Genomic DNA, 288,358 nt, shown 5'->3' with positions numbered 1-288,358 from the left:
TTAAAATGAGGAAGGTTCTTTTTGAATCAGAACAAGATAGGCCATAGACTCATTCCCCAGCACAAAATGTCATTCTATGAAATGGTACTGGCCCCAGGAGGATTTCTTCAACCACTCTCCTACTATTGGTCTTGAACCTACCTCTGGATTGGATCTTACTGTTGTAGCTGCTCGCAGCATCCTCCTGCATGCTTAGAGTAATGCTTTTGGGGGGACACTGGTAAAATACAGTATTTATTTTTTCACCTCCTTTCAGAAGACTTGGAGGTAAGTTGCATTCATTAATTCAAGATTCCCTCTTGCTGTCTGATGATAAAAGCTTGCATTTTGCCATATCAGCATTTGTTATAGCCAATATTTAAGGATAAGATTTAGAAAACCTGTCATTTCCTGGCCTACCAGCAAACTAACTGTGGCTTAACCTTGTAGCGTATCAGCTTTTGTTGCAAGCTAGATATCTTTATTTGATATCTAAAGTGCAAGACCAACAACATATCAAGAGATCTATAGACAAGAAGGCAAAGCTCTTGTATTTTTTTCATCCAGACACTTCGATTTATTTTATAAATTTGTTCATTTTTCCCGTTCTGTTTTATATAATATATGGACTTAACTACAAAATAAAGTAACAGTAATAAAATAACAAAAGAGGATAATAAAAAAAAAGAAAAGAAGGGGATGAAGAACCACCTATCATGCTAATGGTCAACAAAAGACAGCCAGAGTAGCCATACTTATATCACACAATCTAGACTTTAATATAAAGACTGTATCAACAGATGCAGAAGGGCATTATATCATAATCAAGGGGTCTATCCACCAAGAAGACCTAACAATTGTAAACATTTATGCGCCAAATGTGGCAGCACCCAAATATATAAACCAATTAATCACAAACATAAAGAAACTCATCGATAGTAATACCATAATAGTAGGAGACTTCAACACCCCACTCACAGCAATGGAAAGATCATCTAATCAAAAAATCAACAAGGAAACAATGGCTTTTGAATGACACACTGGACCAGATGGACTTAACAGATATATTCAGAACATTTCATGCTAAAGCAGCAGATTATACATTCTTCTCCAGTGCACATGGAATGTTCTCCAGAAAAGATCATATCCTGGGACACAAATCAGCCCTAAGTAAGTACAAAAAGATCGAGATCATACCGTGCATATTTTCAGACCACAACGCTATGAAACTCGAAATCAACCACAAGAAAAAAATTGGAAAGGTAACAAATACTTGGAGACTGAGGAACATCCTACTAAAGAATGAATGGGCTACCCAAGAAGTTAAAGAGGAAATTAAAAAGCACATGGAAGCCAATGAAAATGATAACACCACAACCCAAAACCTCTGGGATTCAGCAAAGGCGGTCGTAAGAGGAAAGTATATAGCAATCCAGGCCTTCCTAAAGAAGGAAGAAAGATCTCAGATACACAACCTAACCTTGCGCCTTAAGGAGCTGGAAAAAGAACAGCAAATAAAACCCAAAACCAGAAGAAGACAGGAAATAATAAAGATTAGAGCAGAAATTAATGCTATCGAAACCATAAAAACAGTAGAACAGATTAATGAAACCGGAAGCTGGTTCTCTGAAAGAATTAACAAAATTGATAAACCACTAGCCAGTTTGATCAAGAAGAAAAAGGAAAGGACCCAAATAAATAAAATCAAGAATGAAAGAGGAGAGATCACAACCAACACAGCAGAAATAAAAACAATAATAAGAGAATATTATGAGCAATTATATGCCAATAAAATGGGCAATCTGGAAGAAATGGACAAATTCCTAGAAACACATACACTACCAAAACTGAAACAGGAAGAAATAGAAAATTTGAGCAGACCCACAACCAGTAAGGAAATCGAAATAGTAATCAAAAATCTGCCAAAAAACAAGAGTCCAGGGCCAGATGGCTTTCCAGGGGAATTCTACCAGACATTTAAAGAAGAGTTAATACCTATTCTCTTGACGATGTTCCAAAAAATAGAAATGGAAGGAAGACTTCCAAACTCTTTCTGTGAAGCCAGCATTACCTTGATCCCAAAACCAGACAGAGATCCTACTAAAAAGGAGAACTAGGGGCGCCTGGGTGGCTCAGTCGGTTGAGCGTCCGACTTCGGCTCAGGTCACGATCTCATGTTCCGTGAGTTCGAGCCCCGCGTCGGGCTCTGGGCTGACAGCTCAGAGCCTGGAGCCTGTTTCAGATTCTGTGTCTCCCTCTCTCTGACCCTCCCCCGTTCATGCTCTGTCTCTCTCTGTCTCAAAAATAAATAAACGTTAAAAAAAATTTTTTTTTTAAAAAAGGAGAACTATAGACCAATTTCCCTGATGAACATGGATGCAAAAATCCTCAACAAGATATTAGCCAACTGGATCCAACAATACATTACAAAAATCATTCACCACGACCAAGTGGGATTTATACCTGGGATGTAGGGCTGGTTCAATATCCGTAAAACAATTAACGTGATTCATCATATCAATAAAACAAAGGACAAGAACCATATGATCCTCTCAATAGATACAGAGAAAGCATTTGACAAAATACAGCATCCTTTCTTGATAAAAACTCTCAAGAAGGTAGGGATAGAAGGAGCATACCTCGAGATCATAAAAGCCATATATGAATGACCCAACGCTAATATCATATTCAATGGGGAAAAACTGAGAGCTTTCCCCCTAAGGTCAGGAACAAGACAGGGATGTCCACTCTCACCACTGTTATTCAACATAGTATTGGAAGTCCTAGCCTCTGCAATCAGACAACACAAAGAAATAAAAGGCATCCAAATCAGCCAGGAAGAGGTCAAACTTTCACTGTTCACAGATGACATGATACTCTATATGGAAAACCCAAAAGATTCCACCAAAAAACTGCTAGAACTGATTCTTGAATTCAGCAAAATTGCAGGATATAAAATCAATGCACAGAAATCGGTTGCATTCCTATACACCAACAATAAAGCGACAGAAAGAGAAATCAAGGAATCGATCCAACTTACAGTTGCACCAAAAACCATAAAATACCTAAAAATAAATCTAACCAAAGAGGTGAAAAATCTATACACTGAAAACCATAGAAAGCTTATGAAAGAAATTGAGGAAGACACAAAAAAATGGAAAAAGATTCCATGCTCCTGGACAGGAAGAACAAATATTGTTAAAATGTTGATACTACCCAAAGTAATCTACATATTCAATGCAATCCCTCTCAAAATAACACCAGCATTCTTCACAGAGCTAGAACAAATAATCCTAAAATGTGTATGGAACCAGTAAAGACCCTGAATAGCCAAAGCAATCTGGAAAAAGAAAACCCAAGCATAAGGCATCACATCATAATCCCAGACTTCAAGCTATACTACAAAGCTGTAATCATCAAGATAGTATGGTACTGGCACAAGAACAGACAGATCAAGGGAACAGAATAGAGAACCCAGAAATGGACCCACAAACATATGGCCAACTAATCTTTGACAAAGCAGGGAAGACTATCCAATGGAATAAAGAAAGTCTCTTCAGCAAGTGGTGCTGGGAAAACTGGACAGCAACACGCAGAATGAACCCGGACCACTTTCTTACACCATACACAAAAATAAACTCAAAATGGATGAAAGACCTCAATGTAAGACAGCAAGCCACCAAAATCCTCGAGGAGAAAGCAGGCAAAAACCTCTTTGACTTCGGCCGCAGCAACTTCTTACTCAACACGTCTCCAGAGGCAAGGGAAACAAAAGCAAAAATGAACTACTGGGACCTCATCAAAATAAAAAGCTTCTGCACAGCAAAGGAAACAATCATCAAAACTAAAAGGCAACCAACAGAATGGGAGAAGATAGTTGCAAATGACATATCAGATAAAGGGTTAGTATCCAAAATCTACAAAGAACTTATCAAACTCAATACCCAGACAACATATAATCTAGTGAAGAAATGGGCAAAAGACATGAATAGACACTTCTCCAAAGAAGACATCCAGATGGCCAACTGACACATGAAAAAATGCTCCACACCACTTGTCATCAGGGAAATACAAATCAAAACCACAATGAAATACCACCTTACACCTGTCAGAATGGCTAACATTCACAACTCAGGCAACAACAGATGTTGGGGAGGATGCGGAGAAAGAGGATCCCTTTTGCATTGTCGGTGGGAATGCAAGCTGGTGCGGCCACTCTGGAAAACAGCATGGAGGTTCCTCAAAAAACTAAAAATAGAACTACCCTACGACCCAGCAATTGCACTACTAGGCATTCATCTAAGGGATACAGGTGTGCTGTTTCGAAGGGACACATGCACCCCCATGTTTATAGCAGCACTATCAACAATAGCCAAAGTATGGAAGGAGCCCAAATGTCCATCGATGGATGAATGTATAAATAAGATGTGGTATACACACACACACACACACACACACACACACACACACAATGGAGTATTACCCGGCAATCAAAAAGAATGAAATCTTGCCATTTTCAACTACGTGGATGGAACTGGAGGGTATGATGCTAAGTGAAATTAGTCAGAGAAAGACAAAAATCATATGACTTCACTCATGTGAGGACTTTAAGAGACAAAACAGATGAACATAAGGGAAGGGAAACAAAAATAATATAAACACAGGGAGGGGGACAAAACAGAAGAGATTCATAAATATGGAGAACAAACTGAGGGTTACTGGAGGGGTTGTGGAAGGGGGGATGGGCTAAATGGGTAAGGGGCACTAAGGAATCTACTCCTGAAATCATTGTTGCACTAGATGCTAACTAATTTGGATGTAAATTTTAAAAAATTAAAAATAAAATTTAAAAAAAAAGACAAGGAACAACAAGTGTTGGGGAGGATGTGGAGAAAAAGGAACCCTCAGTCATGCACTGTTGGTGAGACTACAAAGTGGTACAGCCACTGTGGAAAACAGTATAAAGTTTTCTCCAAAAATTAAAAACTATGATCCAATAATTCCACTATTGGGTATTTACCCAGGGAAAATGAAAACATTAATTTGAAAAGATACCTGCACCCCTGTGTTTATTTTTTTTTTACACTAGCCAAGTTTACATTTACACTAGCCATTTTTACACTAGCCAAGACACGGAAGCCACCCAAGTGTCCATCAATAGACGAATGGATAAAGAAAATGTGGTGTATATACACAATGGAATATTACACAGCCATAAAAAGGGATGCGATCATGCCACTTGAGACAACATGGCTGAACATGGAGAGCATTATGCTAAGTGAAATAAGTGAGACTGAGAAAGACAAATGCCATATGCTTCCACTCATAATGGAATCTAAAAAAATAAATGAATAAACCCACAAAAAGCAGAATCAGAGCTGTCAAACAGAACAAACTGATGATTGCCAGACGGGAGAGGGGTGACAGATGGGCAAAATGGGTGAAGAGGAGGAGATACAGGCCTCCAGTTATGGAATGAGTAAGTCACAGGAATACAAAGCAGAGCTCAAGGAGGACAGTCAATAATACTGTAATAGCAAATGTAATGGCACAGATTCTGGGTCTCCCTCTCTCTCTCTATCCCTCCCCCGCTTGTGCTATCTCTCAAAAATAAATAAACTTAAAAAATAATATTTACTTAATATCAAAGTAGTTCCCCACAATTACTTATTAATTACAAGGGGGAAACAGTAACTTGACCGTGGACGAGCCTGGTGGTTACCACCTGTCTTAGTCCATTTGGGCTACTATAACAAAATACCATAAACTGGGTAGCTTACAAACAATGAACACTTATTTCTCACCGTTCTGGAGGCTGAGAAGTCTAAGTTCATGGCTCTGGCCGACTGGGTGTCTGGCGCGGGCCTGCTTCCTCCTAGATGGCCTTCTCACCATACACCCCCAAGGCAGAAAGGGCACGGGAGCTCTCTACGGCTTCTTTTACAAGGGCACTAATCCCAATCATGATGGCTCTACCCTCGTTACCTAATCACATCCCAAAGACCCTACCTCCCGATACCATTACCTCAGGGGATAGGATTTCAACATATGGACCTGGGGGAGACACAGTCAGACTGGTAACACTACCTAAACCAAGAAATCAAGGCTGACAGAAGCAATATTGACACAAACTGACATCATGTACCTCTTGATATGACTTGTGTTATTCTTGCCATTTGGAAATAGCAGAAAATGCAAATTTAGAGACAAAATGACAGGGCCATATTCTTCAAATATTCTGAAGTCCAAAAACAAAGGCAAAGAGAACCTGAGGAACTGTTCCAGACTAAAGGAGATTAAGGAGGCATGTCAACCGAATGCAATGTGTATCCTAGATTGGATCAAGGACCCAGAAAAAAAAAAACTCTGAAGAACACTATTTGGGCAATTGAATTTGAATATAAACTGTAATTTAGATAATAGTATTTTTTTCAATGGTACATTTTCTGGTTTTGATAATCATACTGTGACTATGTACGGAATGTCCTTGTTCTTAGGAAATACAACCTGAAGTATTTAGGAGTAAATAAACATGATGTCCTCATTACTCTCAAATGGTTCATGGGAGAGAGACAGAACGATAAAGTAAATGTGCCTCACAGACTGCCTACATGAGGGAGCATCTCTGACCAAGCAGCGTACCTGGTCAACCAGTTTGTGTAGATGATGAAGTGGCCTCAGGTGAAAATATGTATAGATTAAATTGGGCAGTGGTCAATGGGTAGCCATGTGTCAGGGACCTGGAAGGAAAAGGACTGGAAGATCAGGAATGAGTGGTTCTGTACCGAGGCACGTGGACGGATATACAGGGATGAGTACAAATGGGCAGCACAGAAGTGGCACTGAACAACCGAGTAGACAAGATAACCACCAGTGAACATTGGCCAGCCATTGTCACCACCCACTCCAGAACTTCCAAGATGGACATATGAATGGGATGGTCATAGTGGCAAAGACAGAAGGTATATATGAGCCTTCTTAAGAAGCATGAACTCCTGGGGCGCCTGGGTGGCTCAGTCGGTTGAGCGGCCGACTTCGGCTCAGGTCACGATCTCGCGGTCCGGGAGTTCGAGCCCCGCGTCGGGCTCTGGGCTGATGGCTCAGAGCCTGGAGCCTGTTTCAGATTCTGTGTCTCCCTCTCTCTGTGACCCTCCCCCGTTCATGCTCTGTCTCTCTCTGTCTCAAAAATAATAAACGTTAAATAAAAAGAAGCATGAACTCCTACTTAAGAAGTCCAATCTAGTATGGAACACCCAACTTATTTGCCATACAGACCAACGCTGTATGGCACAATTTCTTGAAGAGACCTAATGGCCACTTGGTGGCAAGTTGACTGTATTGGGCCCTCTCATCTTAGAAGGGCCAACAGTTCATCCTCACAGGGATAGGTACTTATGCAGACATGAGTTTGCCTTTCCTACTTGTGAAACTTCAGCCAGCACCACTATCTGTGGGCTTACGGAATTCCTGATCCACAGGCCTGATATCTACACAGCACAGCATCTGACCAGACTACCCCCTTATAGCAAAGGATGTGAAGGAATGGACCAATGACCATGGGATCCACTGGTCACTGACATACCATACCAGGCAGAGGTAGCCAAAACAGCCTCCTAAGATGCAGCTGAAGTGTCAGCTTAGAAGAAACACTCTGAAAAGAGAGAGCAAACCTTGGTATAGTGTATTTGTTAAATCACAGACCTCTCTATGGTGCTTCACCCCAATATTAAAGATACATGAATCCAGGAACCTAGAGTTGGAAGCAGAGTGGTCTCAAATACCTTTACTCCTAATGACCCACTGAGGGACTTATGCTTTCTGGCCCCTCAACTCGGGGCTCTGTAAGGCTGGAGGTCCTGTTTTCCAAAGCGGGTACACTCTTTCCCGGGGACACAGCAAGGTTCCCAGTGAAATACAAGTCAGTGCTGACTCCAGAGCACTTTGCATTCCTTGTGCCCAGGGACCAGAAAGTGAGAGGAAGAGTCACAATCCTGGCAAGGGTAATGGATCCCAGTGTTCTGGAGGAGGCAGGGTGGTTTTTACAAATGGCGGCAGGGAAGAATTACATGTGTATCCCAGGTGATCCACGTGGGTACCTCCTATTACTCCCTTGCCCCATTGTAACTGTGGATGGAGAAATACAGAAATTCTAGAGAAAGTCTCATACCACTTAAGAACAAAGGTCTAGGACCCAACCAGGTAAGGACCAAGAGCCTCAGATGAAACAACAGAGGGCCAGGTAAATTTAGAACGAGTAGTGCATGAGGGAGAGGATGAGTGCCAACTGTGTCCCGAAGACCAACTGATTGCAGTTGCAGTCCATCCCACTAACTACCTTCTTCTGAGCTCTCTCTCAGAAAGAAATGTCCATGGGAACTATGCAGAAGCTTCTCCACAAACCTGTGTGGAGACGTTTATCTGTGTGACCCCGAAGGTTGGGTCGTGGTGGCCATAAGAATATACCTCACAGACCTCCTGCTACAGGGAACCTAATAAACCAACTACCTCAGCTGCTACGCTCTTAAATCTATGGGAGGTTGTTGTACCAAGGCCACGTCCCCCACTGGCCACTACCCAACAATGACTTATGGGAATGAGGGAGCAGAACTCCTTTGTCAACTGACTTTGGCTCAAAGACTCCCTGAAGGCAAGGAATTTCTCAGACCAGACAGCAACTCAAGCTTTTCTCCTTGTCTCCTTCATTCGGAGTCAGAATTGCATGGCAGTCGGATGACACTCTCAGACTCTCCAAGATCCCTCCTTATTTCCTTTCATGCAGGCATTTCCCTTAATAAAATTCTTGCACATTTAATCCTTCATTGGCATCTGCTTTTCAGAGGATCTGGACAAACACGAGGGAAAATGTACGTAACTGGTAAGTCTTGGAAAAGGGTACATAGGAGTTCTTTTACTGTTATTGCAATCCTTCTCTAAGTTTGAAATTATATCAAAACAGAAAGTTAAAAACAACTGACCCCGTGTGTTTAAAGGCACTTAGAATTTTTTAAAAGTCAATCAAATATGGACCCGTTGTTTGCTCATAGATGAGAAAAGTTCAAACATGACTACAATACTCATACCATAGAAACACATTTTGTCATTTTCCCCACCTGAATTTTAGAATTTGACTTCCGAGTACCCACCTTTATGCTACCGTCCTTAAATGAAAGGTTTCTATCTACCTTCTTCCTGCAGTTAAACCCATATGAGTTTCCCAGTGTCAGCACTGGGGCTGAAAGCCCGCACCCTCTTTCATACTACTGACAAAGAAGGCAGCTTTTACTCGGAATTTATCTAGCCACATGCCCAGACCCATATCCCTCTTCTTTCTTCTGTGAGCAAATGCTTGCTGATGTTGACACACTGGTCCCCTTTCCCCACTCTGCTGGTCGGTTTCTGCAGTGTTATCAATTCCAGCGGATATGTGCAATAAACAGAGGGCCCTGTAGGCTGTTTCCTCCCACTAGGATATTTGCCTATTGTCAGCGCTGCCCTGGGATGGCTGCTTTGGCGGTAAGAAAGATGGGGTATTTGGGGGCACCAGGGGGACTCAGTCGGTTAAGCGACCGACTCTTGATCTCAGCTCAGGTCACGATGTCACGGTTCGTGGGACTGACCCTGCATCGGGCTCTGTGCTGACAGCTCAGAGCCTGCTTGGGATTCTCTCTCTCTGCCTCTCTGTCTCTCTCTCTCTCGAATAAATAAATAAATAAACTTTAAGAAAAGAAAGATGGGGTTTATATTCCTGCTCGAACTCAAATAAAGAAAAAGTCTACAGAGACAGTCTTTAAATTTATATGGACCTTTTAGGGGCACCTGCTGGCTCAGTTGGTAGACCATGTGAGTCTTGATCTTGGGATTGTAAATTTGAGCCTCATGTTGGGTGTAGATATTACTTAAAAATAAAATCTTTAGGGGCACCTGGGTGGCTCAGTCAGTTAAGCGTCCAACTCTTGATTTCGGCTCCGGTCATGATTTCACGGTTCATGGGATCGAGCTCCATGGTGGGATTGAGCCCCGTGTAGGGCTCTGTGCTGATGGCTCAGAGCCTGCTTGGGATTCTCTCTCTCTGCACCCCCTCCACTCGTGCTCTCTCTCTCAATATAAATAAATAATTGTTTTAATAAATAAATAAAAATAAAATATTTAAACATAAATAAAATAAAACCTTCAGTTCTTTGACTAATCATTAAATACGTGTACAGAAAAAGGGTCTGAGGGTCCCCTGGAGAGAAAAAGAGACCTCGGAGACCATCTTGCCCACTCTCTTCATTTTACCTACGGAGAAAGCGAGACATATTATGGGGATATCACTTGACCACGGGGGCAGAGCTGGGATTAAAATCCAGGTCCCCAGATTTCTCAAACTAGTCCTCATTCAACTGCTTCATAATGTCTCCCTGCTGGCAACTTGTAAAACTTTAATTTGCAACAACAGTATCATTGTATCCTTATTAATGAAAGTAGGATGTACGTACATACGTACAAACAAACGTAGTTACTGACAAAAATGTTCTAACAGCACTGAAAGAAAACTCAGAAAGCACGGGGGAAACATAAACCCTAATGTCACTGTTCTATCTAACACAGCGTCTTGGTTTATGGTTTACAAGTGGCATCATTTCAACTGGCACATTCCCCATTCTTACGCTCTCTTTTTCTTAAAGATTTTATTTTTAAGTAATTTTTACGCCCAACGTGGGGCTCGAACTCATGACCCCGAGAGCAAGAGTCACATGCTCCACCGATGGAGCCAGCCAGGCAACCACACAGTCTCTTTTTCTTAAAGTAGTTCATTCTGTCTGCCTTCATTACCAGTTTAAGCCCACACCGTCAGACGCTTTGAACATACCTGCATTGCAACTCATTATATTTTTTAATGGATCATTTAAAATCCATGCCTTCATGGTGTAAGCAAACTTCAAAGTTTGGTGAAGACAGATACGGAAGGACATATATTATTAAAACGCAGTTATAAAAGACCACAGGTCCACATCCTAACCCTTTAGACAACGATGTTCATCTACTTTCTCGCTATTGAAAGTGAGACTTTGGACCCAGCTGTTATCATCGCTGGAAGGATAGATTTTGTTCTGATGCTTTAAGGATTCAATTTAAGTCTTCGGAAATATATGTCATTCAGATAGGGATGAAATCATTTTCTTTTCCTCAAATGTATTTATTTTTCAATTTTAAAATCAGCTCTCACTTTAAGCAAACTCAAATCAAAAGCTGAACTTGCACAGCAGTACATGTGAACGGTCTGAGTTGCAAAGCATGACATTTTTACATGGTACGTGAGAGCTGTGTGTGAAAGTCAACCTCAACTGGAGGAAAACTGCGACTTGTTTTAGAAGCAAACTGTATTCAGAAGGAAAAGAAACTTTAGACAGAAGCCTCCGCACCTTTGTCTCCACAAAGCTGGAAGGAACCTGAGGAGACCACAGAGTGAGGCCGCCTCTTGGCCTCCCCACCGAGGCTCCCGTTCTAATCCCCACTAAGGCACCTGTTTTGTCACACGGGCTCCAGTCGATAATGAAAGCATGTCAGGCACTTGACACGTGATGAGAAAAAGCTTTCTGGACAAGAAAGCCTTCCGGGTGCCCCTTACACCACACAGTTTTGGTCCTTCCCACTTTCTTTGCTGTTACCCATCGACGAATTTCTGTGTTTGTTTGAGCTTCGAGACTTGCTGAGCATGGTCAGGATTTGGAAAGGCACTTTGAGATGTCTGACACAATTTATAAGCTACCTGGAATCATTCACAGGCCGTTCTCCACTATTTCAAAATAGCTATTTCAGTAAGACTTGTGTAAAGCTTCAAGGTCATCTCAAATTGCATTAGGCTGTGCTTAGGAAACCAGGCAGCAGCAATCAACTTGCAGTGTTTTTCATTGCCTGACAATTCAGCTTTGGTTGTTTGTTTATTGATTTGCAGGTAGGGTAACTGGCCGTTGTTGAGCATGAAATTAAAAACATGTTACAAAGCAATCAGGCCTATTTCACTCGTTAGCACTATGTCTGACCTTCCGATCCACATTCCTAATAAAAAAAATGTGAGGGGCCCCTGGGTGGCGCAGTCGGTTAAGCGTCCGACTTCAGCCAGGTCACGATCTCGTGGTCCGTGAGTTCAAGCCCCGCGTCAGGCTCTGGGCTGATGTCTCGGAGCCTAGAGCCTGTTTCCAATTCTGTGTCTCCCTCTCTCTCTGCCCCTCCCCTGTTCATGCTCTGTCTCTCTCTGTCCCAAAAATAAATAAACGTTGAAAAAAAAAATTAAAAAAAAAAAAATATGAGCCAGAAAAAAAAAGATCTAACCAGTTTCTTAAAAGCTGTTTTGAATGAATGGATGATATTAGGGCTTAATTAAAGTGTCTTAACCAAATTCCCTCCCCCCCCCAATTTCTAGCCGATTTCTCTATTTTTTTCTCTCTCTTTAAAAAAAATTTTTTTTAATGTTTATTTATTTTTGAGACAGACAGAGTGTGGGCCGGGGAGGGGCAGAGAGAGAGGGAGACACAGAGAGGGAGGCACAGGGTCCAACGCGGGCCTCAAACCCACCAACCACGAGATCATGACCTGAACCAAAGTCAGATGTCCAACCGACTGAGACACCCGGGTGCCTCTCTCTCTCTCTCTCTCTCTCTCTCTCTTTTTGAGTTTGTTTTTAAGTAATCTCTACACCCAACGTGTGGCTCGAACCCACAACCCCAAGATCGAGAGTTGCACACTCTACCGACTGAGCCAGGCAGGCACCTCTCTGGCTGATTTCTCTTCAGCAGACTCAACAGGAAAAGAGAAATATATTTTAAGGAAAAGATATTCAATTAAAGCACAAAGTTAGCAGACCTCCAATGATGGACAGCACAGTGAAGTGAGAGCAAAATTCTCTCTAGTCTATGCAGCAGAAGTCTGCAGTCTCCAACCTGGTTCTGCCCTGCCTTGGTCAAATCATTTCCAATCTCTAGGTCTGTTTTCTCTTCCTAATCCCTTTCATCTTCAAAAGTCTAGGGGCGCCTGGGTGGCTCAGTCGGTTGAGCGTCCGACTTCAGCCCAGGTCATGATCTCGCGGTCCGTGGGTTCGAGCCCCGCGTCGGGCTCTGTGCTGACAGCTCAGAGCCTGGAGCCTGTTTCAGATTCTGTGTCTCCCTCTCTCTCTGACCCTCCCCTGTTCATGCTCTGTCTCTCTCTGTCTCAAAAATAAATAAACATTAAAAAAATTTTTTTAAAAAAGTCTATGTGCTGATTGATGTTAAAGGGAAAACTATTCTTTACTTTTTTTAATATTTATTTATTTTTGAGAGAGAGACGGAGAGAGAGAATCCCAAGCAGGATCCCCGCTGTCAGCGCAGAGCCCAACACAGGACTCGATCTCACAAACTGTGAGATGGTGACCTGAGCCAAAGTCGGACGCTTAACCGACTGAGCCACCCAGGCACCCCGGGAAAACTATTTTTTAAATTTCCAACTTCTAGGATATCAGATGTATTAAAAATATATATAAAATTTTCAAAACCAGGGTTGGTGTTCATCTTAAATGTAAAATTTGACTATCTCTAGGTGGTGTTTCTCGGCGATATTGTTTGTTCGTGTTTCCAATTTTTTAAACAGCGAACATACACAGCGAAGGAAACTATCAACAAAATGAAAAGGCAACCTACCAACCTAGCAAATGGAAAAAGATATTTGTAAATGACATACCCAATAAGGGGTTAATATCCAAAATACATAAAGAACTCACAACAAGTCAACACCGAGAAAACAATCTGATGAATATGTCACGGGAATAAAGGGCACAGCATAGGGAATACAGTCAATGATATCGTAATAGTGTTTTATGGTGGCAGATAGTAGCTTATGGTAAGCACAGCATAACATAGAGAAGTTGAATCTCTATGTCGTACACCCGGAAGTAATGTAACATTATGTGTCCACTATACTCGAATAAAAAAAATTTAATGGGCAGAGGCCCTGAATACACACTTTTCCAAAAAATACACATAGATGGCCAACAGACACAGGAAAGGAGGCTCAACATCACTAACCTGAGGGAAATGCGAATCAAAACCACAGTGTGATAACACCGCACACAAGTCAGAATGGCTGGCCCCAAAAGGACAAGGAATAACAAGCATGGGCAAAGATGTGGAGGAAAAGGAACCCTAATGCACTGTTGGTGAGGATGCAAATTGGCGCAGCCACTGCGGAAAACAGTATGATGTTTCCTCCGAAAATTAAAAAGAGACATACCATATGACCCAGGATTCCTGCTTCTGAGTATTTACCTGAAGAAAACAAAAACACTAATTCAAAAGGATGTATTTACCCCTGTGTTTATTACAGCATTATTTTTTTTTAATTTTGTTAATGTTTATTTATTTTTGAGAGAAAGACAGAGTGTGAGCGAGGGAGGGGCAGAGAGAGGAGACACAGAATCCAAAGCAGGCTCCAGGCTCTGAGCTGTCAGCACAGAGCCCGACATGGGGCTCAAACTCACGAACCTCGAGATCATGACCTGAGCCGAAGTCGGACGCCCCACCAACTGAGTCACCCTGGAGGCCCTATTACGGCCTTATTTTTTTTTTTAATTTTTTTTTTAACGTTTATTTATTTTTGGGACAGAGAGAGACAGAGCATGAACGGGGGAGGGGCAGAGAGAGAGGGAGACACAGAATCCGAAGCAGGCTCCAGGCTCTGAGCCATCAGCCCAGAGCCCAACACGGGGCTCGAACTCACGGATCGCGAGATCGTGACCTGAGCCGAAGTGGGACACTTAACCGACTGAGCCACCCAGGCGCCCCGTATTACGGCATTATTTATAACAGCCAAGATAGGGGAGCAACCCAAGCTTCCAATGATAGTAGGATGGATAAAAAAGATGTGGTATAGGGGTGCCTGGAGAGCTCAGTCTGTTGAGTGTCTGACTGGATTTTGGTTCCAGCCATGATCCCAGGGTCATGGGATCGAGCCCCCATCAGGCTCTGTGCTGACCGTGGAGCCTGCTTAAGATTCTCTCTCTCTCCCTCTGCCCCTCTCCCCCACTCGTGTTCTCTCTCTCTCTCTCTAAAATAAAAAAAAAATAAGATGTGGTATATATATAATGGAATCTTAGCCATAAGAAAGAATGAGACCTTACATTTGCAATAACACGGGTGGACCTAGAGGGTATTATGCTAAATGAAATAAATCAGAGAAAGACAAATACCATGTGATTTCACTTTATATGTGGAATCTAAAAAAGAAAACAAAACAAACAGACTCATAAATGAAAAACAAACCTATGGTTGCCAGAAGGGAAGGAGGTAGGGGGGTGGGCAAGAGGTAAAGGAGATTAAGAGGAACAAACTTCCAGTTATAAACTAAATAAATCATGGGGGTGTATAAAGGACAGCATAGGGAATATAGTCAGTGACACTGTAATAGGTGACACGTGGTAAGTGTCCTTATTTTATCATTATGAGTATTTTGTATGTATATACATGTCAAATCACTATGTTGTGCACCTGAGGCTGATATAATATTGTATGTCAACTCTTCTTCAATTAAAAGTTAAATAAATTGTTTTGGGGGAGTCGGGGTGGCTCAGTCTGTCGAGCGTGGGACACTCGATTTCAGCTCGGGTCATGATCTCATGGTTCACGAGATCGAGCCGCACATCCCACTCCACGCTGACAGCAGGAAGCCTGCTTGGGATTCTCTCTCTCCCTCTCTCTCTCTCTGCCACTCCCCTGCTCTCCCACACACGCTTGTGCTTTCTCTCAAAATAAATAAACATGAAAACTACGTTTTAATTAAACACGTTGTTGAAAACTTAAATTAAAAATTAAGACAGAACTAACTCAGCGCCGTCCCTATCAAGGAGAAAATGATTTTCTTAATTTGAGGGATAAGAACCATGCAGCACCATTAAGCAAATTCTTTCGAAAGAAAATAAGATAAAATAAGACACAATAAAATAGTGAACACGCGTTCTTTGTTTTAAAAAATAAACATTTTGGGGCGCCTGTGTAGCTCAGTCGGTTGAGCAACTGACTTCGGCTCAGGTCACGATCTCGCGGTTTGTGAGTTCGAGCCCCACGTCGGGCTCTGTGCCGACAGCTCGGAGCCTGGAGCCTGCTTCAGATTCTGTGTCTCCCTCTCACTCTGCCCCTCCCCCACTCATGCTCTGTCTCAGAAATAAATAAACATTAAAATTTTTTTTTAAAAATAAAATAAAATAAAAAATAAACATTTTTTAAACTTCCAGCCTAACCATAATGAATCAGAAACTTGGCATTATCTGAGAGTGCAACATTAAGTTTGCTTCTCATGAGAGTTTGAGAGCCTTTATCTTGATAATCCTCAGAGCATCCCTGTGAGGTTGGTAACATGGTGTCTGATTTCTGTGACTCAACATTTTGCAACCGGAATTCCGCAAGGAAACTAAGGCCTGATCCCTAAGACATCCACTCTGTGTAACGGATTCACTTTTCTCCTATGTATCTTTTGTGGTATTGGTCATTTCTCCCTGGGGGAAATTGAGGAAATAGTCACCCAAAGATTTCTGTGTTCAGTGGTTCAGCTGAGGAATCCCAGCTGAAAACATACACAGCAGGCAAACAAACCCACACCTAATCAGTTGATTACTCAAGTCTTAAATTACACTGAGTCATAAGTTAGTAAAATATTTTGAATGAATTAAAAAAAATTTTAATGTTTATTTTATTTTTAAGAGAGAGAGAGGCGAAGTATGAGTGGGGAAGGGGCAGAGAGAGAGCGAAACACAGAATCCGAAGCAGGCTCCAGACCCTGAGCTGTCAGCACAGAGCCCGATGTGGGGCTCGAACTCGTGAACTGCAAGATCGTGACTTGAGCCGAAGTCGGATGCTTAACTGACTGAGCCACCCAGGCGCCCCTTGAATGAATTTTAATTACTGCCCTGGTTCCAGGAATGTACATGGAATGCTTTAAAGCTTGTTTTCCCCTGGCTACCCTGAATCATTGAGATTTCCAGTTGTTTAAATGGCAAACCTTTCTATCAGTGCAATTTATTGACAGCACTTAGGCTTTTAATGCACGAGGCACCAGGAAGCGCTCTCTAGTGTGCAGGAAACCTTTTTAGACAGAAAGGGGAGACTGAGATCAGAGTCCAATGGGAGTAAGTTGCCCAAATGAAACAGCTCCTAAAGTAGCTGATCATGAATCCCATGGTTCCTTCCCACTTGCATCTAGACCTTCATTTGTTATCCAAGTCTGAAGTCCAAACACTGATGATTTTGACGCTGATCACGATGATGAACTTCCAACCCCCCCCACCATTTTACAAAGAAACCACTACTTAGACACTTTAGTTAACTTCTTGAAGGCTTCACCCTAATAATTGGTGGAGCTTTGGTCGTCTGTGTTTTTCTAAGTTGTTGCACTTACGGACATACATTTGTTTATCATATTTCCTTATCATCCTTTTAGTACCTGTGGACTTTGTAGTGATACAACTTTTCTCATTCCTGCTATTGATCATTTGTGCTATTACCGCGATATACTATACTTCTACGTAGATTATAAATCCACGGAAAGTCCGCCCGCCTCTCCCTGGGGTCCCCCCTCTGCGCCCTGTGGCCTGGAAACTGCCTCAAGGTAGTAGGATGGGACACTGTAGCATTTACCTTGTTTCCCATCTCGGAATCTTTGAGACTGTTTGTGGCCTAACGTCTTATGTCTTGAGACCACTGTTTCATGTCTTTCTTTTCATTGTTTCACACTGAGTGTAAATCCAGCCCCTATTGACTCCATCTTGATTGGAACTCCGGAAGGAGCTTTCTGGGTCCAGTTGGGGAGCCTGCTCTCTCTCAGGTCAGTCTCTGAGGCAAGGAGACAAGCCAAAGACTGTAGGAGATAGGTCAATGGCGGTAACACGAGCTAACGGTCACTCTTCAGACCATAACCTGCTCGTTGCAGGTGGACAGTATTAGCCAGCATTCTTGCAGATTGTACGTAAACTGGGATTCAGAGACAGAGAGTAGGTTGACTAATTTTCAGCTTTCCCAAGAGGCTAATTTGGCTCATTGCTGATTATCTAATAAAAACGAATCCCTATAGCTTTTGTGGCTTTTTACAAATGACACGTATTCCCTATAGCTTTAAAGTAATCAGGATGTGAATGGTTATTTTATCCAGATAACAAACCTGGGAGAGGATAGGTACAATTTCCCGCTGATGAAGGAACTTTGTATATGAGGACCCACAGAATGGAGGCTGCCCCGGTGGCCTGGCCCCCGTCATAAGTCTAAACCTAAGTCAGCCCGCACTTACGGGGAATGCCTCCTTGTCCGGGAAACCTAACATATGCCACTCGTGGCCCTCCAAACTAGCTTTAGCTAGTTTACCTTTACCTGCTTACAGGTTCACCTTACAGGACCTGCTAACCTTACCGGGAAATCCCAAGCCAACTGTGCTGTCTCCACATCGCCTCTTGCCACATTCCGTAAGACTCACTCCTGCCCGAAATCCCTAAAGAGGGCCCCGCTGCCCATGAGGCACTCTACTCCCCCAACCCATGAACTGTCTTCCCTTAAGTAACTTCAGACTCATTGCCGAACGGCATTATTTTGGTATTTGGCACCCCATTTGACAGAGTAACAAATTAAGCTCACGAGATGCTTAAATGACCTACCCAAGTCTACAACGAAGCAGGAATTCGCTGCGAGGGCCGTCTGACTCCACAGCCAAGACCCCAAGGCTATCTGTTGCACCGCCAAAGCCTTTACTTTCTAGTATCTGGAATTATCAAACTGTGTTTCTATTGTATTGTTTGATTTTTCATTTATTTTATTTTTCATTTTTATTCATTTATTTTTGTATACTTATTTTTTAATTTTCTCCAGAGGTACTTTGTGGCCGTGGGTCCTGAATATATATATATATATATATATATGGCAGCTTCCGGTCATTTTGTGCAGAGCACAATGAAAGCCAGAAGCCAGAAGAGGAGTTTCAGCGACCTATTATGCATGACAAGTGGCCCTAACACTTCAGGGCTTAGAACAGCAACTATCTGATTAGGTCACATGTTCTATGAGTGAACTGGGCTCAGCTGCCCATTTCTTTTGCCGGTCACACTTGGGGTTTCCGACTTGCTTGCACTTACATAGCAAGATAACTTCCATCAACGGAAGGCCGGGCTGGAAGGCTTGGGCCAAATTCCCTCTCCTTGTCGCTCAAGTCCTCTCCGCTCCAGGTGGCCTTTCCAGCAGGGCAGACCTCTTACATCTTGGCCAAGAAACCCCAGACAGGAACGTTTCCTTCAGCCTTCATGACCAGTTTCTCCAAGGCCATTTCAACTTCCGCTTGCGGCCACATGTTTTGGATTCTTGTTACAACAGCACTGCACTTTCACATACGGCAATATTGTGCTGTATACGAAATAGACATCTGGTCATTCAGACGACCAAAATAGATTTCTCATATAGAGTCTTCATCCACAGTTCCTGACTCACAGCTCCCCAAACCCTTGGAGGCTCATCTTGCGTCATAACATTTCGTCTCTTGTCCTCTTGTCCTGAAATAGTTTCAGAGGCAGAAAGGTAAAATGGGTGTCTGTTTATTCGGAGCTCCCCTTTCCACTACAACTGGATTTATGTTAATGAGTTGACTTTTGGACAGTACTTAAGGATTGGGACTGGTTGCCCAGAGGAACTAACCAAGTGATTAAAGGGTCAGAAGTTTCACTCTTGTCGGGGCGCCCGGGTGGCTCAGTCGGTTAAGTGTCCGACTTCAGCTCAGGTCACGATCTCAGAGCTCCTGGGTTCAAGCCCCACGTCGGGCTCTGTGCTGACAGCTCAGAGCCTGGAGCCTGCTTCAGATTCTGTGTCTCGCTCTCTGTCTCTGCCCCCTCCCCCGCTCATGCTCTGTGTCTCTCTCTTTCTCTCTCAAAAATAAATAAACATTAAAAAAAATTTAAAAAGGGGCATCTGGGTGGCTCAGTTGGTTGAGCGTCCGACTTCGGTTCAGATCATGATCTCACTGTTCGTGGGTTCGAGCCCCATGTCGGGCTCTGTGCTGACAGCTGGGAGCCTGGATCCTGCTTCGGATTCTGTGTGTGTGTCTCTCTCTGCTCCTCCCCTGCTTGCACCCTGTCTCTCTCTCTCTCTCTCTCAAAAATAAGTAAACATTAAAAAAAGTTTTTTGTTTAAATAAACTGGTGATCTTGGGGCATCTGGTTGGCTCAGTCAGTAGAGCATGCAACTCTCGATCTCAAGGTCACGAGTTCAACCCAATATTGGGCATGGAGTCTACTTAAAAATAAATAAATAAACTAAAATAAACTAGTGATCTACTAAGTTAAATGTCTGCCTGAGTTCTAGGAGGCACTCTAGCAAATTAATCAAACCCAAGGAAGGGGCCGTGGAAACCTCTGATTTATAGCCAGTCAGTCAGAAGTACAGGTGTACTTGTGACTACGTCACCAGCTAGACCCCAAGACCTGACCTCTACTGCTCACCTGCTGGTACCTACTGACCTTTGTCCCACATTTTTCCTTAGACTCTTCTTTTCAGCTTATCTCTTAACTCAGACAAAAGACCCAATAGGCATAGCACCCCAAAATGGAAACTGAAACTACCCGGCAAGCAATAATGACTATGCTGATGAAGAACTCCAGCGAGGGGCACCTGGGTGGCTCTGTTCAGTTAAGCATCTGACTCTTGACTTGGGCTCGCGTGGGTTTGAGCCCTGCATCGGGTTCTGTGCTGGCAGTGCGGAGCCTGCTTGGGATTCTCTCTCTGCCCCGTCCCTACTCACGCTCTCTCTCGCTTTCTCTCTCTCTCAAAATAAATACATAAACTTAAAAAAAAAAAAAAAAAAAAAGAATTCTAGCCAGCCCGGAACACCCAGACCAGTTTGAACTTAACCTTCAACTCACGCCTGCACAGAGGAACCATGGAGTGGCCCATGGAGTGACTGACCTTTACCTCATTATGATACTCAAATCATTACAATGAAGGCTCATTTACATAACATGCAATGTATGTGTAGGCATGTCTCCTTAAGGCAAATGTGCCACCTTATATCTACTTCTACATACAATGACAAGGCTCCCCAATCTAAATATTCATCCTAACCCTAAATGAAAGAAACCTACTCACCCTTGCTGAGTCATGGGTGTGCAAGTTATTCCCTGTGATCTTATTTGCTGCAAATAAAGTTTCCCCTGTGAGACCACTCCACCTGGTGTAGCTTCTATCTGTGACTCACCAAGGAGTGAGCTCGCGTCCGTTCAGTTACAACTGGTGGTGTAGGACTGAACCCCTCACCTGGGGAATCTGATGCTCTCTCTGGGTAATCTCAGAATTGTGTTGAATTATAGGATACACAACTGGTTCCCAAGAATTGCTTGGTGATGTGGAAGCCCCCTCTAACCAACGCACACACATTGGAATTGGGTCCAGACTTTTACATTCCGGTGCTATTTTGGTTGATACAACAAACTGCCCAAAAACTTAGTAGCTCTAAATAATCACCATTCTATCATGTACCACGGTTCCATGGGTTTATAAAGCTCAGCCGTGAACTTCTGCTAGTCTCACTTTGGAGTTCTCACGCGGCCGCAGTTACATAATGACTAGGGTTGAAGTCATCTGGAGGCTTGACTAGGGCACTGATACAACCGGACTCCTCCGTCTTTCCATTTGATCTTAGGGCCTCTGCCCTCCACATGACCTCCTCACGTGGTCTCTACAGAAAGGTAGATATTTTACATGTTGGCTTTGGGTTCCCAGAACTGAGCATTACAAAAGACGGGAAGCAGAAACTGCCAGTCCTTTTTTTTTTTTAATGTTTATTTATTTCTGAAAGAGAGAGAGAGCACCCAAAGGGCAGAGACAGAGAGAGAGAGAGGATCTGACGTGGGCTCTACACTGACAGCAGAGAGCCCAACATGGGGCTTAAAGTCACAAACCATGAGATCATGACCTGAGCAGAAGTCAGACGCTCAACTGACTGAGCCACCCAGGAGCCCAAAACTGCCAGTCCTCTTAAACACTGGGTCTGAAAGCAGTCTCTTCAACAAATGGTGTTGGGAAAACTGGACAGCGACATGCAGAAGAATGAACCTGGACCACTTTCTTACACCAGACACACAAATACACTCAAAATGGATGAAAGACCTCAATGTGAGACAGGGCACCATCGAAATCCTATAGGAAAACACAGGCAGCAACCTCTTTGACCTTGGCCAGAGCAACTTCTTGCTGGATGTGCCTCTGGAGGCAAGGGAAACAAAAGCAAAAATGAACTACTGGCACCAAATCGAGATAAAAAGCTTCTGCACAGCGAAGGAACCAATAGACAAACTAAAAGGCAACCGATGGAATGGGAGAAGATATTAGCAAATGACATATTGGCTAACGGGTTTGTATCCCAAATCTATAAAGAACTTACCAAACTCACCACCCAAAAAATAAATAATCCAGTTAAGAAATAGGCAGAAGACATGAGCAGACATTTTTCCAAAGAAGATATCCAAATGGCCAACTGACACAATAAAAGATGTTCAACATCATTCATCATCAGGGAAATACAAATCAAAACCATGATGAGATATCACCTCACACCAGTCAGAAAGGCTAAAATTAACCACAAAGGAAACAACAGATGTTGGCAAGGATGCAAAGATAAGGGAACCCTCTTACACTGTCGGTGGGAAGGCAAACTGGTGCAGCCACTCTAGAAAACAGTATGGAGCTTCCTCAGAAAGTTAAAAATAGAACTACTCTACGTCTCGGCAATTGCATCACTAGGTATTTACCCAAAGGACACAAAAATACTGATTCGAAGACACGTGCACCCTGATTCTTACAGCAGCATTATCAACAATAGGCAAATTATGGAAAGAGCCCAAATGTCCATTGACAGATGAATGGATAAAGAAGATGTGGTATATATACACAATGGAATATTACACAGTCATCAAAAAGAGTGAAACCTTGCCATTTGCAATGACATAGACGGAGCTAGAGAGTATTATGCTAAGCAAAATAAGTCAGAGAAAGACAAATACCACATCATTTCACTCATATGTGGAACTTAAGAAACAAAACAGATGAACATAGGGGAAGGGAAAAAAAGAGAGAGGGAAGCAAACCATGAGAGACTCAACTATAGAGAATAAACTGGGGGTTGATGAAGGGAGGTGGGTGGGAGATGGGCTAAATGGGCGATGGGTATTAAGGAGGGCACTTGTGATGAGCACTGGCTGTTATATGTAAGTAATGAACCACCTAATTCTACACCTGGAACCGGTCTTACCATATATGTTAACTGACTAGAATTTAAGTAAAAATTGTAATTAAAAAAAAGCTGGGTCTGTCCCCTATTTTACACCACTCACAAAAACTAACTGGAAATGGGGGCGCCTGGGTGGCTCAGTCAAATGTCTGACTCTTGTGTTAGCTAACCTTACTCTGCAGTAATCATTTCACAACATATGCATTTATCAGATCATCACAAAATAAAGCTGGAAAAGAGTGCTGAATAGAAAAAAAAAAAAAAAAAAGACTGGGTCTGGAACCAACATAGCATCCTTTCCACAGTATTCTACCGGTTAGCACCAGCCACGGGCCAATGCGGCAGGGATTGTACAAGGACACGATTACCAGATAGTGTGGTTCACTGATGGCCATCGTCAGAATCTAGCCACCATAGAGAGCCATAGGGAAACGACACTTAGTTCATGGTTATTAAAATCATGGGGGCGCCTGGGAGGCTCAGCCGGTTGAGCGTCTGACTCTTGATTTGGGCTCAGGTCATGATTCACGGTTCGTGTATTCGAGCCCCGCATCGGGCTCTGCGCTGATGGTGTGGAGCCTGCTTGGGATTCTCTCTCTCTCCCTCTCTCTCTCTTTCTCAGAATAAATAAACAAACTTGAAAAAAAACTTTTTAATCTTTATCTTGGGTTTTGGTTTTTACGTGTATATGTTGCAATCCAATGGGCAAAACCTGAGGTAGCCCCTCAAACCCACTCAACCAGCATCTAAATCTCCCAAAGAACAAAGACGACCATAATTCACAGCTGCTGGGTTTACAGGGTTTCTCCCTGTCCTAGGCCAAAGAAAGATGGTTTTTAGTTCTAAAATAAATTCCTGAAAATGCATTCTCACACATCCTTCAGAACTCCATGTGAGAGCCCACCTGCATTTCAAAAGCCAATATGAAAGTTGCTTGGTAATCAAAGAAGAATTGGCAATGAACTAGTGATGGAATGATAGGAAAGATATTTTGAAATAAACTTCTAGAAGTTCATCCAAATGTTAAAGCTATCTGACAAAAGATAAGAAGCATAAGACCTCGCTTGAATCAGCTTGGTTAAAGTTAAAACGCAATTTCACCATATTCAATGATGCAACAATTGAGAGCTGGTCAGAAGGGATCAGGAGTGGTAGGTGGGTTCTGGCAGATTCCACAAGTCAACTCAGGCAAGATGTAAGGTACTGAGAAGTTAGCTAACGAGGTAGAGCCGTACTCATTATTGTCCATCTGTAGTGACTTTTTTTTCTATTCTATAAATGTACCAACCTCTTCCCCCAGGACGCTCCGTGCTATGATCTAAATGTTTCTTTTCCCCCAGATTCATATGCTGAAATCCTAACGCCCAATACGATGGTGTTAGGAGGTGGGACCTTTGGGAAGTGATTCGGTGATGATGGGATTAATGCCCTGAGAGAAGAGGCTCCAGAGAGCCCTAGTTTCTTCTGCCATGTGAGGATACAATGAGAAATCTTTGACCTGGGAGAGGGCCCTCACCCAACCACGGTGAGCCTCTGATCTTGGACTTCCAGCCCACATGATCGCGAGAAATAAATTTCTTTTTTAAAAAAGCCATCCAGTCTTTGGTATTTTGTTATATCAACTTGAATAGACAGACACTTGCCCAGGTGTTCCCTCTGTTTACAATGCTGCCTCTTTTCCTCATCCAGTGATCCAGCTTCGTGCCACTGAACTTGAAAACATACAAGTTTTACAGACTCCTAGAAATCACACCGGCATACCATTTTGAACCCACTGATTTGGTCAAAACTTAAAGTTCTGGCGACTTCAAACGATGGCAAAGATTTGCCCCAATGGACACTTTCATACATTCTCGTGGGAATGCAGTTAATACAACCGCTTTAGGGAAGAATATGAGATTATCGTGTAAAAGTTGAATATTTATATTCCCTGTCATGCAGCCATTCCCTTCCAGGCACATTGCCCAGAGGCCCTCTTGCACACATGCACCGAGAGGCAGGTACATGGACATTTACGGCCACTTTGGGTGTCACACAGGAAAGCTGGAAACGATGAAATGCCCATTAACAAGAGAATGGATGCATACATTCTGGCACACTCATTTAACAGAGCCCAAAACATCAGTGAACAAAGGAACCGCAAATACATACAGCAACATAGATGGAAGTCAGAAGCAACTGTGAGTGACTAAAGGAAGTCACGGAGGAAACGTATTCTGTCCTTCTATTTTTACAGATTTCACAATGAAGCAAAACAAGCGGCACGTACTTCTGGAAAGAAGACGTTAACGAAATCTAAGGAAACGCAAACAAGTTCAGGATCTCAGGGCAGGGAGGCAGGAGCATAAGGCCGCACAGGAGAACGCAATGTTCTTTTCTCCAGTTAGCCGGTGGATTCATGAGCATTCGTTTCATTATTTAGCTTCATAGTCTACATATACATCACCTATATGCCTTTGTACGTCAGACCCTAAGAAAATGTTTTCCTTTTATATTTACCCTCTATCCTCCCAGTTTATTTTCAAAACATCCCGGTCTGCTACTTACTAGCTTTGGGAACTCGGGCACACAACTTAGCCATTCTAAGCCTCGCTAGGCTCATCTGAAAGTGAAAATAATGCAGTGATCATGCCTATGCAGCTGGCCACTGGGAAGACTACTGTATGAATCCTGTGCCTGGCACCTGGTGGCCCTAAGTGCTAGCTCCCCAGAGGGACACTCCGTGCCGAAGAGCAGACCCTGCAGCCTGAGTCGGTTGTACCGCTTTAGTGAAAGCAGTCCATCTTCCGAGATTTGGGCTCAGCTTTTCTCCCAGTGTCCTCCCCCCTCCTCCACCACCCCCAGAAGGAAAAATATGTCTAATCATGAGATCTCTTGTCAAATGAGGGGCGCCTGGGCGGCGTCGAGTGTCCGACTTCGACTCACGTCACGATCTCGCGGTCCGTGGGTTCGAGCCCCATGTCGGGCCCTGTGCTGACAGCTCAGAGCCCGGAGCCGGCTTCGGATGTGTGTCTCCCTCTCTCTCTCTGCCCCTCCTCTGCTTGTGTTCTCTCTCTCTCAAAAATAAGTAAATAAACATTAAAAAAAAAAATCTTTTCAAATGAAAGTTGGATTATTATCTCCATAGCATTGGTGTCCCTCTGTCCACATGATGACAGAACAGGCAAAGAACAGTTAAATGGATACGGGACTGTCAAGATCTTTTGAGGATGTTCAAGACCTTCTAGAAAGCAACCTACTGCAATCTCGTTAATGTCTGTGACTGAATAAATTGAGATTGGACAGGCAGTTGAGATCAAAATTGCCTTTCACCCTCGGGGCGCCTGGGTGGCTCAGTCAGTTGTGCATCTCACTCTTGGTTTCGGCTCAGCTCATGATCTCATGGTCTGTGGGTTCAAGCCCTGCATCGGGCCCTGTGCAGTGCGGATTGCTTGGGATTCTGTCTCCCTCTCTCTCTGCCCCTCCCCTGCTTGCTCTCTACCTCTCTCTTTCAAAAACAAACGAATAAACACTTGACAAAAAATGCTTTCCACCCCTTCTGTGGTAATAACTCGAGCACATTAACAGGCATATGAGATCGAAACATAAACAAGACATAATTGCTAGTCCTACAGATGCTTTCCTACAAGTTGTCGCCTGAGGTGTCCGTGTTTGTGTTTGTGTTGAGACGTCTGTGTTTGTGAAGGCACTTGAGGTACACATGTGGACACACGTTGTGAGTGTGTGTAGGTGAGAACACATTTGCACAAGCAGGGAAGCCTTGTGGGCAAGCACGGGGCGTAAGGAAAGAGAGCCGATAATCGCCTTCTCTTCCGAAAAGCTCAAGCCTGCAAAGAGGAAGCGTGCCGCTAAGTGCTGGTAGGAGGAATTAAAATTCCAGGGAACGCTGGCCTCAGTCTCGTTCTACCTCCGCAGCCTGTGCTGTGCTCCAGAGGTGTGGTGCAGGGCTACTGTCCCGAGACCCAGCATGTTGGGTCAGCATGCTGGGTCAGGACCCAGGGACCTGAATTTATAGCTCAGGGACGCCTGTGGTATTATCCCATTGCTTACATGCACCCGACAATTTATACTGGTTCAAAGTCCTGTGGCTGCAAGTGGCTAAGCCCGATTCCAATGAGCAAGATAAAAGAGGGACTATATGGATACACGTAATCAAAGCACCAAAAGGGCGGGGATGCGGTGGCCTCAGGAACAACTGGAATTGGGACTCTCCTTGGAAAACTCTCTCCATCGTTCGTGTTTATGTGTCTCTTTATGACAGTTTCAATCTTTCAAATTAGCTGACTCCCGCCAACGGGGGCCGTGGCACAGGCAATTCTGAATTCACGTCCTTGCCAGGTTTACCGCCGGGGGCGGTAACGGAACTTCTTAGTCCAAATTGTTTGAAAAGACTAGGTGAAGACCTCTGGTTGGCCTCTCCTGGGTCATATGACCAACCATAAACCAGCCTCTATGGCCAGAGAGAGAAAACTATTACCGGCCCCGCCTGAACACATGCCCACCCTCTTGGCTTGGAGGGAGGAATTTTAAGATTGCCGGACCTTATCAGGACCAGGATGAGGTGTGGAGAAGTGCTTTCCCAAAATAATGGATTCTCTGTTCCAAGAAGATTAAAAAAAAATAATAAGTCATCGTGCTTGTGAGAAAAAAGAGGGGGTGCAAAGTTCCCTATACGTGTGTAAGATCGATTCTATGTTGTTCACGTCCTCCACCCTTATTAATTCTGTGTCTATTCGATTTGTCTTGTAATGAGAGTAGTGTATTAAAGTCTCCTTTAGTACCGTGCTTCGATGTCTGTTTCCTTGCATCTCCTCTACTTTTTGTTTCCATAGAGGCGAATGCCAGATTTGATGGCCAGCCACTCACGTTCGCTTCTTGGGGTCTTCTGCTGTTCTTTCTGTTCTTTCCCCATCCTCAAATTCCTTCCAGTCCCTGCTTTCTGCTTTTAATGCCACACGTCTTACCTGCTATACATGTATCATTTTTTAAAGTTTATTTAATTTGAGAGAGAGAGAGCGCGCGCGTGTGCACATGAGCAGGAGAGGGGCAGAGAGGAAGAGAGAGAGAATCCCAAGCAGGCTCCGCCCCGACATGGGGCTCGAACCCACAAACCGTGAGCTCACGACCTGAGCTGAAACCAAGAGTTGGACGCTTAGCCGACCGAGCCACCCAGGTGCCCCGATATATGTATCATTTAACTTCATCCTCAGCGTAGCCTCCATCCGAAAGCCCTTATCTACCCAGTCTGGCTCCAGACCTCCGCTCCGTAGCATCTGCATCCGTAAATGCACAGAAAAAGGAACTCAAAGGCCACACACCAGACGGAAAGCCATTACCTCGGGAGAGCCTGTGAGTATTCGCCGTGCAACGTTTTTCTATTTTTTACCGCAGTAAAACACACACCACATGCAATTTACCACCGTAACCCTCTTGAGTGTACAACCTAGTGGCATTAAGTACGTTCGCACTGTCGTGCAGCTATCACAGAGCTTTTCTGTCACCCCAAACTGAAACTCTGTACCCATTACAAAATAGCTTTGCGTGCCTCCCTCTGCCCAGCCGCCGCTAACCACCATCGGACCTTCCGTTCCTATGAACCTGCCTACTCTAGGTCCCTCACAGTAGAATCACACAGGATTGGGCCTTTGACGACTGGCTCCTTTCATCGCAGAATGACTTCAAGATTCCTTCATGTTGTCGCAGGTCTCAGAATTGACTTCCGTTTTTAGGGCAAATAATATTCCACCGTATGCATCCGCCACCCTTTACGCATCTACTCATCAGTTGGTGAACATTTGGCTTGTGTCCACCTTTTGGTGGCGTGAATAATGCTGGCGTGGAACACACGGGTGTGCAAACCGTTGTGTACTTTTTCAAACCCCGAGAAACAAGACTTACAAAATGATCCCCTTTGGGTTTAGTGTGTGTGCGTGCATCGTGTACGTGATGTGCACGTGAACGTGTAGAAAAAGATCCGAGAGGCGCACACGAAACTTCGAGTCGTTTCCTCCAGAAGGGGGAAAGAGTGGGATAGTGAAGGAAAGGGCTCCATAATTTTGTATTCTGCATATTTCTGTATTTTTTATTTTTCATAATGAGAATAGATTAATATAGTCCTCATGCAATTTTAAAATGCAATTACAAATAAAGATGAAGATTTCAGTCATCTTGGCAGGCCATGAGTAAGGAATATTCAGAGCAATTTTCAAGGGGTCAGAAGAACCGAAGGGATAGGAGAATGCTGAAATACATCTGTGTAGCTTGAAAATTTTATAAGGCGCATAAATTATGTTTTTAATTAAAAAAATCTACTCGGGGTTGGGGGGGGGATTGAAAGCCCGAGGAAGGATTGCGCTGGCAACTGAGGCCCAGAGGAGGGCAGTAGAGAGCCGTGAGGTGGAAACCACATGAAGGTTGTTCCTCTGTCGCACAGGAAAAGGGCAGAGGATTCTTCAAACTTGCCTTGTGGGAGCCAGGACAAGCTTGGGTACTACTGATTCCAATGGGACCAACGCTAGTCAGACTTTGAGAGCAAGACAATCAGATAAAAGGCGGGAAATCAGGAGAGTGGCAAGGCTGTGGCCATGGAGAGCCAAGCAGAAAGAAAGTAGGAAGAGGCATTCTTTTTTTAATGTTCATTTATTTTTCAGAGACAGAGACAGAGACAGAGAGACAGAGCATGAGCGGGGGAGGGGCAGAGAGAGGGAGACCCAAAATCGGAAGCAGGCTCCAGGCTCGGAGCTGTCAGCACAGAGCCCCACGCGGGGCTCGAACTCACGAACCGTGAAATCGTGGCCGGGGCCGAAGTCAGAAGCTTAACTGACTGAGTCCCCCAGGCGCCCCAGGAAGAGGTATTCTTTACAGAGAATCATCAAATAGGAGCCCAGGAGCAGAGCCCTAGGGCAGATGACCTAGAGAGATTTCTAAGGGTCTTGAGAAGGCGGCCTTCCCTGGTTGAAAGCCCTGGCTGAGTCCTTGGACCCTGCCTCTCTGCCTTTTGAAGCGGACAAGGATTTTCTCTCTCTTTTTTTTTTTTAATATTGCTAAAGTGGACAAGGATAGGGACAGCCCTGAAGGATGAAGATGCAGAGACAGGATTAGGGGGCAAGTTCAGGGTCAGCTCCTATCTTTCCTTAAAATGTTTGATATTTTGTACGTCATGGATTTCTTGCACTAATATTGATTTTGATTTTTTAAATTTTTTTAATGTCTTATTTTATATGTGAAAGAGAGACACAGACACACAGAGAGCAAGCAGGGGGGGAGCAGAGAGACAGAGACAGAATCCGAAGCAGGCTCCAGGCTCCGAGCTGTGCGCACAGAGCCAGACGTTGGGCTCCAAGTCACGAACTGTGACATCAAGACCTGAGCCGGAGTCGGAGGCTTAACCCACTGAGCCACCCAGAAGCCCCTTGGTTTTTAAAATATTGCATTGAAATACTGATCTTGATTACTGAGCGTTTGAGCACCCCTTAAATTGTGTGCCAGAGGCAAGTGCTTCGCTGCACGAGGCATCAGCCTTGCTCTGGCAGCAATAATAATAATAACAAATCCGAAGCAACAAATGAGGTTTTAAAGTATATCTATTAGGGGTGCCCGGCTGGGTCAGCCAAAAGAGCGAGCGACTCTTGATCTCAGGGTCGTGAGTTCAAGCCCACACTGGGTGTAGAGACTATTTAAATAAATATTTTTTTAAAGTACGTCTATTATGCACAATTTTAATCAAAATTCTACCCCAGAATTTCTAAGCGAAATGACTTTCTCTAACACGCCGGTCAGGTAAACAAACCTACAAATAAAATCATATATATCCATGTTAAAGCAAAAAACAGACCAGTGCTTCTGCATCCATTGATACAGAATGGATATGATGTTAATATTCAAATTAATTTGGAAGCTATTTCTGAAATACTGCTTTAAGGTACTCCTACTGAAGACTGAAATAATATCAAGTATCTTTTCTGACCACAATGGCATAAAACTAGAAATCAATTATGAGAAACAAACACTAGAAAGGAACACAAACACGTGAAAGCTAAACAACATGTTACTAAACAACCAATAGGTCAACGAACAAATCAAAAGGGAAATCAAAAAATGCACGGAGAAAACTGAAAATGAAAACACAATGATCCAAAATCTTTGGAACGTAACAAAAGCGTTATTTTTTCTTTGTTTGTAGTAGGCTCCACGCCCAATGTGGGGCTTGAACTCATGACCCTGAGATCAAGAGTTGCAGGCTCTACCGACTGAGCCAGCGAGGCACCCCAATAAAAGTAGTTATAAAAGAAAAGTTTATAGCAATATGAGCCTATCTCAAGAAACAAGAAAAATCTCAAAGAAGCGATCTAATCTTATGCTAAAAGTACTAGAAAAAGAAGAACAAACAAAGCCCAAAGTCAGTAGAAAAAAGGAAATCAAGATTAAAGTGGAAATAAATTAAACAGAAACTAAAAACATAAGGGCACCTGGATGGCTCAGTCGGTTAAGCGACTTGGGCCTAGGTCATGATCTCCCCTTTCATGGGTTCAAACCTCACGTCAGGCTCTGTGCTGACAGCCAGAGCCTGGAGCCTTTTTCAGATTCTGTGTCTCTCTCTCTGTCCCTCTCTCACTTGCTGTCTCTCTCTCTCTCAAAAATAAGTATTAAAAAAATTTTTTTAAGTAAGTATCTAGAATATCATTTTTAAAAAAGAAACTAAAAACACAAGAGAAAAGATCAGTGAAACCAAGAGCTGCTTCTTTGAAAAGATAAAGAAATTGATAAACCTTCAATTGATAACGACTCATCAAGAAAAAAAAAAGAGGACTCAAATAAATAAAATCAGAAATTCAAGAGGAAAAATAACAACCAACACCACAGAAATACAAAGAATTATACGAAGATACTATGAAAAATTGTATGCCAACAAATTGGACAACCTAGGAGAAACGGATAAACTCCTAGAAACAATCTTCCAAAAGTGAGTCAGAAAGAAATAGAAAATTTTAACAGACCGATTATAAATAATGAAACTGAATCGGTCATCAAGATTCTCCCAGCGAACAGAAGTCCAGGACCTGATGGCTTCACAGGTAAATGCTCTGGAACATTTAAGAGTAAATATCTATTCTTCTCAAACTATTCCAAAAAATAAAAGAGTAAGAAAAGCTTCCAAATTCATTCTACAAGACCAGCATTACTCTGATACCAAAATGAGACAAAGACAAAAAAGAGAAAACTATAGGCCGACATCACTGATGAACATAGATACAAAAATCCCCAACAAAATATTAGCAAACCAAATTCAGCAATACATTAAAAGGATCACTGGGGCGCCTGGGTGGCTCAGTCAGTTGAGTGTCCGACTCTTGATTTCGGCTCAGGTCTTGATCCAGGGTCCTGAGATCAAGCCCCATGTCATGCTCTGCACTGAGTGTGGGGCCTGCTTAAGATTCTCCCCCTCTCTCTCTCTCTCTCTCTCTGCCCCGCTCTCCCACTCACATGCTCTCTCTCTCTAAAATATCAATCAATCAATCAATCAATCAATAAATGGATCATTCGCCACGATCAACTAGGATTTATTCCAAGGATGGTTCAATATTCACAAATCGATCAATCTGACACATCATATTAACAAGAGGAAGAAGAAAAACCATACAATCATCGCAGGAGATGCAGAAAAGGCATTCCACGGAATACAAAATCTGTTCATGATAAAAAGTCTCGACATAGTGGGTTTAGAGGGAACATACCTTCACACAATAAACGCCATATATAAAAATCCCACAGCGGACATCACACTCGATGGAGAAAACCTGAATTTTTTTCCCTCTAAGATCAAGAACAAGACAAGGATGTCCATTCTCTCCACTTTTATTCAGCATAGTACTGCAAAGCGTAGTTGCAGCAATCAGACAAGAAAAAGAAAAGGCATCCAAATTGGTAAGGAAGAAGTGAAATGGTCACTATTTGCTGACGACGTGATGTTGTATATCGAAAACCCTAAAGACGCCACCAAAAAAATGAGACTACATGAATTCCATAAGGTAGCAGGATACAAAAGTAGTACACAAAAATCTGTTCTGCTTCCATACGCTAGTAATCAAGCAGCAGAAAGCGAAATTAAGGAAACAATCCAATTCATAATTACACCAATAAGAATAAAATACCTAAGAATAAATTTAACCAAGGAGGTGAATGACCTATATTCTGAAAACTATAAGACACTGGTGACTGAAACTGAAGACAACACAAACAAATGGAAAGATACGCCAAGCTCTTGGACTGGGAGAATTAATATTGTTAAAATGTCCATCCTTCCCAAAGCTATCTATAGATTCCATGCAATCCCTATCAAAACACCAATAGTATTTTTTCACAGAGCTCAAACAAATAATCCTAAAATTTATAAGAACCACAGAAGACCCTAATAGCCAAAGCAATTTGGGGGCAGAAAAACAAAGGCGGAGGTATCACAATCCCAGATTTCAGTATCCTACAAAGCTACAGTAATCAAAACGGTACGGCACTGGCACAAAAATAAACACATAGATCAACAGAACAGGACAGAGAGCCCAGAAATAAACCCACACTTATATGGTAAATTAATTTATGACAAAGGAGGCGAGAATATATAATGGAGAAAAGACGATCTTTTCAATGAATGGTGCTGGGAAGACTGGACGGCCACATGCAAAAGAATGAAACTGGACTACCTTCTAACCCCACACACAAAAATAAACTCCACATGGATTGAAGACCTACATGTGAGACCTGAAACCATAAAACCCCTAAAAGAAAACATAGGCAGTAATCTCCTGGATGTCAGCCTCAGCAACATATTTATGGATATGCCCCCTCAGAAAGTTGAATGCTACGTTTTGTAACAGCCCTTGTTAACATTTACGTTCCAAGTAGTATTCATTATGCTGATCAATTTTTTTTAATATTTACTTTTGAGAGAGACAGAGGGAGAGAATCCCAAGCAGGCTCCGTACTGACAGCGCAGAGCCGGGCCCGGGGCTCGATCCCACAAACCATGAAATCGTGACCTGAGCTGAAATCAAGAGTCAGAGGCTCAACCAACTGGGCCACCCAGTCACCCCAATGCTGAATAATTTTTTGGCTTAATAAACACATCAACTACCATAGAAATAACTTCATCATTAAAGGCAAACATATTTTTCTCATAACCCAGAGAAAGGGTTATGGCAAAATTCCCAACTATGTCACATCAGGTAGTTTCTTTGGTCTTTCTGTTCTCCACAGCATCTGTTCAGAACTTTCCCCAGTCCTCACACCTCTGCCCCTTCCCCTTTCAAAGGGTGAGTTCTCTTGGCATTTACTAGGAAAATGGAAGCCATCAGATAGAAATTCTTCAAATTCCTCCCTCCAGCCCCTTATTCCCACCCCTACTCCTATCTGCAACGGCTCTGTATCAGATTACGACTTTTTGATCTGCAATTCTGTCCACTGGAAGCAGAGAAGCTCTATCACATTCTATACGTCCCTAAAAAGCCTGGATCTATCTCCCACCTTCGATGGCTTCAACATCTTCCCCTATGCTAGCTTTCCCATCAGATTTTGATTGAGCTGGGCTTTTCCACTTTACAAAATGTCCTCTTAGGGCTACCATACCCCTCTAGCAACCACCCTATCTTCCCCCTTTGCAGTCAAACTTGAAAGAATTGTCTCCAACACTGGACTTCCCTTACTCAGCTCTCAATTACCCTTCAACCCACTGAAATCTGGCCTCAGGCTCTACCTTTCCACTGAAAGAGTGATCTTGCCTAGATCACCAGTGACCTTTTTGTTATTAAATCCATTTTAACTTCTTTCCAGACATTTGGCAATATTTTTCATTGTTGACTACTCCCTATACCTTAAAAAAAAAAAAACTCTCTTCCATGGTTTCTAGGACCTTATGCTTTCTTTGTTTTCCTCCCTACCTCTCTGCCCCTTTTCTTAAAAAAAGTTTTTATTTAAATTCCAGTTAGTTAACACACAGTGTTATATTAGTTTCAGGTGTACAATATAGTGATTCATCACTTCCATACATCACCTGGCACTCATCCCAACTGCACTCCTTAATCGCCATCACCTCTTTTTTTATATTCAATATAATTTATTGTCAAATTGGTTTCCATACAACACCCAGTGCTCATCCCAACAGGCGCCCTCCTCCATGCCCATCACCCACTTTCCCCTCTCCCCCACCCCCCATCAACCCTCAGTTTGTTCTCAGTATTGAAGAGTCTCTTATGGTTTGCCTCCCTCCCTCTCTGTTCGTAACTTTTTTCCCCCTTCCCCTCCCCCATGGTCTTCTGTTCAGTTTCTCAAGATCCACCTATGAGTGAAAACATATGGTATCTGTCTTTCTCTGCCTGACTTATTTCACTTAGCGTAATACCCTCCAGTTCCATCCACGTTGCTGCAAATGGCCAGATTTCATTCTTTTCCATTGCCAAGTAGTATTCCATTGTATGTATAAACCACATCTTCTTTATCCATTCCTCAGCTGAGGCCATCACCTATTTAACCCATCCTCCACCCCCTCCCTCTGGCAACCATCAGTTTGTTCTTTGTAATTAAGAGTCTGTTTCTTGGTTTGCCCCTCTCGTTCCCCCTTTTTCCCCTTTTTGCTCCTTTGTTTCTTAAATTCCACATATGAGTAAAATCATACGGCATTTCTTGACTTTCTTCGCTACATCAGCCTCCTTTATTCAATTTCTAAATGTTGAGGTTCCTCAGGGTTTGGTAGTGGGCACTTTTCTCTCTGTGCCCTCTCTCCTTGGGTTGATCATATCCATTTCTATGGGCTTCGGTTAGCTTCTGGACTGGGTTTCTGACTTGGGTACATGAATCAAATCCAGACAATCTGTAAACTTGAACGGGTAAAAACAGATTTTTATTGTCACCAATCTCTAATGAAAATTTAGCATTTCTCCCAATTATGAATGTAGGCAACAAACCACAGTAGTATAACCAGTGTGACTTTGCCATTATTAGAAATCATATATAGCTTAATGTATTATACTTGTTGGAAATATCTCAAAATACTGTTTATGCTTATCATCATTTCAGTTTACAGTAGTTATTAGATCCCCGCTAGATCTCTTTAATGAGTCAATAAATGCATGTATTACTACAACACAAGTTTTGTATTAGATAACTATTTCGGTATAATTCACTGCCTTTGTAATCCTATGCATTTCATTTTGTACATTTATTTTTTTAATTTTTTTTAATCTTTATTTATTTCTGAGAGACAGAGAGAGAGACAGAGTGCGAGCAGGGGAGGAACAGAGAGAGGGAGACACAGGATCTGAAGCAGGCTCCAGGCTCCGAGCTGTTAGCACAGGGCCCGACGCGGGACTCGAACTCACAAACCGTGAGATCATGACCCGAGCTGAAGTCGGACGCTTAACCGACTGAGCCCCCCGGGCGCCCCGACCTTTATGACATTTCTACAAATTCATGCATTTATCTCTACCTTCGGTACCTCAATTTTGGTAACCATCTTCTCCGTTCTTCCTAAGTGGTCTCTCCACCAACTGACTGAGTTCCCTTCTAATCCCTTCTTTCCAATCATTGTTAGAATGATCTTTCTCTCCCCAAGCACTGCGTTTAGTCTTCGTATAGCCCACTCCACACTATCTTGTAATTACTTGTATTCCCTACTTGAATAGAAGTTCCAGGGACACAGGAATTTTTATCTTGCCTATTTGGGGATCTGCAGCTTTAAGCATGGTATCTGGCATTGGAGGAGCACTCCGTAAATGTTGAATAAATGAACGATTGCACTGAGCTTCAGCCTGCTGGTTCACAGCAGGTCAATAAAAAGGTTAAGGGACGATTCAAATCTTAATTTTCTTCTGACATAAATAAGATTACCAAAAGGTAAGGCGGGAAAAGTTCATTTTTTTTTTATTTTTTATTTTTTATTTTTTTTGGAGAGAGAGAGAGAGAGAGAGAGAGAGCAAGTAGAGGAGGGACACGGAGAGGGAGACAGAGGATCTGAAGCAGGCTCTGCGCTGACGGCAGATGTGGGGTTTGAACTCGCGAACCAGGAGATCACGCCTGAGCCAAAGTTGGACGCTTAACCGACAGGGCCACCCAGGCGCCCCAAAAGTTAATTTTAGTTATTTCATGTGAAAACTTAAATTTTGTGAGTAGGAAGTATGGCTTAGGAAAATTGACAAGACTCACTCCCTCTGTAATCTTCATTTTCTTGCCAAAATATTAAATTGCCTACTAAATAGTGTGTTTAGGGACTTGCACACTGGAAAATATAGATGGCCACCCTGGGGGGAGGGTTATGCTTGCCCCTAAAGTTTTAGTCCTGTACAGAGTCGGGTTTTATTCTGGACGCTTGTGGCAGCAGCTTTCGTTGCTTTGTGCAAGAATCACAGGGAACAAAGGCACCTCTCTGATTTACCCGGTGTTCATTCTGTCAATTGGTAGATTTAATGAACAGAGAGAGGACAGGCCATGGATCCAAGGTAGGAAGAGCACCATAACAATATGCAAATAGCACTTGAAAATTAACCATACAGGGGCGCCTGGGTGGCGCAGTCGGTTGAGCGTCCGACTTCAGCCAGGTCACGATCTCGCGGTCCGTGAGTTCGAGCCCCGCGTCGGGCTCTGGGCTGATGGCTCGGAGCCTGCAGCCTGCTTCCGGTTCCGTGTCTCCCTCTCTCTCTGACCCTCCCCCGTTCATGCTCTGTCTCTCTCTGTCCCAAAAATCAATAAACGTTGAAAAAAAATTTACCAAAAAAAAAAAAAAAGAAAGAAAATTAACAATACAGGCGTTGAACACAGACAGCTCCTAATCGGCACCCAAAAATTGAACATTTTAAGGGAGCAATACACCAAGGTGTGCTCGGTGTGGCAGTCAAGTTAACCAAAAGGATGCATTCCAGCTTTTCAAGATTAATTTCAAAGCGTTACGAACACTCAAGGTCTAGGGGTGTCTGGCTGGCTCAGTTGGAAGGGAATGGGACTCTTGATCTCAGGGTTGTGAGTTTCAGCCCCATGTTGGGTGTAGAGATTACTTAAAAATACAATCTTAAAAAAAACAACAACACCGAGTTCTATTCTTTACAGCCTTATGTTAACTACATTAACCATTATAATTTATCTTGAAGTAAAATAACAGTTATTGTATTATAAAAGAATAGTTTGGGGCACTCTGAAACTTAACAGTTCACAAGGAAAAGATGAGATTCTGTGCATCATACCAAACCTTGATTTGAAGTTTCATTGTAAATTTCTTTTCATCCTTTTTTATCATTTTTTTTCACCATGATAAGTGTACTCTTTAATCCCCATCCCCCCACCTACCTCCCCTACCGGTGACCACCATCTGTTCTCTATAACTCAGAGTATGGTTTTTAGGTTGCCTCTTTTTTTCTTTGTTCATTTGTTCTGTTTCTTAAATTCCACATATGAGTGAAATCATATGGTATTTGTCTTTCTTTGATTGACTTATTTGGCTTAGCATAATACACTCTAGCTCCATCCATGTCGTTGCAAACAGCAAGACATCATTCTTTTGACAGCTGAGTAATATTCCACTGGATATATACATACACCACCTCTACTTCATCCATTCAGCAGTCGATGGACATTTGGGCTCTCTCTGTACTTCCTATGTAGTTGATAATGCTGCTATAGACATAGGGGTTCATGATCCCTTTGAATTCGTGTTTTTTTTTGGGGGGGGGCAGTGATAAATACCCAGTAGCACAATGACTGCATCCTAGGGTAAATCTATTCTTAATTTTTTGAGTAACCTCCACACTGTTTTCCACCGTGGCTGCACCAGTTTGCATTCCCACCAACAGTGCAAAGGGTTCCTCTTTGTCCACATCTTCACCAACATTGGTTGTTTCTTGTGTTTTTTATTTTAGCCATTCTGACAGGTAGGAGGTGGTATCTCATTGTGGTTTTTTTTTTTTTTTTTAACATGTTTTCATTTTCGAGAGACACAGCCAGAATATTAAGCAGGAGCGGGGGAGGGGGGGCAGAGAGAAAGGGAGACACAGAATCCGAGGTAGGCTCCAGGCTCTAGGCTGTCAGCACAGAGCCTGACGCGGGGCTCAAACCCATGAACCGTGAGATCATGACCTGAGCCGAAGTGAGACCTCAGCTGAATAAGCCACCCAGGCGCCCGCCATTGTAGTTTTGATCTGCAGTTTCCGGGTGACGAGTGATCTTGAGTATCTTTTCATGGGTGTGTTGGCCATCTGGATGTCTTCTTTGGAGACATCTCTGTTCATGTCTTCTGCCCATGATTTAATTGCATTATTTGTATCTCGGGTATTCAGCTGTACCAGTTCTGTATATATTTTGGATACGGGCCCCTTGGCAGATCTGTCATTTGCAAATATCTTCTCCCATTCAGTAGGTCGACTTTTTAGTTGTGTTGATTGTGTCCTTCACTGTGCAGAAGCCTCTTATTCTGATGTAGTCTCAATAGCTCATTTTTGCTTTTATTTCCTTTGCATCAGGAGACAGATCTAGAAAAAGGTTGCTATGGCCCATGTCAGAGGGATTATTGCCTGTGCCCTCCTCAAGGATTCTTAGGATTTCAGGTCTCACATTTAGGTCTTTAAAGCATTTCGAGTTTGTTTTGGGGTATGGTGTAAAAAAGTGGTCCGGTTTCATTCTTTTGCATGTGTCTGTCCAGTTCTCCCACACCATTTGTTGAAGAGACTATCCTTTACCCATTGTCTGTCCATTCCTCCTCGCCAAAGATTAATTGACCATCTAATTGGGGGGGGGGGTTACCACTGGGTTTTCGGCTCTAGTCCACTGATCTGTGTGTCTCTTTTCATGCCAGTACCACACTATTTTCATTACTACCGCTTGGTGGTATCTTCATTTTTTATTAAGAAGAAGATTCTATAGACTTATGCCCAGGATGATTTAACTCATCTATAACACTTTAAGAACTACTGTGGCAAGGCTGCAAATGGCCTCCTTACCATTTAAGAAGTCAGAATAGTTCTTCAATATCTAAGGCAAAATCCCCTTTTCACTCTCTTCTCTAAATACCTCCCTCTGTGTGTGTGTTTTTTTTTTAACATTTATTTATTTTTGAGACAGAGAGAGACAGAGCATGAACGGGGGAGGGTCAGAGAGAGGGAGACACAGAATCTGAAACAGGCTCCGGGCTCTGAGCTGTCAGCACAGAGCCGGACGCGGGGCTTGAACTCACTGACCGTGAGATCATGACCTGAGCCGAAGTCGGCCGCTCAACCGACTGAGCCACCCAGGCGCCCCCCTCCCTCTGTGTTTTTAATAATGCCCCAACTTTTTTGATTTGAGTTTGATAGACTATTTGATGGGAAGGAGAAACAAGTTGTTAAAAAATCATTTGATAATATTTATACACACGAGCTTATCCTTCTCCATGGTGAGAGTATGTTGTCAGAACATGTCACAAATGGTGATGATGTCATAAACTCCTACAGCAGGCTGAGCCGTCTCAAATACAGGAGTTTCCTTGGTAGAAGAAACATTTGAACAAAGCCCTGGACATGAATCTTTTTATTTATGTCCTGCTTTTGGTTATTTGGACAAATAGTTGTTTAGATACGAACCAAAGTTATGGATCTCCTACCACAGGTAAGTGCCTAACCTGAAAATTTAGAAATTATGCTCTATTATGTTATACACTCGAGCACTTAGACAAGCTAGCCGTGTTTAAGAAATCTGCTGTCTGTTGGGTGTTACCAGGAAAATACCTGAGGGTTTTAGTTCTGTGTGAAAAACCCAAGGAACACAGAAGCAGAAAGAGTACAGACATGTTGTCCCCCTTCACTCCCCTTCCCCACCCAATCCACCAACCTCTGCCCTCAACCTGCCCTCAATCTGCCCTCGGTCTGGCATGGCACTTAACACATAGCAGACTTCAACAAGAGTTTTTCTTGTCCCGACCCTTCTCCACCATACCCATTCACACACAAACATTAACACTCAAGTACATTCATACGCGCAAGACATACACACACTCAAAAACCTAGGTAATGAACGGGGTGAGCAAGCCACGATACAGGGATAACCCAGGGAATGTACTGATGAGCCAGAGATACCTCCCAGATTTGGCTTCTAGACTGTGGCTGGGGATGGGGTAGAGGGAGGAAACTGACAGGGGAACGCTTGCCACGCTTTAACAAAATCACCGCGGAAAAGGTGTGATTTTGACCCTGAGTGGCAAACCGCTATCAAATGGAAGAAAACTGGATTATCTAACACATTTTCTGGGGATATAATCTCTTTGACAGGAGCCAAACACGTCGAATCAATGGACACCAAACTGGACGTCTTCAGGAGACGTCTACTGGTTATCACCATTGGTGGTATGATTATAGCTTTCGTATTCACCTGTTTTTGTTTCATCCATTACAACTGTCTGAGCGACGACGCGCCCAAGGCAGAAACGTAAGTTTTGCACCTTTAAATTGAGAGTACGTGTGTGTACGCATCGCGGAGGCTTTGTGGGTGCTGTGGTCACGTCCCGTGAACCCCAGACTTCTAAAGAGCTCATCTCGTGGGTAGATACTCCACTTCAATAACATCAGCTCTGAAATATTCTCAAGTACATTAGCAATTTTAGCCTGTTGTAAAGCTATGTCCCATCGAGGGTTCAGCCGAGCCCCAGGCTATTCATTTCATTGTAAACTGAGTCTAGGAAAAGAGGGCCTGACTATCTGACCAAGACAGGGAGAATGAAGAAGCGGAGTGACAGGGAGTGGGGTCTTTGCATTCCCAAAACAATGAAACCTCTTGGACGGTCACCATTTTAAGACCTAATGGCATGAAACATCATTCACCATTGTTGTTCTCATAATCTCAGTCCCTGCCTTTCATATAGGAGGGTCAGGCTGACCCTGATATAGTAGTTCCCTAAAAATCTCCCAATACCAGGACTGAGGACGAACATATAGCCAGTGCTCTACCCCTGTAGTGTTCGAGGGATGTCGTGAATGTAAATCTGCGTGGATAGATAACGCGATGGCGTAGAGATGACAGGAAAGAATGACTCCGGTCTAAAGAGTTTATTTGTTTCTTATGACACGTTGTGACAGCTGTGTAGAAGTTGCTGCTCAACTTGCGGCCTTTTATGTTTTCAAGTTTAATTCTCAGAATAAGTGAAATTCCCTCTGTCCTTCTCCATGGTAGACTGGAAACCGCTCTGTGTCTTTCCCTATGCAGGCTACGTGGTGAAGTAATGTGGATGAAAGAGTGAAATACTCTTAACAGAAATAAAAAGCCTTCAGCATGAAGTCATATCTGTAACCTGAGTCGCGGCTTTCACCACACTCCAATTCTTCCTGTGTTTGCTTTTCCTACTAGAAGCAAAAAAAAAAAAAAAAAAAAAAAAAAAAGACCAAAGTCTAGGTTGACATAGTAGCCTGTGTCTTGTGATAGCGATAGTACTTCTGTTTTAAATTGTCGTATTCTAAGTTTTCTATGTTTCCAGGCTCAAGAAAGAAGGTGTGCCAGCCAAGTTGTCCACACCACCATCCAAAATGTCATTCAGCGAATCCAAGACAGCCAGCACATGCAGTCTAGAAAACCAATCCCTGCCGTCTGCTATAGACAAGTTATCTAGTGTCTCATGTCCGGAAAAGTCCTCCATATCATCCAGCACAAAAAAGTCCGTCGGGCCCTCGAGTCTAGAAAAGCTGTGTGTGTCCTCTAGTACACAAAAGTTCAACAAGCCGTCAAGTCAAAGGAAGAAAAGGCCACCGTGCTCAGTAAAAAAATTCAAGTCATCGCACCTGGAGAAGCCATATCGAACACGCAATCTGGGAAAGCCATATAAGCCAGCTCGTGCCCATAAGCTAGTTGGTCAGGCCACTTCATCCTACCGAAATAAGGCAGCGAGGCCACCCCGGCCGGCCGGTCTGCAATACGCAGTCAGGCCAACCAAGCCACTTTGTCCACCCCACCCGCAAAGTCGCATCTCGCCACCCAAGCGATCCAGTGTGCAGAAACTAACCAAGTCCCCTAGACATCGTAAACTCAAAGGGTCAGTTTGTGCCCGTAGCGCAGACATGTTATCGAGGCCTCAGTTAATCAAGCCTTGCCGGCGCTATAAGGAAAGATGTCTCGTCTGCCAAAGTTCTGAGCCTTTGATCAGTAATATTTCTGAGGCACAGAACAGAAATGCTCAAAACCCACTTTGTCCAAGTGAAGCGAAGCCTTGCGCCCAGTCCTTTCTCAAGGCAGATTACAGAGACAACGTATTCCGTGGCAATGTGAGCTACAGTGATACTACGACACATGACAGTAATGACAGTGATAGGGAGGTAACCATTATTTGCAACATGAAACACGAGGCCACCCCTGAACGCATCCAGGATAATTAAGGACTCAGTGAAAAGAAAAACCACCTGTGAAGAAGCAAACTTACACCAACTCTTTCATGCTCACTGTCTTCTAAAACACTGATAGTGGGAAATCTATTTGCAATCGTCATTGAGATTACTCCTATCCATCTGGGAAGCAAGTGATTTAAAAAATGATAAATAAACGCATGATGTAACAAATGCTTTTGTTGTAATTATTATTGCATTTTAGAGGCATGAGGCTCTTTCGATGTATCTGACTTGGATCTGCTCACTGGAATGGGAACCAGGAGCATACAGGCACACGCCAATCTAAAACAGGTATTGCAGGGGCGCCTGGGTGGCGCAGTCGGTTAAACGTCCGACTTCAGCCAGGTCACGATCTCGCCGTCCGTGAGTTCGAGCCCCGCGTCAGGCTCTGGGCTGATGGCTCGGAGCCTGGAGCCTGTTTCCGATTCTGTGTCTCCCTCTCTCTCTGCCCCTCCCCCGTTCATGCTCTGTCTCTCTCTGTCCCAAAAATAAAAATAAACGTTGAAAAAAAAAATTTAAAAAAAAAATAAAACAGGTATTGCAAACTACATGGATGGAACTGGAGGGTGTTATGCTAAGCGAAATTAGTCCGTCAGAGAAAGACAAATATCATGTGACTTCACTCATATGAGGACCTTAAGAGACAAAACAGATGAACAGAAGGGAAGGGAAGCAAAAAGAATATGAAAGCAGGGAGGGGGACCAAACAGAAGAGACTCACAAACATGGAGAACAAACAGAGGGTTCCTGGAGGGGCTGTGGGAGGGGCGATGGGCTAAATGGGGAAGGGGCATTAAGGAATCTACCCCTGAAATCATTGTTGCACTAGATGCTAACTAACTTGGAGGGAAATTAAAAAATAAAGCAATCAGTTAATTAAAAAATAAATAAATAAAAACGAAAAATCTGACAGAAAAATACATACCTACATACATACAAGTTCTAATACCACTGTCTTATTGGGGTGGCCATTTCCTAATGGATGTAAATATGGGAGCAGTATGTTGTACAGCCGACACTAATACAATGCTGTATGTCAATGACTCTTCAATTTAAAGGAAAATGTTGAATTCAACAAAATCAGGTCACAGCAACCAAAAGAAAATACATAAAAATAAATAAGTAAGAAACGCCGTGGCAGCTACAGACTTGATTTCCTACTGGCATTACCCTTTTTTAAAAGACAAACTCCGGGGGGCGCCTGGGTGGCTCAGTCGGTTAAGCGGCCGACCTCGGCTCAGGTCACGATCTCGCACTCCGTGAGTTCGAGCCCCGCGCCGGCTCTGTGCTGACAGCTTGGAGCCTGGAGCCTGCCTCCGATTCTGTGTCTCCCTCTCTCTGACCCTCCCCCGTTCATGCTCTGTCTCTCTCTGTCTCAAAAATAAATAAACATTAAAAAAAAAAATTTAAAAGAAGACAAACTCCGGGGGCCCCTGGGAGGCTCGGTTGGTTAGGCTCTTGATTTCCGCTCAGGTCATGATCTCATAGTTCCTGAGTTCAAGCCCCACGTCAGGCTCTCTCTCGGCCTCAAAATAAACGTTAAAAAAAAAAAGTAATAGGCTCCTCTGACAGAGCCATAAGGTGTCCCTGCATGCATGTATTTTGAAAGTCATCTTTTAGATACATGGGAAGGGGAAAGGATAAGAATATAAAATGAAATAAGATGGCCATGTAATGATAATTGTTGAATCTGAACACTACTTATGTGGGCGTTCTTTACACTACTTGCGCTATCCACTTTTGTGTATGTTTGAACTGTTTTTCGTAGTAAATAGTTTAAAATTTTAATAGTAACTTTCACTTGTATTTGTAAATTTAGACGACTAGGCTTTTCGAACCCACAAAAATCCTAACTCTTTACAGTTTTTCTTTCAAAAAAAATTTTTAACCATTATTTTGAGAGAGAGAGAGAGAGCACATGTGTGCACAAGCCGGGGGCGGGGGGGGCGGGGCAGAGAGAGAGAGAGAGAGAGGGAGAGAATCCCAAGCTGACTCTGCGATGTCAGCCCAGAGCCCGACTTGGGGCAGGCCCCCACAAACCACGAGATCATGACCTGAGCCCAAATCAAAAGTCGGACCCTCAACCAACTCAGCCACTCAGGCACACAAAGCATGACACTCTTCATCTTGGGGTTGTGAGTTTGAGCCCCACACATCAGGCATAGAGATTATTTTTAAAAATATATATGCCCCCGATACCATTGTCTTACCAAAAAATTAACAATAATTCCTTAATGACAATTGTCTAGACAGTATTCAAATCTCCTCATCTATCTCCTAATTTTTTTTTTATGGCTGCTTTGTTCAGATCATGTTCGTCAGCATTTGCCAGCATCTAAGACTAAAATTAAAATTTTATTGGCTAATTTGGCTTCATACTGTACAACAATTTTAGAGTTAATCTGAGCTGTTAGTAGACTAGAAAACAGTAAAAGTTGAAATTGTATGGCTTTCAGTTTAAATTCAACCAATGCCTTACTAGGCAAAACCAATCTAAGCTCTATTCCCTGTCTCATTTCGAAGACTAGAGATTTGTAATACTTTAAAAGCTCTGAATATTAATATCTAATTAAAATGACTAACTGCCAGTGACAACCAATGATAATGACATCTTAAGAACAAGTTATCTGCATGACTATCCATGTTCCTTTCTCAACCACACTTAATTATAGAGTAGGAATCTGGAGAATATTTGAAGCTCATTCAATATATAATATCCTAATGCATTAATGGGGGCTTCACACATAAAGCCAGTATAGAATAAGTGATAAAAATATGGACCATGAGGGGCGCCTGGGTGGCTCGGTCGGTTGAGCATCTGACTTCGGCTCAGGTCACGATCTCGCGGTCCGTGGGTTCGAGCCCCGCGTCAGGCTCTGTGCTGACGGCTCGGAGCCCGGAGCCTGTTTCGGATTCTGTGTCTCCTTCTCTCTCTGACCCTTCCCCATTCATGCTCTGTCTCTCTCCGTCTCAAAAATAAATAAACGTTAAAAAAAATATATATATATATATGGACCATGAGTCAGAGAAGAACTTTAGCCAAAAAATAAAAAATAAAAAAATTTACCAGTGGAAACTTGCCCAAGCTAATAATTAAAATAATGAAGTCCTGGGGTGCTGGGTGGCTCAGTCAGTTAAGTGTCAGACTCTTGGCCAGATCATGGTCTCAAGGTTTGTGAGACTGAGCCACCCATTGGGCTCTGTGCCTGCTTGGGATTCTCTCCCTCCCTCTCTCTGCCGCTCCCCCACTCTCTCTCTCTCTCTCTCTCTCTCTCAAAATAAATAAAAAAACATTTAAAAAATCTTTAAAAAATAAAAGAACTAAGTCCTATCAGTACAAGAGATAGTCTTTAGCACTTCTTGGAAATGTCCTGATTTAAGTAAGAGAGTCCCAAATTTCTATTTCCTGCCTTTCCTGCAGCCTTGCCTCATCTCTCCTGGCACCTTACTCCTTCCTTCTCTCTCACTCTTTTTCCTTTTCCTCTGTTCAGCAAGTCAGGAGCGTATGCTCGGTGGGCTCGCGGCTCCCTTGCATTTCCGTTCTCCAGAAGGCACCGTGAAGCCAGTTTCAAGCACGGCCCCTCGCTCTCAGACCATCCCCGTTCTCTTTCTGTTGAATCCACCTTCCTGACACTCGTCTCCAAACCTCCTACCTCACTCCTGGCCATGGGACTGAAATGAATCATATTTTGCTCCTTCTCTTTAGTAAAGCTCTTTCTAAAAACCCATCACTGGGGCGCCTGGGTGGCTCAGTAGGTTAAGCAGCTGACTCCTGGTTTCGGCTCCGGTCGTGGGTCTCACGGTTCCTGAGTTCGAGTCCCGCCTGCAGAGCCCGCTTGGGATTCTCTCTCTGTCCCTCTCTCTCTGCCCCTCCCCTACTCTGTCTCTCTCTCAAACATAAATAAATAAAAACTTAAAAAGAAGCAAAACCCATCAGTTAAAAAAAAGGTGTGAAAAGGTCAGATTTCCAACATTTCTCACATATATTTTCTGCATGGAACTATACCATCATGGAGCTGAAAGGATGCTTAGAGATCCTCTCTTCTACCCTCCTGTGGGGAGGAGGAGCTGGGAAGAGCTGAAGAAATGCTCCTTCAGCAAAAGACCACTTTTTACCAGAGGTGGGAGGCCAGCTGAGCGGGGCTGGGGGTCACAGATCTTTTAAGCGGCCACAAAGAAGTGACACACAGGGGGGATGTTTATGGTGGTGTTAAGCAGGGACTTAGTAAAAGTCTTCAGCTTGATCGATTCCCCAAATCCTACAGTCCCTGCCATACTGTGTGCAATCCCTAAAAATTAAAAGCAGCAAAAGAAGGAAAATAGAAGTCAGAAAAAGCTACGTTGGAGGTTTGGCCAAGTCTCTCCTTAATGGTAACTCATACACAGCCCTCAATTATCCCGGTGCTGCTGCGACCTTAGAAAACAAGGGTTAAGCATGATTAATTAGTTTTGCAATTATTTATACCATGCATGGAAAGGGCCATTTTTGAAATAAGCAAGGGCTAATTATAACTTACGTCTAAGAACTTTCAGATAGCTCTCCTTGTTTAGAATAATCCCATGTGCCTGAATCAAAATAACACGCTGCAAAGACGGCTGCAGGAGAAAAAATAAATTGCCATAAGTGTTACATATTAAGTATTTTACTTAAAAAAATAAAATATAGACACAATATAGCCATTTTTCTCTGAATAGTAGAAATTTGCTGATAATGAAAAAAATTCATGTATATCCTCCATCATCAAGCCCTTCCCTTAGTCACCTACTTTCCCAGTAACATACACTATTTTTTAAAAGTTTGTTTTATTTACTTTGAGAGAGAGGGCACGCACAAATACGAGTCGGAGAGGGGCCGAGAGAGGGAGATTCCCAAGTCGGCTCCAGGCTGCCAGCACAGAGCCCGACATGGGGCTCGAGCCCACAAACCATGAGATCATGACCCGAGCCAAAATCAAGAGTCAGATGCTCAACCGACTGAGCTACCCAGGTGCCCCGATTTTTTAATATATTTTTTCAATGTTTATTCATTTATTTTGAGAGAGAGTGAGAGAGAGCAGGGAAGGGGAGAGAGAGGGAGAAAGAGAATACCAAGCAGGAGCCACTCAGCACAGAGCCCGACATGGGGCTCGAGCCCACAAACCATGAGATCATGACCCGAGCCAAAATCAAGAGTCAGATGCTTAAAAGATTTTTTTAATGTTTATTTATTTTTGAGAGAGAGAGACAGAGACAGAGTGCGAGCAGGGGAGGGGCAGAGAGGGAGGGAGACACAGAATCCGAAGCAGGTTCCAGGCTCTGAGCTATCAGCACAGAGCCCGAGGTGGGGCTCGAACCAAAGAACCGTGAGATCATGGCCTGAGGTGAAGTCGGACGCTTAACTGACTGAGCCACCCAGGTGCCCCAAGAGTGAGATGCTTAATAGACTGTGCCACCCAGGTGCCCCCCTAGTTTTCAATATCTTATTGAAATGACCAAAGACGGGTAACTGCAAAGAGTAAAAGAAGAAACGAAGGCCTATGATAACGAATGGCTGGAAAGTCCTGGAAATATTAAGAGTGGATTGTATCTATCATATCTAGACTTTCTCTGCCGTTTTGCAAAATACGAAAATCCAGGAACGCCTGGCTGGCTCAGCCAGTAGAGCATGCGACTTTTGATCTCAGGGTTGTGAGTTCGAGCCCCACGCTGGATATGGAGATTATGTAAAAAAAAAATTTTAACTCTTAAAAAATAGGTAAGTAAAATAAGAAAATCAACGTCAAATTCCTTGATTGCTTGGCTACAAACTGGAACACAAGAATGTGACTGAGCTTCTCACCTTTCATTTTTCTACATGTTAGTCTAGAGAAGTAGAAAGGCAGTCACGGCAAAGTTAAAGAAAATTCTAATGTACTACAAAACCAGTGGTGGATATTATAGATTATTCGCAATAAGTGACACTTGTTGGCAACAGGAATATATCTCCGTCGTGAACAAGTCTCTTTAATAGACCTTAGTTTCGTTGAAAGAACAGCACTGACAGAGCGAAGTTGTTGGAAATAAAGCTTTCTGTGCTGATCTCTCGAGGTTACTATAGGACATAATGAGAACACATTACATACCCACTAAAAATATTGAAGTGATGGGGGGTAAGCTGTTTCAGGACCCATACGACAATTGCTAGAGTGGTAGACAGTCCACAAACCAGTCTGGACTACCATTCTCTAATTCAACCCACTTTTCTTGTTTCATTTCCTGTTACCATGCACTAAACTCTACATGTCTAAAATAGAGTTTTAGGTTACTCTAGAGCTTTAAGCCGCTTTTATGTTGTAGCCAATTTTCCAAAGAACATCTCCCCTATTCATTGAGTAGGTACTTGAGGCCGAACGGGATGGAAAAAGCATTTTTGTGTGACCACGACATCCCAGGGGTCCCGCATATATGCCACATGTTGTTAGTTTCCTTTTCTTTTTTTCCTTGGTGTTTATGAACACATTTTTTTTTTGATGTTTTTCTTTATTTTTGAGAGAGAGCATGTACATGCGTGGAAGCGGGGGAGGGGCAGGCAGAGGGGCACAGAAGATCGGAAGCAGGCTCTGCTCAGACAGCAGGGAGCCCCACGGGGCGGTGGGGGGGCCCAAACTCATGGACTGAACCGTGAGATCATGACCTGAGCTGAGAGATCATGACCTGAGCCGAAACCAAGAGTCGGACGCTTAACCGACCGAGCCACCCAGGCGCCCCCTTAGTTTCCTTTTCTAAAACTCACGTTTTGTTGTGTCCCTCCGTTGTACTACCGCAGGTAATGTGGATCAAGTTTTATTCAGACATGTAAGGCCTCAGCCGGTCTACCACACAAACATCCACAGTGAAACATTCTGTAAGAAGTACTCAGAAAAGAGGAGAAACAAATCCAGGAGATGTTGCAAGAGATACGCAGTTTATGAATGATGGAATACCTTCCTTTACAGGTTGAATCGTGCCTCTCCACCAAATCTATATGGTGAGCCCCCAGTACCTCGGAATGTGGCTTTATTTGGAAATCAGGTCATTGCAGGTATAATTAAAGATGAGGTCACAGCATAGTAGAGTCCAATATTACTTGTATTATTAAAAAATGGGGAAAGTTGGACCCGGATGTACAAACAGAGAGAATGCCATGTGAAGTTTGGAGTCAGGCCCCTATAAGCCAAGAAACTACCAGAAGCTGGGAGAGAGGACTGGACAAGATCCTTCCCTAGCGCCTTCAGGGGGTGGGGCATGACCTTACTGATACCTTGATTCTCGGACGTGTAGCCTCCAGAACTGTAAGATAATAAATATCCGTTGTTTCAGCCACCCAGTTTGTGATACTTTGCTATGGCAGCCTAGGAAACTAATACACTTGGTGAAGATTGCTACTGCCTAAAGAATAGTCAAGATCAAATAATAGACAACTATGAGGGGGTGCTAGGGAAGGAGGGTCTTTTACACCCCATCATTTGCGCGGACTCCTTCCTCCCCAGGAAAAGGAGTGGCTAATCTGACCGTAAAGAGTTTAACACGCATTAGGTCACTCACACCTAGTAGATAAGGTCGCTCCTTTGAAGGGTGACCCGTCTTTGCCATGCTATCTGCATAACCTGTGACTGGGTATGTGACACAAGTAGACACTCTCTCCATACATGAATAGGCAGGCTGGTCCCAAGATTACAATTCCAGTGGAAAGTTGGGGGCTCCGTTTTGAAGTGGAAAGGGTAACAGTGGGATCTACAATCGATCTCGAAAGAGCACTCTGTTGGGTTACTGGGTCTTGGCCAGCCACTGATAAATAAATCAGTCCTCTGTAGTCAGTACATTGTTTTCGATTTGGTTACTGAAGAGGAATGAGTAGGGCTGAAAACCCTAAACAAATCCTCCCCAAGAGCCACAAGCCCTGGTCAATACCACTTCAACTTCTTTTAAGAAACTCTTACAGGAGGGGCGCCGGGGTGGGTCAGGTAAGCGTCCCACTCTGGATTTCAGCTCAGGTCATGATCTTGAGGCTCATGACATCAAGCCCCTCGTCGGGCTCCGTGCTGATAGCACGGAACCTTGGGATTCTATCTCTCCCTCTCTCTCTCTTTCTGCCCCAACTCTGCTCATGTTCTCTCCCTCTCGAAATAAATAAATAAACTTAAGAAAAAAAAGAAACTCTTACAGGAAAGTTATTTTTTGAAATTGTGACATTTGTTATATATTCGTGGTGCTCCGAACACTGTTGAGTGAGGTACACAGACATAACATCAGTCAGACTCTATCTCCAAACAGCTTCTATTCTGTGAATGAGATAGCCCCGCCCCCCCCCAAAAAAACTATACAAAGTCAGCCTGAAAGAAAATAGCAAGCCTTCAAAAATAGAGCCAATAATAGTGAAACATGCAATATTCTAAACTTGCACTACTCCTGTGGCTACACTGAATCTCTAATCGAGATATTTTAGTGTAGGATTTTTACCCACACTGTAAGGGTAACAGCTATTGACTTACTAGAAAAACATATCACTGGACCAGCTCAAGGGGTGACTCCAAAGGAAGACTCAGGGGGGATAGGGTCACCAGAAGTAGCAAATAAAAATACACGATGCCCAGTCAAGTGGAATTTCATATAAACAATGAACAATTTTTTTGGATGCATCTGTCAAAGAATATTCATAATTTATGGGAAATTCAAATTTAATTGGGCATCCTCTATTGCATCTGGCAATTCTACTCAAGGAGGATACAGAGAAGAACATACGTGAGCAGAGTAGATAATCTGCTAGCCAGCCTCTTCAGGTTTAACCTGGCGTATTCATAGCTCTGAGAGGGACAGCCCTTCCTACTGTGTGATTCTACTCCCCTGGGCCATCAGATTTTGTTTCTTGAGAATTTCCAATAAGAGACACAGAGACTCTAGTGAGAGAACTATATGGATGCTTGAATTAAATAACATGTAGAGTAGGGCTGGGAAGGCATGTTAGGTGGAAAGTAGATGACAGTCAAAAGAGAGACACAAGCGTAGAACAGAGACACTGTGTGGTCACTGAGGGAAAAAGCAAGCAACCTGTTTCTGGCATTTCCAGTCTTAATTACACTATTGCCTGGCTGTGCTTCACAGCCCAAACATTTGTGATATTGTCTGTTGTATTTTTTTTTGACTGATAAAGTTTTATTATGAATGCAAGACTGTTTTCTGAACGTGGTAACTTCGATTTTCCTTTAGTTTCTTTTAATTTTTTTTTAAACTTTTTAAAAATTTACACCCTAATTAGTTAGCAAATAGTGCAACAATGATTTCAGGAGCAGATTCCTTCGTGCCCCTTCCCCATTTAGCCCACCCCCCCCCACAACCCCTCCAGGAACCCTCAGTTTGTTCTCCATATTTGTGAGTCTCTTCTGTTTTGTCCCCCTCCCTGTTTTTATATTATTTTTGCTTCCCTTCCTTTCTGTTCATCTGTTTTGTCTCTTAAAGTCCTCCTATGAGTGAAGTCATATGATTTTTGTCTTTCTCTGACGGACTAACTTCGCTTAGCATAATACCCTCCAGTTCCATCCACATAGTTGCAAATGTCAAGATTTCATTCTTTTTGATTGCCGACTAATACTCCATTGTATATATATACCACACCTTCTTTATCCATTCATCCATCGATGGACATTTGGGCTCTTTCCATACTTTGGCTATTGTGGGCAGTGCTGCTATAAATATGTGGGTGCATGTGTCCCTTCGAAACAGCACACCTGTATCCCGTGGATAAATGCCTAGTAGGGCACTTGCTGGGTCGTAGGGTAGTTCTATTTGTAGTTTTTTGAGGAACCTCCATACTGTTTTCCAGAGAGGCTGCACCAGCTTGCATGCCCAATTGTCTGTTGTATTCTTATAATAAGTTCCCCTTTCTTATACTGGTTTGAATGAGTAGCGACTCCTTGTCACCACTGATCCTCGACTAAGACGTGGTGAGAACGCTTAAGGTTAGGACCAGAATGGCAAATGACTTCCATCTCGGGTGATCGCTGAGCTATTCACATAGCTGTGTAGAGGGCTGGATTGCAAAAGATTATGGGATTGCTTCCAAATTCAGTGACAAAGAGTGCCAAGATTGACTAGCACCGTCTGCTATGAACTTGGAAGTGGGGAGTGGCAACATATGTGCCATAGATTTGCCATCCCTGCGATTGAGGAAGAAATGGAAATAAGCACGCGTCTTCCTTTAAAATATGCCAAAGGTCATGGTGTAACTACACTAAGGAAATATAAGGCGCACAGAAAAACTCAAAATATATGTAATTCTATCACCCATAATCACAGCAGTTTGTTGAACTTTTGACTGTTTCTATCTGTTCTTTATAGTTACACAATTGTTAATTTCTTTCTATGGAAGGTCACCAACAGAAATGAATATAAATCATTTATTTCCCTGGCAGGCTTCGTTTGAACTATGTTGATATTTAAACAGTTCATGGAAAAGTATGTCAAGGCTATAAATAAATTCTCTGTACATTCGACATCATGAATATTGTTTATGATCTGGGCCAAGAACAAAAGCCGATTAGGGAAACTACCATATATTCCCGAGACAGCTTTGGTTTAAACCAAAGAAGATACTGATTTTTCCAAGTAAATAATAATAATTGATAATAAAAACAAATATTAATATGATAGAGTGGGCAGTTAGATACGAGCAGAGAACAAATGCTTTCTGACTGACAAAAAGGGAGGAAACCCGGGCGCCTGGGAGGCTCGGTCGGTTAAGCGTCCGACTTCAGCTCAGGTCACGATCTCTGCAGTTTGTGAGTTCGAGCCCCATGTGGGGCTCTGTGCTGACAGCTCAGAGCCTGGAGCTTGCTTTGGATTCTGTGTCTCCCTCTCTCTGGCCCTTCCCCCACTCACATTCTGTCTCTCTCTCTCTCTCTCTCTCTCTCTGTCAAAAATAAATAAAACTTTTTAAAAAGGTGGGGGAGAGGAAACCAATTTCCAAACAGCAGGGAAAGACCTCCGGGATAGGAATGTGTTGTTCTCTATAACCACCGCCCTACAGTAACCTACAGAGCTTCATTATAATACATTGACATTGAAGTTTTGACACCCCTCTCTCCTCACCGCTCCCACACCCCCCATGGCTGCCATGACAGTTCGGACAAGGACCATACAGGGCCAAAAACTCCCCCTCCCCAACCAGTAGGCGGAGTCCTTTAGATGATTGGAAGCAACCTCAGTCAGAGACCACTCTAGTTATGACCCACAACCTACGCAAACATAAAAAGAAAAGACTTCCCTGACCGCCTCCCCACCTTCCCCTGCAGTCGCCGCCCCTGGGCCTGCTCACTCCCTATCTCAAAAGTGAACCTGCTCTTTCACTGCTGTCAAACTCTTGCTTACTGGAGAGTTTGGCTCTGAATTCCTCCTTGGCGCAACTCAAGAACTGAGGTCAGCGTGGAAGCAGAAAAGGGACTCATGGACAAATCTAGCACTTTCCAGACTGCCAAAAAGTGAAGTAATCTCATATCGCTCTGTCAAATACAAAATTGCTGATGTCGGGGACTCTGTACGTATTACAAATGCACCATCCAGGAAGCACCATCCCTAAATTGGAGTGAAACAGGGCAGCTATCAAGAGTCCTGTACTTTACGGGATACCAAACTTGTGGCAGACTGAGCCCAAAGAGAGGAGCAGCCCAAAGGAGATCATGCTCTAGTGAGTGCCTAAAAAGAAAAACCGTTGCCTGACAAAATATACACCAACATTTGGTCCATTGGCCTACCAACCCTTTTGCAGTGTTTCTATTCCTCGAACCGAATTTCACTGGATAATCATGTTGGGATGGGGAGGGGAGTGCATCTGATGGCACCTCACGGCGCTTAGATCGGGCTGAAACTTCCTACGGAAGCCCGAGGGTCGGAAACTATGCCTGCCCCATGGGAGGGTAAAGCAGTCATTAATGATAGGAGATCTGCCAACAGTCGTGAAATGACAGTTACCAGAGAAATAGACTGATTATTAATTACGACTTTATAGCCGAGCAGGAGTTGAGACATTACCAATCACAGTCTAAGAAGTGTTCTGTAGGGGAGGAGCTAATTAACTTCTTGTGAAGAATGACGAGACCATTGTTTATTTGAGGTCCATAGTCTATCTGGTTGCCTGGTGATTCCGGATCCTCTTTATGTGTGTCCACACATAGGGAAGGAAGCAGCTTTATCTGAATGCTAATGAAATGGACAGCGTAAGTACTTAATTTATTTGGTGGGTTTAGTCTTTTTTTTTTTTTTTTTTTTTTTTTAATCGTTGGGTATTCTCCGTTCAACCCGGGATCGATTAGGAAGAGTCTCATAAACCACAGGTATGGTAGTGTCGTACAAGGAGGGTGGAGGAAGAATGAGGTACTGAATATCTAAAGGCAGGTCGATTGGGGCGGAGAGAACACTTAGCTCTCCCCGCAGCTATAAAGCAGAGGGTACTGTGCAGAGTAGCTGGCGGTCACAAGGTGTGATCTGAAAGGCAGAGAGTGAGTGAGACCTCACTGCACGCCCAAATAGCTTATCTACTGGTAATGAAATCCCATCACCATAGACTCATTGCTTTGGTTCAGCATTGCTCACTTCCCGTGGTTGTTTATAAACACCTAAATACTTTAAAAGTCTCCAAATTCTTGGATTGAAGAGGTTTATCTCATTCCTCTAGTCGTCTTCTGCAATCCTCCCTTCTGACTAGGGGAATGAGATAAACCTCTTCAATCTAACAATTTGGCAGGGGCTCGGCAAAGGCAGTGGGGAAATGAGGGGCAGGGGAGTTTGAGAAGGCCTAGGAGACACCTGTCGGGATGTCTGTCTTGCTCACCTCCGTTGCTTTCCTATTTTGCCAGGAGCCCTCCTTTGGAGAGCAATCTCCTGATTTGCAGTTAGTTTTCTGGGGGAGACTAAAATGCCCGACTAGGTGAGGATAAAGTTCTCCTGCCCATGAAGTCTGGTGTGCTGAGTGAGAACTAATTCCATCCTCTTATGGAAGGTGTGTGTATAAGTGGGAAGGACTTGGGGAAGGTGTGTATGTGGGACAGAGCTGTAACCCGACTAATGTAAATTTGCTCCTTGGTGAGTCACAGACAGAAACTACACCAGGTAGAGTGGCAACACAAGGGAAACTTCATTTGCAGCAAATAAGGAGATCACAGGGAATAATTTCCACAGCCGTGACTCCCTGAGCAAGGGTGAATGGGTTCCTTTTATTTAGTGCTAGGATGAATTTTCTTTAACGTTTATTTATTTTTGAGAGAGAGACAGTGTGAGCAGGGGAGGGGCAAAGAGAGAGGGAGACACAGAATCCGAAGCAGGCTCCAGGCTCCGAGCTGTCAGCACACAGCCTGACACGGGGCTCGAACCCATGAGCTATGAGATCATGACCCGAGCCAAACCCAAGAGTCAGACGCTGAACCGACTGAGCCACCCAGATGCCCCCTAGGATGAATATTTAGAGCGGGAGCCTTGTCATTGGAGGTAGAGGCGGGCATAAGGTTGCGCATGCGCCTGAAGGAAGCATGCTTATACATACATCGTGTGTTATGTAAATGGAGCTTCCGCTCCTCCTTGCGCAGAGATTTTTAGTAGAATAACGACGTCAAGATAACCGCCAGTCACTCCATGGTCCATCTGTGCAGGTGCGAGTTGGGGCTTAAGTTCAAAGTGGTCTGGGTGTTCTGAGCTGGCCGGAACTCTTTGGGCAGCTGCTATTGCTTGAGGGGTAGTTTTGGTTTCCATCACAGGATGCTATGCCCTTCAGGTCTGCTGTTAAGAGGTAAGCTGGAAGGGCGCCTGGGTGGCTCAGTCGGTTAAGCGTCCGACTTCAGCTCAGGTCATGATCTCGCACTTCGTGGGTTCAAGCCCCGCATCGGGCTCTGTGCTGACAGCTCAGGCCTGGAGCCTGCTCGGATTCTGTCTTCCTCTCTCTCTGCCCCTCCCCTGCTTGTGCGCGCGCTCTCTCTCTCTCTCTCTCTCTCTCTCTCAAAAATAAATAAATATTAAAAAACTTTAAAAAAAAGAGATAAGCTGGAAAGAAGAGCTGAAGGAAAAATACGGAACGAAGGTCAGTGGGTATAAGAAGGTGAGCAGTAGGGGTCAGGTCTTGGGGTCTGGCTGGTGACAGAGTCTGAGCAGGCCCTGAAGGCATATGTTAGTCTCATGCACAGGTGGCCCAGTCTCCCACGGCACCTCCTCCTGCCACACTGCTGCCCCTTCCTCAATCCACACCTGTGGCCTCGTGGTTGGTCACCTACGACCAAATGACTTAAGATAAAAAAGAAATACATGAGCGTGGTTTACACATAACTGGGCCTAGTTAAGACCCGGCACCATGGGAAAGTTGCTGACTGCAGCACTACAACCCCACCAGGGGAGACCCCGAAAAGATACTAGGCAAGGGACAGGGCTTTGAGCAGCACATCTGATTGTCTGGCCTGTCTAGGAGGAATGACCTGAAGTGCAGGTCTACTCTGGGTCACAGGCAGTGACCAATGGCTTAGCCAGGGACTTCGAACAAGTTTCAAACAGCAGTCCAAATATCGCCCCTTGGAAACCTGAAATTTTATCTGCTTAAAAATGGCATGTAAAATTCGTAAGTCAGAAGTAATTTCATAAATTATCTAGTCCCCTCGTCTTCCCATGGAGAAAATAAGGTCCAGAGAATGTATGTGATGGGTCCAAGGGGAACTTTAGATAACAGTCAGAACGGACGTCTCCTGGGTCCCGGTTTTGGGCTCTCCCCATAACGGCACAGAGATGATCATTCCTTTGTCAGTATTTCTCGAGCTTCCACGACGTGTCACGTTCTTCCCCGGGCAATAGGGATACAGATAAATAAGGCCTGGTCCTGCCCTCAAGAAGCTCTGGTGTCCGTTAGGTGTTTTGTGCGTGTTGGCTTATCAAGATTACATCCTGGGACAAGAATTGAGTGAAACCAGAATGGCAAATACTTTTCCAAGCGGGACAGACGAAATACTTGCCGAAGAGTGCCAAGTGAAACTTAAAATGCTAGAAAGAGAGCCAGTGAGAACTATATGACTTAAAACAGACGCCAACAGAGATATTAATTAATTCAAGGTTGGATTTGATTGCTAAGGGGAGTTTGCATCACTGTCCCTGCTGGGAAGAGAGCCATTTTGAATGGATTTTGATGGCATCCTGCCTAAGTCTTAGTACCTAAATGTTAGCCTGGGTGAGATAAAATGTGAATTCATTGGTCAGGAAGACTGAAGGATGGGGCAATCTGCAATAATTTTCAACAGTAGAAAGCCCTGAAATACGACTGTCGGGCCCCCAAAAGCCTTGTTAATCTTCAGATCTGAACTTCAAATTCTATTCTTTGATTCGGTCGGAAGTTCCATCTCCTTTCCCAACTGACCTTTGTCACAAAAACGAAGCCCCGCTCAAAAACGGACTGCTCACTTCCGTGCATCGTCTTCCCCGAAAACCATTCGATTCGCTCTCTCCCCTCTCAGCTTTCTTTCCTGCCTTAGAGGAAAAAGGGCCCCTCCTTACCCCTCAAACCTGAGCCTCCTGTTCTCCAGCTCATCCCTTCTTCCCTGGTTTCACACCCGGCTTCCTCAATTATCTTCCCTTTCTGAAAGTTTTGCTCCTCCTTTCCACGGAATCCTGCCCTCTCTGCTTTTACACACGTATAGGTCTCCTCTAGTTTGGAAAAAAAAAAAGTTGCTGATCCCGATGGCCCTCCTTAGCTGTCGTACAATCTCTGTTTCTTCTTCCACCATCAAGCTTCGAGAATGAACGGTTTCCACCTATAAACTACAATCTGGCTTCCAGCCCAGCTACCATTGAAAGTGCACTCGGAAATCTCATGCAGGATCTCTGAAGCGTTAAACGAAACAGCTTTTCTTAGTTCTGATTTCCCTCGACCAGGGATAGATTTTTGAGGTTTAGAGCATCTCGTACCAAGCTCTAATACCACATTCCCCATGCATACTGGACATTTTTGAGCCTTCTATTGTTAGTTCAACGCAGCTAACACTGAATTCCCAATTTCCTCCACTGAAGTTCCCACAAATGATTTTCCTATGTATGACTGCTGGCAAGCTCTCCGAGACAGGGATCGCATCGCTCACATTCATTACTATAGCTGCGTCACGCTGCTCAGATGTAGTCAATTGTTAAAATGAATAAACATCGCTCTCCCACTCACAGAGCCTTAATTCCTTAGAGTCATTTTGAATTCACCTCTCTCCTTTGTCCCATAAATTAAATCAGCGATCAAATGTCAATTACACCTTCAGAATATGGTGGCTAAGGGTATGGATTTGCCGGGGCGCCTGGGTGGCTCAATCTATTAAGCGTCCAACTCTTGGCTCAGGTCATGATCTCACGGTTCGTGGGTTTGAGCCCCAAGTGAAGCCCCGCGTCGTGCTCCGTGCTGACAGTGCAGAGCCTGCTTGGGATCCTCTCTCTCTGCCCTTCCCCGACTCGTACTTTCTCCCTCTCTCTCAAAAAAACAAATAAACAAACATCTTTTTTTTTTTTTTTTTTAAGTTTATTTTTGAGAGAGCACAAGCTGGGGAGGGGCAGAGAGAGGGGGAATCCAAAGCAGGTGCTCGAACTCAGGAACCGTGAGCTCATGACCTGAGCCAAAGTCGAATGTTTAACCGACTGAGCCACCTAGGCGCCCCTGGAAATAAACTTTTTTTTAAAAAGGGGGGATGGATGTGCAATCTCGCAGATCTGTTTGACTCTGCTATTTTCTAGCTGTGACTTTGGGCAAGTTCCCTAACTTCTCAGTTCCTTCACCTATAAAATGAGGATAATAGTGGTACCATATGGGGTTAGTGAGAATAAATGAGATAATGTATATATAAAGCGCTTAACACAGCAAGCGCTCAATAAATGATAGCTATTAAAATTATCTTTCACTGTTTCCCAGTGTGAACCCACACTCCCCTAAGGAGGTCTACTTACTACTTCATATCTTTGCTCTTTCTCTTGGCTGGAATGCTCTCCTTCCTTTCTGCCCATTCAAAATGCTTTTTACTTTTTTTATTAAATTAATTTTTATGTTTTGAAAGGGATGCATATTCATAAAGTTAAATAGATTAATAAGACTTGTAAAGAAAACAAGCAGACCCCTACTCCATTTCTCCCAACTTCTAACCTATACTACTAAAGCAACCACTTCTAATGATTTTAGCTGTTTCTTCTAGTATTTACTTCCTTATTTCTTTTTTTTTTAATTTTCTTTAATGTTTATTTATTTTTGAGACAGAGAGAGACAGAGCGTGGATGGGGGAAGGGCAGAGAGAGAGGGAGACACAGAATCCGAAGCAGGCTCCAGGCTCTGAGCCGTCAGCACAGAGCCCGATGCAGGGCTCGAACCCACAAGCTGTGAGATCATGACCTGGGCCGAAGTCGGACGCTCAACCGACTGAGCCACCCGGGGGGCCCCTTTACTTCCTTATTTCTATATGAAGTACTTATACTCACGTTTCTTGATCTTTCAATGTTTAGATAGTACTTATTGCATCCTCATTATGGAAGATACAGATTTAGACCTCTTACAAGACCGTCCTTTCCAATTTGTTTTCCCTTTGTCCTACGACTGGTTGCTTTCTAGGCGTGCCACACAGCTGTCTACCGTCTACCTCAAACTTTCTTTCATTATCACATGGGGGATTCCCTTCACCTCTCTTTTATGTTTATCCCATTTTCTGGGTCTCAAGTCTTCCTCTTTCTTGGTTTACTTTCTCATATGAAGGAACGTACATTCTAGTGCCTTCCTGAGAAGAGACGTTTACATTTTATATCATCTACTACTCCTCAACCTGGATCCATTGCTCCTGTAGGCAGGTCCGCTTACAATTTACTGGAATATTTTTACCTCCACATCTTTGCCATTTATCTTGGTTAGAATGTTCTCTTACTTCTTGTCTGCATGTCCAAATGCTATTTGTATTTTCAAACTTTTTTTTTTTTTTAATTTTAGAGTGAGAGCACGTGAGCGGGGGAGAGGGGCAGAGAGAGAGAGACAGACAGAGACAGAGAGAGACAGAGAGAGAGAGGATCCCAAGCAGGCTCCATGCTTAGTGCAGAGCCCAATCCCACGACCCTGGGATCATGACCTGAGCTTAAATCAAGAGTGGGATGCTCAACTGACTGAGCCACCTAGGAGCCCCTCAAACTTATTTTTATGAAAATAATGCATGCTCATAGTTTAAAAGTTTTAAGACTTATACAGAGAAAATAGAGACGTCCCTTATCCCATTCTTTTCCATTCTCAATCTATGCCCCTAGAGGCAAGTACTTTTCATTACTTTAGCTATTTCTTCTGATATTTACCTCCTTATTTCTAAATAGTATAGTATAACGATACTGATATATTTTGATATAATGACTTCTTATTATGGAAGATAGAGATTTACTGTTCTTATGCCATATCCTCTTCTCTGTCTCTAACCTCTTCTCTGTCTATCCTCACAGTATAGTTTGGGAGGATGCAGAATTCTGAATTAGAGGTCATTTTCTCAGAACCTTGAAGGCCAAACTGTATCTCAGTGAATTCACTGTGGTTCCTAGAGACTGCCTCTTCTCTTCCACTATAGTAAAATACTCCATCCTGGGGTGCCTGGGTGGCTCAGTTGGTTAAGCATCTGACTTTGGCTGAGGTGGTGATCTCACAGTTTGGGGGTTCCAGCCCCGCGTCGGGCTCTGTGCTGACTGCTCAGAGCCTGGAGCCTGCTTCGGATTCTGTGTCTCCCTCTCTCTCTGCCCTTTCCCTGCTGATGCTGTCTCTCTCTCTCTCTCAAAAACAAATAAACATAAAAAAAAAAAACTTTTTAAAAATACCCCATCCTTTTTTATAGTCAGTTCTAGCTTGTATGCCTTTGGTATCATGATTACAAGAATACACCTACTTCCCCATTTTGAAAAACAAAACAATATGAGATCATCCACAATCCCTTTGGACTTCTGCTGTTCTCCACGATTACTAACCTCATTTGTCAGTGCCCTCGATGTAATTAATAAGGGCTATTTGGCACATGAAAACAGGGAGCTCTGATTTTATCTGACAAAGTGACATTTAAGCTGAGATCTGAAAGATAAATAGCAAAGTTCATGAAAGCATCCCAGTGGAGATGATCGCGTGTGCAAAAGCTGTCTGGGGAACAGAAGCTTTGGGAACTCCAGGGATGAAAGGTGGCCAGTGAGGTGGACTTTGGTGACTGAGAGGGAGAGCAGGCCCCCCTTTATGCTAGGGCAGAAGGCAGGGGTCAGAGAATTCGGGGCCTTGCAGGTGATGTTAAGGCAAGATTGGGGACTTACGCTAAGAGTGATGAGAAGCTACTGAAAAGTCATTAAGTAGGGGAGTGATTTGACCTGCCTTCCGAAGATTTCTGGGGTTGCAGTGTGCAGAATGAATTGGAGAGAGCCAACAATTAGGACGATATGGATAAAATCTGCCTTAAATAAATGTTAAGGCCAGACTTGGAAGGGAGGAATTTCCAGTGGGCCAAAGGTAGCCTTATGAAGTGTGTTTGAAAGCTCAGCAGAGACAGGTTAAATTTCTTCAACTTGCTGATGGCGGTGATTTAGATGCTGATATAACAGCTTCTCTTTCTCTCTCTCTCTCTCTTTTTTTTTTTTTTTTTCATTTTTAAGCATTAGATAGAAAAAGTGTCTCCTTCTCACCATTCCCTTCCTGCTGGATCCATGAATTGCTGACCAACTGATCCCAGGAGCACTGTGCTCCCTTCCTCCCCAAAGGTGGAAGGCCTCCTGTGCCCTACTGGCTTGTCCTGCCCAGTTGCCATGGTGAGATTTCTGAGGGCTTGAGGTAAAAGGTGGGAAAGAATAGGGGAAGCGAGAGAGAAGGGCTTCTGGAGGGGCTTGCGTAGAATGGGGCAGCAGAACTGAAATGGTGGAGGGAGACCCCTTCCCCTTTTTCTGACTGTAAGCATTCTGTGTCGTCAAGATGGTAACAAGGTCAGAAGACTGCTTCCTCAGAATTCCTGCCAGGGGACCGGGGCTTCTTCCGCAGTCAGCTGATACACCACAAGGGTTGGTGTTCTAGACCACGGGTTTCTGACAGCTTTGGCAGGAGGAAGTTCGGATTTGCAGTTCTGTTTATGCAGTGGGCCAAATGAGAATGCTGGCTGATGGTTTGCTTTTCATAGTCATTGACAACAGCTTTCCTCGACACCTAGGTTTTCTTTGGGAACTGTGAAGAGCTACTGAAAAGAAGAAAAATAATTTCTTCTTGCCTTAAAGAAGCTCACAAAGAAAAGTAATTCTAAAGGGCGCTTGGGAGACTAACTCCAATTTCAGGTTGGGTTTGGATACGGGAAAAAATTACCTTGCATAGATTTCGTGTTTTGCTGAGCGTATTTTGATTTGTGTGGATTGACTGCATTGTTACAGTCAAGCGAATGAGTCCGGACTCGTGAGTACAGGTGCCGTGATGAAATAGCTAGGACACCGAGATCGCAAAATTGCAATAACAAATGAAAATTAGACCCACAATACTGCTATATCCTGGGGGCTCCTAAATGCCTTGCTCTTAAGCTGGACACCATGGCAATAATGGCATGTGAGATGATACTCACACAACGGTGTGTGAGAGGATACCACGAAATGGTGTCTAGTTCTCTAATTGCATCTAATTTAAATTTTTTTCCCCTTTTTTAAAGTGATCTCTTACACCCAACGTGGGGTGTGAACTCACAATGCTGAGATCAAGTCACAAGCTCTACCGATTGAGCCAGCCAGGTGCCCCTCAAACAGATCAACTTAAAAAAACCCCAAAAAACAAAACAAAACAAAAAAAAACGAGAGATCTAGGGGTACCTGGTTGGCTCAGTCAGCACAGCATGTGACTCTCGACTTCGGCACTGTGAGTTCACACCCCACGTTGGGTGTAGAGACAACTTTAAAAAAGGAAAAATCTTGTATTAAAAGTTGATCTGTTTGAATCTACAAGTACATTTTTTCCCGTTTGTTCAACAAGATTGTATACAGAAAGATATTACTTATTACTTACTAGTAAGTATTTGCATCGCCAAACATCTAAATTCATTTTCTATTCCCTATTTCACTGCTTAGGATGCATTTTATTGAGAAGAATTCTAGACTTATTCCCAGAACAAATGATAATAACCTCTTCCACCTCCAAATTCCAGTGTCTAGAACAGTGCCTGCCACGTAGTAGGTGTTCAACATATCATTAGTGAGTTAAATCATATTAGTTGCCAGAAAATAAAATCGACTTGAAAGCAAATCTTTGAGGGGCGCCTGGGCGGCTCAATCTGTTAAGTGTCTGACATCGGCTCAGGTCATGATCTCACAGTTACTGAGTTCGAGCCCCGCGTGGGGTCCTGTGCTGACAGCTCAGAGCCTGCGGCCTGCTTTGGATTGTTTCCCTCCCTCTCTGCCCCTCCCCTTTTCATGCTCTCCCTCTCTCTCTCTCAAAAATAAATAAAACATTTTTAAAAATTAAAAGAAAAAGAAAATAAATCTTTGAAATAGCAAAACCTTAGATCCACTTTGCCAATAAAATATCTTAATATCTGATTAATATACGTTTAACAGGAATCTTAAAAATCGTTAGATATAGCCTCAAGCGTGAACAAACAGAAGACACCATAATGAGGAAAGAATTGGAAACATACCGTTTTCCTTCTCGGCAATTAGGACAGTTTGGGAACATACCTTAATTCTCCTCCATTTGCACTTCGTGGGGGATGGGCTACTCATTGCTCACAGAATCAAGTTCAAACTTCAAGGGGTGTTTCTGAAGATCCTTTTGGGTTGTGGTGTTATTTGGGCCGCCCCACCCACACATCCTGGGCGTCTGCCCCCAGGGCCTGTTCTTTTTCTTAGCTTGTCCTGCGCCCTCTCGCCTACCTCTCCCTCCGCCTGGACTCTGCCCACTGGGCTCCTTCCGTCCCTTCCTCTGAAACCTTCCCACATTTCAAGGTCCAGGTCAATCTCCAAGGCCTTCGGGAAAGCTTCCCCAGCCCCCTTTCAGATGCATTAGCTCTTGGCGCCTGACCTCTAGCAGCCATCACTTTCTAAGGGGGGTTTTCCATGTCGCTATCCCCCGACTGGATCGCGACCGCCCTGTCGGGAAGGTCTTTCCAGAAGCCGCCGTGTCCAGCCCCTCGCACAGTGCCTGGTACAAAGAAAATGCCCAGGGGAGATTTGTTAAAATGAATCTGAACCCCAGAGGGGAAAAGGAGAAGCGGCCGTGCCCAGTAGCAAAGGCCCTTCACGACCTCGGGGGAGGCCGGCGGTGTAGCTGGACCCGGTCCCCAGCTCTACACTGGCAGGAGAATGTGGCGCGGCAAGAGGCTCCCGTAAATGTTTCTCAACCTCCACTCATTTCCTCTACTTTCATAGAGGAATCTGAAATTTCTTCTCCATCAGCCTCGGGGCAAGCCAAAAGGGCGGTGCAGACGGGGGGGAGGGGTAGGTGGGGGTTGGGATGCCCGGTCTCGTGGCAATTCTAGATTCAGATTTTATATTGAATGTTTCAAGTTTCACAAATTCCAGTTCTAAACTAGGAGTCGAGGGTGTAGAGGGTTTCCTGGAGCATAGATTTTCCGTCCTAGGGAAGGCTCCCAGCATTCGGGGCTTTGCCTCATTTATCCTTCTCACGTTTTTCACCGCGGGGGCAATCTACCGGGCGCTCCTGGCCCCCTCATCCTGCCGGTGCCGAGAACCGCGGTTCCGCCCAGCGATCTTAGCCGCTTCCTCTTTCAACCCTCTGGGCAAACCCCGTCCGGGCGAGTGGGGGAGCTCCCGGCCCGCAGTACGAGGCTGAAAGGGGGCACGGCTGGACTACAACTCCCAGGATGCTCTGGGAGACGCGCCGAGGAGGGGGCCAGGGGGAGGGGCTTGGGGTGGGGGGGCTGGCAGGGAAATCCCGCCCCGCTGCGCAGCAGCAGCGACACAAAGCCTGACTTTACAACCTCATAGAGAAAGTGGAAGTAAGACGGCTTAGGTGGGGAGGCAGGACGCGAGAAAAGAACTGGAGGAGGGAAAGCCGCGTAGGTGGGAGCGGAGCGAAGCTAGTGGGGAGACCCGCGCCTTTGCAGATGAGGAGGGGGCGGTTTTCATAACTAATCCCCCCCCCCGCCCTGCCCCGCCCGCCCGGGGTCTCCACGGTGCCCAGCCTGTCCCCGCTCCTCGCTGCGAGCCCGGCTCCTCCCCGCCGCGAAGCGGGGAGCCAGGCTGCCTCGCGTGCTCGGGGCGGGCCGGCGGACTGCGCGGTGGTTCCCCAGCCCGGGTGCGGGACGAAAGCGCGGGGCGGAGCGGCTGCCGCGGACCGAGGAGGGGCTGCGAGCGAAGCGGCGCCGCGGACGAGTTAGGGCCGGGGCAGGGGAGTAGTGTGGGGCCGAGGCGAGGTGAGGCGCGGGGTGCCCCGGGAGGGTCCCCCGTGCCCCGAGTGGCGCGGAAGCACGCGGGCTGGCCGCCGAGGCCGGCGGGGAGGGCGGGCGGTGGCGCGGCGCCGGGCAAGAGTGCAGACAGCGGGGTGCCGAGCCCGGCGCGGGCGGAGAGATCGGGGCGCCCCCCTCCCCGCGGGAGGAGCCTAGCGCTCCTCCGCCGTCCCTCCCCCGCGCGCCGGGCTCGCCTTCTCGGCGGGCTGCTGCGGGAGCGGCGGGGCCGGGGCCAGAGCGGGGCGAGCGGCGGGGCCGCCGCCCCCGGGACGGGCGGGCCGGGGGCGGGCCGTGAGCGAGGCGGGGCGGGGGCGGGGGGCCGCGGGCGCGAGGGCGCGAGGGCGCGGGCGGCGGGGCGGGGGGAAGCGCGGAGAGCCTAGGAGGGCAGGCGGTGGTGGGGCTGCCCGCCTCGCCGTCCGTTTCACGCCGCCGGCCCACGCCGCAGTGTGTTTTGTGGACGGCGCCTTCCCAGACAGCCCGGTAGAGCCCAGCTCGGCGCCCGGCAGCCTTCGTCGCGATGTTCCGCCGGAGCTTTAATCGTTTTGTAAGTACACTCGCTGCGGCTCCCCGCGTGCGGTTTGCTTGCTCGCCCGCCCTGCGCCGGGTCCCTCGGAACAATTTTCTGAGGGGGGAATTGCATCTCTGGGAGGCGCCGCCGCCACCCCCTTTTAGATTTTAACTGAACCGCGTTGCCCGGGCGGCCGGGGTGGGGAGGCAGGTCCCCCTCCCCCCTGGACCGTTGAACCGGAGCTTCCCGGGGCTGTTGCAAACTCTGTCTCCGACGGGGGGCCGCCCTCGGGCCGGATGGCGGGGGGATCGGCGGGGGGACCGGTCCAGGGGCCCCTCGGTTTGCCAATTAGTCGAAGATGGCGTTTGATTATCAGGGAGGTTGCTTTCTTTTGTTTCCTCTGCCACGAGCACATGGAGGTAAACCCAGACCTGTCACTGTGTCCCAAAAAAAGACCCGGGAGCTGGAGGCGAGGGCAGGACTCAGCCTTGCCCGGGGATCGGCCGGGCGGGGAGGCGGGGGTGGTGGTGGGGGGTGCTGCTGACCAGAGGCCGGGCGAACTTTGGAGCTCCAGCCTAAGCCGCTCACCTTGAGGGTGTAATGAAAGCGAAGGCGATTGTCAGGGTGGGCTGGGTGGATGTGGAGCCGCCAGGAGGCAGCTCCGCCGCTCACGGGCGCCGGGTCTGGAGCCTCGCCGCGCCCTGAACGCCCCAGACCCCGAGCCGGTGAGCGGAGGCAGGCTCCGGCTGGACTCCACCGTCCACCTTGAGCCCTCGCCGATCCCCAGAAAAGGGAACTGCGTTTCCGTGGGACTTTGGCATTAGGGGAGAGCGATTTCTGGCTGCTGACTTTTTTGAGTAACCTGTTTACTCCTGGAGAGTACATTCAGCACGGAGCAAAGCAGGGACCATTGACTTCTATGCTGCTATTTGTAGCAACTTCCTTAATTGCAAGATGAGGTGGCGGGAATAGGATTTTATTTCTGCCAACGATGTGAAAGAAAGGGCTTCTCTGTAGATGTTGGTTTTTCAGTCGTTGAGAAAAATGGTTCGGTGCTGTGCGCTCCCACCCACCCCCACGGAAATAGGTGTTTGGGGAACTTGTCGATTCGGCCCTTTTCATGTGATTATTGCAAATCAAAGCATTGCTAACAGTTCTCAGGCGTCGGATGGATTTGCTGTCGTTTTTCTGCGTTTGAAAGTTTCACAAATGTACCCTGGCTAAAAGAAAGAATTGCGGCTCCCTTTTGAGGATATTATCACAGCAGTGCTATATTACTGTTTTTGAAATGTTTACCTCATCCAGAAACATGTCTTATGAAATTGGATCAGATTACCTGTGGCACAGAGCAGTAGAGGTTGTACATACCAAGGATCTTGAAATCTGTAGGAATCGGCTTGTGCTGGATGCTTTGCTAAAGCAAGAGGCTAAAATTGGTCTCTCTCATTGAGCCCGAGAAGGTACAAAAAGCATTGTACTTCATAGTTCTATTTCACATACATTCCCGTGATCTTGGAGTGTTGTTTGGGGCCGCCAAAAAGGGAAAGGTGACAGAGAGCTAATTGTGATCTTTGGGAAAGGGTAATCTTTTCACATGGCACTTGTCTGGTGGAAAACAACCGGACCCTGGCTCATAATAAATTCATTAGCTTAAAATTGAGATGTCGACGTGCCCCGTTTGTTACAGGATTTGACCATTTGAAACCGTACGTGGTCGGAAAGCCCCCTTTGCTTTTCTGGTGCTCAGAGCGAACGATCTGCATTGTATGGGAGTCTGGTAATTAAGCAGTGCTGGCCCAGGAAGCTAGGGCATGCAGTAGAATTCGCAGCAGTCGTGCAGTGCCAGCCTGCAGGTTTGAGGCTAGTACTTTGCATCCCCGACCAAGATCTCTGCAGAGAATCACTTACGTTCGCTCACACCGAAATGAGCTTTGACCTCACTGTTCGCCTGAAATAACCCGACTGCTCTCATTTTCCTGCGCAACCATGACTATGGTAAGTCTCGGGAATTTGTACCAGTGCAATAAGCTGGAAGGTTCTCAGGAGTTGTACCTGAGCCCTAGGCCTAGGGCAAGGAATTCATCTGCAAGCCATTGGACCGAATGTGAAATATGCTGTTGAATACTCATTACTAAAGAATGACTTCAGAATTGAGGGGGCAAATTTTGTCCTCATCTTTTGCCTGGTAGAGATTATTTGAAGAGCACTCCCATTTAAATCACTAGAAGGCTACAGTTAAAGATTTAGGTTGGACTTGAAGACTTGCACAGCATCGTGGGTATAGTGCAAGTTGTGTGCTGTCTTAGGATCGCTTTTGTATGTCAGACGTGGGGCTCTGAATTCCTTTAAAAATCAAGTGGTATTTTTTGTGTGTGCCTATACGTATCTAAAATTGACTTTGAACATGACATAAATTACAGTGGTGTTGATTGTAGTTGTTGGTCACTGAAAATTAGATATGTGTTACGGCTGGGCTTTCCGTTTTAAACTTGACACGGGGGAGTGAATATTTCTTGGGCGTAGCGTCATCTTCTGTGGCTCAGCACTCTTTGCTGAATCGTCTTAAAAATGCCATTTATTTCCCCAGGTTCTCTAGTTTCAAGCTAAAGGAAATCGTACTTCATTGTATTTCTTAAAGACATGGCCTTGACTTCCTTGCCATTAATAATCGACTTATTTTTTTCTGATGAATTATGACTTTCCTTTTGACAGTTTTGAGGTAGAAAGAAATGGGTGGATTTGGTGTAGGATTTTAGGGTTTAGGCATGTAGGGGGTGACTTCAAAGATCTAAGAGTTGGATGTCTGAGTATAATAAAAGCACCACCTGTTCCCAGTGCGACATCTCCATTTTCCAGAAATACAGTAAATAAAAGATTACTAGCTTTGTCTATACAGTTTATTTCCTTTAATGGTACGTTCAGTTGGAAGTCTGGACGAGTTGATATTTAGGGGTCAGGGACTTTTATGTTATCCTTCTGTCCTTCATAAATTCCGAGTGATTACCATAGCATTTTCACATGGGTTTAAAGGTTTAATGACAGTCCAAACAACAAGAATTCCCCCCCCCCTTTTTAAATATTTTATTTTTACGTAATCTCCACACCCAACATGGGGCTTAAACTCACAACCCCAACCAAGATCAAGAGCCGTGTCCTTCACGACGGAGTCAGCCAGGTGCCCCCCGCCACCACTTTTTTGATATTATTTCATGTTCAAGGTTCAAAATAAGACATTGCTTGATGAAGTAGATCCAGGGAGGTTGGCCAAGTAGAGGCTGTCAATTTAGCTTGTCAGAGCAATATTAAACAGGCATGAATTTCTAGGTCATTGATAAATGAAAGCTTAAATTGGGAGTGTGAAATACTGGAAAAAATTTGTCTCTGATTCTAGAAGCTCTCAAACTGCTCTGGTTCCAGGAAGCACGCAGCGTATAGTAGTATATCACACAGAAAATGTCGTCGAATCAGTCAGAGGCCCAGGACTGGGAAGAAATTAGACTGAATGAGGTAGAATGAAAAATCAAAGACCAAAAATATTAAAAATAATTAATGACATCGGTAGCTAATTTATTATTTTGAGTCCAAGGCAAGGCCAGTCTAGTCAGGCAATATTGGAAGCATTTAATCAATTCATAAAATAATTCAGGTAATTGCTGGTTTTCTTCTCCTCCTTTTTCTTCTTCTTTTTTTTTAGTGAGAAAGTTCTCGGTTTCCTTCTTGAATTATCAGAGTACTAAGCTTTTCTTTCCCCGTTTCACTTTGCTAACAACCTTGGCCTGACATTACTGAGCATGGAAAATAGTGACGAGTTCATTTTATTATGTTTAGAAATTTACCCAAATATGTGTGTTGCAGTATTTTTGCATTCACACCAGCCTTACAAGTAGTCTGTACATCTTGGCCCCTACCAGGTAGTTCCTACAAGGCTGGGTTGTTTTTAATTCCAGTGTAGTTAACATACAGTGTTATATTAGTTTCAGGTGTACAATATAGTGATTCAACTCTTCTAGACATTACTCAGTGCTCATCAAGATAAGGGTATTCTTAATCCCCTTCACCCATTTCACCTATCCTTCCTCCCCCCCCCCCCAACCCATACACAGCTGGGTTTAACGGTTGAATTTGACCTTACTAAAAGCAACCTTTTTAATCTTACAATAATTTCCTTTTAACTTGTTTGGCACCCTGGATCAGTTTTTTAAGAATTAAGCCCTCAAGCCCTAGGGCATCCATTGTGTGTAATAAATTATCTCCTTTGCATGCATTTGGAGATGAGGAATCCCAAAGGAGAAAGGCTGCCTTAACCCAAAAGCTCCTGGGGGTGGGGGGAGGAACAGTTGGCAGTGTGCCAGGTGCATAGTAGGTGTTTGATAAGTATTTTTTGAATGAACAGTTTTTATGTGTTTTGCATAAATAATAACTTACTTATAGACAGTGATATTTATAGCAAATTCCTCCTAATGAAGAGTGATTAAAGTTTCTGGCAAGGAGCTCCTAAAATCCTTGGAATTTCCTGTGAGGAAAGCAATCAAAGGTATCTTTTGTTATGTTAATGAGGCAACTTCTGGAAAGCACCTCGGGTAGGGGGCCGGTTGCCAGGGGATCCAACCTTGTGATTAGAGGGTCGGAACGTTCAGTCCCGCTCCCAAGAGGGGAGGGAAGAGGGTCTGAAGAGTTCTATCACCACTGGCCAATGGGTTAATGTAGTCCTGCCTCTGTAACGAAGGCTCCGTCAAAACCCAAAAGGACAGGGTTTGGAGACCTTCCGAGTAAGTGAGCATGGGGACAGTGGCTCAGCTGGAGAAGACATGGAAACTGCACCCTTTCCCCCACACCTTGCCCTGTGCTTCTCTTCCCTCCGGCTCTTCCTGAGTTACGGGCTTTTATAATGTCCCACTAATCTAGGAAGTCAGCGGTTTCTCCGGGTCCGGTGAGTGGCTCTAGCAAATTAACAGGACCTGAGGATCAAGTTGTGGACTTGTGCCTGGTGTCCCGAGACCCAAGGTGAGCCTCCTTGGAACCTCCCGTTTGCAAACCTCCAGTTTGCACTTGGTTGGTCAGAAGCACAGATGATAATGTGGACTTGAGGTTGGCATCGGAAGTAGGGGGAAGTGTGGGCAAGTCTTAGAGGACCGAGCCCTTAAGTGGCGCGACCCGATGTTACCTCTGGGTAGATACTGCCAGAATTGAGTTGAATTGTAAGACAATCTGAGAATTGCTTGTTGGTGTGGAGGACCCCCCCCCCCCCCATTGGAATTGAGTGATCAGAGCCCACACTTTGGGGTATACCATATACTGATTACCAATTTTCTAAGTATTAGTATAAATACATCGAATGCCTAAACTATGCAGACCATAGTATAATCTTTCTTAGATGATTATGTCATTTATGATCTTGCCGAGCGTTATTTCATTCAACAGATATTCACTGAGCACCTACTATGTGTAGGGCACTATGATAGACCCTGTGGACACATGGGTGAGCTATAGATAACAGAGGACGTGGTGACTGCCCTATCTCTAACACAGTTGTGACATGCCACAAAACTTGCTTCTCACGAATAAGTTACTGTTGTATGCTTTTATTTGTCTTTCCACCATAAATAGAGGGTACAATTGCAGTTATTTTCTGGTGGTTTGGATTTCAGACAGAAAGGAATTTGTTGCATTCGACCCTTCAGTATGACCTATGCATGGCAAACTGCTCTTTTGCAAATAGATGCTAGTCTGATTCTGTGTAAGATGGGAAACCCATTTGGGGATGATTCACTATGACTTGAAATAAATACTGTTTATTTATTTGCTATGATTTATTAAATAGCCTGAAAACAAATTTTGTGCTTTCTTCCCTGGTCTTTTTATTATTATTATTATTGGTTAAACAACATAAAACTCTGAAAGTCTTCTAAATACCTTCTGTAAAGGTTTACTGTTCCTGTTGACGACTGCTCCTAATTCAACCCTTGAGTAGGTGATATTGAGTACCTACATATCAGATGGTTTCCAGTGCTCTTAATGAACTTTGAGCAGAGGTGAGATTTGGGTAGGGGAAGCTGGCCATTTTCATATTGAAAATGAGCTTCTTTCCTCACCCAGGCTACCAGTGAACCACCAGCTGGGCAGTGGATTCTGGGAGGTAAAGGGTGGCCAGTGGCCCCCCTGGAAGAGCCATAACTAAATTCCCCGCGTCCGAGTGATACGCAGAGAACTAGGCAATGAGTCAATTCGTATACTGGTTTGTGGGAAAAATCATCAAGGCTGATTGCTTGTCTAACATGGACTGTCAGTTCTCCCCAAAGAGGGTGAAAGCATGGGACACAAAATAAAAATACTATCTTTTTCCGTTAGGGAGAAGGGTTTCCTGTACATCTGTAGTGCTTTATCTAGATTAATCTTTTGGATGTGGACTTTTGGAGATGGAGAGGAATTTTCTGACTGAGTGGAGGGAGTTTCTGGGCTTCCACAAGTGAATCAGGTGCTGTTTTCAAGTTTACTTCTGTTCACTTAACACTTCCCCTTCTTGGCTTGGTGTAAGGGTGGATCAGTGGTGGTTGTAAAACAAACATTAGCATGACTGCAGCATCTGTTAAACCACTGCAGTTTAGTGACGAATGAGCACTCAGCACTGCAGGTATGGGTGTGGGGTGCCCTATGCCAGCACGTTGGCAGACAGCCCCTCAATTACCGCAGTGTATGGATGGATTGCTGCTTTGGCTGACTTCTTGATTATCTGGTTTTTAGATCATGTTGGACCATGGGCATCGCACATTTAGGAGGTTCATCGGTATTTCTGAAGTACAGATTGTCATTGATTTTTGCCCCATCTTTAATAGACTATAGAAGGATTAGCGAGGCCCATCCTGTTCAAGCAGATATTTGTTTTTGTAGGCTCCTTTATTATATGTTGTCTTAAAGTATTACGGTGGCCGTATTTTTCTAGTCTCTTCTTCGGCAAGTAAAATCAAAAATCCTGGAAAAATCAAAACCGTTTTCTTGATAATGATCTTGCAGCTAGCATAGCATCAAGTAAACAGTAGATGCTCAATAAATACTGGCTGAATTGTTCTGAACTGCAGACACAGCCTGACTCTGTAATGACAGGTGAAAATGATCAGAAAAAAGTAACACTCTCCTACCTGCTTGAAAAGTAATCAGAAAAACTTGAGCGTTTACCAAAAGATTGTTTAGCACCTTCCCCTTCCTTGGCCAAACATAAACAACTAAAATTCTGTACTGCCCTCAGCTTCTAAAATTATGAGTAAATTTATATCCTTTTTGTTAAATGCCGTTCACAAGCTTATATTTTCTGTTGCCACCAGCACATCACGTCTTTTTTGAAAAACAAAGCTGCAGTGTTAACGCTCCAAGAGCTGTAGAGCTCATGCCGTTCCCTGGTACACGTGCATTACTTGAACTCAGGATCTCACTTAGTATTTGGTGCTGGGAATGGAAGATACTTTCCTGTTTGCACCTCATTGCCATTAGTTGGATGGATACCTGTAGCGAGAAGGCAGAGCAGACCAGAGGAACTGTAGAGTTTGAGGAATTTGGAAGCAGTTTTGTTGTGAAAAGAGCCTCAGCCTTGTTTAAAAGGGTGGGTGTGAGTCTTAGTTCCGCCCTTTACTGCCCAGCTTGGGAAATTGGGCACCGTGCTTCATATACCTCAAAATGTTTATCAAGGTGTAGTCTTTGGACTCCTTGCATCAGAATCATCTGGGCTACTCGGGCACCTGGGTGGCTCAGTCTGTTAAGCCTCCGACTTCGGCTCAGGTCATGATCGATCTCACAGTCCATGAGTTCGAGCCCCGCATCGGGCTGTGTGCTGACGGCTCAGAGCCCGGAGCCTGCTTCGGATTCTGTGTCTCCCTCTCTCTCTGCCCCTCCCCCACGCGCTCTGTCTCTCTCTCTCTCTCTCTCTCTCTCTCTCTCTCTCTCTCAAAAATAAATAAACATAAAAAGAATCATCTGGGCTACTTATTATAAATGGATTCCTAGGACTCAAGCCTATTGAATCCGAGTCTCAGGTCCTACAAAACTGCATTTTTAGCAAGCACTCCAGATGGTTCTGAAATTCACTAAAATGTAAGAGCACTCATGTCATAAACACTGAAATGTGTACATTCTCTGTTCACCTGTCTGAACTTGACTTTTCCTCATCTATAGAATGAACGTAATAATACCTATTTCACAAGGTTGTTGGAAAAATGTTTGGTGCACGATTCCACACCGTACCAATTGTGTCAGAGGTCCCCAAAACCACTCCCAGGTTTGATGGTTTACTGGCAGAACTCACAGGACTTTGCATATAGTTGTGCTCACAGCTCTGATTTATTAGAGCAAAAGGATACAAAGCAAAGTCAGCAGAGGAAAAAGGTGCATGGGGCCAAGTCTGGAGGAAACCAGGCGCGGCTTCCAGCAGTCCTCTCCGCACTGTGGTCACCCGGGTTGTGCTTTAATTCCTCCAGCAGCGGGTTGCGACAACTTGTGTAACATGTTGTCCACCAAGGGAGCTCATTAGAGGCTCATTGCCCAGGACTTTTATTGGGACCTGTTTATGTAGACCCCCTCTGTCTGGTACTTGCCAAAATTCCAGACTCCCAGAAGGAAAACCGGTATTTAGCATACGCCATATTGTTTGTACCGAGAGTTGAGGCACAGCCAGTTACTCTTACCACTTAGGGTGGTGGGAACCCCAGATCCAAATCGCCGGCTGGGTACCAGCTTTGTAAGCAAGGCTTTTTAAGAATAGCAGTCCCTGGCGTGCAATGGTAACTCTGCTACACGTTTATGTTACGAAATGCTGGTAGTTTTCAGTGAAGGCAAATGACTTGCCCACGGCCATTAAGCTAATCAGCAGCAGAATTGAGACCATCTGAGACCCCTGCCGTCGCTACCACCTTTTCTCTGCTGCACACAGCCATGCTCCTGGATTATGGGTCATTCTTTTTCACACCGTTGGTCGCATCCACTTTTTGTCACTTGCAGCAGAAGAGCCGCCTGCCTCTGGTAAATTGATGCGCCCAGTGGGGGAGCCAGGAAGTATTGATGTTTCTGCCAGTTTAGCGTCAACACTTGCTGGTTTCCTCTCTGGAGCATCTCCGAGTTCGTGGATTTTCAGTTTTTCCCGACTTTTGGATTTTTGTTACTACCCACTCCCCTCCTCGTCCCATTCACTTACCCATAGTCTCAACATTCATTTGCATCATGACTTCATCGCATTCTATACATGGCCAGCTGTTAGCTCATGGGCAGCTGGGGGGTTGGGGGGGGGTAACAATTCCAAAGTGCAGGCATACTGAAGAGTATTTGGTCAAGAATGACCATACAGGAAAAAATGCCAAAAGAAAACAAAAGAGTAACATTCTTGGGTTGATGAATGAATTTTATGGCAATATGTATAAATATTGTTTTATTGCAGGGGTGTTTTTTGAGTTTTACAGTCCTGAAAAACTCCAGGGATATCTCTGGTCATTCTTAAGTTTCAGTCTTTTTTTGCCGTTATCAAAAAAGAAAATTAATCATTCTTTTATGATTGGGCAAAGAATAAATCAGGAACTCCTACTGAAAGATGTAGTAATCCTACAGATCAACAGGGAGCAGAAGCTAGGAGGGAACTGTCACAAATAAGTAACAGCTGGGTAGAGCAGATTATGTAAGCTACACCTGTTGCGTTAGCAGTGGGAATGTTCTTTAAGCTTCACAATTAACGTAGTTTGCAATAATATGGATTAAAGTGTCTATGGTATAGTGCACAATTTACTTCGGCTTCTTTTCTGAAAATGTTGCTGTGAATCACGGGCTTCCTTTGAACCCTCATACCCTACTTGTGCTGTAGAAGTATGTGAGGCACAAGCCCCGCCCTCCGGGAGTTTGCAGTCTGTTAGAAGACGGCTTACGAGACCAGCCTCCTTACGAGGCATGTGGTCATTCATCAGTGCTGTCCTTTTTTTTTTTTTTTTTTAATTTTTTTTTTCAATGTTTTTTATTTATTTTGGGGACAGAGAGAGACAGAGCATGAACGGGGGAGGGGCAGAGAGAGAGGGAGACACAGAATCGGAAACGGGCTCCAGGCTCCGAGCCGTCAGCCCAGAGCCCGACGCGGGGCTCGAACTCACGGACGGCGAGATCGTGACCTGGCTGAAGTCGGACGCTTAACCGACTGCGCCACCCAGGCGCCCCAGTGCTGTCCTTTTAAGAGGCACACACAGTAAGTGCAGCCGACTTTCGGAGGAGAGCGCTGAATTTCACTCTGGCTGCTGTGGCTGGAGGAGGGATTTATAGAGGAGGTGGCATGTGAACTGGGTGGTAAGGGACCCAAAGGATTGAAGTTCATGGGACTTTAGGGACGGGCAACCTCATTACAGGAAGAGGCAATCATCGGAGCAGTTGGGCCAAGTTACGGCTCGTGGTACCTGGAGCAGCCGAGCCAGTCAGTGCAGAAGGCACAGGTTCCAGCTCCAAATGCTGGAGAAAGACCGAAACCTGGGCTTTTAATGCCTTATGTTTGCTGTGCTGAAATTTAAACTTTAAAAAAGGGAAACCTAAAACTGGACATCAGGCAGCTTTCGGTTGTCAAAGCAGTAGCTCTAGGAATCTTCCTGTAGACTCTTCTGAAATCCATGACTCCAGTGATGGTGGTCATCAGTCTTCTGAACTGGTGCGGGAACAATAAGGTAGGAGCTGGGATGGAAGCATTTGGGGTAATGCTTCAAGACACTGCTTCGTATAGTATATAATTGGTTATTTGTCTTGCTGACATAATGGGTGCACACTTTCAGAAACTTCCTATGTGGAGACATTGCAGTAGGTAGTTTTTATCTTGAGTACTGGTGGTCATATATAGGCATACCTTGTTTTCTTGTGCTTCATTTTACTGTGCTTTCCAGATACCGGTGTGTGTGTGTGTGTGTGTGTTTTAACAAATGTTTGTTGCAACCCTGTGTTGAGCACGTCTATCAGCACTGCTTTTCCAACAGCATTTGCTCATTTTGTGTCTCTGTGTCACAGTTTGGTAATTCTCACAATATTTCAAACTTTTTCATTATTTTTATATTTGTTATGGTGATCTGTGAAGTGATTATGACTGGCTGAAGGCTGAAACGATGGTTAGCGTTTTTTTTCTCAATAAGGTTTTTTAGCAGTAAAATTTTAAAATGAGGGTAGATGCATTATTTTTTTTTAGACAGTGCTATTGCACACATAACAGCCTGCAGTATTTTGTAAACATAACTTTTTAAAAAGATTTTTATCTTGAAGTAATCTGTGTACCCAACGCGGGGCGTGAACTCACAACCCCGAGATCAAGAGTCATACGCTGTACTGACTGGGCCAGCCAGGCGCCCCAGTAAACATAACTTTTATATTCACTAGGAAACCAAAAAATTCATGTGACTCACTTTATTGTGCTATTCACTTTATTGTAGTTGTCTGGCACCGACCCTGCAATATTTCCGAGGTATGACTGTATTTAAAAAGCTGGGGATCAGGCCTTGGTCCAGAAGTACGTTCCTTACAGTAACACTTCTATTTCACTGCCACTAGACAACATGACTCTTTTTTTTTTTTTTAGGCAATATGACTCTTAATAGACCTTCAATCTTGACTATATCGTCATGCCTTAATCAGAACATGAATTACATCTTATCTCCTCACAACCAGTGTATCACTACGTGATGTTTTGGGTTTTGTTTTTTTTCTTTTTTTAATGTCTGCTTATTTGAGAGAGAAGGAGCACGAGCTGGAGAGGGGCAGAGAGAGAGGGAGAGAGACAGTCCCCAGCAGGCACCGTGCCACCAGCGAGCACTGAGCCGGGTGTAGGGCTCGATCTCACAAACTGCGATCGTGACCTGAGCCAAAATCGGGAGTCGGATGCTTGACCGACCGAGCGACCCAGGCACGCCTCACCCCCGGATGTTGATGCCGCTTTTCTTTTTACCGTCACGACTGCCACGCTAGCCCAAGTCGTCAGCATCTCTCCTCTTTCGTATTTGTTCTTCCTCCGGTCTTCCCCCTTTCAGCAAATGGCCTCATCCCCGGTCCATTCGCTCTCGGGAGAAACCTGGCGGTCATCCTTGATCCGCCTTTCCCTGGATCTCCCACATCTAGCAGCGAATCCAGAATTCTGTTTCTCAGAGGACTCTGAAGTCTGTCCACTTCTCCGCACGTCCACCTCTGCTGCCATCCAGGTCCAAGCTGCCGCTGTCACTTGCCTGGACCATTGCAATAGATGATCTCATCCACCCCTGCCCTCTCTAGTGTATTCTCCACGCGGCACCAGACGGCTCTCTCACAGATGCGTGTCGGAAAGCCTTCAGTGACTTTCCTGTGTCCTCTGGATAAAAATCTGACCAGTTTCAGCTTGTACTCTTCTGCACTTTTGTTGTTGTTGTTCGTGTTCACTTTTAGACATTGAGGTATTATAGGGGCGCCTGGGTGGCTCAGTCGGTTGGGCGACTGACTTCGGCTCGGGTCATGATCTCACGGTTCGTGGGTTCGAGCCCCACATCGGGCTCTGTGCTGACAGCTCAGAGCCTGGAGCCTGCTTCCGATTCTGTGTCTCCCTCTCTCTGCACCTCCCCTGCTCGTGCTCTCTTTCTGGCTCTCAAAAATAAATAAATGTTAATAAAAATTTTTTTTAAAAATAAATAAGCAAATAAAAATTGAGAGATTATTCCCATAGCAAAAAATTCACCATTTTAAAGTGTACACTTAAGTGGGGTTTTTTTGTGTGGGTTTTTTTTTTTTTTCCCTTCACGTTATTATTTAAATCCCAGGTAGTTAACACAGAGTGTAATATTAGTTTCAAGTATGGGATTGAGTGATTCATCATTAAATGGTTTTTAGTATATTAACTGTTTGGCACAGCCATTACCACAGTCTAATTTCAGAACATTTTTATCACCCCAACAAGAAACCATGTCCTTATTAGTGCTTAGTCCCCCCCGTGCCCCCCCCCCCCCCCCCCCCCCCCCGTCTCTCCCTGCAGGCCCAGGCAACCCTCGCATTTACTTTATCATCACCGGGGATTTGCCTTTTCTGGACATTTCGCGTAAATGGACTCACACGGTATTTGCTCTTTTGTGATTGACTTCTCTCCTTTAGCGTGATGTTCTCAAGGCTTTTAAATCCATGTCGTAGCCTGTATCCGTACTTGATTCTTTTTTCTTTTTAAAAAAAAATATTCTCAAGTTACCTAACAGGCGGTTGTAGTCTTGGCTTCCGGAGTAGATTCCCGGGATTCATCACTAACCTACAACACCCAGTGCTCGTCCCGACAAGTGCCCTCCTCAGTGCCCATCACCCGTTTTCCCCTCTCCCATCAACTCTCAGTTTGTTCGCTGTATTTAAGACCCTCTTATGGTTTGCCTACTACTTCATTCTTTTTTATGGCTCAGTGATAGTCCATCGAATGGATGTGCCACATTTTGTTTTTTCCATTGATCAGGTGATGGACGTTTGGATCATTTACACTTTTTGGTTATTGCGAATAATGCCGTGTTGAACATTTTTGTATATGCTTTTGTGTGGGCATATGTTTTCAATTCTCTTGGGTATATACCTAGGAATAGAATTGCTTTGTTATATGGTAATTCTGTGTATAACTTTTTTGAGAAACTGCTGAACTTTCCCACAGCCTTCCTCACTTCTTTTTTTTTAAAGAGAAATTATTCTTAAGTTTGTTTGTTTATAATCTCTACACCCAACGCGAGGCTTGAACTCACAACCCCGAAATCAGTAGTCGCATGTTCTTCCAACTAGGCCAGCCAGACGCCCCTTCGAAGAGAATTTTGAACTGTGGTAAAAAGCACATAACATAAAATTTAACATCCTAAAGATTTTTTTAAGTGTGTAGTTCAGTCGTGTTAAGTATAATCACGTTGTTTTGCAACTGGTCTACACAACTTTTTCATCTTGCAAAACTGAAACTCTGTGCCCGTTAAACAGCGACTCTTCCGTTCCCCTCACTCTTCTCTCCCCCCAAGCCCCTGGCAACCACCATTCTACTTCCTGTTTTATGAATTCAACTACTTTAGATGCCTTTTGTAAATGGAGTCATCCTGTATTTTTCTTTTTGTGACTGGCTAATTTCACTTTGCCTAATGTCCCCGAGGTTCATCCATGTCGTAGCATGTGATAGGACTTCTTTTTTAAGGCTCTGTCTATATATACCACATTTTGTTCACCCATCCATCCATCCACTGATGGATATTTGGGTCGCTTCCACCTTTTGACTATTGCGAATAACGCGGCTGTTAACAAAGGTGTGCAAATATCTCTTCCAGATGATGATTTTAAGTAGAAGAGAGAAACAAATAGAATTGCTGGATCATATGGTGGTTTTATGTTTAATTTTGTGAGGCACCTCTGAACAGTTTTCCATAGTAGCTGAAGGATTCCAACTTCTCCCCTTCCTAGCCAACGCTGTTTTGTTATAGGAGCCAGCCATTTTAATTGGCGTGTGGTGATAGTTCATTGTGGTTTAGATTTGCATTTCTCAGATGATGAGTCAAGCGAAGCATCTTTTCACATGCTTTCGGCCATTTGTATATCATTGGAGAAATGTCTATTCCAAGTGGTTTGCCAATTTTTTATTGAGTTATTTGGGTTTTTGTTGTTCGGTTGTAGCAGTTCTTTATATATTCTAGATACTAACCCTTTATCCGGTACGTGATTTCCAGATATGTTCTTTTATTCCATAGATTGCCTTTTTACTTTGTTGATTGTTTCCTTTGAGGCGTAGAAGTTTTTAAACTTGATACCCCCGTTGTCTTTTGGCTTTTGTTTCTTGTGCTTTTTAGCGATATATCTAAGAAGTAATTACCAAATCCAGTGGGTCATGAAGCTTTTCCCCTGTTTTCTTCTAGGATTTTTATCGTTTCAGGTCTTACATTTGGGTTTTTGATCCAGTTTACATTGGCTTTTGTATATGGTGTAAGGGAAAGATCTAATTTCATTCTTTTGCATGTGGACATCCAGTTTTTCCAGGGCCCTTTGTTGAAAAGACTGTCTTTTCCTCACTGAGAGGCCTTGGCATCTTTCTCGCAGATTTTTTTTTTTTTTTTTTTTTTTTTAAGATTTTATTTTCAAGTAACCTCTGTACCCAGTGTGGGGATCAAATCCACAACTCCAAGATCAAGAGTTGCATGCTCTTCTGACTGAGCCAGCCAGGTGCCCCTTGAAGATCATTTTGCCCCTATACATGAGGGTTTATTTCTGGACTCTCTTCTATTCTCTTGGCCTGTGTGTCTGTCTCTATACCTGTACTACCCTGTTTTGATTACTGTAGCTTTGTAGTGTGTCTTGAAATCACAAAATACGAGACCTCCTCCAACCGTCTTCTTTTTCAAGATTGTTTTGGCTATCCAGGGTCCCTTGAGGTCCTGTATGGATCTTTGGATGGATTTTTCAATTTCTTCACAAAATAGTCCTCATTTTTTGTGTTCTGTCTGCCACAGGATCCTGTCTGGTAAGCTGCCCTGTGGCAGTCATTTGCCTCCATTCTTACTCCTCTCCCAGAGCTCAGCTTAATCATCACTTCCCCAAGGAAGCCGCCCCTGTCCTTCCCTCAGACAACGCCTGCTTTCCGGGTTCAGAGCATTATGAGCCTTTCCTTTATACTCGTGTCACAGTTGACTTTACATTTGCGTATTAAACTCGTTTGCTCACTTACATAGTATCGACCTTCCCTCTACAGAGGAAATTTCCTGAAGGTGAGAACTGTGACCGTCTTCGCTTATTGCTGTGTCACTAATGCCTCAGTGCCTGGTTTAAGCCCTTAATACGCGAGGATGGGAGTAACCTTATCATATTTATATGGATCAAAATTTGAAATGGGTTTTCTTCATAATTTTTTTTTGTATTTTTCATTTTACCTTTAGTATAGGCATTTGTGTTCTGTTAGGCTGTGTGCAGAGATAATTATTCAGGTCAGTGCCTTGAATTACTGATCCTTGGCTTCATATATGTTGCGGGTTTGTGGAATTTAGTTGTAAGTTGTCTGTGTCTTCTTACTATAATAACAGCTAAAAACAGAGTGCTAAGTTCCTGGCATTGTTTTAAGTGCTTTACAAGCATTAGTTCGTTATATGCATTTGCTTACCGTGGATAGGGTTTTCCAGAATCAACAGGCTCTGTGTGTGTGTTTACATATATGTAAATACCTATGTATTTAATGTTCGCTGTTATGTATGTATGTAAATAAGCTTCCTCGTGTATGTGTGTGTGTAAAACTTCATGTATGTGTGTGTATATATATATACATATAAACTTATTTGAAGGAAATGACTCATGATTATGGAGGTTGACAAATCCTGAGACCTGCAGTTAGCAAGCTGGAGACCCAAGAGAGCCAATGGCGTAAAGTCCAAGTGGGAAGGCCTGAGAACCAGGAGAGCTGATGATGTAAGTTCCAATCCAAGAGCCAGCATTCCAGTTCGAGTCCAAAGGCAGGTGAAATCAATGCCCCAGCTCCAAGGGCTATTAGACAGAAGTTCCCCTTTACTGGAGGAAAGTCAGTCTTTTTTTGTTGTCTTCAGGCTTTCAGCTGATTGGGTGAAGTCCGCTAGCCTTACGGAGGACAGTCTCCTTTACTCTGTCTGCCAGTGCGGATGTTCATCCCGTCCGGAAATACCCCCACGGACACACCTAGAATAATGTTTGACCAAATATCGGGGCCCTGCGTGGCCCGGTCAAGAGAAGGCATAAAATTAACCGTCACACTTACTTCCTAGGATCATGTGCAGATGAATGAACAATCTAAAGTGTACAGAGATCAGGAATAGAAGACCTTACTGTAAGTAACTAGTTTGCTAGACTTTCTGTCTCTAAAATGAGGGGCTTGGACTGCTACACGGTCTGTAAAGGCTCAGCGAGTCCTAGAAACCATCCAGTTCTCCAGCCTCTTCATTTTACAGCGGAGGAAATGGACAGAGAGGGCAAATGGCTTGTCCAAGACTATTCAGCGAATGGGAGTTCAGAGATAGGGAACCCTACGCTCAGCTCTGTTACGTATGTCCTCTGTTTCCTCTTCTGTGAATTGTGAGGGCTCTTGGGTCATCTATATTTAAGTTCTCTTCTATTTCTATAATTTTGTAGTATTTGTTTTAGGCTTCACAGTCAAGCAGTGGAATGTTTTTTACTGTTTACTATTGGGCTGTTTATCAGCGTTACTCCTCAGGTCTCCATCTCTTGGTTGTTCATTTGACTGTACTCTACCCCAAACTTCGGTCTCTTTAATGAGTGCAGGCTAAATTGTCTATACTTTGAATAGGCACAATGACAACCTTTAGGCTGTTCATGCTGTTCATTGTCTTTTAACAGTGGTTGTACTTTTTAGTTTTACACCAACCCGAATGAGGGAGGGTCACATGTAGACCTGTGCCTGTGTTAGTATTATGTTCTAGAACTCAACTCAACTCTGATTACGTTGACCTCTTAGCTAACAGCTCTAATGGAGGAGAGCATTTTTGGTGATGCTAAAATATGATGGGTAAGCTTCCTGGGGAGCACCACCCCTGTTTTCTTTGCCAGTGGCCTCCTGGCATTATTTCCCGAAGACCCTCTTACTCCTCTGTACTTACGAACACAATTAGCTGCACCATGGTAGATAGAGAGGCAAGCCCTTGGATTGCCTGAGTGACAGCAGCTGGGAGACAATAGGAGACAATGGTTAGACATTTCATAGGTATAAATTTTAGAACCAGTAGTGTGATGGAGTAGAATTCGGTGCTTGCTCTGTTTTTTATAGCCAGTGATTCAACCAGAGGATAACACCAATAGCAAGGGAGCGGTTTCATGAAATGGAATTCTGTAAATCTATTTTAAGAGTCATAATCACTTGTTAATTTAGGTCAGACCCTAGACATTGATGGAAAGTATCAGTAGAATATATATCCGTTTTGAAATACAAGGCAGTATGATTAAACTCTTCTTCTTGTGCAAAAGTAGACATACTACACGTGACCTACCAAAGATACAAGTGAAAGCCATGTAATCATTATAAAATCAAATGAAATCAATCAAAAGACGTTAAGAGATTTATAGGATACATGTTTGGAAGTAATAATTTAAGTCATGAAATTCATGTTCCATCAACAATTGTTCCCAATAGACACCTAGTATGGTGGAAGTCGTTTCCAGTCTCATGCTGGGAACGTTTCTGTTACGGTGCCTCCACTCACCAGCTTCATAGCTTTAGGAAAATCACTTTGATGCTACAGAAATCATCTTTGTAAAGTGGAGTATTTAGTGCATACAGAATATGAAACATATGCATAAGAGTAAGATGAATACCTATGCACCTACCTCCTAGCTTGAGAATTAAACCACAACCAGTATAATTCTGCCTGGGTTACTCTCCTGTCTCATCCCTCTGCCTCCCCTCCGCTCTGCAACAATTAACTTTAGTTCTGGGTCATTCCATTGCTTTAAAAAACAGTTTTAACACAAAGATATGCAAACCTAGATAATCCATTATTTTTGTTTTCTTATTTTGAGCTTTACGTAAACGGGGTATGCTGGTTTTTTTTCTTAATATTGTATTGCTAAGGTTCCTTATAAGGTTTTATTTAGCTATAGTCCATTCATTGTTGCTGCAGAATAATACTCATTTGGAAATATACCAGAATTTATTCATTCTTTTGTCAGTGGACCTTTAGGTTGTTTGTAGGTGTTGGGTTTGTTTTTTTGTTTTTTCCTGTTATGATGAGAAAATATGTGTCTTGGGGCACCTGGGTGGCTCATTTGGTTAAGTACCCAATTCTCAGTTTTGGCTCAGGTCATGATCTCACGGTTCATGAGTTCAAGCCCCACGCCGGGCTCCATGCTGATGATGTGGAACCTGCTTGGGATTCTCTCACTCTTCCTCTCTCTCTCTCTCTCTGCCCCTCCCCTGTGCGTTCTCTCTCTCTCAAAATAAATAAAGGAAAAAAAAGAAAATATGTGTCTTTTGGTGTATATTTATGATGGGATTTTCCCCTATGAGTCCGTATGTGTATGTATAGGCTTCACACATACGGGTACAAACACATGGGCATAAATATAGGACATACACTATTAATGACAGTCTTGAAATGTGCAGCTGTACAAGAAGAGGTGAAATTGTTCTCCAAAGTGGTTTAGCCAATATGCACTCTCATTAGCAATGTGTGAATTCCTGTTGCTTCATATTTTTCAATACTTGGTATTGTCTGACTTCTTTTGGCCAAGTCTTTGATTGCTAATGAAGTCGAGCATCTTTGCATATGTTTAAGGGCCATTTGATGTTTCCCTTAATACTTATTTATGTCTTTTGACTGTTTTCTCTTGCGTTGTTCATCTTTCTTCAGACCGATTTAGAATTATGAGTCCTTTTGACATCCAGGGCATTAATCCTTTGTTGGTTATATTTGTTGCAGATACCGTCTCGGTGACTTGTCCTTTTGCCGTTTTGTTTGGTGTCTTTTTGATAAACAAGTTCCTAATTTTAATGTAGTTAAAATTTCAGTCTCTTTCTTTCCAGTTAGTGCTGTATGTATCTTGTTTAAGCAATCCTTGGCTATGCCAAAATTGGAAAGCTAGTCTCTCCCTTTTTGTAAAAGTTTGAAAACTTGGCAGATTATTATTGTGAATGTCCTTTTTCAGATCTTTAAAATTCAGGGGCATGAACTAGGTTTTCTGTAGCAACCTTTTACTCCTTGACATTGTGACCTGAAGTAGATTGTGCAGCCATGTACTTATATTTTCAGAGATTGCAGTGTGTGTGATGTAGTAATCTTTCCCACTCTGAAGTTTCATGTTCAGTCCTACTTCTCTTTCTCTCATTTCCCCAGCCTCTTCCTTCCTGTTTTCTTCAGACATGTAACCAGTTGAATTCTGCAGCATCCTAGAGTTTCTATGTTGAAGCGGCATTTTAAAATTGAAATGGTCTTAAATGTTTATTTTGAGAGAGAGTGGGAGCAGGGAAGAGGGGCAGGTGGGGAGAGAGAGAGAGAGAGAGAATGAGAATGAGAATCTCAAGCAGGCTCCGTGCCCAGCACAGAGTCTGACGCGGGGCTCGATCTCAGGACCATGAGATCATGACCCGAGCTGAAATCAGGAGTTGGACACTTAACTGACTGCGCCGCCTGGGCGCCCTAGAATTGACGTGTGTATTGAGAAAATCGCAGCTATGTGTGCAGTTGTGAGAAATAACAGAGCGCTCCTGTGTGCCCTTCACCCACTTTCTCCCCAGGGTAACGTCTTTCAAAACTAGTATACTGTCGAAACCACCAATCTTAATCAGATTTCTCAAGTTATCCTTGTATTCGTGTGCGTGGGTGTGTGTGTGGGTGGTGGGTGGGTCTGTACAGCTTTATCCCATGTATAGGTTTGCAGATCCACACCACCGACAAGATACAGAGGGAAACCGTGCCTCCATAGTGCCCAGTTTGGCTGGTGCTCCTACAGTTCTGGAGGGCCACCTCTGGTTACGTAGCCCAGAAGCAAATTGATGAGCTGAAACGACCTGAAATATTAGAGGAACCTTGGTCCTTGGGACTGAGGTCCTGAGAGACCAGTTGACATGCTCCCAAAATATAATCATTTATTTTGAATTGTGTAGGTCCATGCGAACCTGCATTTGACATCCTGGTAAGGGCTGCTCTTGGTCCGTCAGGCCAGCACGAGTCCCTTCAAATTCCACCTGGTCGATAGCAACTAAAAACTTGTCGTGGAAAGGAGGAATGATGAGCCTTCTAACACTCAAAAGCATGCCAGAATGTGCACTGGTTTATATCCCCATAAATAGAAACTTGGGTTATTGTCAGGCTAGTAGTCAAGGACGTTTGAAGACCACCTTTATGGAGAGTTTTTAACTCCTGTCTGCCTCAAAATATTTAAAGCCACTCAGTATCTTCAGTGCATTCATTCATTCACCCTTCCGTTGACTTCTTATGGCTGGCCGGGCACCATGCTAAAGAGGAACTGAGTGGTGAGTGAAAACAAGCGGTTCATGTCCTTATGGAGCTTGTAATCTAAGTTACAATTTAAAAAGAAGCCAACAAATATTATACTGACTCATTTTCATAAGTTATGAGTAAAATGAATAGAAACAGATGACAGAATCGGGGTCTGTTTTCGATAAGAGTAGCCAGCAAGTTCCGTCTGAGGAGACAGCATTTGCACAGACAACTGGAGGAATGAGGGACTCTTTCTACAAAGGGGCTTGGGAGTAGGACTTAGAACCAGCTTGTTCAAAGGCCCTGAGGTGGGCGAGGGCCAGGCACGTTGGGAACCTGAAAGGAGGCTCATGGGGGTACAGGGCGCACCCAGTGGAGGGAGTGGGGTGATGGGAGTGAGTGGGGTATAGAGGAACTTCCGGGTCACTGTCTTGGGAGCAATTTGAATCTTGTAATCTGAACTTCTTGAAGCCGTGAAGGTGACTGGGAGATGTGGAAGGGTGATGATGATAGAGTTGTCTGTTTAATCAGCTATAGATATTTACTCTGTGTCTATATAGAGGACTCTACCAAGTGCCCGGTACTGTTCTAGCTAGTAATGAACTGGAGAGCAAAACAGACAAAAACATCCGCCCCTCCCCCCCCCCCCCCCCCCCCCGCCACGGGGCTTACGTTTTATTATTTTTTAAAGATTTTATTTTATTTTTTATGTAATCTCTACCCCCAGTATGGGGCTCGAACTCATGACCCCAAGATCAAGAGTCGCGTGTTCTACCGACTGAGCCAGCCAGGCACCTCTGACCTTCCTTACATTTTAATGTGGGAGGGTGTTCTTAGGGCAAAGGGTAAACTGATGTAACAGCTCCAAACTACAGTGGCCAGAAAAGGCAAGTGTTTGTTTCTCTGGCACGTAATAGCCCGGAGCAAAGAGCCAGCCTCTGTTCTGGGAGGGAATGGGGTGGTTTTGCCTTCCTCCGCAGTGGATTTTCAAGTTCCCGCCAGCTAGAAGGCAAGAGGGGGTTCAGTGCAAGTTTCTGTAGGAAAATGACCAAGAAGTTTCACAGGTCACTATTGCACACATACCTTTGGAGAGATCTTTTTCGTACGGTCCTCCCTAGCCACAAGGGAGACGGGGAAATGCCGTTTCTAGCTGAAAACGCAGGTGCTCAGGAAGACAACCGAGAGGATAACCAGTAGACAGGGAAACAGACCATGAACAAACAAGATAAATAATTGTAACGTCGTGTATGCTCGTGATGGGTGGTAAAGGGGAAATAAAGCAGGGAAGGGATGGGGAGTATCGGGGTAGAGGTGGCGATTTTTCAGAGGGTGACAAAGGAAAGCCTCACCGAAAAGGTGCCATTTGAATAAAGCCCCGACTGACGCCCGTGAGCAAGAAATACCATTCTGCGTTGTTACCGGGCCTACTGTGCGGGAGGGCTGGTTTTAACGTGTTTGAATCTCAGACCTTATCTGAAAGTAGTTAGTAGAAAGGCACCGTCCTACCGCAGTTGACTTAGAGCAAGCAGTGCTAGGAGGCCCTCACCAATGAACGCTGGATGGGTGGGTTCTAATGCTAGGGCCTGGACCCAGGCATTTGTCACAGATTTGGGACTGTGGGATTTTGTCTTGGCTCTTCGAAAGATGCTAAGCTTAGCTCCCTAAGAGAGAAGGTACTAAGGTCCCTCCCTTTGCAACACTCACTTTAAGAGTGTTGCACAGGGGCGCCTGGGTGGCTCAGTCGGTTAAGCATCTGACTTCGGCTCAGGTCATGATCTTGCAGTTCGTGAGTTCGAGCCCCCACGTCGGGCTCTGTGCTGACAGCTCAGAGCCTGGAGCCTGCTTCGGATTCTGTGTCTCCCTCTCTCTCTGCCCCTCCCCTGTTCATGCTCTGTCTCTCTCTGTCTCAAAAAATAAATAAATAAATAAAAAGAAGGTTCTTCTTATGTAAAAAAAAAGAGTGTTGCACATACTTGTTTTATAGGCTTTTGGGGGGGGTGATTTTCTTTCTAACAGAATTATGTATGATCTCTGTGAGTCTGCTATAGAACTCTCGTTCATTTCAGTCAGCTGTTGTCAAGTGTAGTTTTAAGGATATGGTGACATTAAGGGGCGCCTGGGTGGCTCGGTCGGTTGAGCGTCCGACTTCGGCTCAGGTCATGATCTCGCGGTTTGTGGGTTCGAGCCCGGCGTCGGGCTCTGTGCCGACAGCTCGGAGCCTGGAGCCTGCTTCGGATCCTGTGTCTCTTTCTCTCTCTGCCCCTCCCCTGCTTGTGCTCTCTCTCTGTCTCTCAAAAATAAATAAATGTAAAAAAAAAATTAAGGATATGGTGACATTAAAAACAATGGAGGGGCGCCTGGGTTGGCTTAGTTGGTTAAGTATCTGACTTCGGCTTAGGTCATGATCTCACAGTTTGTGAGTTCGAGCCCCACATCAGGCTCTCTGCTCTCAGCGCAGAGCCTACCTCAGATCCTCTGTCCTCCTCTCTCTCTGCCCCTCCCCTGCTTTCACACATGCTCGCTCGCTCTCTCTCTCTCTCTCTCTCTCTCTCTCTGTCAAAAATAAACATTAAAAACAACATTTTACAAGGAATATTTTCATGTTCACCACTGGTCATCCAAATATTGCTTAGTTTTCTTCTAGTTATAGAAAGCAATACTTTACAACCCTTCACTATTTTAATTCTGTTCCACTACTGATTTAAGTATATTTCAATGTAAAATACACAGTGAACACCTTTTTCTACTCCTCTGCACCATTTTTTAAAGGGCAACCCATTTGGTCAATGGGACAAAAGAAAAGGATTCTCTGCCTGTTTTTTCTCTACTCCCCTTCCCACCTCCAGCACCCCTACATTTCAGTACATAGATGCCTCTAAGATTTCTTATTGTTGTAGTAATTATCTTTCATTAGGGAACTTCGAGTTTAGAAAAAGAGAATGAGGCACATAGAAGATGTGACGAAAATACCAGGCAGAAAGTGATAAATGCCATGCGAAAGCTAAAAATTAGATGCTCTTCCAAATGAGATAAGTAATTCTGTCAGTCTTTGCTTCCACAACAGTGAAAGGGGACAATAAGGTTACTTTGAGCTTCATATATAACGCTCTCAAAGGAAATTTTTCCTTCTTGGAAAAGAGAAGCATCTGACCTGTCATCCTACTGTTTATTTTCGTGAGTCTTTTCCTACGCACAGAGAAAACCTCAAGTCAGACTGGAAAAGCACCGCTAACAACTGCACTGCATTTTACAGTCTTAGAAGCTACCCTGGATTCTTCCCTTCTCCCCCTCGTGCCATCTTGCACCGTCCGTCACCAAGTTCCGGGCAGCCCGCCTCCTGAATATCTTTTGGGTCCACCCTGGCCCCTCTTCATCCGTCTCTGCAAAGCAGTGAGACCCGATTTTGTAAAAACTTACACTAAAGTCCTTTTCACGTTGACTCCTTGTGGCACCCCCCTGCCTGCCTGTGCGACCACATCTCTGACCCCTGACCCTTCCCTTGTGTTTCGCAGTCACACCGGCCGGCCCTCGGGGCTCTACCCTGGCCCACCGCACGCCGCCGCTCCCACCGTGTGGAATCCTCTTCCCGGAGACCCCATTTCTAGTCCCCCTTCCAGAACGAAGCTCGAGCAGCACTTCCTTCAGGAAGCCTTCCCTTACCCCCCACCCTGGGGTCAGGCCCCCCAGTCTCACAGGGCCGCATGGCCCCTTGTGCTGCTGTAAAGCAGGTCTTTCCGCAGTTGTAACTCACAATGGATCTTGGAACTGATGATTAGCCGCCTCCCCCGCCCGTGGAACAAGACCCAAGAGGGCGTGTGTGCTTATTCGCTGCGCTGTATCTAGAGTCGGGGTCTGCTGTAGTGCTGGGAACTGCAAGAAATGCTCAGAAAATATTTGTTGCTGGAGAAAAAGAGCAGAACATTCCCAGATCCTTTCAGTTTTGCCTTGGGTTTTATTTAGGATCGTAAGTTTTCTAACGGTGGGATGTTGACCCAAGACGGGCACCAGCATCCCCTGGGAGCTGTTGGGAATGCAGCTGCGGGGCCTCTGGTTCAGACCTGCTGCACCGGAACCTCTGGGGGGGGGGGGGGGGGGAGGCGGCCTGGCCACCTGTGGCTCCCGGGCCCTCCAGGTGATGCCGACGGGCAGTCGGGTTTGAGAGCCCATGTTCCGCAAATACACGGACTGAAACGGACTCCGGCTAAGTAAGATAGGAAGTACTATGTAAACCAGCTTTGAAATGAAGTTACACCGCTGCTCACTAACAGTGGGTAATAAGCTGCATTTCAGCCACCGCGCCCCCTCCCCCCTGCCATTTTATCAGTTGATGTCTTCAGAGGTCCACTGAAATGTCAACAAGGGCGACTTGACCAGTCAACCCACACCCGGACTTTAAAAATTACGTAGTATTTTCCAACCTTCACCTCTCTGAATCTAACTTTTTGTCTAGTGCCTTCCAAATCCGAGAAATGATTGTAAAACTGACAATGCCCATAATTCCAGTGTTGGAGGTCTGTTTTTTAAATCATTTTAGGGGTGCCTGGGTGGCTTAGCTTAGTCCGTTAAGCGTCTCTTTTTTTCTTTAAAATTTTTTTTAATGTGGGGCGCCTGGGTGGCGCAGTCGGTTAAGCGTCCGACTTCAGCCAGGTCACGATCTCGCGGTCCGTGAGTTCGAGCCCCGCGTCAGGCTCTGGGCTGATGGCTCAGAGCCTGGAGCCTGTTTCCAATTCTGTGTCTCCCTCTCTCTCTGCCCCTCCCCCGTTCATGCTCTGTCTCTCTCTGTCCCAAAAATAAATAAACATTGAAAAAAAAAAATTTTAAAAAAAAATAAAAAAAAAAAATTTTTTTTAATGTTTATTTATCTTTGAGAGATAGAGACAGCATGAGCAGGGGAGGGACAGAGAGAGAGGGAGACACAGAATCCGAAGCAGGCTCCAGGCTCCGAGCTGCCAGCACAGAGCCCGATGCGGGGCTCGAACCCACGAACCTCAAGACTTCTTCTGACTCTTGATTTCGGCTCTGGTCCTGATTTCAGGGTTCGTGAGTTGGAGCCCCCGTTGAGCTCTGCGCTGAGAGTGTGGAGCCTGCTTGGGATTCTCTCCCGCCCTCCCTCTCTCTCTGTCTCTCTCACCCTCCCCACGCGTGCTCTCGCCTTCTCAAAATAAATAAACTTAAAAATATTGTTTTAACGTTTATTGTACAGGGTCAAAACAATTTTTTGCTAAAGCTTAGGTTGTCGTAGTTTCTAGATTTATATCTAAAGCATTTTAAAGCATTAGCAAGGTTCAGATGTGCATATTCTTGGCTGTGTTTAGATTCTGGGGCTGTGCTACACCATCAAACTGCTGATGGATTGACTGCGTTGTCAAAGGTCACTCATCCTCGATTTTGCCTTTGACTTTAAATTTGCTCCTTGTTTGACTCAAGGACTGTTTTGACAAAACCATTCCCATCTGGTGACTATCAGGCGATCCACAAAATTAATTGCGTTTTTGTTCTCACACAACAGGTGCACAAGGCTCATTGATTCTCTTTCCGATAATTGGTTAGAAGCACAAAATTTGAGCAGGGAAGGGAGATAGCCAAGGAAAGATTTGTAAAATATTTTGGAAAACTTTCAATTTTAGAAGAGTTGTAGATTTGCAGAAAAGTTGCTTAGAGAGTAGAGTTTTCCTATATCCCGCATGCATTCCCATATTACTAACATCTTACACTACTAGTAACGTGTATTTGTCACAATTACTGGACCAGTATTGATACGTTATTGTTAACTGAGGTCCATACTTTATTTCCTCAGTTTTCCATTAATATCATTTTTCTGTCCCAGGATCCCATCCAGAATATGCCCTATCATGTTTAGTTACCGTGTCTCCTTCAGCTCCTGGTGGCTGGGACAGCTTCTCAGACTTCCCTTGGTTTAGATGACGTTGATAGTTTTGAGCAGTACTGGTCAGGTGTTTTATACTATGTCCATCAATTGGGATTTGGCTGTTTTTCGTTTTTGTTTTTAAGTTTTAGTTCACATGCAGTGCAGTACTGGTTTCGGGAGTAGAATACAGTGGCTCATCACTTACAACACCCAGTGCTCATCACGAGTACCCTCCTTAGTACCCATCAGCCATCTAACCCATCTCCCACCTACCTTCTTCCATCAACCCATAGTTTGTTCTCTATAGCTAAGAGTCTCTTGTGGTTTGTTTCAATAGAGTGTTTTTAAACGTGAGTTTCCAGATAACATCTTTCTTGCTGAGTGGGACCTTTTAAATTTTACTGTAATCAGGAGACAGGTATATGCAACTGACATGTTTCAAATGCTTACTTAAATTGTGAAGTGTGTTTAGCTGGTGAAGGGATTTGAAATTAATGAATATTCTCACGAATATTTGTTCTGGGGGCAGTTAGGGGAAGCTGATGTGTTTTGCAAGTGTTCTCGTGTCCAGCTTGCCCACATCCACTCTCGTTCCTCAACCTCCAAGCCTCTGTTTGCCTGTAGCTGTTCCTAGAATTCAATTGCCTGCCAGCTAAAACCACCGTAAAAACATTTAGGTAGATAAAGTGGCCCAAGATTCTTTTTGCTTGGCAAGAACTCACTTGCTAAAATGGCTTTTAATATGTTTGTGCCTCTCTGCTGTGCTGCTTTTGCCAGAATAGATGGCAAGTCTAAAGATTTGCTTGTCTTCCTCACTCCTTTTTTAATATCTCATAGCAGTGACTGAGCTATTGATCTGAAGGGATAATAACAACCCTGCATGTGCTTTCTGCAAGTTCCGATATTTTAAGAACTGAGAGCTTTGAAAAAGAACATTGCTTTACTTCGCATAAACACAGAGCTGCTTCAAACCAAATCATATACAGCATGTGTCATAAACAAAGTTGGTTCCTTGAAATCACCAGATTCAGAGGGAGCAAAGGATGATAGAGAAGGAATGAAAGCAAATAATAGTACTTGCCCAAAGACTGATGACCAGGGTCAGCTACTCGGGAATATGGTCCCCAGCAGCCCCACTCACTCCTTACCCTCCCCCGCCCCCCATCCCTACTTCAGGCTCTTGGCTTCTGTCATAAACTTAGAGCACTTCTCAGAAAGATTGTTCCGGAGGGAAAGGCACACAGAAAGTAAACAAGTAGCTTTTTGCTGAAATTAACCTTTAGTACATTATTAATAGTTTTGGGGTTCTAGTTTGACTCCTCAGTAGAGAAAATAATGAGCAGCATGCCTCATTATGATTAGATATATTTCAAATAACTGAAAACAATACATTTGCCATAAGGCAGATAGAGAAAATTGGGGATTTTTTTTTTTTTTTGCTGCATGTGTTTTTTTTTTTTCTTTTAATAATTTGGTACTTTCTTTTTCCAAAAAAATTTTTTTAATGTTTATTTTTGAGAGAGACGCAGTGAAAGCGGGGGAGGGGCAGAGAGAGGGAGACACAGAATGTGACACAGGCTCCAGGCTCTGAGCTGCCAGCACAGAGCCCGATGCAGGGCTCGAACCCACGGACCATGAGATCATGACCCGAGCCGACGCTTAACCAACTGAGCCACCCAGGCGCCCCTGCTGCATATATTTTTTTAATGGAAGTTCTGGCTAATAGGGTCTAAGAGGACTCCCTGATTTTGAGAGATATGCCAAAAAGGTAGAGCTAAAGAATATTTAGATCTATAGTCTTAATTTCTCAATATTATATCTTATATATCTGTTCACCACATGGAAGAATCCAGCACCCATTTTCAAACTTTGGTTTTAACTTTTGCTAGTAAACTGGCTGGGGTAGTATTTGTCAGGTTTCTTCACTGTAAAGTTACTCTTTTTTAAAATAGAGATTTTTTTTGTTGTTGTTGATTTGCTTACCTCTGTGATTCTGGAGATGAATATGGTTCATTTCAATTATTCAACAGAAGTTTTTGTGAATTAAAGAAAATGTGGTTTTAGGAAATTTTTTTTTTTTTTAACTCAAGGCCCACTAATTGGAAGAATAAACCATACTTAAAGGAGCAGCCCATACTTTGTAGGTGACAAAGGTTGGCCAAAGTCAGGTTTTTGGTGTATAATATGTATGTGTTTAGCTTTTCTAAATATACCGAGCTTATTCTATTTGATTACAGAGGGATATTGTTAAGTAATTTCAATCACGTTCCTCACATGTTACAGCAGTTCATTTATTCAGTTATTAGCAATTCATTTATTCAGTTAATACCAGTTATTAGACTTTCTCACCTTCTCTTTCCATTTATTTTATACTCAGAAGTAACAGTGAAAAGCCTTTCCATAAATGAGACCCTTTCTCTCTTCCCAGCTTTCGTAGAAGTACAAAGGGTGCTATAGATATTAGGGCTCAAGCAACCGCCTGCTTTGCATTTCTTCAAATGCTAGTCATAGTAACAGATGACAATGAGAAAGTACGAGGGAAAGAAGTCACCAGCACTTCTTGTGTTGAAATTTGTTAGGGAGTTTCCATATCAAGCAATGAGCGTGTCACGCAGCAGATGAGCCTCTAGGATGAATTTGATTCATTCTCCAAAGCAGCAAAATCTCATCATCAGATGGTGTTGCTTGAAGCTTTCTCTTGCTTTCGAGTTGGATGATCTAAATGGCGTCACCTCTGGTGGGTTTCCATCCTGTCACGTATCAAAGAACGTCTGTGCAGATGGAAAGAGATTTTCTGTTGGGCTCTGTGTGAGCTCCGTGGGAAGGGTTAAAAATCAGGAGCTATTGTGTTTAGCTCCATTATACTTTTTACTGACTGGCATCTCTACCAGATTTGTTGACACTACAAACATGGAAGGAGGAAAGACATCAGGGATTTATTGCTGGCTCTGCCGCTAGTTTCTTGTGTAATTTTGGAGGGTTTTTTTTTGTTGTTTTTTTTTTATGTAACTTTCCTCAGTGTTCCTCAGACTTCCGTCTGTACAGTGAGAGTGGATAGTCCAGAGCGTTGTTTAAACCCCTTAGGAACATAGAAGTCTGTGGTTCAGAATGGGAAATACGAAAAGCAATATGGGCTGCCCCCTCCATTACAGGTTTATGATCATACATGATCCTGATATGGTACCTTAGGAAAAAAATGTACTGGGAATCTGATCTTCCCATCAAAGGTTGTATATGTAGTTGGGGACATGGCTCTTGACCAAGGGACTGATGCCTACTAATTATTTTTTCTAGGTATGGCCACACATATAAAAATGAGTGGATTTCCGGGTAATACCTGTGGGCCATAGAGCTTTTTAAGAAACGTATTCTGGATTAGGGAAGTGTGGTGGTGGGTGGGGAAAGTGGACAGAGAAGAGATCTCTGTAAGCAGAATTCTGTATTTTACTCTTCCCTGGTCCTTCCCATGTGACAGTCTCTCTCTCTCTCTCTCTCTCTCTCTCTCTCTCTCTCTCTCTCTCTCATTGGTATTCTTTCCTGCTCATGGTCTTGCCTCATGCTTCTGATGTTGGGAGGGCTCTGAGGGCCTGCTGACTTCCATGTCTTAACAGTGGACAGAGCTGGGGCAGGTCAACCATGAACCCGGCTTTGGGCCCCAGCCTGTTCTAAGTTGGGGAGAATTTCAGGAACCTTAAGCTGCGTAGGTCAGCATGTCTGCTAGTCTCATCCTGACGTCATGTGCTTAGGTTTTTTGTAAGGCTCCTCTTGCTTAGTTCCTTGTGATTGAGGCTGGCCTTGTATTTCTGTGCCAGAAACTGGGCCCTGTTCTGTTTCTCCACTGTGAAGTCCTTAATCTGGTACAGTGGTTGATACCCCAATTTCCCCAGGGTTAGGAAGGATGCTTTCTTTTAGCCAGGCCTCCTGGGAACTTGAGCTTTGCCTAGACCCATGCCTGTCATTGGGACTTTGCTGGCTATTGGTGATGTTGGTGCTTACTGACTGATTGCTTTTTACCAGATTCTCCCCGTTCTGATCTTCTGTCTGCTTTCTCCTCGCTCAGTACCCTGGTGCTCACCGCTCACCCACGTGGACCTCTGCCTGTTGCCGCCTACTCTCCTTTTCTAATTATGCACTCTTGCCTACTTGCATTTCTTCTAGACCTTGCTTCTGGGTCTACCTCCAACCACCTGATATTCCTTCCCTCTAACATGGAGGCTCCTGATGTGTACCACACTGCCTGCCTTCAGAAGCTTAGTTGTGACGATCGGTTGTTTCCTTTTTCTAGGGCCTTTATTTAAAAAATCTGTCAACTTTTAGCTGTCTTTGTTTGTTTTTTCTTGATGTGGCAAACTCACCCCTTGACATTTTTAATGGGATCAGTTTTTTTGGCTTTCTTTAGAACATCTCACATAGCCCCTTTCCTGCCACTACTTCACTTTCACAGGGGAGCGGCCTTGCATCATAAAATCTTCACGTTGGAAGAGATTTCTAAAGATATCCAGTTCAACTTTCTGTGTAACGAGTAGCTTATCAACTTCCCAAACCAATGGCATTTTACAACGGTTCTCTACTGGTTTCTTGGGCCCAAAATGTGAATGCATTCATTTATTTATTGTGCTCGTTCAGTCAGTCAGTCCACACAGTTACTAAACATCTACCGTCAGCCAGGCACTGTGTGTGTGTGTGTGTGTGTGTGTGTGTGTGTGTGTGTGTGTGTGAGTGTGTGTGATCTCTTCTGCATGGCTGAGGGTTTGATTTGCGAAAGGGCTCTTTCTGCTGCCTCAGTTGACATCATCTTTCTGGTCCACCACCAGTTTTTCAACCACCCGGAAAAGAAAGGGGGAACTCCTCTGCCTCTGCTTTCTGCCTGTCGATCCCTGACTTGCCCTTGGAATATCATCTTTCTAAATGCAGTCTTGGTTTGTTACTCCTCTGTTAACAGGCTTCACGTTGTCTCCCCCTCAAACTGACATCTAACTCTTAGACACAACTTACGAAAGCCCTCAACCTTTCTGCTTCGTGCCTACCTCTCTGGTCTTCTACACCATTTTCGCCAGGCCCTCTGCCCCAGAACTTCGTGCATTTTCCTGGCTGTATCACGCTTACTCACATTTCTGTTGTATATGCTGCTCCTGCTACCTGGAATGACTGTCAGTTTTGTCTTCTTGGTGAACTCGGGGACACCGAGAGCGGATAGAAAATGGTGCACAAGGAGGAGTAAATCAAAACTCTTCCTCTTCCATTAAGGGGCACTCTGGGCCGTTGGCTGCTACTGAACCTTCATACGCCCCTACCACTGCCCACCAGCAGGGCTGTAAGCTCCTCAAGACCCGGAATTTCTCTCCATCTTCAGCCTTACCAGAGCCCATCCCAGAATCGGCAGACAATAAAATATTTGTTAGACGAACAAGCGAGTGAACAAATGAAGGCAAGTCATTATCTTCTTTTTTTTTTCTTGTAAGATTTTTTTCATGTTTACTTTTGAGAGAGAGGGGGAGACACAGAATCCGAAGCAGGTTCCAGGCTCAGAGCTGTCCGCACAGAACCTGACGCGGGGCTCGAACCCATGAGTTGTGGGATCATGACCTGAGCCGAAGTCGGACGCTTAACCGACTGAGCCACCCAGGCGCTCCTGAAGGCAAGTCTTCTGTAGTTTACTTTTCACTTCGGGTCTCCCTTGGGCGCTGAGACTGCCACTTAAAAGACTCCTACCGCTGTGCTGACAGTAGGCTCCGTGCAAACCCAGGACCGTGCACACTAGTTAATACGCTATTAGACACCTGCCTGTGACGGTCACCAAATAGCCTGCCAAACAGGGAGAAGGGCCCTTTGGGGGTTTTGAGCACCTCTTCACCTTCTTGCACCCCGCAGACTCTGCTGCCAAGATAAGCTTCTACTGTGTGTGCAAAAAAACTCCAATCAAGACAAATTGCATAGAATGAAAATGCCTCTTCCCTGCTCTTGTCAATTGGAAGAGTTGTAAAATGAAGAAAATGAGTACTTTAACATTCCTGTCTCCTCAAGCAGTTGTTTTAAATGAGTCATCTACAAACTCAGGCAGTTGGTAAGGACAGTCAGTGGCCATTTATCATTTTAACGTGATTTATTTCAAATAAATAGCAAATGGGGTATTTTGGTCCTAAATTATGCATTTATCACTTTCTTGCCAGAGCCCTTTTTGATACAACTATATCAGTGAGCAGTGAAAGACACACAGACAAAACTGTCGTGAACTTTGTCAGTCTTCCCTGTCTTTCTTCTGCCCTTTAACTTATGATGTCCATTAAACTTATGATCAAAACTCAGCACTTTCCATTCTGATTAGTTGTAGATCTCTGCCTAAAATAGATGGCCATTTCTGAGGCGGTATGCATTTTTGTTTTTGTTTTTCTGGTATCTTGAGGTGTAATTGACATACAGTAAAATTCACCCTTTTTAGCTATTTACAAATCTATGAATTTTGACAATTTTATATTTGTGTCACCACTGGAAGTCAAGATAATAGAATTGTCTGTCACCCAGAATAGTCCTCATGCTCCTTTGTAATCAGTCCCCTCCCTATATGACCAACCCCTGGCAGCCACTCTTATTTCTGTCTCTAACAGTTCTGTAGAATTTCATATAAACGCAATCATAACGTGTGGTCTTTTGAGTTTGGCTTATTTCGCTTAACATAATGCTTTTGAGTCATCCATGTTGTTGCATTTATCCATAGGTTGCTACCTTTTATTGCCGAGTAGAATTCTATTATACGAACGTGCCAAAATTTGTTCATTCACCGTGATGGACATTGGGGTCATTTAAGTTTTCGTGATTAGGAATAAAGTTGCTGTAGGCATTTACATTCGAGTTTTTGTGTGGATATCTAGCCCTATTTCTCTTAAGTAAATACGGAGGCGTGGGATCCCTGAGTTTGCTAATAAGTGTGTATTTAACTCTATAACAAATTGTCAAACTGTACTGTTTTTGATTCCTACTGGCAGTACAAGGTTCATGAAGATTTACTCCTATTTTTTTCTAGAAGTTTTTTAGCTTTAGGGTTTACAATTTCAGTCTGTGATGAATTTCAAGTTATATGTTTCGAGAGAGGTTTGAGTTGCGGTTCACTGAAATATAAATATGCCCCATCATTCCATTGTCATTTATTGAAAGACTAAAAGACTATCCTCTGTCAATCGAATTAAATTGGCATTTTTGTCAAAAATCAATTGACTGTATTATGTGTGGATCAATTTCTGGACTGTCCACTCTGCTCCATTGATCTGTGTGTTTATTCTTTTGCCAATATCTCACTGTTTTGAGAAGTTTGTAGCTTTATAGTAAGTCCTGAAATTAGTAGGCTTGAGCCCTCCAGATTTTTCTTTTTCAAATTGCTTTGGTTGTCCTAGATTATTTGTTTTTCCATATAACTTTTAGATCACCTTGTAAGTTTCTTTTTTTTTTTCTTCCACCTTGTAAATCTCTTAAAAAGGAAACTTGCTCAGATTTTATTGAGCATTGAATTGAATACTGAATTGGGGTTGAAATGAATCTATTGATGAATTTGGGAGAGAATTGCAATATTGATGATATTGAGTCCTCTGATCCATGAATACATATCTCTCTAATTATTGATTCTTTCACCAGTGTTTTCTGTAGTTTTCAACATAATAAATCTTAAAGTACTTTGTTACATCGATCCCAGAGTATTGCATATTTTATTGGTGCTATACAGCAGATGGTGCTTAAAAATTTCAGTCCCCAGTTATTCACTGTTGTATATAAAAACAAAATTCAGTTTTGTATACTGATCGTCTATTTTCCAACCTTGCTAAAGTTACTACATCTAGTAGTTGTTTATAGATTCTTTTGGATTTTCTACTTAGATTATTATGTTTTCTGTGAATAAAGACAGTTTTATTTCTCCTCTCCAATTTTATCTACCTTTAATTTTTTTCTGTGCCTTACGGCATTAGTTAGAACTTCTGTCCAGTATGATGTTGAGTACACGTGGTAAGTGTGGTTCCCCTGCATTATTCCTGGTCTCATGGGGGGAAACCATTCAGTCTTTCCACCATTAAGTATGAGTTAGCTATAGGTGTTTTTCGTAGATGCTCTCTGTCAGGCCGAGGAAGTTCCCTTTTTTATTTCTAGTTCATTGAATATTTAAAAAAATCATGAATGGCTGTTGAGCAAATGTCATACTTTTTCTGAGTCTATATAGATGTATGGATTTTCTTCCTTTGTTGATATTAGCGCTGGCATCGCTTGAGTTCTGAATGTTGAACTTGCATTCCTAGACTAACTCCCACGTGACCGTTGTATACTATTCTCTTACATTTTATAGATAACAACCATGGTCAGGTGCCATGAAGTTGTTGGCAATTCCTTAATCATATGTGTGTTTTAAGGGTCACCAGAATCACTTCCATCTTTATTAAGGGAAATTAAAACAAATAGAGCGAGTGTCTTTGTACTAAGCAGTGCGTACATTTATTTAATCCTCTTTAATGGGAAATTGAGGTCTAGGAAATAATTTGCACCATTGAAGTCTTGCAGCTAGTAAATGACATGGTCAGAACTTAAATGCAGGTTTGTTTGGTAAAACCCATATCAGCCCACTAGATTGTATTGCTTCTCTCTGGTAGTGCGTGCGTGTGTGGGAGGTGTTGGGGGCAGGAGGGGGCGGACAGGGACGAGGGAGTGTGAGAGAGAGATTGATTGAGATTAGGAAAGGGAGAAATGTTCTTATTTACTTACTTATGTTAAGTAAGCCCTACACCCAACGAGTGGGGCTCGAACTCATGACCCGGGGATCAAGAGTTACATGCTTTTGTGACTGAGCCAGGAGCCCCAGGGAGAAATGTTCTACCGCCTTTTATTGCCGTTTGAAGATCTGGGCTTTTAGATATCTTAGTTTATATCTCAGCTCTGCCATTTGCTTGATTCGTGGCACATATATCTCTCAGACTCATTCTTTAAGCCTGAAATATAGACTTAGCACAGGTTGTTGTGAGGAATACAGATGATTTTCGTAAAGTGCCTCGCACATAGCACGTGCTCAATACAGTGGTGTCCATTACTGTCATTATTATTGATTTTTTTTTTTTTTTTTTACACCATGAAATGCACTTTATACCTGGAGATAATTGATTTGGGTTTGGAAAATGCCAGATAAGACTTAGGATGATTTTGTAGTTTAGTTGTTTTACCAAAATAGCCTAGAGCCAAGTTCCTTTCTATAAAAACGGACCTAATTTCCTCTACTTTTTACCCACCTCCTTCCTCAATCCAAACAATACCAACTTACTGAATCATCTTGCAAATTTGGAAGGCTTAAAAGATCCTGCTGAATGCTTTGGGCTCTGGAAATGAGTGCGTGCACGCTTCTGTGTCTATCCTCGTGTGGTCTAGAAGTGACGGTCTCGGCCAGCAGGACTGGAGATGCCATTTTCTCATTTTACATGGGCAGCCGGCCACTGATAGCTAGCTTTAGAGCCCTGGCTCATGCAGATATGACAGTTTCTGAGTCACTGAAACTCACTTCCCTAACTTCCAGAAAGCATTTCAGACTGTTCGAAGGTAATGATTCCTTTTTCAGTAAGGTGGTTTTGATTATCCCAAGTAGGGCCGGAGAGAGCTGTGTTTTCATCAGTCAAGTCAGGGAGGCAGCAGTGAGAAAAATGGCTGAGTCTGAGAAAGGGCGTCAGGCCATCATCAAAGGACCTTTCAGTGCGCAGGACCTCAGGAAGGCTGTTGGCTCCAGCAGTCCATCGCTTCTGGGAACTGATTCTCATTATTATTTGATTTCCTAGCAGTACCCTTCCAACTAAAAGTGCTGTGTGACAGATGAAAGTAAAGGAAAATCTGTTGTATTTGGAGAATTTTTGGAGAATATCACAGCACTGCTTGGTGGTGTTGTAAATCAGAATTGGTAATCACTAGTCTTTTTTAAACAGGTTTACTGAAGTGCGATTGTTAACAAAATACTGTATATATTGCATGTCTCCAGTTTGAGGAGTTCTGAACATATGCATACACCCCCCAAGTCATCGCCACGGTCAGGGTAATGTGCATATTCACCGTCTCCAACAGACTGCTCCTGCCCTTAGATTTGTTTGGGGCGTGGGGGAGTAAGAACTCACTTGAGATCCACCGTCCTAACAAATTAAGTGACAGTACAGTATTTCAGAGCACACTGACCACATCTTCTGGTTCAGTTTTCCCCTTACCAACTCAGGTAGGTCTTCTTTCTACTTTATGATGTAAGAAATAGAACCTCAGCAATGTGTTTCCCCAAAGATCACCATTAGATAATTGCACCAGTGTCCAGAACCCACTTCTGATTTTTGTTCCGTGTTCTTTGCATAAGACCTCTGGGCCTTGAGCCTGTTGTGACTCTAAACTTCATTGACCTGGTAAACATTCCGAAACTAAATACCTAATGACCTTTGTCCTTACAATTAGTATCAACAAATGTGATTAGATTCCCAGCTTCAAAGAGAGCTCACGAGCTAACTAATTAGCGGAAGATACAGTTTGGGGAGTAACGTCTACCGTTCTTCACGCCTGTAACTTTCTTTTTCTAGATTGGCTAGACAGAGTTCCAGTGCCTGAGCAGGAATGTTCAGAGGCTGGTCACCGAACTTTTGGAAGGTGGTTGAATTTGAAATGTTGGGCGGTGAGGTGAGGCCGAGCCTGATAGCTTCGGTGTAGGGCCTCTTGAGTAGCTACTTTGTGCTAAACAGTAGTCTGGTCATTACAGGGGCACAGAGATGAACACAAGCCGTATGATTCTACTCAGAAGGACCTCACAAGCTGGCCGGCCGGATGGACGTGTACGCGGAGGTGCCTCCATATTATGGTTACCCCAGTCCGTCCTCCGGGCTGCCAGGAGAACAGTCTTTAGAAAACACGTACCCTTTCCCTGATTGAAACTTGCTGGTGGTTGCCTGTCTCTCCGAGGACCCCGTCCAAGGTTCTTCTCAGACCTACAAGGCCTTCTCTGATTTGGCCCAGGTTCTCCTCCCCCTGTACCCACACCTCCACGGCGAGCTCCGGGCACACACCGGTCCTTGCAGTGCTCAGAACGCGCCATGGTTTTTCTTGCCTCTGAGTGTTTTACTCCTGCCGGGCCCTCCGGAGAATGCTGTGTTAGTGTGGGTCCTCTGAGAAGCGGGAATTTAGGATGAAACTGGCAAGGATCTTATTAAGGGAAACCACCGCCCGGGTGAGAGACGATGGGGAGGTGGGAGGGTTGGGAGTGCCATTAGTCCATGATGCAAGTCTGACCCCTAGTGAAGAGAAGAGCAGCTCAGGCAGAGAAGCTTTCTAGGCTGCCGCGCAGTGGAAGGAAGGTTCGGGAAAGCCTTTGGGTAATCCAGGTCTGTGGAGCCCTGTCCCTGCCGCACTCGCTCGTTGGTCAGGTGCAGCCCGTGGGAAATAGGGCCTCAACGCAAACATTAGAATGGATTTCTGAGGCAGCCGCTCAGTCGGAGGCCTTCCTCTTGGCCTCCGTTAATGCCTTTCTTCTTCCGTTGACTTCCTCCTACTTGTCCCGAAAAGGCCAGCTTTAAATGTTCCCTCCTCTTTCTGGGAAACTTGGTGAAGGAAATTTTCAGCATGTCACATGATGGTCCCACGGCCTACAATGACCGTCCCCTAACTTCCGCCCACTTAATTCCTAATACGCTTATTGGAATCCCTGCCATCTATTACAGGACCAAAAAAACCCAGGTGCTCAGGAAGTATTTGTTGAATGGATGGCTGAATTGGTAGCACTTGGCTACGCAGATCAAAGGAGAAGCTCTTTGAAGCTCGTCCAGGCAGAGTGAACTGCTTGAGCAAAGCCATATTGGGGAAAGAACGAAGACCCTATTCTGTTTCTGTCTTTTTTTTGCAAATATCTTGTCCAAAGCCCGTCATTTGGGGGAGAGTATATTATGATGCAAGACAGTGGGGGAAGGAGTGTCTTCCTGGCACTTGAAAATGATTCATATTTGAGAACTTTGTTGAGAACAATGTTTTGAATATTTCCTGAGAGACTTCTTTCCTGAGAGGAAACGGAGTTGATGGAAATGGAATTTTACTGCTGCCAGGAAAAGTGCGATAAAGATCAAGTCTCCTACAACCACCACCAGAATAGAAATTTCCACCGAGCAGAGGGATTTCAAAGTCCCACCTAATGGCTCCTGTGTATTTAGTATTCGGTGCAGCTGAACTGTAATTCTGGAATGGAATTGGACCGGCTCTGACACTCCGGTCCGTGATGTATGGATTCGCGGAGACCCTTGCCGCTTGCCGACTGCCAGATGCTGGTCATATTTTCGATGGAAAGAAACAGAGCGCTGGCCAGGATTCCAAATCTCAGTACCGCTGCCTGCCTGCCGCCGGCACGTGTTGCCGGAGGACAGAGACGTGCTGATGACAGGGTCCGACGGAGTCACTGTGGCAGCGGCTAGAGATTTAGCCCCTTATCCCTGCGTCGTCTTCTACCCGCGACCTGAGGCGCGACCACGTACGAAGCAGGTGCCCCTCTTCGCCCAGGTCCACGTCTGTCCTGTGCAGTGTCCCTCCTGTCCTGTTTCTCCGGAGTTCCCACCTGGAGGGAGGCAGGCTGCTGCTTCTTGAGGTGGGAATGAATAATGGTGCCTCCACCATGGGCCTGCTGTTAGGGTTCCCCCAGGTAATTCATGCTAAGGGCTTAGACGGTGCTTGACACAGAGTATTTATCCCGCAAGTGGTAGCTAGGTTTTATCATCCTTCTGCAGTAGAAGCAGGGGTCTGAGGGTAAAGGGGTACTGTTTTTCTGTGCGGATTCTCCAAGTTGGTTCTTCCTGCATTTGGCGAGTGCCTGTTCTGTGATAGGGCGGCCTGGGGCTCTAGAGACCTGGGCTGTTACGCTCGTTCTGTAACGAATCAAACACCGTTGCCGATACCCAGCTCTTGTCTCACGCGGAGACCGTTCGTTTTGGCTTATGCACCTGCAAACCCACTTGCTCTTCAGCTGTGCTCTGACCTGGTGTGGAATACCTTCTTCTCTTTCTCATCGACCCGTCTCTCTCACCTTCAAACTTCGATTCTAATTCTTCAGGGAACGTATAACTAACGAGACCCAGACATGTGAGAATACGATGGTTGCATGATGCGTTCCTTCCCCTGATGTTTGGTGGTCGGGTTGGGAGGCTTTGACCTCATAGCCTTTGCCTTACGTATCCTTTCCATGTTAGTGGAAGAGTTCGCTTGCGACGTTATCCGTGTACCTCTTTCACTAACAGTTTTTAATTTCACCAGCGAGCTTCCCCTTTCTATGTGCTTATACACATCTCTCTTGACCATCTTCCTCCTTTCTTCCAAGTCTTGACATTACATCGAGAACCACTCCCGTCTTCTCTACTTGAAAGCCAAAAATAGGACTTGAGCTGAATTAGGAGTGATAGGGAATAGAATATTACTATCGATAAATGCACCAAGGCAAAGGAAAGCCATAAATTTAAAAAGAGGGAAAGTAGTATTTGAAGTCTCAAAGGTATCAGTATGTTCCAATCTGAACTCACTTAGCTCTTCTCCTCTAAGCCTCTGGCAGTCAGCTGGTAAGATGTTTCTCGAACGGGTTTATCTCCTTCTCGCTCCCAATGTCCTTGCCCTGGCCCTCATCATCTTTTCTTGAGAGGCAAGAACTTCTTTCCTGATCTTCCTTCCAGTTCCCTCTTTTCCCCAGTCTGACCACAGTGTCACAAGAGGGTGTTTTCTTTTTCAGCTTTTTTTTATTATAAAATTCCGCAAGGATTCAAAACACCAAACAAAAAATATGTAGCTTACTATAGTATCTCAAGGCAAGCATACTTACAATCTCCATCCAGATCAAAAAACAGGACGTTGAGAGCCACCCCAGAAGTCCCTCCAGGTGCCTTATCCCAATCATCAACCTGCCCTCATCCAGAATAACTCCTGCCCCGACTTTCAGGGTAGTTATTTTTTTTGCGGTTCTGTATCACGAGGGTGCCTTTTCAAAACATCAGTCTTGCCCTATTCACTTACCTCTGTGCTAAAGCCCGAGGGAGCTGAAACTCCCTCATGTTTTCTTGAGCTTAGCATGGAGCCTCCTGTCCACAACTGGTGCTTTCCTCAGTACCCTAGTCCGGCCATACTGGATTCTTCGCCGGCTCCCAGGTAACTCAGATGCCTCTAGGTAGTTGCCGGATACCTGCAGGCATTTGCTCCTGCTGTTCCCCCTTTCTGGAGTGGCCTTTTTCCCATTCCCTGAGGAAGTACTGGGCCTAACTCACATGTCATTTCTTGCATGAAGCCGTCCTGGGTCTCCCGTCTCTGACATACCTGGGACAGAATGAATTGAATCTCTTCCACCCCTGTGCTCTACCCACGGCAGCATTTTACACATGTGTCTGTTTTTAGCACTTACCGTAGTCTCTGGTCCCTCACTTTGCTCGATATATATAGTAAATGCTCAATAAATGTTTGTGGAATGACTGAACCTATGCAGTCGACCTTTGAAGCTCTTTCAGGGTGTCAGGGTTTCTTCAGGATTGACACAGAAATCATACACTTTGTTGTGATCAAGCTTGCTCTTCCTTGAGTATCCCTGTTTCGCACACATTTTGTTTAAAGTGGATTTTATTTTGTTAGTAACTCATATTTCCAGTATCTGGTTTTACTGGGGTTTTTTTTCTCTCCCCTCTATTAACGTTTGCTCTTCTGCCCGCATCATTGGTCAAACAGGCCTTTGTGGGCTCTTCTGACAACCTACACGCCATTTTTATGGTTTTCGTGGTAACGGCTAGTAATTATTGAGTGTCCACTGTGTGCCTGGTGCTAAGGCCTGTCCGTGCATTATTTCCTGACCCCTCCGTGTTTTCACCAGAAGCTGAAATTTAGAGAAGTTAAACAAGTTCAAGTCATAAAGCCTTAACCCCAGGTGGAGCTTAAGGTTCGGACCCAAGGAGCCCAGCTGGAAACGTAACGCTCTTGTTCCGGTTACCATTCTGCATTCCCTCTCGTTAAGAAAACATACGTGTCCCCGGCTGCAACACAGTGGGTTTTTGCAAAGGCATCTGCGGCGTATGGATTATTTGTGGAAGCGTGTTACTCAAGGTCTCCCTGGATTCTAGTCAGCTCTTTGACTCTATTCCTCCTTTCCCAGACTGCTCCCCTCCAGGGCCCGGTGGGTTCTCCGGCCGGCAGGGACGTGTATCTCGTGGCTAATGGGCGGCGGCCTGGTCAGTGCTGCTCGCTGAGCCACCAGGAAGGAGATGGCTCTCGTGTCGCCCCATGGGTCGTCTTGGCCACATGTATTGTTTAGCCCGTGGCTGCCGCCTCAGAGGTTGCTAAGATGAGGTTGCTGAGATCCACGGATGATGCAGCCTGTGCTTGGCTAGGTGAGACACTGTGCCTTTTTAGGATGATGTCCGTCATTAACGTTAATTGCTATTTCTTAACTTCCCTTTGAGGCGCTAAAAGGAAGTCCAAGCGTAAACAATTAAGGGAGCGATGACGGGGAAGAGTGCCTTCCGGCGCAGGAATGGTTCGCTAGTTGATAGCACACTCGAGCTGGGTGGCCTCACGGACACCCAGACCAGGGAGCCTGGCGGGATCGGGTCCGGGACAGCAGCCGTGGCACCTCAGCCCTCGCTGGGCACTGGCGGGTGGGCAGAGACAAACACAGATGCGCGCCGCCTGGTCCCATGTGGCATGTGTATGGGAGCGTCAGTGTTTTATCTTTCTTCCTCTTGTTCATATGGCCACAGATGGGTCAGTGCCCACCTGCTGGTACTTCTTGTGCATTTTGAAGAGCTCTCTTACTGCATTTTGGCTTTTAAAGTCACCCTTCCATCCCAGTAAATCGCCAAGCCTCAGCAGGAAGGAGTGGCTGTGCCAGACTTCTATTGCGTGTCACTTTCGCTTAAAGCTGACACCAGTAACAGCGGCTGACTTTTTTTAGTTCTCCTAGCAAGTGCCAGGGGCTGTTGAAAGTGCTCAGCACACGGTTACCTCCTGGAGCCCTCTCCCAGACCCTTGGAAGTAGGTAGTGTTACTGTTCCTGCCGGAAAGCTCGGGATGCCAGCGTGTTACCGCTCGCAGCTTTAGGTTTCTCCTTCGGAAGAAATCCGTGGTGTTAGGCACCGGAACTACGCTCTCTGCCTCACGTGCTGCTTCGTTGGGAAGGAGAACTTGAACACCTCGGTGTGGCCCGGAGCCTGCTTCTGGAGATCACGGTTTTCCCTCGGATCACTTCCATGTCGCCATTTGAGGAAAACGACCCACCGCTTTGGTTGGTGTTCTTCTCGTTAGAAAAGCGACTGTGGCATTTTCTTCCGGTTGATTCTTTATCAAAACTCTTTCTAGCAAGCTGGGGATGGGAGTTCAAGGTTACGTGCTGTTGCTGTTGTTTGTTTTCCCAGACTACCCTACTTGCTGTTAGAGCCCAAGCACTAGAGGAGGATTTCGTGGCCGATGGGGAGAGTTTGGCTCAGTTCCTGATACTGTGGATGAAACACGGTGTTTTCTTGTCAGGGAAAACGTGTAAGGCTGCAGGTCACCCGGACGGGAAGAATGAGCTAGAAGCACTTCTCCGAGAAGGGCGTTTCAGAGCCAACCTGTGACCTTTCCTTTTTCATTTTACAACCTTGTCCTCCTGCCTCCTAAGAAAATTCCACACTTCCCCACAGGCCGGGGCGCTCTTCACCTTAATACTCCTCCAGGATTATTGTCGTTGTTCTCAAAAGAATCCCCGGGCTGTTATCTTGTTTACCCTGAGGAAGGTCCTTCAAAGGTCCTCTTCTTTCCTTGGCCAAAGAGCGTGAGAAGAGCAATAAATACCAGAACTCTGGTGGCCAGACGAGAAGCGAGGCAGATCCTAGAGATGGACAGACGTTCTAGTCACCTAAGTCTGTGCGATTTTATTCTGAGGACGTGACATTTGGTAATGAAAGTGATATGATAGCGAGAGGATTGAGTCCTAAATTTGGCTGGTATGCTTTTCCATCAAAGAACGAGATGAGGAGGAGGAGGAGGAGGAGGAAGAAAAATTAAATTAGACAAGACGTTTGGCTGGTCATGGAAATAGATGTCAAGATCCATGTACCATCTGCTAGTAAAGTTAATCAGAGCGGGAGAAATGAGGAAGCCTTACTGCAGAGCCAGACCCCCTTTGGCTTCCCCTTCCCCTCATTTAGTCCGATTAGAGACGGGTATGGTTGTGATGCCCAGGCCTCATCCCCAGAGATTGGGATTCGCTGGGTTGTTGGCTCGGGACAGAGGGCTCTGCATTTTGACCAGGTTCCCCGGGGAGTCTCTTGCTGATCGTCTGTGAAGCATCCTTTGAGAAAACCTGGATTCAGCCCAGAGCCCCCAGATCCCTGTAATCGGTCAGCCACTGGGGAGAAGGCCTGGAATCGGCCCTGAGCGGCGACATACAGTGACACACATCCACTTGTCCTCTTAACACCGTTGCCAAGACGGGCACGAATGCCTCTCCCTTCATTTGGGGGAAATCAACCGAGCGTCGTGGGTGCTCCACCGGAATTCTCTCAGTAAATCTTCAGAAACACCTGGTGAGGTTGAAGTACTGTCATTTTCCATATTTTACAGGCAAGGAAACTGAAGGACAGAGTTCAGACGACTCGTCCAAGTCGGTAGTTTGGAGCGGAGCTGGGAGTTCTTGCACACAGCTGCTGCCGTCAGCTCTGTATTTCTGATCTTCCTGGTCCTCGGGCTCGAGGAATTGGAATCGTGGTTCAGGACTCATGGCGGGGGGGGGGGGGGGCGCGGCACGCTAACCCCAGTGTCCTTGGAGACAGTCGACTTTTTTTGGTAATGATGCTTCCGAAAGAAGGCAGTTTAGTTTTGTAAAACCACTTTTAACTGTGGTACACATAACAGACGAAAAGTACCATGTTAACTACTGTTTAATGTTTATTTTTGAGGGAGATCATGAACAGAGGAGGGGTACAGAGAGAGGGAGACACAGAATCCACAGCAGGCTCCAGGCTCGGAGCTGTCAACACAGAGCCCAATGTGGGGCTCAAACCCACAGACCGCGAGAGCGTGACCGGAGCCGGAGTCAGACGCTCAACGGACTGAGCCACCCAGGCGCCCCTTAACTACTTGTACGTGTACAGTTTTGTGGCATTAAGTGTGTTCGTACTGTTTTGCGACAGTCGCCACCATCCATTTGCAGAATTCTTTTCATCTTGCAAAACTGTACTAATTAAATAATAATCCACCATTCTCCCTTTCCTCTAACTCCTATCAGCCACCGCTCTACTTTCTGTCTTTATGATGGAGCCAGTCAACTTTTATGTTAATCTCTATAGTCATGCTAGTGATTTTTTTAGGAAGAAAAAAAAAAACTATGCATCAAACCCAGATTTACAAACATGTACTCGGTGTTGAAATAAAAAGCCATAGACATTTTAAAAAGAATTTCGCATGCCTTAAACAACGTGTGACCGTATCTCTTAAAGCACTTGAGGTCCGCTCCACTATATGAAACTAGACAGAGATTAATATTTGGCAACTTGGAGATGAGAAAGCTGTGTTGAAAAGAAAAACAGGCCCTCTGGCTGGGTGGTTTCCTTTCCTCTTGGGAGGTCATTTTCTTTGGAAAATAAACACATTTCTGGTCACATGAATTCATGCAAATTGCTGCATCAGACTAAAAAATCCATTATGCTCAGTAACTTTAAATAATTAGATTGTATATCTGGGGATGCTGTGGACAAGGCAAAGCATTCTGTGCTAAAAGTGCTGATTCTGAAGCTCAAGCCCCACTTTTTCACGGCAGCCCCACGTCACTGTTTCCCCCCATCAGTTTGTTAAGTGAATTGTCCAGAAGTAACTACTGCGTAGAAGACTGAATTGTGTGCTTACAGGGGGTATAATACCTCATTTCAAGCATTGGAAGGTAACAGTTACCCCACCCCACCCTCTCTTCCTTGTCTTTTCTGGGAAAATCCTGAAAGTTCAAATTTCTTTTAAAATTGTAGAGCAGATCGGCGGGCAGTACGATAGAACCGCGTGAAGGGCGCCTGGGTGGCTCAGTCGGTTGACCATCAGACTCGTGGTTCAGCTCAGGTCATGATCTTACGGCTTCATGGGTGCGAGCCCCGCGCCAGGCTCTACACTGGCAGTGCAGAGCCTGCTTGGGATTCTCTGTCTCTCTGTCTCTCTCTGCCCCTCCCCTGCTCGCGTGGTCAAGGTCTCTCTCAGAATAAATAAATAAACTTTTTAAAAAGTTAAAGAAAAAAAAGAACCACGCGAAACCTACGGGGGGGGGGGGAGTATTTGGTAGATTATAGGAACTGTTATAAAGTTGGATTTTTACCCTGTGTTTTGGTGAGTCTTCGTTTACATCAAGTTTACCGTTGCTCATTTCAGATGCAGTTGTTGTTTCGAAAGTTATTGTGGACAAAATCCATTTTTAGTTGTTTAAAGATGTCACACCTGGATTTTAATTCCTTGGATTGTCTTAAAGTACTCAAGTTGTGTCAGCCAAGCAGGGACTAAAGTGTACTTTATTAGTAACACAAAATTTAGATCAATTTTTATCCTAAAAATTAATAGCAGTGATTTCATCTAGGATCTGTCTCTTTCATTTGTATTTTATATAACTAGGATAGATGTGATTGAGACAAAATTGATTGGCAGTCAATAATCAGTGTTGTTGTTAATTGCAAAGTATTATATGCGATTAAGCATTTTAAAAATATTCATTCATTTTGAGAGAGAGAGAGAGAGAGCATGAACAGGGTAGGGACAGAGAGAGAGGGAGAGAGAATCCCAAGCAGACTCCTCGTCAGCGCAGAGCCCGACGTGGGGCTCAATCTCACAGACTGGGAGATCGTGACCTGAACCAAAATCACGTCAAAGGCTTAACCGACTGAGCCACCCAGGCGCCCCGTGGTTAAACATTTTTAAATTTTTTTCAAATGTTTTTATTTATTTTTGAGACAGAGAGAGGCAGAGCATGAGCAGAGGGCCAGAGAGAGAGGGAGACACAGAATCCGAAGCAGGCTCCAGGCTCTGAGCAGTCAGCACAGAACCCACCGTGGGGCTCGAACCCACGGAGTGTGAGAGCATGACCTGAGCGGAAGTCGGACACCTAACCCAATGAGCCACCCAGGTGCCCCGAAACATTTTTAAAACTAGAAGGTATAAAAAGCTTGGCACCACTGTTAGATTTCTTGTCTAGGTGTTCAGATTGTTTTCATGTTTGTGTGAGCATAAACACACACATGCACGTAACATAGATTTTTTTTTATGTACGGTTGGTATCATTCAAGGTATCATATTTTTCAATTTGCTTTTTCACCTGATACACGTTAGAGATGATTTCATATTGGTACATATCAGGCCACTCCTGTATTTTAACAGTTGCACAGTAGTCCATTATTTGGATATTCCGTAGTTAGTTTAAACAGTACTTTCCTGAGAGACACTTGGATTCATTTAGTTAATGTTTTTACTGTTATAAACAGTGCTATTAAACATCCTTTTACATTTTTATTTACTTTTTTTTTTTTAACGTTTATACATTTTTGAGAGAGAAAGCATGGACGGGGGAGGGGCAGGGAGAGAGGGAGACAGAGGATCCAAAGAGGGCTCCGTGCTGACAGCAGAGAGCCCAATGCGAGGCTCAAACCCACGAACTGTGAGATCATTACCTGAACTGAATTTGGACGCTTAAGCCAACTGAGCCACCCAGACAGCCCTACGTTTTTCTTTACTCTTGTTTGTAGAATCACACAAGCTATTTTTAAAAGTTGGACTAACGATGTTATTAAAAGTTTACATTTTGATAGTTCTATTTGAGAATTCATAATTTTGAAATCAGTGTAAAAAGAACTTTTGGAACGGTAAGAATGAAGACCATCATGCACTTGAACATAGGTATCTAAAAATGCGTTTAAATACTCTTTTGAACAATAATAGCTGTCATTTAATGATCACTAACATTGTCATATACAATCCTCACAACGCTAGGGGATCGGTATAAATTGTTCCCAATGTGCAGATGAGGTAACAGATTAGGAAAAGGTTAAATGACTTGTGCAAGGTCCCACAGGTAGTAAGCATCAGAGTGAAGCCTCCAGAACAGTGTGTGTTCGACAACAAAAAGACAAATAGTCCAGTCGGAAACTGCGCAAAGGATTTTAATAGACATTTCTCCAAAGAGGATCTACGACTGGCCAGCGAACACGAGAAGGTGCCCAACATCGTTAGTTGTTCAGGAAGTGCACATCAAAACTACAACGAGACGCTGTTTCATGCCCACTAGGATTACCGTTTAGAAGAAAAAAGGGAAAGAAGTAATGCTGGTGGGGATGCGTAGACATTGGAACCCACCTACATTGTTATTTGGAATGCAAAATGGTGTAACTGTTGCGGAAAATGGTTTGTTCGTTCTTTAAAAAGGTTAATCGTGATGGGGCACCTAGGTGGCCCAGTTGGTTAAGCATTTCACTCTTGGTTTCAGCTCAGGTTAGGATCTCACAGTTCATGGGATCGAGTCCTGTGTCAGGCTCTGCGCTGACAACAAGGAGCCTGATTGGGATTCTCTGCCCCCGCCCCACACCCCCCTCCACAATAAACATTAAAAAAAAATGTTTTTAGGGGCACCTGGGTGGCTCAGCCGGTTAAGTGTCTGACTCTTGGTTTCGGCTCAGGTCATGATCTCACAGTGAGTTCAAGCCCCGCATTGGGCTCCATGCTGACAGCACAGAGCCTGCCTGGGATTCTCTCTCTCCCTCTCTCTCTGCCCCTCCTCTGCTCTCTCTGTCTCTCAAAAGAAATAAACTTAAAAAAAAATGTTTTTAATAAAAAAAGTTAATCATGAAATTACCCTATGACCCAGCTGTTCTACTCCCGGGTGTATGCCCAAGAGAAGTGAAAACCTGTCCATACAAAAAGTGGTACACAAATGTTCATAGCAGCATTATTCATAGTATCCAAAAGGTGAAAACAACCTAAATGTCCACCAACCCATGAATGCATACCTAAAGAAAATGTGGTACATCCATAGAAAGGAACAAAGTATTGATACATGCCACAACATGGATGGACCTTGAAAACATTACACTAAGTGAAAGAAGTCAGACACAAAAGACCACACAGTGTATGATTCCATTTATACAAAAGGCTCAGAATAGGCAGAAAGTAAATTTTTTTTTTTTTTAACGTTTATTTTTGAGACAGAGAGAGACAGAGTGTGAACAGGGGAGGGACAGAGAGAGAGGGAGACACAGAATCTGAAACAGGCTCCAGGCTCTGAGCAGTCAGCACAGAGCCCGACGCGGGGCTCGAACTCGTCAACTGCGAGATCATGACCTGAGCCGAAGTCAGACGCTTAACCGACCGAGCCACCCAGGCGCCCCAGAAAGTAAATTATTGATTCGCTGGGGTTTAGGGGGTCAGTGGCGGGGAGTGAGTGTAATGGTTTACAGAGGTTTATTATAGGGCATGAAAATGTTATGAAACTGAATCATGGTGATGGTTGCCCGACTTTGAACATACTATAGACCACTGAATTATATACATCTTAAATGTGTAGGTTGTTTATATTGTCCAGGTTATAAAACCACAGAAGACCCTTAAAATATTGTTCCTTCAAGGCCTGTCCTTAGGTATTATGCTGAGTGAAACAAGTCAGAGAAAGGCAGATATCCTATGTTTTCACTCGTATGTGGATCTTGAGAAGCTTAACAGAAGACCATGGAGGAGGGGAAGGGGAAAAAATATAGTCACAGCGAGGGAGGGAGGGAGGCAAACCATCAGAGACTCTTAAATACAGAGAACAATCTAAAGGTTGATGGAGGGTGGGGGAGAGGGGAAAGGGGGTGATGGGCATTGAGGAGGGCGCCTGTGGGGATGAGCACTGGGTGTTGTATCTAAGGGATGAACCACAGGAATCTACCCCCAAAACCAAGAGCGCACTTTACACACCGTATGTCAGCCAATTTGACAATAATATTATTAGAAGGAAAAAAAAAAAAAGATCTGTCCTTGACTCTCTTTTTGTGGGGGATCTGCAAAGTCATGCCCCCAGTTGCTAAATGTAAGCAGATGAAGAATACATCGACCTTATCACCGCCCCAGTCCTCCCCTAAGCCCTGGACCGGTATTTGGGGCTGCCTACTGAAGAGGTCCCTTGGGCTTTCCTGTAGGCTCCCCAGAAGCAGCGCTACGTCCAGAACGGCTCGTCACCTCCGTTCCCAGCTCTGGTCCTCCTGCCTTCCCTGGTTGAGTGGATGGTATCCTCATTTACTGTCTTCCCAGCACTAGACCTCCAAGTCCTGTCTGTGCTTTGCTCCAGTAACTCCCGTTTACTCTCCCATGCTCGCAGCGGCAGCCTGTGGTCCAGACCTTCAGCGGTACCTGCTGGAGGGGAACGCGTGCCGCCATCCGCACTGTAGACTGCTTGGTCCCTGTCCTGCCTTGCCTCTTGCCATTCTCCTTACACGTTTTCCTTCAGCAACGGGACAACTCCTGTAGATCTTTCAATCATTCCATGCCATCTCCTGCCCCTGGGCCTTTGCACATGCCACATCCTCTGCTAGATCTTCCCTCTTCTCAGTCTAAACCCCTGCTCATCTTTGTACGACTTGCTTCGGGCATCACATTCAGGAAGTTGTTGCTTACCCCTAATTGGGTTTGAGTCAGGCACCCTTTTTGCCCCCTCTTCCCTGTAGCTCTTCATTATTAATTCACATTCATCACCGGATTATAATGATCCGTGTGAGTGCCTGTCTTCACTGCTGCCTCTGGAGTTTTTAGAGACTATCGCCACGGGGGAAATCTTCATTTGGTTTCTTCGTGTCTGTGTGCGAGCAAGGTGGGGAGTCCCTTCTTTAGTCATGATGTCTCCTCAGGGAGGCCACCTTCGAAGTTGTGACCGCCCCCCAACACTTTTCTTCTTTGATTTACTGCTCTCCGTGGCGCTATTACTATATATTTTCCTTCTCGTTTATTGTCTGTCTGCTCGCACTAGAACAGCAGCTCCACGAGGGAAGTTCTACTCGTGACTTTTTATCTGTGTAACCGCGGACAGGTTACTTGATCACTCTGTGCCTCGGTCTCCTTTTCTGTACAACGGGGCTAATAGTCATTTTTACTACAAAGCTGTCATGAAGATTAAATAGGTCTGTATAGCATCTTACAGGAGAACCTGGTAGATAGTCAATGCTCAGTAAGCATTCGCTATCGTTACTCCTCTCTCAGGGTGCTGGCCTTCCCGATACTTAGTACAGCTGCACGTGTGTCTTTGCGTTTCCAAAGCTTGGTCTGGTATTGTACACTTGAAGGTATTGGGTCGTTCCTGGTGAAATAAACATTTGAGTGGCATTGAAACAGATTTATCAAACTCTCTTATCTTCCGCATATTAGTGTTTGGGATTTTTAATGATTACTGTCGCAGTTTGTGCTTAACTTAGATATGCGACTACCTCAAGGAATACCGTGAACATTTTAGGCAAAAAGGGGAACCATCGAACTTTGACTTTCATGAGAATAGTAAGCCCACTCAGAGTCTGAGATTAGGAGCCCTTTCAGTTTTGGAGGAACACTGATGCTGTCATGGTATTCCAGGCTGGCTCTGGGCTGGTGGCTCTGTTCCGTTAGGGACCCTGTTTAACCCCTTGCTTTATTCTCACCAACTTCAGAGCCCTCCGTCTTTCGCAGGTAGGAAAGAAACTGTTCCAGGCTTGTAAAGACTGGCATGTGCCCAGGATGGCCAAACACTCTTTTTCCTGAAACCCGAAGCTGAAAAGGCAGAAAACTATTCATCTTGGTATTTTGGAAAGTGGAACTGTGTGTGTACTAAGCTCCATCTGGCAAAAGTAGTATTTAATTTTTTTCTCCCCAGAAAATGGAGACGTGGGTGGTGGTGATAGAAATGAACACTTACTGAGTGCCAACTATGTATGGGTCAGGCACTGTATGTGTGTTATTTTGTTTAATCCTTTTAGGAATACAGTACAGCTCCAATTTACATAGAGGAAAACAGATACGGAGTGGTTAAGTAGCTGGCCAAAATATGCCATACCTTGCTAATTAGAGGCAGAGCTAGGGTTGTGGCCCAAGGTGTTTTTGACCCCCCAGTGTCTGTATCCTGTGACATACGCCGGTAAGAAATCATACCATTGTTGTTCATCCCAAAGGTTGCTAATTTGTCCTGAATGGCAAGTTTTGGCTACTTGTCAGAAATTGGCACAAAGTAAAAACAACCTTGCTATTTTTTTTTTTTTTGAGTTTTTATTTAGTTAGTTATTGGGGTGGGGGAGGGGCAGAGAGAGAGAGAATCCCAAGCAGGCTCCATGCTGCCAGTGTAGAGCCCGAAGTGGGGCTCAAACCCACGAGCCATGAGATCATGACCTGAGCTGAAACCAGGAGTCAGATGGTTAACCGACTGAGCCACCCAGGTGCTCCCCCCTCCAACCTTGCGTTTCTTAAAGTTAAAAAACTTGTAACCCTATTTGTAAGAAGTTAAATCCTAAAAACATACTGGAAAGTATGTTCGATGTGTACAGTAAAAATTAATAGGTCTAAAACTATACTTTAGTATTTATATCACACATACACTGTGATTCATTTTATGTAATATAACTACAGAATTATTTTAGATATGCAAAGAATCCTCAACTTGGTTACATATGTTTTAGTTATTCTAAAATACTTTTTTTGCTAATACTTTTTCTTTAAGAATACGTTGAGGAATTTTTTCTTGTGGTTTCAACAACTTTTGGAAACATTGCATTTTCCATTAATAAAATCTTCCTAGTGGGGCGCCTGGGTGGCTCCATCGGTTAAGTGTCTGACTTCGGCTCAGGTCATGATCTCACGGTCCGTGGGTTCGAGCCCCGCGTCGGGCTCTGGGCTGACAGCTCGGAGCCTGGAGCCTGCTTCGGATTCTGTGTCTCCCTCTCTCTCGGCCCCTCCCCCACTCACACTCTGGATCGGTCTCTCTCAAAAACAAATAAACATCAAAAAAAAGTTTTTAGTAATAATAAAAATAAATAAATAAAATAAAACCTTCCTAGCATGTTTTTTTACATGCTTCCCGGGAATGATGCGAACAGATCTGTTTTCCTAAGTGGTAGAATTCATAGGTAAAATCACTTTGAAATTAAAGTCCCCAGGTAACTTAGAAGCCTCGTCCCCGAACAAGTGGCCGCACGGCACACAGCGTAACCACGGCAGACCCAAGCACACTACCAACTACATCGGAATGTCAACCCTTCGGCCTGTCTTCTACTCCCCCTCCCTGGGGGGTGTCTGTTCTTATCAGAGCAAATCAAAGTGCAGGGTGTATTGCTGGTCCCGGAGAATGACTAGTTTCTGTGGAAGCTGTTTAATGCAGACCCAGAGGCTGCACCAGGTACTCCCCAAGGTACTGTGTGCCCGAGGCATTTGTAAAACTAGTATGTTTTCGGTATCACGCTGTTCCTCTGGAAGAACGGTGTGCGTGGTGGTTTACTTTTCCAGCGTGGTTAGAGCTGGCGTCTCTAACGCTGAAAGAGATTTAGGGCCGATTTGAATTTGTACTGTGGCTCTGCTACGTGGCCGGAAGACTTGGGGCGATTTAGTGATCTTCTCTGCCCCTCAGTTTCCTCCTTTCTGAATTGGGGCTGATGAAACCTACTTTATAGCTCTGCGGCGATGCTGATTATCCAGGATATACAGGATCTTGACTTAGGCATTTGTTGAAGACAGCGTGGTATTGGGGTTAAGGTCGTAAGCTTGAGTCAGTTTGTCATCGTGCAAATCTTGGCTCTGTTCTTCTCTAGCCGACCCGGCCGAGGATAAGTCACAGCCAGTAAAACCTTGGATTGCGAGTAACTTGTTCTGCGAGGGTTCCACAAGACGAGCAAACGTCTCTAATAAATTTCAACTTGATAAACGAGCGATGTCTTACAATAACGAGTAGCGCATGACACTGGATGTCACATGATCACAACTGAGCCAACGGTTCTTCTGTGTGTGTGTGTGTGTGTGTGTGTGTGTGTGTGTCTCTCTCTCTCTCTGCGGGATTGTGGGTGATTGTCTCCCATGCTCAGATGCTTGGTCTCAGGTGCAGTGTTTGGCAGAGATCCGTGATTTTTCAGATCGTTGGAAGGTGCCCACAGCTGGCCCTGGTGTATCTTTTGTCCCTTCAAGGCCCCTACGGACAGCCCTTTGCTTTTCCAGACAAGAGTGAGCTTAGGATGCTTTGCTTCTTTCTAGGTCAGGCTGCCCGCAGAGAGAGACCCTCTCCTCTGCTGCCTTATTGCCACGTACATTAAATACGGTATAAGACCAGAGTTTATTGATACTCTACTGTAGGCAACATCCATTCGTGATAGTGGAAGTCGTCCTACACGATAACCCTCCTCTCTCTGGTCTCCCTCACACCAGCCACGAAAGTTTTCAAAGGGAAGTGCAGGTGAACTTGTATTTTCTTTGTTATTTTGTATTCTGTGACAGGATTGTAATCATTTTCATAGGACTATTTTTGGGTTGTGGAACGAATCATCTGAGTTTCCGTTATTTCTTATGGGGAAATTCGCTTTGATAGACGAGTGCTTTGGATGACAAGTATGTTTCCGGAACGAATTATGCTCCCAAGCAGAGGTTTTACTGTAACCTCTTTGTGCTTCAGTTGCCTCGTCTATAAAATGGGGGAACTAATAGCTACCTCCATCATAGGTTTGTCAGAAGGGGTAAATTAGTTAATAGAATGAAGTACACGGGACAGTACCTGGCACACGGGAGATCTTTACTAGATGCTAAATATGGTCATCATCATCATTACCTCCATTTGTCAGCCTGCAGTATCACTGTTTCCTGTGCTCACTAAATCGAGACTGCCTTGGAAGATTAGACAGCATCTCATTCTTCTTTATATCTTCTGAACCTGCCAGATAGCAGGTACTTAATCTTCAGCTATCTGGAATGGTTGAATTAGTGAGTGAAGGAATACCATCATGCTTTCTCAGATTTACCCTTTCCCCCCCTCTCAATTTCCTCTGGAACAGTCTCTTTCTGCCGTGACTCACATGGCTTTTGCAGCTGGGTTGACCATGTTTTTTAGAACAAAATTTGGGGTCGAAACTTGGTCTGAAAACAGAGCAGTCTTGTTAAATCCATGCTGTGCTACTTATAGTCTGATATTCTGCCTCCCTTAGATATATGTCTCCTCCCCTACTTACCTGTGAGGTAAGGGATTCTGTCTTCTTCCTCTCTAGTCTCCAGCACTCAGTGTGGAAACTAGGACATAGTAGGTGCTCAGTTAATGATTGTTAAATTGAACAACATGTCTACAGGTCTCTGATAGATGAGTTCATCCTTATCATACTTCATCCCAGATGGGAATAAAGAGCTACCCTTTTACACCAATGATGGTTTCAAGATCATTAGGAGCTGTGGGATCTGAATCTGATTAACTTTAAAGTAATGCATTTTGAACCTCAAATGAGGCACAGTCTGTATGAAAGGGAAGAACGCGAAACAAGACGTTTGAAAGAATTGTTCCATAAAATTAGATGCTGCTGCTTTTCTTTAGTGGTTGTTCTTTCCTCCTATCGCTTAAAAACTACATACCTATCTTACTTCTTTTTCTTTCTTGGTCTCTCCCGAGTCTTCAAATGGCACATTAGATCGGAAATAACGCATTCGTGCTCTGCAGTCCCTGGGCAAGGAGCGTCAGCAGGGCAGTTTTACTCATGTTGTATCTTTCCACCTGGAACAGCATGGAAATCCATTCTCTAATTACACTCATTAGAAGGCTGATGAACGCCTCCGTTTGGAAAAAGCCTTTTTCATTTTATTCTCTTAAGCAGTTTCTTTTCATTTGTGTCATGTATGCGGTTGATAGTTGCCATTTATAGACTCCCTGGCTTTAAACAATCGGTTTCATTTTTCATGTAACCAGACACGTGTCGTGTAAAATTGTGTCTGTAAGGAGAGGTCATTTTTCAGTCTACTAAAGATACTCTCCTTTTTACTGTTATTCCTGTGAGGATTGAGTGTGGCTGCCTCCCGGTAGCACATTAAGTCTGCAATATTTGTCTAGTTTTAGGAATATGCAGCTCTTTCTTCTTTGAGTTTGGTGTAGCATACACGTAAATCGAATCCTGGTAGAAAGCTCCCTTGTAAACACATAAAAATAATCTTTATTATTGTGACAGCTGATATATGTACATTAAAACAATTTTTTTTAACGTTTATTTTTGAAAGAGAGAGAGAGAGAGACAGAGACAGAGTGCGAGCAGGGGAGGGGCAGAGAGAGAGGGAGACACAGAATCCGGAGCAGGCTCCAGGCTCCGAGCCATCAGCCCAGAGCCCCATGCAGGGCTCGGACTCACGAACCGTGAGATCATGACCTGAGCCGAAGTCGGACGCTCGACCGACTGAGCCACCCGGGCGCCCCCGAAAGAGCACGCAACTCTTGATCTCGGAGTGCTGAGTTCGAGCCATGTTGGGTGTAGAGATTCCTTTTTTTAAAAAGTGCTCGTGTCAGTGACTACTAATGAAAGGGTACCAGGTTTCTTTTTAGGGTGATGAAAATGGTCTAAAATTAGATTGTGAGGATGGTTGCACATTGTGAACGTACTGAAAACTATTGCATCATCAAACAAATGAATTCTATGATACGTGAATTATACCCATAAAGCTGTTGTTTTAAAAAGTACTCATGGTCCTCTTTTACCAGCTCCACTGCTTGCTAGCTGGCTATGTGACCTTGAGCAAGTTGCTTTCCGTTCTCTGCCTTGACTCCCTCACCTTTACGTGGTAAGTACATAGAAGCAGCTTAGAATTGTGCTTTGGAATGTAAGCCCTCAAAAATGCCAGTGCTGGGGCGCCTGGGTGGCTCAGTCGGTGAAGCGTCCGACTTCTGCTCAGGTCATGATCTCATGGTTGTGAGATCGAGCCCCACATTGGGCTCGGCACCAACAGTGCAGAGCCTGCTTGGGATTCTGTCTGTCTCCCTCTGTCTCCTCCTGCCTCTCTCTCTCTCTCTCTCTCTCTCTCTCAAAAATAAATATCAACATTTTTAAAAATGCCAGTGGTTGTCATTGTTTTCCTATGTCTGTAGAGCTCAGAAGAGAAGTCCGGACTAAAGATAGACAGCTCGTTTGGTGCTAGCACGTAGATGATAGTTAAAGCCACTCGTGTGGATTAGGTTACTTAGCAAGAGCACACAGAGTAGCGAAAGACAGAGCTGAGGACTGAATCCAGGGAAACACCAGCCTGTGGTCGTTTAGTGTGGGGGCCGGACAAGCAGATTTGGCAAGGGAGACTTAAAAGGAATGTCTAGAGAGGTAAGAGAAGGTGCGATGTTCTGGAAGCAAAGGAGAAAGCACTAAGAAGGAGATGACAGTTTACTAGTGTCAGTATTAGAAAGCTTAAATACGGACGTGTCCGTTCAATCTGGCAAGTTAGAGCTGTGGGAGTATGGGGGCAGGAAGCAGCTTCCGGACAGCAGGCTGAGAGAAGGAAGAGAAGGTGAGAGAAAGCGTCATTCAATGATTACTTGAGCTCCTACCATGTGCCAGTGATCAAAACAAACCCCAAATCCCTGCCCTAAAGGAGCTTTACTTTTTTTTTTGTTTTTTTGTTTTTTTTTTAGAGAGAGAGAGAGAAAGCACGAGCTGGGGAGAGGGGGGACAAAGAAAGAGAAAAAGAGAGAGAATCTCAAGCAGGCTCTATGCTCAGTGCGGAGCCTGACATGGGTGGAGTTCAATCCCATAACCCTGGGATCATGACCTGAGCCCAAATCAAGAGTCAGACCCTCAGGGCGCCTGGCTGGCTCAGTAGGTTACGTGTCCGATTTCAGCTCAGGTCGTGATGTCACGGTTTGTGGGTTCAAGCCCCGCATGGAGCTCTGTGGTGACAGCTCACAGCCTGGAGCCTGCGTTGAATTCTGGGTCTCTCTCTGCCCCTCCCCCACGCTCATTCTCTCTCTCTCTCTCTCTCTCTCTCTCTCTCTCAAAAACAAAACATTAAAAAAAAAAAAACAAAAAACTTGAGGGCTCCACTGACCAAGCCACCCAGGCTTGAAAGGAGCTTTACTTTGAATACTGGGCCTTTGTAGGGCAGGAGTGAGGTAAGGGTGAAACGGGTTCTCTATCAAGGAAAGTGTGTTTGTGTTTGAGAAAAATAAGGACCTTAAGTTAAGGAACCAGGGGGAGATAGAGTGGATGTGAAGCAGCTGACAACATAGGGGAGATGGGATCATCATTGGTGCCAAAAGATGGGAACATGGAGATCAGGAACATAGGGGGAAGCTCATTAGCGGTGTTGAACAGGCGAAGAGGTCCTGTCTTCTGGAACGAGGGAAACAGTTGATGTGCACGCACAAGGAAATGTGAAGAAAGGCCCACCAGTTGCCCGTGAGTTTTTTAAGGGATATAGGAGCAAGCTCACCCACGTAGAGAGGAGTGTGGCAGGGGGCTTGAGGAGTCATGGAGCTTTGGAGGTCGAGCGTAAGTGGAGAGTGGGATGAACAACACCTAAGTTTGTGGAGTGACCCCGAGGAATTTGTAACGGCATCATTCTTCACGTTGGTGTGGTTTCATCAAACCTGTTCTCTGCTTCCTTCTTGCAGGAGTAGAGAAAGCAGTTTCTGAGATTGGTCCTAGATGTAGGGCTTTGTAGGCCAATTATGGCAGAAGGCCACTTTGGGAAAGAATTGAGGGAGCTAGTGAGAGAATAGGTTCCACGCGTCAGCACGATGTTCAGACTTCATAGGGAAGTGAAAGGAAGGAGTTTGAGAAACAGGGTGGGATCAAGAGACTAGAGGTTTTTAAAGAGTTTTTGTAGTGCGAGTGAAAGAGCTGAAAAGCTGAGAGGGGGGAGAGAAGGAGAGAGAGCGAGAGAGAGCTGCTGTTCTTTGAGGTGTCAGAGGTGAAACAGTAGGCGATAACAAATCCCAGTCCGTCACCAAAGCATAGTTGGCTAGAGTAGAGCAAAGATGAAGATCCTCGGAGCACAAGCGTGGGACTTGAAAATCTAGGTTTCTGGGTGAGTTGTCCATGTGAACTATGGAATTTCTAAGGGTGTGGCAAGAGTTGGCCTAGAGAATAAGGACTGAAGGCTAAATTTCAAAGTCTCCAGTCGATATCACTATGTGGCCAGAGATGATAGATAGAAATGATGAAGGTCACTAGAGATAAGGAAGTCCAAGAACTATGAAAGGAATATGGAGTACATTGTTCACATGAACATTAAAATTTCATAGGATGATGGCAGGAGATGGGATGGAAAGGCTGCCAGTGACCCAGACGAAGGGAAACGTCCAGGAGACATGATATCCATAACGAGGAGAGGCGAAAGCTTGTATCTCCACATGGCGTGAGCCCAAAGGGAGGACTTTGCATGAGGTTGGATTAATGGCCTGTTTAAGCCACAGGAGGTGAGAGAGGTTGACTCATACCCCTCTGGGAAAGAGTCTTCAGAAGAGAGCCAGGTGTCCCCAAATGCAGCGGGCCATGTGCCCACTGAGCAGCACCTCAGCCATTGCTGAGGCCTGGGTCCCCCTGAACTGCAAGCTTGACTTTAACGTATGCCAGGCGTGCCTTTGTTCACTGCAGTGTGGACGAGGGCGTGGAGGAAGGAGAGTTTTCTGAGGCCCGTGAGGACCTGGCTGCCCTTGAGAAGGATTAGGAGAGGGTTGGAGCGGATCGTGCTGAGAGAGAGGGTGAGGAGGAATATTTAACCTGGCTGCCGCAAGTTTACACTCCATCGCCTTGGGACGGTCTTCTTTCTGTTCTGGAAGCTGTCCGTCGTGGCCCTAACTTGTCAATGAAACATGGTTCTATTCAAAAGAGAAAGCAAGCCAAGTCTTTGTAGGGAAGGTTTCCTGATGTTAAGGGTGTAGACTGTGATTAACCAGGATGGCGGAGCGGGTAGCCCTCAGTTTAATCCGTGGGTTAGGAGAGAGGGAAGGAAGGGGAACAGTGGACTTAGGGGCAGGAGGTGGAGAAAAGGGCCAAGTAGTAGCAGCATGAGGATGGGCAGTTGGGTGGGAGACCTGGGTTGGACTAATTGGTTTAGAGGTTGCCAAGTTTTGGGGGATAAAGACATCTGCAGGAGATGCCAGGCGAGTAGCCCAGAGTGCCAAGGGAGAACCTCCCACCAGCCCTTAACCTCCGCAGTTGGTGTCTGGGTCTGAGCCTGACTAGAGTTCGAGTTGATGTGTTTCTTGCCCCAAACCCTGACGTTCATTTTATTTAACTAACGTGAGTCCGCTTTGTTCGAATTACAAATTGTAACGATAAACATGTTGTTTTAGAAGTGTAGCCAAAATCCTTAGTTTTGGTATACTTTGTGTTACTTTCACATTTAATTTTTTCCCCCACTGTATTGAAATTTGGTTGGCATATAACATTGTGTAAATTGAAGGCTTACAACGTGATGATTAAAAAAGATACATATATATATACACATATACATATATATATATATATATATATATACACACACACACATGATTACCACAATAAGATTCGCTGACATATCCATCACCTTGCAGTGACTTTTTTTTTTTAAAACAAGCTTTAAATGTTTATTCCTGGGAGTAAATGAAGAAGTCTCTTCATAGTGTTTTATGGTCACCCTCAGAGCCCAAATCCTGTTTTCACTATAGCATTTGGGTGGTTGGGTGTTTATTCATCTAAATAAATATCCATTTATCTATTTATAAAGAAAACAGAAAGAATGATGGCAAAAGTAAATCTTACGAGTTACCTGGTGGATTGCATTATGCCACATTTACTGAACTCAACTTTACTTCAACATTTACAAAACCAGTTTTGATTAGCTCTTTAATCCTGATTATCAGGTAGACTTCAGTCTACTAACCCAGGTCCAGTGGTGATTATTAGGGAGATTTATAGCCACGGATACCACAAAATTGTACAATGTAGCTGTTTAGGAATTCTTGGGGGTGGGAGGTATTATTTAAGAAGGTAAATCTTTCTCCTGTTTGTCATATAATATACCAGGTAACAGCTAGAGGCTGAGGTCAAGCGATATACAGTCCTTTACTATGAACCTTTAAGTATAAATATATAAGATAATCTTACTTCTGGAAGAGCACATTAAAATTAGAAGGTTCGTAGTGACGTTTATATGATAGAGATTATCACACGGCCTGAGCAATCCAGAGTGGCCTACAACTTTCCTCTTGCTGTCGGAGTTTCTTTCTTGAACTTAATTATTCGCAAAGCAAATCCATTCACACATATCAAAGATGAATGGGACTGCCTGCTTGGCAAGCATAAGCATGTTTTAAAAGCGATTCCAAAGATTCGCAAAGATCAACTGTTAAACACATTAACGAGAAAACAGAACTATTTCTGGCGGTTTCTCTAAATCTAAGCTCTGGAGGGATTCCTGATTGCATTGTGCCCCGTAGTGCGCCCCCCCCTCCCCCCACCGTCTGCCGGGAGCCACATTTTGTGAATGGGAAAACAGGGTGAAGCATGAGGCTTCTGTTGAAAAAGCCTCCATGTTTAGCATAGGAATGATGGTCATCACTGTGCTCTCAGCTCTTCTGATGCCCTTTAAATATTTGTTTCACTTCTAGAAAAGGACAGGGCTTTGGTTTTGGGGGTCTTCCCTCTGCACATATTAATTGACCTGGTTTGAAAGGACAGTAGAAGGTGAATGTCAGAGGCCGGCTGTTTCCAGGTCTAACCTTGTGGCCATGTCTGTGTCCCCAGCAGCTCACTGCTTCTGAGGACCTTCTTCCCGGGATGGGACGTTTTCTCACCCTGTCTGCCTGCATACGTGCTTTCCTGTCACTCTCAGCACCCAGCCTTGTGCTATTTCGTCGTTGTGGACATTTGATTACACTTGCTGTTTATTTCTGCTTTCAACCTAGTGCCTCAGCCAGAGCCCTCCCACTCTCTGATACTCCCTGAATTCCAACCCTAAGCTGAGTCATTTATCATAACCTTTGTGGAGCCTTTTGAAATTCGCTTTAGTTCTTTTTGCAAGCATTTTGAATGACCTATAGGTCTTCTCGTTCCACTGAAATCCTGAGTAAAGTCATAATGTACTGTTCTGTTTTATGCTCCTGTGCTAATTAAGTATTATCTGGTCAGTGTGGCATAGGTCATTTAAGGAAATACTCGTGATCATTTTGATTTTATAAGCATGCTTTTTTCCCCTCTGCTTCCATTTTACAAAGATTGTATCTCTGTTTTTATTCTGGTTGCGCAAATGTTCACATTGAATTCATCTGTGCCACCGTATTGCAAGTATAATAACCCTGAAGATATATTTCAGTTATCTGTTTTAGGATTGCATTTTTTTATGTGGACATTTTTTTTTTATCTGTGTTGGAAGCAACTGGTTAGTGGCAGCAAAGAATTTCCTATTCCCCTGTGCTATATAACAGCAACTAACATTTGAGTATTTAGTGTTTGAAGGCACTGCCTCTTAATTGTCTCGTAAGTTACCAACATCATCCTCATTTATATAGATAGGGAAATCGAGACATGATGTGGTTAAGGTATTTGCCCAAGGTCACTTCGTAAATAAGTGGCAGAACCAGAATTTGAACCCATGTATCTGGCTCCAGAACCCACATGCCCAGCCAGATTGCTCCTCTTCCTTCCCCATCTCTTTGGAATATGTATATTTTTTAATGTTTATTTATTTTTGAGACAGAGCGCACGTGCGTGCACAAGTGGGGGAGGGGCAGAGAGAGAGAGGGAGACAAAGGATCTGAACCGGGCTCCAGGCTCCAAGCTGTCAGTACAGAGCCCGATGTGAAGCTTGAACCCACGAACCGTGAGATCATGACGTGAGCCGAAGTCAGACGCTCAACCGACTGAGCCACCCAGGCGCCCCTGTGTAACCACTTTGAAACCACTTGGTAATTTCCAGGCTCTCTGAAAGAAGGTAATTAGAATGAAAAGGTCAGAATGCCTCTGAATTTTGAACATCAAAAGTACACCCATTAGAAGATATTTATGACACGGTTAAACTTTGAGACTCTAGTCGTGGTCAAATCATATCCTCATCTCAGCTCATAGTTTGATGATGCTTGGTGATCTCAAATGCCTCTAAATGGTATAGTGATCGTGGGGCCAGGCTGTTTAGTCAAATGATGAGCCATATTGATTTGTCTGTACTCCTGTCACTCTGTCCATCTATTTTTCTGTCCATCTACAGAAGTCTTCATCTCTTTATAACACACACTCAGGTGTGGCTTATCCTATTAATTTTTTTTTTTAATGTTTATTTACTTTTGAGAGAGAGAGGGAGGCACAGAATCCAAAGCAGGCTCCAGCCTCTGAGCTGTCCGCACTGAGCCCGACGCGGGGCTCGACCTCACAGACTGTGAGATCATGACCTGAGCCGGAAGTCGGACGCTTCACCGACTGAGCCACCCAGGCGCCCCTAGGTGTGGCTTATCCTTATTGAGGAAGCAAATCACGAATGTATACTCAAAGTATCAGACACAGAGGTTTAAGAATCAATGGCTAATCACCTCGAGGGGGAAGCCAATGTGTAAAGGTTTGCCAGTTTTATGTACCTACAGCCCTCTGAATGTTACAGGGTCTCTTGATGAGACGGCTGAATTTGGCATAGTTGAACCTTCAGTTTACTTTCACGGAGACTCGTGCAGGTAATTTCAGTCCAGGAGAACAGCAGTTGGGAATAAACTGAGATGCGTAGAAAATGAGGAGGGAGACCAGTTTGGTAGGAGCGGAGCCTTCTCGCCGGGGATGACTAGTAGAAAATGTAGTTGGAATGACTAGGAAAGGTCAGGCTGTGTTAGAGAAGCCCTGAAGCCAAGCACGGTACATGACTACAAGTAAAATCCTGTCACTGTATCCAGATTCCGGTTTGGGAGCACGGCACGTGTGAAATATATAATCGACGTGGAAATGAATCTGATCATAGTCGGGATTAAAAGAGGCCAGAGTTACCCAAGGCTCTGACGTGCATCAACCTGGAAATCTTCCCAGGCCGACTCTCCCTGGCCCTAGTCAGCCTCTGCATTTCAGCAGCCCCCCTTCTTCCTTCCTGCTTCCGTGGTCACGTAGTGTGCTCCGCATGGCTTTGAACGCTCCCTTCGCTTACGTCCTTCCCGTGTTCTCCTGTCAACCCCGTGAGATGAGACGCCCGCATTGGGGTGCGACCCCAGCTCAGAGGCCAGTGGGAGGTAAGCATGCAGAGGACCAAGGAGCGAAGTGATTGGGGTGTCCTCCAGTCTGCCCCTGCTTGCTGACTAGAGACCTGCCATGGTGGTGACTGGTGAAAGAGTGAGATGAGGGTGAAAGCCTCTGACTGGCAGGGGGGCGGGGGGGGGGAGGGGATCGGTAGCCTTGGAGGGGGGCAGGTGGAGGCAATGGCATTTCAAATGTGCTCATGTACTCTGGGCAAGGCCAGGTGTGGGGGGCCGACGGAGCCAGGGGCTCATCTTCTTTGCGTGATAACCAGAGATTTCTCAGTCTCGGGAACATGGTTAGCCAGGGGAAATAGGAAGAAAGAAGGATTTTTCCTAGGGAAATTACCACTTAAAAAAAAAAAAATCCATTATTTGTCAGCTCCAGAGCATTTAACATGTTCGTTCGTTCTTTCTTTCTTTCTTTCTTTCTTTCTTTCTTTCTTTCTTTCTTTCTACTTTTCTCATTTCTACTTTTCTAGTTTCTACTTTCATACTATCAGAATGGCTAAAAATTTTGGTAAGTCGATTTTCGTGGCTGAAATAGACCACTTGTTATGTGTTTGAGTTGTTTCCCACAAAAGATCCACTGTAGTCTCAGCCTTGGGGTAGCAAAAACTGAAGGGAGGAAATTCACTAGGATGGGTTTTGAGCATTGATGGAGAGGTTTTCCTTACAGCTGTGCTGCTCTTCAGTGTTAGGTTTTAATCTTCTTATTTGAAGTTTCATTTGAACAAATAGCTTTCTTTCCCAGCCCCTTGTACCAACAGGCATATCAGCCTGAAAACTGCTGAAAGAACTTACTAGTCTTGTTTTCCACTCAGAGGAGGGTATCCGGGTTTGGGGTTGATTTCTCGATAGCGTTCTTACAGACTGGAAGCTGCGATCTAAGAATTAGTGGTGCCGGTTACATGCTGCTGTTGATTCACTTACGAGTAAACCCTTTGTGCAAGCTTCATTACAAGTTGTTCTCCCAAAGACTATACAAAAAATATCTGTTAATCACTGAGATGTTATTTTCAAAAATGCAGTTCATTTTCTGGGGCGCCTGGGTAGCTCGGCTGGTTAAGCGTCTGACTTCGGCTCACTCAGGTCACGATCTCGCCGTCTGGGAGTTCGAGCCCCGCGTCGGGTTCTGTGCTGACAGCTCGGAGCCTGGAGCCTGCTTCGGATTCTGTGTCCCCCCCCCTCTCTCTCTGTCTTTCGAAAAGGAGTAAACATTAAAAAAAAATAAAAGTAAAAAAAAATGCAGTTTATTTTCACTTCCAAGAAGCACAGGGATAATCTTAATATTGTATAAACGTCCTTTGACAACTTCAGCAGTCTTTTGTGTGGGGGGACTTTCTATATGTCAGTGATATTTCTCTCTGCTCTGCTTGCAGAAATCAATGTTGCAAAAAATACCCTGCCCCAGTTTATGATTATTAAATGAGCTAGACTGGGAAAGAGCCCAGCACATGGCTGGCTGACTGGAATTGTGTTTGCCTTGGACCTAGCCTCTGTTCCATAGTGCATACTAGCTGGATGACGGGCCCTCCTGAAGACCTTCTATACCTTGGCCTTGTACGTTATGGCAGGTTATGTCCATGGAAGTCAAAGTAATAGAAGTCTAATCTGATTTTCTTCACAGAAACAATATTACATTGAGGATTATATTGCTGGCCTGATGCCTGACTTTTTTTTTTTTTTTTTTTTTTTGCCAGAAATGACCATAACCACCATGTTTAATCAACTGTTTAATCAACTGGAAATGATGAATCTGAATACTGCTCTGCATAAAATTGTCTGAAGTGTATATAGATCAGCTAACAAGGCATCACAATAACCAGTCACATTAAATTAGTGTTTAATGAGCTTGTCTACCGACAGGGTTCTTATTGTCACAATCACGGCCTTGTTTTTTATTGAAACTAACCAGAAGGTTTTAAAAAAAAAACACACTTTCTGCAAAGTCAAGGAATTCATAAAGGGTTTCTTGGGCAGAATGTTGGAGGAGAATTTAGGGGACACTTGGAGTTACGGCTTTTTGAAAAGCTGAGTTGAGATTTTCTTTTTGCTTTGTTCATTGTAAATTCTGTGTAGCAGACATAGATTTTGGAGAAAAGGTCATTGGGCTCTCTTCATTTGAGTTGCCATCAGGGAAGGCTTTCAGGCGAAAGTGACAGCTGAGAGATCTGAAGGGTGATTACAGGTTAAGACGGTCAAGGTCTCGGTCAAGGTCTCGGAGAGGGGCTAGTATTCCGTGTGGAGTGAAGCGGGGGCGGGGCCTGGGGCTCACCTAGAATGGAAGGAAGGCCAATGGGCTGTAACTGAGAAAACAAGGAGGAGAGGCTGGGGGCGCTACAAGGCTGGAGGAGCCAGAGGAAGAGACCTGACTGTGCCAGACCTTGCAGGTCAGAGTAAAGTTTTTAATTTTCGGTTTTAAGATCAGTGGGAAACTATGAAAGCAGGGGACTGGAGGAGTGATCTGATCAGGCTTGCGTTGTTGTGTGGTTGTGAATGTGGTCCTGGCCGGGTCAGCTCTCAGGACACTGCACGGCCATCATTCGTGGTACTTAGCTGATTTGTAGAAGTATTTGTTTCCTATCTGGTCTCCGTCACTACACTCCGAGCTCCTTGAAGGCAGAGACAGCGTCACGTTTTTATTCATCACTATATCTGCAGTGTCTTGCATAGTAGGGACTCAGTAAACATTGGTTGAATGGATGCATCAGCCATATTAACAGCTTTGCCCCTTGACCTGCTATAAGGCAAGAGTGTTAACTTTTTTTTTTTTATTGCGGTGAGGTTCACATAACAAAATTCGTAATTTTACAGTGAATGATTCAGTGGCATCTCATACATTCACATGTGAAGCCACCAAATCCATCGTGTTCTGTAGCATTTTCATCATCTCAAAAGGAAACTTCATAACCATTTACGTAGTCACTCCCCAGTCTCCCCTCCTTCCAGCTCCTGACAACCACCAACTTGCTTTCTGTCTTTATGGCCTTACCAATTCTGAATATTTCATATACATGGAATCATGCAATATGTGACCTTTTGTTGTCTTCTCTCGCTTAGCATAATGTTTGTAAGGTTCATTCATGTTGTGTAGCACGCATCGGTACTTCATTCCTTTTTATGCCTGAATAATATTCCATTCTACGGATATACCATATTTTGTTTATCTGTTGATGGTATTTGAGTGGTTTCCGGTTTTTGGCTCCTGTAAATAAATCGTGTTGCTCTGAACATCAGCGTACACGTTTTTGTTTGAACACCTGCTTTCAATTCTTTTGGGATGTAGACATAGGAGTAAAATTGCTGACTCATGATAATTCCTTGTTTAGCTTTTTTTTTTTTTTTTTAAAGTTTATTTATTTATAATCTTTACACCCAGCGTGGGGCTTAAACTCATGATCCTGAGATCAAGAGTCGTATGCTTTACTGACTGAGCCAGCCCGGTGCCCCCCCCCCCCCCCAACCTTGTTTAGCCTTTTGATGAACCACCAAACTGTTTTCCACCTTTAAAATGCATGAGTGAACCTCCCCTTTATTTGCATTGACTATTTCATATTTTGGTACCTCGTCACATCGTTACTCAATATTATGAAAAGTTACAGTGAAGCTCAAAGGCACACTGGACTGAATTGGATTCTAAATCCATAAAATCAGTATCCAGCATCATTCTAAGAAAGGCTTGGAACTATTAGGAGAACCCCACCTTTTCCCGTTGCCCACATTTTTAGGATCGAAGATGAGGTCTAAAATCCTGACATCTAAAAAAATTTCTTCCTTCTGAACGTATGTGTTGCTTAGAAACTCTTCTCTTTGGGAGGTGTCTTTTGAGAGTTGCGCCGAGAATGATCAGGAAGCCCCATGCAGTCTTACAGCAGAATGTTCTCATCACAGATAATTTTCTTTTGGTTTGACACATTTATCTTTCTGCCTTTTCCTTTCTGTTTCCCTTTATTCCTCTTTTTTAATTTTTTGAAGCGAACTATGCCCAGCACCCAGGGAAGAAATGTACCTGCTTGCTTTTGGTCTCGGGCAGAGACTGTAGCAAATGTCGGGGAACCAAACAGGGACACAAGTAGGCCATCTTAGGATATTCAGATACCCTGTAAGATTATTCCTGCCCATCCACAGTCATCAGTCCACAGTCCACCCGTAATTGGCCTCCATTAATTAATAACGGTTGAAATCTGCAGGTGCACTTTCATTTCTGACCTTTGGGAATCATCTGTGTTCTGTCGGGTTCTGCCATTTTTTTCTACCCTTAACTAATGCTGTCATTGTTTTCTTTGTTAGTGTTTAAAAAGTTTTACATCATATTAGAGTTTACAGAGTAGAGTAAGAATAGACTTGGAAATGTATTAACACATTTGGATACACATATGCCCTTTATAATGTGAAGTAGAGTGAACTGCATTGTAGTCGGGAGAATTCTTTGTGCGCATTTAATTATCGAGTATTCGTCATGACTAATCTGCCGTGTTCCACTGGGCAACAAACACTTAATGCTATAACCACTGTGTTGTTCCATGATTTAGCTAAAAGTGTTTTTCCTGTTCAAAGCTTGCCAGGTATTTTGAATGTTGGCTGTAAATTCTTATAATTGTTCTAAATACCCCCTGTGTGTGCTTTGGAAATATCTCATTGCTATTTTCAATCATGTACTTGGACAGAACCTGAAACTACTGCTTGTCCTGTTTGGTAAAAAACACACAAAAAATGTTTGGTCTGGGGGTGGTATGACCTTTAATGTTGAGTAGTGCTTGTTTTTGAGAAGTCATAGATTCTGAATGTGTCTGCTCTAATACAAATTCTTTCCAGTGGACTTATATCTGGGTGTGTGTTTCATTTTATAGTAAAAACCCTTTGTAAAGGTAAAATTTGTAATTCTAAGTGGTTCATTAATTTTTCTAATTGTGCTTATGGTGGTTAATCCTAACCTGTTCTAATTTGAAGTTGTTTACACCCTGGATGCCGGGACATGAAGTCCATCCTATTTTATCAGAAGAACAAACTGTCTCCCTTGGGTAATAGGCACATTTGAGGAGGAATATGTTTTTTCACATGTAAAGGTTACCATTAAAGCAGGTGACACTGTGGTGCTTTAAATGGGCATCCTTAAAGCCCCCAAAAGCTAATGTACTTTTTAGCGTACCAAAATTAGCACCCTTAGGACACTCGAGTCTTTCCCTGGTCTTTGTGACTTTTCATGTTTCCTTTATTTTTCTCTCCTTTTCTACTTTGAAGCTCACAAATACATTTCATCCTGAATACATTATCTTCTCAAGTGTATTGGTTTGTAAGTTACTCTTTATCCTCGAGCGGATAATCTCTTTCCCACCCTTGAACCATTTTTTTGGTTTGTTTTGGTCCATGCCAAAGCCAGGTGGCAAATGGTAACAACATCCAAAGCCACATTTCATGTTTTATTGCTAGAAATCTGGCCCCAACTCCCGTGTGTCCTTTTAGATTATTTAGTCAAGCTCTCCTTGCGTTACCTGGGAAGAAACTGATTCTGGGACTTCCCCAAGACACACACAGACTAATCGGGGGAAGGCAATTAGAACCAAGATCTCCTGGTTTCTTGCCTCTCATAATTAAGCCTCAGAAGCAGAAGCACCCACTTGGGATCATAGCCAAACACTTAATTTTCCTTATCTATTTTTGGCATACTCGGAGAGAAATTGTCACAAATTTAATAGTTATCTCACCTCATACTCTTGAGTGCTTTGCCGATATTCCTGATTGTGAAGAAGTAGGAAATAGAATAGCATTGCCCAGGAGGGAGGATTATACAAGCAGCCTTTCTCCTTCTCCGAGGAACCTCATTATTGTCCCACGTAATGCAGTTTGGGAAACGTAGCGTGATGTAGTCTCATAGTCTTCCCAGTCCATCTTACAGTGGCATTTCTAGTTGGCATCACTTGAAGGCATATTAAAGTTTCACAAATCCATTTTTATGGTACACAAGTAATAATCCACACAAATAACACAATGAAGCCATAAAGCCATATTTATTTGATGTGGTCTTCTTTCTTCCATACATACACTGAAAGTTTACATTATGTTTCAAACATATTGCTAATTTCTAGTCTTTTAGGCATGTTTTAGGAATAATTACAGGTCACCCGTTAAATTTATAGCAGCGCCCAGATCCAAAGCTTTTGGGGGGAGAGAAGGGAGATTTCGAGACCATATCAGTAGTGTCAGTGCAGTCCCCCAGTGACCATGTGCTCTGCCACAGAGGGAGGGGTGATCTGCTAATTTTACATCCATGGGGTCAGATCAACAGTTCCAAAGGACGAATGGCTTCTGTTATTGACAACAGCCTCCAGGGGCCTCCTCGAGTGCCCTCACTTGTGGTCCGAGTGCCACCTGCCCTCCTCCCTGACCAACTGTAGTCCTCTTTGTGCAGATGAAGGAACAGTGTTTTCAGCACCGAGCACTGTCTGCTAATGGGCCATAATTCACCGTGCTGCACTGTGGAGGGGTGACATCAGAATTGCCTGGGCCCCTGCTGTAGAGCCAGAAGCCTTCTTGCTATAAATAACACATCTACACCCGAATTACGTTGAAGCCGTTGCCTGGTTGTGTGCTAACCCGGTTCCTGGAATTTCAGTCTTCACGTAGTTGGTTAGTATCTGCAAGCTTCATCCTCTTCTCAAGGAAATAGGCTTTCCGATCCTTTAAAGTGAACCCTGGGTGTCTTGCTAATCCTACAGCAAGCCGTCTTTTAAGTTACGTGAACCTATTTTACTGTTAAAGGAAGCGGGGGCTCACCTAACTAAGCCATAGGTGTGTGTATAATGTCGCTAAGCATAGGTATCGACAATACTTCCCAGGGCCACGTCTTTATTGCTTCTTCTGTTCCCTCCAAACCTTGCCCTAAAAGCCGTTGCCTATAGGGAAGGTGCTGTTTTCAAGCACAGACTTCTTTAAGACGCTGTCATGTTTTCTTTTTTTTTCTTAATGTTTATTTTTGAGCCAGCGAGCGAGAGCCAGAGCACGAGCGGGGGAGGGGCAGAGAGAGGGAGACCCAGAATCCGAAGCAGGCTCCTGTCTCCGAGCTGTCAGCACAGAGCACAGAGCCCGATGTGAGCCTCGAACTCACGAACTGCGAAATCGTGACCTCTGAGCCGAGGTCGGACGCTGAACTGACTGAGCCACCCAGGTGCCCCTAAGACACTGTAATTTGAGCCAAGAAGTTGCCGCGAGAACATGGTTGAATGGAAGGCTAGAAATACTTAAGCGAAGAAGTGGCTACCTTCTGCGAGTCTTGAGTCACAGCTCAGAGCCCCCCCCCCCCCCCCCGCCCCGTTATTTTCTTGGTTGTTCAGCTCAGCCATCCTCCATAATGGAATTTTGGGTTTTACCTGCCTCTTTTGTTGGGTATGTTAAAACAACAGGTATAGCCTGGATGTGCTGTTTAATTACATTTACAACCTGGCCTTTTTTTTTTTCTTTCTTTATAGCTAGTTTGCTTTCTGTATGATATTTAACAATACCAGAGGGAAAAATGCATTCACTGGTTTCACTGGACATACTCCAGCATATATTTGAACTGTTAGACCTTTCCAGGAAACTTATTCTCACTTTAAAAAATAATGGTGCTATCATTGAAATGGGAGATAAAGCCCTGTTCAGGACTTCAGGTACCTCTTTTACAATATATTTTTTTGCTCCAGCCAGGGTTTATTTTCTCTCTCCTTACACTGTAATGAGAATTCTTCTCTGGTGACCTAGAAAGTGATATTTGGATGAGAATTTGTCTCTTCTAGGTAGTGATATTGGTAAAGGCATTTTTCTCCCTAATATCCATCCAGGGGTTCTTTTCCTTGCCATTGTTAGGTGTTAGGTATTACTGTTTGCTGCTGAGATAAAACTTCCTTACCTGTGAGATCTCTAAAACGTGAAGAAAATCTTCCAGCCTTGAGGGGCTTCTCCACAAAAACCATCTGCTAAGGCCATATATATATTTGGGTACACATTTCTGAAGCATTTCCGTCTCTCATGGTAGGGTATCCTAGAGAATATGTGCACTGTATCTCTTCCTCTTATACTGTTTACCTGCCTAGAACCCAAAGTTCAATTGACCTTTTGTCAAAAGTTTGGTTTTTAATTCCACTTCTTGTCTTGGTCGGTCTGTCGTACGCATGGGTTAGAAAAGAACTCTGCAAGATGAGAAAAATACTGTGTGGTGCAAGGGACTCATATTTTTAAAGGATACTTTAAAGGCAAAAGCTCCAGAGGCAAATCAAGTGTTGGGAGAAGAGTAACAAGAAGATGTCCAATGGTGTGAAACAGAGGCCACGCCACCAGAACGCTGCTTCAGAGTCGTAAGGAACAAAGCAATCTCCTAGAACTTGCTTGGCCGCCTCCCTTGGAGGTACAGAAACTTGCAAGCCACAGTTGGCTGTCTTCCCAAACTCTGGGAAACTTTACAAGGATCACAGGGGGTGGGTACTATTGCTTGATAATCTGCAGCGTTTTCTCTGGGACTTAGCTGCCATTGTGCTAGCAGATTGTCGCGTGTCACAATGCAGATGGTCCCATCTTTCCCTCCTGCCTCTGAGGTTTGTGATCTATATTTTTACTCTGATCTCTTTTCAGCCAGGTCGGGCTTAGCAAGATGATCAGCCAGCCTCACCGTTCCTACCCGGAGAAGTCCTCTACCTCTTTATTTAGAGTTTGTAGGTTTAAGTGTTTGGAATGCAAGGTGATGTGTAGATATGGATAGTGAAAGTGAAAAGTAGCGTCTCAGGCCTTACCGACCTGTGTGCTCAGTTCATCTCTCGTTAAGTTTGTGTGCATATTGTCAGGCCCTAGTGTAAGAGAAAGTCTGTCAACAAGGGAAGTGGAGTTGCTGATCCCCGGCCAGAACTTTAAGAACCTCATTGACTCTCTGTAAATGGAAGAATCTGAATCATGAAGAAAATTGTTAGAATCCTGAGTCACTAAATGCTTACGGCATTTTGATCTATCAAGTATTAGCCATCCTGTAAGACAGCTGGATTTCATCTTTAGAGCCGCATTTCTGTAGCCCTGAGGTCCTTGAAGTGAGGGCATGGTGGGAAGGGGGACCAGATGGAGAACACTTAGAATTGATTGCCCCTGATGAAATTAAACTGCTCAGTGGATCACATTTGGATAATCAAAGTCTAACTCTTGAGATTCCCAACAAGGCTTTTTATGGAGGTCCTGAGTATTGTGGTTGCTGATTGAGGTTTTTGTTTTTGTGGGGTTTAATACCCATTTCCTGTATAGCACATTCTATTCACTTAAGTGTGCCGCCGTCAGGTAATGCCTAACTAGAGACCATCTTTGTGACTAGGGATGTGCTGTAAATATTCAGTTGTCTTTTGGTCGGCTATTTGAGAGTTTGGGTTGATATGACCATAAGTAAGCCTTAATGGCAAGAAGACATAAAATGTCTTGTCTTGGTCTGGCTTCACTACCTTTGGCAAAGGAGGGAGACAGCTTAATCACTTAAGAAGATGCAGTGAAAGCAAAATCTGAAAAGTGTGATTTTCAGGCTCCTTTTAGAGTTATGACTATAAATTACACATCAAGATTATTCTTCTTGGCTTGTTATAATGGAGTGGGCTTGGAAACCTCAGCAACGTGACCACTGAATACATTGTAGCAATTTTAACCGGGAGGCTTAATACGCTGGAAATGTTCCCTGGCAGTGTGGTGACCCCATCCCGGCACCTCCCCCCTCCAGCCCTAGAACAGAAACACCGACTTTTAGGAGCATTTTAATAGATGCCTGAAATGTTGCTGAAACGCTAGTTCATTCTTTCAATTTTGAGTTCATTTGGCCTTTTTAAGACTGATTATGCCGTTCAAAAATACTAGTGCTTCAGAAAGGAAAATAGCTTTGGGGCTGGGGTGCCGAGAACAGTTTTAAATCATTGCCACGTTTTCAGAATTTTAATAATTCGTTTTTGTTCATTTATGCGCAGCTACTTAACATTCGCTTTAGTAACTCACAAAGAGCAGTCTGATGACCAATAAAAATAATGGTGTAATTGCAAGGGACGATCTAAATAATTGATGGGAGATTAACCACATGCCAAATAAGTATTGAAGGAGAATCTCATTTTGTGAGCAGCTTAAAGTGATTGGGGGGGGGGCACTATTTGAGGGTTATTTGTATTTTTACCCTCTGGAAAGCAAATTGTTTAAATTATTATAATTACTTTAAAAACGTCGGGGCGCCTGGGTGGCTCAGTTGGTTAAGCATCCGACTTTAGCTCAGGTCGTGATCTCAGGGTCGCTGGTTCCAGCCCCGCCCTGCCTGGGACACAGAGCTTGCTTCAGATCCTCTGGCCCCGCCCATCCACCTCCCCCTACCCCGGTCCCCGCCCCCAATCGCCCCCAATCACGCCTGCTGGCAAGTGCATACTCACTCTCAAAAATAAATAAACTTTTTTTTTTTAATGTAGGGTTATGGCTGGTGTACTAAAAACTTGTAGACTCTTAGTTAAGAGCGATCACTAATTCAAAGAGAAAGAGTCTGTAGCAGTTTTCACAGGCATGGGCTGCAAATTAGAGTTGCCACCTAGGGAGCTTCCCGAAAAATTAAATATTAAATAAAAGACCCAGGCATCGGTGTTGCGTTTAAAGCCAACGTGTGGCCAGAATTAAGAACCACTGATCTGTGACTTCGTGAAAAATTTTAAGTCTGCAAACACCTGGAAAGGCTGGGGACATGAGCTGTTTTAGATTCTGTGCCAGGTTTTATAGTGACAGTCTTGTATCGAGGTCTCTATTTTCTTTCAGTTCTTATTGAGTAACTGGTCTAGAGGCAATCAAGAAACAGATTATACTTTCAACAGCTTTCTATGTTTTATGACTAGCAAAGGAATGGATTTTAGGATGATACTAGTTGAATAACAGTGTCCTTTAACTCTGATTTTTATTGAGACACTATGTTTTGGTATAAATTACTTACCTTTGTTTTTCCCTATAATATTCAGTTCATTCTATGGAGGTATAAATCAAGGGTACAAAAGGGTGGCGCTTTTATCTTGAGGAAAAAAATTGAATTGCTTTCTCTATTAGCCCATGTATTATAGATGCGCTTTTTAATATTTTTCCTTACTTTTTATTGTAGTGTATGATGTGTCATTAGAATAGAATCCCTGCCAGCACATTTCAGTTTTTTAAAATGCCATTTGTAAGGACATTTGGATGGGAAGCACTTCAACACAGGATGGACTGTTAATGAATTAAAATTCATCATGAGGTGGCGGGAATCATATCCTCCCACTCCACACTACATCGTGTGCCATCCCAAAGGGAGATTTTTTTTTTTTTTTTTTTTTTAATGATTCCTACTTGGAGTTTCTCTGCCCTCGCTAACGCACCTACCTTATTCACAGTCACAGGAACTAAAACCACTACATTGGCAGCAAGCGGAAAATTACAGTGAATTTACACATGAGTTCAGCGCTGCCATTTTTATGCAAACTAAACAGCATTATAAGCTAGAGCAAATTCCACCAGAAATTGCAGGTTCTTCAGATTTGAGGGTGAAGCAGGCCTGGAAAAGTCGTCTATTTCAGCTCCAGCCCCAGTCCCAGGCAGCTGCAAACCCAAACCTGCCGGGGCTGAGGAGACTTTGCCCTTTTTTAAAAAACCCTCAGTAGATGTTATACAACTCCTCTCGGGCCCCGTTTTCATCATCTAACGATGATCACTGCCAGGACCCTCCCTCCCGCGCCCTCCCAAACCTACACAGCAATTTCAATCCGTTTTCTCCCAGCTTCATAGACATAGAAGTCACGTAGGCCTTATTTGAAAGTGATCAGAGAGATAATGCATGAGGAAAGCTCTTAGTAAAACCGAAAATGCCACTCACATGTAGGGAATTCATAAAAATATGACGGACCTCAGAAATTGTGTTAGGCTTGTCCCTGCCTTTTGTTCTCTGGAATGCTATTAACTGCCAGAGAAGAAAGGTGAAGACCATTCAGAAGTGGGGAAGTACTAGTTTATTTTTGTTTTAAGTTAATAAGTGGCCACTGTTAACCAAGGGGAACAATGTATGTTGGCAGTGCAGGAGACATCCTGCTTCACTGACCCTCTGCCTTTCCTTTTTCCTCTTCCTCCTTTCCCATTGGTAGAATGGTCTGACAACTGGCATAAAACGTAACTCTTCCTTATTTACTCTACCGTCGTGTCTTGGTTGCATGAAAAACTAACCAACCAGACAAATATTAAAGGTCGTAAATTGCAGTGTGTGTATGTACTTGACAATTTCTGTAATTCAAATAAATCTGTACATTGTAAGGTTCGGGTCTGTTGTAGAGACTGAGCGAAGACTAACTTACGATGGAAGGTGAGGGTAAGGGTGAATCAGAATGAGCTAGACTTTAGCAAGGTGTACTCGCTCTTTTTTTTTTTTTTTAATGTTTATTCATTTTTTGACAGAGAGCGAGCACAAGTTGGGGAAGGGCAGAGAGAGAGAGAGAGAGAGAGAGAGAGAGAGGGGGAGACACAGAATCTGAAACAGGCTCCAGGCTCTGAGCTGTCAGCACAGAGCCCCACATGGGGCTCGAACCCACGAAGGGTGAGATCATGGTGAGATCATGACCTGAGCCACCCAGGCGCCTTGCGGTGTACTCCCTTTCTGTTTACAATTTGCAAAATGGATATTATGGAAAATTTAGTGCTCTTCTCAGTAGGCTGTGTCAGACCCTGTATATTACAGTTGCAAACAAAGAAGTCAGTCCCTGAATCAAAATGTATATAGCTCCCATTCTGATAAAGGTGTTGTTTACCGTCTTCCAGGAACTGTTGGGTCTTATAATGCCCTGTCTTTGGGCAAGTGGGTAAGTGGCTATGCTGCCTAGCGCGGATACTGACTGACTTTTTCCAGATTGCCATGGGTAGAGATTCTGTTAGCCCATGCCAGGGTAGATTTCCAGAAGTTGCCCTTTTTATATACAGCTTAAATCTCTCCTACTTCAATTTATCCCAATACTTTTTGATTGATTCCCTACAGAGTTTGAAAGCAGTATCCCACTACATAATCATTTAATAAGCTGAAATGAAAATAATGAGTCAAGAGGTCTTATTTATACTTTGGGGTGATTTTTACTTTAAAAAAATTTTTTTAGTGTTTATTTTTGAGAGAGAGAGAGAGACAGAGCATGAGCAGGGGAGGGACACAGAGACAGAATCTAAAGCAGACTCCAGGCCCTGAGCTGTCAGCACAGAGCCCAACGCATGGCTCGATCCCATGAACCGCGAGATCATGACCTGAGCTGAAGTGAGATGCTTAGCCGACTGAGCCACACAGGGGCCCCTATTTTTACTTTTTTAATTGAAAAAAATAATAATTTTCCCTATAATATCAATATAAGATACAAAAATTCAGATCGAAATGCATCCTTTGGGTGACATTTGGAGAACTTTGCAAGCTCTAAGTAATCTTGCTTTAAAATGATTATTTTGGGGTCAAGGATAGGAAGGGGAATCTTTGTGCCTACCTACTTTGAGTAAGTGACGAATCACTAAATTATGCTCTTGAAACCAGTATTACACTTTATGTTAACTGACTAGAATGTAAATAAAAGTTTGAGACAAAAAAATATAATGGAAATACATACGTGGATATTGGTTCCTGTCCTTTTTTTGACTTAAATATATGGTTGTCTCAAACACGATAATATAGTACCATCAAAGGAGACTATCCCCAATTTGTATAAGAAAATGTATTACCCTGATTTAAGATAAGAAGCCAGTAGCAGCCTGGCAGTTCGACTGGGGAGCGGTGGGGGCTGCTGGGAAAGATGGTACTGGAGGGCGTGGCCCACATCGCGAAGGCATCGTGCAGGTGCAGCTTCCGGCATATCAAAAGTGGCTCCCTGGCCTGAGAACATTACCAGGATCACCCAGCTCGCAGTTGCAGTTCTTGCCTTTCCTTAGTGTACTTTCACCACTTGGCTATGTTGCAATTGGTCCATTCCTCCCGGAGGATAAAAACGACGGAAGGATAGCTTGATTAATCTTAAAATACAAAGGGAAAATCCCAAAGTGGTGAATGAAATAAACATTGAAGATTTGTGTCCTACTAAAGCAGCTTACCATAGGCGATGGCGTTCTAAACCTTTCCTGCCTGTGATGGTTCACATAAGAAACACAATGAAGTGACAGGAGGTAATGTGGGTCCGCCGATACTGAAGAAGAAAGAAGTATAAGAGGAATGAATTAGGATTGGATTCAGTTGTGCGCTGTTGTAAAGTCTTCTAACAGTAATTTTTTTTTCATTCTTTGTACATAGAAGATCTTTGAAATGGTGGTCTTAATCATTGCTCTTGGTTGAGTATTTCTGCCAATTTATCTTGTGCTTCTGTTCGATACTTTGTATATTCAGTCATTTATGTAGAAATTAAATTGTACAATCCTTTCATTCTTACTTCAGTGTACCTTCCTAAATAAAACCACCACTCTTGGTTTTAATTAACTGAGAAAAATCTAAGTTTTTGGCAATGGGTCCAAAGCGATTCCTTTGAATATCAATATTTTTAATAGCATCTATCCGTGAAATTTTTCTCCCTACACTGTTAAATGTATTCTTTTTCAGTCCTCTTCTGTTTTGATCATTTGAAGTGATTTTTCCTCTTTGACCTTCCACACTCCTTTCTTTTCCAATCAATAAGAAAAACATTGTTCTGAAGAATTACTTGAGTTTGCAAAGAGATAAACGCTTTGCTTTATAAAGATTGTGTCTGAGAACTAGGAATATCCCAGTTTCAAAAAAGACATGAACTACATATAGAAAGTTCCAAAAAGGAACCGTTATGTACCTTACAAAAGATTTGTTTACTTTACAGAAGGCCTGTGTGTGTGTGTTCCTGGGTGTGTTTTGTATGTGTATCTTCTTCAACTCTTTGACTCAGTGACGTGGGATGGGGTGGCAAGAATACTTATACTAAACTCATGAGCTGCTGCATTTGAAGGTCAATTAAAAGTAAACATACAAAATGATAAATCGTTCAGTGTTCAAAACAGTATACATTTTTCTCTTTATAACAGTGTAAGCCAATAAAACCTGAAATGCAAAAGGTTTGCAAAATAAACTTCCTGCAGAATCTTTAAAAAAAAAAAAAAAAGAATAAAGCCTCAGTGAAATAAAAGGGTGAGGTAAAATGGAGCTCAACCTTAGAACTTCTAGATTCAGCAAATCTACTTCTAAAAAACGTAGAAGCAGCATTAGAGACATATCGTGTGAAATGGGACTTTTTGACGGTAGGCTCTGAGAAATCACAAAGGATGTCTTTCCTGTAAAGCCAAAGAAGTAACAACTTCTCTTTGTAGAAGTCGTTGGTCATCATTTAAGACAGCCATTCTGTTTCTCTATACTTACAAGTAATTATTTTGTGTTTAGAAGTGATTTGCCCTCTGCTTTGGACTCTCAGATATGAAATTGACAAGATTGCTCTCAGTCATTGTATGATAAATATTCCCAGTCTGACCTGTTCTGAGTGCGTTGCTTTGATGGTGATGGTTGAGATTCTATGGAAGAAAGAAAAATGGCAGGAAAAATACTGTTTCTCTGGAATTTAGAAAAATTTAAACATTTTCGAATTGCCGTGTTGGCCTCAGAACTGCTGTCTCAAGCAGCACTCGTACTAATCTTCACTAAGTCAGCGACTAAGCCTAGTGGAGTTTGAGTAGCCTAACAAGGTTTTTTCCCCTCTTTAGTACTTGGTCTCTCTAGATTGTAATGAAGCATGCCTAGGCAAGAATTCTGAGCTCTATAGAAGCATGGAGAAATGTGATAAGAAACTGACTTTTCCCCCCCTTTCTCTTGGTCAGTGTGCTGGAGAAGAGAAAAGAGTTGGTACACGCACAGTGTTTGTTGGCAATCATCCAGTTTCAGAAACAGAAGCTTACATTGCACAGAGATTTTGTGATAATAGAATAGTCTCATCTAAGGTAAGTTGTTTTTTTAATTCAATAGATATATATAGTGATTCATATAGTGAGCCAGATCATGCACTTACTTATGCCTCCAAGGAAGCCGGTGTATGTATTTATATATGCATATGTGGATGTGCACTTAAACACCGTCTAGCAACCACCCAAAGGCTGGTTTTGTTTGGGGTTTTTTTAAAGCATCATTTTGTCTTGTTACAGCTGACATATTATTCACTAGCCTTCCATTATTATTCATAGTGCCTGTTGATTCTGCATATTAAAACTTTAAGCCTTAAAGGGTGCTAAAAGTGGGAATTATTTACTTGCCCAAAGCTTCCTGAATTGCTCTTAAAGTGGATGGAAGAGGCTATAAATAATTTACGTTCTTTTGGAGGGTGCTATCCTGGAATGACATTTATATCTCTCTGTTCCACTGCCAAGCTCCTCGAGTACGCTCCTGGGTCCTAAAGGGTATGTTCTGCTCAGCACATTGCTGGAACAGTTAAGAGTTCAATCACTGTAGCTATGTCACCATTTGAATAATCATCTTCCTTCAGCATCGTGTAGTGCTAAGAGCAGTGACCTGCAAGTCTTAAAGACATGTTTAAGTTCTGGCCTGACCATTTACTAGCTGTGTGACCTTGGCCAAATTAATCTCTTGAGTCTAAATGTCCTCATCCATGAAATGGAGCTAATGCTCCATATGTGAGAGCCCCCTTTATACTTCCTAGTACGCAGTTGTCCTCATTCTACTAATATTAGTTCGCTAATCTTGACCTTGGGAACCAGGTTAGGTACTAGGTGCTAGATGGCAGATAATTGATAGATTCACAGTTGAGAATCTTCCCTACTTCTTTGTGTAGCCTGGCAAGGCAGTTCTAAAATGTTAGTGACAGTTGGATCGCTGCAAGTTTGCAAACACCTAGGACCTGAAACAAAATTTTGCCCTTTCTTTAAAAAGGTAACATTTAGGGGTGCCTGGGTGGCTCAGTCGGTTGAGCTCAGGTCATGATCTCACAGTTTGTGGGTTCGAGCCCCACATGGGGCTTCTGCGCTGACCGAACAGAGCCTGCTTGGGACATCCTCTGTTTCCCTCTCTTTCTGCTCCTTCCTTGCTCACGCACACGTGCTCGCTCTCTCTTTCTCAAAAATGGATAAACATTTAAAAAAAATGAACATTTAGTTTTCAAATACACGTGATTTTTCTTTACGTGGTGATGCAGTACAGATTATGCTTTTTTTTTTTTTAAGTTTACATATTTATTTTGAGGTGGAGAGAGGGAGAGAGAGAAGCCCAAGGAGGCTCCACGCCATCAGCCCAGAGCCCGTCACGGGGCTCAAACTCATGAACCGTGAGATCATGCATGACCTGAGCTGTGAGCAAGAGACACTTAACCGACGGTCACCCAGGCGCCCCCGTAGTATTATACTTAGATTATACTTACATAGGGGATTAACATGTAAAATGTGTACAGAATGAGTGAAAACTGTGTTGGCCTAATGAGCCTGTATCTACTAGCCTACAGAACATTCTGAGTATATTTGGATGAAATGTCTTTCCTGTTCATCTTTAACCTTATGGCAGAAAATTTATCCTCAGCCAGAAGTTTTCATACCTGCGCAGGATAGGGAACAGTCCTTTGACTGAAAATTGTATCTCACCCTATAGTATCCAAGATAACAGCAGTAGTCCTTTGACTCAGACTCCTAGGCTTCTAAAACTGAAAGATCCTGAGAGATTATCTGTTCACCTTGCTGACTTTACAGACGAAGAAAACAAATGCAGAGAAATTAAGTTAGTGCCATGGTCACCAAGCAGAGTTAGGAGAAAGGCAGGAGCAGACCTGCTTTGTAAGGACTGGTCGCTCTGAGTGAAGAGCCCTTTTCACATCATTGTACCACGGGGGCTCCTTTCTCGGTTTTCTCTCTTACTGGTTTTTTTTTTTTTTTTTATAAATTTTTTTAATGTTTATATTTATTTTTGAGACAGAGACAGAGTATGAGCGGGGAGGGGCAGAGAGAGAGGGAGACACAGAATCCAAAACAGGCTCTGGGCTCTAGGCTCTGAGCTGTCAGCACAGAGCCGGACGCGCGGGGCTCGACCTCGCCAACTGCGAGATCATGACCTGAGCCAAAGTTGGACACTTGACCGACTGAGCCACCCAGGTGCCCCATCTATTTTTTCTCTCTTATTATGCATCAAGTAAAATATGAAATAGTTTCTAGGAAATTATTTTTCATAGTGTTTAATGTGGAAGATGCTAATGTAACACACTGATGGTAAAGTCACCTTCATTAAACGAGCGATAACCATTTTGTTGTAGTATACTTGTGATTTCACATTCTGAAAGAACTATAAGACTCCCCTCTAATTGTCAAATCTTTTTGTATTTACTATAATATTTTTCATATTTTATCTAGCTTCAGTTTTGCCAGTTGGCAAAACAATGCATTAGGATTTTTTTTTTTTTTTTTTTTTTAATTTTTAACGTTTGTTTATTTTTGAAAGAGAGAGACAGATAGTAGGGGAGGGTCACAGAGAGAGGGAGACACAGAATCCAAGCAGGCTCCAGGCTCGGAGCTGTCAGCACAGAGCCCGACGCGGGGCTCGAACTCACGAACCACGGGATCATGACCCGAGCCGAAGTCAGACGCTTAACCGACTGAGCCACCCAGGCACCCCAGGATATTTTTTTTAAATAGTCAAGAGCTCATGGGGCAAATAAAGATTGTTTCTGAACAGGTTTGCATATATATCTCTGTAGCGTACATATGTATTAGAAATCAGAGTAAAGAAGTGAACATTTCTGCATTGAAACACAACCCAGCTCTCTTTTCTCTGTAAATATTACGTGTTTACAATCTTTCTAGATTGCTGATCATTATAACTGATGTGTTTTTTTATAAAAGCTCCAGAGCAGAAAAAGAGGAGTTGACAGTATACTAACTTCAGAAAAAGAATGACATCTTTTTTTTATCATTTCATTCATTCATTCATTCATTTTTAATTGACATCCAAGTTAGTTAGCATACAGTGCAATAATGATTTCAGGAGTAGATTCCAGTGATTCATCCCCTACGTATAATACCCAGTGCTCATCCCAACAAGTGTCTTCCTTAATGTCCCTTACCCATTTAGCCCATCCCCCCACCCACAGTCCCTCCAGGAACCCTCAGTTTGTTCTCCATATTTATGAGTCTCTTCTGTTTTGTCCCCCTCCCTGTTTGGATATGATTTTTGCTTCCCTTCCCTTATGTTCATCTGTTTTGTATCTTAAATTTCACATATGAGTGAGGTCACATGATACTTGTCTTCTGACTGACTTATCTCGCTTAGTATAATACCCTCTAGTTCCATCCATGTTGTTGCAAACGGCGAGATTTCATTCTTTTTCAATCAGAAAGGTTTAGAAGATTAAGATTTCATTCTTAATACAGTGAATAATTGTAAGAGAATAGCTTACAGTGTAGTGGTGAAGAACTTCGTCCTTATAGACAGAAGGCCTGGGTTTGAAGTTAAAGTAAGTCATCAGATTTTTCTGTGTCTCAGTTTTCTTATCTATTAAATGGAGATATTAACAGTAGTTACCGCAAAGGATTGTGGTGAGGATGAAAGAAAGGAATCCACAGAAAGCCCTTAAGCCCTGCGCTTGGCCTGTAGTAACTCAGTAACTCAGTCTCCATAACTCAGACTGGTAGATGGTAGCTGGTATTGTTATTCATGTTTCTGTGATTAGTATTACTGCATTCCTGAGAAGTACTAGTGATTTCCTCACTCTCACGGGTTTTGCTTGTGTGGAGTGCTCTCTCTTTAAAAGAGGCCTTTCGGTCCATTCTGGAGAGAACACTATTTTCACAATGTGAACTTTTCCTTCTTCACGTGCCTTTTGGCTGCTTATATGTTTCACCAGAATCTTGTAGTTGAAGAAATGTACAATTTGTAGAATACATTACCTGCCTTCCAGCTTTGTAGCAAGCGTTGATTTCCTTCTTGAACCTTTCGGTAATAAAAATAACTTTGTCTTACTGGGTGCTTTTTGTTTGTTTACAAATGACATCAGTAATGTCAGTGTAACGCTGGGAATAAGTCTTATTAATGCAGGAACACTGAAGAGAAACTTTGACCTGCTTTAAATTTTTTACTAATAAAGTTAGTGTTCCTTTCTTCTTCGGGGAACACGATACTTTTCTTTAGAAAAACCTGTTCTCTGCAGCCTTCCTACTTGACTTTAATACAATCAGCAAGAACCTTTGGGAATCACCAGAATTTTGTAGCTGGGACGAAATTTGGAAATCCCCTTCTGTAGCAAAAGGAGCATTGATTGCATCCTGCTAGGATCTTTAGAATCTTTAGTTTTCGCTATATTTTTCCATCATACTTTTTTTTTTTTCCTTTAAAAACCCTGAGCTTTGATCTTGGAGGCACTTCAGTGGGTTAAGAATCAGTGAGCTCAGGGTGCCTGGATGGCTTAGTTGGTTAAGTGTCAGACTCTTGGTTTTGGCTCAGGTCATGATCTCACGGTTTTGGGAGTTCGAGCCCGCGTCGGGCTCTATGCTGGCAGTGTGGAGCTTGCTTGGAATTCTCCCTCTCTCTCTCTCTCTCTCTGCCCCTCCCCCACTCGCACTGCTTCTGTCTCTCTCAAAAATTAAAAAATTTAAAATATCAGTGAGCTCTTTATAGGCTAAATGGGTGATGGGCATTAAGGAGGGCGCTTATTGGGATGAGCACTGGGTGTCAAATGTAGGTGATGAATCACTGGGTTCTACTCCCGAAACCAAAACTATACTGTATGTTAACGAACTTGAATTTAAATAAATACATTTTTTTTAAAAAAAAGAAAGAAAGGAAAAAAAAGAATCAGTGAGCTCCACGTAACTCTTTGAAGGCATGCCCAAGGTTAAATTTAGAACTCCTGTGTGAAAGACTCTTGGATTAAAGTTTCAAGCCTAAAATTACACTAGCATTCTCCCTTATTTTAAAACTCAGAATCAGTAGAATTTATTAGACATCTCTTTGAATCTTTTCAGACTCCCTGGACAGTGCCTTTTTAGCTAAAGTTATTAAATCCTGGGGCACCTGGGTGGCTCAGTTGGTGAAGCGTCCAACTTCGGCTCAGGTCGTGATCTCACAGTCCGTGAGTTCGAGCCCGGCATCAGGCTCTGTGCTGACAGTTCAGAGCCTGGAGCCTGCTTCAGATTCTGTGTGTCTCTCTCTCTCTCTATTCCTCCCCTGCTCGCTCTCTCTCTCTCTCTCTCTCTCTCTCTCTCTCAAAAATAAAGATTAAAAAAATTTTTTTAAAGAAAAAAGAGTTCCTATGCTCTCAATACTGTTTTAAAAATAAACAATGAGGGGCGCCTGGGTGGCTTAGTTAAGTTTAAGTGTCTGACTTCAGCTCAGGTCATGATCTTCCGGTTCATGGGTTCAAGCCCTACGTCAGGCTTTGTGCTGACCATGCACAGCCTGTTTGGGATTATCTCTCCCCCCCTCCTCCCCTCCCCCATTTGCGCGCGCGCGCGCTCGCTCTCTCTCTCTCTCTCTCTCTCTCTCTCTCAGAGTGAATAAATAAACTCAAGAAATTGAATAAATAAAGTGAAAGCCCTCTATGCCTCAGGGTTATGTGTATACCTCGGCTGTCATGGAGGTGGGAGGTACTGATAGGGACAGAGTTACATTGGTGACAATGGTCCAGACTCCAGTCGTTAGCTGAGCCAGAGCAATTAATTTGTTCATTCATTCATTCATTCAGCTAATTTATTTAGTGTCTACCTTGTGTCTGTAGGTGTCGGGGGAAAAAGTAATAAAAAGACAAATGAACAGCCTGTCCTTATAGAACTCATTGCCTACTGAGGGAGAAACTTTAATAATAAATGCACGCATATATACTTATTCATTGTAACGAGTTTTTATCGAGGAAGTATAGGATGATATGAGAGCACCTAACGAGAAGCCTAATGTAGATCAGGTCAGGGAAGGCTGAGGTTGGAGACTAGATGGCCCAGTTGTAATGCTCAAAGTGAAAACTTGACTCCTCCTGTATGCCTCTAAGTGTATGCTTCTTTGTATGTGTGAGGTTTGGGTTTTAAATGTGCTTTCAAAGTGTCTTGATAATCTGACCCCTATGAGTCATTATTAGGGTTTTTCAAGTTTCCTTTCTAATCATACTCTTTTTATTTTTACTCCCATACAGTATACACTTTGGAACTTCCTCCCAAAGAATCTGTTTGAACAGTTTAGAAGAATTGCAAATTTCTATTTTCTCATCATTTTCCTTGTACAGGTAAGAACTCCTCTCTTAGAAACTTAATCACTTCAAACAGATTCTCAGTCCATTTGTAATTTTCAAATGTCCTGTGACCAAAAGATGTTTCAGGGCTTGTTTTAATAAGATATTTTAGGGGCTCCTGGGTGGCTCCGTCTGTTAAGGATCTGACTCTTGATGTCAGTGCAGGTCATGGGATCGAGCCCCACGTCAGGTGTTGTGCCTGCTTGGGATTCTTTCTCTCTGCCTCTCTCTCTCTGCCCCTCCCCCACTCACGCTCTCTGACTCTCAAATAAATAAATAAATTTAAAACTAAGACTTTTTAAAATATTAACGTTACATTTCAAGATTTATATGATTTTACATATTTCTAAAGTAGCATTTTTACTTAGAAAACCTGTTAAAAAAAAAAAAGAAAGAAAACCTGTTGAGAATTTGTTACTTTCTTTAAAAGCTTTCATTGATTTCCTATCTTTGTTCATCCTAGAAGGACATATATTGTGTGCCGTTAATTTCAGTGCCATACACCAAAATCAAAAATGTTCAAATTAATAGTTTTACTTTGTTGAGCACCAGCTTCAGCTTAATTGAAAGTTTATCCTTTTTTCTTTGTGATTATCAGGTTTGCTCTTCCTCATTCATTTACTTTTAAGTATGAAAGCCTGGCAGACTTGATCTTCTCTGTGTTCCTGCTAATGTTTTATGTTTAACATTTTAGACCTCTTAAGGTTGCATTCTCCATCTTTAAGTCTATGAGCTATCAAAAGTTTTCCCTCACCAAGATTACCCCCAGGAAATTTTATTACAGTAAGGGAATTTTTTTTTCCTCATTTCATTTTTCAAACGAAGCAGAAACATCCCAACGAAATCGCTCAAATGCCTTGTTAATGGAAAATGCTTCTGTTTATCCACTTTGAGGCTTTGAGTAAATGGTACTGTAATTTAATTTAGCTCTGCTACTTAAAACTAATCTGGGTTATGCTATGGGAAAGAGCCCATTTCAGCCTTAAATGATGGGGCATTTGAAAAGGAGCTCCTTTAGATCCACAGTAAGATATCTTACAGGACAGCATGAAATCGACGGCAGAAAAGCTTGAAGAATCCTTCCACGTGGTACACAGCACAGTTCTGTTGGATTCGGTGGATGCGTACGAAGCACCTACCGTGCGCCTCGCAGCGATTCTAGCAAATAGATGCAAATCAAGATAGGACTTTTCTATCCTTAAGGAATTTTTGGTACAGCCAAGAAGACAGTCCTGTATTCCTCTAATTTAATGCAGTACAAGTCATAAAAGTAGCCTGGGCAACATCTTACAGGGATACGGTGGAAGTTAATATGTCTTTCTGACCAAAAGGAGCTTAAGAAGGCTTCAATGCGTGGATGATATCTGAACTGAGCCTTGAAAGACCAGAGCGAGTTTACCTGGTGAAGAATGCCAGACTGGTATCTCAGGGTGGGCCTGAGGGCACAGAGCCACATGAAAGCCTATGGCTCTGACTCAGGGTATGTGGCAGAGACAAGCCCGTGGTGGGGATCAGAGATGAGATTGGGGGGCAGATTAGGGATGGTGGGGGGCAGAATGAACTCCTGGTCCTCTGTCCCTCAGATCTAGTTGGCTTTCAGTATTCCTTTGTTTCGGTGAATGACGACAGCATCTACCCAGCCATGTTAACCAGAAACTTGGAAGATCTCTTTAATCGCCCCTGACAAGAAATTCCTCGTTAACCCCTAAATATCTCTGGAGGTTCATTCCAGGTGGACCTTCGGCCACCCTTATCCAAGCCAAAATCTTTTACTTGGATTATGGCAGCAGCCTGCTAAGTGCATTCCCTGCCTTCTCTCCTGTTCCCTTCCATTCCGCTTGCCTCAAATGAGGGAGAATGATCTCTCCAAACTGTAGTTCTGTTCATGGGACCTCTCCTTGCCTAAAAGCTTCCGTTATTTCCCAGCGTGGGGTAAAGCATGAACTCTAGCCTAGAGGGCCCCGCTTGGTCTTGCCTCTGTCTCCCTCTGCAGCGGCCATCTCACACCACACTCTTGCCGCTGGCTTCCTTACACTCCCTCCAACCACGGAGACTTTGCATATGCTGTTCACTGTGCCTGAAAGCCCGTCCTTCATCTAGTTCATTTCCGCTTACTCTTTAGGTCTCAGCGTCTCGCTTGTTTCGACGTCTGGTTTTCCTGTCAGCTGCCACCTTTAGGAGGGCAGGGACTGTTCTCTATCTTATTAAAAGCGACATCTCTAGAGCATAGCCCCTTAGAGCCCAGGGGCTGAAAGAAGGGTGCTCAGCAAATGGATGGTGAATGATTGGTTGTATTTCATTGAAGGAGTTAATCCAAGCTGGACTGAAAGCGAAGCCTGAATTTAGAACTGTTATCTTCAACTAACTGCTGTGCGGATTGCTTTTGTTTTGATGAGCATTAATACTCACCCTGCTGCCGGAATGTGTCTTGTCTGTACTTTTTGCCTGAAATGGATGCAGCAGGTACGTCCTGCGTGCACGCAAATGGCCTGTTTTCATTTCACGTCCAACTGAATTTCTTTCCCTAGGTCACGGTAGACACACCAACGAGCCCCGTTACCAGTGGACTTCCGCTTTTCTTTGTTATAACTGTTACAGCCATCAAGCAGGTAAATTTCTCATTCACAATTATGCGTGCATTTCACTCCTGTCTGGTGTGCATTTTCTTGTCAAAGTTCCTTTTTCATATTTATATGGAGTGGGCAGTATCCTTGATGGATTCAGTTTATATTCGGCCCCTGTCGAAACCATGAAAATGACTGGAAGGTACGTCTTTAATTTCGTTTGCCCATTTGCTCCTGAGTATTCGTGTGGGGGGTTGTAACCCGAAAAGAAAGTCGGGAGAAGGTACAGCTCAGTCAGGAAATGAGAGGCGAATTTTTCCAGTGTGGTATATCTTTATCCGAAAAATTCCCATTCTAGTGAATTTTTTGCTGTCGTCGCCTAAAGCAGAGAACTCGATAACACAAATGTTTTATATGTGTTATGTTCCCTGATGCTGCCGAAGTGGGTGGTGGGAGAGGAGACTTTTATTCTTGTTTTGTCATCAAAGCCGACAATTGCCATGGTTTCTGATGCTGATGTCTTTGAAGTATTTTGAGCATTTTGTACGATTGTCCCTTTGAAAACTTCCACATGAAATTGAAAGTGGAAATGGGAAACTGGAGGTGAAGAGTGGGGTGGCAGTGTTTATCAGGCCCTGGGACAGTCCGTAGGACCTGGCTAATTGCAAACATACTTTTAGATAGTACTTATCAAAGAGCTCTAAAACTTACCCTAAAGAACTTCAGAAATGAAGGTCTGCTTAATGGTATTTGGAACAAGGTTACGGGTCCTCTTAGGGGTTATCTGGTCTTCTATCTTCCCTACCAGGAACTGCAAGAATATTTTATCAAGTGTTTGGTTGCTAAATAAAGACATTTGGAATGTTCTTTCCCTTAGGCTGTTAGGATTATTTTCTTTAACATCACAGAATTGCCAGTTCCAAGAATAGCTTGCATGGTTTACAAAAGCTCTTACTGATTCATTTTACTCCCTATACTAGTTCATGTTAGGGCCTTTCTTTCCTCACTGACATCACAGAAGGTACCATCGGAAGTGATAGCCTAGCATTGTCATAAAGAGGGACAGAACAGGAATGAATATAGCGCTGGGAAAAAAAGGGAAGGCGATCAAGAGATTTTTTTTTTTTTCAAACAGTTATATTTGAAAAGGTACAGACATTATTATAAAGAAAAAAAGGAGAAGAGGTCATGCTCAGACAAATGCACATCCTCTTTCCTTAGTTCCTTTGGCTTAAATTTACTTCATACAAAAACCCAACGAAAAATGAGCCATTAGACCTTTCCCTGATTACTTTTAACTCTAAAAGATGAACACCAATTTATAGTTTCCTTTACCACCAAGTCCGTGGAGAAGTTTAACTGTTGAAGTCCAAACCTTATCATAGATTCTCTGCCAAAATAATCCAATCTTGCCTTTTCTGTTCTCTATCCCTGGGAAAGAATTCTATTTCCTCAGAGATGGTCGCTCCCAACAGTCTACTGTAGAGGAATATATTTAAGTGATTAGGTCTGTAAGAAAATAAAACCCAGGGGGAAAAAATTGTCAAATTAAAAAGTGAGGAAATTGGGGCACCTGGGTGGCTCAGTCGGTCAAGTGTCCAGTTTTGGCTCAGGTCATGATCTCACAGTCGTGAGATCGAGCCCCGTGTCAGGCTCCAATATGAGCGTGGAGCTGGCTTGGGATTCTCTCTCTCCCTCCCTCTCTGTCCGCCCCCCCCCCCCCCACCAAATAAATAAACATTTTTTAGAAAAGGTAGAGAAATTAGCACTAACTTGAATAAGAGTAGAATCAGAAGAATAAGTCATAGTCCTTCACATATTACGGTTCTGATGCCTGTGTTTTCATTGATACTCATCTATGGAATGGTGAAACCTTTTAACACAGTAAAGCTATTTACCGAAGGGGTGTTTTGAAAGCGTATCTTAGTTTTGCTGTAAAAATATACAGTGTTGTCTCTTTAGGAGAGATTAGCAGAGATCTGAGTTGAGATTAATATTATAATCTTAACTGGTGACTCGGGGAGGGGGGTTATAGAAATTTATTAAGAATTTCTATGAGGGGCGCCTGGGTGGCTCAGTCAATTAAGCATCTGACTTCGGCTCAGGTCATGATCACACACTCTGTGAGTTCGAGCCCCGCGTCGGGCTCTGTGCTGATAGCTCAGAGCCTGGAGCCTGCTTCAGATTCTGTGTCCCCCTCTCTCTGACCCTCCCCCGTTCATGCTCTGTCTCTCTCTGTGTTAAAAATAAATAAACATTAAAAAAAAATTAAAAAAAAAAAAAGAATTTCTATGTGAGCTTGACTATAGTTATTTTTATCCCCTTAGGGATATGAGGATTGGCTGAGACACAGAGCTGACAATGAAGTCAACAAAAGCACTGTTTACATTATTGAAAATGCAAAGCGAGTGAGAAAAGAGAGTGAAAAAATCAAGGTACGTTTGTAGTTAATTCTTTTTTTTTTTTTTAATCATGGTAAAAACACAGCATTTTAAAATGTACAATTTAGCAACATGTAGTACATTCATACCGTTGTGCAGCCGTCCACACTATCTAGTTCCACAACGTTTTCATCGCCCTAAAAGGTCGCCTCCATCGGCAATGCGTAGTTATGCCACATGTCCTCCCTCTCCCAGGCCCTGGCCACCACTAATCTTCTTTCTGTCTCTATGGATGTATCTGTATCCATGGATGGATGGATGGATATGGATGTATTTACATTTCCTATAAATGGAATCATATGCCGTGTGGCCTTTTGTGTCTGGCTTCTCTCACTTCATGTAATGTTCTCGAGCTCTATTCTTGTTGTAGCATATATTAGTAATTCTCATTTTTATGGCTAATATTCCATCACACGGCTCTACCATTTTTTCTTTACCCGTTCGCCAGTTGATGGACCCGTTCGCTATTCTGAACACGGCCGGTGTGAGCATTCGCGGACAAGTTTTTGTTTGAACACCTGTTGTCAATTCTCTGGGGTATATACCTAGGAGTAGAATTGCTAGGTGAGAGGGTAGGTCCGTGTTCAACTTTTTCATGAAGCACCAAGCTGTTTTCCACAGCAGCTGTACCGTTTTACATCCCGCCAGCGATGTACGAGAGTTCCATGGGATTATTTTTATCACCTAATGAGACCCCTGTCAGGAAGATTTTAGACTCCCCCACATCGAAGAGTATTTTTTGTTCCCAGCAGATTTTATTTCAGTTAATAATAAACATTACTTTTGAGTGTTTTAGGTTCACAGCAAAATCGGGCGGGAAGCACAGAGTTCACATACACGCCGTTTTCCCACACACGCGCCACGTCCCTCGCCATCAGTACTCCATAGCGGCATACGTGTTGCAATCCATGAACTTACACCGGCACATCATTATCACCCGAAGCCCACAGTTTATGTTAGTGTCCGCTCTTGTTAGACATTGTGTGACCTCAGACGAATGTCTGATGACAAGTACCCACCGTCGTGATATCATACAGAATCGTTTCACTGCCCTCAACATCCTTTGTGCTTTGCCTCTTTATCCCTTCATCCCTCCCATGCCAGGTCTCCACTAGCCTTTTTACTCTCTCCGTAGTTTTGCCTTTTCCATAATATTAACACTGTTAGAATCACACACAGCATGTGTAGCCTTGTCAGATTGGCTTCCTTTACTTAACAAGACGCGTTTAAGTTCATGCCCTGTCTTTTCGTGTCTTGATACGTCCTTCCTTGTTAGCACTGAATGATACCCCATTGTCTGGAGGTGCCAGTTTCCCAACCATTCACCTTCTGAACGACGCCCTCATTGCTTCCGAGTCATGGCAATTACGAATCAGGCTGCTGTAAACATTCATGTGCAGGTTTTTGCATGGACCTGAGATTTTCATTTATTTGGGTAAATATCAAGGAGCGTGCCTACTGGATTTTATGGTAAAAGCATGTTTTGTAAGAAACTGCCAAGCTGTCCCCAAAGACGCTGTGCATGTTGCGTTCCCATCGGCAGTGAACGAGAGGTCCTGCTTGTCCACATCCTGGCCAACGTTTGTCGTCAGTGTTTTGGATTTTGGCAGTTCTAATAGGTGTCTAGTGGCATCTCGTTTTTGTTTGAATTTGCATTTCCCAAATGATGTATAGTGTTCAACATGTCCTAATGTGTCCACGCCCTCTCGATACCTTCTTTCGTGAGGTTGTCTACACAGGTCTTTTGTCCACTGTTTTATGGAGTGATCATTTTCTTATTGTTGAGTTTTAAGGTTTTTAAAAAAATATTTTGGGGCTGTCTCGGTGGCCCAGGTGGTTAAGTGCTGACTCTTGGTTTCGGCTCAGGTCATGGTTTGTGAGTTCGAGCCTCGTGTTGGGCTCCACGCTGACAGTGTAGAGCCTGCTTGGGATTCTCCCTCTCTCCCTCTCTCTCTGCCCCTCCCCTGCTCGTGCTCTCTCTCTCTCTCTCTCTCTCTCTCTCTCTCTCTCCATAAATAAACTTCAAAAAAGAAAAAGAATACTCTATAGAAAAGTAAATAAAATAAAATACCCTGGATAATAGTCTTTTATCAGATATGTCTTTTACAAATATTTTATCCCAATCTCAAAGTATTATTTATTTTTTATTTCATTCTGTTATTGTGATTTAAAAAGCACATAACATTAAGTTGACCTTCTTAAGCATTTTTTTAAAGTGTAATCTCCATTTTATTTTTTTTCCAGAGAACAGTTTTTCTTCAGTCCTCAAAGACTCAGCTCCTTACATGGGCTTTGGTGGAGGTCGTGGGGCAGCACCCACAGGTCTAGATAGGGGTGGGGGTGTTTGGGCCTTCGGAGCCTCACGAGAGCGATCCTGGACTACCTTGCCGTGAATGGCAGAGCTCACACAGTAATGTAGTTGGACGTAAAGCTTGAGAAGCACATAGGCCTTAAAGACCCTTGCTTCAGAAATGTCCCTGACGGCAGCGGCCTCTACTGTGTTACACATAACGAACTTCGTAATGGCCTTGTCCTTGGGCACGCAATGAGTGCAGTGGCTTGTGGCCCTTTGCAGCATTACCGTAATTTCCTTCCTTTCTTGGTCATCTTGGAAGCAAGGACCCAAGAGAGCCATCCTAACCATTTTCTTTTTTAAGATTTTATTTTTTTAAATAATCTCTACACCCAGTGTGGGGCTTGAACACAACAGCTCCAAGATCAAGAATCACATGTTCCCTTGACTGAGCCAGCCGGGCACCCATGCCGTCTTAACCATTTTTAAGTGCACACTTGCAATAGTGTTAAGTATATTCACGTTGTTGTACAACAAATCTCTAGACTCTTTTCACCTTGTAACACTAAAACTTTATAACCACCAAACACTACCCCCTGCCTCCACCCCTTGCTAAACACCTTTCTACTTTCTGTTTCTATGACTTCGACTGCTTTAGAGAAAGACTTCCCATGACTGAGTTCATACAGTATTTGTCCTTTTGGGACTGGCTTATTTGACTGGCATTATGTCTTCAAGGTTCATCCATGTTGGAGCATATGACAGAAATCCCCCCCCCCTGCTTTTTTAAAATAACTGATAATCAGTTTATTAAAAAGGTTGATTTAAGCATCTGCAATGGTGACTTGCACCTCAACTCCTGGTTCAATACTAAGACTACATAATATTCCATTTTGTGCATGTATTATATTTTCTTCTTTTTTTTTTTTTAAATATTTATTTGTTTTTGAGAGAGAAAGAGAGAGAGACAGAGACAGAGACAGAGATGTGGGGAAGTGGCCAGAGAGAGAGAAAGAGAGAATCCCAAGCAGGGAGCCCATCGTGGGGCTCCGTCCCATGAACTGTGAGATCATGACCTGAGCTGAAATCAAGAGCCAGACCCTTAACCAACTGAGCCACCCAGGCGCCCCTGCATTTTCTTCCACCTCTTAGCTATGTGAATAATGCTAGGACAAACACAAGTGTACAAATACACTTGAGATCCTGCTTTGAATTATGTTCGATATATACCCGGAGCAAAATACCCAGAAGCAAAATGTCTTAATCATGTGGTAATTCTAGTTTTAATTTTTTGAGGAACCTGCGTTCTGTTTTCCATAACGGATGTATCATTTGACCTTTGCACTTAGAGCGTACAAGAGTTTCAGCGTCTCTGCCTCTCCGGCACTTGTTAATTTCTGTTCTTTTGATAGTGGCCATCCTAACGTGTGTGAAATCTCTCATTGTGGTTTCCATTTGTACTTCCCAAATGATTAGAGATGTGGAACACTCTTCATGTGCTTTTTGGCCTCTTGTGTATCTTTTTTGGAGAAAGTCTATTCAAATCCTTTGCCCATTTTTTAACCAGGGTATTTGCATATTTGTTGTTGAGTTGTAGAAGTCCCTTATATTTTCTGGATATTATCTCTTTATCAGATATATGACTGGCAGGTGTTTTCTCCCATTCCATAGGTTACCTTTTCCTTGTGTGATTGTTTCCTTTGGGTGCAGTTTTTAAGTTTGATGTATTCCCATTTCTAACGTTGTATGTCCAAGAAATCATTGCCAAACCCAGTGTCCTGAAGCTTTTTCCTGATGTTCTTGTAGGAGTCAAAGAAGTTTAGGTCTTAACATTTAGGTCTGTGATTCATTTTGAATAATTGTTGTATATGGTGTGAGGTAAGAGTCGAACCTCATTGTTTTGCATGCAGAAACAGCATTTATTGGAGAGACTGTCCTTCCCTCGCATAGTCTTGGCACCCTCGTTGAAAATCACTTGGCCGTATGTGCAAAGGTTTATTTGTGGGCTCTCTCTTCATTGGTCCATGTATTTGTCTTTACACCAGTACCATACTGTCTTAATTATTGTTGCTTTGTAGTATGCTTTGAAATCTGGGATTGTGAAGGACTCCCCAAGTTTGTTTTTCCTTTTCAACAGTGTTTTGCCTACTTGGGGTCCTTTGAGATTCCATATGATTTTAGGATTTTTTTTTCCATGTCTGCAAAAAAATGTCTTGGCATATTGATACGAATTCCATTGAGCCTGTCATTGCTTGAATAATGCAAGCATTTGAACAAGCTTAAATCTTCTAATTCATGAACATGAAATGTCTTTCCACTTATTTTTATTATCTCTGATTTCTTTTAGCAATGCTTTGTAGCTTTCCGTGTGCAAGCCTTTAACTCTTTGGTTAAACTTATTTCTGAATATCTTATCTTTTTTTCTTAAATTTTTATTTAAATTCCAGTTAGTTAACATACAGTGACTATTTTATCTTTTTTGATGCTATTGAAAATGAGATTGCTTTCTTAATTTCCTTTTTGGATTGGTCATTGTTGGTGTATAGAAGTACAACTGATTTTGAGTGTTGGTTTTATTGCCTGCAACTTTGCTGAATTCACTTACTAATTCTAACAGGTTTTTGTGTGTGGAATCTAGGGTTTTTTACGTATAATATTATGCCATCTGCAAACCAGGATAATTTTACTGCTTTTCCAATTTTTATGCCTTTTATTTCTCTCTCTCTCTTCCCTTCCCCTCCCTTTTTTTTTCCGTCTAATTGCTCTGGCTGGAACTTCCAGTACAATATAGAATCGTCATACTGAGAGTGGACATCCTTGCTTTGTTCCTGATATGAGAGGAAAAGCTTTCACTCTTTCTTTCCTCACTGACTATGATGTTAGCTGTGGGCTTTTCATACATGGATTTTATTATGTCGAGGTCATTTTTTTCTCTTCTGTTTATTGAGTGTTTTCATCATGAAAGAATGTTGAATTGTGCCAAATACTTCTTCTGCATTGATCGAAATGACCATATAGCTTTCGTCTGTTGTTGCTCTTGTATGTTACATTACACTGATTGACTTTTGTATGTATCCTTTCATTCCCAAGGATAAACCCCATTTGGTCATGGTGTACGATCATTTTAACGTGCTGTTGGATTTGGTTTGGTAGAATTTTGTTCAGGATTTTGTCATCAGTATTCATTGAGGATATTGGTGTGTAGTTTTTTTCTCTTCTCTGTCTTTTCCTGATAAAACGGTATCAGTAATTCTGGCCTTATAGAGTAAGTTTGGGAGTGTTCCCTCTTTGATTCTTCAGAAGAATTTGAGAAGAATTATTTTTATTACTTGTTTCAGTGTGTGACATAGAAAGGCCCCCCATCTTCCTCCTTTTGTTCCTCGGGCTTCTTTCTTTGCCTGGAGGCCGATCTCAGCCAGGTATAATCTTAATTAAATCAGTTTATGCTATTGTGTGAAATGCTATTTGATTCGGCCCTTTCTGGAATATTTGTGTGTGGCAAGAAATGCTTATAAACCAAAAGTATCTAAATGTTTGATTGCTTGCCTGGGAGTGGGTAGACTATTGTTGAGTAAGAGAGTAACTTGGTGTGTACCCTCAGCGCAGTGGGAATGTTTTGAAGGGTTTTAAAGCCAGGAGTCACTTGCAAAAGAGGATAAGAGCCTATATCAGGATGATACTAGTAGAGATAACGATAATAAAAATAGTAGTTAACATTTATATATAACGTAAATATGCCAGGTATTCCCTGTCACGTTATATTAACTGATTTAATGCTTACTTTAGGGGCACCTGGGAGGCTTAGTCAGTTGAGTGTCCAGCTCTTGATTTCAGCCCAGGCCAACGATCTCACGATTCGTGTGATCAAGCCCTGCGTTAGGCTCTGCGCTGACAGAATGGAGCCTGCTTGCGATTCTCTCTCCCTCTCTGCCCCTCCCCTGCTCGCATGCTCTTGCTTGCTCTCTATTTAGAGATAAATAAACATTAAAAAAAAAGTCCTTAACTTTATAACAGTCCTATGAAGTAGGTACTTGTACTGTTCCCTTTTACAAATGATTAAAACTGAGGCTCAGGGAGGTTAAGAAACTTGTCCATGATTAGTCAGTGGAAAGCCTGGGATTTGAAACAAGTTTGGGTGTAGAGTCCCTGCTTATAACCACAACTTTGTACCACCTGCCTTGTGATTAGGATAAATGGATCTATTTGGAATATATTTTGGAGGTAGAATCATCAGGATTTAGTGATGTATTGGATGCAGGGAGGGAGAAAAAGAGCAAAAAAGAATAAAGGTAGCCTTCTTGGTTTTGGCTTGAGGAGATGGGTGAATTAAATTGAGCTATTTAAACCAAATGCCAGTGCCATTAAATCAGATGGAGATTCGGGGAGAAGAATGGGTTTTGTGACAGATGTGGGAGTAAAGGGGAAATCAAGAATTCCATTTTAGCCGTGTTAATTTTGAGATACCTATTAGACATCCAGATGGAATTGTCAAGGCTGGAACTGAGACCTATTTGAGCTGTCAGTTGAAATTTGGATTTCATCAACGTGTAGATGGTACATGAAGCCATGGGCCTAGATGGAATCTTAGAAGACAGAGATGAGAGCCTACAGACAGGACTTGAGGATTCCCAAGGTGAAAGGAGCTCACGGTTCTCTGTAAGGAAGAGTATGGGTGTTGGTGTTGGAAATACAGAAGCGTTTCTTCAGGTTCCCTGATTATTTCCCTTTTTGCATCCAGTCTGCTGACTGAGCCACCCAGGTGCCCCTTAATCATAGTTATTTTTATTTTTACATGCCTGTCTTGTAATCCAACATCTCAACGTTTCGGGAACTGGTCCTGTTGATTCCTTTCTCTCTTCGTGGTAGGTCATCTTTGTCTTGTGTTTTATGTGTCTTGTATTTTTGTATTGAATTTTGGACCTCGTATGTAAACCAAAGCTAGAGACCCAGGTCAGTCGTATTTATGTTCTGAAGTGGGCACACCTCTTCCGTCTGCCCATCGGTGTGAAGGGTAAGCGAGTCCAGTCGAGACTTGAGCCGGCTTTGGTTTTTGCTGTATAGCTCTTGCTACTTTCATTCAGTACCTCGCTGGAAATTCCAGCTCCGGGAGTGCTGGATTGCCATTGCCCTGTGCTTTGTGTGGGGCCCGGGGTACCAGAGGGCCTTCGTCAGTGTTCCTGTTCCACCCTCCGCTTGCGGCAGGTCCTTATGGCCCTGACACCCCGAGTGCCCGTCTGTGCCTTTTCTCCTCCCCCCGCGATAGATTGCTATTTCTTACTGTTACTCGTTGCGGCTCCTGGTGACAACAGAACGATTTCTTCTTGGTTCTCCTGCTCCCGTATTCAGCAGGGCTTGGGCACCTTCGCCTCGGTACTGAATGCCTTGTCGCCATCCTTCCACCCTTCCTCCAATGGCGGTTGAACTCTGACTTTTATTAGCGCTAGGACCCCGGTATCAGCGGCTTTTCTGCCCCATCCCCAGCAGCAACTGGTGTCTGCTTCTACCTCTCCTCTAGCAGCGGTCACGTTTCCTGAGACTGTGCCAGGGAAGGCTTCTTGCCTGTCCCCTAGACCTAGATGGCTTCTGCCTCCCGTGAGAGCAGGGTCCACGATTCTGGATGCTGGCATATTTTGCACCTGTCTCCGCACAGCCATCAGTCACACCCTGTATGCCTGTACCAGTGAGGGAAGGCTCTTTTCGGCCTCCTGCCCTGGTGTTTTCTCAGGGGCACCCGATGGATGCCTGTAAAGAAGAAATGATGGGTGGTTATGATCCCGTCTTCTCTGTCAGGTTCGCAGAGATTTGAAACTGTCACGTTAGCTCCCATCAAGCCTTGAAGAATTGCTACAGAATCTGGTTGTTTTCTTCTGCTGCCCTTTTATGGCTGTCATCTCGTGCTCCTGTGCCTTGTGAATTGTGAAACAGTTCGTTTCTCCTGTCTCTCCTCACCAGGACTTTTCACCCTTTGAAATTCAGTTTACGTGGTTGCCTCGCAACCTCAGCTCTCTGATGAACTAAAAAAAAAAAAAAAATCATACTTTTGCAGATGATCTGGCTTTTTCTGATATTTATCAGAAGGGATAGTGATGTTCTCTTCATGCTTTTAACTAATGCTAAATGGAAGTAGAACCTGAGTTGAATGCTTCAGGGGACCGTGTTGTTCCTTTTCCTTAAAAGCCCCTTCCTCCTTCCCCCTTGCCTTCAGGGTAAGGCCTAGCCTCTGCCCAGCCCTCTGAGATCTGGCCTCTGACCATCTCACCAGCTTCAGCTTGCACTCTAGGTACAGGGACCTTTATAGTTCACATCTAAGCAAATCGTAAATGGCGTTAGGGGCGCCTGGGTGGCTCAGTCGGTTAAGCGTCCGACTTCCGCTCAGGTCATGATCTTCGGTTCGAGAGTTCGAGCCCCGCATCAGGCTCTGGGCTGACAGCTCGGAGCCTGGAGCCTGCTTCGGATACTGTGTCCTCCTCTCTCACCGCTCCACCTCTGCTTGTGCTCTGTCTCTGTGTTTCAAAAATGAATAAACGTTAAAAAAAAATTTTTTTTTTTAATCATAAATGGCGTAGAAGAAATTGTGTATTTGTGGCGCGTCTTTATCGGTGCCTAAGAATCCTCTTCCATCCTTTAATACGTGTTTCCTTCTTCTCAGATGATTGAGGATTTTGTTTGTTGTTTCTCATCTGTGTATTTAATCATAGATTGTAGTTTTATGTAAGCAACATAAGTGTTTATGTAAGTGAGGAAGAAAAGAGCCAACAAAATATTATTTACAAATTAGTTCAGTTATTGATGCTGTTTCTCTTGGCTACTGATTAAGATTGGCAAGAAAATAAAATGGTTCCTGAATAGGTCTCGAAATCCTCATCTCTGTCTGCCAAATCGTGTAGCAAATAGACGACAGGTGTGTCATTTATTGGGCATTTCACAACCAGTGTGTCCGGGTTGGTGCGCTAGATACTGACACACACACGCGCCAAAGTGGGTTGTGTTCTGCCACAAGCAGCTTCCTCCATTTACCCGAGGGGCTGTACCAAACTGACGCCTAACATTTTCTCTCTGTGCCACGGTACGGAAAAGGTTGGGAAGCACCAAACTTTCCACTCCTTCCATCCTTCTCCAACATCTTACGACTGTCCATAGGCTGGAGGTCAGGTAGTTGCAGGGTGTTCGCAAGAATCATCGGATGGTGAATATGTGCCAGGTACTTCGCTAACCGCTTGACCTGTGTCCTCACGTCACGCTCAGACCGGTCCTGTGACGTGGTCGCAACCGTCTAAGGCCCTTGCCCAAGCTCATAGGGAAGTGGCAGAGCCGAGCTGTAAAGTCAGGTTCAAAAGTCCTGCCTTTTAGGGGCGCCTGGGGGGCTCGGTCAGTCAAGCGCCCGACTCTTGGTTTCGGCTCAGGTCATGATGTCGCAGTTTGCGAGTTTGAGCCCCACATCGGGTTCAGCACTAACAGTGTGGGACCTGCTTGGGATTCTCTCTCTCTCTCTCTCTCTCTCTCTCTCTCCCTCTTTCTCTGCCCCTCCCCTGCTCGTGTTCTTTCTCTCTCTCAAAATAAATAAACTGTAAAAAAAAAAAGTCCTACCTTTCAGCCATATGATTTATTCCCTACATTATTAAATTCTCTGCCATAGAAATAGTTCATGATTTCTTCTCTCCTGTTTTTCCTACACTTGAGCTTTGGGGACTTGCTGATAGGAAATGGTTTCTCATGGCTGTATTAATGGATTGTTCTGGTAGCAGATGAATTATTGGAAAGCGACCTATTTGAAAATTATGTTTTTGTCCCAACGTTTTTTCATGGGAAAAATAGATGCCTCTCTGATTAAGTTTTTCCGAGCACTGAAGAGGGAACTGGTGCCCTACGGTAACAGCTGTGAGCGCACGGAAGGCAAAAGCGTATTGAAATATGCACGATGCCCAGTGTCCGGGAAGCGCTCAAGTTGAGACATTTAGATTTTCTAGATTCCTTCATGAAGTGATGATACTCGGCGTCTTATTGAACAGCAGTGCCCAAAACATCAGAGGGCAAATGGGTCCCTGGGTACCAAAATTGTTTCTTTGACGTTCAAGTTCAACAGTAAGGACATCTGACTGCATCCTTAAGTCCTTGTGACCTTAAGGGGGATTCTGAATGTTGAACAGTGATACTCTCTCATTATCTTTCACGTGGCATAGGACACAGACACTCTTCTAAGAGCGGGACAGGTCTCTTGGCTACTGTTTTGGCTTTAGTTTGAGATCTAATGAATGCTTTGTTTGGAATTAAGAACATTTCTTTTTCTCCGTGTACTAGGTCGGTGATGTAGTAGAAGTACAGGCAGATGAAACCTTCCCCTGTGATCTTATTCTTCTGTCGTCCTGTACCAGTGATGGGACCTGCTACGTTACTACGGCCAGTCTTGACGGGGAATCCAATTGCAAGGTAATGGAAAGGAAACCTTGCCTAGACGGAGCTCGGGACAGTTCATCATCTAGCACTCCTTCCCGCTGCCCTCCCCCCGCCCCCCCATCTTTTCTTTTTTCCTGTTTGTGTAAGTTTTGTATTCAAAGACCGCTTTTATGGAATCGTCTTTGAATTTCTAAGCAAATACACAGCTTGAGGGAAAAGGGTGGAGTTCAGTGAGGAAAATACACGCCCCAGATAAAAGCCACTACCTTTTTTGTAGCACTGCTTGCATTTAATATTGACATCTCCCATTCAGTGTTTTATTTGGGCTTTTTAAAATGAATGTCTTCAGAGGCTTAAACTATGTAACTACAAAAATAACTTCATATACTCTAACCTTGGATCTATTTTTATTTTTAAAAGGAATGAATCTTTTCTTTAAACAATGCTTACTCATGGCTTATAGAAACTCTAACTTGCAGTAATTTGATTGCTTTCTTTAAAAAAATACCTTAGGGTTTTGTTTGGCGAATGTCTGTTTTATTGCAACTAGGAAGGATTATAAATGTGTTAAAATAAGTTTGCTCAAACTGGAAGATCACTTACTTCCGTGGTACTTTCTGGCAGTCAGTTCTTGGCCGTTGTCCAGAGCTCCACAGGGCACGAAGATGCATCCTCTATATGCTGCCTTTACAGAAGGGCACTGATGTGCTCACCTCTGTGTGTACCCTTGAGGCCTCTCTCTGCTTGCTTATTCCATCTGGAGTCAAGAACCAGGGCTCAGTATGTGAAACAGGAACTGAAACGCCTGTTAGATGATGAATTCCGTACTTCAAGGGCACGGTGATGAACTCATCCATTGAAACTGTTCAAAAACAGAGTTGAATTTGAGGGAGGGAATGTCCAGATAAAGATCAAGAAATGTACCTAAAGATTCCCTAATAGGGGACAAAGTTGCCTCGAGACAGAAAACTTTCTAGGGCTTTCTTTTTTCCGTTAAGTTGATCTGATCAAATCAGCTCAAAGTACACAGGTTTCAAAATCAGGTGACAGTTTTAAATAGAGCTCTAGCACTTCTGTCATATTCCCAGAAGACTGTGCGACAGCTTTCCCTTGTGCATAAGTGGTTGCAGTCTTTCGGTCTGTGTTAGCCCTCCTTTGATGATTTATAGATGGGCTTATTGGAGCCTGCCTGGAGTTCTGGGTAAATCAAGTGCATAGTATACACTAGTAGAATATTCTGTCTGGCTAAAGCAAGACGCATCATATCCCTGCCCCTCGTATAAAATGTAGCTTCTTTGAACATTTTCTTTCTTTTTTTTTTTTTATGTTTATTTATTTTTGAGAGAGAGAGACAGTGAGAGCCAGGGAGGGGCAGAGAGCGGGGCAGGGGCACAGAATCCACGCTCCAGGCTCTGAGCTGTCAGCACACAGCCTGATGGCGGGGCTCGAACTCACGAACCGTGAGATCATGACCTGAGCTGAAGTCGGACGCTTCACCGACTGAGCCACCCAGGCACCCCTGAACGTTTTCAAGATCATTAATTATGCTATTTGTGTAATGTATCTATTAATGAATTTTTTCTTTCTTATTGGCAAAATGTCAGCCTTCTTATGACCAAAAGGGTTATTGATGTTCAACTCATATGTATATATTTATATCACTGTACTCTATGGTGAGCAAAGTAATAGATCTCAGGTCTATAACTAGGAGAAAAAAACCAAACGGATTGCTTTTCTTCATTGGGTTTTCAGTAAGGATATACATGCTACCCATGGAATTCTCCCTGCTGTCACTATGAGGAAAAGCTTTTCGTCTTTATTATCTTTTAAATCCCTTTGCAGCAGGGTTATCTCTCTAATTGTTTGTAACGTATTTGGAGAATAATACCATCAAATTTAGTTAGTGGGAAAGGTGCATCAGTCTTTGTATTATCCTGGCAAAGCCTCTTACGAAAACATCCCGTGTTCCTGGAATAAGGTGGGTATACGGTTCTGAAAAGAAGCACTTGTTTGTTTGTGCTTTTTCTTCTGCTTTCATCTAGACACATTATGCAGTGCGTGATACCATTGCGCTGTGTACAGCCGAATCCATTGATACCCTCCGAGCAGCAATTGAATGTGAACAGCCTCAACCTGACCTCTACAAGTAAGGATCACCTGGTTTCACTTTACGGCTGTCGGCCGACGCTGCTTCCCTTTGCTGCCGGTGTTGCAAAGAAAACACCCGCCCCTTAACCAGCCTTCCTTCATTTATGTTTTCATGAGCCTTTCTTCCCTTCTGGCGGGGAAATGAATCAAACGCTACCGGCCTAAGATACATCACTGTGGGCCCAGAGACCTTCCTTGGGATTTTTCTTTTATTTCTGGTACTTGTAAACATGACCATCTATCACATTTTAAGATTATGTTATCCCAGAAAGCTGATCTGTCAGATTCGTGCATTAATCAGAGTTAAGTAAAACAAAAACAGAACCCCGTTATGTGTCATTCAACATTACAGAGAGGAAGGGGACGTGGAGCCATGCGCTCTATCCATTTTCGTGACGATCACGATGAACTGAGTATTGCAGACAGGGCTGTTTCTTGTCCCCAGTAAACAGCTAAGTTGCATCGTTTCCTCTCTTTTGCTCTGCTTAGGCCTTCTGGAGCAGAGTTGCTGATTAACAGTCATTGTCCTAATGGGGGGACCAAATGGTTGGATGTGGCTTAACACCAATGCACAGTAGTGGAAAAACAAAGTATTCATCCTACTACAAGAACAGTGTCCTTCCCATCATTCCTTCTTTCTTCTTTCTCTTCTTCTGTATCCACCTTGATAGTAGGAACCGGGACCACAGAACAAACCAGCTGTTCCCTGCCTTCAAGGAGCTCACAGTTTGCAAGGCAGATAAAATATTGAAGCTAAGCGTACAGTACAGTGACGTAATAGAAGGGAGGAGAAGGTCCATGGAATCACAGGAAATGAAGTGACAACTTCTGCCTGTGTTAGAGAATAATACACATTTTTGCGTGTTTATATGGCAACTCCTAAATTTTTCACTTACCCTAAATAGGAAGGAGAGTTTTAGGGCAGGGAAGATTTCTCTAGACCAGATCGAATTCCTTTGCTGTGTGACTTCAGAATGCCTGCCTTGGTACCACCCTAGTGGTCACCATTTCCATCGTAATTGCCTGTTTACTTGTTTCTCTTTTGTGCAAGGAACACGTCCTTCTTATTAGTGTCTCTCCAGCACCCGCCACGGCACTGGCACAAGTAACATGTGGCGAATGAATGAGCAGACCATCGTACTTTACATATATAGAATAATAGTTCAGCGTTTCTGAAAAAAATTATAACGCCAGTTACCAAATACTCGTAACTCTCTCGTGAAGGAGAGTTCGGCCTTTTTACCCCATTGTTGAGAAACGCAGATTACCAGGCAGCCGTATTAAGTGATCAGATCGGGCTCAGTATTGGTCAGCCGAGAGACACAGGTTGGAAATTTCCAAGACGGTAACCAAATGTTTGCTGTCTGAGACTAACGCAAGTGCTTCTCAAAGGGTGATCTTGGGCCAGCAGCGGCCGCACCTGGGAACTTGTGGGAAGTGCAGATTCTCACCTGAATCATAAGCTTGGGGATGGGGCCCAGAAATCTACGGTTTAGTAAGCATTTCAGTGATTGTGATGTGTGCACAAGGAAACAGCTCCCGAACTGATGGTTTTCAAAGTTGCATTTTAGCACCGGAAACCTTGCTTCACATAAACCTAAAATAGAGATCAATTATTTATATAACGTGTAAATGAGCAGAGGTGTCATGTGCATGCACAATGCCAAGTAGATTGTGAAAATCGATTTAGAATCTTGGTTTGCATTCTTCTAATCCGTAATACTATTTTTAAAATTAGATGACAGTGTTATACACCTTGTTGGTTCCACATAACTTTTTTATGGTTATATAATGGGTTTTTGTAGTTCATGCAGTCTTACCTCGTTTGTATTATTTGCATCTCGATCCCTTCCCGTTTTTGTGACGTATAGATTTTCATGTTGACATAGAAGATACATTTGCCATTATGTTCTTTTCGCAGGTTTGTTGGGCGGATCAATATCTATAGTAATAGTCTTGAGGCGGTCGCCAGGTTAGTTTGTCGTTCCTTTGATCGGTCCTTTTTGGGTGGTGGTGGGTATATTTCTCTTGAAAGCCCATTAAAATAGCCAAATCCTTTTCTTTATAGAAAGGGACGTAAAGGTGACTAAAGCTGGATCAACTAGCCAGTGTCCCGGTAGTAGGTCTTAAAGTAACGGGATTGGTAGGGTTGTGGTGGCGGGAGCTCTCCCAGTGTGTGTGGAAGGGGTGGTGTTGGAAGTGACCCTGAGGGCGTCCAAAATCTCAGAGCTCCAGGCACTTGGACTCAGCTCCCCAAATCTGTTCGGGGCTCTGTACGTTTTGTTCTTGGCTGTGCAGAACCGTGCTTAAGGGAGAGTAATTGAGGGATGAGGGGGACAGTTCAAAAGCTGAGAGAATTACCCGGACTGAAATAAAACGGAAGGCTAATCATTTATAATGAAGCAATCTATATAAAAAGGGAGGTTTTCTTCCCCCTTCTGTCCTCCACACCGCAACGTTCCCGCTTGGTCTTTATAGCCACGCCCACAAGGAATTTCCACGCCAGGCGCCCCGCGATGGCCCCAGAGGCGCGTTGGCTCTTTTATAAATATGTCCGTGTGTCTTTCCCACCTTGCCAGCTACTTTCCCGGTCTTTTCATTTGTCACCTTTTCCTTCTCCCTCTTGCTGTGTCTGCCTCCTCATCCCTTTCTCTCTCTCTGCGTCTCTCCACCTCTGTGTGTTGCTGGCTACATCTGTGCCGTGCTTCCGTCTGCGGGGGGCCGTCCCCTCGACGAGCTTCACACGGAAGGATCTTGCAGCTCATCCCGGGGAGGAAGCATAAGACATAAGCGCAAAGACACACTCTCAACCCCTTGGAGATAGATGTGCGTTAGGGCCGATCACGTCCCCAGGGTTGATGCTGATGGGTGTATCGGGCTGTTTGGATAAGCTGTGTTCATTTTTCATTTAGGTCTTTGGGACCAGAAAATCTCTTGTTGAAAGGAGCTACCCTAAAAAACACCAAGAAGATATATGGTGAGCAATTTTTTAAGATCTGCTTATCAGAAATATGCTTTGTCAAGCCCATGCCTAAATGGTGCCTGTTAAAAATGAAATGTTGCGGATAACTGCCACTCAACCTACGCCTGTTTTTAGGGGTTGGGAACTTATAAGATGGTAAACTAACTTGAAGTATGAGAAATAAAGCGTGTAGAGTTAAAATTATATTATAAACGCTATGTCAGCTGGTGACTAGACTAAGGCTTAGAATCCTTCCTTTTATAGATGGAAAAAAATTGATAGCTCCCACTTGGTGGGGAGTTGGTTGGCAGTCGCACTGGCAACCTAGTTTTCATTATATTCTTTTATTCCTTAGGAGTTGCTGTTTACACTGGGATGGAAACCAAAATGGCTTTGAACTACCAAGGGAAATCTCAGAAACGTTCTGCTGTTGAAAAGTTAGTGCACACCGCAATTTCTTTGTAGTGATTGAACTGTGATACTTCTCAGTAATTCCAAACACCAACCATAACAAAAAAACAACATCAATTATAATAGCAGCTACCATACCGAGCGTACTGACTTGTGCTCAGTGATTTGTATGTCTGATTGAGTCTAATCCTCTGAGCAGCTCTACGGAGCAATTCCTATCAGCCTGTCTGCTTTGCGGATGAAGAAATGGTCTCCGAGATGATAAGTGACTTACCTAAGCTCGTGTAGCTATTCAAGGGCAACGTTGAGTTGAAATATAGATGTATTCCGTTTTGCTGCTAGACAATTGGCTTGGGTTCCTCTACTGGCTGTACATGGGGAAGTTCAGCAACATAGAGAACGGTGTCCTGGCGACTACTGACGTGGTACTTGCTAGATCTTCAAGCCAGTTGCTACAGCATTGGACCTCACTGTGTCGTTGCCATGGATACCCAGTACATCAGTGGCACCCTCTCCATAGCTCTACTTCCAGATTAAAAGAATCCGTCCTCGGTTTGAGGATTTCACATTTGCTCCCCCGCTCTCTACTGCCAACCCTTAGGATTTAGGGAAACGGAAACGACCTAGTCTTTCTATAAGGGTTGAGCAGGTGACGTGCATGCGTGTGTGTCTCCTATCGCTATTGGATCCTGATCATAGGTGTGTTAAGCTAGTTAGCCACTGTATTTTGGGGGAGCAGTGGTGACCAACGAACAGGTCGGGGCTGGCCTTTCCACGTTACCACCTGGGAATAACGCTTCCGCGGTGATAACCGAGGTTTGTACATACCGGCTTGCGCTATGGTTACCCACTGCACACGGGAGGAGCTTTAGGAAACGGAACAGTTACACTTACATGTGGTTGATATCGTCAAGAACGCTGTGGTTTCTAAATCCATCATATCTTATTTTTTTCAGATCCATTAACGCCTTCCTGATTGTGTATTTATTCATCTTACTGGCCAAAGCTGCAGTGTGCACGACTCTAAAGTATGTTTGGCAAAGTACCCCATATAACGACGAACCTTGGTATAACCAAAAGACTCAGAAAGAGCGGGAGACTTTGAAGGTAACCTGTGTTATGCCACAACTTTTAACTCTTGCTAGAATTTTAACCCTAGCACTTTCTGACCAGGCCGCCATTTATTGAAATGTTGCTCGGATAATGATACCTTTTGTTAGCTTCTGAGTTTTCTCCTCGTCGTCTGGCAGCCCTAAGTTATTAGATATTGAAGAAGTTTTATAGTTGTTTTTTTAACTTTAGACATCTGTGCTTGTTTCTGGCCCTTTAGTTTAGAGTTTTACACAGCTGAACAAGAAATCCCTGGCTTGTGATAATGGTAGGAACATAATCGACACATACATAGAAACTTTGATCCTACATTCTTATTGGGGGGAGGGCAGAGAATTTAAGGAAGTGAAAAAACATGAAGTCAAAAGGTGCATTTACTGAAAAATAATGATAAAATTGAGGGTGTTTTCAAATTTTTATTTAAGTTTATTGATTTATTTATTTTGAGAGAGACAACGAGCATGGGAGGGGCAGAGAGAATGGGAGAGAGAGGATCCCAAGCAGGCTCCACACTGTCAGCACAGAGAGCCCAACGTGGGGCTCGAACTCCCGAACCATGAGACCATGACCCGAGCTGAAACCAAGAGTCAGACGCTTAACCGAGTGAGCCACCCAGGCGCCCCAGAATTGGGGGTATTCTTAAATGTTGATTTTACATGCTGTGATAAGAATTTTGGCCACTGACCTAGTATTGGTAGGAAGGTTTTTTTTTTATAGCAAGAGCAGTGCTTTCAGCATTGAAATAAAAAGAAAGCTGGTTGTCTCGTACTTGTCTGATGGAACCGTGTGTCTAATCAGCATGAACTATTTCCTTTGTTTTAGGTTTTGAAAATGTTCACTGACTTCCTGTCATTCATGGTTCTATTCAACTTCATCATTCCTGTCTCCATGTATGTCACAGTAGAAATGCAGAAATTCTTGGGCTCTTTCTTCATTTCATGGGATAAGGATTTCTATGATGAAGAAATTAATGAAGGAGCCCTGGTCAACACATCAGACCTTAATGAAGAACTTGGGCAGGTTAGAACGTGTTTGTACTTACAAGAAGTTAACATATTGAAAATATGTTTTCTTAAACCCTCGATCACCAATCACCAATGTACGTGACCCTTTCACATTTGGAAATGTGATTCAAATATTCCTTTATACGGGCATATCATGAAGGCAAGCACTGTTTTCGTGGCTATAACGTTATTTTGTTGGCATTTTTGAGGAGTATCCCGGTTTATATGTTAAATTTGAATGTTAGAGAAATTTGCCTGTCACTTCTCCTGGTGATGTGGTTAGAGTATGGGTTATTGCTTTGGAACAGACAGTAGTCCCCGGCTGTTGTCATTTGGGGATAGACTCTAGGGTAGTAAACAAAGCTATTTTGCAAATGCATTTCGTTCCGTAAACAGAATTGACCAGTGTTGTCCTGCTGACATTTGCTCGATGTGTTTCTGATCAGACGAATACATTCCTAGCAAGCAGGCTTGTTTATTCCAGTGCAAGAATTTAAATGGAGGCAAAATGTGAGGGCACACACTCCTCAAAATGCTTTTTGCTTCATATACCAGTGCAGCCCAGGCCGTGGCCTCATTCGTTCTCCAAGCTGGTGCAGGCTAGCTGTCATTCTTCAAAGGATGACTCCTTAGGTGCTTCTCTTATCAATATTGAGAAAGTTTTTCCCTTTGTCTGAATTTACCGTGTGCCATGTAATGATCTTCACAAGCTGTGGGAATTTTTTTGGCTTTCATTTCATTCTCATGATATTTAGAATGTCAAGGCTGCGGAAATGTCATTTCTATGACTGCGTGATGCAAATTCAGTGCGTGGAGCCACGCGGCTGGAACAGGGCCTCACTCTGGTTTTAAATGGTGCCGACTTACATCTGCACCTCAAAACTCTCTTCCTGAATTTAGTCCCCCCTCTGCCTCTGCCCTTTCTGTTCTTTATCCAGCCTCTGCCTAAACCCCAGGACGGTCTTAACAGCTACAGTCCCAAGGGTGAAAGGACACTCCAGATAACATCTTGTTGAGACCTGACTGCACGGCTCCAGAACCCCCGACTGTGGGACGTGCATCCCACAGAGATACTGAGTCACCAAGGAGAGAACCAGAAACGAATGAACAAATGCTTTTCCCTTAGATATTGTTCCCGAAAGACTCTTTTGAAGGTGACTTCAGCTGCCACGGCTGACCTTACTTAACCTTTTTAAACCAGAAGTTTTCATCCCGGGAACAGAGCTGTCTGAATAGAACTACTTTAGTCCCAATAAAAAGCATCACTCTATGGCAGCATTGCATGCAAAAAAAAAAAAATTGAGTGATAAGCCACCTCTGGTGAACTTGCCTGGACAGGTGCTTTAGTTGAGCAGATCTGCCTATTCCAGATCCAGGACCTGGACCTGGGGATTGACCTCCCTAAGGATGAACGTGGCGACGGCCCCAGGGTACTGCAAACAGAACAGCCACCATTCTGCGTGTGACTCCCCGAGCGCGCCAGGGACAGGCAGGGTGTCCAGGCCAGGTCCGCCAAATGGGACTCTTCCTCTTTCTTTCAGATCTCCACCTCAGCAGATCCACATTGCCTATGGGAATGTAATCTTGTTCCTATCATTCAGGCCGTAGTCACGCTGCAGAGAGTCAAGTAGAGGCTTTGGGTAACGATCTGGTAAATTTGATCAGTGAAAAGAAACCACAGTTTTCATTTCGGCCACCATGTTGTTCCCCCACCCAAACCTGCCTTTCCCGGTGTGATGGTCCTTGAGTCAAATCACTAAGTTAATAGCCAGATCACTACTTCCATTTATACGGTGTAACAACAACTTGCCTTCATTACCAGCCTAGCTGTGTGGAAACGACCTGAATGAAAATGCAAAGAAGTCTTGAAATCGTTTCCCAGGCCATTTAGCATTCAGTGGCCCAGTACGCACAAAATTAAGTGTAACCCGTTTCCTCTTTGGTGAGTCATAATTTCAGATCCGTAGGACTTAATGTTACAAAAAAGCAGTGCCCGTTAGTTCCCATCGATACCATTGCAGACCCTTGCTTCACACTCTTTAAAAATGACCCACGTTGATGTTTTACAAATAGCCCCTTCAGGTCTTCCAGCTGTGCCGAATGGCGTGTCTGAGTAGACACTCTGATTCCGGAAATTCCGCCCAGTTGTTAGCTGTTGAACGTCCACTGCATATCAAGAATATGTTGCTGGTACTGAGGTTGCTATCACAGAGTAAACAAGGAACCCTCAAGTTGTTCACCATCTAGTTAGGGAAACACACGTATCGTACTTAACTACAGCGATGTGATAAGTGATCAGAACAACAAGGCCTCCGGGATGATGGAAAGAGTCAGGTGCTGTGTGATTTGGGTCAGGTCAGCAGCAGCGACGATCAGCATCTTCATGACACCTTACAGTTTATAAGCATTTACTATCGTACTTTATTTTCCAGTCTTTTTTTTTTTTTTTTTTTTTTTTTAAGTTCATTTATTTTGAGAGAGCGAGCCCGAGCACAGGAGGGGCAGAGAGAGAGGGGGGAGCGAATCCCAAGCAGGCTTTGCGCTGTGGGCGCAGAGCCCGACGCGGGGCTCGATCCCACAAAGCAGGAGATCGTGACCTGAGCTGAAATCAACAGTGGGACACTTGACCAACTGAGCCACCCAGCCGCCCCTATTTTCTTAAGTTTACAGGCTTGTGCAGCAGGCTGGGTTATTTAAGGTTAATATTTAAACCTCACAGGGATGAAGGGTTTTTTCCAGGGTCACGAAGTTCGTAGGTGGTGGAGCCATTAGGTTGAACGATAATGAAAATTTGTTTACCTACAAAATAGATGTTTCAACGTGTTCACGAACCTTTAGCTCAGGGCCTTTTCTACCCCACAAGAGCTGTCTCACTTCAGGCTTCGCATCCGTAAAATGGTGGGTTGGACTAGAAAGGAGGAGACTGTTGAAGTCGGGCAAGCGGTAGGCTCTCTGGCTCATGAAACGTGATAATACTTTTGGGGCGCCCGGGTGGCTCAATCGGTTGAGCGTCCGACTTCGGCCCAGGTCACGATCTCGCGGTCCGCGGGTTCGAGCCCCGCGTCGGGCTCTGAGCTGACGGCTCGGAGCCTGGAGCCTGCTTCGTATTCTGTGGCTCCCTCTCTCTCTGCCCCTCCCCAACTTGTTCTCTCTCTCTCAAAAATAAATACATAAACATTAAAAAAACTAGATAATGAATTGTGAGAATATTAGTAACAGCTGATCCTGTCCTCCCCCCTTTTCCTGAGTGTAGGGTACGTAATAAGTAGAGCAGTGGTTCTCAAAGCAGAGTCCCTGGACCATCAGCATCACCTAGGAACTTACTAGAAATGCGCATTACCGGGGGCACCTGGGTGGCTCAGTGTGTTAAGCATCCAGACTTGATTTTGGCTCAGGCGACGATCTCACGGTTTGTGAGTTCGAGCCCCGCATAGGGCTTTGTGCTGGCGATACCGAACCTCCTTGGGATTTTCTCTCCCTCTCTCTCCCTTTTTCTCAAAATAAAGAAATAAACTTAAAAAAAAAAAAAAAAAAAAAAAAGAATTCATATTACCTAGCCTTGCCTCAGAACTGCTGAATCAGAAACCGGGGAATAGAGGCCAACACTCCGAGTTTTAACAAGCCCTGTAAGTGAGTGTCATAGGTGGTACTATTTGATAATTATTATATTAGGGTATTGTTCGTTGGCCTGTACCTGTGAGATTAATTGTATACAGATCCGTGCTGCACAAAATGTTATATTGTAGGGAAACAATTACATTCTCTCTCTATATATTCTTTTAAGTTTATTTATTGATTTTGAGAGAGGGAGAAACAGAGCATACGAACAAGGAAGGGGCAGAGAGAGAGAATCCCAAGCAGGCTCTGCGCTGTCAGCCCAGAACCTGTTGTGGGGCTCAAACCCATGAACAGTGAGATGACCTGAGCCCAAGTCAGACACTTAACCAACTGAGCCACCCAGGTTCCCCTGCACTGCAGTTTGTTTGTTGTTGTTTTTTAACATTTTCTGCACTATAGATTTTTCTAAAGGTTTTTTTTTTTTTTTTAAGTCTATTTATTCATTCTGAGAGAGAGAGAGAGAGAGAGAGAGAGAGAGCGAGCGAGCAGGACAGGGGCAAAAAGAGAGGGAGACAGAGAATCCCAGGCAGACTCCAAGCCATCAGCACAGAGCCCGATGTGGGGTTCGAACCCAGGAGCGGTGAGACCACAACCCGAGCCAAAGTCTGACGCTTAACTGCCTGAGCCACCCAGGCACCCCTGCACTATATATTTTTAAAACCACCACCTCTGACACTCTTAAAAGATTTCTAAATGGGTTAATGCCCATCCACGTGCAATCACCCAGGACAACCTTCAGGGGAATACGAAGGTAAATAATTCGGATCAGGAAAAAAGCCCCAAGGAATTTTCTTTTAACTGGAAAAATCTAGATGATACAGGAATAATACCACTTGGATTAATTTAAAGAGAGAATTCAAACTTGGCTGGCTAACAGAGCAAAAAAAAAAAAAAAAAAAAGGAAGATTGGAATGCTATATTTGTGCCAGTGCTGCTGCCGTGAAAGGCTTTGAAAAATAATTAGAAAGCAACTACTGCTGAAGTTCGTCTCTTTCTCCCTTACATAATGAAAACCTTAATCTTGTGCTTACGCTTGGTCCTGTCAGCCCATCATTTTAACTATTTAAGCATCAATTGCCAAAAAGGAGGATAAAATTGTGGGTTTCCAAAAAGCCAGATGTTATAAATAGAAGAGATAAAAATTGAGATAAAATGCAAGTGCTCAAAACGGTTTATTTTGCCCGGAAAGTTTATTTCCTGGCTTATTTTTTTCCCCATTATTTATGAAAGTATGCTAATACTTTTTTTGCTTATATTCTACTTTAACCTAGTATTATAAACTCCACTGTTTTTTTTTTAACTTAGAAAATGTGTTCAGTAGTATCTAAAAATATTCACGGTGTGTGGAAAGAAATTTCATTTATGCTTTTGAACATTATAGACTTACTATGTCTCCTCATTAACTCTTAACATTATTATTTTCCCTGACCATCTATATTGTCTGGCTCAATATGCATTGTATAACAGTGCATTTTACTTCAATCCAGTATATTCATAGTAAATTTTCCTTCTCAAGGAAAAGTTTTGTTACATCCCTATTAATTTAGGTTCCTCCCAAGTATTGTGTGTGCGCGCACGTGTGTGTGTGTGTGTGTGTGTGTGTGTGTGTGTAATAAGTGGTCAGTATATTCTTATTTCTACCTTGGACATGTGATACTGTTTCAGTGTCTTTAAAAGTACTTGTTCATTTCCCACTCTTTCCGTACTGCCGCTTTGTAAATTACCTGACATTTGACCAGAAGTCTTACAAAACGTGCTTTGCTATGGGTATGAAAACAGGCCTGCCTGAGAGCTTCACTCAAAACTAATCCCACTGAAGAAGGTAAAACTGCCTATGTGTGTGTCCTTGCCTTTAGGTGGATTATATATTTACAGACAAGACTGGAACGCTCACGGAAAATAGCATGGAATTCATCGAGTGCTGCATAGACGGCCACAAGTATAAAGGCGTAGCTCCGGAGACTGATGGACTCTCTCAAACTGACGGGCCCTTAACGTATTTTGACAAAGCGGATAAGGTGGCGTTCTCTGCGTTGTCACTTTAGCGTGCAAAGTCAATCTAAGTGTTGTTTTGTTGTTTTGACTGCAACTTTCTTGTTTAACTAACGCTCCCGGAAGTTGCAAGCCAGGAGCATTTATAAACAGAATTGTGGAAAATGGCAGTTGGGGAGAAGTTTCCCTTGTCCGTCTGTCCAGGCAGAATCCTTTGTGCTTTGTCTTTAAAAATATGAGCTGCTCCAAGGATAATGTCTCGTCAAATCGTTCAAGTCCCAGGAGCGTCGAGACATTAAATGAACCCAAGTCTCCCTGCACCTGAGCTGTTGCCAGATTGTGAATTCGATGCCGAATGAGCTCTTTGAGACCATAAAGAATCTGCCGATTTAGCATTAGGTGGCACGGTGGTAGCCTGAAGGAGTTAACGCAGCCCCTGGGGTATTTTCCTTGAGAACCGGGGATGCTGTTAGGTACAAGGGAGGACAGCCAGCTCATTTGAGTATTAGAGATTTAGAGCTTTCCGTTTGCTGGAGGTGGTAACATTTTCTCACATCGGTACCTTTTCTCTGTTCACCGACTACCAAGTGATCCAAGGGAAGATCATAGAGTCGTTTTTCTGTTCCTGATCCACAGAACCGAGAAGAGCTCTTTCTGCGTGCCTTGTGTTTATGTCATACTGTAGAAGTTAAAACAAGTGATGCTGTGGATGGGCCTCCCGAATCAGCGGAATTGACGTATATGTCCTCTTCGCCAGATGAAATCGCTTTGGTGAAAGGAGCGAAAAAGTAAGCGTTTCTGTTACGCTAGACCTAGACCAGTAAGTTCTAGAGATCGAGAGATCTGCTGCCCAGCACTGTACGTGTGGCTGGCGACACAGTTCTCCGCACTTCAGAATCTGTTAAGAGGGGAGGTCCGCTAAGTGTCGTGGACCACAGACAACACAACACCAGTGGGTCACAAGGCGATTTTGAGACGTGTCGGATATGCCTCTTAGCCTGCTTGTGGCGATGATACTGCGGCTATTTTCGTGCGTTCGGACTTCTCGGGTTGCACGCGTTAAGTACGTATTGTGCTTTGCGTATCGGTCAGACCTCCATAAAGCTGGTTTAAAAACCCCGAGATAAGTTGTAGAGAGATACATTAGCATTTTTGAAGACCAAAAAAAAAAAGAGTAAGCACTTCTTGTACTGCTCCGGAGAAAGTGAAATCACAGGAGGACCGGAGTGGTTTTTCCTCTGTTTGCTTCAATCACCTTATCTTATAAATATTCTTTACCAAAAACCCGAACTGCTTTATCTGAACGTGTGTGAAAAATTCCCCAAACCTAGCCAATTAAGACCAGAAAGGAAATAGCGATGCCTAGCTGTAACTTCCATGACTATTTATGCATGCCGGCCAGAAGTCCAAATGTTCATATTATATTCTGCGAATTACATAACAGTGGCCACTTTCTATACCACACATGTTATTTCTGAAGTGTTCGCAGCAATTTTGACGTCACTCTGTAACTGACAGCCCCGTTTGACCCTTGAGGCCTGAGATCATTAAGTGGTTAAAAGGTCACCCGATGTGTTAGCTACAGAATTGGAATTACAAATTGCCTCTTCCTTTGGTTATAATTCATGACTGGGCTTTGACTTCCTCGGCGTTTTCATCTCAGCTGGTACAGAGAGGTATGGTTATGGACTGAGATTTTTCACATGAAAGAGAAGAAAATACTAAACAAGAATGAGTAACCCCAGCGCAAGGGACAATTAATCGCTCTTTAGAGATACACAGAGGTCTCTTTGTGTGTTTTGACAGGTACGGGTTCACGTTTGTAGGAATTCGGAATGGCCATATGAGAGTAGAGAACCAAAGAAAAGAAATAGAAGTGTAAGTAGCCCTGCGTGTTCGATGTTTATCACTTCTCAACCCCACGGTCCCCCGTGCGACAAAGGAATCTTACTCGATGAAGGCATAAGATGCCGCTGTCCCAGCTCGGAGTTTTATGTAAGTGTAGTTGGAAAGAAGACATTTCTCATAGGATGCTAGAAACTGGGACTTGAGGTGGAAATTCTCCCCATTTGGCTCACATATGGGTCCAGTAGCCTGAATGAGAGTCTGCCTGGACTTTGTTTCTGAAATTTAGATGCCAATTTTAGGCCTCCAACACATGGTGTAAGAAAAATCCATGAACATGTAGGAAACCTGCTTTCCGGAACCCAGCCATTCTGGGGTGGCAGGCCAGCCAGTCGTGGCAGCTTTGATGTCAAAAACTTTGTCTCCTTCTAGGCGCTCAAGTGTGAGCCCCGGGGCGGGTACCCCGAGGCAGCAGTGTTGCTTTGTTTCTTCTCCTCTACAGAGATCCCAGTGAACAAAACCACCTTGGCTTAATAGCAGATTTTAATTAGGCTCTGTGATTAATCTGAATTCCTTCTTCTGAATTTGAAATGTAATTAGCTTACATGATTTCCATTCTGGCCCCTAGCATCTCGTGAGACCCATCTCGGAAACCTGTAGTATGTACGGATGTGTTTGGGGAATGTGCCCCGTGGGGAAGTGATGCGTAGAAGCCAGAGGAAGGTGCTTTGGCCTGACTGCCAGGAGCCCGGAGTCATTATTAGAGTCCAGATTCTATTAGAGTCCAGTCATTATTAGAGTCAGAGAGGGAGCCAGTTCAGAGCAGTGCCCCTATCTGGTCCACACCGAATAATACGCTACGTGTAGGTATCCCGTTCATACACCCCATCCCAGAACCAGTGACCCGCTCGCTCCCATCAGGAAACAGCCTTCATAGTAACTATTGGTAGGTGAAATACTTGCATCCAAGTTGTTTCTCTTCAAAAAACATTTCCCCATGTTTTTGCAGGTAAGTCTTATTTTTACTTTTCTGCATTCTCTCATCTCATTAATAGCACAGATCTGATCGTGTCATTCTACTGTTTTAAACCCTTCAGTGGATTCCTGGCGCTCTTAGGATCAAATTCCAAATCTCTGAAATGGCCCACAGTGTTCTCATTTCCCATACCTTGCTCACCCCTCTTTCTGTTCCCCTATCGACTAGATTTCAAGCTTTAGTGAACTCCTTCATGTCCCCCTACCCCTTTGCACATGCCCTTTCCTCTACTCCGAGTGCCATGACACCCTACCTTCATCATGTCACTCCTGCAGAGCACAGCCCAGGCACTGCCTCTTCCAGGAAGCCTTCCTGCAGATGTCTTCCTTCTGTGCTTTCCCATCTCCCCTGTGACTCCCTTCACTACATCATATGGCAGGTGGAGAGGTAATCATCTCATGACCCTCTGCTTCCTTTCTCATACGGTGAGCCTCTCGAGGGAAGAGACTCAGGCAGATTCTTGTCTGTTTTCCAGTCCCTCACATTGTGCTCGACACACAGGAGGCACCCATAGATGATTAAGATAATTGGCAGAGCGGGACTGTTCCTAGACCCCTCCAGAAATGGCTTGGTCGGGCAACTCTTTGCGCCCCATTCCTACATGGTCGCTCGCTCCTTACCATTGTAAGTCACGTAACGAGAGGATACAGGTATCCCTTAACTAACACCTGTAGCCTCTGACCCCATGTTCTAAGCGCAGAAAAATTTCAAAGACAAAATGGAAAACACCAGCTGTGCGCCCAACCAGCAGCCCTTACCAAAAGGGGAAAGTCTATTCAAGACGTTCCTGTTGTGTTTTATTTTCCCCATGTGATCTAGGTGTTTTCTTTTTCTCATTTGTCTTCTCATAAAGGTACGAACTCCTTCATACCTTAAACTTCGATTCTGTCCGCCGTCGTATGAGTGTAATTGTGAAAACTCAAGCAGGTACACATTTTAAAGACTTGGCTTTTTCTCTTTTGCCGTTTGTAGCGTTGTATGTTGAATGAGGTGTTTTAAGAAAGGAAAACATTTTACGTAGTATGTGATTGCCTAAACTCCTGCAAAGCAGGAATTTCTGTATATGCCTTAATGTATTTATTTTTATAACATTTATTTTTGGGAGAGAGACAGAGCTCGAGTGGGGGGGAGGGGGAGGCAGAGAGAGGGAGGGAGACCCAGAATCCGAAGCAGGCTCCAGGCTCTGAGCTGGCAGCACAGGGCCAGACCCGGGGCTCGAACCCGTGAACCGCGAGATCATGACCTGAGCCGAAGTCGGACGCTTAACTGACTGAGCCATCCAGGCGCCCCATTAGCAGTAGAATTCTTGAGTATAGAGAGTTGTTGGCTCTCCCTGCCTGATCTTCCTCATTTCCCACTGCTTCATACTTCCTGGGAACAGGCAGGCTAGGGATGACCCAGGTCCAGACTGCTGGGAAAGGGTCTTGTGGCTTCACTGTAGCTCGCTGGGCTCTCTGACAGAGTGCGGAGGCTTGCCCTTTTTGCTTTGGAACCGGTACCATCATCCCAGGAGTCCCCATGTCTTCTGCAGGAGCCATGGTGGCCGAGATCCCTTCTGCTCCGGTTGAACGAGAGCCATGGAGGAGCACTCCTGCCTCATTTGCGGGCCCTCAGATGCGTGCGTGCGAGAGAGAGAGAGAGAGAGAGAGAGAGAGAGAGAGACTGTGTCTGTCTGTCTCTGGGTAGTTTTTCAAATTTCCCTTGATTCTATCCTAGTAATTTACTTTTCGGTGTTAAATCTGCCCCACATCCCTTGGTGGGAGAATGGGAAGGTAGAGACAGACCCTTGAGGGAACATTTCCCACTTTATTCATACTTTGTGGTGTGACTGCCAGGTCATGAAATCGATTTCATTATGCGAGTGCAGGATCTGCTCTGTGACTTTTAAACCCACTGTGGATGTGCGAGGGGAAATGTTTTTATTTTATTTATTTATTTTTTATTTTTTTTTATTTTAATTTTTTTTTCAACGTTTATTTATTTTTGGGACAGAGAGAGACAGAGCATGAACGGGGGAGGGGCAGAGAGAGAGGGAGACACAGAATCGGAAACAGGCTCCAGGCTCCGAGCCATCCGCCCAGAGCCTGACGCGGGGCTCGAACTCACGGACCGCGAGATCGTGACCTGGCTGAAGTCGGACGCTTAACCGACTGCGCCACCCAGGCGCCCTGGGGAAATGTTTTTAAAAGCCGCTGAACGTTTGAAATACTTGGTATCCTTACCGGTAATATATACGTGCACGCATGCGTTCTACCGCAGATGGCGTGGTGGCCGGGGGGAGTGGTCTGCCAAGGGTCTAGACCTCAGAGCTGCACTTCTTTTGAACTTGTTGAACTCAGCACTTTGCCTTATAAGGGTGAAGTGTCTTTCTTAATGCTCACCCTTGCCTACCTTGCCGGATGCATGGGTGATCTCAAGCCGCACTTGTACTCGCACTCTACAGGGCTGTTTTCCAGTTTCCATTAAAAAAGGTCAAGCCACCGTTTTTAATTTTTTTTAACGTTTATTTATTTTTGAGAGAGAGAAGGGGGGGGTGGGCAGAGAGAGAGAGACAGAATCCGAAACCGGATCCAGGCTCCGAGCTGTCAGCACAGAGCCCGACGCGGGGCTGAAACCCACGAACCGCGAGATCATGACCTGAGCCGAAGTCGGACGCTCAACCCACTGAGCCACCCAGGCGCCCCCAGCCACCGTTTTTAAATCAACCTCTAGTGTATTCAAAGAGATTTTATCTTATTTGCACTTGGATTTAGCCCTTGACACCTGTAGAGGCCGTCCGTGTGTGCACTTTAGACCAGGCTTGACCACATTGTCAAAGAGAATTCAGAAGCAGCTTCTTGACACGAGCACGCTCTTCCATGATTCACTGAAAGGAAGTATATTTTAACAGAGCTGCTTGCGTACTCGGAGTTATTATTTGTGTACGTATTAGTCTTAAGAGGTAGTGGGCATTGTCCTGAGAGGTTAGAGGTCAAGATGTCTCATTCCATTGGGGTGAGCCTTGCTGGGCAGACCCGGGGTCCACCGTAGCTGGGTGGGAGGAGCCGCCATGAAGGTATCTGTTCTTCAAATCCCAGTACCAACCAGTCTGACCATTCTAAGTTGAGTATTTTGGTGTTTTATTTTAGGAGACATACTTCTCTTTTGTAAAGGAGCAGACTCTGCGGTTTTCCCCAGGGTGCAAAATCATGAAATTGAGTTAACTAAAGCCCATGTGGAACGTAATGCTATGGTGAGCCTACACTCCCCCACAAGTGCTAGTGATGGCTATTTTGTGGGATTGCTGCTTACATGTGTAAATGAATTTTAGCATGTTTATGGTCTATTTTTACATTTGGGGATTTAGTAATACTATTTTCCTTATTTTAATGGAAAACATTAGCCTGGAGCAAGTATCCGTTCAGAATATGTAGACTTGAAGTCTTCTCAAGAATTTTTGGTTTGTGTTCTGCGCCCCCCCCCCCTTTTTTTTTTTTAACCCCAAGAGCTATTGTTTTGTTGTTCTGAACCTAATTTGAACGTTACCATTCTAGTTGCAATCTGTTAGTGTATGTGTTTTGCTAAAAATATATCAAAATTTCTCTTCTGTACAGTGAAGCAAGAGTATTTAAAGAGGGTGTGGGGGGTTTTCCAATTATTTGGAAATAATTTGGGAAATAACTTCGCTTCTAGGACGGGTATCGGACACTTTGTGTAGCCTTCAAAGAAATCTCCCCAGATGATTATGAAAGAATTAACAGACAGCTCATTGAGGCGAAGATGGCCTTACAAGACAGAGAAGAAAAAATGGAAAAGGTTTTTGATGATATTGAGACAAATATGAATTTAATTGGAGCCACTGCAGTGGAAGACAAGTAACTACACAGTGATATTCCTGTTATTTTAATGACCGGTCATTTAGGGTGGTATCTGTCCACATTGGTAATTTATTCTCAAATTTTGAAATGTTTTATTCAGGTCTGTTGATATACCAGATTTTGAATTGTTTGTGGGAATAGGTTTGTTTGGAGAGGGAGGGAAGAAGGGGGGGAGAAAGAGAGAGAGAAAGAGAGACAGAGAACATGAGTGGGGGATGCGCGGCCGGTGGGGGGCGGGACGGCAGAGGATACGAAGCGAAGCAGACCCTGCGCTGACAGCAGAGAGCTTGATCCAGACACGGGGCTCAAACTCACAAACCGTGAGATCATGGCCTGAGCCGAAGTCGACGCTAAATTGGCTGAGCCACCCAGGCATGCTGGTGATGATTTTTGTTAAGTATTTATGGCTTAGAAGAATGAATCCGTCATCTCTAAGATCTTTTGAATCTTTGCAAAGCCATCCATTTATTTATGCAAATATTTATGAAATAATCTTGAGATGTCTAGAGAGCTTTGTGCTCGAGGCATCATTTGAGCTCGTGCCTGATAGAATTGGTAAGACTCTGACAGACAGAAATGAGCAGAAAGGAAATTCAAGTTAGAGCAAACAACATAGGAGCTCAGTCGAACCTGGTTTAACAGGCTAGAGCGTGTTTTTGCATACTTTCAAATAATTTGCTTTAACTCTACAGGCTGAGCTCCACTAGACATGATTGTAGGGCTCCAGCATTGATCTGTCTGAAAGAGTAAGTTTTAGACTCTTAATGTTTTAGGAGTTCTTCAGAAATTATAAATGCAAATTATGAGACTGAACCAAACAAAAATTTACACATGCATATGCAGGTTTCAGCCACATTGGAAGATACTGAAATTTTAATGGGATTCATTTAGTCTAATTTCTTTGTTATTCTCTGGCCAAAGGCAACTCAAAGAAAGTACTCTTCTGTCCTTACCTTCCAGATTTATGCTTAAATTGTCTTTCTGGATGGTCGGCTTTGCTATTCTTAGAGCTCCTCAGCAATGGGGATTGGTTAACTTGCTTCAATCTCTCGTTAGAATGTGTTTGGCCTTTTCTGTTTTAAACCATGTTAACTATTTATTTTGGTGAGACATGGAATACGTGAAAGTGGCAGTGACTAAGAATGTTTGGTGAGTTTATGAACATTTTAGCTAAGAGTGATGATTCTCAATTCTGCCATCGGATACCAGCTCCCTAAAGAGATGTCGTGAACTCTTTCAAACCTCACTGTTGGAAATTCGTTTCAGTAAGTAAAACTATGCCAGATATATCAGAAAGAGCAGAAGCTATATAAGAAAACCAACCGACAACATGTCAGGACTCCAGAATTGCTGTGAATTGTAAAGAGATTCTCTTTAGCAAGGCTTCTTGCAGAATCTGTGTCCAGTATTTTTGAGGATAACAAGGTTGCCTTTGTATTCCCAGGCTACAAGATCAAGCAGCCGAGACCATTGAAGCTCTGCATGCAGCAGGTCTGAAAGTCTGGGTGCTTACCGGGGACAAGATGGAGACGGCCAAATCCACCTGCTATGCGTGCCGCCTTTTCCAAACCAGCACCGAGCTCTTGGAACTGACTACAAAAACCATCGAAGAAAGTGAAAGGAAGGAGGATCGATTACATGAATTGTTGATAGAATATCGGAAGAAGTTGCTGCATGATTTTCCTAAAAGTACTAGAAGCCTTAAAAAGTAAGGAACTGCGTCAGTTTCTTATATTTAGGCGTTAGCGTAAGTGTAAGGCACAGCCGTTTGTGCAGAAGGCTCCATTTTCTATGATTTATCATTCTTTGTTTGCAGGTGTTTTATCCTTATATGTTAAAACCTTCCCTGAGGACTTGGCTAATGGCCCATTTGAGATCACGGCGCCTTCTGCCTCTCTTTTAATTTAATAGAAAATCCTGTATTTCTCAAGCTTTAGGAAAGTGGTTCAGTTTCTTAATGTTTAGGGTCTGGGTAGTTAGCCCTCAGCACTCATAAGAAAAAATACTCCTTCTCATGGTCTCTTAAATTAGATGCAATGAAACCAGCCTCTAGAACATTTTCTATGCAATTTGAGGTCCTAGAGCCATTTTCTGTGTGGATTTTCGTGCCCCAGAACTCCGAAGGAAGCCAGATACCTGCTAATAACATGGCCACTTCACCTCTGCTTTCAACTAGCTGCTTAGGAAGAACTTGTAGAACTTAAGGGTCTCCAGGAAAGCCACTGATGCATAGTAATTCAGTGCCCAGAGGGACGCCTGGGTGACTCAGTCGGGTAAGCGTCCGACTCTTGATTTGGCTCGGATCATGATTTTACGGTTTGTGAGTTCGAGCCCCGCATTGGGCTCTGCGCTGACGGTGTGGAACCTGCTTGGGATTCGTTCTCTCTTCCTGTCTGTCTCTGCCTCTCTCTGTCTCTCTTTCAAAATAAATAAATAAACTTTTACAAAGGTAATAATTCGTGAGGTGCCTGGGTGGCTCAGTCAGTTAAGCATCCGACTTCAGCTCAGGTCATGATCTCCTGGTCCGTGAGTTCGAGCCCTGCGTCAGGCTCTTTTGCTGACAGCTCAGAGGCTGGAGCCTGCTTCGGATTCTGTGTCTCCCTCTCTCTCTTTGCCCCTCCCCGCTTGCCCTTTCTCCTTCTCTCTCTCTCTCTCTCTCTCTCAAAATAAAGAAAACATTTACAGAGAGAGGCTCAGAGAGATGCGGTAACTTACTCAAGATCACATAGCCAACACGGGGTGGAGCAAGTCTAGCCAAAGAGCCTAGGCTGTTTTAACAACTGTGCTGTGTCTGGATCCCCATCTCTAGCGTTTAAACAAGCTTTCAAAATGATCTCTCCGTATTCGTGAGTCTGTGGCCAATTCTAAGCCAGCTGTTGTTCTTCTGGTACTTGGGCATCAGTGAGAGTAAACGTGTTTTTATTAATTGCCTGTCATAAATGTTTCCTTCCTTTAGCCAAGTGGTACTTATAAAGGCAGTCCAAATTACATTTTCCTTGTCCATTTGTCTTAGTCTGCTCCGGCTAACGTAACAGAATAGCATAGACCAGGTAGCTTAAACAGTAGAAACTGATTTCTCCTATTTCTGGTGTCTAGAAGCGTGAGGTCAGGGTGCCGGCATGGCCGAGTTCTGGTGAGGTCCCTCTCTGGCGACCTTCCGCGGTATCCTTAACACGCCACAGAAGGAAGAAGTGCTGATGTCTCTTCTTACGAGGGCGCCGATCTCCTCATAAGGGCTTCACCGTCATGACTTCATCAAAGCTAGTCACCTCCCAAAGGTCCCAGTTCCAAATGCCGTCACATCGGGGGTTAGAGCTTCAACATAGGACTTGCCGTGTGGCGGTTGGGGGCGTGGGGCGTAATTCAGTCCGTAGCACCATTCCGCGGCTCTGGGGCACTTTTGGCAAAGCCAGGGCTTATGAAACATCTCAGAACATTCCCACTTGCGGTTCATGTTCTCGGAGCTGGGCACAGACCTCCCTCGAGTTACAGAAGCATCGGACCCAGGATCACTTTCGCCAGCTTCTGCCTCTGTCGTTGTCCCCTTCCGCTTCAGATCAGCCACCAAGCCTCATTCGGGTTTCCATTCTCACTGTGAGTGCTGCACATCAAATTCCTAGCGACCCATGCCTGGAAGCCCTTAAGTCCCTCTGCCAGACGAGTGGTTCTCCGTTACCCGCAGAATGAGGTCGCAGCAGAGGCCTCAAGTGACCTTTTCAACTCGCTTTCCTAATGCACCCCAGCACGCATTTTCTCCCCTCACCTCATTCTGCCCCGTCTTTCTACGACGCTGTTCTTTCCTGTCATTTATTGTCCCAGCCTCTGGATTAGTGGCCTTTCAGTGTCGTTTGCGTCTATTCCATCACGTAGACTTTTGTCCCCTTAAGGAGGTTTTTCTCTTCTCCAAGGAAAGATGGGTTAATAATTCTCTCCATTCTTCTTATATGTCCTGCTTGCAGTTGATGTTTACAAATATTGCTTGATGGATTACCGAGCCACTGTTTCTTGCACATTAAGTCAGCTCTGTGAGTAGGGAAGCGAAGGCGAACACATGATTGATATCTCTTTAATTAGTGAATAAAACACACTTCTAAAATTACGAAGCAGAACGTGGACAAGTACAAAATACACTGTAGTATTGCGAGAAATACAGAATCTCCTGGCCCACCCCTACCCTAGTGAGTCAGAACGTAGCCTTTAAGAAAACTCCCAGGAATTTTACCAAGAGTCCCTTAAACGGTAACCTTCCGGATGCGTACAATTCGACAAACGAATCCATAGCGATGAGATCCTGCAGTACTTCCCAAATGGCATCCAAGGTTCCCTTGATTCATCACTGGTTTTTTTTTCTTGATTACAAAAAAATGAAATGTTAATTGGGAGAATTTTCACAGTTGTAAGTGTCCCCCCATATGGTTTTCTTAAGTACTTGACACCTGTTCCATTTGTCTTTCCTGGCACCTAATATCTCTTAGTCGTCCCGGCTGTGCATGAGAATCACCTACAGAGCTTTCTGGAATATCTACCTTTGAATAACCAAGCACTGCCCAAGACTTGCATTTGTCTGGGAATAGACCTCAGGCATGGGCAATTTTTTAAAGCTGACCAGATGATTCCAACGGGAAGGCTGTGGTTAAGAACCACTAATCCAGTATAAAATGATACTTCTTTAAGGAACGTCTGTCATTACATCAATACATTATCATGGTATTTTTTTATGAACACTGTGTCTTTTAGGTTCTCTGTCATTTTTGAGAAGCCAGGTCCGTCGACGAGGCTTTGTCATTCAGGAAGAGAGGTCTTCTGTGGTTTCTGTGCCCAAAGCCATTTTGTCTTTTCCCTGTATTACTAACAAGTTTTCAGATTGACGATTTGTCTTCCTGTCAGAGCTTGACTGACTGATGTGTAATTTCCAAAATTCACCATGAGTTTCTAACACAGAGCCCGCCCGCTAAATGTCCATTATTTTTATACCTTTTACAACTTAATATCTATATGGGCATCTTGAGTCTCCAAAGATGTCACGGAGAACCTCTGTTGTGCCATTATGAGAGACATTTGCCTCTTTACGGGTCCAGGAACCTGATCGGTGGGGACTCTTATGTGGGGCCCTCCCCTTTGTGGTTCTTTAAAAACTCCGGTTCCTGAATAGAAATGCATAAAAGATTCACTTACAGCCTTTTTTTTTTCTTTTCCAGAGCATGGACAGAACATCAGGAATACGGATTAATCATCGATGGCTCCACATTGTCACTCATACTCAATTCCAGCCAGGACTCCAGCTCTAACAACTACAAAAGCATCTTCTTACAGATCTGTATGAAGTGTACCGCAGTGCTGTGTTGCCGGATGGCCCCGCTGCAGAAAGCCCAGGTACCTGGACACTAGTTCATGTTCCATTCTGGGGGTTTCTGTACACGTACGGGCAAACAGATGTTCGCTTGACTTCTAACTTCTTCCTTCGCAGAGCCCCCTTTCCTTTATCACACCTGCGCAGGCTGCTTCTTTGCGGTCAAATGCGGGAGTCCGCCCGCCAATTTGAATGAACCCGGGCTTCTGGTCCCCTCAAGCCGGCTGTCCAGTTCCTTGCCTTCGAACCTTCTCTAATGAGCGCTTGGCGCCCGCCGCCTCCATCCCGCCGCTCCCGGCTCCCCTGTCACGTTAGCCCCGTGTGTTCTCTTCTCATCCTATTCCACGGGATGGCCTAGGGGAGAGCGGTGACCTCCTCGCCAGATCCGTCCCGCGGTCTTCTGTGCGCCTCCTCGTTTCCCTGCCGCGGTTCGCACCCTCCGCCGTATCCCCCTTACGACTTCCCTCCCCTGGTTTCTGTCTGTGGTCCACAATCTTGACTTTTTTTTTTTTTTCCCCTACTTGGCAACCTAGTGTCTTTTTATTTTGTTCCATCTTCTCACTTCTCTCTAATTATCATTTTTCTCTGGGGCTAAGTCTTCCTTCTGCTTTCTACTTCCAGCCTGTCTCTCTAAACACACTAGTTGGCATGACTCTCGTGGATAGGCTCTGGCCCTGAGTTTTCCTTCACGTCAAATCTCCTATTTCTAGCTGCCTGCTTCACAGCTCCATGTGGAACCCACGCTGTCCTATTAAATGCTAGTGTCCAACACAGGTCTTCTGATTTCCTCCTGCAGGCCGGTTTGTTTTCTCCCTTGTCTTCGTTATTCTCGTTGCCGCTGCTCCCCTTCTCTCGCGCCCTAAGTCACCAAACACCTGTGGCCCTTCTGTTCTCCTTCCCTCCCTCCCTCACTCTATATATGGTCACCTTGATCCCACCTTTGGCCATAGCTCTCATTTGGGTACCATCTTGTTAAAACGAACCGCTTCTCCCGTCTCGTCTGCTCTGACTCAAGCACTTTCAGTAGGGATGAGGGGCAGGTGACTCTGTGGCACTCGGGTTCCCCCCTGTTGGCCCTTACTATGTCTGTACGTGCTCTGTGTCCACTGTCACTCCCGTGTCCAGCCCGAACCCTCTACTCCTGTTGGTCGTTCCTCCCGTTGTGTCCCTTCCCCATGCCGTGCTCATGCCAGCCTCGAAAGCTTTCCTCATCTGGGATTTTCTCTGAATTCCTCTCGGCCCTAACAGAAATCTTACTCCTAATTAAACCCAGTTCAAGGGCCATTCCCCGAACGGTGTTTTCTCCAGCCCCTCTAAGCCCACGTTGATCTGTTTGCCCTTGCTTTTTTGTACTTACTGGGTCCGAAGAACCTTAGAGTCTCAGTTACACACTTTGCCGCTTCTGTATACACTGTATTCTTTCATGTGTGTTAACTTTGCTTCTTCACTTTATGCTGCCGCTTGCTCTAGACCCAGGGGATGGCAGTGTCTTTCGCTCACCCTTTACACAAGCCCTCCTCCCTACTTCGCGCGCGCGCACACACACACACACACACGGCCCATCCTAATTGAGGGCATTGTCTCCTTCTACTTTCTTCTCGCTCTCAGTCCCCACCACCATCAGATGCTTTTCTTTTTGTCTTCCGCCTTCAGAGCCTCAGTCACCCCATGTGACGAAGTGGATCCTACCAGAGCCATATCCATAGAAATCTGTCCCTTTTGTCAGAGGCAGTATCTCTTTTTTTCCCCTACATTTACTGCCTTTTGTTCAAATCACTCACTAGGATCCTGCCTACTCCACTGCCCAGGAAGTGATGCTTCGGTAGAGTCACGTCTTCCAGGATATCACCTTCTCGTCTGTCATGTCCATATAGGTGACTTCCAGTCACTTCCCCAGTCCAGATACTCGGTTTCCACTTGATTTCTCCAGCTGCTTCCGGAACTCGTCTTCTTGGGTGTGTCCTTACCGTCTCATCCCAGCTTTAGAGCGGGCCATCTTCCTGGTCTTCCGCATCAGTGGCCGACCTCACTGTACTTCCAGGTTTCTGGATTCAAAACCTTGAAATCTCTGTTGACCTCCCCCGTGCTTTACCCTTCCGTGTGGTTTCAGTCACCAAATTCTTCCATTTTCTGGGACATTGTCCTATTCATCTATTCTTTGCTTTCCCGCCAGGTCCAGGCCTGGTAACAGCTTCCTGAACTCCTCTTGTCACTAGCCACCTAACTTCGCTCTGGGCCTGCAGTCTTGCTTTTTCTTCCCATTCCTCCTGCACCCTACTCCTACTTTCAGAATATTACCCCCTGTTGATCTGGACCCCGATATACCTGTCCGTGCCCCACCCCACCCCCCATGTGAAAACTCACTGATGTGGTCAAGCCAGTCGGTTTTCTGAGCATATATTATATACACCTGGCTATGCGCCTTAGCTCATTCCCACTCTCTGGAATACTCCTCCAAGCCCCTTTTCCCCATCCCCACAAATTTTTTTTAATCTTTATTTATTTCTGAGAGAGAGACAAGAGTGTGAGCCGGGGAGGAGCAGAGAGAGAGGGAGACACAGAATCCGAAGCAGGCTCCAGGCTCCGAGCTGTCAGTACGGAGCCCGACCCCGGGCTCAAACTCCCGAACCGTGAGATCAACCTGAGCCGAAGTCGGACACTCAACCGACGGAGCCACCCAGGCGCCCCTGTCCCCACAAATCTTTAACCGTCTTTCGTGATTTCGATACAAGGACTCTTCCTTCCGTAAAATCATTCCTCATTACTCCGGCATGTAGTGTCCTCTCCCTTCTCTGCCATCATAGGCCTTTTCGCGTGGCCGACTTAGCAGCCTTAGGTCTTCTCTTGCACAGATACTTCACATTGTTAGCATTCCTTGTTAATCTGATGATCTGATATTCTTGTATTCATTCTTTATCTCTGTACTTCCATTATCTGTTGCTTAAGGTGTGTGCCCAGCCTGATATATTGTGTACAGTTGTAGTTGATCGATAAATAGTTTTTAGTAGATTGATTTCTTTTTCATGAAGCTATCCGAGAGATTGAAGGCAAGTTCTTAATCCAGGTGACCCGGGGCACAGTAAAAAAACACCACGTTTATCTGTCTAAATCTTTCGTGATTTGATTGTCCATGGCTATATATCTTTTTATCGGTCCACAAGGACGACCCTTAATCTTCTTAATCTATTTTTATGCAGACGCTGTCACCCTTGATAATGTTATTGCTTTCCCTAGACCTTTCCTGGCTGCAGTTTTTCTTCCTTGAGGTGCTAATCATTACTGCACATCTGTCCCCGGTGCAGTTAGGTAACCAGTATTGTAGCCCATCGAAATCAAATTTAGGGGGCACCTGAGTGGCTCAGTCAGTTAAGTGTCCGACTTGGGCTCAGGTCACGGTCTCCCGGTTTGAGTTCGCGCCTCGCATCAACAACGCAGAGAGCCCGCTCCAGGTCCTGTCTCCCACTCTCTCTGCCCTTCTCCTGCTCGTGCGTGCTCTCTCTCTCTCAAAAATCAATAAGTAAATATTTAAAAAAAGAATACGTTGGACTTTACTAAGAAAAAACACAAACTTAGTTTGGGTTCTTTAATTTCATCTTTGACTTATTTACAGATTATTTCTCAGAGTCTTCTAAAACACTTTAAAGAGAACCAAGCTGATGGGCGGGAATAGGAGAAAGACGGCATTTCACGATAGCATTTTTGTGTTAAATGGAATCGGATGTGGGTTTTTGTACGCCATTTCGTACAACTGAAACCTGACTGAATTTTGTTTAAAGAAAAGACTGTGGGGCAGCTTAACCGTGTGTAAATTATTTTTAATGGCTTATGTCACAAATGGGTTTTATTTATGTTAACTGCTAAAAGCAATTCCGAGGACAGAATTTTTGCAAGGCATTAGTTAGCTACTTCATTATGTAAGCTTTTTAAAAGCTGCCAGATTCTGGGGGCTTGGGGGGGGGTGACACATAAAGCAGTCATTGTCTCAAACCCAGGGTGGGAGGGTAACTGCTTACCCGATATACTCCTACAAGTCATTCCACCGGGGCAAGATGACTTTTATTTGCTGCCCACCCTCAACACAGCAGTGAGTGGCCCTGCGTCATTGACACATCTTTTTTGTTTTTAATTTTTTTTTTATGTTTTCATTTATTTTTGAGACAGAGACAGAGCATGAGCAGGGGAGGGGCAGAGAGAGAGGGAGACACAGAATCGGAAGCAGGCTCCAGGCTGAGCCGTCAGCACAGAGCCCGACGCGGGACTCGAACTCAGGGACCGTGAGATCGTGACCTGAGCTGAAGTCGGATGCTTAACCGACTAAGCCACCCAGGCGCCCCGTCATTGACACATCTTGAAGAGACACTCAGGGAACAGGGACAGGCTTCATAAACATATCTCAGGGAACTTTCTGCAAATCGCAGCCATCTTGAAGCTGTCCCCATCTACAAATGCAGCTGCCTGTAGCAGAGATTAAGTCATACCGGGCACTGGGAGGTCTAGTGAAGTTTAGTTGGCCGCTGGATGGGTGTAAGAACTTACCATGAGGTAAGTCCCCGGCGATATGGGAATGCGCCGAAGGAAGTGGTTGTGTCCGCGGGGAGGAGAGATGGAGAGCTTCTAGAAGCGTTGTTCTCTCACTACCCACTCTTATTCCGGTAGCCCTGTGCGTGTTACCCAAAACCAGCTTTCTGGGTAACTCTGACTCTCACACTCAACACCTCATCTGAAAGGATGTGTGTGAAGCAGTGACAAAACAGGGACACGTTGGCCTCTCCTATAGGTAGGGGGCAAGGTTTTCTGACACCTAATGCGCGCACGGAACCTTTAGAACCAGGTGGACCCTGGTGTTACGGGGGGGAAGGCTGTGTTCTTTTGCCTCTGAGAATTGAAGCCTATTGTACGTCTATGCATCGACTCCCTTTCTGCTTGTTTCCAAGGCCTCCATTTACAGGTGTGAAGAAGGCATCTACCCCCAGTGTGGTATAGCCTCACGTTCTGCTCTGACCTTTTCTTTACCTCTTTCGCACTTAATGTCCAGATTGTCAGAATGGTGAAGAATTTGAAGGGCAGCCCGATAACACTGTCGATAGGCGACGGTGCCAACGATGTTAGTATGATCTTGGAATCCCACGTGGGAATAGGTAAGAAGCCCGTAACGAGATGGCATCCGTAAGGTCTCCGCAGCGCCCGCAGGTAGATGGTCTCACATTCTAGAGAGAACGTTTTGGTTGCCCGTCTTGGATTTTAACTTGGGAATGATAATCACCAATTGAATGAAGGTCCTCGCCTAAGCATGTCCACCCCAAAGCCCTACCCCCGGTGGGAACACAGCGGCGTAAAATTAGAGGACATCTTTATATCAGCCAAGTAGGCGGAATTTCCCCAACCCGCGGGCGGTACAGTCGATCCTTCAGCGCTCCCTTTGACGGCATGCTTGAAAGTTGAGTGATTCTCCGCCCCTGGCCACATCGCGTGCTTATGTTGCTGCACTGTATCTTCCGAGATTCTTAACCGGTTGGGACTAAGAGATGCTCATTGGTTGGCCGCTTTTCCACGCGGCAGTATTTACGGGCACTTTGGGCCATAGCGTTGAATTTATTTGTTGGCACGCAGCAACAGCTTTTTCTCCTGCCCGCACCGTTGTTCTCCATGCCAGGCTGCCGACAGGCAGCAATCCTCATAGGCCGGCAGGTTTTGGGGGCAGGGGGTTAAGAGAAGAAATCATCGAATCAAGTATCTTGGCGATTATAGTCACCGCAGTTTGCCCTCCCAATCGCTTCCCATTTGGAAGGCACCCTTTCCGGAGCCACTCTGTTTTACTCGTTGGTTATTCAGTGTGGACATGGCCTAAAGCTGCTTGAGCTCGATACTCCGTACTCGAGAGTTTCATTCAGCGAGAGGACTCCAGCGTCCCGCTGGAGCTCTTCAGTTCCGAGCTCCTAGACCACAAAGCCCAGGGCTCTCGTTGGTTCGCTACAGCCCCTTATCTAGTGGCACGGCCATTTAAGCACTTCCTAAGTGCCTCTCAAATCATTTTCAGATTTAATTTTCTCCTCAGGATAATCTTTGCCCAGTAATGATTACAGCAGCGATTCGGGTTCGTTGTTTTATATTGTGGTATAGTTAGGTGCTTACCAATTAAACTTCATTTTACTTTGTATTGATCAGTCTCACTGTTACAGCTCCGTTTGGTTAAAAAAAAAACAAAGCTAAACGATACAAGTGAGCTAGGTCATGTTAACAAGTTAAAAGTGTGCAGATAACAAAGTAGGGGGCTGCCTATTTTATAAAATATTCATGCCATGGAGATTTTTCTTGTGTGTTTTGTTTTGTTTTTTAGGTATTAAAGGCAAAGAAGGTCGCCAAGCAGCCAGGAATAGCGATTATGCCGTTCCGAAGTTTAAACATTTAAAGAAATTGCTACTGGCTCACGGACATCTATATTACGTGAGAATAGCACACCTTGTACAGTATTTCTTCTACAAGGTATGTATTAAAGTATTTCCAATTTGACGTATCACCGTTTAGCCCGGCACCGTCTTAGGGTTTTCCTCCATTTTACACATTTCTTCTGCTGTCCTAGCACTGCGATTTGTGGCCTACAAAACATACGTGATCTAATGAACCAGCAACTACGAGTTCCTTTGCATGCAAGAGTTTGGGGATGAAATGTTTAAGTCCGCCTTCTCGAAGTATAGTTTAACTACCACAAAATGTACCCAGTAAGAGCTTCCAGTTCCGTTTTGACAGATGTTTACAACCCCATAGCCACCACCCCAGGAAGTTCCCCTGTGCTCCGTCCCGGTCAGTCTGCTCCACCGTGCACCAGTTACTCATCTGATTTATATTGCTGTACGGTATATAATGATGCTTACAAGCTGTATAAATTTAGAGATCACTTCTGCGGTTCTGCACGTGAGATTTGCCTGTTTTAGAAGAACTTCCTGTGAATAAAATCACACCTGCTCGTTCATGCCTGTTCCGCTTAGCGTAGCGTTTTTGAGGTTCACCCATGTGTCCCGTATCAATGGTTGGTTCCCCTTTTATCCTCAACGGTATTCTGAACTGCTGTCGTTAGTAGCAGAGCCCTCTTTTCAGGTGAGATTGTACAGGCAAAGCAGACGGAAGCCGGATTGCACTCACTGAAGGATGCCGGGGCCGGGGCCGCGGCCTCGCGCCACCTCCTTGTCTTGCACAGAGATTTCCTCAGAGCGCAATTTGGAGCGCATGAGTATAGCTCAAGCCACTGGTTGTATGCGTAATGAACTTGGCATGCATGAAGGTGAAGTAACGTCTAAAGTATGAAAATCCTCGTCAGCGGACATGGGCCGGAACTTGATCTCTTGTCCTGTGTTCTGTTCGGTATAGCTTTTAAGGGTTTTTGTTTTTTCACTTCCCACCTTGAAATAATTTCAGACTTTCCGAAAGTTGCAGAGTTACTGTTAACGCCTTGGATAACACACGACATAGTTTTGAAGATCCATAGTTATCACACCTCCGTAGTCTTCTTTAGTCTGGAGTATGTCCTGTCTTCTTTGTCTTCACGATCTCAGCATACTCGAAGAGCCCTGGCTGCTTTGTGGAATGCCCCTCAATTTGGGTTTCTCTAATGTTTGCTTATCATTAGATTCGGGTTACGTTTTGTTGGCACCGGTCCCCCGGAAGCAGTTTCTAACCTGCTCAGTGCATCATATCATGATGGAGGCACATGTTGTCCGTATGTCTCACTCATGACCATGTTCACTTTGACAGCTTAATTCAGATGGCGGTTTGGGAGTCTAAAGACCCTTCGACATCGGTCTGTGTAATTTCCTTGGAAAAGAGCATTCAGCCACTAAAACAGATACTTTGTTTTGTGAATGCAAAATCCATGACTGTGGTTCTTTATTCTGTTACTTAGATTGTCACAGATGTAGCCTGTGTCCTTTCCACGTGTCCCCATCGTTTTTCGTTTGTATTTGATTGGGATAAGAATGCTTAGCATGAGCAACTCCCCATTCCCTTCTCTGCCCCACCCCCAACCTTCTTCGAAGACCTACTTCCTGGTCCGCATGATATTCTAGGCGCATCTTACTTTTTTTCTTTTAATTTTTTTTAACATTTATTATTAAGAGACAGAGAGACACAAAGCGTGAGCAGGAGAGGGGTAGAGAGAGGGGGAGACACAGAATCCGAAGCAGGCTCCAGGCTCCGAGCTGTCAGCACAGAGCCCCACGCAGGGCACGAACTCACAAACTGCGAGATGGTGACCTGAGCCGAAGTTGGTCACTTAACCACAGGCGCCCCTCTGAGGTGCATCTTACATTTTTCGTGCTCCAGTCCTGGATTCAGACATTCTCCAAGGAACACTGGTTCCTTTTATTCGAAAATGGCATTTAGGGGGCACCTGGGTGGCTCGTTCGGTTAAGTGTCCGACTCTCGATTTTTGGCTCGGGTCATGATCTCAGTTCGCAGGATCAAGCCCCGCATCGTCGGGCTCTGCGCTCACAGCATGGAGCCCGCTTGGGCTTCTTTCTCTCCCTCACTCTCTCTCTGCCCCTCCCCCACTCACACGTGTGCTCTCTCTCCCTCTCAAAATAGATAAATAAACTTTAAAAAAAAAAAAAGATGGCATTTAGAAATCAAGATCTGTGTGCTAATTATGCTCATCGCTGCTGCTGCAGTTGGTTCTGGACCTTCTCGGTGGCCAGAGCTAGGACGTGTGTGCACACGTACCCGCAGGTCTGTATCTGCGTAGAGATGCGTGTGTACATACACACAACTAGGTCGGGCTGGAACCCAGAATGTGAACTCAGTCTCTCCTAACCCTTGGATCGCAGCCAACACCACGAGGTTTCCTTCTGCCCTTCCCCTTTCCTTGTCTAGGGCCTCCTTTCTCCAGTGGTGAGAACCCCACTTCTCCTGATGCTCAGTCCGTCCACTGATTTGCTCAGTCCTACGACACTCCTAAAGTCGTTTCAGAATTGCTATGTCCTACCCCCGTGAGCAACCAAACTTAACTAACTTGAGTGATATATTTGTATGTACCTGTTTTTGTCTTTAGCCTTGGAGTATATAGTCAAAATGCTGTTTCCAGAGTTCCTTTTTTTCCTTTTCCACCATTTCAGCGTGGTTATATTATTTATTTGTAATAGCGTGATGTTACATTTTTACTTGCATGCCATTTTGGTCCTTCCTCTCTAATCTTGATTGATTTTAATTATTTTTTGAGTATGTAAAACATTGGCGTCATTCTCAGGACAGGGTTCTCTGAGAATGTTGCTTACTGAATTAATTCTCTAACCAAAAGGAGAATTCCGCAATGGGGACTTTTCTCAAATCCCTCATATATAGCTCTTTTTCCAAAATGAAGCTTTTGAAGTCACCTGTAAGGATAATCATAGGCACAGAGAGAACCAATGGTAACATGTTATGTGACTTATTCTCTTGTCTGTGTAAATTATTGTGTGTCTGTATTGTTCTTGGTGTTTTGTTATGTTTTGTTGTTCTTTTTTTTTTTTTTTTTCAAGTAAGCTCTACACCCAACCTGGGACGAGAACTCAGGACCCTGAGACCAAGGGTCAGACGCTGCACAAACTGAGCCAGCCAGGCGCCCCTATATTGTTTTTATACACTACTGGGTTTTGTTTTGTTATGTTTTTTTAAGTTTATTTATTTATTTTGAGAGAGAGAGAAACAGAGACGTGGGAGGGGCGGGGGTGGGGAGAGAGAGAGAATCCCAAGCAGGCTCCATGCTGTCAGTGCAGAGCCTGATGTGGGGCTCGAACTCCCGAACTGTGAGATATGACCTGAGCCAAAACCAAGAGTTGGACTCTTAACTGACTGAGCCACCCAGGTGCCCCTAATTCCAGAACACTTTTAAGCCATTCATTCATTCATTTTTTTTTTTTATTTTAGAGAGAGAGAGAGCATGTGAGTGGAGGAGAAGGGCAGAGGGAGACAGGAAGAGAGAATCTTTTTTTTTTTTGTTTAATGTTAATTATTTTTGAGAGAGACCATGCGAGCAGGAGAGGGGCAGAGAGGGGGTGGGACAGAGCATCCTAAGCAGGCTCCACGCTGACAGTAGAGAGCCCAGGGCGGGGCTCAATGTCATGATTTCACAATCAGGAGATCATGACCTGAGCCAAAATCCAGAGTCGGTCGCTGACCCCTCTGAGCCACCCAGGTGCCCCTTTTTGCCTTAAGTTTGTTTATTTATTTATTTTAATTGTCTCTACAGCCAATGTGGGGCTCAAACTCACAAGCCTGAAAGCAAGAGTCTTGTGCTTTTCCAACTGAGCCAGCCAAGCATCCCTAGTTCTAGAACATTTCCATCACCCCAATAAAAGCCCCCTACCTGCTAGCAGTCAGTCCCAAAACATACTGTTTTGTGCTTTGCCCTTTTCACTTCGTATGTTGTGAACAATTTTCTCACCCAGTTAAAATATTCACCTAAAATACGATCATGGTGCAGGATCCTAGACCCCCGTGATTGGACACTGAGGTCATTTCCCCAACAATACTCTGGGTTTTCTTTTATCACCAAGCATTAGAGTTCATCTTAGACCGAGCCTGCCCACCCATTTCTGTCTACCAGGGGAAAGAATTTACCAAAGTTCTTTTGTTTTTTTAAGTTTATTTATTTTGAGAGAGGGAGAGCACACGAGTGAGGGAGGGGGAGAGAGAGAGAATCCTAGGGAGGCTCCGCACCACAGCACAGAGCCCAACACAGGGCTCTAACCCACAAACTGGGGTGTGGCGCCCCACCAGAATTCTTAATCAGATTCTGGTTTATAGGTATATTACCAAGTTCATGTGCAAGTTAATGACTCAAACCATTACGGTGTTTGGATTTCATGCGCTGTTTTTCGCAGAAGGGAAAGCATAGCAACTGCTTTCGTGTGTTGGTTTTTGGTGAGAAATCCCAGGTCGTACTAGCTTTGTGTTTTCTCAAAGATACACATAACTGTGAGGGGCGCCTGGCTGGCTCAGTTAGTACAGCGTGTGACTCTTGATCTCAGGGTTGTGAGTTCAAGGCACGGTGCCTTCTTAAAAAAAAATTGTAAAAGAAATACATCAATGTGAACCCAGGTTTACAGATTTGCTAAGGCCGTGCCATCCAGTGTCAGCTGGTGTCCAGGCCAAACAGATGATGGTGATAGTGATGATTAAACCAATACATGTAAGGTACTTTGCTGATTGACAAAAGCCCTTTATTTTCTTAGTCTTCACGAATTTCCTGTGAGCAATTAGTATTATTTGTTTGTTTTTTTTTTTTTAACATTTATTTACTTTTGAGAGAGCACAAGCGGGGGAGGGGCAGAGAGAGAGGGAGACACAGAATCCGAAGCGGGCTCCAGCACAGAGCCCGACACGGGGCTCGAACTCACGAACCGTGAAATCAGGACCTGAGCCGAAGTCAGACGCTTAACCGACTGAGCCGCCCAGGCGCCCCTCAATTAGTATTCTTTCTATTTAAAATACGTGCAGGGGCGCCTGGATGCCTCAGTCGGCTCAGGTCATGATCTCACAGTTCGTGAGCTCGAGCCCCACGCTGGGCTCTGCCCTGCTTGGGATTCTTCTCTCCCTTTCCCTCTGCCCCTCCAGCCTGCTCGTGCGCTTACACGCACACGCGCTCTCTCAAAATACATAAACGTTTAAAACATAAAATAAAATATATGGAAAGCAGGGCCCAGAGTTTACATAACTTGCCTTTCGCTCCCCAGCTCAGAAGTGACAGAGCTAGATTTCCACAATAGGTTTATTTACTCTCAGTCCAGGACTATTTGTACATCACGCTCCGGGACGGGTGGTCATTCTCTGTCACTTTCGCCTAGTAGGAGAGCCCATGAAGATTTGCCGTTCGCATCTGCCTGGCCTTCTCCCATTCCTGGGGCTTGGTTTGCGTCTTTAAGATTTTGGCCTGCAATTCGAGCACCTGCCACCAGATGGAAGGAATGGTCTGTTAAGGAAGACAGAGCAGGCATTAAAATGGCTGTTTGTGGGGGTGCCTGGGTGGCTCAGTCGGTTGAGCGTCCGACTTGGTCTCAGGTCATGATCTCACAGTTTGCGAGTTCGAGCCCCGCGTCGGGCTCTGTGCTGACAGCTCGGAGCCTGGAGCCTGCTTCACATTCTGTGTCTTCCTGTCTCTCGACCCCTCCCCTGCTCATGCTCTCTCTCTGTCTCTCAATAATAAATAAACGTTAAAAAAAAAAAATTTAAATGGCTGTTTGTGGTCAGTCATTAACTTATCCCTGTTCCCAGTTTAGGGGATTATTTGTATAGATAATGCCCTCTGTCTTCATTCGGATCTCTGCCCCCATTATCTTAGTGACTGACTTAGCAGGATTTCTTTTTTACTGCTGCCTTTTGTCCCAAGACGATTTGTCATACCTTCGGCCCTCTTTGGCTGAGCTGAAAAGCCTTCGTTCCTCTCACCTTGCCCTCGCATCTTCAAATAATTGCCCCTCTCCTGGAGTGCCTCGGGGACGGGTGTTCCTGCCTTCTGTTCCTCTGTTCAATCCACCCTGCATAATTCAGCCAAATTAATGTTTGGGAAATGCCACTTTTTAACTTGTCCTCCAGAAATTTCCCTCTCCATTATCTAAGGATTCGTCTGGGGTTAAGGCGCGCCACATTCTGACCCTGTCTTATCTTCTGTGCTTAAAATACATACACCTTGCCTTGGTTCCTGCTGTCGGTGTATCCTATCCATCTTCAACACCTCCTTCAAATTCTAATTTCTTTATTCATTGCGTCAACAGATGTGTTTGGATGTGTTACCACGTGTCAAGCACTGTTTTAGGACCTAAGGATTCATAGTGGAATAAGGCAGGCAAAGTCTCTGTTCTCGTGGGACTTAGATTCTAGAGGGAGAGTCAGGCGTCCCCTTCCCGCAAAGCAGCCCCCTAATCCTCCACCCCCCAGTACTCCCTTCTTCAATCTCAGAACACTTTTTTTTTTTTTAATTTTAAAGTATGATATCGCATTCTACCCAAACTGATGCATACATGTGAGCGTTGCTGTCCCGCGAGGTGCCTTTGGGAGCTATGACGCTCTGATGCCATAGGACTTGTTCAGTACACGTAGAGCACTTTTCTTTAGGAACACCATCCAGAGCCTGCAGTATATTCACCTAAATATCCTCAGCTGTGGCAGATGCTCACCCTTTGAGGATGCATTGGAGTTTTCAAAACAGCCTCGCGTCTCCTGGCCGGGTAAATTAGCTAAGTGACGGTGTGTGACACAGGGAAGGAGACTGGTTTTCTGACAGCTCAAAACTGGGCTCTTGAAGGAGCTACCTAAAGAGGAATCCAGAAACATCAGAAGAAGTGACAGCAGCCCTGAAGTAAGGTCACATCCTACCTTGAAGGATAGCGCTCATTTGAAAATACCAGTTCTGGTCATTTTGCCGGAAGACATTAATTGCAGTATCTATAGTCCTGCCTGGTGGCGTTTACCGCCTGATGAATTCGCAGCTTGCATTTTTGCTTGTTTGTTTTTCCTCTTCTCCCAATTAAACGATACGTCCCTTAGGAGTAAGAAGTTTGGTTCTGTTTTTCGTATCCCCCACAATACGATCTTTGCACATAATCGGTGATCGGTAATAATATGTTGATTGATGAGACAGAAATACAGGTAGTAAAGCATTAGTTGATATTGTTAGTGTCAGTATCCACTGTAACAATATCCTGGCTGTTTACGATTTTGCAAATCAAGTTCACGTGTGGGGGGGGGGGTAGTACCATTCGGTGTTTTTATTGTATGCGAGAGGGTCTCCTAAAGTGAGATCCTCTTTCTGCTTGTAAAGCTAACATTGGTATTAATGTAAATGAAATCGTTTGCCTTTGATTTGTTTGCTTAAACCTCTAATGGAGATTGATTGTGTTACGATATTAGAAGGACTTAGGACTGGCTCTAGACTATTTGGAGTACAGTATCCTGTGTTAGTTTAGAAAGTTCGGGAGGTGAAAACATTAACCCTTGTTTCCATTTCTTTCCAGAACCTTTGTTTCATTTTGCCACAATTTTTGTACCAGTTCTTCTGTGGATTCTCACAACAGGTTTGTTTCCCTAGTTGTTATAATGTAGTTGACATTGGCTATTAATAAATTACCTTTTTATGTATTGGACTGTAGAGAGGTATGTTCAAAGTCAAATGATTTTTTTAATTTTTTTTCTTCTTTGATTCAACAGTTGATCTTCTTGGCCCGGCTTTTGACAATAGCAAACGTTTATATCTTTGCTTTAGTGATGTTCTTATTATTAACTATCTTTTTGAAAGTTATTTGGTATGTCCTGTTGGAGTTGAGATAACCTTGAGAGTTTTCCTTTTATTTTATTTTTTTTAAGATTTTATTTGTAAGTCATCTCTATACCCCATGTGTGGCTCGAACTCACAACCCCAAGATGAAGAGTCACATGCTTTTCTAACCGAGCCAGCCAAGCGCCCCGAGAGTATTTCTTTTAATCAGTATAAACCATGTTTTCCAATAATCCTAAAATAGTAGAGTTTAATACTTTATCGAACAAAACCTCACCCCTTTGTAGCCTCTCAGATTGATTTTCTAGAAAAACGATCCTTAAACTGGCCAAGAAGCTGTGATCCCTGGATAAAGCCTTGGATTGCTTGAGCGTCTCTACATTTTTTGCCCTTTGTTCTTTGCCGAACGTCTGTTACATAAAGACTATGCTCTGTGTTATTTTGACCCGTAAGCGGCAGGATGGGCATGCACATTTGTAGTTTTAACCACCAAAATGGATTTTGTGTTGCTTCTCGTGGAAGTATAGCCAAACACAGGAGCTGTAATACTCACTGAGAAATTTTGTGGTTAATCTATAAGCAATTCCATGATTTGGCCAAGTTGAGATGCTCCTAACATCACCACAGGTATTAGAGGACCAAGTTTCTAAATTTCAAGGCATGCTTCATTCCTCCTGGTAGGAAGCAATGTGGTTTTGGTTTGGGTTTTTTTTTTTTAATTTCTTGGCGGTATTTTTAATTTTTTTTAATGCTTATTTTATTTTTGGGAGAGAGACAGAGCGTGAGCAGGGGAGGGGCAGAGAGAGAGAGGGAGACACAGAATCCGAAACAGACTCCGGACTCCGAGCCGTCAGCACAGAGCCCGACGTGGGGCTCGAACTCACGGACCGTGACCTGAGCCGAAGTCGGATGCTTAACTGACCTTGCCACCCAGGCACCGGGGCAGTATTTTTAAAACAGTGTATCCTTCTGAATAGGAAGTGACCGCTCTCTTTCCCTAGAACTTGCCTCCTCTTCGTTAGGTGACCTGTCTCTTGCATCAGCCTTCTTGTATCCAAGACTAACAGTATTAGTTACAGTTTTCTAAATTTCTGATGAAGCTGCTTTGTCTGAACATTCAGATCACTGCTGACCACATGTTTCTAATCCCTCGCGTCCTTGGATGAACGCAAGTGTTAAAAAGACATTTCAGATTTTGTAGCAAAGCCCTAAAGGGAAATTGGCTTAACCTGGTTAAAACGCTGTTGTTAATTTTTCAAACTCAAAGGGTGTTGCTTTGCCGTCCTTTGTTATCTCATGTACAAGTTGTGTGAAGGAAGGACTTCTTCCTTCCAAAGCCAGCTGAGATTCGGACCCTGGTCTGTCCAGGGTCTGCTTAGGTGACCTTAGCTCTTCAGCTCTCCACGGGAGGTGGCGTTTGGTTTTCTCAGTTGCTCAGATGGTAGGTTCGTTCGCTTGACGAATATCTCTTGAGTGTCTCCTGTGTGCCAGGCTGAGTGCTGGCGATATAACAGTGATCAAAACCAAGTCTTACACCCCAGCAGAGCCTGCAGTATAGCATTAGGGGAGAGACTAAAGTCATCCAAGTATGTCAGGTACTGATAAAGACCCTGAAGGAAAAAGTAAAGCATTATGAATGGGCAGAGGATGACTGCAGAAGTCTGCTATTTCAGAGAAGATGATCTGGAAAGTTCTCTCTGAGGTGACATTTGGGTGGAGAGCTGAAGGAGCGGAGGGAGGGAGCTAGCAGACGTTTTAGAGAAAAAGTGGATCGGGTCAAAAGATCTCTCCAAGGCGGCGGCCTGTTTGCAATATCTTTATTTTTTACTTTGACCTTGTGCTAGTGCTGGATGTAGCAACCGTTTTTGCAAATGTGGTTGTTGTTTTTTTGGTTTTAAGTTTGTTTGTTTGTTTGTTTGTTTGTTTAGAGAGAAATAGAACTAGCAGGGAAGGCAGAGGGAGGGTGGGGGGGACAGAGGATCCAAGGCCAGTTCTGGATCACAGAGCCAGCACAGAGCCCGAGGCGGGGCTTGAACTCACACACTGTGAGGTCATGACCTGGGCCAAAACCAGGAGTCAGAAGCTTAACCAACTGTGCTGCCCAGACGCCCTAATCGTACTTAGGTTTGGAGTGCCTACAGGTAGTAAGCCTTTTCCAACTCGGGTCCACATCCCATGTTCTCCACGACCCTAGAACTTGGAGAGCAGGATTATAGAGAATGTAGAAATGGGACCAGGATTCAGATTCTTCAAGCAAAAAGCAACCCTTTCTTTTTTCTTAGCGTTTGTTTATTTTTGAGAGAGAGAAAGCACGTGCATGAAAGCAAAGGAGAGGCGGAGAGGGAGAGAGAGAATCCCAAGCAGGCTCTGCACTGACGGCAGAGAGCCGGATGTGGGGCTCCAACTCAGGAACCACAAGATCGTGACCTGAGCCAAAGTCCGACACTTAACCGACCGAGCCACCCACGCGCCCCAAAAAGCAGCTCTTTTCTTTAGCAAAGATAATACTGGTCTTTTTCCTTTGTGAAAAGAAAACATTTATAAGAGGTTTAATAAGAAAGTATTATCAACTAAACCTGTTGGGTTTTTTGAGGGCATTCTGTCTCCTAATTATCCATCTAAGAATTACCGTTATCTCTCAGGTAACATGGAAGTATCGTAGTGGAACAAAAAGAGATTGATGCTTCTTTTGTTTGAGTGAAATTCAAGACCAAATTGCATACCAGGCCATCTTCCTGTTTGTTTGTTATCGTTGTTTTAGTTTTCTCATTAGTGAAAATGGGGTGGTTTCCGATGAAAACATGGTATTGTGTCCCAACAAACTAATCCTCTCCCTTGAGAATTAAAAGGAACAAAACACCTATTTGGAGGTACTTTTTAATTCGTTAGATAATTTTTGCTGTGTGGAAACCTTCGTGTATTCTGTGTAGGAGCCGTATTTTTAATGTCGTTGAGAACGTTGCATGCGTTTTCTTGCATGGTCTCTACTGCGGGCCAGAGTTCAGGTCCCTTCCCCTGGGCTCCCTTAGTTCCTTGCACACTCACCACTCTGCCTCCCCCTCTAGAACTTGAGCTCCTTGGCAGGGAAGGCATGACTCTTCTCTATCCTCAGTACTTGTCACTTAGTAAGCACTCAGCAAGTGTTTTTGAAGTCAACTAATAAACGAACTAACGTTCTAGTCAAGTTGTTCCCAACCCTTTTGAATCAGCCGCCCCTATTGTGACAGTAATTGTATCTTTAGTAGCCGTTGATTGAAAAATGCCTAATTCTGTTCATTTGTGTCACTAACATTTAAATGCATTTTATTAATCACAAAACATTTATATGTGGGAACATACATATGAATATAGGATCTCCCTTATTCGGGCCACATGGTTATATGACAACATTTAGTACTTTGTAGAAACCTGTGGAACTCAATATAGTAAAGCGAGGGTCATAGCATACCTTAATTTTCTTTCCATTAAAAAAAAAGATCCACGGTGTCAGATCAGTCCTTTATATATGTGTGTGTTATAACTTCCAATCTCTCCTGCTTCGTTCATTTAATATTTATTGAATGTTTTCTGTACGCCAAGTTCTGTTCTAGGGGCTCAGTATTGTCAAGACCACCAGCCAAAGACCACCAGGAACACCCCTGTAGTTGATCATATTAGGTTTACTACTCCATGCCGAAGGAAGAGTGTGCACCGTGAAGAATGGTGGGGCCTCTCAGGAAGAGAATATTAGAAAAGGCTTAGAAGATTGGGGTTGGCGCACCCGGCTGGCTCAGTAGAGCACGTGCCTCTTGATCTTGAGGTCATGAGTTCGAGCCCCATGCTGGTTGCAGAGATTACTTAAAATCTTAAAAGGGGGGGGGGGGTTGGGTTTGAATTAGGTCATTGGGGAAGGGTGTGGGTGGGGAGGCTTGCTCTAGATTGGGTGCTGTCACTAAGTGGGGGTAATTTTGTGACTAAGCATTTTAGTAAATCTTACCCAGGAGGTTAACTTTGTCATTTGGACAATATTCATATTCTGTGCTCAGTGTGACTACGGAGAGGTCGTGTTCTTGTCTTGAGCCATCGTGGTCTCAGAATAGCGAAATGCTGAGTCACAGAATTACCCCCACACTAGAATTTAAGCTCTATGTGGGCAGGGATTTTTATGTTTTTTTATTATTTTTTTTTTTTAATTTTTTTTTTCAATGTTCATTTATTTTTGGGACAGAGAGAGACAGAGCATGAACGGGGGAGGGGCAGAGAGAGAGGGAGACACAGAATCGGAAACAGGCTCCAGGCTCCGAGCCATCAGCCCAGAGCCCGACGCGGGGCTCGAACTCACGGGCCGCGCGAGATCGTGACCTGGCTGAAGTCGGACGCCCAACCGACTGCGCCACCCAGGCGCCCCGCAGGGATTTTTATTTACTTTATTGTCAGCTATAGCCTGAGAAAAGCCGGGCAGCCTCGTCTGGTGCTGCTGTTCTGTGAAGTTATTCATGCTCCTGGCACTATTCTGCGACCTGGCAGAATAACCTTGTCTGGTGGTGGTGGTGGTGGTGTTGTTGTTGTTGTTCCCGTGTTGTTGTTGTCCTGGCACTCGAGCTTCTGGATGGCAGGGGGCTGCCTAGTGTGATGACAGAGACAATAAAACTAACAAATTTATAACATTGGATAAAAGGCGATTAGTGCTATAGGAAAATAAAAAACAGGATAAAGGGGGAAATGCGTCCATGAGGGAGGGAATGGCAAGGTAAGTCCAGATCGGCCTCTCTGAGAAAGTGACATTTGAGCTGATCTTTGTGAGTGAGGGAGTCATCCGGGAGGCTGTCGAAAGGAAAAGTGTTCCGGGCAGGTGCAACAGTTCAAAGGAAGTCCAAAGTCGGGAGTGTGTCTGACATGTTGGAGGTAGAGTGACGGAGGCATTATTGGTGGAGTGGAGTGAGCAAGAACTGGGAGAAACACGACACGCAGCCAGACAGGTAGAAGAAGCCAGAACAAGTGGGGACTGTATAGCCACCCCTTCGCAGGAACCCTTCCCCCCCCCCCTTTTTTTTTTTAAACTTTCAGAGATCAAGGAATCCACTGGAGAGTCTGAACAAAACAATGACTTGATTTGACTTATTTTCTAACAGAACTACTCAGGCCATTGTGTTGAGAATAGACGGTAGGTTAAAGGCAAAGCAGGGAGCCATTTAGGAAGCTTGCAGGGTGGTAACTGTGGAGGTGCTGAGACGTGATCTGGTTCTGAACGTATTTAAAGGCAGAGCCAGCAAACACTTCTTAGTTGATTCGATGTGGGCTGTGAAAAAGAGAAGAGTCGAGGATGAATCCGAGATTCTGGTTGTGATTAATACCCCAGGTTTAGTTGCCCTTTGCTGACATGAGGGAGACTTCAAGAGGGGCAGGTTTGAGGTGAGGGCAGGTCAGGAGTTGAGTTCAGGAGGTGTCAAGTGGGCAGCTGGATACACGGGGGCTTGTCTGGGCCAAACATAAATATTCGGGAATGTTCAGCGAATGGATGGTATTAAAACCACAGGGCTGATGGGATCACCTAGAGAGTGAGTAGGAGGTTCCAAACAGTGAGTGCTGGAACACTCCCAACAGAGGGCTCGGGAAGACTAGGAGACAGAAAAAATGGCGGGGGTGCCTGGGTGGCTCCGTCGGTTAAGTGTCCGACTTCGGCTTAGGTCATGATCTCACGGTTCGTGTGTTTGAGCCCCGCATCGGGCTCTGTGCTGACAGCTCAGAGCCTGGAGCCTGCTTCGGATTCTGGGTCTCCCTCTCTCTCTCTGCCCCTCCCTAACTCGTGCTCTGTCTCTGTCGCGTGCATTCTCAAAAATGAATAAACATTAAAAAGAAGAAGAAGTGGCTATGGAGGTAGGAGAATCACTGATTTCAAAATATTTCTTGAGCACCTAGGCGGATACTAGGGTTGCAGACATTATGGGGGCTCCTCACTGAGGTAGAGAACATAAGAGAAAGCAGATTTAAGGGGAAAGTTAATGAGTTTGGTTTTAGACATTATGAGTTGCAGGTGCCTATGGACAGCCAGCACAAAGTTGGAAATTTTGGTCTGGAGCCTGGGAAAGTCATGCCTGTATACGCATATTTAGCTTTGTTTTTGCAAATACATTTAGAATCCATAGTAAATGGCCACATTCACTGTCATAAATATAGCCTGGAGAAGGTGATAGCGATCTTTGAAACCATGTAAAAATGGGTGCCTGGGTGGCTCAGTCAGTTAAGCATCTGACTTCGGCTCAGGTCCTGATCTCGCGGTTCGTGAGTTCGAGCCCCGCATCGGGCTTGCTGCTGTCAGCGCAGGGCCTGCTTGGGATCCTTTGTCCTCCTCCCTCTCTCTGCCCCTCCCTCATTCGCATGCGTGCGCTCTCTCTCTCGAAAATAAATAAACATTCAAAAAATATATTTTTTCAAATAAAACCTTGTAAAATATTAATGACAGAACCACTGTGACACAGGCTGGCCACTGCCTATGCTTAGTTTCCTGAGGGGCTCCAGGCTTATACTTAATTGGCAACGACAAATCTCAAAATCTATTCGTAAATATCTGTTAGAAATAGAGCTGTTGGGGAGCCTGGGTGACTCAGTCGGTTAAGCGTCCAACTTCAGCTCAGGTCATGATCTCACGGTCTGTGAGTTCGAGCCCCACGTTGGGCTCTGTGCTGACAGCTCAGAGCCTGGAGCCTGCTTCAGATTCTTGGTCTCCCTCTCTCTGCCCCTCCCCTGCTCACGCTCTGTCTCTCTCTCCTTGAAAATAAACATTAAAAAAAACAAAAAGGGAGATAGAGCCGATAGCATGGAAACATCCTGAATAAGATCCTTTGTAAAGGGAGGGTATATGAATATGATCTAGCACAGCATGTTTCTTTTCTGTAGTTATCAGAGAGACCTTATTTATGAACTTCCTTTACTATCACAAAAAAGAAAACGTGAAAGGATCCTCTCTTGTTTTTGCTTGTGATTTTTTTTTTTTTCCCCAAACACCTACATTTCTTTTTCTTCTGTCGTTTGTCATTTCAGCCGCTGTACGATGCCGCTTACCTTACAATGTACAACATCTGCTTCACATCCTTGCCCATCCTGGCCTACAGCCTACTGGAACAGCACATCAACATTGACACCCTGGCCTCGGATCCCCGACTGTATATGTAAGTGGAACATAGAGTTAAAAACCACTTCAGGCCCTCAAAACCGTGGGTTTCCTTTCCTCTGCAGGTAGGAAGGACGCAGCGGCCCCCCTGGTACCATTCAGCCGGGAGATAGATGGCCTGTGTCCTGGGTGTAGGTACCATCCTGGGATGCGTGTGAACCACTCAGTTTCATCTTCGGTAAAATACGGGTGATGGCAGCGTTTTTTGCGAGGAGTAAAGGAGGGACTGCATGTAATAAGACATGTGCACACAGTGCCTGGCACACAGGAAGCTCTCAGGGGGATGGTAGCTATTAATCTGACTCTGACACCCTCCCCCACCATAGCTTCAGGCCTGTGCTGCGCGCTTTCATGCATTAAGAATGTTGAAAACCCGAAGGAAGCTGCTGAGTGAGTACAAACTATTTTCAGGGTTTCCGTGGAGTTTCAGTGAGGGAACTGCAGGAGTATAGCCCGGGAGTTACCGCGCGGTTTCCTGTAGAGGCTACACTTGCTCACATCCACGTGAATGGGCTCCGTGCGTACCTGTGGCCCAGCACAAAATGCCGCCCTCCCCCTCGCCTGCGGTCACAAGACCCCGACCTCAGCCTGTGACTGTCGGTGTGGATCGCTCCGATCCTTCCTTCGGAACCGCGCAGCACGTTCCAGGTTTCACCCTCGGGGATGTAGTGACTCGGGGCACTTCCCAAACGCCGTGACCTGAAACGAGACATAATGTGGCTAATTTCCGTGTGTTCAAGAGAAATTTAAATAGGAAACCGTAGGTCTGTAGAGGGAAGAGGGACAGTACATCGGCCGCCTCCCAGCATGGCAGGTGCTCAGGCCTGAGCTGCTGGGCGGCTGCTCCCCAAATCTCCATTCTCTCTCATGTTCTCGTGCTTGTCGGCGATCGTGTTGGGAGTTTCCAGCAGCCTCGTCGTTCATCTGAGTGCAGCTGGAAGGCCTCGCCTCTCCCCCAGCATACCATGATGCCCCTGCCCTTCTTCCCACGGGGCGTAATGTAACTCCGGGAGACAGTCTAGAAAGACAGGATCCGCTCAGTGACACTCGCAGAAGCCTCACTGGCTGGCACTTGCCGGGCACACGCTGCAGGCATCTTTAGGAAGGTGCCTTCCCTGTGGCTCCCAGTTGCCTTGAGAATGTGACTTATTGTCTGTGGCGAGAGCTTGTTTCTAAGAAGCAGCCCCCTCTGTCCTCCTGCAGTATTTCTAGGGCAAACAGCAACACGTTGCTCTATGCACCCCCCGAATTTCACATTCCTTCGTACACCTGGAAACGCTAGCAGGGAAAAGGTGCACGACCGCCGTGTTTTCGGGAAGCCCCACGGTGCTCAGTACCAAGCGGACAAGGATCAGTTGTGTTTCCATTATGAAGCTGTTCCTTATTCAAGACGGCCAGGTGACATTCTGGGTAGTATTGCAACAGGTGTGCCATTTGAGTGATTAGCTACCTTTTTGATAAATGTGAAGAGCAGTTTGAAATAGAAGCCGGAAGAATTCCATGCATAAACCCATCCTCTTTCTGCAGCTCTGCTCCATGAGAATTAGTAGCCGTATTTGACGTTCTGACGTGCACTGAGAAGATTGTGTTATTTTTTTTAATTTTTTTTTTTTTTTACATTTATTTATTTTTGAGAAACAAAGTGTGAGCGGCGGAGGGCAGAGAGAGAGGGAGACACAGAATCCGAAGCAGGCTCCAGGCTCCGAGCTGTCAGCACAGAGCCCAACGCGGGGTTCGAACCCACGAACCGCGAGATCATGACCCGAGCCAAAGTCGGACGCTCAACCTACTGAACCACCCAGGCGCCCCGAAGATTGTATTTTAACAGATTTTAAGGTTTTGATCCACCTGCTGTTTATGAAACCTTATGTGACTTGCGGCGCCTGGGTGGCTCAGTCGGTTAAGCGTCCGACTCTTGATTTCAGCTCGGGTCGTGATCTCATGGACGTCACATCGAGTCTGTATCTGGCCTCGCGCTGGGCCCAGAGCCGCCTTGAGATCCTCTCTTGCTCTTCCCCTCCCTGCCCCCCCCTTCAAAAAAAAAAAAAAACCAGAAAAACCTTATTTGACTCATTTGCAAAAAATATAAGGGACACACCAAGACCTAAAAAGTTTAAATTCCCAAGAGGAATGCTACTACACTAGTAGTTTTAAACTTTATTGACATTGGAGTCGCCTGGGGCGCTTTAAAATTATCCTAATGCCCAGGTTACACCTCATGCCAGTGAAGCCAGAACGAGGGTGGGAGTGAGGCATCAGTGTTTTTAAAGATCCCCACGTGATTCCAAGGTGCATCACCGTTGGGGAACCATTATGATACTCCTTTTGAGGCTCATCTGTGAATGAGACTGACAAAAATACCTATCCCGCGTGGTTTTTATGTGGATAAAGATGGACAATGTAGGGGCACTTGGGTAGCTCGGTTGAGTGTCTGACTTCAACCCAGGTCATGATCTCGCGGTTGGTGAGTTCGAGCCCCGTGCCGGGCTTTGTGCTGACAGCACAGAGTCTGTTTGGGTCTCCCTCTCCCGCTCCCACTCCCCTGCTCGTGCACGCATGCTCTCTCGCTCAAAGATCAATAAACATTTTTTAAAAATGGACAATGTATGTAAAACTCTTAACCCAGCTTCCTGACACGAAAGAAGTAGTCAGTGAACGGGAGCTAATTATTATTGGTGAGGTTGTTGTTGTCAGTGGCCAGAATTTTAACTTGGCACTCTGTTTACTCGCTGCCTTAGTCAGGAGGCGATTGCAGGGAGGTAGACCTGTGGCTCCGCATGGCCCTCCGGTCCTCCAGGGATAGCGCCCTGCATTACAACAGGGTCATCACACCTGTGTGCCTTTCGATGTGGCCTTGAAGAGACAGCCTCCGGAGGTTCATTACCCTGTGCCTTTTCCCATTTGCCAACAGGAAAATCTCTGACAATGCCATGCTCCAGTTGGGGCCCTTCTTATATTGGACGTTTCTGGCTGCATTTGAAGGGACAGTGTTCTTCTTTGGGACCTACTTTCTCTTTCAGACTTCATCCCTGGAAGAAAATGCAAAGGTAAAAAAAAATATATATGTTCCATCTGTTGGTATTGTAAGCATGGCTTATCTTTTGTCTATCGGCACTGGATTTCTCATACACGTAATCTAGCTCTAATCATTTTGCCAACTTTTTCTTAAGGTGTAGTCTTTAGTTCCCACAACTTTTTTAGAACGATAGAAGTGTTGAAGTAAGCCGCCTCCTGTGCGCATGGCTAACTAGAGACCTTGTGTACAAACCTTCTAGAAGCTTAACTTGGCTGTAATTTTTAATAGCTGAACAGAGTTTTTAGTACTTCAGCATTTGGACCCCTATACCTTTCCTGATGTTTTCTTTTTAAGGAAACTCAACCCCCAACGTGGGGCTCGAACTCAGGACCTCAAGATCAGGAGTCACATGGTCTACTGACTGAGCCAGCCAGAGGCCGCAAGACTTCGCAAAGCAGGGGCAAAGTCTGGCCCCACTCGGTTCTTGTTTATAGCGGCCTTTCGTGCTTAGAGTTGAAGGGGGTAGCCCCCGTATCTTTACAATATTCGCCCAATAGTTGAAGAGTGGGAATCCCTTTCTCTTCCTCCTTCCCTTCCACATGGGAGCACAGTGTTTTCCAGAAAGGCTACACTAATCCCACCAGTGCCTTCCTGGCAAGCGACTACATAAGTCAGCACCTGCGTGGGGGTGGTTTTTCCCTGGCTTGTGTTCTAGGAAAGAACTGCTGATGGGGTGAGGTCTTCTCACAGCCACACGGTGAATGTCGAGCCCAGCGCTTCACATGTGCTTTCGCTACGTTCGTTCGATTCCTGGGCTTCCTCTTCAATGGTCACTCATTCTTTATCATGTAGAGCGAAGCTAAGGTTCAAAATGAATTTACCGAGTACGGTGACTGTGTCCACAACCTGCACAGTCAGCATCTGTTAGGGAAGTAATGGGCTCAAGGAATTTGAATGATACTTTGAAGTTAGGTACTACATACACACAAAACCTTTCTAATTTGGACTAACAGAAGGCAGTTTAATAGGAGTCCCTTAAAATTATTAATCACTGGGAGCACCTGGTTGACTCAGTCAGTAGAGCATGGGACTCTTGGTCATGAGTTCGAGCCCCAGGTTGGACATAGAGATCGCTTTAGAAAAATGGTAAATCACCAAGTAACTGCTGGAGAAATAGAGATCTAGGACTTTAGAGTAGGCACACGTAGCCCTTGTCAAGGAGAGTACCTTCCTAAATCTCTGTAGGCCAATCCCTTGAGCTTTGCCCACCAGTACGAAGGGATCACATCACACGATTTCTCAGTTCGCCGTAGCTTTACGGCTGCTTCTGTGACGTTCACGTTGTATTTTAGTTTCATCTGGCACATAAATTCTAAAGAGCTGACTGTTTCTGAAAAAGAGTTGGCCGCAAAGTAGGTGGGTACTCTCCTGCGGTCCTGGTGCCACGTTTCATTTGCTCAGCAGACTTTGGGTGGAGCGCAGGGAGCTTTGGCCCAGCGTGTGTCCCATTCATCACCCATTTTGAGTTCATGAAGGCCAGATGGATTAGACTTTACTGCGCGTGTCGCCATCCTTCTAAATGTTTGCTGAAGTTACAGTAAGTGTAAGAACTGTTGTCAGCAATTAAACATGACACCACGTATGATTTGATCAAATCCTTTTTTTTTTTTTGCTTCTGTTAATCTTAATTTTTTACGATTTTTTTAAAAACGTTTTACATTTCATTTTCTGTTTTAATGCTATGCATTCAGATCTTGACAGCATTTGGTAAGCATATGTGCCATTCATTGCCGTAGTTATGGGTTTATACACGCTCTCTGCTTCTCTTCAATGTGCACCTGTTGACAGTTCTAATAGTTACAGCCAAAAACTTAGGCTTTATCTTTAAGATGTGAGTCCATGTGTCTAGAGATTGGTCCTCCTTGGAGAGCTTTACTTCTGTATTGCAGAGAAAGCCCATATCAGACTCTTCAGAGACACGAATCATCCAAATGCCCTGTTTTGATGAACATTACCGTTAGTGGGAATAGGGGTGGGTTTTTTGTTTCTCTGCCTTTATGACACCAGTGTGTTCCCTGTTCAGTACTACGTGAAGTAATGGAAATAAACCCCGTCAACCACAAGTGTGCTGTAGCTGTCCGAGGAAATGTAGGGTCACAGTAAGAGCCAACGTCTTGGCCTGATCTTTTGATCACATACTTCCCTAAACAGTTTCTACGGAAATCCTCAGCATTTACGCCGAAGATTAAAGTTGCCTTTTTATTTGCTTAAGTAGGCTCGTGTATTCATGGTGCGTGTAATTGTTAAATGTTTTTCAGGTATATGGAAACTGGACTTTTGGAACCATTGTTTTTACAGTCTTAGTATTCACTGTAACTCTGAAGGTTAGATTTTTTATTTATTCAAATATACTTAATACTGTTTTTGTAGTACTTTCTGATCTCCCACTGTCCTGTCTTTTTTGTCTTCTCTTTATTTTTATTGCAGGTTGTTCATTCAAGTGTGAATCTTTACCAAACTGTGTATGATATTAGATATTTAGACACTTGTATGCTATTTGTGAACCATTTTTCCAGTCTGTTAACGTGTTCTCTTTCATTTCATTCCGTAAAAATTCATACACATAGTTATGTTCAAAATCTGTATATAGACAGGCTGTGAGCGTGTGTGTGTGTGTGTGTGTGTGTGTGTGTGTGTGTTCATGTTAAAGAGTTGAATAGTTTTTAAAACTAGGTATCTGTTTACCAACACCAGGCCTCAAAGCGGTTTGGGTACTTACGACAATCGAATAGATGTCCATGAGCGAGAAATGTGTGCAAAAGAGCTCAGTAGTGACAAATTTTTATATAATATCTTTATCACTGACGTGTATCCATATTAGTGATGAAATGCATAAGAATGTACAGCAGGTAGCATACAGGAGTCATTGGCATTAACATGCAGCCATGTAGTATACTCTGAAGGCTTGCTGAATTCGACCCTTGAGACTTCCGATTTGGGACTCTCTTATCCTTGAAAGCATAATCAAATTCTTTTGATGATCGTTCCAGTAATGAACACCTCACGTGGGGTCCAAGAATGAGCATCTTTAAATGAATTCCAGTGGTCCACACTAGAATTCTAGAAGAATGATTGACAAAGGACCTCTGATCATCTCCCCTCTAAGTTTTTATTCCTGATTCATTTCTCATACCCAACAGAGCCAACATGCGTTTGCATTTTTCATCGACTATTTCAGTAATATTTTAGGGCTGCAAAAGAAAATGCTACAATTTTGTCTCAGTTTAGCCACTTACTAGCTGGTATTCTTGGGCAAGTGACTCCATTTCTCAGTACCTTCATTTCTTCTATAAAATGGAGATAAGCGTTATCGCTTAGGATTTTTGGTGGGATGTCTCTCAGTGAAGACACACAGAGCATTTAGAACGGTGTCTGGCGCATAGAATGTGGTCAGAACGATAGATGCTAGTTGTTGCTATTTATTACGATGATTCACAGGATCATGATTTGAAACGAAGGCCTCCCCACCTTTTTTTCACCTGCTCTTGCCTATGGCCCCAGGGCTTCCAAGTGCCCTTCGATGTCAGAGGTGGCCTTACCGTGCTGTCTTTCATGGGTCCCTCGAAAGACGTGCACTCTCTCATCTTTGGATGGGCATCATTGTGACCTTTTCCCGAGCAGCCCACAGGTTTATGGATGAGAAACTATAACAGAGAGTGGAGGACCGGGGTGTCACAGCAAGTAACAAAATGGAGACACCACCTCCTCTTTAAAAAGTTCAAAAACATCCCCAGATGTTAGTCCACGTGGCCCAGCGATTTTAAACAGGCAGAACAGACCATACTTTTTATTTTTAGATTGCACTTGAAAACCTCAGGTGCCACAATCCGAAGAGACAGTCGGCCCTGGCAGAAGCGTGGAGGGATTAACACCTAAGGCAACTGAAAGTGTTACTCGTGTAACGGACTAGACCTGGCTTTCACAATTGAAAGGCGCACTACCTGGTCAGGCCCAGGATTCATTGCTACATGGCGCCAGGCGTGTAGACCTAGTTCCCTTGGCATTTAATAATCCCCGGCTGTTGTGTTGGAGCTACCTCCCTGTAGTTCGTCTCCTCTTCCTAACTGACCCTTCCATCTCCTGCTGCTTTTCTGTGTCCATCTAGTGCCAGCTCGGCCTTGTCCGTTTGTCGTCAGCTTCTTGGCCGCCACTCCCCGAGGACTTGGGGCTCCAGCCTCCTGGATATTCCCGTGGCCTCGAAGCCTGCCTCTCCTTCAGGAGTGCGGCATCTCCAGCCCCACACCCACCTGCTACTTGCTTGACACGCCCCCCCCCCCCCCCCCCCCGCCCCCAAGCCTATACTGTAGGGTCTAGGGGCCTTGGGACAGAGCTAAACCCCTTTCTTGCCCTGGCTCTGTGAAAAGTCTGGATTCTGTTCTTCTTTTAGTTTCCCTCTCTTCTAGTTGCCTGGCCCAAGCTAGATCCTCCCGTAGGTATCCTAAGGTATTCAAGTTCTCGAGTGGCAGAGTGGACTTACTGCCCAGTGCAGTTTGTACCCATCACGACATCTCTTGTGTTGTGTCTTTTCAGCTCGCCTTGGATACTCGTTTCTGGACGTGGATAAATCACTTTGTGATTTGGGGTTCTTTAGCCTTTTATGTATTTTTCTCATTCTTCTGGGGAGGAATTATTTGGTAAGCAGCTGTACACGTGTGAGTAATGTGTAAATAACAAAGTAGATATGTGTCTATGTACATTGTCTATGCAAACGTTAATTACACTTTCGAAGCGCCGATCAGGTAAGATGGCAGGTCTTCAACATTCATGGATGGGGAGTCACTTCAGCTACGAGTGCTGCTCATTTCAGGTAAGATTTCGCAGGCAAGTAAATGGACTACACGAGTCACTCAGAAGTCCTCCCTTCTAATAGCCCCCGTCCACATCTTTCACCTTGAACGTGTGTAAGCATCTCTCTGTGAAGTGAAACCGCAAGTTCTAGCAGGGACCTTCCATGTGATTTACAGTGGAAATACTCATCCTGTGACGTTTCTACGTGCCACAGTGGCCAACAGATCCGTTATTACCCATTTGGACTCCCTTGTCTCTTTCTGGGCTGTTACTGTCAGTCTTGTCCCTACAGGTGTGCTCAGGGTGTGGAATACATACCACTCAGTATCCAGAGGGTTGTGTCTTAACCTCACCATCTCGCTGGCGGGGGCGGGGGGGGGGGGTAGAGGCAGACTGGACAGCGTGGCCTTCGAGTTCACTGAGTTCATCTTGGTTCGGTAGACGTTCATTTGGGATCCCTTTTGTGTGAAGCACTCTGGGGGAAACGGAAAGGAGATCAGAATCTAGCGAGAGGGGCGTATAAGCTGTGATCAGGAGAGTTAGAAGGAATGAAAATAAGTTAGATTGTCCTCTCCTTTTCTTACTCCCAGAGGCCTAAATGTTGTGTAGCCGCTTTCATTAACCAGTGGCTTCTCTTGACAAGGATGCAGAGAGCATGGCTAGAGGAAGCCATAGGGTGCAATTCTAGGAGGACATTCTTTGCACGGGTTCGGGCAAAATCATGCATACAAAACACTCCATGTTATCACGGAGATGTGAGGCTGTGTTTATCGTCCCTTGAGACTTCATTAGAAGAAACTCTTACTGCTTTTGAGAAGCTGTTAAAATGAAAGCCTTAAGAAATAAAAATATGAAAAGCCTAATCGCGTAAGGAACTACCAGTTCCAAAAAGTGTAATCATGGCATATGTTGGGCACCTCCAAGAGGTAATTTCTGCAGCAGTGAAGCTGACGGAAGTCCCTGTTGTCTTTAATAATCCACAAATTAATCAAAGTTGGTTAATCAAATGTAATATACAATTGTAATTCTGCCCAGAGCACCATAATTCTATCTATGAATCCGTGTAATCAGCTTCTGAACTACTGCAAAATTTCCACAAGAATGAAATGTTTCTAGCCAGCTAGTTTCTAACTCTGACCACAGACCGTCCCTTATTGATGAAAATAAATCCTTCAAAAGATTAAGACATTGTCACATCTGTTTTCATTCATTAGAGATACTTCCTGAAAATGTAATAGTGATAAATCTGTTTTTATTTTGTTGCCCGTAGTGCTGTCCTTCAGTAGAGCTGAGTTGAGCCACTACATGAATATAAAACTTACATTATAAAGCAACCAGCGAAATATGACCAGAAACTGTGAGAGACTTGAGCTGAATGCTGGTTCCAGCTACTATCTCTGGACACACTCAGCCCCGAGGCGTGGTGACACATCCCTCTGTGATGTGGGGATTGGCAGTGAGAACGATGATTTCTGAGCCCCAAACCCAATCCAGGAATAATACCTTTTGCTTTTTGCTGTTCCCCTGTAAAGCTCCATAGGTATCCTCAAGACAAAGAAAATTCTAGAGCGGTGAATGACAGAGTATTGTGGGTACTGTGTGGAATGCCCTGTGACTCCCTGTCACTTGTGTACTGGACGCTTATTAGGGTCCATTAACTGCCTAGAAAATGAGTCAGGGTGCCCTTCAGAGTTAGAGTGAGAGCTCTGCAGAATTCTTTCCTGGACGGTAGGGACCCTAGAAGACTTAGCCCAGACCTCCTGAATTTCTCCACCTCACTGTTCTGCTCACTTCCTCTGCCACACTCTAGTCCCCATGTACCTAGAGCCGCAAACTTGATTTTATTATGTTACATGAGAGGGAGGGCACAAACATCGATTTTTTTTTTTTTAATGAGGAACAAATTTATCTTCAGCGAGCCCTTTGCATCGTCTAATAAATGAGACAAGTGGTTATCCGCCCAGAGCTCCTAATCCAGGGAGAATCTGTTGTGTATCCCAACCCTGGACTCTTCCTCCTCCCCTGCTGCAAACAGCGTGTAGTCTGCTGAGGCTCTCCGTGCCTCGGCCTGGGGAAACTAGCTGTGCTTCTCTGTGGCCACCAAGCAGCTCAGTGAATGACTTCGAATGAAATCCAGCATCCGGATGAAGGGTCCTAGATATCTGGCCCCCAAGACTGCGTGTCCTGTTAGCAACATTCTCCTGTCCAGCCTGGTTGGCACACCCTGGGTACCCCGTCTGTATTCGGGGATGAGAACGGTGGAGAGAGAAGCTCGACCCTCCCTTGTATATTTACGTGGGGGGGGGGGGTGGGGGGAGGGCGGGCGGGGTGTAAAAACGTCTTTTACATTTCCGAATGTAGAGCACAGTCCATTCTCCTATGAACAAAACAGCTGAGGAAGTAAAATACCTTTTAGCATAAGAAGTAACCATTTCTTTTTGAGTATCTTGAAGCCCCAATATTTTCTAATGCAAATACATACTCTGCACTTGACGGTTTTAAAGTTGATTGCTTAGTTGTTTTCAGGTCACATGCACTTTATTGTCATTTTTGCCCTTTAGTTATCCTTTCTTTTTCCTCCCAACATTTAGTACATGAAATCTGTGTAGTACTTTGGGGATATTCTTAAAGAAAATTATTTTTATTAAGGTGTGTAATTTAGAAGAGTCCCTTTAACTACAAAAGATAATTTCGATGACACCTCTGTTTGATATGACAGGACCTGATTTCTTTTTCCATTCTGTGTTTTCTTTCCACCCTAGGCCTTTTCTCAAACAACAGAGAATGTATTTCGTATTTGCTCAAATGCTATCTTCTGTATCTACATGGTTGGCCATAGTTCTTCTAATATTTATCAGCCTTTTCCCTGAGATTCTCCTGATAGTCTTAAAGAATGTAAGAAGAAGAAGTGCCAGGGTAAGAACTAAATTTATGTTATCACTTGATTTTTGGAAGGGGCTTCAATATCTGCCATGAACTAAAAACCTTATTTAGAGAACTGCGTTAGTTACAGCATGTTAAACCCCTCCTTACAGGTGCATCACTTAATTTCCTCTTCTGCATAAAAAGTATAGTAAAAACTCCGTTATCCAATGCAGGTGGTAAGTAGACTCCTTAATAGTGTTCTATGTGACCTTTAGCAATCCATATGGAGCATCTCATATGCTCCATATGGAATTTTAAATGGAAAAAATGGTTGTTGTTTTTTTTTTGGTTTTTTTTTTTTTTTTTTTTAGCCTAGAATTTTCACACCAGGAATTTCCACACCAACATTCCAGCTTTAACCTTAGAAATTTCCCTGCGGGTTGTTTGCAGAGGTTTTTTTGTTTTGTTTTTTTGTTTCTTCAGTCGATACTCCCAATTTGCTTCTTTCAAACCTCTCCCCCTTCCTCTGATTATAGTGCTGCTTAATCTCTGTATCGCTTCTAGCCCTGTCTGTCCAGCAGTATATCTGAACCAAAGAGAACTCCCTGGATGTGATTTCTGCATCCTTACCTTCCTGAACACACTTGTAAAAATTCAGATTATTTTATGAGTGTGTTTTTAGTTTTGCTGCTTAAATCGCCAAATTCTTGCGGGAGCGACAAGTGACTACCCTCTGCCAGCCTAATTGCTTGGCCCTGCGTTGTCTGATAGCTTTCAAACATTTCTAAAAAGCCTTTCAAGTGAAAGGGGTAGATTAGCCTGGAAAATAAAACTGGCACATTCTGACCAACAGGTTAATTAAATATGTCCTCTTCCTGCCAACGCTAATTCATTTTGCCAAGCAAAACCCCGTTTGTCTCATTATTCACAGCACCTCCGTCTCACAGCCCCTCCAGTGCAATATTTTCAGGAAATGGTCTAACGTATATCTACCTGACCTATTGGATCAAATTTGCCAACCAGCTGAGCCACAAAACTGGCTTGTCTGATGGGGGTTTTGGCCCACTGATTTGATAGAATGCGGTGGTTGGCATCGTGCAGCTGTAGGAGCTGAAACGATCACGAGAAAACCTTTCGCGACTAGACGCGTTAAAGAGGACCTTTCGTGATCAACAGGTTGGCATCAGCTCCAGTCAAAAGCAGTCGACTGTCAGCGGCATGAACCACGTCGATTCTTGGTACACAAAGCCAGCCACTGTACAGTTAGGTGGTCGGAACTGGCCTTAACCCCCCTGCCTCCGCATGCCTTGCAGGCGGCACTGAACACGATACCATTACCCTGGTCCACTCTTTAATCCTTCCAGTAGACCTCTGACCGTCTCCCTCCAGCCTGGGATTTAGTCTTAGGATGCGAAAGAGGCATTTGCTTGTCTGAGTATGCCTCCGTATCAGTTGACCAGGGCTAAAAACAGGTCGATATAACACGTTTTTCCCAGAATGGCTCAAGCAGCAACTTCCATCAAGCCCGATAAAAAACGGTCACTGTAAGAAATGGTTTGGTGCCTTGTTATAATAGAGAATTTGTCTGGGAAAGATCTCTGAGGCGCCCTCCCATTCTCCTTACTTGGGAGTACACTTTGGGAATGCTCCTAAATGTATTTCTTAGTTGGGTCGGTGGAGCTCCTGCTAACTGATGGCTCACACCCAACTTCCCACTCTCAAGAGGATACAGACACCTCAGAAATCAAAACCTTCGAACACATCACCCCTGTCCTCTTCCTTAGACCCCTTCTTTTAAAATAAGTAAAATAAACATTTTAAAAAATAAAATAAATAAAAGGGGGCCACCCGGGTGGCTCAGTCGGTTAGGCGTCCGACTTCAGCTCGGGTCATGACCTCACGGTTCGTGGGCTCGAGCCCCGCGTCGGGCTCCTTGCTGACAACTCGGAGCCTGGAGCCTCCTCTGGATTCCGTGTCTCCCCCTCTCTGTCTGCCCCCTTCCCGCTCGTCCTCTGTCTCTCTCTCTCAAAAAGAAACATTAAAAAAATTTTGTTTTAAATTAAAAAATAAACTTAGACACAGGCTGGAGGTGACTTTTCTATAAATTCAGTGGCCATAAAATAGAGGGATGATACAAAGCAGTCCCACATAAAGACGTAAAACATTTTCTTTCCACACAAACGGTAGAATCCGAACTTCTGCCGAAAGCATGCGGTTCGGCATGCGATTTGTTTGCCATGGGTTATGTCCACGATACGAGGATTTATAGTGCCTGTGCTATAGCTTGGCATGCTGGTGTGCTAGAACAACCGGGAAAACTCCCATAATCACCTTCATTCATCCAATCACTCATTCATCGATCCCTGCCCTCATTGAACCAGAACATGTGTTGAACCGCCTACTGATGAACATCTCTCTTTACATCCAGTGTCTGAAAGGCTAAATGGTTTTTCAGACCCTGTGGGATTTTGAGAGTTGCAGATGAGACGCAAAGTTGCGGGCACTCAGCAGCACTGCCTCCCCCCCCCCCCCCACCTTGTGAGGAAACGCAAGAGCAAAGTAGCGCGTATGAATGCATAAAGGCCAGCTGAAACAGCCATGGCTGTCCTGATAAGTCACGTCTGTTTCCGTGAGGCCCTGTTCGGCCATTCAGAGAAGCAGAGGCCACTTGTAAGATGAAGGAGAAAGAGGATCTTCATCGCCAGCCAGTCTGGCATCCTGGGTGACTTCCCACTTTGCGTAACATCCCTTGCTAAGGCATTGGCTTCACTTTAAAGAGCGGCCAAAGATTCTCTTACGCTGGGTCAGCCTCCTGCCTGCCAGGCTCCCTAATGTGGTAAAGTGAGTGTCCCCGCCTAGACCTGGAAGACTCCCCCCGACTTCAGCCAGTAAGCGTGTTGGAGCCTTTGGACACATAGCCAGCGAGCGCCGTGCTCGTGTGGGTCTCGGCAGCTGTCTCCAGGAGGGAACGCGGCAGTGGGTGGTGAAAACGTCTCTGGCATTTGAAAAAGAAGCTAAGCCACGTACACGCAACAATTACAGAAGCGGCCTTCTGCTGGATTCCATTCAGTTCGACACACGTCGCGTGAGGGTCCGCTGTTAGCTAGCCACCGCACTAGGTGACGGTAATCCAGGGATGAGGCACGCGTGGCCCCAGCTCACGAGGAGCTGCCACCCCAGCGCAGTTCTAAAGAGGATTATTACGCAACCCTTGGGGAGGCCGGCACGGAGCAGAATAGTAGACTCCGGGATGTAGCGCGTTGTAACACATCCGAGCTATTCCAAGTCGCCACCTCCGGAAGCCGCCGGTAAAAAGGCTTGTGTGGCAGCCTCCAGCCCAGCCGGGTTCCGTCCTGACATCAGCACCGGAGAGGATCCCGCTGTCTTCGCAAACGGGTTCCCTCGGTCATTTAACTCACAGGTTAGTTTCAGCTACCTGTTCCTCAGCTGTCTTTTCAGCAGTGTGGTTAGCTTTTGAGGCCCAGGTCCCATCATGAAGGATCAGAAAGCTTTTCTTTAGCTCCTACCCTGCCAGAGCTGCATCCCCGTCACGACAGGACGTGACGAAAGCACCCGTGAGCGCAGGACAACGGAACTGCAAGACGACCCCTCAAAGGAAGTTTCCGGTGTAGGAACCCCGGTGGGTGCGTCGACAGGTCGTGTCTCCCCTAAGCACAGTTGCTGGGCTCCGTGGTAGTCAGTGAACTGACCCCTGCCCTTTCTGGCCAAGTGGTAGCTACCACTTGCCACTTCCGACGGAGGACTTGCCCGCGTACCTTTAAGTAAGTTTGCCCGCGTAACCCGCCACTGTCAAGAGGGAGGCTTGACTTGGCCTGCTAGACCCTGGACTGCTGTCCTCTGATGGCAGTGGCCCTAGCCACGTGGCCATGCCTAGCACGGGATGTCCGCACGAACAACAAGAAAGACTCGTAGGGAGCTCTGCCAGAGAAAGCGCCTTGCAAACTTTGGAGAATACGCTTTATCCTGTTAAAAACGGTGGTGCCGAGGCTGATTACTGTCGTGATTCTGACAGTGTCCCAGCCAACCTTGGCCTCTAAGGGTAACAGTCCTGTTGACCGGATCAGGCAAAACGTTGAATCCTCACATCGTGGCTGTTGAGACGGACCTTTATGCATTGGCCTCTTTGACGCAGGTGACTGCGGAGGAATGTGGGAATGTCATACTCTTCTAGCTCATTCTCTCCCTTCCTTCCACCTCCACCAGTCGCTGGCTATATCGGTTTTTGATTGCTTTAGATCTTCTTTCCATGCTCTCTCCTGCCTTCTCTACTTTCATATTCCCTTTCTCTTTCCTTTATAAAGCGGCCTAATCTATGAACCCCTAAAATTTCTGCTTCATAGAAATACTTTTATCTCTGACGGTTGGATATAAGGTTTTGAGTGTACCAAACTGCGCTTAGGGTTGCAGTCTTAAATAAATAGGGTTGAGTATTAAACGTGGGGGCGGGGGACTCGGTGTCGTGTTAATCTCACTATGAGAGTTTTGCCCGCAAAATGGAAGACAGGACAGTTTAAAATTTTTCTTCCCAGAAACAACATATTTATTTCTCTAGCCTTATCCATTGGGGATTTGCATGTTGCCAACATGTCACCAACTTTATTTAAGGAAAATACGAACAGGAAAACAAATACAGCTGTGTTCAAACATCTATGAATAAGTCAAAGTATTTGCCTGTAAGAGTTTTATTGTTTATTCGCTGCTATTGGATACATATGATACTTTAGCTGATATCTTTTTTTTAGACCTACTTTCCATTAGGCACTGAGTAGATAACATGGGTAATCTTGATTAGCAGAATTGCTCTCTCTAGGCATTTTAAAGGAGAAATTCCTAGCCCTTTAGCCTACCCTGCTGAAGAGGTCTCTGTAAGAAAAAAGAGAAAAACCGATCAAATGACATTAGGATAGGGGCGCCTGGCTGGCTCAGTCGGTAGAATGTGCTACTCCTGTTCTCGGGGTTGTGAGTTCGAGCCCCACGGCGGGTGTAGAGATTACTTAAAAATAAAATCTTTTTTGGAAAAGCTACGTTAGAATAAGGGAAGTTAAACACTGGTCCGGCAGTAAATGGGAGCGAAGTGTGGTTTCACCAAATGTCTTCCCATTGTGTTAGTTTTGTTAGGTTTGTAACATGCCACGGCCCGACAGCAGTCAGTCCCTTCGTGTTGAATCTGTGCAGCTGGATAGGGGAGATAGTTACTTCAGGATAGACTGGTGATGGACCCTGGACATAGCTCTCTGACCCATGGATTTCGAACCATGTAGGTTAGCGAGTTAACGATTAGAAACAAGCCATATTTTAGTGAGAAGCGTGTTTTAAAACGATTCAGAATAGTCCATCTTCCCATGAACAAAGCAACTTTAAATTGTTATACGGAGAAATAGTCATTTGCACATATAATGGACTGTTCCTAACTCTGACTCTACTATTACTTCAGAAAGTGATGCCTTCAAAACTAACATGTCATTTCGACTTCGAATTCTCCAGGTTTCTTTTTAAATGTCTTACATTTCAGAGAATATTTACTTTTTTTTTTTTTTTTTTTTTTTTTTTTTTTTTTTTGGTTTCTGCATTTCTCTTTTTTCTACTGCAATTTTCCACCCTTTGTGCAATTGTGAACAAGGTAACGAAACGCCTCCCTTCCTCAGGAACATCTACTATCTTCATGCTTTCTCAAACTTCCAGCAATCACAGTTTCTCTTGGAGTGAATAAGGTGATTTCCTTTCTTAATGTACCGACTTGCCTGCGTTCTCATTTGCTTGACACCATTTTTCTGACTCTTTATGAACGATGACTTCTCAGTGCTCATTTCTCTACCTTCTGTTGATACTTAAGAGTATTTTGTCATTTTCCTTTAATCATTTGTTCACCTTCTCAAATGGTCACACTGGAGAGGAGGTGATGTTCGAACACTTGGACCGTAACTCTCTAGCCCCATTGATTCCCGGTGCACAGTGGAAGCCACGGCGTGCTAGAGCTAGGGTGTTCACGAAGACAGGAATGTTTTGCACAAATCTCTCTTTGCTCGATACACTCACAGCACCGGCCCAACTCTCAGAGGTGTTCACCAAAAGGATGGTAAGGTTTACTAATCCAACCATATTGACTCATCTCCCGCATAACCTACCAGTGTCATTTCAAAACGCCCAGTTTGCCTTATACTACTAATATCTGTATACTTATACCGTGAAAACCGTTCAATTCGAGTTGGAGACTTCCTTAGGTCTTTAAGTGTATCCGTTGAAATGTGACACATCTGCTGTAGCTTAATCGTTTGTACTTTTGGCCAAAAGAGTAGTCTGTAGGAAATGATTCTTTTTCTTCTACGTTTTTATCACCAGGTAGGTTAACCAGTCTTCAAATGCTTTAAGTATCTTTACCTCACTATTACAGAGAAATCTGAGCTGTAAAAGGGCATCTGACTCATTATCCGCCAGACCTTCAGTCAGACCTCTTCTTTTACGAACATTCTCAGACGAATCTAATATATTGTAACAGGTACCTAGTGGTAAACGAGCGGGCTGGCTTTAAAGAAACAGATTAACAGCATTATAAAGACAAAAATGAAAATATCACTCTAAATTTTCTCTGCTGTTGGTGTGGTGAACTTTATACTTACTCTTTACAAAAATATAAAGATGCATTACTTGGAATATGGGGAAAATTGGTATTTTAAATTTGCTAAGCTCCCAAATGAAACTTCAGGCCGTTTGCAGAGCTGGAGGGTAAAAAAACATATTTAATTTGCGAGGGGCGACTTGCGGCAGAGCCGTCCCGTGAAAGTGCTCGTTAATACCGATTAGGAAATAACAGTCTCGACTGTAAAAGATCATTCGGAAAACTGAAAACAAATATTCCAAAATTGCATCTGTATAACGTCAAGTCAATTTAGCATTGCATGTTCTTTTGGGAATTAGGTGCAAATAATCCAGTGTGTTTGTATCTCCATGTGCTGTGTCTGTGTGTTTGCAGGTATACACTTAATGTACTCGTACATGTCTGACCCCCCAAATTAATGCCCCAACCTAATCACTTTTATTCATGTCAAGTTTTATTCAAGCTAGATGTTTCGACTTGTCAGAGGTAAAAGCTCAAATCTTTCCCAGCCATTCAGGGGGATGCTAACCTAATGACGTGGAACGCTTCTTCGCAGTTCGTTTTCCCCAAAACGAGTAAATCCGTTTTATGGCCTGTTGTCTCATTTACCCTCAGAGACGAGTGGGGGGGAATTGCCGTGGCACGGGAGGTGTCCTCTCCTCTGTGTGTTTTCTCCCTCCCACTCACTGCGGCGGCCTCCGTCGTCCCAGACCTTTAGAGGCCTCTTCTCCTCCACCCGTAGGAATTTAGAGTAATTCATGAATGAGGTTTCCGAGCCCATCAGCTTGGAAACAACTCCATACAGCTTAGGGCAGGGCCGTCTCTCCTGCGCACCGAAAAACTGACGGTCATCGGGAGCCTCTTGCCTTTGGAACTCCCGATCGGGAGTCCTCCCCGTGGGCCCGTTTTTCTCGTCGGCTGTCAACTCCCCCCACCCGCCAGCGAAGAACAAAAAGGAGAGTAATGGAGCGCGTGCTCTGGTTCTCCTGTGCCCTACGGTTTTTGCCAGTCTGCGTCCCCAGTGTTGCTTCGGACGCAGACTCCCTTGGCCCCGGCGCACCTCTTAGCCTTCCCCGTGGGGAGCGACTCACCTGCTTCGATCTTCCTTCCCTCGGGAACGAATCTGCCTCCCAGTGGCTTTCAGAGCCTTGGACCCTTTTGTCCCAGGTAGCCTTGTCCTAAGCTGTATGGTGCCTTTTAGCTCTCCTGTTCCCAGCTCATTTTGTATCCCCCTGGATCGCTTTCTTCAGCTCGGTCCGCGTTTGGGAGACCCGGGCTGGCTGAGACGCTGCTTGTGCTTTTGGCCTCTCCAGGGCCTTAAGTCCTACAACGCCCAACACAGAAGTGGGGAAGTTTTCTTGTGAGGAAACAGTCGTCTTGCCCTCAACGTAGTTATTGCCTCCAGGAATATATCTTCACGTGGCATTATTTCTCCTCCACGGAAAAAATTTGGCAATTGGCCTGGCCCCTGAGTTTGTCCCTCGATGAGGGAGCGGTGGGCGACTCCTTTTATAAGTTCTCGGCGTGAATGGCGACCTTATTTTTATTTTGGTTAGAGTCGGTCACCGTGACGCTGCCACCTGAAAAGAAACAGTTAGGAAAAAAAGGTTGGGTTGTAGAGTATAAATCAGGTATGTTGAGAGGCGCGAGTCTTAGGTCTTGGGAGGGGGCCTCCAACCCAACCTTTTAAAACCCAACTAGCAGGGGGCCGTCAGGTGTATCTTCTTCCCTGGGAGAGCACTGAATAAGGTTCAGGGGACAGAGAAGGATCCACAGATTTCTTAGGACAGTTTCTGTGGTGGCCTTTCCAAAAAACAGGATGAATAAGAGAAACAGAAGCTTCGGTTGACTTACAGAGACATGATCTCCCAAAAAGAAAATTCACTGCAGCATTATGGGCAAGAAACCGGTTTCTTTCAGTAATTGAAAGACAGTTTCACAGCAGTCTTTCGAAACGGAGCAGATAGATCTTCAGGCTTCCCCTGTCAAAATTTACACACCCTGGAAAACAGTAATCCGTTCATCGGTTCACCAGGGCCTGAGTATCCGCCGCATGCGGGACACGGCGCTAGGTGCCGGAGATAGACCAATGAAACGTCCCTATTTTCAGCTCCCAGGCTAGAGGGAGGGACCCTGCTGAGCTAAGCCGCGGCTGTGCTAGGCGGTCCTGGTGGAGAGCCCTGGAGCAATCCAAAAGCAAAAAGCAGGTCTGAATCTACTGGGCCAACAATTGAAGCAAGGATGAAAAACTGGGTATTGTGTCGCCCTTTTTTTTTCCCTGCATGTGAATAAAACTTGGCACTTGAAGATAGCTCCTTTACTCTCATAACAAAATTTACTACTTGATTTATTTTGGAAAATGCTAAACAGATGGCTTCGCGCGATTGTTAAAATAAACCTTTTAACTCTGTATGTTTTAAATTTTTCAGAATCCGAATCTTGAACTGCCTATGTTATTGTCCTACAAGCATATTGACAGTGGTTACAGCTAAAAAAGAAAGCACGAAGACACAACTACGAAAAGTTGTCATCTCAGGATACGTAATATGCAACAAACTAAACCCCTCTCTTGTGTCTAGGGTTCAGAATAAATGTCCATTACAATACCAAATGACTCTCTTAAGCATTTACAGTTATCGTAAGTAGCCGTTATGGCCAAAGCTCTAAGTTATGAGTCCTATGAAAGTTGAAAGCGAGAAGAATAATTAGAATTTCTGGCTTTAGATAGACGACTATAACTACCAAGTGGGTGCTCTTTTAACCCATGAACTCTGTGAATGGATTTAAATACAGTAGTATAAAGTAGAAGTGATACAATGGGAATGAATAGATTTGGCTAATATTACTTTTTTTTTGCCTGGTAGAAGACATAGGCTGTTTGGACCACATTTCTTGTTCCTGCTGAGTGATAATCTTAAATTATTTTGTTTTCAAACATATGAAAGGAATACTTGAAAATACAAGAAGACTAAATGGTATCAGTGCATCAGAATAATTCGTCCTTTCTGTTCACCCACATGCTAATTCTGTCCTCATGGAATAGCCTTGCCAAAAACTAACCTTGAACCCTTACGTGGAAAGAATGTGAATCCTGGATATTTTTGTGAGAATCAACAAAAATTACTTATTTTTGTTCTTCTGAATTAAACCCCACTTAATGCGTGGACGGCTACCAGATTATTTTCAAAATAAAACATTTCCAGTCACTTAGTAAGTAGCCCCTCGAAAGAGTTAAGATCTAACGGATATTTTCCAGTATTCATTTTCCTGGGGTCTGAGGTGGGATAGGCAAAACCATAGTCACATAAAACTAAAGCCATCTGAGTATCCGTGTTTTATCATTTTCTGTGGAGAGGTGAAAAAATAGCTTATTTCCAACTGTTAACGGTTATTTTTGGAAAGAGACTGCGTTTGTACATCCATGCAGCACTTTCGTTTTGAACTTGCCAATTCGGGAAGGAGGGATCCGTCCCAAGACCGCGATTCGGCCTGCGCAGCCATGACTCTGAACTTGAATGTTCTCTCTTAGCAAACATGGTTAGGTGACGGTCTGACTCTCAGCCGTGAGATTCACCTTGGTGAAGGCCTTGACTTCCTGGACTAGGAGGAGGCTTTAGCCTCCTACGGAGTTCACTGAACACATCAGAATAAATGTGAAATATCTTTATTAAGTGTCAAAATCAAACACATTTTGGGGGATAAAAATGGCTACATTTGACTACTAGCTTGAAAGGGGCTCTTAAACAGTGTTTTCAGAAGCGCCTGGCTGGCTCGGTCGGTAGGCCACGCGGCCCTTGGATCTTAGGGTCGTGCGTCTGAGCCCTGTGTTGGGCATAGAGATTACTTTTCTAAAAAAGTGTTTTCATACCGGTTTCCTTTTTTGGGTGTCTTTCTGGCATGCCCGTACTATTATTCGTGTTTCTGTTGTACCTTGCTTTAGGAAAGCGTTGGACCCAATCTATACCGGTGTATTTATGTGGTCCGTGTGGCCCATTTGATTCTCCCATATGTAATTTGGGTCCGTATTTAGGTGTCATTTTTCTTGAATTCTAGGAAGGACATAATTCCGGTTACCGGAAACCATTCCATCATCGTGACCCTTTTACGTTACTTCATTTGTTCTCATCTATCAGTATTATCTTTGAGTCTTTTGTCGGATGTCCTTCACAGCTTACCTGACTGAGTGCGCTGTGTTCTCTAGCCTGTGTTTGAGGTAATCTGCTGAAAACAAAGTCTGTACATTCTTTGCCTATTCCAAAGAGCTAAAAAGTCAGACCCAGGAAAGCTTTTGACGTTTTTTGTTGTTCTTCCGCTTGTTGCGGCTGTCGCCGTGTTGTTGCCGTTGTTGTTTTACAGAAGTGCCGTATGGGATGTGAACACACGCGAGAGACCCGCAATACAGAGAGAGGCCCGTTTAACGCAAACCACTGGAGAGTGGCCTCATCAGAATATGCAGGGTAGCGGACATGTAACTGGTGGCGTGGCGCATTCCTTGCCGCCAGGAGGGTGACTGAGGGGGACTTAAGGTCCTATCTCAGCTACGCGTTACGCCGCAGCTCAAATTCACGATGGTGATCGTCGTGGCCTAGATCCTTGAGAGGGACCTGACTTTGCTTTTGTGAAAGGTATTTTAGTAACGAGCTAAGTAAGAACTGGTTAGCGGGGGATTAGGCGGACGGAACAACTCGAAGTAAGCCGTCCCCCGGTGTTCCTAGCTCGACAGTCTAACCACCTTGTTTTGTGACAGAGAAAGGGGGAGAATGTAATGGCAGGCTCACATATACCCATCATTGGAACCACTCTAAACTGTCAAGATGTCCTTGTAATTTTCACAACCGTCGTCCCTTGTTTGAAGGTGTAACCTACTGAGCGTAAACCATAAATTCCCTCTCTACAACATCTACACCAGCAGCAGTATAAATGTAAGCCAAAATTTGCAAGATCCATAATAATTTCGTGATGGAATTTTTTTAATAACATGCAGTATAGAAATGTGCAGATTTTATGCAAGTGTTAACCAAATCACTTTTCAGCTTGCAACATGGGACTGCAGTACTACATTTTTCACTTAAGCAGTTTTTTACATCCACGTCGTTGCTTTCTATAATGACTGTGAATGCCATCTTTTATGAATGCAACTTGCCTTTTTCATTACAGAAATTTTTGTTTGATGTATCAATAAACTTTGGTATGATACGATTGCCATTTTAGCCTCTCTTTTGGAATGGCCTCGGTGTGCTTGAAATTTGGTCAAAGGTGTGTGTGTGTGCACCTGTCCCTCCCTGCCTCCCTCCCTCCCTCTCCCTGCCCCTCGCTGTCTCCCCTTCCCCCATTCCTCTGACATGCCTCGGCCTGCCTCTAAGACAAAAACCCCACTGTTACCGACTACTGAGAAAGTAAAAGTTTTTCCACGGGAGCTGGTTGTGTTACATTTTTACACGGAAGTCTCTGGGTTTTTGTAGCCTTTTAATCACATTAAGCCCTTGACCTGCATTTAGTGAATTTCCTCTTCTTTATCTTTATCTTTTATTTTAATGCCAGTATGGCTCACCCGCGGCGTTCTGTCAGTTTCAGGCGTCTCTCTTGTATTTTTTGGGAAGTGGGAAGCGGGCCGTGTTTGGAGGTGAGACTGGAGTGAAAGTTCCAGCTTTGCTCTTAGAGCCATTTTCCTCTCCACCCTCTCGTCACCTGCAAAATGGCGTCTTGGGGGGGTGAGGGGTGGTCAGATGAGGCGAAGGATCAAAACTGCCTTGCGAGGCTCCATTTGTTATTCCGATGAAATCATCGGTACTTTTACATTAAGGGGATTTTTATCGCCCTGATCTTTTTAATGGATAGTTGTCATTTACGGGCTTTTCACAGATGGGACTATGGTGGATTCTTTCAGTCTTCTTGGATGTAGTTTGTGCGGGCTTCCTTCCTTCCCTTCCCCCATCCAGCCCGGTGGGGAGCCGCCTCACTGCCCAGCCTGCCCAGGACTGGCCAATAAAGTGAGTATTGTGAGAGTCGGAGTGGTCTGGCCCCTTCAACAAGAAGTGCACATACAAAGGTTAGGGGCTGAGGTTATCACTATGGTTATTCAGTGAATGTGTCCAGGGCCGAAGGGCTGGACGCATACTAATGAAGCTCGAAGGCCCGAGTGCCGGGAATCGTTGTCAGAAAAGCAGGGGCTCGATTATTGCACAACTTGCAAAATCCCTCTGACACGTTTTCCCAGCGACTCAAGGGCAAAGAAACATGGGCTCAGATCCTCCTACGCGGACCTTACGTTCTGGAGAAACGCCGCTCTGCGGATCAAGGAAGTCCTCTGACGGGGCTTACGAGCAAGTGCGGGGAGCCGGCCTCTGGATGAACGGAATGGAGCGCCTCTCGGTGGGCCAGAAGGTCTTTGACCCTGGCCCTTCGTGTGGGGAGGGCACAGGGGGTTCGTGTTTAAAACGCCTGCCGCTGCCGCTGCTTTGGTCTCTTGGTCAATCTGCCAGGACAGATCTCCCACCAGGAAAGCCACTAAAGTCACAACTCCTCGTCTTAACACTTAAACAGCACTTACTCTGTGCCAGGCACCGTTCCCGCGTCTTACATATACATTCATAGGACCCAAACAGTCCTATGAAGTAGGTGCTAACATGTCTCCATTTGACAGATGAGGAATCCGAGTCACGGAGCAAGGTCACGCAGTCTGGCACAGCCGGATTTTTCTTTTTTTTTTTTTTTTTTTTTTTTTTTTTTTTTTTTTTTTTTCCCCTCCAACATAAATCTATTCTCTTCTAATTCTGGAAGTCCTGAGAGCAAGATGTGTTTTTCCTGGAAGTCCCTAGGGGAGATCTGCCCCCTGGCCTTTTCCAGCTTTCAGAAGGGATGTGATTCTTTGTCTCGTGATCCCTTCCTGGGCCGTCCCCACCGTCCCTCTGCTCTCTGTTTCCGTGGTCACATCTTGTCTGAGCCTGACGCTCTTCCATTCCCTCCGATTACATTGAACCCATGTGGATAATCCAGGATAATCCCTCCATCTTGAGACCTTTAAGTCACATCTGCAACACCCCTTTTTCCACGTTAAGGCAACATGTTTACGGGTTCCAGGAACTAGGAAGGGCACGGATACCTTCGGAGGCCTTAGCAAAGAACACCAACTCGGCGGGGAACTAAAAGGCCTTCCGGGCCATGGAACTTTTCAGTGCTGACACTAGGAAAGTTCCGGGCAAGCCCGGAAGGTCAGTTGCCCTCAGCAAGGGGCCCTTGTTCCAGGAAGACCTTACTACTGACTCTTGGGGAAGTGGAGAGGGAGGATGGACACAAGTGAGCTGCAAAGGGAACTTTTTCCGATAACGGTGTTGAGAAAAGCAACCTTCAAGGAGTCCCGCCCTGTACTACCTGGTGGAGCCAGATTTTGTTGTCGATAAATTTTTTTAATGTTTATTTTTGAGAGACAGGGGACAGAGTGTGAGTGGGGAAGGGGCAGAGAGGGGGAGACACAGAAACCGGAGCAGGCTCCGGGCTCCCAGCTGTCAGCACAGAGCCCGACGCGGGGCTGGAGTGAGATCGTGACCTGAGCCAAAGTCGGACGCTTAACCGACTGAGCCACCGGATCTTTTTTTTTTTTTTTTTTTTTTTTTAAACTCTCTGTGCCCAACATGGGGCTCGAACTCACAACCCTGAGAGCAAGAATCACATGCTCCACCAAGTGAGCCAGTCAGACATCCCTTTTAGAGCCAGATTTTGAACCTAGGTTTGCTGGGTAGGGTCCATGCACTTAACTAGGACACTGTATTTCCACGATCACACCAGCCCTGATGGCATAAATCAACATGAGCCACCACAAACTTAATGCAAATAATTACTAGCCATAAGAAAGCATGATAGGCCAAAACGGAGGTATAAATCTGCACAATATCTGACTAGTAATCTTCAAAATTATAAAGATCAGGGGGGCACCTGGCCGGTTCAGTTAGTAGAACATGCAACTTGATCTTGGGGTCGTGAGTTCAAGCCCCACGTTGGGCATAGAACTTACTTAGAAAAACAAAAATAAAAAAAAAAATGAGCAGCTTTTTAAAACGTGAAAGAAAAAAATGTTTAAAGGCCATGAGAGACCCAAGACTAAGAAACACCCAGATAAAGGAAATGAAAATGACCTAGCAGCGAAGTACAGCATATGGCCCTCTGTTGGATCCTGGACCACAAATTGGACATTCCTAGGGTAATTGGGGAGTCTGACTATGGTATAGAGGTTATATGTTCTCATATAGGTTATATCCGTGTTAAATGATTCTTGAAATTGTGATGATGTATCCTATCTTGTGGAATCTGAGAGTATATGGGAATTTTCTGCACTATTATGCAACGTAAGTCTGAAATTATTTCTAATTTGAAAAATAAAAGAAGTTCAAACAATAAAGCGGGGGCACCTGGCTGGCTCAATCAGTAGCACATGAAACTCTTGATCTTGGGGTCGTGAGTTCAAGCCCCACATCGGGTGTAGAGTTTCCAAAAAACAAACAGTAAAGCATAAAAATATTAACAGGAGAGGATATTAAATTGAGCTGACTGTAGAATACTAAAATATAATCTGTTAGCTATTATCTGCATAACATTTCATAGGATGCTGTTACATGCCTCATTTAATCTCCACAAGAACCCTACGTAGAGAACGTTAAACTCCAGATTCTTACAGATAACTTGAGGCTCAGATGAGCTAAATTATCTTGCCCTGGTCCTTCAGGACTGAACTCAGGTCTGATCCAATGTGTTTCTCCCTACAATACACTGTGCAGTTTGTCCAGGACCCCAAAAGCATGTCTTGTAGAGTCTAGAATGATCGAAAAACCAGGCGCCTGGGTGGCTCGGTCAGTTGAGTGTCCAACTTCGGCTCAGGTCATGATCTCATGAGTTCGAGCCCCGCACTGGGCTCTGTGCTGACAGCTCGGAGCCTGGAGACTGCTTCGGATTCTCTCTCTCCCTCTCTCTCTGCCCCTCGCCCATTCACACGGTCTCTCTCTCACTCTCAAAAATAAACATTAAAAAAAAAAATTTAGAATGGTCACAAAGCAAATCTTCCTGCAGTCATTTTCCTGTGGGCCAGATGTCATTATACCCCAAATGAAACCATGAAGTAGGTGGCCTCAAAATGCCCCAGGCCCTGGGGCACCTGGCTGGCTCAGTTAGTAGAGCGTGTGGCCCTTGATTTTGGGGTTGTTTGAGTTCTGTGTTGGGTATGGAGATTACTTGAGAATAGAATCTTTAAAAAAAAAAAAAAATGCCCCAGTCCAGGGTTTTCCCTTTCATCAACTTTGATGGCGTTGAGAACAAACTGAGGGTTGATGGGGGGTGGGGGAGAGGGGAAAGTGGGTGATGGGCATTAAGGAAGGCACCTGTTGGGATGAGCACTGGGTGCCGTATGGAAACCAATTTGACAACAAATGATGAAAAATTTTGATGGTGTTGAACTGGGTTTTTCTCCCATACTACCTATTCCGGGATTTCCCGAGGTAAGTTTTATCCTCCTACCCCTGTTTCCTGCCATCTGGGTGAGAATACAATTTCAATAATGAGGCGTCAGGCTAGCCACCTACGCCTGGTACCTCAAGTGTGTACGTCGCTTAAACAAGAACGTGGGAATGTGGCCAGCACTATCGACCTGAAATGATTCTACCCCACTGCGTATCAAAAGCCTGGCTGAGATGATCGTGGTTCAGCATTTTCCCAGCTGGGTTATAGGAAACATTAGAGTCTTGGGGAATGTTACTAGGTGTTCCTTGAAAAGATAGACGGGTTCCCTGGTTAAGCAGCTTTGGGAAGTTCCACGTATGATTGCACCCTGTCAGACAAGATACAATGCATACTAGGACATTAAAGTCTATGAAAGATCTAACATTAAAGAAACCTATTTGGCTGCTAGATCCTCTATGTTCCAAGCCAAGGGTCACATTTTGCACAGACCATCTAACAACAACTCTTTAGACAGCAGTCTTGCATGGAACACCTTTAAGAAATAAAGCGATAGCTGGGTTCTACGCTGAACGCACTCCTCCCCACTCACTTGATGGGACTAATCGTCATGATCTGAAGGTAGTTTTTCAAGCCAAAACCTGCAGTCGAGGTCCAACCTGGAAAACCGGCGATTAGGGGAGGAGGCCAGAAGCACTCTGAGGCCCGAGGGGACAAAGAGAAGATCCTGGAGCCTTTGGCCTAGTCATTTGGCAGAAATGAGAAACCTGGGGGGCCTGTCTGGAGCAGTTGGGACCACAGCACGGTTTCGGACGCCGCCCAAGGTAGAAACCGCCTGGCTCCTCCCACCTGCCCCCCAACCCCCAGCTAGTGCCTTCCATTGGCTGGAAGCCAGTTACCATCAGAGCCTGGGGAATGGGTTGAGGGGGGCGTTCCCTAGCCTTCTAGTATGGAGCCCAGCAAGGAAGGGCCCTGACAGAAAACAGGCTCCGAGCTAGCACATCAAGGACTCAAGGAGCCAGGTTCAAATTCCATATTATAACTGGATGTAGAGAAACATAAAAGGTGACACTTTAAGGAGCTACATTCTAGCCACTTTGCTTCTTTTAACTTTATTTTTAAATATTTTCTTTAATGTTTGTTTTTGAGAAAGAGAGAATCCCAAGCAGGCTCCGCTCTGTCAGCTCTGGGCTCCGCGGAGCCCAATACGGGGCTCGATCTCCCAAACCACGAGGTGACCGACCTGCGCCGAAATCAAGAATCAGACGCAAATAAATGTGGAGACAGTCATCTGAACCCACTCCTGTCATATACTTAGTGCGATCCACATAATGGTTTATGGATGCGTAGATTAATGGAAGTAGAAGGCCGTGGTGGAATAAAGCCTTCTCAATTGGTAACAATAGAGACCCTTTGGCGTTAGAAAAGCTAGAGCTAAATGAAGGAGTGAGCCTATCGAGATCAAGTCACCCACAGTTTATTTAAAATTCAACATCAATTCGTGAGGGTCTGGACGGAAATCTGAAATATTAATTGCCAAGTCATTTTCCCCTCCATGTACCTTCCTCCAGCGGCAGAATAGGAACTCGCGCTCCGTGAAGCGTGCAGAACAGGCCGTCTGCTCCTCTCTCCCCTGATCGGTAGCTAACTGGTGAGCCCGGAGAGGGGGCTGGGGCGTGTGTGTGTGTGTGTGTGTGTGTGTGTGCAGCCCACGATAGCCCCTTCCCTTTCAGAGCGACCAGCTTGCAGGCTACTAGATGTTCTCCGTTCCTGCATCTTCCTCGCAGGAAGCCCGTTGGGGTTCGGGGGTAGGGGACCAGATTGGCAGGCCGACCCGGTGGCTTCCGGCTTTCAGCCACTAAGTTTCTGACCGAATGGATACATTCAGTTCAAGGAAGGTCATTTTGACCTCCGTTGTTTGAAAATGTAACTTTGCAAAGAATAGCTGGCTATTGTGTCTGCTTTAGGCGCTGCTGTATTTTGTGCTGATCAAATACATTTTTTTTTTTATCTCCGATTGATGCCTTCGCCCGTTTCTCAACCGGCTCTGAACTCAGAGGGAAGAGGTAATATGACAACAGGTGGGGAGAATGTTCTTCACATTTCCCCCTCTACCTTCCCCGGATTCACACAGCCAGCCAGCCCCAGCTCGTTACCTTAAAAATACATAGCACCAGAGAGACAAAATTGCCTGCACAGCTCACCTCGTGGCTTTCGTGCTCCAAAGGCACACCATCAAGATTGTAGAAGGTTTTGGGGCGCCTGGGTGGCTCAGTCGGTTGAGCATCTGGCTTCGGCTCAGGTCATGATCTCGCGGTCCGTGAGTTCGAGCCCTGCATCCGGTTCTGTGCTGACAGCTCAGAGCCTGGAGCCTGCTTCGGATTCTGTGTCTCCCTCTCTCTCTCTCTCTGCCACCCCCCACCCTCCCCCCATGCTCTGTCTCTGTCAAAAATAAATAAACATTAAAAGAAAAAAAAGAACGTAGAAGGTTTGCAGCGGAGAGAGAAAAGGGGGATCGTGGGCATAGAGTGCCTTGGAAAATGAATGATTACGGAAGCCTTTCCCCTGACTGTGGGTGGGAGAAATAAGAAAGCGGTCTTTGAGGGCAGAGTACAGGCAGGACCTTGGCTTTCAGGCTGAGCAGCACATTCAGGAAAACAGCAGAAACCGAGATCAACACAGGGTGCCTCCAGGCTGACAGGATCCTGGCCACCCAGCCTCGGGAGACACTTCCAAGCCTCCATATGGAACGAACCAGGAGATACCAGGTTGACTGGGACGATGGACCTCTTGGGTGGTAATCTGGGGGGAGGATGACTGAGGACACAGGTGCCCTTCTCGGCCTCCCAGAAGTGTAGAATATCCGTAAGGAGAGGGGAGCCCAAGGAAGAACGCTTTCCATTCATTCATTCACCCAGTCCTTTATTGAGGCAGCCCAGGAGGATGGGGGCTAGGTGCGGTCAGAAATGTATTTTTACATATATTTGCTGCATTTCCTTAACAGCTGCCTTGCATATAATTTTTTTTTTTAAGTGAGCTCTCCGCCCAACATGGGGCTCGAACTCACGAGCTGGCATCACGAGTCCCATGCTCTACCGACAGAGCCAGGCAGGCACCCCTCATGTTATCTTTTGTTTAACGTTTATTTATTTCTGAGAGAGAGGGAGAGACAGCGTGAACAGGGGAGGAGCAGAGAGGGAGACGGAATCAGAAGCTGCTCTAGGCTCTGAAGCAGCGGGTCCTGAGTTCAAGTTTCAGCTCAGCTACATACAGATCGTATGACCTTGGGCAAGTCACGATCTCCCAGTGATCTAATGTGTAAAATGGGGGTAACCTACGTACCCCGCAGGGTGGAGAGGGTTCGATGAGATCATGCACGTGAAAACACCCAGCACAGATGCCAGCCTTAGCACATACTAGGTACTAAGAAATTGTAAAACATCCATATCTTTATTAAACCTTAAAATGGGAGGTAACCACAAGCCAACTTTGGGAAAGCATCCAATTCAACCCCTTCATTTTACGTAGAAGAAAACCGAGGTCCAAAGAAGGGGAAATGATATGTCCAGAGTCCCACGAACCAGTTAACGGCAGAGGCAGAACCAGATGCCATACTTCTGGAATCACGAAGCCGATATTTTTCCCCTTTTCAAATACTTTCAGTGTCTTGAGTTTCTACAATCAGCGGTTGTTAGACGACTTCTCTTCCATTTTTGTTTTCCACCTGATGGACGCAATGTTGCCTCCCGGAACCTCACAAAGCAAGATGACTCCCTCTTTTCTTTTTTTTTAATGTTTATTTATTTATTTTGAAAGGGGAGGTGCAGAGAGAGAGGGAGAGGGAGAGAGAGAATCCTAAGCAGACTCCACACTGTCAGCACAGACCCCAACGCAGGGCTCGAACTCACAAGCTGTGAGATCGTGACCCGAGCCAAAACCAAGAGTCCAACACTTAACCAACTGAGCCGTCCAGGTGCCCCACAAGTTTTTTAAATACACACGCACATATATTTATATACGTTCAGGACCTCTCAGAGCCTCAATCTCATGACCATGAGATCACGACCAGAGCTGAAACCAAGATTCAGACACTTGACCGACTGAGCCACCCGGACGCCCCGCGATGACTCCCTCTTTGACAAGACAGCCTTTCCCATCTCCAATGCTGTCAACTCATCTTCTATGACAAGCCTTCCAGAACCATCGCCCTCCTGATCACTTGGCTCTGACTAGACTCCCACATCGTGCCATTGGCCCAGATATTTTCTGGAGGCTAGAAGTCTGAAACCAAGGTGTCAACAGAACAACACTCACTCCGAAGGCTCCATAAGAATTCTTCCTTGGGGCGTCTGGGTGGCTCAGTCAGTTGAGCATCCAAGTCTTGATTTCAGCTCAGGTCATGATCCCAGGGTCGTGGGCATGGAGCCTGCTTGAGATTCTCTCTCTCTCTCCCCCCCTCTGCTCCCCTCCTGCTCTCTCTCTCTCTCTCTCTCAAAAAAAAAAAAAAAAATACTTCCTTGCCTCTTCCCGCTTTCAGTGGTTCCAGAAGTTCCTTGGTTTGTGGATGCATTGCTCTAATCTCTGCCTCCGTTTTCACCTGGTCCTCTCTTCTCTTCTCCCTGTGTCTCACCTTTGTGTCTATCTTATAAGAAGACTTGTCATTGAATTGATGGCCCACAGGGATAATCCAGGGTGATCTCACCTCGACACCCTTAACTTAATGTCAGCTGCAAAAAATCTTTTACCAGCCCATGGGCCTGATCCCTCGAGGGGCCTGAGCCAAAGCACAATCTGAGTGACAGAGACATTTGTTCCCTGACCTGGGTTAGGGGACGAGGCTCTCTGCTCCCATCACACTCTGTTTTCCTTTTCATGTCACTTGTTCAACATCTTCCTTCCGTGCTGGGTCGCAGCCTCCATTGAGGGCAGGTGTTAAGTCGGTTTTGGGGGCACCTGGGTGGCTCAGTCTAGTTATGCGTCCGACTTCGGCTCAGGTCGTGATCTCACGGTTCATGGCTTCGAGCCCGATGCCGGGCTCGGTGCTGACAGCTCAGAGCCTGGAGCCTGCTTCCGATTCTGGGTCTCCCTTTCTCTCTCTGCCCCTCCCTGCTCATTCTGTCTGTCTCTCTCTCTCTCAAAAAGTAAACATTAAAAAATCATTTAAAAAATCATTTAAAACATCAGCTTTGTTCACCACCGTCTTTACCGAGTGAACACCTCCTGAAGGTTGTGGGACTCACTGTCTGTCACCCTTACCCACCCCTTGTCATCCTCAGTACAGCAGAAGAGTTCAGCGTGTGGACTCTGCCACTTACTGGCAGGGTCGCCCTGAGCCAGTCATTTCATATCCGTGGGCGTCAGGCTGCTCACGCATAGGCTGGAGACGAGAAGAGTGCCCGCGGCTCATGCGACACACTTAGAAGGAGCCCTGGCACCAAGGAGGCCCCGCCCACGTGTGATCAAGTAATAGCATCCTCCTTGGTTTGCATATTTCCTCTCACCCTGTCACTTTTACGGGAGCCCTGCCTGGGTTTGCTCCTCACAGGCCTTCCGGTAGCTGGCCCGGCGTCTGGGAAATTACACGGGCTCCGTATTTGTGGAATGAATTAATAGATGAACTAATGGGCCTACTGCACCCGAGGTCTTTCTCTCTTCTCCTGATCACGAGCCCGATTACTGTCCCTGGGCCTTGACACATCCCTTAAGTGACTTCCTTCCGGTGAGGCCCCGCAGGCCCTTTCTCTAGACGCCCAGCTACTCCGGTCGTCTTGCGGATCTAGATGCCCTCCCGTATGGACGAATCCTGAGGAAGACACGCTTTGAGGTATGAGCTGCCGTCCTCGCTGTACTGGCTTTTAATCGAAGCCGGCCGAGATCTTTCGAATCTTCATTCTCTCATCTCTGGTAGTAATGTTACCCCCAAGCTCTGTGATACCCGCGAATTGGATAGGCATGCATTTTCAGATGGGACTCAAGTTATTGATTCCAAATAGCTGATTTTGCCGGGCGCCTGGCTGGCTCAGTCGGTAGAGCACGCAACTCTCCGTCTCGGGGTGGTGAGTTCGAGCCCCACGTTGTGCGTAGAGACTACCTTAGCAAAATAACTAACTTTGCTTAACTGCAATCTGTTACACAACTCTATACGGTGAAAACTATGTATAGGACAAATGCACACTCATGACAATAACAGGTGAACAATCACGAATGGGAAAATTCTAGAAGTAGTAACTGCCTTATGAATGTATGATACAGGGATGGCAGGGTGGCTCTATCGGTTAAGCGTCCGACTTCGGCTCAGGTCATGATCTCACCGCTCTGTGAGTTCGAGCCCCACGTCGGGCTCTGTGCTGACAGCTCGGAGCCCGGAGCCCACTTCGGATTCTGTGTCTCCCTCTCTCTCTGTCCCTGACCCACTCGCATTCTGTCTCCGTCTCTCTCAAAAATAAGTAAACATTAAAAGAAAAATTTCTGAAAAATGTATGATACAATGTATGCATGTATAAGGTGATTAGTGATCAGGCATTAGTGATTTGCACTACTAAAAATGGTGAACTCAAGAGTGTAATTTCCACTCCGAATTCTCCAATAATTAAACTCACGTGAGCCATCACAGGACAGATGGCTGTGCTATTTAAAACAAATTATAACCTTTAAGGATGAACATGTACTATTGAAATCTAAATATAAATTTGCTTTGAATTTTAATTGAATAGTACTATTGTTTAACAGGTAACACTGAAGTAAAGACTTCAGTGGGTTTTTTTTTTTCCATAGAGTAAGAATATATCTGAAATGACAAAAATATTAGTCAAGCAAAGGTTATTTATGCAATTTGTCAATATTTCTGGAAGCTTTTGAAAAGCCTTTTCCTGACATTTAAATTATCTGTTCTATTGAATAAGTTTGGAACTAGAAAGGCAAGACAGATTTTTATCTTGTTTTCTTTTCATGCCTTAAAATTGGCCTATATATAAAATTTAAATAGCAATTTTAACTTTCTTGTCAATCACTGAAATGTCATCAAAGGGTGTGAATAACATTTTGTTCACCGATAGCATATTTCATAGTCGAGCCCCCAAAGACGTTCCTTTTGACTATAAGAAATCTTCTGACCATTTGATTGAAAGATACTGCCTAATCCAATGTTTGGGTTTCAGCGTCATATATTTTTACCTTGATTATCCTTGTGGTATTGAAAATACAATTTTGGCTGGTTTCATATTGAAAGCCTAAACGTGTTTTTCTTCACACTTATTAAAATGCTATTGCCAGTGGGAAATGAGTCCACTTTAATACTTAGTGAAAAAAAAGTATTCAAAATTATAAACAGTATGATCTCAAAAAGACTGGGGGGAAATGCCGTAACATTAACCATGGCCAGTGAATAACACAATTGAGGCTGGGTTCTTTTTCTTTTTTAAATGTTTATTTACTTGAGAGAGAGAGAGAGAGAGAGAGAGAGAGAGAGAGGGCCTGAGCAGGGAAAGGGCAGAGAGAGGGAGACACAGAATCCGAAGCAGGTTCCAGGCTCTGAGCTATCAGCACAGAGCCCGACGCGGGGCTCGAACCCACAAACCGTGAGATCATGACCTGAGCCGAAGTCCGAGTGCTTAACCAACTGAGCTACCAGGCGCCCCATGCTCTTCTGTTTCTTTATGCTCTTGCATAGTTTGCAAATCTTTTACAATGGGCATGTGTTAGTCTCATGATCAAAAAAATGCAAACACAAAAAGCAAACAGTAATTCCCAAAGAATCAAAGTGTAATAAGTTTGCACAGTTTAGTATTTCTATCTCTTCTTAGGCCGAAGCTTTCATCCGAGGTCCCGTTACAACTTTGTCAGTGAACGCTTTCGGTTTCAATTCCGAAATACACACTGTTGATCCGTGAGAGCTGCTCATTTGTGGGAAACACGGTGCACGTAAAGTGCTATGGAGAACACCAGGGCTGTGATATTTCCGGTCGTTTACACGTTCATTTTCAAATGTGGCAAGCTTGCACGACAGAGGAACTGAGGGCGGCTTGGCTGCAAAGGACAGAGAGTGACATGAGTTCCCAGGGCGCTTTCTGAGCGGGCACCTGGCGGGATGCCCTTTGCTGCCTCTGCGGCCCCCCTAATTTCTCCTATACAGTAGTCAGTGTGCCGAGTTTCTTCCGGTTCTCTTCTCCATGCCCTGGGCTTAAGGATGTCACGGTCCCACGATGCCAATGATTCTTCACGGAGAGTTGGAGACAGGGGTGGCAGAGATTAAAATCGGCGGCTCAGTCCAAAGTCATGATCAGGTCATGATCTCCTCATGTGAGTGGACCCCCGCGTCGAGCTGTCCGCTGTCAGCGTGGAGCCTGCTTTGCATCCTCTGTCCCTCCCTCTCTCTCCCCCTGTCCCACTGGCGCTCTTGCTTTCTCTCTCTCTCTCAAAAATAAACATTGAAAAAAAGGTTAGAGGGGCGCCTGGGTGGCTCTGTCGGTTAGGTCTGGCTTCAACTCAGGTCACGATCTCACGGTTTGCGAGTTCGAGCCCCGCGTTGGTCTCTGTGCTGACAGCTCGGAGCCTGGAGCCTGCTTCGGATCTGTGTCTCCCTCTCTCTCTCTGCCTCTCCCCTGCTGGCTCTCTGTGTCTGTCTCTCAAAAGATAAATAAATGTTAAAAAAAAAAAATACAGTCATAAGGAAGAGAAAATACATTTACAGTACTGTACTGTAAAAAATCTGTAGGCACCTGGGTGGCACTGTTGGTTAACCAGCTGACTCTCGATCTCAACTCTCGTCAGGGTCGTGAGTTCAAGCCCCTCATTGGGCTCCACATTGGGTGTGACGCTTACTTACAAAGACCAAAAAATCTGCATATAAGTGGACCTGTGCAGTTCAAACCCGAGTTGTTCAGGATCAACTGTACAAGGACTATGTAACCATTCCCTAGCTGATGGCCATTTATGTCCTCCTCCTTCTCCTCTTCCTCCTCCTCCTCCTGCTAATGTGAATGACATGGTAACGCGCCGTGTACAAAAATATTTGCACACGTCCCAGATTAGCTTCCGGTATAAAATCAAAGATGGAGAATTCCTGGGGCAAAGGAGGCGCACATTTAAAATTCCGATATGGGGCGCCTGGGTGGCTCAGCTGGTTCAGCATCTGAGTCTTGGTTTTGGCTCAGGTCATGATCTCAGGGTTCGAATGTTCAAGCCTTGCCACAGGCTCTGTGGTGACAGCTCAGAGCCATCAGAGCCTGCTTAGGATTCTCTCTCCTCTCTCTCTGCCCCTCCCCTGCTCACGTGCACACACACTCTCTCTCCAAACAAGTAAATAAACATTTAAAAAAACTGGAAAAAAATAAACTAAAAAATAAAATAAAATTCTGTTACAGGACGTCTGGCTGACTCATTTGGTAGAGCATGTGACTCTTATGTCAGGGTCGTGAGTTCGAGCCCCACATTGGGCTTCATGCTGACAGCTCAGAGCCCGCTTGGGATTCTCTCTCTCTCCCGCTCTCTCTCTCCCCCTTCCCCACTCGCTCTCTCTCTCAAAATAAATACATTTTTTAAAATTCCTATTTTTTTTTATTTAAAATTTCTTTTTTATGTTTTTATTTTATTTTTGAGAGCGACAGAGAGACAGAGTGCAGGCAGGGGAGGGGCAGAGAGAGAGAGGGAGACACAGAATCCGAAGCAGGCTCCAGGCTCTGAGCTGTCGGCACAGAGCCGGACTTGGGGCTCGAACTCCTGGACCTCAAGATCATGACCTGAGCCAAAGTCGGACGCTTAACTGACCGAGCCACCCAGGTGCCCTGAAAATATACATTTTTTACAAGGCTTTTATTTATTTATTTTTTTTAACTAACCTCTACGTCCAACGCAGGCTTGAACTCACAACGTGAGCCCTTTGGATGAAGGGGAATTCTGACAGTGGGAACATCGAAGGCACAGACCCGGAGACAGGAGCTTGTATGGCTCACTGGAGGTACTATCAGGAACGTGGTGTGAGGAAAACGCAGGGAGAGGGGTCAAGGTTGAAATAGGCGAGGTAGGGAAGGTTGGGATCACGTAGAAGCTCAGGAAGGACTTTATGAACACTCGCAGCATTATGAACAGGTTGACGTGATCGGACTTAAGTTACGAAAAGATCACCGGAGCCTAATTTTGTTGTCTGTGTTTAAATACGTTTCGTGTTTTCTTATTATAAACTAAATCTATGGCCATTTTCTAATATGGAGATAATATAGAAAAAGGATAAAGGAACAAGTAAAGGTGATAGTATTTTAATAAGCCTTGAGGGATATATATATCTATATATCTTAAGTTTAGGAGGCACATTAAAGATCTTTTGCTCCAGGGGCACCTGGGTGGCTCAGTTCAGCATCTGATCCTTGGTCTCCGCTCAGGTCTCGACCTCACAGTTCGTGGGTTGGAGCCCCAAGTTGGGCTGTTCGCTGTCAGCGGAGGCTGCTTGGGATTCTCTCTCTGTCCCCCTGTCTCTGCCCCTCCCCAGCTCGTGCTCGTGCTCGCTCTCAAAATAAATAATTAAAAAAAAAAAAAAAAGATCTTCTTCTCCAGCCCCTGGTACATTGTGAGCAAAACATATTTCCCTTTGGCCCTGGCGGGCTATCTCTTTTGAATGCAAGTTCCATTTCCCCAGTGTTGTCCTTGTAAATAAAACAATTACAAGTTCCCCTTCCTCTACTGTGATACAGTGTATGGGGGTTTATGAAATCGTTTTTTGAGTTCTCCTTCAAGGCTTCTCTACGTTTTTAGTTGCTGACAGCAGGCTGATTTGGAAACATTTTTCCAAATCTTCGAGTTTAGTTTGAAGTCAAGAGCAAGAATGGGTCTGCCCTCAGAGCATGTGACCGGATAGGCTGCGATGTACTGTGTTTCAAGGACAAACATTTGCGGTAAGGATTTCTTGGCCTTAGGCCGATATAAAAAATGGATTGAGGGGCCCCTGGCTGGCTCAGTCGGAGGAGCGTGGGACTCTTGACCTCGGGCTTGTGAGCTTGAGCCCCACACTGGGTGTACAGATTACTAAAAAATAAACTTAAAAAAAAATGGATTTAGGCAAGAATGGGTCAGTCCCGGAATATTCTATCCACCATAGGTAGAATTCTGGTCACTTCCATTTCTTACAGTCGTCTCCTTTCCCCCAGAATTCCACATTCTAGGGCCAATGATTTGTAGGACACACTACAATTCCTGTAAAGCGTATCCATACGTACAGTCTGTGATAACCGACTTCAAATTTCTGCTCTTCCGGGGCCTTCTAAAATAATTGGGGACCTAAAGGAAAGGGAGGCAGAGATTTCCCGATTCCGGATTAGGACTTCACCAGTGGTAAAGCTGGGGTTAACTGGTGCAACACATCCGGTCAGCTGGCTCTTGGCCGTGAGTGTCACTGAGCTTTACCATGGCGCGGTCGTTATGGAATCCAAGCGTCTCAGACTCTGAGCCCCACGGTGATAACCTAAGAAACTGCCTCATGGGGCCTAAACTTATGCAAGATTGGCTCTACATCTGGACACCAAATTATTCATTTTCAGTGGGGAGAAAAAACTTTTTTTTTTTGTTAATGTTTATTTATGTTGAGAGAGAGAGAGAGAGAGAGCGTGAGCAGGGGAGGGGCAGAGAGAGAGGAAGGCAGAATCCGAAGCAGGCTCCGGGCTCCGAGCTGTCGGCCCAGATCCCGACGCGGGGCTCCAACTCACGAACTGTGAGATCATGACCGGAGCCGAAGTCGGACACTCAACCCACTGAGCCACCCGGGCACCCCAGGGAAAAAGCCTTTTCACTATTTGTGTCCAGTTCATTTTAAGCAAAACATTTTTCTAGAACCAAAATGCCTGGAAACCACTTTGGTCCCTAGGAGGCTGGGAAGCATAGCCTTGGAAAGCGCAGAAAAATACAAGGTCTTGAGGACAGTTTTCTACAAGAATGTGATGGCATTTGTCACGTTGTTTATGACACCATTGTTTTTATTTTTTGAATATTAAAGCCAGAACTACACAATTCATTCCTAGCAGTATTTTCCTACAGTATTTGATGTCCCTAAAAATTAAAGTTCATGAAGAATATAACAGGGTAACTGTCCAAATAGAGATTTTCTTATTGAGGAAAAAAAACAGATCATTTTTCCCCCCTAACATGAGGAAACCAAGACTTTTGACAGATTTGAGGGATTTACTCTATGGACCACATTGGACAGACAACTAGAATTTGCCTGGGGTTTTCTCTCTTTTATTTTATTTTATTTTATTTTATATTTTATTTTATTTTATTTTATTTTCTTATTTATTTTTGAGCAGAGTGTCTAGCGAGGCAAAGTTTTCCATTTTCTTTTTGCTCTCTGGTATTGATCGTGGAGGTACAAAGTTTCGGGGAAAGGAGTGGGTACATTTATGTAAGACACGGAGGTCTTCTAAGAATGAAGGGTTGGAACCTTCTTTCTCTGATAGACAAAGTTCTTAAAACCTGTTTGCATCAAAAAGGGCCAAGTAAGGCTCACGGAACTTGGTAGAAGGGGTGGAAAGGGACGGGAGCGTCTGAGCTGGCTGTCCTCCAGGCTCGCTGCACGTCTCTCCTTCTAGAATTTCCTTTGTCTCCTGGGTTGAATCACTATTTCACGGATTCCTTGGCTTCCTCTTTGCTGAGTTACTTCATTTTGGGGGCATACGCTCTCTAGCAACTTCCTAAGAAAGGTTTATGGAAGATGAGCTTTTTATGTGCTATTATTTAGATGTCTGAATGTGTCTGTAGTCTTTTTTCCTAAAGATTATGATCTTCATTTTTTAAAATGTTTTATTTATTTATTTTGAGAGAGAGAGAGAGAGAGAGGGAGACAGAGGACCTCAAGCAGTCTCCGTGCTCAGCGTGGAGCCCCCACAAAGGGTTCCATTACACAACTGTGAGATCACGACCTGGGCCGAAATCAAGAGTCGGACGCTTAATCGACTGAGCCACCCAGGCGCCCCTGGAAAGGTCTTTAGTCTATCTTTGTATTTGTTCGAGACTTTGGCTTAGTAAAGAATTTTAAGTTGCAAAATATTTTCCTCATAATTTTGAGTGTATTTTTCCATGAGTATCTAGAATCCAATATTGCTACTGAGAAGTTCAGTGCCATTTTGATTCTTATTCTTTTGTAAGGGATTAATTTTTTCCCTCTGCATATATTTAGGGGTTTTTCCCCCCATATCCCTGGTGTCCTTAAAAATTCATGAGGGTGTGTTTCAGTGTACTTCTTTTTTAAAGTCATCTCATTTTACTTTTTTTTTTTTTTTTTTTTAAGATTTTAAGTAATGTCTACACCCAACACGGGACTTGAATCCACAACCCGAGATCAAGAGTCGCACGCTCCACCCGCTGAGCCAGCCAGGTGCCCCTCATCTCATTTTACTTTTGAGAAGCTCCTTTCATACAAATATTCATGTTCTTCCGTTCTAGAAAATTTTTCTTTTGTTTCTTCTGTTTCTCGAAATGTCCCTCCCCATTTTCCCTGTTTTTTCTTTCTTGGGTTCCTGTGTGATACTGGGACTCCAGAACTGAGTCTCCGTGTCTGTTCTCTCTCACCCAACGCTGTCAGGCAATCCCACTGTACTCTCTTAGAAAGCCAGTTTTCCAGTCTGAAATACCCATTTCACCTGTCCCTTCTCGCCTCAAAGTTCCTACAGCTGTTCCTCCTTCTCCTTGCTATCATTTGATGACTTCAATTCCCGCCTTCGGAAGGAAAATTAGATACAGGAGGTTCCTTAGGAGGAGGGGGGATGACTGGGCAGAGAAGTCACACTGTAAAGTCTTCTCATCCAACCCGACGGGAGGGAGGTTGGGGTCGTTGGTCAGAGTGGCCCCTGTTCGGGGCAAGGGAGCTGGACCTTAACACCCCGCGTTGTCCAGTCATTCAATATGGCTTGCCCTTGGCAGGACCTTGGCTTAGGTGGCTCTTTCCAGCTGGGGCAACCCCTGCACGAGGCTGGCAGCTGAAGACATTTATCTGGCAGCCTCGTCAACAGATGGGAGGACGCAGCCTTCGCTCCTGAAGGGAGAGCTGATTGGCGTATCCCGGCCCCTAACACGTTGGCCCACCTGCACCCGGCAGCGGTTCACCGGAACCAGCATCGGTAACGTCGCGTCGGCAGCTGAAACTCAGCCCTGTCGTGGAAAGGTTTGCCGATCGCTTTCAGCTCTACGAGCCCCCTTCCTTTCTCTTTAAAGGTTTTATCGATCAAAGTAAACAATTTTTTTAAAAATAAAAATCGTTTAGTTCGGGGCACCTGGATGGCTCATCGGTTAAGTGGCTGACTTCCGCTCAGGTCCCGATCTTGCCGTTCCCAAGGTCGGGCCCCACGTGGAGCTCTGTGCTGACAGCTCAGAGTCTGGAGCCTGCTGCGGATTCTGCCTCCCTCTGTCTCTGCCCCTCCCCTGCTCTCATTAAAATGTGTGTTTTTTTTTTTAATGTTTATTTGTTTTCAGAGAGAGAGAGAGAGAATCCCAAGCAGCTACGTGCTATGAGTAATTTCTGCATCCGGCATGGGGGCTGGAACTCACAAGCCCGAGATTAGGAGTCACTCACTCCTCAGACTGAGCCAGCCGGGCACCCCGAAGAGCTCTCTTTCTTGTTCTGTAATTATTCCCTTTTCATAACATTCCATTACTGTTTACATTTTCTCTTTGAAAACAATTTTTTTATGTTTATTTATTTTTGAGAGAGAGACAGGCGGACAGAGGGAGCAGGGGAGGGGCCGAGAGAGAGGGAGGCACCGAATCCGAAGCGGGATGCGAGCTGTCAGCACAGAGCCCGACACGCAGCTCGCAGCTCGAGCGCACAAGCCACGAGATCACGACCTGAGCTGAAGTCGGACCCTTAACCAAACGAGCCACCCAGGCGCCCCTATTGTTCGTAGATTCGGATAAAGACTCGGCTCTTTCGCTGTTTCGACACTTCGTGTTTTTGGAAATTAATGTTGTTTTTAAAGTTCTCTGTTCCACCGAGGTTTTCATTTTCCCATCCATATATCAGCTCTTCAAACAAAGGACCAGGCACTGAGTTAGGTGATGGTGACACAACAGTGAACCGGGCACAAAGGGTCCCTGTCCTGGTGCCTCCCTGCCGGTGGAGGCATCAGACAGCAAACTAATAAATCCGCAAATACAGCATGTGGGAATGGGGGGGGTCTGTTTTATGTTTTTAAGTTTATTCATTGAGAGAGAGAGAGAGAGCACGTGCACATGAGCGGGGGAGGGGCAGAGAGCGACGGGGGGAGAGAGAGTCCCAAGCAGGCTCCGGGCTGATAGCACACAGCTGGTGAGATCCTGACCCGAGCCTGAATCAAGAGTCGGACGCTTAAGTGACTGAGCCACCCGGGCGCCCCTGGGGGTGTCTGTTTTAAATTAGAGTGGTCTGGGAAGGTGTGTCTGCAAGAGGGGACATTTAAGCAGAGACGGGAACACAGTGTGGGAGCAAGCCAGCTCAGCCTTTGCAGGGGGAGGCAGCCCCCCGGAGTCACAGGCTCTGAGAAGAGAACAGCATGTTACGTCAAAGGGACAGCAAGGAAGGAGTCCAGCGAGCTAGGGGGGGTGGTCAGATCTTCTCGCTGTTTATCTCTGTCTCTCTTTGCACTTGGTGACTTAAAAAAATTTTTTTTTAATGTTTATTTATTTTGAGAGAGAGAGGGCATGAGCAGGTGAGGGAGACCCACAATCCGAGGCAGGCTCCAGGTTCTGAGCTGTCGGCACAGAGCCCGACTCGGGGCTCGAACTCACAAACCGCGAGATCATGACCTGAACTGAAGTTGGACGCTCAACCAGCTGAGCCACCCAGGCGCCCCTCCACTCGGTGAGTTTTATCAGCCAGAGTTGTACCAGAGAAACAAACCAGTAGGATGTGTGTGTGTGTGTGTGTGTGTGTGTGTGTGTGTGATACATCTATAAATTACCTATCTTTGTACAGGTAAAAAGAGACCTGGAGACAGAGACAGACTGAATCAGAGGTTTATTCCAAGGAATTGGCTTAGACATCCACAATCGTGGGGCCCATCCAGGCAGGTTTGAAAGGAACAGAGCCAGCCTGCAGGTTGGAAACCCTCAGGCGCTAAAGCTACAGACTTGAGGCCGATTTCTCCTTCCTCAGGGAAACATGTTGTGCCTTTCAATGGACTGGATAAGGCCGTGCGGATTTTCTAGGACAACTTGCTTGGCTTGAAGCCAGCTGATCGCAGCTGCTTTAACCACTTCCACAAAATACCCCACGGCAACGTCCACATTAGTGTTTGATTGAATGGCAATCGCCTGGCCAAACTGACATATAAAAGCAACCATCACCGTAATTTGCCTCAACATTTAGTGATTCTTGCCAGCGGGCTCAGATTTAAAAACGAGGCCCAATGGGGTGCCTGGGTGGTTCAGTCGGTTAGGCATCCGACTTCAGCTCAGGGCATGATCTCACAGTTTCTGGCTTCAAGCCCGGCGTCGGGCTCTGCACTGACAGCTCAGAGCCTGGAGTCTGCTTCAGATTCTCTCTCTATCGCTCTCGCTCTCTGCCCCTCCCACACTTGTTCGTTCTCTCTCTCTCTCTTAAAAATAAATAAACTTAAAAAAAAAATAAAAATGAGGGGCACCTGGGTGGCTCAGTCAGTTAAGTATCCAAGCCTTGATCTCGGCTTGGGTCATGATCTCAGAGCTCATGGGTTTGAGCCCCGCATCGGGCTGCGAGCTGACAGTGCAGAGCCTACTGGGGATTCTCTCTCTCTCCTCTCTCTCTGCCCCTCTCCTGCTTGCACTCCCTCTCTCCCTCCCCCCCACCCCTCGTCTCTCAGTGGATAAATAAAAAAATCAAGATGTGGTTATCTTCTTTGCTATGTTATAACGTGCTGTTCCTCCCAGGGGAGGCTCGGATGAGGCCCTTCTGTCCTACTGGGTTGAGTGCCTCCAGCTAGGATGAAAAAAAGAAGGTCCTGAGTGAATAGATTATCACAGAGGAGGAGGGCTAGGATACTAAGAAGGAGATCTGACCTGGGTGAAAAGCTGGGAGGGACAAAGAGGGGACCTAAATCAGGGAACAGGAGGTGGTCGAGTTCAAAGGGAAGAGCTAAGAACGGAGCTTAAGATCCCCAGGCCCCCATCCTTTATCCTCTCATAATCCCCCCATCATAACTTCCGTCCCTGGAACCCCCTTTTTTGTTTTGAGAAAGAATGGGGGGAAAGAGAGGCAGACAGTGAGAGTGGGAGCATCCCAAGCAGGCTCCATGCTTGGTGCAGAGCCCAATGCAGGGCTTGATCCCACAACCCTGGGATCACGACCTGAGCCCAATTCGAGTCAGACGCTCAACCGACTAAGCCACCCAGGCGCCCCTACCCTCAACCCTTTTAACACTTGCACCCCGTTCTAAGTTTCCTCCACCCCATCCTAAGAGACCTCTGGAAACTGACCAAGAGTACAAGCAGATTCTGAGAACAGAGAGATGATAAGGGAACAGAAAAACATGCTCAGCTTCACGAACAACCCAGAATCGGTCATTTCAACAACAATAAGAGACCTCGGAAGGGTTTACACAGAGGAGACAGGTTATCGAAACACTTTGACGATGAGTGTATCTCTGGTCTGAAATTTTAAGGCAGGATATACGTCTCTGTGAACATCTCAAGATTAGATTTTTTTAAATGACAGTGTTCTAAGGAGAAAAACTATTTTGTTCAAACATATCCAGATTTCAATATTTATGCATTAAAACAGCACAGTATCCATCCACTGATGAGTAGATGAGCAAATATTCATTATAAAAGGAACAAAGTATTGGGGTGCCTGGCTGGCCCAGCCACAAGAGCATACAACTCTTGATCTTAGGATCCTGAGTTTGAGCCCCATGCTGGATGTAGGATTACTTAAATAAATAAATAAACTTAAAAGAATATGTAAAAAACAGGAATAAAGTACTGACATATTATTTTTTGAAGTAGATTCCATGCCCAGAGAGGGGCTTGAACTCATGACTCTGAGCCGAGACCAAGAGTCAGATGCTTAACCAACTGAACCACCCACGGGCCCCACGGACATATTCTGTAATGTGGATGAATCTTGAAAACATTACGCTAAGTGAAAGAAGGCAGTCACGAAGGACCAAATATCGTATGATTCCACTAATATAAAAACACCCAGACTAGGAAAACCCACAGAGACAGAAAGAAGATGAATAGTTGTTTGGGGCCGGAGGTGATGGGAGGCTTGGGAAGTGATGGCTACAAAGGGTTTGGGTTTCTCTTTGGAGTGATGAAATGTTCTCAGATTAAACTATTATGGGGTGCCCAGCTGGCTCGGTCAATAGAGCTATGGGACTCTTGATTCCCAGGTCATGAGTTCAAGCCCCGCGTTGGGAGTAGTGTTTACTAAGAAATAATAATAATAACGTAAAAATAAATTATTGTGCTGGTTGAACATCCCTGTGAATATGCTAAAAATCATCGATCCTATTCCATGAGCCTTTTTTTTTTTTAAGATCTTATTTTTTTAAGTAATCTCTACACCCAACATGGGGCTGGAACTCACAACCCTGAGATCAAGAGTCACGTGCTCCACCAACTGAGCCAGCCAGGTGCCCCAATCAGATCATTTTTAAATTAAATAATAAGGGGGCGCCTGGGCGGCTCAGTCGGTTAAGCGTCCGACTTCGGCTCAGGTCATGATCTCTCAGTTCGTGAGTTCGAGCCCCGCGTCGGGCTCTGTGCTGACAGCTCGGAGCCTGGAGCCTGCTTCGGATTCTGTGTCTCCCTCTCTCTCTGCCTCTCCCCCACTCACACTCTGTCTCTCTCTGTCTCTCAAAAATAAATAAAAATGTTTAAAAAAACTCACGATTCATTTGCATGATCGTTTTCACTTAAGAAATGCTAAGACTTAGTCAACGGATATAGTCTAGTTCTAGGTGTGCTACAGACTAAAATACATGAGCTTAGGCGACTCTCAGTCTCTCAAAGCCTCAGTTTCTTGGCCTGACAACTGGGTATAAATAAACTGAGTCTTCCTAACAGGTTTGTTGGAAGGACCAAATGAGATGACGGATGAAGAGGAACATAAAGGTGAGGTGTGAGGAGCCCCTGGCTGGCTCGGTCGGTGGAGCGTGCGACTCCTGATCTCAGGGTCATGGGTTCAAATCCCACGTTGGGCATGGAGCCGACTGCAAAAAAAAGATGAAGTGTGACAATGAACATGGTACGTTGATTAATTTTCTTGTTGTTAGTAACAGCAACTCCAGTTATGTCAGATTGAGATGGTAACCTGCTGGGGTGCCTGGCTGGCTCAGCTGGTAGAGGTGTATGATTCTTGATCTCGGGGTTGTGACTTCGAGCCCCACGTTGGGTGTAGAGATGACTTAGAAATAAAATCTTGAAAAAAAAAAAAAGACGGTGACCTGCTAATCTTGTAGGCTTGGATCATTACATTTGGCATTATATGAAGTCAATGACATGTTTTATATTTTTCATTGGTCATCGTTGCCAAATTTTATATATGTATGTATGTATATTTATTTTGAGAGAGAGAGCGCGCGGGTGCACGAGTGGGGGAGGGGCAGAGAGAGAGGGAGACACGGGGCTCGATCTGTGAACCGTGAGATCATGACCTGAGCCAAAATCAAGGGTTGGACGCTTGACCAACTGAGCCACCCTGGTCCCCTACCAAATAATATATATTTTTGGGAAACAGCCAGGTAATATGTATAATTATGGATCTTAGCTTGGGTTGCTTACTTGTACTTCTTTAATCCTGTGAGCTATATAACACCACTCTGGTGAAAGTGGTTTTCTTAAACCATGTCTTTTTTTTTTTTTAACATTTATTTATTTTGAGAGAGAGAGAGAGAGAGAGAGACAGACAGAGCATGGGCAGGGGAGGGGCAGAGAGAGAGGGAGACACAGAATCCAAAGCAGGCTCTAGGCTCTGAGCTGTCAGCACAGAACCCGACGCGGGGCTTGAACTCACGGACCGCGAGATCATGACCTGAGCCGAAGTTGGACGCTTAACCAACTGAGCCACCTAGGGGCCCCGAAAGTGGTTTTCTTAAAATCAGGCTGTCTAACTTGATCATCTTTTCAGATGCCAGTTTTGAGTTCCAGTTCACCTTAATAAGTAAATAAAGAAATACTAATAAATATTTGTGCAGTACAGAAATTCAGCAGAAAACAATCCATTTCTATTTCATTGTTTAGGCTGAAATTAATCTTGGCTAATGTGGAAAGAGGCAGTCCTAGTTAGAAATTAAAGAGCTGGGAAGTAATGATTTCACATTTCTACTTGTGACTCAAATTTTGTCCGTTTCCAATATATTCTCATTGCTTGAGAAAGTACCATAGCATTTCATAAAAGGACTGCCAATATTTACAGGAGCAATTCTTTGCTGCACTACAAGTATAATTCCGTTGGAAATACTCTTAAAGCACTTGGCTTATTTGTCAAATATACCCCAAAGCTGAAAAGAAAAAAGCATTGGGCCATCAGAACTAAGTTAGAAACAGGCACTTCACTTAACGAACAACAGAAATATAAATATCTGCCTCTGAAACGATGTTTTCTTCGGAAACCAAAGTTTGGCTTTTAGAATGGCATCTAATCAAAAATTTTAAAATAGTAACAAATGAAAAGATTTCTGTGGAATTTCCTGTGAAGGGGTGAACTTTAAGTCAATGTCAAGGACTGAGCTCGATCAACTAATTAATCTCTTTGAACTGACTTAGCCCAGGGTGTCAAACAGGCTCCTCTGTATTTAAATACAAGCATGTTAAATACGTGCATGTTAAATACACGCATCTAGAAGGTTTCATGGTGCCAATCTAGAATTAAATGAGATTATGTGTTGCATTCATCATAATTAGTTGGGGTTCTTTTGGTTGCAAATGATAGAAACCCAATTGCAAACAGGTTTAAGCACAGAAGAATGTATTGATCTGCGTAACTGAAAAATCCAGGGGGTGGCTATTTCTTCAGGCAAGGCTGGATCCACATGTTCCAATAACTGCTTTTGTCACATTGATTTCATTCCCCGGCAAGCTGTCTTTGCAGCCCCAAGGCTTACCTCACCCCTGTAACTAACAATCCCAGCTAAGAGTTATTTTCCTGTTTACGGGTTCCCAAAAGCCCTGGGATGGTGTCTCATTGGTTTCAGCCTATCACAGTGGTCAAGGGACAGAATACATTGATTTAGTAGACCTGAGGTACTTGCTTAAGGGCGTGTGTGTGTGTTACTGACAATCTTGTCTGTGGCACATGGATTTAGAGTGGGACAGGGACAGGCACCTGACTGACTCAGTCTATAGAGCATGTGACTCTTGATCTCAGGGTCGTGACTTCCTGCCCCACACTGGGTGTAGAGATTACTTAAATACATACACTTTAAAAAAATAGAGCGAGACAGGGAAGATTCTCTATAGGAATATTGAAATACATAAATACTAGGCAGGCAAAAATGTCAAAGAACCTAGCACATTGTGAAACTCAAGACAGCCCTTTATGTACTATAAACATACTTAATCCAGACAAATTGTGACGTTGCTATTATGTCTATTCTCCAAATGAGTTTTCATTTGGTTACCCTGTCACATGTCAATAGACTTCCCGAATTCTGCAGAACCTTCTCAAAATCAAAGGTGATAAGGGGCAAATAAGGATACCTGTTAATTTTATTGTTCCCCTTCTTCTTTCAGCATTTTAGACATTCTGGTTTCTCAAAACCTGTGTCTAATTTACTATAATAAAACATTTCCTGTTACTCAAATCCCTTCTGATCTACCTAGGCGGGATGGGATTTACGGATTCAGGTAAATGGGATGAAATGTTTTCCTATCACTGTTAGCAGAGGAAGGAATTTGTTACAAGTCTAGCTTTCATTTGTTACAGTCCTTAGCTTTCATCCAAGGGCATCAACAAGCTCACAAAGGACCTTATTTCCAAAGATGTTAGTTATATTGTAAGGCCTGTGTCAAGGGCCCCAACGACCTTTCTGTAGAACAACTCAGTGTAGGGGATGTGAGCGTGCTATACAAACTGGGGAAGACTGAGTCATAGCTATGCATTTTCTTCTTCAGCTCTGAGAACCCCGGAGGTTAGTGTTCTTTCGAATAAGGGTCCACAGCAAAATTAAACGACTGTCCAGCCACTGTTGCTTTATTCACCCATTTGAGCAACCCACATTTTGAGTGCCTGCTCTATGCCGGGCCCCGGAAGACAGTGCTTAATAAGACATTTCTCCTGTCCTCGAGGACCTCAGAACCGATCCAGATGGCCGACCTACAAGCAGTTACAACACACGATGAGAATCAGTGTGTGGGAGGCAGGACAAAGGGACGTGAGAGAAGGTATCTGGCTCAGAGAGCGTGACAAGGCTTTACAGAGGAGATAATAATTTTTAGTGATGGCATAACTGGCCATCCTATGGACGACACAGAAGGAGCTTGTGTAAGTCTAGCCTTCTCGTTCTCCTATCAATTTGCCTGTGTATCTATCTATCGATCACCTGCCTGTCAATCGACCGATCGATCAATCTATCTACTCAATGTTTCTTCCCACATGTTTTCAGTGCTTATAGATGGCATGTACTTTAGATTATACCGCATATTGTTTAAAAATGAGATTTTTTTTATTTGAAGATAATTGTGGATGTAGAAGCAGTTGTAAGAAAGAATACAGAGAGATATCATATACCCTTTATGCAGTTTCCCCCAATGACATCACCTTGCAAAAGTATAGTACAATACCACAACCAGGATGCAGAACAGTTCCATTGCTACAAAGGAATGTCATTTTTATTAACTGCTTAATAATCCATTTTATAAATGTATCATAACTTATTAGTCCTGCTATTCTCTGACATCTAAGTTGCTTCCAATTTGGGGCTATAGGAAATAATGTTGTAGAGAACATCCCCGTATGTAAATCTTTGCCAAAATATCTGATTGTTTCTCTAGGGGAAATTCCTCGAAGGAGGCTTGCTGAGTCAGAGGATATGTACATTTTAAGGTTCTCAATACTGATTGCCAAGTTGCTTTCCAGAAAGGTTGTACCAACTTAAAGTTGAGTATTAAAAGTCTTTGCCAATTTGGTGAGTGAAAAATGATATCTTGGGATTTTTAAAGTTTATTTTATTATCATTGAAGGTAAACATTTACATAGATACACACATATGTATATATTAGATTTTTTAAATGTTTTTGAGCAGGGCACCTGGGTGGCTCAGTCAGTTGAGCGTCCAACTCTTGATTTAGGCTCAGGTTGTGATCTCACAGTTCCTGGGATCAAGCCCCTGTGGGGCTCTATGCTGACAGCCTGCTTGGGATTCTCTCTCACCCCCTCTCGCTTCTCCCCCCCCCCCACTCATACGCTTGTGTGTTCTCTTTCTCTCAAAAGTAATTAAAAAAAAATTAAAGAAAGCTCTCCTGAGTTTTATCTGTTCCTATTTTCTGACCATTTCCATTTGTTATTAATTTATAACTACTCTTTACATATTAAGGATATTATGTGACAGCTTTATTAAGATAAAATTAAAATACCATACATTTCATCCGTTTAAACTACACCCAATTTAATGACTGCTAGTGTATCTACAGAGTTGAACAGCCATCAGCATAATTTTAGAACATTTCATTACCGTACACAGGAACTCTAATACTCTTATCTGTTACCTCCAATCCTTCCATCCTCCCCATTCCCTGGCAACCACTATCCTACTTTCTGTCTCTATACACTTGCTTATTCCGGACACCTCATGTCAACAGGACCATAAAATATGTGGTCTTTTGTGCCTGGCTTCTTTTACTTAAGCATATTGCTTTCAAAATTCATCCATGTGGTGGCATATATCAGAATCTCTGTTTTTATTTTTGATTTTTAAAAAAGTGTTTATTTTTGAGAGGGCAGGGATGGAGAGAGGGGGACAGAGGATCTGAAGCGGGCTCTGCATTGACAGCAGAGAGCCTGATGTGGGGCTCGAACCCACGTACGGGGAGATCATTACCTGAGCAGAAGTAGGACACTTAACCGACTGAGCCACCCAGGCGCGCCCCCCAAGATTTTATTTTTCATCTCTGCACTCAATATGGGGCTTGAACTCACAACCCCAAGACCAAGAGGTGCTTGATTGAGCCATCCACGCACCCCTGCCATAATTTCTTACAGAGCAAAAAGCAAGAGCTCCCCCTTAACCAAGTGACTCCCAATTTCACCCTCCAGAGATCACCACTGTTAGCGGTCTGTATCCTTCTCGACCATTTTCTACGCACATACATATGTGTAGTGTTTAAAAAGTGGGCTAAAAAAATGAAAAGGGAGATCAAACTATAAATACTGTTTTGCATCTTTTTTCACTAGACAATACAGCAGGGCATCTTTCCATCTGTGGATCAATCACATACTTTTTTTTATTATGCTAAGTAAAGCCTTCTCTACCCCATGATTATAAAGATAGCCTCCTATTTAGTCATCCAATACTTTTATGGACTGCTGTTCGTACTTCTTTATCTTTCTTTTTGAGAGAGAGAGAGAGAGAGAGAGGGAGAGAAAGAGAATCCCAAGTAGGCTCCACACTGTCAGCACAGAGCCCAACCCAGGGCTGGATCTAAGGAACCTGAGATCATGACCTGACCTTGAGATCATGACCTCAGCTGAGATCGAGAGTCAGACGCTTAACTGGACTGAGCCACCCAGGTGCCCCGGTTTTTAACTTAAAATAAAATCGTTGAAGATCAACAAGTGTAGTGCTGGTGGAATTCTTAATACCATCTTCTCCACAACGGAGGGGGCAATTATAAACCTTTCCTCCTCTGCCCTCAGCACATATTCCAGAGAAGGGCTGGAAAACAGTGTGCCTGTTGACTTAACACACTCAGCGCTTACCCTGGCCAGAGGGAGAGGTGTGTGAACGTGTGCGGGAGCGCGCTTTCCCCCCTTACTTTTGTACTTGCCCGCACCCGCTTTCCTCGGGTATAAATCAGGGGCTCCCCACAGAGTGTTTGCAAGATCCACCTGGAAGGACTGGCCTGTATAACATCAGACCACTCTTCCGGACAGAAACCTTTGAAAAAGGATAAGGATTAAAGAGAGAACTGGCCCTTGCAATTCCCACAAAGACTTCTAGCACTGAAGCAAAATTGGGGGCGAATCCCGGTGGCATTGAGTCGGTTTCAGACTTGTGCCGTGTTTATACTGACGTTCCCTGGCCTCTCCTCAGCAGGCCGCGGGTTCCTGGGGAGGGCTCCCGCGGGTCCTGCTCATTGCAGGCACTGCGGAACCCCATCTCTCCTCTGCCCCATTTCCCACTTGGCTTCTTCAGGGGGGTCGCCTCCTCTCGCCTTTCGGTTTTCTTGTGGCCTCTATACTCCTGTGCTCTAAGACCTGCGAAGATCCCCAAGTCGCTGAGGGACGGCAGCCCAGGGGTCTGTACCGCGTGCTTCCTAGGACCCCGGCGTTTTGAGAATCGGGGATCTGGAAGGCAAGAGGCTTAGCATCCCCAAGAGATCCGACTGGTGTGTGTGTGTTTGCATTGGGGGCGGGGAGGGCATCTTCCGGCTGCAGCACAGACCCTTTTCAGACCATCCAGGGCCAGTCTCTGGGCGCCAGCTGGGACTGCGGTCCCGCTGGGGCCACCCGCCCGTGCGCTCACCGAGCGACGCCCCCGCGCGGCGGATCCCCGCCTGGCCGCTGCGGGCGGGGATGCTGCGGAACCGTCGAGACCTGCAGGAGTTGCCAGGGGAGTGCGAGGCCGGCCGTCCCCTCCCACCACGCGTGCTCGCCGGGCCCGGCCTTCCCGCCCCCGACAATAGGCGTCTCTGCAGGGGTCCTCCCCGCGGGCGCCTTGAGTCCCTCCTCCGCCTCCTCCGCCTCCACTCTTCTTCCTCCGCGCAGCTGGGAGGGGGCGTGTGTGCGCTCCCCGGAGCGGTCGCTCTCGCTGCGGCAGCCGTCCGAGGCAGTGCGCCGGGGCCCCAAACTCCGAGCAAGTTCCCGGGCTCCGGGGACGCGCGCGCGCGCGCGCCCGGGCTGCGGAGCCGGTGGTGGGCCCCCTCCGGTCCTGCCCAGATGAGCCTGGGCGGACGCGTGGCGGAATTCGGGGGTCGCGGCCCGGACTCCGAGGCGGGGGTGGCGGCGGCCGGCTCCGGGCCCCACCCGGGCGCGTCCACGCCGCCGGCCCGGTCCGCGCGCCTGGGCTCGGCGCCCCGGCCCCCCGCGCTGTACGGCGGGACCCCGGGCCTGCCCCCGAACCGGGACGGCTGCACGATCGTGCCGGCCGCCCAGGCCGTCCCTGGGCAGGTGGACATGGCCATGGCCCCGCAGCGCCTGAGGATATCCGAGAGGCACGGCAAGAGCTACCTCTGCCTCCTGCATGCGGTCTTCGTGGCAGGTGAGTTCCCTCCCCGCGCCCGCTGCCCGGCCGCCTCGGCTCCCCGCTCCCTCCCCGGCGCGGCCGGCCGGCGCGCACACTTTGTTTGAGCTCGCACCCCGCGCACCCTTCCCCACTGCGGGGGGCGCCCGTTGTTCCCCGGGCCGGGCGCGGCGCTGCGGGCGGGCGGTGCGGGGAGGTCTCCGCTGCCGCGTGTCACGGGAGAGGTGGGGCCGGACGGCTTCTTCCCGGTCCGCATCCCGCGGACCCGAGACAGGCCTCCCCCGGGCCGCGCTTCCCTTCTGCTGGTCCCTGAATGCCGGGAAAGTGGGGGTGGGGGGGTGGGGGGGGTGGCGAGTAACACGTGCCGGGGAAACCTAGTCCAAAAAGGCGCTGGGATCCGCGAGCCGCAGTTGGAGGAGGGGTAGAGAGACGGTGCGGCCGCCGCCGGGGCTTCCCTCCCGCCCCCCTCTCCCCGGAGCGGTGCATGTCCCCAGCCGGCCCGCGAGCCTCCTGCCTCCTGGGGTCCTCACTCCGATGGCAGAAGTTTTGGTGTGTGACAGGACGGACAGACAAAATCGCCCCCCGACTCACACAACTTTCGGTGCCGCCGCCGCGTTTTGGAAAAGGGGCGTGAGCGGCGTAACGTGGCTTTGCCCACTTGCCAGCCGCGGGGCGCGTGCGCGTTCACCTAGTCGGAGGTGCCGGGTTCCCCGCGGGACCGTGCAGACCCGGGCGCGGGGACACCCCGGGGACGGGGTGCAACTCTGGGACCTTAAGTTCAGCCGAGGCTTTCGGGACAGATCTGCGAGGCACCGCGGTCCGCCCAGGTTGTGGTTTTGGTTCAGCAGGTGCTCAGCCTTGCAGTGGGAGTTTGGGCATCCGGAAAAAGAAAAAAAAAAAGAGTTGGCAATTTTCTGCGCATCAGGGGGTCACAACACACGTTCCAAAGATTCCTCCTTATTCAGGGTCATCCGCGAGTCCAGAGGAGGCCGCCACACAAACCCCTTTACTTAGACCAGAGTAGATCGGGACGGCCATCTGTGCGCCTTCGGAACACAGAACTTGTTGGTCCTGTCCGTTTGGGTTTTGAGGCGGTCAGTAGTGATTTCTATATGTAATAAATCATTAGGGGGCAATGTGGTGACGGACGCAGATATTAAGTTAGCGCTGCTGTGAAATCCAAGCTGACGTTTCTACCGCTGGTGATTTCCCTTATTTCTATATTGTGAAGTTTCATCTTCCGGTATTGTGGAAGGCTCCTGCACGTGGGCAGGTCCCTGTGGCCTTGGCATCATGACAGAGCACGGCACCTAAATAATACCAGTTGCTGTGCTGTCTTTACAGGGGCTTGCGGTAGTTTTCTGCCTTTCAGCATTTTTGGCAGGAATGCCTTTCACCTTGCGGATCAACAAAGTGTCCTGGAAGTGGTGCGTAGCCGTGCTGTTAGAACACAGGCCGTGGTACCAGAATTTCACGCGTGAAAAAGGATTTCATGTGTATTTCATATATTTTAAGAATGCTAATGTATTTAAAAAATGTGTTTACAGTGATTTTCATTGTGGGGCAGAACTTCCTGAAAGATGGTTTCACTAATGATCGTTTATAAACTGCTCACTACCAGGAGCATGGTACCGTGTAATAAGCTAAATTACACGTGCTTGTGCAGTATCTGCTGGGGGCCAGCCAGAGAGGGAATGGTTGCCTCTCTTTGAGTCTTCAGGGTGGACAGTTTGCAAGTGCACTGGGGGCGGGGGATAGAGTGGTGGGGATAGGTAGGGAGAACGGTATTCTAGGCAAAGCAACTAAGATTTGCAAAAATAAGCAGAAAAGGGGCAGCATAGTAGGTTTGGGGAATTGTTTTGTTTTTTAATGATTGGAGTGCAAAGTGTGGAAAGTACAGGAGAGAGAAATTTGGAGAGGTAGGCCGGGACTGGATCAAGCAGAGCCTTGTAATGCATACTAAAGGGCTTTACTTCATTTGTAGGGCAATGGGGGAGCCAATGGAGAGGAATACAGCAAGGTTGCTGCATATGGTTGTACAGGTTGTGCACTGCACAACCCTTAGGGGCTCCATTCACATTTACTGCACCATGAACAATGCCCTCGCTAGGACTGCACAGTGCGTGGTGTGCACGGTGATCAACAGTGGCAGCGCATGGTGGGGCTTCTTGTTTTTACAGATCTCACCCTGGCATTTGTGTGGAGGACACAGTGTGCGGGCAACGCAATAGAGAGGAAGCCGTGAGGTAGGGTGGCCAGTTAGAAGGCATTTGTAGAAAGCCGAGTAAGCGTGCACTAAGTCCTGGACTGGGTCCGTTCTGGGACCTGGGGCAAGCTTGGAGAATTGAGAGGGTACAAGTCATTTGACTCGGTGACTGGTCGTGAGGTTTGAGGGACAGGGAAGGAGACCCGTTAATTCCAGATTTCTGCTTAGGGTGACTGGGTGGAGGAGGAAGAGCACGTTTTGGGTTCAGTTTTGGGGGTGTGGTTTCTGTGGAACATTCAGAGAGAGCTGACCAGTAGGTCTTGAGCTGGGAAGAAGCAGATCTTTTTTTTTTTTTTTTAATTTATGTATTTATTTTGAGAGAGAGAGAACACACAAGTAAGGGGAGGAACAGAGAAATAGGAGAGACCATCCCAAGCAGGCTCCGCACCGTCTGCACGGAGCCAGTGCGGGGCTAGATCCCAGGAACCCGTGAGATCATGACCTGAGCCTAAATCAAGAGTCAGGTGCTCACCCGCTTACACGGGTTATCTCGATAACTCAGGAAGTCTAGCACAGAAGTAGCCCACACTTGGGGTGCCTGGGTGGCCCCGTCGGTTGAGCATCTGACTCTTGATTTCAGCTCAGGTCATGATCCCAGGGTTGTGGGGTCGAGGCTTGTGTTGGGCGCTGCGCTGAGGGTGGAGCCTGCCTAAGAGCCTCTCTCTCTCTCTTTCTCTCTCCCTCTCCCCTCTCCCTCTCCCCCGCCCCGCCTCCAGTGCTCTCTCTGTCTCTCTCTCTCAAATGAAAAAAAAGTAGCCCATAGTTTATTATAAAATTACCTTTTGAACTTGTCCTCAAATAAATGCTGCCCTCCCCCCCCCCCCCCCGCCAGCCACACCTTCCTTACCCGAGGATGGAAAGAAAGAGGAAAAAAGAAAGTAATGTTTTACATTCCTTACGGGACAAAAGAATGCAAACTATACCTCGGGTAACTCAGATAAGTAGTTGTGAGCACCTGCTCGCTGGAAGGTTTATTTTGTGAGGGCGTACACGTCGCATACTGAGTAATTAACTTGTGTTGTCATCCACACATCTTCTGGAGCTACGCCCTTACAAAATCAACACGTGTTCCACATGACTGAGTGTTTCTGGGTAAATGAGGTTTAGCACTTTTGGTGCTTGATACATCCCCCTCCCCCCCATTGTCCCCGAATCTGTCACATTTTGGGTGGAAAGCCTTTCGGAAAGATGATTTAGTCTCCTAACTCCTGAACCTGGTGATAACTGCATCTTTTTTTTTTTTTGATGACTCAAGATTATCCTTATAATAGCATTAGTTATTTTAAAGTGCTGTATATAGTGTTGTCTCAGGGGCTCCTAAAGTCTGGAGGGTTGTTTGTCCCTCCATTAGATTGGGTACAGATAGTTCTGCCTCTTAATTTGTAATGCCTGCTTTTCTAATCTTTTCATATATCCCCTGTCTGTTAGGTCTCATTTTTTGCTGCTGTTATTTTTTTAAAATGTTTTATTTATACTTGAGGGAGAGAAAGCCAGCAGGGAAGGGGCCAAGAGAGAGAGAGAGAGAGAGAGAGAGAGGGGGGGGGGCGACAGAGGATCTGAAGTCGGCTCCCTGCCCACAACAGACAGCCCAAGAGGGAGCTCAAACTCACAAACCGCCAGATCGTGACCTGAGCCGAAGGTGAATGCTCAACCCCCCGAGCCACCCAGACGCCCCTACTGCTGTCGTTTTAAACTGTTTCTGGGGTGGTTTGTGAGTTCGAGCCCCGCGTGGGGTTCTGTGCTTTCAGCTCGGAGCCCGGAGCCTGCTTCGGATTCTGTGTCTCCCTCTCTCTCTGCCTCTCCCCCCGCGCGTGCTGTCTCTGTCTCTGTCTTTCTCTCAAAAATAAAAAATAAAACCACTTAACAAACCCCCACAACTTTCTACCAACCAGCAGTCCGTGTCTAATCCTCTGGTTCCTCTGCCATTGGCTTCTTCTAACGTGCTGCTCTGAGCAGGCACGCGGGTGACGAAACCCGTTAGAATTGTCTGCAAAATAGGAGTAAGTAAATTATGAGTGGGGCCTCGGGGAGTCTACTTCCATGAATGTATGTGAACTTTCACACTTGGACTCTGTGCTGTCAGTTCTGATTGCTTAAAAGCCTTTTATTTTCTGTTTTTCTCGTTGCTGGTTGTGTTTTGGAGGGTTGGTGATGTTAAGTAAGTTATCCGGAAAAGCCCGTGTTCTCCTGTCACGTGGGGTAGTAATATTTTAGTTTCTTGGAAAACAGACGAATGCGTTTGTTCAAGATCTGTCAGAAAGTCAAGGTTTCTTTTTTCCATTGCATTTCTCGGGCGCCAGGAGGCACCTCAGTCTTAGACGTCGCCCCCCCCCCCCACCCAAGGAAAGCAAACATCCCTATTACAGCGTCTTCTGTGACAGGCACCCTCTGGGGGTGACAGAACTCCCCCTCACCTGCCCCAGGGCGGAAGCGGGTCAGCCCCGGAGGGCGAGATGCCCCCCATCTGGCTGCAGTCAAGGTGAGTCTCCCCTCTCTGTTGCCGCCAAGGTCTTGTGGCTTGAACTTGTGTCACACACGTAAGGATCTGACCAGCTGGCGACTCCAGCACTAGGAAGGTGACGTGGAACAAACACCTTACGACTCGGGGGGTGTTCCAGGCAGAGGGGACCGTGGGTGTTAAAAGGCCCTGACACGAGAGAATACTGACAAGTTCAAGCCACAGGACAGGGACGCGTGTGGCTGAAGCACTGTGTTTTGCATTCGTGTGTGTGTGTGTGTGAGAGAGACAGAAAAATAAATAAATGAATAAACTGCAAAAAAAAAAAAAAAAAAGAGGAGACCATTAGGATTGGTGATGGTGGCTCGAACCAGCGCGGTGGTGACAGAGGTGGTGAGCAGTGCTCAGATTCTGGATCTCTTGAAGGTGGAGCCAAAAAGCGTTTGCCAAAATGCTTCGGTTACAAGGTCCGAGAGAAAGAGGAGGGATTGTCATCGGTCGAGACGGACATGTGTGCAGGGGGAGCGGGTCTGTGAGAAGAGGAGGGCGGGGGTCTGGTTTGGCACCTGTTAACTCGGAGGCGCCTACGTGCTGTCCTCGTGGAGGTGTCCAGTAGGCGATGGGACGTGGGGACCTGGCATCCAAGGAAGGGGCCTCAGACGGGGGTGTAGGTTTGGGCGCCATCAGGCTTCTAGGTGGTGTTTAAAGCCTGGATGCGCGAGCGTAGATGGAGAAGAGGTCAGTCACGAGAGACCGTTGTTTGTGTCCCAAAGCAAAATGTACTTGAGGAGGAACGAGGGCGCAGAGTGGAAGCACTGCTCCAAAAAGACAAAGCGTTGCTGGGATTTGTTGCTCAAACGTTCGTGCTGTCGGATTGGCTCCCGGGTCCCTTGGACTCATCGTGTTCCTTTGCTCACAGTCTGGAACCGGTGTAATCTATGCCTGGGGGTGGAGAAGAGGTCTGTGCTCAGAGCTGTCCAATGAGAGAAGCTACAGCTTTAATGGTAACTGATCCTACTTTACTGGGGACACGAGATCCGTAGTTTATTACACAACCCCCTCCTTTTTTTTTTCTTTTTACAAATTCTCTAGTTTACTCTTTTATGGTTTAAATTCATGCCGGAGATGAATCCTTTCCCATCTTATTCTTCCTTCAGTCGAAATATTAAGCAGCCGTTATTGCTTTCCAGTTGAGAACTTTATTCATTTATCTCCTATCGTTTTCAATACCTGGTATAATTTTCTTTTTTCTTTTTTTAAACCATTGCACTTAAAAAATTTCTTTTATTTGAGAGAGAGAGAGAGAGAGAGAGAGCATGCGTGTGGAGGAGAGGGGCAGATAGAGATAGTGTGGGACGGGAGGGGCAGAGAGGGGGAGGGGAGGGAGAGAGAGATAGAGAGAGAATGAATCCCAAGTGGGCTCCACGCTCAGATCCCACGACCCTGGGATCATGACCTGAGCTGAAATCGAGAGTCCGGATGCTGAACTGACTAAGCCACCCAGGTGCCCCCCCCACCATGGTATAATTTTCTAAAAAAAATTATATCTTAATGGAAAAACCAAAAGCTGATGGCATATTGGAAAGAAGGACCATGGTACACTCACAATTAAGTTTGGGGCTTATCAAATAGTCGAGTCGTGGTTTTCCAAGGTACCCCAGATAGCAAGTATAGTGACGTTTTAATATACTGAAATTTACTCTTAAAAATAGATTATCTTCTCTCTGACTTTCAAATATTTAGTAATGATATTCTCATCTCTGTCATGAAGAGGTTATGTTGGCTGTTAACCCTGCAGACGCTGGGTTTTATTGCAGTACTTAAAATTTACATATGTGTATTCTGTCTCTTGAAAATTATGTGCTAGCACCCGTATGGAGATACATCTACTCTCTTTTCAGATAATTTTTTGCCTCATTTTGTTTTTTGCATTATTTTGAAAAGGGAAAGCAAGGAGGAGGAGGAAAGAGGTTTTTGAAAAAATTTTGTTAATGTTTGTTTATATTTTGGGGGGGGGAGGGGCAGAGATAGAGCAGGAGACACAGAATCCGAAGCAGGCTCCAGGCTCTGAGCTGTCAGCGCAGAGCCCAACACAGGGCTCGAACTCACAACCATGAGATCGTGACCTGAGCTGAAGTCAGACACTTAACTGACTGAGCCACCCAGGCGGCCCTCAGGGTTTTATTTATTTATTTATTTATTTATTTATTTATTTATTTTTTCAACGTTTATTTATTTTTGGGACAGAGAGAGACAGAGCATGAACGGGGGGAGGGGCAGAGAGAGAGGGCGACACAGAATCGGAAACAGGCTCCAGGCTCCGAGCCATCAGCCCAGAGCCTGACGCAGGGCTCGAACTCACGGACCGCGAGATCGTGACCTGGCTGAAGTCGGACGCTTAACCGACTGCGCCACCCAGGTGCCCCAGGGTTTTTTTTTTAAACTGCTTTGTTGAGATATAATTCACATACCATGCAATTAACCCATTGAAAGTATACATTTCAGTGGTTTTTAGGATAATCACAGAGTTGTACAGTCATTACCAGAAGTTCAGAATATCCCTGTCACCCCAGAAACAAACCTGCCCACCGCTCATCCCGCCAACCCCTGATGGCCGATATTATACAGTGCTTTCTACCTTCCTAGATGTATCTATCCCGGGCATTTCAGATAAAAGAATCATATAATATGTGATGTCTTGGGGCTGGCTGTGGTTAGCATAGCGTTTAAAGGTTCATCCGTGTTGTAGCATGTATCAGCATTCATTCTTTCATATGGCTGAAAACTACTGCTGTTGTATGAAGATCTACCATATTTTAATGATCTATTCGGTTGATGGACATTTGAGTTGTTTAAACCTTTTTGGCTACCGTGAGTAATATTGCTGTGGACGTTCTTAGACAAGTTTTTGTGTGGATGTATGTTTTCATTTCTCTCTTTAAAACAATTTTTTTTTTAAGTTTATTTATTTTGAGAGAGACCAAGACAGCATGAGCAAGGGAGGGGCAGAGAGAGAGAGGGAATCCCTAGCAGTCTCCACACTGCCAAGGTAGAGCCAGGGCCCTGTGAGGGAGGGGCAGAAGGGTGGGGACAGAGGACCCGAAGCGGGCTCCATGCTGACAACAGTGAGCTCGATTGGGGGCTTGAACCCACAAACCGTGAGATCACCACCTGGACCAAAGTCAGACGCTCAGCCGACTGAGCCACCCAGGTGTCCCCCTTTTTAAAATAATACATATTTTTTATGTCAAACGTTTCAGATCTACAGCATTCGATGTTTGCATATACTGCAAAATGATCACATTCACTCTAGGTGACATCTGTCACCATGCGTAGTTTACAAAATATGTTTATTATAATGAGAACTTTAAAAATTTACTCTCTTAGCAACTTTTTAGCAATACAGAATTATTAATGCTGTACATTAGGTCCCCCGGACTGACTTATTTTGCAACTGGAAGTTTGTACATGTTGACCCTTGTTAAACCAGGCACTCCCTCCCCCCCGCCCCGCCCCCACACCCCACAACCACCAGTCTGTTCTCTGTATCTTTGAGCTTGCTTTTTTTTTTTTTTTTAAAGATTCTGCATGTAAGTGAGATCATCCATAATGCCCTCAAGGTCCATCCATGTTGTTACAAAAGGCAACATTTCCTTTTTATGGCTGAATTTATTCCATTATACACACACACACACACACACACCACTTTTCTTCATCCATTCATCTGTGGATGGACACTTCATTGCTTCCATATCTTGGCTATCCTGAATAATGTTACAATGAATGTGGGCGGGGTGGGGGGCAGATGGTTTTTTGAGTTAGTGTTTTGTCTTCTTTGGGTAGCTACCCAGAAGTGGGATTGCTGGATCTTCTAGTAGTTCTGTCTTTAATTGTTTGAGGAACCTCCATATTGTTTTTCAGAGCGGCTGCACCAATTTACATTCCCACCCCATAGCCCGCGAGGAGCGTCTTTTTCTCCGCATCTCCCCCAGCAGTTGTTACTCTCTTTTTGGTGACGCCCATCCTGACTGGTGCGAGGTCATAGCTCACTGTGTTTTGGTTCGCATTTCCCTGATGACTGGGTAATTGTTTAAGCACCTTTTAATGTACTTCTTGGCCTATTTTTTCTCTGGCATCCTCTGCCTTTGGTGTCCCATATGAGAAAAGCTGGCCTGGGGCACCTGGGTGGCTCAGTTGAGTGAAGCAGCCGACCTTGATATCTTGGTATCGGCTCAGGGCATGATCTCGTGGTCATGAGTTCGAGCCCGTGAGTTTGCGCCGAGCGAGGAGCCTGCTTGGGATACTCGCTCTCCCTCGCTCTGCCCCTCCCCCGCTTACACCCATGTGGGTTCTTGCTCTCTCTCAAAATAAACATTAAAAAAAAGAGAAAACCCGGCCTAATCCAAGGTCACAAAATCACACCTATGTTTTCATATGTGTTTTAGGTTTTTTTTTTAATGTTTATTTATTTACTTATTTATTTTGAGAGAGAGAGAGAATGCACACAAGCGTGCACAAGCAGGGGAAGTACAGAAAGAGAGAGGGAGAGAATCCCAAGCAGGCTCCAGGCTATCAGTGCAGAGCCTGTCACGGGACTCGATCTCATGAACTGTGAGATCACGACCTGAGCCGAAACCAAGAGTTGGACGCTTAACCAACTGAGCCACCCAGACGCCCCTGAGTTTTAGAGTTTTAGCCCTTACATTTAGGTCTGATCCTTTTTGAGTTGATTTTTGTGCATTATGTGAGTTAGGGGTCCAAGTTCGTTGTTTTGCACGCACACGTATCTAGGTGTTCCTAGCATCATTTGTTGAAAGAATATTCGTTCCCGCCGAAATGTCTGAGTACCCTGGTTTAAAATGACTTGACCGTAATGTAAGTGTTTATTTCTGGACTCTCAGTTTAATTCCACTGATCTATCCACAAGTCTATCTCATACCTGTATCGCTGTCTTGGTTATGGCAGCTGTGTACGAAAATTTGAAATCAGGAAGTGTGAATTTTTCAACTTCGTTCTTCTGTTTCAAGATTGTTTTGGCTATTCTGGGACCCTTGCATTTCCATATTAATTTTAGGATCAGCTTGTCAATTTCTGCATAAAAAAAAAACTAGCCGGGATTTTGCTAGGAATTTTGCGTTGAATTTGTGGATCAACTTTAGGAATGCCTGAACTTCATTTTTATGAGGTTTCCCTAAATTTGGGGTAGTCACATTTAAAGTATTTGGAAATTAGGAACTATGATGCATTCTGGCCCGTCAGTCAGTGCTCATTTTGGATGGTTATTCGTCTGTAGTTTTTCATGAGTTTAGGAAGGTTACAATATACGGACTCATTCCCCTTGTGGGAATTATTCTCGAGCCCCTGCCGAAAGCTTAAGAGGCAAAAAAAGAAAAAAGAAAAAAAATATCCACAAGAATTTTTCCAAGGAAAAACGAAAGCACAAGCAAAGACACAAACAGCGAAATAGTCACTAACTCCATTGCCTCAGTGGTCGTGATTCAGCCTTTGTTGTGCAAGTCTGTGTGGGAGCGGGGTGGGATAATCTAGAGAAAATGAGAGGCACGTGTTTTGATACTATATTGACCAGGAATCTGCAAAGACCTTTCCAGGGCAAGACCTTTTGTCAGTCAAATGTGCCAGCCGCATCCCTGCGGCTGGCTGGAGAGGTCTTTTAGGAAAATAGATTGCAAAGCCTAGACGGGTAAGCTTAGGTCAGCCCTGCTGTTGCTTTAAGGAGGAAAAAAACAGTTATTTATCCCTAGTTTTGCTTCCAGTAAATCATCACATATGGAGTTCTTTATGAAATGGTTCAGTCCCTCTCAAAATGTACCTGCCTGTAGTTAGGAAAACCTGCTGTCCCCATTGGGTGGCTTTTAATCTGAAGGGGGGAGGGAGGAAAACCTTTCCATAGCTATGCTCTTATTTTTTTTTAAGTTTATTTATTTATTTTTTTTTGGGGGGGGGAAGGGCGGAGAGAGAGTGAGAGAGAGAGAGAGAGAGAGAGAGAGAGATTGAGAGCGAGAGAGAATCCCAAGCAGGCTTGCATTGTCAGCGCGGAGCCTGACGTGGGGCTCGAACCCATGAACTGTGAGATGGTGACCTGAGCCGAAACCAAGAAAACCAAGAGTCGGACGCCCAACCGACTGAGCCCCCCGGGCGCCCCCAGAGCCGTGCTCCTAATTAAACCTACTGCAGACATGGGCGAGGCCCGGCAATCTGGGACACCAAGCCCTGGGGTAGAGGTCGTCCCTTCCCACCTGTTGTACCTCATTTTCCTCAGGTACTTTTTGGCCCTTTCATTTCTTTCTCTTCACGGTTTCTTCTGTGTAGCTCTCACCTCCTTGCCTGGCGCCTTAGATACTCCTTTATTTCCTGTGTGTGTCGTGTGTTTGTTTGTTTGCGTGCAGGGAGGAAGTATCTTTTATTTTTCCAGTTTCTTATGTGCTTAAATCATGTCTGTATGATGTTTGTCAAACATCTAAACCGCATATGCCCATAAACTAATGAGTTGAAAGTCACCCTTCTGCCTAGCCCAGTCCTACTCTCTGGAGGAAAACGCTAACAGTTTGGCCGTAGGGAATTTTCTGTGGGCATAGATAGTTCAGTGAATATTTGTTGATCACCTTCTACATGCTAGACACTGTTGGCACGTTTCGCTGAACAAAACAGACACAAATCCCTGCCCTCAGGGAGCTTATTTCTAACCGGTGAGGACGACAATTTAAGAATCCACCCGTATCTAGGTGTTTTACCGAAGTGGGATCACACCCCATGTGTTGATCTGTGGCTTACACGTGAATGTGTTTATTTTTAAATGATTTCATTGTGGAAACTTTTTTATGTTTATTCGCTTTGAGAGAGAGAGAGAGAGAGAGCGCCTGAGGGGCAGAGAGAGGAGAGAGAGAGAGAATCCCAAGCAGGCTCTGCACTGGCAATGTGGAGTCTGATGCAAGACTCGAACCCACAAACCATGAGACCATGACCTGAGCCGAAACCAAGAGCCGGATTTCATAATTTTCAAGAAACAAAATACATGCTTTGAAATCATTCTGCTGTGTTACTCGAGCGTTTTCCTTCCGTAGAGCACAAAGGCTACTCCATCTTTTCAGCACAAAAAAAGCATTTGTCCAGTTTTGTCTTAGTGGGCCCGGGGTTGAAATAAACCCAGGGAGAAGCTGTCGTTCTTGAGAAGGATGCATTCTTTACCCAGTTATCCACACTGCTTCTGTCTGAAGAAGTACGTAAAATTTTATTGAATCTTTCTGTATTTCCTTGATCTAGACGGGACCAATTTCATATTGAGACCACCTCCAGCTACTTAGGAAATTAGTTAAGATGAACAGGAGATTTTTTTCTTGTTTTTCAACAAGAGATTCTAATAGAGACATTATTGAAGAAACCGATCCTCATTTGTCTGCTATGTGTTTATGGATGTATACGGCCAATGGCTTGAAGATATAATTTCAGTGTCACTGTTATTAATTTATTGTTATTCAAATGGTCTCTTAGAAGTAGAAGTTTGAACTTTATTTTTTTTTTTGAATGTTTATATATTTTTGAGAGAGAGAGAGACAGAGCATACGTGGGGAAAGAGCAGAGAGAGAGGGAGACACAGAATCCAAAGCAAGCCCCGGGCTCTGAGCTGTCAGCACAGAACCCGACTCGGGGCTCAAACCCACGAACCATGAGATCGTGACCGGAGCCGCAGTCAAGAGTCGGACGCTTCACTGACTGAGCCACCCTGGTGCCCCTAGAAGTTTGAACCTTAAAAAAATCAAGTTATCACTTCCCATCCCCCAAAACCGTTCCATGACATTTTCGCACTGGAAATAAGATTTAAAATCAAGTTACACACACACACACACACACACACACACACATATAAAATATGTGTATGTATATGTGTATATATGTTGTATATGTATTTCACATATATTATATATAATTATATGCTGATTTCATTTTTAGTAAGTTGCTAATGACTCTTCTTTGTAAAGTCTGCAGGCAGAAGAAAGCTTGTAGATGCTACTAGAATATTAATTTTAAATAACTTCGTGGCCAGAAAGTCTGGTCTGGCAGTGGTTGAGTTGCCTCTCCAAATCTACTTTGGTTGGGTCAACGTCTGCGGGTGATGTCAGCCAGGAGAGTTCTCATTCGGGGACACTGGGTTTTCTGTCTCTCAAGCCTTCATTTGCACTCGCGGCCCGCAGTTAAGGTGAAGCATTAGCTGTTTAATGTATAGTCTGATCAGAAAAACCACAGGGGATGATTTTAAATAACATTTCCTCTGTTTATCAACGTTTATTTATTTTTGGGACAGAGAAAGACAGAGCATGAACGGGGGAGGGGCAGAGAGAGAGGGAGACACAGAATCGGAAACAGGCTCCAGGCTCTGAGCCGTCAGCCCAGAGCCCGACGCGGGGCTCGAACTCACGAACCACGAGATCGTGACCTGGCTGAAGTCGGACACTTAACCGACTGTGCCACCCAGGCGCCCCACATTTCCTCTGTTTAAACTGAGATGGGGGACGCCCGGGTGCCTCAGTGGGTTAAGCGTCCGACTTTGGCTCAGGTCATGATCTCACGGGCTGACAGCTTGGAGCCCAGAGCCTCTTTCGGATTCTGGGTCTCCCTCTCTCTCTGCCCCTTCCCTGCTCAAGCTCGCTCACTCTCTCTGTGTCTGTCAAAACTAAATGTTGATAAACAAACAAACGACCGACCGAACCGAAATGGTATGATGAGATATCCTTAGACTCGTGGATAACACTTAAAAGTAACGTGTGTGTTTTTGAGGGGCATCTCTGAGTTTGCAGTCGCAAGCCAGATGATGTGACTGATCACAGCAAAATGCAGCAGCCAGCCCTGGTTTTTATTGCCATTTTGCACTTGACAGTTTACAAAAGAGGGTCACGGTTGCTTCCTTAGTTAACACATTCCAGGGACCACAAACAGATGACGTGTGTCTTTCGCATGCCTTATAAGCGAAATAAAGTAAGTCATTTTCACTGGATTTACCATTGCAGATGCTGGGTATTTCAAAATTAGGTTTTCTGAACCCGAGAAGAGGCGGATGGGCACGGAGTAGGAGATGCGGCGGGTAGTTGTGTGGCTGCGTGGATATCGTGAGTTCTGACATTAGTGGGTCCGTCTTGTGTACTTTTATAGCTCGTGCTTTAAATAGCTGCTCTCGAAAGGCCTGAAGTTATACTAAAGATTTAAGAAGAGGCTAAGGTTAATGTTTACCTATTGCTAAGCTAGTACGTTCAGGATTATCTAGTGGTGGCGGTGGCTGTAGTCGTTGGGTACTGTGATTTTGTCTTTAAGCTCGTGTTCAAACGTGTCCCTGCTCATCTCTACTGTGGGCACTGAATTGCGATGATTTGGACGAATAAAATGATGCCCCTTTGATTTACATGGCTTTTCCCCAAATTCCTTTTGTTACGGAATGAGTAGGAACATTTAAAATTGGGCGATGAAGAGGGTTTTTAAAAATTTTTTTAACGTTTATTTTTGAGAGAGAGAAAGAGAGACCGAGCGCGAGCAGGGGAGGGGCAGACAGAAAGAGAGGCGGAGAATCCGCAGCGGGCTCCAGGCTCTGAGCTGTCTGCACAGAGCCCGACGTGGGGCTCGAACTCACAGACTGTGAGATCATGACCTGAGCTGAAGTCTGATGCTCGACCCACTGAACCACCCAGGCGTCCCGAAGAGGCTTGTTTTTTTGTTTTTGTTTTTGTTTTTTTAAACTGTGCTTTCAGAAGCACCCAAGGAAGCTAATTCTCAAAGACATTTATTTTCAAAGATTTTATTATTTTTTTCAAAGATTGTAAAGTAATCTCTACACCCAGTACGGGGCTCAAAGTTACAACCCAATATCAAGGTCACTCTACTGAGTGAGCCAGAATGCCCTTCGAAGACATTTATTTTCATAAGTTGTATAGTTTTGAAGATGATGGGGATACATTAAAAAGAATTTTTTTTAATGTTTATTCATTTTTGTGACAGAGAGAGACAGAGCATGAGTGGGGGAGGGGCAGAGAGAGAGAGGGAGACACAGAATCTGAAACAGGCTCCGAGCTATCAGCACAGCTGACTGTGAACCCACGAACCGTGAGATCATGACTTGAGCCAAAGTTGGCCTTTCAACCGAATGAGCCACCCAGGCGCCCCGATGGGGATACATTTTTAAAAGCACTTTTACTTGGGCGCCTGGGTGGCTCATTTGGTTAAGCGTCCAACTCTTGATTTTGGCTCAGGTCATGATCTCAACGGTTCGTGGGTTCGAGCCCTGCGTCAGGCTCTGCGCTGACAGCACGGAGCCTGCTTGGGATTCTCTCTGTCCCTCTCCCCCACCCCCCCTCCCCCGTCTCTCTCAAAATAAAAAAATAAAATGTAAGCAAAATAAAAGTACTTTTACCAGAGTTCTGGCATCAGTAAAGAGTTAATCAATTGTGTATGGGGGGGGGGACTGTAAATTTATGTTATTTTATCATTGTTTTTTGTTTTTTTGACCGTGGTTGACTAAGGGGCTGCAAATTAAAATTATTACAAGTTTTTTAAAAATTTATTTTGAGGGAGAGAGCACAATGGGGGAGGGGCAGAGAGAGAGAGAGAGGAAGAGAGGGAGAATCCCAGGCTGGCTGCACGCGGGTGGCACGGAGCTCGAACTCATGAACATGTTCAAGTCACCCAAGAGCTTCAGAGCTGGGGTGAAGAGTAAGAAAAGGCTCCACACTTCAGGTTTTACCTTTTCCTGTCCCCATGAGCCTCTTCATATTGCGTATTGACTTTACAAGTGATCTTAAAGACGGAGGAGTGAACTTTCCAGACTCGCCACACGGCTGATGGCAATACTAAAAATTTTCCTATCTGAGCGCTACGTACCGGTGCGCAAACCCATAAACATCGGTGTTTGCAGAAGTTGCAGAAATGCCTGCTTCCCCTTCATTTGCGGCACCCGCAAATATGCGTGATCCGTGGAAAGGTGAGGAAGCTCGCCGCTCTCCTCGTTGGAAGCAGGTCACCTTGGAGTAAGGTGCGGTCACGATCTGAAACTTCGATGCTGCCAGTGAGTCCCAGGAGGTATTCGGCATAGGTTAGGCCATCAAACTGTTTCTTTGTTCTTGTTTGGTTTTTCTACATTATCTGTTTTGTGGGTTTAGTGCTGGATGTCCTTTTGTCACTGTGCTCCCGGCATCCTGGGCTCAGTGCTATTTTAACTCCGCACTCTGGGCGGTTGCTGCCTCCTGCTCCTGGACGAAGAGCCTTGTGGGGTCCAGGTCAAGGTTTTAAGCGCTTTCTGTGTCTCTAGCACCGCACAGAGCCTGGCATGAGATGGGAGTCTGACGATGGTTTGTCGAAAGGAATACGTGACTGGTTCATGTGGCTGATCGATAAATGAGAGGCATGTATGTAACGTTGGGTCGCAATGTGGATTCCTGTTTTGTGTTTCCTGTTCTTTCCTTCCATCCTCTCATTTCTTCCTCCCACTTCCCATCTTCCCCTAGAGTTCCACTCGGTGCTGCTGGGGTAAAACCGTCCCACGGGTCCTGCCTTCAAAGCACAATTAAAAGGTTGAGCACCTGAGAACAGCCAGACCTGTGGATTTTCTTCCCTGAATTGGAACCTATTCATTGTCATGTGCAGTGTAAGCAAGTGGTAAAATGGTGTTGAATGCATAGTAGGTACTCAGGCCACACTTCCCAATGTGTGATTTGATGTCATATGTGTCTTTATTTTATTTTATTTTATTTTATTTTATTTTATTTTATTTTATTTTATTTTCATCAATGTTTGTTTATTTCTGAGAGAGAGACAGAGCATGAGCTGGGAAGGGACAGAGAGAGAGGGAGACCCAGAATCCGAAGCAGGCTCCAGGCTCTGAGCTGTCAGCACAGAGCCCAACGCAGAGCTCAAACCTGTGAACCACGAGATCATGACCTGAGCTGAAGTCGGACGCTAAACCCACTGAGCCACCCAGGCACCCCTGACGTTATACGTGTCTTTAAAGGGACCTCAGAGTTCCTTTGATCTTTGTTGCCACATCTAACTGATTAATTTTCCATTTTAGACTGTGTTAATCGCCGTATTTATCCTTCAGCTCTAGCAGGGTAGAAACTCTACCTGATACATTTTCTTACTGTTATCGCTAAAACAATTTTTAAGGTGGTTCTTTCGAAGTGGATGCTCCGTGGAAAAAGAAATCTGTAGTAACAGCCAAGGCCAAAACCAAAGCATACCTGTGGTTATGTTGTTGTATGTACAGGTGCTTGCTAATGTTGGTTTTTAAAAATTGTTGCTTAAGTGGTTAGTAGAAGAGATGATCTTATTGTCCTTGGAATTTGCATTTCCCACAGTACAAATGCAATCAAGGACCTTTTCTTTTTTTTTTTCTAATTTTTTTTAATTAAAGAGAGAAATAGAGTACAAGCAGGGGAGGAGCAGAGAGAGAGGGAGACACAGAATCTGAAACAGGCTCCAGGCTCCGAGCTGTCAGCACAGAGCCCGACACGGGGCTCGAACTCACAAACCGTGAGATCATGACCTGAGCCGAAGTCGGATGCTCGACCGACTGAGCCACCCAGGCGCCCCAAGGACCTTTTCAAACGTGTCGTCATCTTTGTGAAATGCCCGTCTGTGTTATTTTTTTTCACTATTCTATGGGGTGATTTGTCTTTTTTTCTTATGGACTTTCATACATCTTTCACATATCCTTGATTCTGTTTGTCACTGTGTTTCGCAAACACCCGCACATGGTTTGTGGCTTATCTCGTCATTTTCTTTATGATGTCTTTTGACGAAAGAAAAATTTAAATTTAACGTAGCCTAAATGATCAGTCTTTTATGCTTTGGGCTGCTTGTGTTCTGTATTTTCTCTGATCCGATTCCCAGTGCCGGAGGCTTTGAATCTTTACTAGTGCGTGACCATGAAAACCAAGTCCTAAGTCACCTGGGATTTGGCAGGTGCCAATAGGGCAACTGCTCTTCTCAGTTGGCCCGTCTCTCAGGATCTGCACCCCCGTAATGGTTTTGGCCTCTGAGGATTTCCTTGTTTTTCCAGCTCAGCCATACATTTGAAAGTTCAAGTTTTATGGTCAAAGAGGAGATCTTCTAAGAGTTTTCCTAGTATATAAGACCTGAGATACGGACAAGGAACCACAACCTATTCCCCCGTTTGCAGATGAACCAAAAGATGGAAGTAGGGGCGCCTGGGTGGCTCCGTTGGTTAAGCATCTTCTTGGTTTCGGCTCAGGTCACGATCTCACAGTTCGGGGGTTCGAGCCCCTCATCCGGCTCTGTGATGGTGCCGTGGAGCCGGCTTGGGATTCTCGGGTCTTCTCTCTCTGTGCACCCCTCCCCCACTCACCCACTGTCTCTGTCTCTCTCAAAATAAATAAGTAAATGTTTTTCTGCCGCCTGATTGCTCACTGGTACGCTAAACCTTTAATGTCACAGTGTGACTTTTCTTTATTCTTTAACAATTTCACATTTATTGAGCACTTGCCATTGCAACAGGCAGTGTTCCAAGTCTTTGTGTGTACCAACAAGTTTGCTCATTATAGCAGCCCTGTGAAATAGGTCCTATCACTGTCCCCATTTGACCAGTAAAGGAAACTGAGACGCAGGCTGTTTTAGCAGGTCGTCTAGGGTCCAAGGTCCTGCAACTTGCAAGTGCTGAGGGTGAAATTGGAATCCAGGCAATCTGTCCCTGGAGCATGTGCTCAAAAGTACTGTGCTATATGACGTCTCTAAGAAATATTTATTTGTGTGAAAAAAAAAATCAGAATTTTTAAAAAATGTTTTAATGTTTATTTATTTTTGAGAGAGACAGAGACAGAATGCGAGTGGGTTAGGGGCCGAGAGAGAGGGAGACACAGAATGGGAAGCAGGCTCCAGGCTCCGAGCTGTCAGCCCGGAGCCCGACGCGGGGCCCGAACTCACGAACCGTGAGATCATGACCTGAGCCAAAGTCGGACGGTGAACCGACAGAGCCACCCAGGCGACCCCCCCAAAAATCAGAATTTTATGTGTATACATCACCCAAGATAAAATCCAGAATAAAACCACCATTGTAACCTATTGCTTCTGTGATGTCATTGTGCTGAATCGTTAGGCTCAACCTTCATCTTTTTTTTTTTTTTCCTTAACATTTATTCCCAAAAGTTGAGCTTACTTCTGTTGGTTTTTTGTGATTAACTTCCCAAGGAAGGAGAAGTAGAAAAGGTGCATCCTTGGCTCCGAGGAACTTTTTTCTTACAAACACTAATTCTGCCCTTCATTTCTTTCTTTTTTTCTTTTTTTTTTTGTAAGTTTTATTGAGATATAATTCACTTATCATACAATTTGCTCATTTGAGGTATAAAATTCACTGTTTTAGCACATTTACAGAATCATGGCACCATTGTTGCAATCAATTTTAAGACATTT

At 44.7% G+C, this 288,358-nt stretch overlaps 2 protein-coding genes and 2 pseudogenes across 12 annotated transcripts; 3 read left to right on the top strand and 1 right to left on the bottom strand.

Annotated features, from left to right (window-relative positions):
• The first annotated feature begins 40,763 nt into the window (after nucleotides 1-40,763).
• CXHXorf66 (chromosome X CXorf66 homolog) lies at nucleotides 40,764-43,601 on the top strand. Its single transcript, XM_030306314.1, has 3 exons — nucleotides 40,764-40,851; nucleotides 41,511-41,667; nucleotides 42,710-43,601. The coding sequence occupies exons 1-3, from the start codon at nucleotides 40,764-40,766 to the stop codon at nucleotides 43,599-43,601; spliced, it is 1,137 nt and encodes a 378-aa protein (XP_030162174.1).
• A 23,774-nt stretch (nucleotides 43,602-67,375) lies between these two features.
• ATP11C (ATPase phospholipid transporting 11C) lies at nucleotides 67,376-238,636 on the top strand. Of its 11 annotated transcripts, none has more exons than XM_032592217.1 (30): nucleotides 67,376-67,559; nucleotides 147,289-147,408; nucleotides 153,579-153,668; nucleotides 156,203-156,283; nucleotides 158,566-158,673; nucleotides 169,271-169,399; nucleotides 171,409-171,512; nucleotides 173,436-173,486; nucleotides 174,427-174,491; nucleotides 174,832-174,913; nucleotides 175,844-175,994; nucleotides 176,820-177,017; nucleotides 182,476-182,637; nucleotides 183,248-183,399; nucleotides 184,418-184,489; nucleotides 186,346-186,419; nucleotides 188,621-188,724; nucleotides 189,165-189,346; nucleotides 190,794-191,057; nucleotides 194,548-194,722; nucleotides 199,735-199,837; nucleotides 201,037-201,182; nucleotides 208,679-208,738; nucleotides 215,959-216,086; nucleotides 219,000-219,135; nucleotides 221,423-221,488; nucleotides 223,695-223,798; nucleotides 226,715-226,868; nucleotides 226,988-227,053; nucleotides 235,863-238,632. In XM_032592217.1, exons 1-29 carry the CDS (start codon nucleotides 67,533-67,535, stop codon nucleotides 227,015-227,017), a joined length of 3,318 nt encoding a protein of 1,105 aa, XP_032448108.1. In that variant the 5' UTR covers nucleotides 67,376-67,532; the 3' UTR covers nucleotides 227,018-227,053; nucleotides 235,863-238,632. The 11 variants fall into 11 exon arrangements, with proteins under 11 accessions (XP_032448108.1, XP_030162220.1, XP_032448107.1 ...); XM_030306360.1 differs by lacking the exon at nucleotides 226,988-227,053 and adding an exon at nucleotides 233,230-233,334 and having other exon boundaries at nucleotides 235,863-235,921; XM_032592216.1 differs by lacking the exon at nucleotides 226,988-227,053 and having other exon boundaries at nucleotides 235,863-238,636.
• LOC115507985 lies at nucleotides 102,635-102,734 on the bottom strand (annotated as a pseudogene).
• Nucleotides 145,199-145,835, top strand: LOC115507845 (annotated as a pseudogene).
• Nucleotides 238,637-288,358: the final 49,722 nt, after the last annotated feature.

The sequence above is a fragment of the Lynx canadensis genome, chromosome X (assembly GCF_007474595.2).
Source record: "Lynx canadensis isolate LIC74 chromosome X, mLynCan4.pri.v2, whole genome shotgun sequence".
Classification (NCBI taxonomy): domain Eukaryota; kingdom Metazoa; phylum Chordata; class Mammalia; order Carnivora; family Felidae; genus Lynx; species Lynx canadensis.
This window is presented reverse-complemented; position numbering and strand designations above follow the sequence as displayed.

What these genes read in the sequence shown, in the direction of transcription:
- CXHXorf66 (XM_030306314.1), top strand. Translation starts at nt 40,764, where the DNA reads ATGAATCTTTTTATTTATGTCCTGCTTTTGGTTATTTGGACAAATAGT. An exon ending in TTATGGATCTCCTACCACAG is followed by an intron (nt 40,852 to 41,510) that starts GTAAGTGCCTAA and finishes TCTCTTTGACAG; the next exon opens with GAGCCAAACACGTCGAATCA. An exon ending in GACGCGCCCAAGGCAGAAAC is followed by an intron (nt 41,668 to 42,709) that starts GTAAGTTTTGCA and finishes CTATGTTTCCAG; the next exon opens with GCTCAAGAAAGAAGGTGTGC.
- ATP11C (XM_030306360.1), top strand. Translation starts at nt 67,533, where the DNA reads ATGTTCCGCCGGAGCTTTAATCGTTTT. An exon ending in CCTCAACCTGACCTCTACAA is followed by an intron (nt 171,513 to 173,435) that starts GTAAGGATCACC and finishes TTCTTTTCGCAG; the next exon opens with GTTTGTTGGGCGGATCAATA. An exon ending in TACAGTATTTCTTCTACAAG is followed by an intron (nt 201,183 to 208,678) that starts GTATGTATTAAA and finishes ATTTCTTTCCAG; the next exon opens with AACCTTTGTTTCATTTTGCC.